Genomic DNA, 288,358 nt, shown 5'->3' with positions numbered 1-288,358 from the left:
CATCTAACAATTACCATGGGGTAAACCCGCCGTCCGCTAGTGAGAGGCTGATGGAAGCAGAGCAGACCATCGGTCAAATGCAGTACGTGCTGTTGGCAAGAGGGTGTTTATTCTGTTCGTACATAAATGTATCAGGCACACCTCAGAAATTTGGCATAATATTCCAGTTTAACGCAGCACGTTGGGGGATTTTGCTTTCTTTCAATGGTCATATCTACTGTTTATGCTAAGCCAAAAATGGTACCTTAGTAGAAATGCAGCGATGGTTCAGCTGTGTAACAGTCAACTAATGTTGTCTGCAAGGGGAAAAAAAAAAAAAAAGGGAGTTTCTATCTCAGTATTTCTAGCAGCTCTTTTGTTTTCTTTTAACTGTCACAAGACAATAACTCATATATGCTGAAAACATATCACTGCTCAGTGGTTACAATTCTCTTCTTGTAATTTTTAAACAGTAACTGCTCCAGTTTGGTAAAAGATCTCCATGTTCAAATTAGTTGCAAAGAGCGGTCTTCTCAGCAGACGTACGTATTTTTGGATAGCTCTAGTCATGAGTGACTTGGTCAGCTGCCTAGTTGCTAATTAAAATAGCAGAACTGTGTTAATTCAGCACCCAAAATGCAATAAGTCACTAAAAGGGAAAAAAAAAATCTGTCTTGAAAAAAATTTCAAAAATGTGAGATTCTTCCCATCCCTCATGGAGACAGACAGCAGAATCCTCTGGTCCCGCACTTGATTATTTATTTTTTTTGTTGTACACACTTTCCTAAAATCAGCTGTGGTTGTGCTCTCCCCTAAACTGGTGACGATCACTTGAAGTTAATTTAACAAGTGAACAGATGTGTTCTACAGGTTTGCTGTGCTAACATGTGTCTGTGATGTGGATATTTGCAGTGGGAGAGTTTTTAATGACAACTCTGTTCGCACATCTTTCCGTCATTTGATACAAGTCGCTGCTCTATGGCTTTTAGGGGAAGGCAGGTTGCTTTAGAGCAGCCAGCAGGATTTGCCTAGAGAAGACTCATTCTAGGTGAAGTGCAAGCTGTACATTTCTTCTCTGGCAAGGTGCAATTGCTCCATGCAATTACTACACTGGTGTATAACTAGAAAAATACTTGCACCACCAAGCAGAAGTATGGCTTAGGCAATAAGAGTTGTCAGAGTCACTGACGATGAAGAAAAAGCAGCTTGCGGACTCTCTTTTCCAGCTCTGCGGCTGAGGACAGCCTGTCCTTTACAGATTTAACTCTCGCCACCTGCATTCCCCTACAGCACTTGATTATCCATTAAGGTTTTTAAGAGAAACAGAATAGCAATTAAGCCTGGGACAGCAGTGCGAAAGCAGAGGAAGCCCTAGGCTTGCTGAGAAATCTATCCATAAATGAATTAACTGCACAAATAATTCCAGCTAATTAGAGGTGTACATTCCCCAAATAACTTGATTCTCTCATTTACTTAATTGAGTTGATGGTTGCTCTGGGATGGATCAGCAAACTGTTCAGTGGCTATTACAGTAAATATTACTTTGACTAAATCTTTTCAAACAGTCCTGATTTATTTTCTGTTAACTCAGAATTTGCCACAGGATCAAAATATCTGTGGGTTTGTGTTTTGGTTTTGTTTTTTTTTTTTTAAATTATGTCGTTATGTTCAGTATGTTAGAAGATGAAGGTAAGCTAAATTGCATTTACAATTCCTAAGTTCAGCTGAAAAGTAGGGACTATAAATAAGGATCGATGATCAGTGACATAGGGTCTTCATTTCACACTTCACAGAAATGCTGACAGGGCTGACAACTTTCAGAATGATGACATAGATAAAACTGCTATAGTTGGATAACAAATCCAGATATTGCCCATAGTCTAAGCACACTTCCTTTGAGTCTACATGAGTTTAGGGTCCTCATACAGGGGAAAAGGGAAGAGAACTAGCAAGCATTGCTCAGATGATTTCTATTAAATGATGTGAGAAAGTCAAAGACTTGAAACAACCTCTTTTTTTTTTCATCTTACTTGAGCTTCTCCCTCCTTCCTCCCCGGCCCCACCACCCTGTATGGAACAGTGGAATCCCACCCATACCAAATGACTGTGCTGTTTTATAACTTTTGGATGAAAAGCCTCACTTATCATCACTTTGGGATACAAAAGGGACCACTCAGTCTCACTGCCCAACTTTCTCTTCCATGTTCTAATAACCCTTGAACAGTGCCACACCAGCCATTGAGCATCAATAAAACATCTATCTTTCCCATTTTTTTCTTTTTCCACTTATAGTAAAGAGGGATAAATATAAAAACACTGATAGTACTGAAAGCATGCCCTTTCGAGAAGACTAAATTCCAAATTCCTTTTTTGTGTTATGACCAAGTGAGAGGAGCTTTGACAAGGATTTTTGTTCTGGTCTGGTGTCTAACAGTAATGTAATGCTTGATGGTCAAGAATTTCCATTTTGGGATTTAAGGATTAGGGATGCTATTAAACACTTTTTTTTTTTTTTTTTTTTAGAAAAAAAAGGAGAGAAAGTAAAATATGAGAGTAGCAAGGCCGAAAAACAGATGGTAGATTCCTTTTTCTTTAAGGGAAGTAAAGCTAAGAAGGTGTTCTTGCTCTCTGTTTCCTTGGAATCATTAAATGCACTGGTCATTTCGTTAAGGAAATAATTTAAGCAAAAGGTAATAGCTACATTGCTGTTTGTCATTAACTTGTACCTGCCAATAAACAAGGAAATCCATCTGTTATGTAGTCACTTTCCTCATGGACCCGCAAAGACATGTTCCACATGTCAGTGTTCACAGGGAAAATAAGGAAGGAGACTGCCAGGCCACCCAGGTCCTTTGCAAATAGAAGGTTTGTTTGAAGAAACCTAGAGCAGGTCCAAGAAAACAGTCCTATGCACAACTAGTTTTCAATTTCTCCCTATTGTGTTATTACTTCACCAGCAAAACCTTTTCTCTGCTGTTTCCATTCTCACCCGCTCCCGATATTACTTGGCATCTTATGGAAATTCCATTGCTGCTCAGTCCTGTGCTTATTTTCCTGTTGTTTGTCCACTGTTTATTTTTCTTTTCACTGTTGTATTTCCTGCTGGCACCAGTGATGCAAATTATGGATGTGTTTGGAGCAGGACCATTTCAGATGCTTATGGACATGGGAACATTTGTCTTCAAGCAAAAGGGCAGGCTCCCTAATTTGGTATATTGTTGAGGCTTTAGTTATTTTTTTTTAATCTTTTTTTTATTGGATTTGATCTTCAGCAGATTCAGCAGATGTTGCAAAGCAAATAAACCATATGCAGTGATTGTTAGACATTACTCATGGTGTAATCCCTTTATCCAAATGTAAAAGTTAAACATATGAAACCATATCCTTAGGTAACTGGTGAAGTTCAGTACACACTCAGAAAGCCACCATGACTAATCCACTTCATTATCTGGTGCAGCCCATCCTCTCTTAGGGAAGGTGGGCAGACAGAGGGAAGGAAGATGGATTCATGACTATGCCTTTAAATAAATGTAAACTAACCACAAAGGGTCAAATTCATTGCTGATGTAACAGCGCTGACTTCAGTGGATTTACACTAGGGATTAATATAGTCCTTTCTCTAATACATATTTTTGGGAGGGAGGAAGATGGTTTTTATATAGATTCAGCACAAGATCTGCTGGCATATAAACAAACCAAACAAAGGATTGTTCCCTTCTCAAACATCTGTTAGCATGAATGTCCAAGTCTTGTGTATCTGCCACAGGTTGTTACAATATAGCTGCATTACATTAACAAAAAAAAAAAAATAAATACAATAATCATTTGGTTTCCACTTTAAATAAAAAAAGTAAGAAAATGACTTTCAGGTGGAGGGAGTGGTGATTTGGCAGGTTCTCTTGGCAGGGCTGTGGATTACACATGAGGGAAAGTTGTTTGGTGGCGGAGCAGACAAATTGTTTAACAATTAATAAAAATAATGCCTTGTGTTTCTACATGACAAGGTGCTGTGTGGGAATTATCCTCTCCCCAGCTGCTTTCCACCAATAAAATATAGTCAGTTCTGTACGTTTTCAAATTGCCTGCAGTAAAGTGGAACAGGGCTTTAAAACGGGGTAACACCTTGCTCATTTGCACAAGTAAAACTGTAGCTACATGGGTTACAGATTTGACCAGTTTATCTAGACTTCACAGCCCTGCTTTTAAAAGCCTTGCAGTCTTTGGAGCCCAGCATCAGCCAGTGCTGTATTTTTTGTTTTTCTTCGGTTTTATTCGAGAACTTCTAAGAATTTTCTCCTAAGTACTAGACCAGTATAATAAATACAACGCGTAGAAAAGTTACAAGATCAGCTGCATCTGTTGAGGGCTTGTATGGGTCAATTTTCATCAGAATCAGAGCAAATTTTGCATCTTACTTCTCATTTTACAAGGCAACTGACACACTACAAGCCAAAGTGTTAAAAGGCTCTTGAGTAACTTCTTAAAATCACAGAGGTATATTCTGATGAACATGTGATGGGGTCTTAATTCTGCAGCTTGCTTCTTGTGTAAGAGACAAACTTTGTATGCCAGCCAAACTGTAGATCAATCAAGTGGGGAAAAGTTTGCCTTGTTTTCTGTAAAGCAGCGTATGGATTTATTCTGCTGAGAGTTCTGCAACCAAATCTCCTTCTGTGAGAATGTTGCATCATCTGCTCTGGGGTTGTTTGCTCTTCATTGTATCGGCTACATGGCACCTGTACTATGTCCTTTTTGAGGTACAACCAACCGGTTTTGCTCTCTTACCAAGACTGACTTCTATGCCTTACTGAGTTCTACAACTTTTCCTTCCTGAAAGCAATTTTTCTAGCAAGTTTTGACAGTACAGATTGTTTCGCTTTGCGGGCAGGGAAGGCGGGGGTGTGGGGGGGGAGAAGTTGCGGGGAGAGAAGCAAATTTCTTGGAACTGTTGCACTGTCAGCAGATGTCAACTTTTCTAAAAAGAAATCCAGGTTCTTGGACATAGTTTTACTTCTTAATGTAGTGTGCATGATTCTCATGGCACCAACGATGTTTTATCACTGGTAATCAGAGGCAAGATACAGTGAGGATTTCCTCTTTCTGGAAGATATAATTGAATATATGTACTATACAGCCAGCACTTTCCCTGAGTTAATCCCCAGTGTTTCATATTTGAGATCATCTTGTTCCCCTTTAAATAGCTACTTTCAACTTTAGATTTAAAGACATAGGTTTGGGGCAAGATGGTGTTATTTTGCTAAGAGTACTAAAGATAGGCAAATTAAAATCCTAAAAACATTCTGGAAATCTTAGAGATTGGACTTGGCATGCAACAGAAGCTGATGTGACATTTGCTTTGGGCAAGGATTTTGTTTGTTCTGTAGCACTTGAAATCAATAGGATGAGGATAATTTTTCCTATTACAGCATCAGTATAAAATAATAATTTTAGTTCTACCTTCCCCATATAGTTAAGAATTGCCTGTTTAAAAGGATTGCCTTGGGTTTGATAAATTAATTGTTTTCATTCATTATGTTAAAAGCTGCCTTATTTGCACCTATATCAGCAAAGACTGAATACTTGTATTAGGAGTTTACAGAGCCTCCTAACTGCAGCCTTTTTGCTTGCTGTAAAGAAAACAGGATGAGGTAGACCTCAGCTGATGATCTAGTAAATCTCACATAAAAGATTGCTAAGAAAGGCTGAGGGAAAATAAATAATAAAAATAACTTTTAGGATGTGGCTCAATGTAGGAGTTGATATGTCTCCATTTAGTTAACACATTTGTATCCAGAGGTGATGACTTGCATCATGTTGCAGTGATTTATTGCATTGATTTCAGAGAAGTTTTTACATTGATAGCGTGGATGTGTAGCAGGCCAGGAGACAGTGTGGCACTCCAGAGTTCCTTGGCTCCTGCTCTGCAAGAGTGTGCCTCAGTCACATGAAGAGCTGGGACTCCCCAGCAAGTGCCACCAGACCCTCCTAGTCTGCGTCCCTGGCTCTAGGGTCCATGCTCGTGTTCTGACAGGGTGTGCAGGTTCTTTGCAATTGCAACCTCCAAACAGGATCCCAGAGAAGGTTTTGGTTCAGATACAGAATAGATGTTAAGCAGTTGAGGGCTTGTCTATAGCTAGTTGCTGTGCTTGCCTGCAGCAAATGGTGTCAAACAGTTTGCTTATTTTATGTGAACACTTTTTTTTGTCTACGATGGGCTCGATATTTCTAATCTGCCTAAGGTAATACAGATTGTTTAGGGATAAAAAGAAATAAACCACTCGTAAGGGCTATCAACCTAAGGGTTAGCATCAGTAAAGTTAAATCCATATAGGCAAACAGTGTCTTTTGGGCTATTGACTGCTCTGAATCACAATAAGGTGTGTCTACTTTCAAAAGGCATTGATATTTCAACCACAGACTTAAGCAGGTAAGAAGGACTTAAGATACCTTGTGGGCCTTTGAATTCAGGTGCTTAGTCTCATATTTTTTATAAGAGAAAGCATCAAGCTTTGTCTTACAAGCAGTAAAGTTTCTTTTTGCCTGTGCTTCTAGGATCTTCCCAGGACTTTAGCCCCTACTTTTGTATGTTGAGCTTACTCATAGTCAGTTGGCAGACATTTGCTCTCAAGCTGATATTCTCTGCACCAGCTCGTTCTTACCAACCAGTAGGTCGGCTGGGGCTGTTGCAGACCACCGAGCTGTGTGGCGCATTGCTGGACTGTTTCTGCTGCATTTCTGTGTTGCTGCGTTCCACCAAGAATTGTCACTGATACGGGACTCATATTGATCCCCACAGTCACAGATTGAAACAGGACTTAATGAGGAGTGTTGTTTTACTTCAACTTGTATGCCTATATGTCCATTGTGAGGCTGAACAAAGAAATACTAAAAAAAGAAGTATTTGCTAGTAAGGACGCCTATAGTTAGAAGTTGTCAGTGTGGTCTTGATTTTGTGCTGCTAGGTTCAACATGATGTGTTCAGGTGATGTATAACAGAAACCTGTTCGGTTTGATTTGTTTTTTAAATTCCTCATTAAAGCCTGATTTTCCTCAAATGCTTCCTTAAATTCTTGTAAATGAGAACATTTAGGTGTCTACTAATCACCAACAGCAGCTAATATATTTCTCAATTAATCAAGTAAAACCTCTTAAATGCAGTTTAAGGACCATTTTATGAGGATTCTCAGTGATGCCTCTGCAAATGTACTTGGGTAAACTTTATTTGAGACCTTACCAGTGCTCTTGGATAAACAAAATTTGCTCCTCCAACTAATACCCTGTTGTATTGAGAGCTGTGCAGCATTCAGAAGCAGTCATCCTGTATACCTTCCAAATTTACCATGTTCTGCAGTATACGATATTCATGCCTTCACTGTTTTCTTAATTGTTTTCCTAATTGATAATAGTGAAATGCAAAGAGGCTGGGCAGAGGAGTACTACAAATTCCCATTCCTAAAAATCTTTAGAGATGTTCAAATAAAAAGGGGGATAAAACTTATTTTAGCTAATTCTTATTTTATTCAGTCCGTAACCAAAGTAATAAAGTCGTTGAGCATAGCAGAGGCTTAACTAAATATTTCAAGTCTGTAGCTTCTTTTTCTTTTTTTCCTCTCAAAGGAAAAAATTGTCTTGAATCTTTTTGAAAATCCCCCAGACCTTGAATGGAAGATGCAACCGGGAACACGACAGAAGCCTTCATGAGTTTACAGGGTGTGGAAGCAGTTCAGCTCCCAAAGACTCCAGGCAGCCCATGACTCAGACTTCCAAAGGCAGTTCCTGCCCTTCAAGAGTAGCTGGAGAGATTGTGTCCTCATCCTCACCCTCTTCTTGTCCCAGGATTTAGAAAGTTTTGTTGTTAAGTCTTATGCTGATGGCCACCCCGAGAGTCCTCTTCCTTTGGAGCTAGCTCATGGCTGCCTGTCTGGTCACCAAGAAAGTAGTCAAACATAAGAGACAGCTGAGTATCAAGCTGCAATTTGTAGACTTCTGACTGCCAAAAAGCAATTATCTGCAAGTGTTTTTATTTTAACATTGGGACCACTGCACTGTTAATCTGTCATGGAGGTATCACGAATGATTTCTGCTGCTTTCTCCTTCTAAATTTACACCGTGGCTGTGCTGTGTTTTTGCTGCTCTGAAGTGTAGTGGTAATTAAGATTTCTTAAATGTGGATTTTGTACATTTGATGGCTCTATTCTGTAGCACAGAATGTCTTATTCAGCAAAACATAATCTTTACTCCTCTTATGTCACTGCTTTGTTGAATTTCCGACAAGCTTCTCTTGATTCAAGAAACTCTGAGCTGAAAAACCTCTTTAAAAAGATGAAAAGTAGAGAATTACTATAGGAGGATGGAGTTTCCCAGTTCTTTCTCCCAGGGGTATTCTCATAAGATGATCCCTGTGCAGTCAATATGTATTCTTTTTGGACTATAAATCCTCAGAAGTATTTTTATGGTGATGTATTAGCTCTGACTTCTGGAGGGGACCTGAGTTTCACTTGCCTGGGAGCTTTTAATACAGGTGCCTTTGGAAGGGTGATGGCTGGAGATAGAAATCAAAAATAAAGGTGGAAAAGAATTACTACTTGTCACAGACCCTTATCTTTCCTGCCAGTCTACAGGGGTCTGTGAAATGGCCTAGATCAATAATGGAGTGCTTGCGCTCAGCTAAGAAAGACCAAAAGCCCATAAACTTTAAAACACAGTATCAGTACTTGATTGGTTGCTTGCTGAGAGCTGAGCTTTACTGCTTTGCTCCTCCAGCTGAAATCTGGGGAATATTTATCTTCTTGGTAGTATCAGTAGACGGTGAACTAGCTGGTCTGGTAGTCTTGCCAACCTTCTGCAACGACATCTGTTAAAATGCTCTAAAAGACTGTGCAAATGCATTACCTTCCTTATTTATTTTTCTGATGATACCAGTTGCTGGAGTTGCTAAAGGATTGCTTCATAGGAATGTATAAACAGTGTCTTCCAAGGGATTAGAAGCCTCTCAGAAAATGTCTTTCTCTAGTAATGCTTGACTTACCTTTTTAAAGCTTGACAGAGAACATTTTGTCTTGTTGGTGAGGTTGGTACGGTGCTTAGGCAACAACGCATATCTGTTTTTTAAATTCTGCTTTTACGGAATGGCCCTAAGCGTGGTGGGCATTTCAGGTCCTGACACACAGCTGAACGTGTAGGTTCAGAGAAGTTCGCATATGACAGTTCTGCTACAGATGGCATGTTATTCTCCTTACTGTTCTGCCTTTGATCTGTTTTAGATAATCCTGTGAAGGAACTTTGTATACAAGGTTGCTCAGGGTGGAAAATATGCACTTCTCAAGTTATACAAATACGTTGGGTGCTTACAGTTAAATTGCACTTCTATATTGGCCCATTTCTAAACAGAATGAGATGATTATTATTTATTACAGAAAGTTAGGTAGATGTTAACAGGTCTGTACTGAAAATGTAGTCTCGTCTGCTTACTATGTAATAGTGTTAAGAGCTTTCCAAACATTATCCTCTGCTCCTCAACAACTGCTGCGAGAGAATCAAAGACCTTCAAGCGCCAGTTCTGTGCACGCTGTGCTAGATGCTTTCAGGCTGTCAGTCTTGGCTCTGGGAGTGAGGTAGCGTTTGCCACCTTTATTTATATTGAGTGACTGGAAAAGCAGAATGGAAAATATAGGTGGTCTGACACTCTGACTTCAGAAAAATATGGAAGAGTTAGGAAATCTGCATCCCAAATTCTGTTCCAGGGCACAACAGGAATGGGCCTGCCCCATGAAAGGGCACAAGCCAGAACCTGGCGTGACCCAGCACAACCTGTGCCCTTCCCAACCGGGATGAGTGCTGGGTGGGCAGAGTGGGGGTGCTGGTGATGCGGTCCAGCAACAGCTCCCGGCACAATAAGGGGATGAACCAGGGCCAGGCTCCCTCTGTGGGAGGGAGGGCTGCAGTGTGGGTCTGGCCTGAGTGGAAATTGGCTTAGGGAGGGGGTGCCTGGGCACGGCTCCTGGTGCAGCCGTCAGGTAAATTATGGCTTGCAAGTGCCCCAGAGGCCCAAAATGCTACATCAGATAGAAAGCATGTCTTGTGCACCCCCTTCTGTAATGTTTATTCTTTTAATCATAGCTATTCATGGCACTGTGGCTGCTGTACTTTCTGTGTGTTTATTAAGCATGACTGAACATTATTATATGAAGACTTACCTTTTTCTTACCTCTTTTTTAAGTGCTCACTTGTTCCTTTCTTGGATTATCCCTGCAGGCATATTAACACAGAATTTGTACCTTGATACTTTATCACTGCAAGATGTATGTGAAACTCTCACAAGATAGCTGATGATCTCTTTTGCATTGCTAAGTGGTGACAGCAGGACTTCAGGATCATAGGAGAACCAGCAAGAGACTACTCTAATATTTATAATGCTCTTTTAAAAGCTCTGTGAAGCTTGGAAAAGTCATGTGAGAAACACCTTTGGGGCAAACATGAATTTTCACAGGCTCATAGGGCAATTGAGTTTGCAAGGTAGCTTGAGAAGCCTCTAGTCCAACCTCCTGCTCAGTGCAGGTTCAGCTGTGAGATCAGACCAGGTTGCTCAGGCCTTGATCCAGTCAGGTCTTGAAACCCTTCAAGGCTGGAGACTGCACTGGGCAGCAACTGCTCCACTGCCCCGCTGTCCTCATGAGGAAAAAGTTTTTCCTTATATCCAGTCTGAACTGCTCTTTTTTCAACTTCTGCCTGTTGTCTACCACCATCCCATCGTGCACCACTGTCGCCATAGGCAATGGGAACAGCTGCTGAGTCACCTCAAAGCCTTCCCTTCTGCAGGCTGCACAAGCCCCAGTCCCTCAGCCTTTGTTCCCAGGACATATGCTTCAGCTCCTTATCATCCTGGTGCCCCTCTTCTGAACTTGATCTAGTTTATCAAAGTCTTCCCTATTTTGAAGGTGAGATTGGATACAGTAGCCTAGGTACAACCTCACAAGTGCTGAGTAGAGGAGATCCCTTGACCTCCTGCCTCTGCTTTTTGTTCAGAGAGCTCAGGGGACTGTTGGGCCTTTCACAATTCACGCCTTCCCTTTCAAGTTGCAATATGCTTAGGAGGTGGCATAGTTCTCTACATTATTTTGAATGAGAGTCACCTCTTAGGTACATTTCCATTCACAGCAGATTAAAAACTGCCTGAGGGTTTTTGTTAACTTTCACTAACTACTCCCAGCATCATAGAGTGTCTGGAGCATCACAGAGCATTTGCAGCACAGCTACAAATAGGAGCTGGATGAAGTTGAAGAAAGAAGAAAAAATAAGACTGAAAGTAAAAACTCAACAACATTATGAACATAAGATTTATGAAAAGTCTTCAATGGAATAGAATTAAAAAGGATTTATTCTGTCAAAATAGGTGAAGAATTGGTAGATAAAGCCCTAAATTTTTTAAACATGTGTATCAGTTCTTCCCTGAAAATTATTGCTAGAGAGAAGTCCTATGATAGAGTAACTTCTTCCAACTTTGGTGTTTTTATTCTTTGGAGGGGTTGGAGGGGAACCGTCTACGAAAACAGTGCCCACTGTTGTCAAGCAGTTGGCAGCCACGAACCTTTAAAAATGGCTGAGTCTACATCAGTCACCTGAGCTATCTGGTTCATTTTGGTGTAGAATATGTTTTAAAAGGGCCTTTATAGTGTGAACAGAAAGTGGGTGCCGTTCGTTTATGAAGAGGTGAAGTGTGAATCCTTCTATATTGATGACAGGAATTTATTTAGGGCCAAGTAATACTGTGGCATTACTTTTTTATGTAAAGAGGATTTCTGCAAATGGAAATAAGTGGAAACAGCTACTTCAGTTCTCCCAAGCGAGAGCTAAAGCTGCAGGTGATGCTGCAAGGGTTATGAATTAGATATTTTCAATTCATTCATTTAAGGTCATGATGAACTTTTAGCCTTCGGTAAGAAGACTTGAACCAGCCAGAAAAAGATTGAATTACTTCTTGTCTCATGGGAGGCTCTTCTCTTTTGATGGAGACTTTAGGCACTTGGGGGTCAGTGTGGAGCAGCTTGCTCAGTGTCCTCTTGGCTGTGCCCCAAACCGTCAAGCCCTTTCTGCTGATTTTCGTTGCCAGTACTTGCTTAACCTTCACCAGCCCCAAGATGAGCAAAGCTAAATAAAAAAGTAAAGAGAAAAACAGTCCAGATGGAAAAAGGTGACCAGATGTTTTGGTGAGGCTGGGATGATCCATTAACAAGAATACTGTTTTGTTGCCATGAACATAAAAACTATTCTTGTTCATTGAAATACGCCAGTTCTCTATCCCAGACCTTTGTTCTTCCCTTTCAGACATACATACACTTCTGAAACGCCACTCTTCTGAAATGCCACTCTACTTTTCTTTGCGTAATGGATATAATGCCAAATAAATGTCTTCCTCACCTGACTGTAACAATAGTTTCTAAAGAATGATTTCCTAAAGAGCAGCAAGCCTTGTGAGTCACTGAAACAGTCTCTCTGAAAGGATTCAGCCGCCCTAGTGCTGCTTCCAAATGGTCAGAGCTGCAGTTCTTACAGAACTCCTGACCTGAATGTGCATGTTTATATATTCTCAACAAATATTTATGTAAGTTACTGTTTGTGTTTATTCAAATAAAAACTGCGTAAATTAGCTGGAGGACCCATAACCCTTGAAAGTTAGTATTTTTAACTGTGTTAATGAGAGGTGTAGTTGTGGTTCTTGGTGAGAATGAGAGTGCCTCATACTATGCAAACACGTATCCCTAAAGAAACTCCTTAAAGAAGTGTTTCCTTAGGTGGCAAAACATTTAATTTCTCTCCTGTGAATAAAAGACAATTCAGTCTTGGATCAGAAAAAAAGCGTGTAATTTGGACAGACTCTTATTCCTAAGTGGAAGGCCCTCAAAGTATGAAGTTAAGAATGTAACAAATAATTCAAGAAAAACAAGCAGGATACATTTGGATCCAGAGTACCCAAATTTACTTGAAGAGCAAACCTGACACAAACAAAGCTTCAGTTAATTCATAATTAACTAAAGGTAAAGAGACCAATGTGTAAAATAAAATAGTTTGGCTTCCCCAGGGCTTCTTTCTGATTCCACTGATGTGGTTAGGTATCTTTCCTGGTTTTGTAGCTATTGCACACATTTAAGAACAACGTGAGAAAAAACAGGTTCTTGAAATAGATGACTGGCTGCAATTGTGCCTTGGCACTCTCATCTTTGCTTCTCATCCCACACAGCATATGCTGAAGAACCTGTATGTGGCTTATGTGATTTTTTTGGATGGTTAGTTGGCTGTGCATCTTTTCCTTTGGTAGGATTAGGCACATAGTGAAATTGGAGACATGTCAGGTTCTTGAGAGCCAAGTACCAAACCGCAGTCTGTAAGTGTAGCAAAGTCGTATCAACCTAACGGCACCTTGCTGAAATTAAAAGGTGCAGAGATAAGTGTACAAGAGAGAGATAATTGTGCTGAACTGGACATGGGTTAATACTGCAAGTGGTCACATACGTGGAGAAAGTTGAGTTTTGTCCTCTGAATCATGATCTACGAGTTTATTCAACACAGAAGGAGACACAAAGACCGTGGGAGCACCATCTCTTCCATAGCAAAGCAGATTGCCCCGACTATATTTCAGATTATCTTCCACCCTTTCAGATCCAGTCTCTCATCCTCTTGTAGCCTGCACTTGCTGCTGCATTTCTGTGTTGCTCTCCCAGACCCCGGCATGTTTGCAGTACTGCTCCGAGTTCCTTCAAAGGCAAAAGTGCAAATGGAAGAGGTCCAACTTGCATGTCAGGGTGTGAAAGGAAAATACAGAGGAGTCTATCAGGATGCAGTTTATATTTTAGCCTCTTCAGTTGATAAGAATCACCAGTTTGGTATCACACAGTTTTTGGTGCTCAGCTTGATCACCTTCTTGAAATTTGTACCTAAAGTGAACGGCTGTGCAAGTTCACCAAATTGGGATTTGCCTCCTTTTTCTTCAGTTTTAAATCTAAGATGTAATGTTAAGTCTTTACATCTTATTTTAGCAAAAGCTTTGCCTATCTTCAGAACCTTGTTTCCATGAATTTGTGACTATTTCCATACGTAGTAATGTATTCTAATAACTGCCCTGCTGCCAGAGCAATGTGGTGCATTCCAAGCTCACATCAGCAGGGCTTCACAGAGTATTGAGTGCGTTCCAGTTCTCAGAGATCTGCAAGACCAGAAGACTGAAAAAGTTCACGCTCACAGGAAACTGCTCTTCTCATGATTGAAATTTGCTGTGCATCTCTGGCAAAAGTGTCAGTTGAATATGTTCGTAGTTGTTTGCACAGGTTCACTGGTTGCTTAATTTAGTGTATACAATTGCAGCTCACTTCTATGCAGTTAACCACGTGCACAAATTTATGGTGCCTTGCAGTACTGGTTGTTTTACAGAGCCAAATGGCTGGTGTGTTCGGTTTGGTCTCCACCTGCTGTTGCTGAAGGTAAAACCACATTTGCTGAAGACAGGAGTGCTTTCCATGTGTATTTGCAGGATACCATAAGGCTACTCATGATAAAGACAGTCTCTTTTTTGCATGGTTTTCTAAGGGGGCAGGACTTTCCCTTCATCACAGGGCTAGCCATTCCTGCCTTCATTAGCTGTTCGACAGGATGCTGCTCCTGGGACGGCCATAAATTATCATAGTAGATATTATGATAATGAAGGCAGGCAAGGGAAAACAAAAGAGCTGAATTGGAAGGAAATTCACTGGGTAGAAAAAGAATTAGTGGGGCAAGAAGTGGGGCAGTTCCTGAGGAACAAAAAAACTTGATAGCTTGTAAGTAATAGATGTAGAGAAGTGAGTAGAGATAATATGAGTGGGTACAAAATATTTGCTGGTAAGAGAAGACTGTGGGCAGATTAAGAAATAGGAGAATAAGAGTGAGGGGACATAAAGGAAAAACTAGTCTTTCATGCTGTGAGCTTAACAAGAGAGAGTGAAATACTTTATATCCACATTGTTCATTTTTAAGGTTAAGTGTGAACATGAGCTATGCATCCATGTATAGCACCAAAAAGAAAAAAAAAATCCACCCTGTAGATCAAGGGTGTAGCAGATGTGCTCACTCTTTTCCCTTGAAGGATTGTTCTCTGAATGCTTATAGAAGTTAATCTCAAATTCAATAGCTCAGTTGCTCAATTAAATAATTAATTACTCAGGTGAATCTCTCTCTACTAAGTTAGAGGTCTACAAGCAGGGTGCCTGCAGAAATACAAATGTGCAAGCTGCTCGTAATCCTTACACGTCTGATATTTAAAAATTGAAATTATTTCCGCAAGAAAATATCGTTCTGCATTATCAAGGCAGTAAAAGTTACAAACAGAAAATTCAGCAGATAAAATATTCTCCCCTTGTCTTGGGGTGTTTTATTTATTTACTTCAATTAAATTTTCAAAAACTAAGTGAAATTTTGATCTGATAACAAGCTTGCAATAGGTCATTTTAAAGTCTAATTTAAACAAAGAATTGGCTCACTAAGAAGCTTAGGCTGCGTGTGTTTTAAAGGCAACCAAGACACCATTATCCCAGTGTGATAAGATAAAGTACCAGATGTGGGTAGGAAAATGTTCCTTGTTCCATCTTGGAATTAATATTTTTATTTTTTTTTTAAAAAGCTATTTTATCCTTGTCTGAAGTTTTTGAATAATTGTATGTTACCTCTTGAAATGGAGAGCAGGTTTTCCCCCTTTATGCAGATAGGGATGTTTGAGTTACACAGGTGCAATTCCCATTCTTTTTTTTTTTTTTTTCCAATGGCAGAGTTAGGCCCCATGTATGCTTTCAAGCAATCCAACTGCAGTATTTCCCTCCTGGTTTGGAAATGTGAGTAAAGTTATATATTTCCCATTTCTTGACTGTTTTGGCATTCCTCCCCGAAAGGGAGGAAAAACCTCATAAAGTTTCCTTTGGCCCCGAAAAGCAGAAACATCTGTTGCAGCTGGGGGAAGCTGCAGCCCATCACCGTGGCCCTTGGTGGGAAGGGGAGAAGCCACCCTGGGGTACCCGTGGCTGGGACAGGGGAGGAGCAGACCAGGGGTACCCGGGGTGCCTTGGCTGGAGGAGCGTGTCGCACCCTGGCAGCGGAGAAGTGCTAGAGCTGAAATGCTCTCAGCGGGTTTTTTTGGAAGAAGAAAAAAAAATGTGGTCCTCGCATTGGGTAAATACAGCTGCTTGGCGAGGAGGGCGAGTGGGAGCGACGGGCTACGCGCTCCCCTGCTCTCCCCCAAGGAAGGAGCTGCAGTTTTTTCGGGTGACGCTGGGGAGAAAGCTGCTGCTGCCGACCCGCCGTTTTTGTGCCAAATGACAAGTTTTGCTCTCAGCAGAGCTGGCAAGAGGTGTCCCATCCTGGCTGCTGTGCTTGGAGACCGCTGGTCTCTGCAGGGGCTGGGCAGGTGCAGGGCAGGGTTTGCTTGCCCCCAAGCTCCGGTGCTGGCCACATCTGTGGGTCTGGGGGGGAGGATGGCTGGGTGCAGTGTGAGGCTGCCAAGGTCACAGGGAGACTTAAAGCACAGAAGTGCTATGACCTGACTGACTACAGTCCCCTCCTGCATTTGAAGATATCGTGAATTTATTCTGACTTCAGTCTTATTTGATTTGATTATCTTTTTTTTTCTTTTTTTCTGCAAGAGAGAACATTAAGTAGCCTGTTGAGAAAACTAAAAGGCCACAAAATATTTCTAAGGCTTATGGGAACATATGAGAATGCTCCTTTTCCAAAAAGCAAATAATTTCATTACTGTATTCAGATTATGCTGAAAACTAAACAGTCAAATGTTTGTGCTAGCTCTCTCTCAAGGCTCTGACCCCGTAACAAATTATGGCAGCTCCACAAATTATTTTGTTTCAGTGGTCCCACTGACTGTCCATGTGCATGCTTTCAGCTCATGGCTGATGCAAAGCAATGCATTCTCTTTTAAACCCAAAAGAAAAAGGATTAAGCTAGCCAGTGTTAGCTTATGTTTGCTGAGAGCATGCACATGGACACTGGGGGTTCAGCTGACTCGTTAAGCTACGAATGAATGAAACTTAATTGAGAAACCTCAGTTCTCAATTCACACTCTCACAGAGTACCATTTGTCTGCTACTTTGGAGCTAATGAAATGAAATCCACGAAGAGAGGAAGACAGTTTGAAAGCAAAGACTCTTTCAGGGCCGATAGGTTTAGTTCCCTCCTTTGCTATAGACTCTTTTGTGGCAGAGGGCATTATCACTGGTTGTCTTTGTCCCCGTTTCACGTCACATAAAAGCGATGATAAATGACAGTTTTGTGTTTCACTTGGAGTGTTTGGGGGATAAATGCCTTGAGGGCTGGAAATGCCTAGATGACTATAAACAGTAAGAATAAGCTGCTAAAGCCAGGTAACTTAAAAAACAACGTAAGCCTAGTCAAGCCTCCATTAATGAATTCGAAACCCCATTTAGATATATCATTTTGTATTTTGGGGCCAAGAAAAGGACAAAACAAAACCTCAGATTTCACAAGACCACTGAGCCTTGATGTTGCTCCCTGTGCCTCCACACACAATATCATCTTATGTATTCCCCACTTGCAGATGACATGAGCATTAAGAAGGAAAAATGAGCATTGTATGTCTAGCATGTGAATTCTGCCAATATGTGATGCATTAAGCTTCATCAAAGTGTTTGAGGTCCAAGAGAGCATACTGATATGGAAGCCACATTAGATTTGATTTTTAAATGACTTGAAAGATAGATGTAGGTATTAGCATAGCACACCTGCAATTCTTCCCCATGCACTTTGATCTAGCAGATGATAATTTGTATGGCATCACCTCAACCCCCTGGTCCACCTGCAGTTTGTTAGGATGGCAGCCAACGTACATTATGGCTCAGTTATTGGCAACCAAGTTGTCTGTCAAACAAAAAAAAATAGTCAATTGTTATTTATCAGCAACCCTTCACCCAGTAAGTGCTGCTCATGAAGTGCTGGTGCTGCCCACTTGCTTCCACATCTGCTTCGTAAATGTCCATGATGCTTTCTTCCCGGTCCCCCTCCCTGGTAATTCCCATGTGTTTGGCTTTTCGCATGGCGGTATTTGGAAGCACCAGTAATGACAGCGGATGCGAGAATGGCTTCTCGCTGGCGCGGGCCGGGTGCCTGCTGTTCAGGAGTGGTACTCCACCAGGCTGCAGCTGACAGAGGAAGGTGCTTGGCGCGGGGCAGAACAGGTAAGAGAGGCCACTTCCGAGTCCTGCTGTCTGTCAGCTTGGCAGGAGGAGCAATCAGACTCATGTCAGTAAGGCAAGAATTTTAATTGAGAATGAAGCCACTCAAGCTCATTAAGCTGGTCTTAATTTGTAGCTTAAAGGTAGCTACTTTCCATTAAAACCAGATATAAATATATGCACATGGTTTGACCTGCTGGGTGCCTTGGGTTTTCCTCTCCATCACAGAGCTTCCTGGGGGCTAGCCACCCTCCCAGGAGAGCAGACAAGGCAAGAAAGAAAAAAATGAAATTCCCACTGCAGAGTTGTCAGCACAGCCCTTGGTCTGGGGAAAGATTTTGTTTTCCTTCTAAGGTAAAAGACAAAGCTCTGACACCTCAGAGCCCTTCAGTTTAGGCTGAGACATGTGCACACCTTCAGTGAAAGACGAGCGGTTTTGGTGAGCTCCAGGTCTCCTCCTTGTTCTCCTGTCCTCCTTCTGTTGTGACAGTGTTGTTTTGGAAATATCTTCTCTCCTTCGGCCTCAGGAAACCAGTAAGAGTATTTTTCTGTTATCACAGTGGGAGCAACTAGGGCTTTCCATCTAAGTCTCTGTGCTAGGAGGAAAACTTTTTATCTGTCTACATCCAGCTGGCAACTTATCTAAAAGCAGCGGACACTGAGATGAGCACTGTGCTACCAGGTGTTTCACAGAGCATGCTCCTCACTATGGCCTAGGTTTTATTGGCAGCTTCTTTTTCCTTTTATCTTCATCCTCATTTTCTTCCAAAGAGACAGAGTGCACGCACCGTTTCCAAATGACAATGTTACAAATTCCTCTCTTACTAAAGGGCAGTATTGCTGTTTCTTCTCCTTTTGCACCAACAGCAGTTCTCCAGGTGTATTATTCAAATGTCAAACACAAAGACAGGATCCTACAGACAACATCAGGTACATGTCATACGCACGCGCAGCATGAAAAATGGTCCTTGACTCTGCCGGTTAGTTCACATGTGTGCACCTGCAATATATATTAGAAAAAAGTTGTATGTGTTTGTGGAGTATGTTGTATTACAGCTGTTACACAGTACCAGTCTTTGGACATTCCCCTCACCTCCGCCTCTCTTCCCCCTTCCTCCTGTCTGCCCCCAGGGATCATCTCTGGGCAAGAAATGTGTGCGTCTGCAAACCAGCTAGCAGACATCCCTACAAGGTAAAAGAGGGACTCAGCTGAAGGGTGGGTTTGCTAAGGTTGTAAAGCAATTATAACATCAAAATAATAGATTTTATGGAAAGTCACGGAGGAAATAATTGCCTGTATGTATAGCTACGGTGCAGAGTAAATTCAAGAAAGATAGTTATAAATGCCAAGCATATAGTGAAGCTGTGAACAGACCCATAACCTAGGACAATGTCAGACCTTCTGAAAGCTCGACCTTTCTGATTTATTTTTTTTGTTCCCCCTCACCTGGCTATGACATAGTCATGTTTCAAATCTGAGGAATAGGAACAAAGCCTCTCCTCTTCAGATGTGTAACTGCATAACATTAATATTATTGTATATAACTACTGTTATTAATTCCTGTTCTGAACGCACTTGTTGCAAATATTGCCTTTAGAAAAATTAATGCTTGTTCACTGAATGAGAAGACTCTCCCTCAGCAAAATATAATCAGAGTGAAAGAAATACAATTTCATCTCTGTTCTTTGCGGTGTTCACACTGTTATCTCCAATGTTATCCAAGCTGACAGTTGCAAACATTTCTCAGTATGCTACTTTCTCAACCTGCTGAAATTACATTTTGTGCAGTTAGGTGCACAATCTTGTAATTTGCTACTCATTTCACAGATTAATATTCAGAAAAAAAAGAGTTAATAATAATTGTTTAATCATATTAAAAAGCAGTCAAAAAGAGAGACAGTTTAAGGACCACTGTATTTATAATTCTCTAGGCTTTGGAGCCATGTAGGTGAAAGGCAGGAGGCAGAGAATCTAAAACATGCATAGACTTACAGCCAGGGAAACTATAGCCAAAAATTATGAGGACATTTCTGTCCTTCAGTCAGCATGTGTTAAATTAAGAACAACAGTTGATAGCGTCCTTCAGGAAGGACGTCCTTCTTCCCCTGAAGCTATAAGATCTGTGACACCACCAGTGATGTATTCCTGGGGCCGCAGGAGAACAGAAGGCCCATGGATCCCCAGTTCCCAAGCGTCCTTAGGAGCGGGCTCCCCACCTGTGTCATTGTCAAGGCACGTCTGAGGACACCTCCTGGCTTTCTTTAAGAAATTAAATGACAAAAAAGAACAAAAAGCAATTTCCCAACTCATGATGTGGATCCATATTTGACAGAATGGAAGGCAAAGAACGTACTTGTGTAGGGCTGCATCTAGGATGGCATAGCTCCACGGCTTCCTGGTACCTGTTTATCAAGTGAAGCTGTTCAATCAAATAAAAATCCCAGCTGATTCTGACAGCCACCTGGTGGTGTGTGTGCCATTGCCAAAACTAACAACACACCAAGTGAAAGAGCTGGTCACAGCTACAGGCTAAATCCTGCACAGAATTATGAGTTGTCCAATCATATCCCATTTTAAAGGGAATGGTTTACAATTTACTGCTAAGCAGCCGTATTCCAGACCTTACACTACAACTACAATTGTGCTGGCATTGCCTGCCTGCCTCCCCATTTACGGGCATCTTCCATGCATAAAACTTCTCAGATAACTGCCAAAATAGAAATACATTCCCACGGTTTTGGTGTGAATGTGAAGATATTTTGTTTTGAAAGAGGGTATAGGCTACATTTTACGTTGTATTTGTGCTTCAATTTAAGACAAACACAGTGGAGGGGCTAGGAGGCCCTTAAGGGCCTCATATGTCTGGGATCACATCAATACCCATGCCAACAGTAGTAATAAAACAAGCACACAACATTCAACGATTCTGCTCAGTGAATGCTTCTGGAAACGGTGAGACTCATCCAAATTTCCCTGCTCTAAGTAGTAAGTGGAAACATAGGTTAAAAAAAAAAAAAAAAAAAGAAAAAAAAAAAAGGCTTTCTTAGGGTATTTCCAGCAATTAGCAAGCTGTGCTAAAGGAGTGAAGACAGTCAAATTGTAAGTCAAAATTTTAACTGCAGAGATCCAGTGCAGATTCTTTGTGTGTTTTATTATGTGGATTGGCTACATTATTTTATTTGAAATTACTTATCTGCCTGTAAGTAGTTTAATTGCAGTTAGTTATCTCAAATGTATTTTTCTTTATATTCCTTATATGGAAATTTTAAGTACCTTCAGCAGAGATGTGCAAAGCTTCCCTTAGATTCCAAATACGGATATACATATAGCACATTTATTTCATGTAGGAGACTAATTCAAAATGTGATTTTATTTTTAAGGGAGCATTTATGACCTGCTTTATTTGACTAAATAATTTGTGATTTTGTCAGGAGTGTGTGAGGAATATATATAATAAGCAATTATCTGACATACCCTTCAAAGATATAAAGCAGTAGCAAGTCCCATCTTAGGATTTTCCTTAAAAACATCAAATTTTGACTGCTAAATAAGTTTAAAATGAAAATTCCTCTTTCAGTTTCTAACCAGCTTCATTTAATACCTAGTGAACCCAGAGTACCTCATCGAGTGCTTGCAGAAATGTCTGGGCTAAGGCACAGATATCCAAGTCCTTCCAAATAATCAACCTGTCTTCAATCACGCTTCAACCCTGCACCCCCAGATTAGGTCCACAGGGTCGTGGTGCAATTTGGGAGAAGATTTAGGCACGTGGAGGAAGAGGTCCTCTGGAAATTAAGCAGCACTTACCTCTGCTAGCCTGGAGTGAAGTGCTGGGCTTTTTTCTCCTCTCTGCTGGAGTCTGTAGGCTCTCAGCTGGCCACAAGCAGCAGAATCCGCTCTCTGTTCTCTCTACTTTTCACTGGGAAAGATGGGGAAGACAAAGATGGAGAGGACAGAGGCAGGTGTCCAGCCTTGTGATCAGAGAGAGCCCACCTCAGGGTGTACTTTCCATGGCTGTCCACGTGTGTTTAACTGAATTTTCAACTTGGGCTATGAAACCTGCTAGCACTGAAGGAATGTTGTGTCTGACTCAGCTCTGTAAAGGCTAACTGACTGGAACAGCCCTGTTTGTTTTAAGGATGTCGGTGGGGCTCAGCAGAGAAAACCCCTGTGGGCCTGCATCTCCCTAATTCACATTGGACATTTCCACAACCAAGAAAAATCATTATTTCAGTTTTTGGATGCTAAAATTTTTCTTTAGGAGAGTACAGTGAAACGATCTACATGATGTTCAGTTTCCACTGAATTACGAAGGTTGGGAAGTATGGAAGGGAGCTGTGCCACTGGATTCGTCTAGCAGCAAAAATAAACTGCTAGCAAGTTTAAATGGTTACGTCTACAGTGAAACAAAAGTAAAAGATGACCCCAAACAGGGATCTTTACTTGAAAACTAAACCGCATCTAGATCTCAATGAGCATTTTGAACTGATATGACAGGACTTTGGTGGTATTCTAAAGAGAATGTTTTTTTCTTAATCTACATTTCTTTGTGGATCATGTGAGCTTGTTATCACCCATAACCCTGAGGTATAAGGTGTGTGTGTGGTCAGGCAGTTCTTTGACTCCATGGGAATGTGGAAACTCAACACTTCACAATTTCTTCAATTTAAAAAATAGTGTTGTAGAAGACACTGCTGCAAAAGCTACTCTCTGTGATTTTCTTTTCAAGTAGCTGTAAAAGTTCTTGAAGATGTATGAGGTCTAAGATGTAATATTTGTGGGGATATTTCTGCTTAATGATAGAAATATGTTTATGGAAGAGAGAAGAATCTGTTTCTTGAGAAAGGAAAAACATTCTGGATTTTCCTCCATCTGTGGATTGCAAAACGTTGTGGTGGTTGCTCTCACACCGTGCTCTTTTGGTTGCTTGTGCTGTGGCTCTGTACAAATGCTGAAATATGTGCTCTGAAATAGTGAAAGTGAGATGCTAACTTTAAGGACTCAGATTGTGTCCATGTCATAAATTGTCAAAGCACGCAGGTGTGTGTTTGAAGAGAAAAGGTGCACTAACTAGCAGGAAAAATATTCTGAGCAGTAAGGCATGCCAGACTAGAGGTCCTCGTATTGTGGCTTAGAGGGAACACGCCACATGCAGGTAGCTGCCACTGATTTAGTTCAAGTTTGCAGATAAAGCTAAATATGGTGATGCCCACAGGGTGTTACTTGTAAGTATTACTGCTGGGAACACTGGACTGCTCTGTGCGACTTCTGCTGATTATGTCATTTCAGAATAAGTTGAATAAAATTCCGGAAAATGCACTGTCAGGAACCCTTCTGACCAGGAGTTGGGGAAACCATTAAGGAGTAAGAATCTCAGCCAGATGCTTATATCTCATTTTATTTGATCATTTTAATGATTTACCATTTCCTTGACTGACTTTTATGACAACTTTGTCTTGGGTGTTAAAGTTTTTTTTTTTTTAATTTCATTTTTAAATTATTTTTACATGCACCACTATTTTCCTTTCAAATGGGGTTGGAATAGGGTTGGCTTTTCCCAATGTTCACTTTGTCAAATCATCAGAGACAATTGAACTAGAAATCTCCTTTGATAATTTATGATCATAGAACAGTCTTCTTCCTGAACATACCAATAAAAGAAAGCATGATTTGATTCATTTCAGCTCATAGGCACTTCTAAAAATCGTGGAGATGGCAAAGGGTGGTCATGTTTTTTAAAGTCACAAAACTGGGAGCTGGTTTTTCTGGTTGGCCTTCTTTATTCGCCTTCTCAGACTTCTCAAGAGGCCTCGCTATTCGCTTACCTCATTCTTTATTTTTTAACATTAACATTTTGATAACATATAGTAGAATCTCCCTGTATGTTTTGGGAGATGTTAACTTTTTTGTACTTGTTGCTAGCCCAGTTGATAGAACTCCGAAGTCAAAATTGGAGGCCACCTTCAGAATATTGTGACTGTTCATCTCTTCTTATTTGCTCAGCTGTAAAATGAGGATTATTTTCTGATTCATAGTAACAAAAACCTATGACTATGTGTGAAGTACATTGAGGACTCAGGTAGAAAAATTTTTGTGTGCAACAAACGCAAAAGACTCACCAGTTCTTAGGGTTACAGGCTCCCAGTGAAGGAAAATGTAATACTAAGAAAACTGACACAGAGGTTTAGAAAATAATTTTATTAGATTTAAGATTGAAAGTTCTTTTTAGTTTCGTCCAGCTTTGCCCTTGGAAACTGCAGAGACCATATGGCTTTTTTTAAATCATTTTTGTTTGTCTGAATGTTTTGAGTGCCTCATCTGGGAGAAATAAAGGGAACTCCTATTTTCTCACAGGTTGGGAGTCAATACTTTCAAAAAAAAATAAAAATTCTTCAAGAGCAACAATCCAAATTGATTTTTTTTGAGCAGCACTTTAAAATCTTGGTTTGTAAATTTTACATCCAATAATTTAAGTAATCGAAATATATATATATATAAAAAAATTAAAAACAAAATAACAAAAAAAAAAAGAGACTTAGGCAATTAGGCTTTGTCCTGATATAGAAGGGGAATATTAGTCACCCTGAGGGAGATATCAGTAAAGGTTAGGTGATGCATCTGACGGAACATCAGGAGTGGGTGAAGGCAGCAGAAGTTCAAAGCAGAGCATTTTGAGCGTGGGGAGTGAACAGGCAGCAAAACATACTCTCCAAAAAACAGAAGTAAGGGTGGAAGAAAAACAAAAGACATTGACAGCAAAGAGAAAGGTTTGAAATTTTTCCTATTCACAGGAAAGCACTGACAGCATCTTAGCCACGGAGGCTGGGAACAGCAGGTGCAAAACTGAAAACTAACTGGCGTGGGTGCTCTTATAAAAAGGGCTTAGTCCTGTTTCGCTTTTGCGACCTTCCTGGTGTGAGGAGCCATTCAAACCTTGCCTTGCTAATGCAGTATCTCTGCCGGGAGGGGTTCGAACCATGTGTCCGGTTCATATCACTGTTCATTTCATGGGCTGACAGGTTGCCATATGCCCTGAGGCTTTTTCTCCCATCTCTTCTTTTCTCCCCCAGTTGAAGAATTTTCTTTATCTACCTCTATGTGAGAAATCACTTGTGCTCACCAAAATAAATACTATCTCAGTGAATTAAAGAAAATGGATGGCAAGTATCCAAAGAGAAGATCTTTCATTTTCTTGTGTTGCATTAAATCTTAAGATCTTTTCTGTATGTAATGAGACTACTCTTTTTGTCTTTATTGCTGCATCTAATCTGATCAGTTATTCATATGATAAAAACTTTTGGTAATGTTTATATATTTGTTTTATAGCAATAGCTTACCCATGACAGAAGTTTTTGTGTGTCTAGTGCATTAGCATATTGTTGACTTTTAATCTGGTAATCAGTAGACTTTAGACTAGTTAGCTCTAAAGGGATGGATGAAAGTGGAGGAACAGAAAGAGATAGAGAAGCAATAGGATGTTAGTGAAAAACTAGAGAAAATGCTACAAGTTTTAAACTAAAACGGTAACAGATTTTGTTCCAGCTGGTAAGGAGGCAAACACAGAAACCAGTGCAGCTGCTGGGGCTGTAAACGAAAGAATTTCTGGGGAAGAAATTGATTATTCCACTCAGCAGGACTATTTGGATGTTAATTTGTCCAACGATGAATTTGACAATACAGCTGATACCCATGAAGGTATATGTTCTGTTTTCTCACAACACTTAGCTCATCTCTGGGAATTCATATCTGGATTGATCAAAACACAAAGTGTCTTACAACAGAAAATCCAAATATCCTTTAAAGAGACACCACTCACAGAAAGATGATAGATGTACTAGAGTTATAAGAGTTTCTTACAACAAAAGTCTTTAGTAACTAGTTGAATTATCAATCTACAGTAATTTGGGTGTTTTGACAAATGTGATTTATTTTTTTTTTTTTGTAACTAAGTTAAAAAACTAGAAACCCTCAAATGCTAAATGAAAATTTATTTCTTTGGCAAGCAAAGGACATTTTCATTGCTGTCTCTGTTTCATTTTCAAAAATTAACACATTAGAAAGGGGTCAAGAAATTTTATTCTCACTGAGAGAGATAAAGAATGACTCAGTTTATTACTCTGATCTCTGTACAAGTCATAGCCCAAGCTAAAGCTGATCCTAAATCACATGAACACACGTGATTGCTGTTGCTACATGAAAAAAATTACACAGAAAACTTTATTATTTATTAAATTAAATTATCTTCAGCACAGTAGACAGGAGAAAATTTGAATACTTTGTCTAGAATTTATTTATCAAGGTACATGAATGTAGAACAAATTATTTATCATCCTTCCTCAAACCTAAGTCAGAAACTACACTGAAAGATTAAATACAAAATACAGCTGCAACAAATTTGAGAGTGCGATGCTTAAAGATATGTTTTTGGTGATTCTTTTGAAGTTTGAGATATGGGATTTCCTGGTCACAGCTGGTGTGGGTGCAGCTCTAAGGTGACTGTCAGGGTGCCTGGAGCTGGATTGTCCTTGGACACAAACTCCTGAACCGATTGCCTTTAGCAAGCAAAAGCGTTTGTGCAACTACGCGTAGCTTTGACCCTGCAACTAAATAACTCCCTACGGGTCCCTAAGTGGCCTCAGCAAAGGTAATTGATACCAAATTATAAAATGTGAAATTTAGTTAACTTTTAGGGATTTTTTTTCTTTCCCTTTTTTTTTTTTTTCCCCCCAGTAGCTATTGCTGGACACCTGGATTTCTTTTCTTGGTTTTTTTTTTGTTTTGTTTTTTTTCTTCTTTCCTCTCTGAAGCCGTGTACTATTTTATATTAGACTGGGATGAATGATGATTGTTTACCATATAAAGTCACATCCTCTGCTTGCAAAATCAGTCATTTTCAAATCCAAGAGCAATTTACACAAAATTTTACAGTTTTATTGGTCTCCAATGGCAAGATATAATTTCAGAAACAGACAAACCCTCAAGAAAACAAGAATTTTCTTATGCCTGTCTCCCTAGTACTAAGTAGTCAGTTGGGGAAGGGGGAAGGAAAGGAGGAAGTAAGCAGTTGATATTAATCTACGTAAGTAGATGGTTTTGCCAAAACTACCCATGAGACATCAGCAACTTTTTCTTGGGAGATGAAGCAATCTTTCTCTGTGATATTTCAACAACTTTTTTTTTTTTTTCCAAAGGAATTGCTTTTCAAATTCTGCAGTACTTGACAGCCCTGAAAATAATGCATCCCAATTCCTAAAAAAATAGGAAATAGTGTACAGAGGCTAGGAAAAAAATCAATGTTTGTGTCACTTCTTTTCCAAGGAAAAGTTTAAGGGCAATTAATTCCAAAAAATTTCCAAGATAAACTCCAAATCCAAAGAAACGTAGCGTCATATGCACCATCCTCCAGTGTTAGAGAACCATGCTGGAGAACAAATGTTAAAATATGTAACCTGCCCAAATGTAGTAAGTGTTTTATATTTCTTTGTGCCTTAAGTTGTTGAAAGACACTTTAATTAAAAACAAGCAGAGAGAGCGTTAGTTCAGTATGAACTGGACAACACAAACATTGGAAAAAGGATGATAATGTGTTAAGGTAAGAAAATTAAAACAGGAATGAAAGATTTCATTGTCTGCACAGAAAGGGGATGTTTAGCTTTATTAAGAAAGGTGAAGCAACAGTAACCGGGAATTGGAAGAATCTGAGAAGAAAGAGAAGAAAATTCTTCAAACTGAGTGTTTAGTGACCAGTCCTACCGCCCTTAATCCTGAAGCAACAGAGGGGGCAGAGTGGACAACTTTTGGCTCTTTTAAAAGGAAGAGAGTAGAAAACTGGAAAGAGGAAAAAAAAGTAGTGGAGAAGCTGTGCTGAGAGTCATCACCTAGAGACAGCAAAAAAAAGCCTGAACAGAAAGATTCAATCACCTCAAGTCATGTAAACAGCAGGGGGACTAACAAAAAATATGGGAACCTTCACTGCTGGAGGATGAAAAAGTAGGAAAATACCAAAACGCATGATGCAAGGGTGTACCAAGGGGGAAATAAACATGATTCAGGAATAAGGCCAGTTGAGCGGTTTTTTGACAGGATCATTTTAAAGCTCATGCTTTTAATGGAACCTGTCAGTATGGACAAACTGCTATTAGAAAGTTATCCTTTTGGTCAAAATTAGAGAAACCCCAGAGACCAATCCCAAAATATCTTGCATCATTCCAGAGGAAATGCTGACTTAAGATGTGGGAGGAAAACAGAACAGGAAACTAGTATGATATTAGCTATTCCAGTGTGATTGAGCCTCAAGTTTATTGTGAAAACCTGAAAAAAAATCAGCCCAATGAGTAGTTCTGAAAGTACAAAAATGTTCAAGATAAGAATATTTCTGTCTTGTTGCATCCCTATTTGGGTCTTGAGAGTGAGGGGAACATTTGAGTCTTAATCAAGTGATTTTTGTTTAATTTCTGTAGGTTTATTCACAGACATTTGCATAGTGTTACTAGAGATTTCAGGCTTTATATTTGTTCTTTATCTTATTAAACAAACCAATTTTAAAATGACCTATTTTTAATCACAAAATAAATAAATTTACCACTGAACATAAGGTAAAACTGCTGTCATAGCAGAGATATTTGTTACCACTCTGGAAAAAAAAAGAAAAAAGCAATGGAATGCAAAAACTTGATTACTAATTTTAGTATTTGGAATGAACATTCAGTAATTTTTAGGTTTTGTAATATCTACCAAACAATCTGTCTGACCCAATTTATCATTCCAAATGTCCAGAATGCTAAGAAAGGTAGTTGAATCATATAGCATTTTAGAAGTATTTTTTTAACTTCTAAATATGTTGTGCTGTCTCCATACTAACGTATCTCTCCTACCTATGTATAGATGCTGCGACTGCTGAGGGAATTTATTATTATTGTAAAAGAGGTATATTTTTGACATCAGAAAATCTCACCTGAGTCCACCTCAGCTTCACTAACCAAATTTAATGAAGTCACTGAAAGGTGAAGAATATTCCATTACGTGCTCTAACAAAAGAACGGGAGTGCCTAGTCTCACTAAGATGCTCTGAAGTATTAGTAGGTATAAGAGCACACCCATATTTTATTGTGAAACCTTAAATTGAGAAGGGCCATACAAATAATCAGAGGGATGGAACACCTCTCCTATGAAGACAGGCTGAGAGTTGGGGCTGTTCAGCCTGGAGAAGAGAAGGCTGCGGGGAGGCCTTATTGTGGCCTTTTAGTATTTATAAGGTATTTATAAGAAAGATGGGGAAAAATTTTTTGGCAGGGGCTGTTGCGATAGGACAAGGGGTAATGTTTTTAAACTAGAAGAAGGTAGATTCAGACTAGATAGAGGGAAGAAATTTTTTTACAATGAGGTTGGTGAAACACTGAAACTAATTGCCCAGAGACGTGGTAAATGCCCCATCCCTGGACACATTCAAGGTCAAGTTGGACTGGGGTCTTCAACCTGGTCTAGTTAAGATGTCCTTACTCATTGCAGGGGGGTTGGACTAGATGACCTTTAGCTATTCTATGATTAAGAATATGAATTTTTATCAAATATGTCATCATCTTTTTTCTTTTCTCCTTTACAACCTGATGTTGAAGGTAACTTCAAAATCTTGCTCAGGTGGGTGTAATGAAGGTAAAATCCACAATGCATGCAGCTATTATTGACTTCTGAGTTTTCTTTCCCTCCATCCCCACAGTTTTTTGGCATTGGTTCTTAAACTCAGTCTTGTGGCGCAGGGAAAAATGCAGTAAACATAATGATTTGAAACATTTTTAGATCTTCAAACTTAAAATTGTATAAGAACAGTCACATACCTTTAAAGTGAAATTGCATATTCAGCCCCAGAGGTACTCAAGCCAAGGAGATAAAAGTAGAAAATGAACAAACTAGCATTACATTTAGGAGGTTCTCTTTTGTAGAGCTACAGAGACACTAAATGTTAAAACAACTCTTATTTTGGCATAACTTCAGACTCAACAGTGGACTGTTGCTACCTTCTGGAATTGAAAGAAGTCAGAGACAGAAACATCATGTTAGCATCTTACCTCATATCTCAATAGGTTTGTTATTATCCATTTTCTTGTCTCTTTTTGAGAAAAAGGAGAACTGCATTGCCTGGGCTGCAGAGAGATTGATAAGAAGGTCTCAATGAAAGTACAAAGTCAAGATAAAATAATTATGTTTAAACTGGAAGAACTGGAGGAATACAAGAAAATTACTGTTTTAACTTATAAAATGTGTTCTGGAAAACGTTGGACAGATTACTCTTTTCTGAAAATAGGCTAGAGGTATCTAGTACTAGAAGAAGTAGCAATGTAAGGTTCAAATATTTCTGCAAAGCACTTAAATATCCGTGCTATAACATGTTTACAAACTTCAGCCTTAGAAAAGACCATTGTATCCCAAACAGAACTATTTATGACTCTCAACTTGTTCTGTAAATGAATAGCTTAAAATGTAAAATAATTGGAATAAATAAGATGTTTGAAATAATGGAACTACCTTTGAAAACACACGCTTGAAAAATGAAATTTCCTATCCTTCCCCTTGCCTCCCTCTTGCACCTAAATCTTTTAAAAAAACTGCAGTAGCATTGGCTGTGTCCAACGTATTGGACAACTTTAATCTGAGATGTTAAAGTCTGTTTTTTCTTTCAGTATAATACACGTTTGAAAAAAAAAAAGAGAAATTTTAGTTAAGTTTTTGTCAATTTCACCATTATTGCATGAATTGGAATTATTCTGCTGAAATCAGCAATTACTTTCAACTCTATAGCAAGGTACAGAGAACCTATGCTGGGTTCTTTCAGTGATGTACTTACATATTTTCATCCTCCTTCCTTTAATTGGTAATGAATGGTGACCTTTGCTATGGGTCACTGAAGAAGATTTGATGTGTAGACCATCTTTTTTTAACCTTTTGGTATGTTTAAATTTAATTTATTTGATTGCCAGTCACAATTTCTTCAGTGATCTCATTGTCCCTTAGGTGATCTCCCCCCCTTTTTTTTCCCCTAAGTAAATTTTCTGTACCTGGAATGACAGGAAACAACGGACTGGAACAAGGGAATTAGCCTGAGATTATTCTACTTGTCACGCACGTTTGTCCTACTCTAGTGAGCTGATTATGCAGAAGCATTTTCTGAAGTGTGAGCTGAAATTCTTGCTCAGTAATAATTTTCAAGATAAATTTTCCCTCTGTTAAATATTTTGGCAAGACCACTGCTTGTCCTCTCTTTGTATCATTCTGCCTACCCTACTGCCCCTTTCAATTCATTCAACTCCTGGATTTCCTAGGTTGCTTCACGCAGTTTGTTCAATAGCTGTATTTTACAGTGCTGTGCCCTGCTTTGCTGTCCCCAGATTCGATGGTCCTATGTTCCTACTTTATGAAATTCTGTAAATGATTTCACTTCCCTGTTCTTGTGACCACAGCACAGTTTACTCCTCCAGAGGTAGGAGCAAAAGGAGGAAAGACAGCAACTGGTACTAGTAAATAGATATTGCTGAACTTTAGTTATGTGAACTCAAGAAGTAGATTAGACTTGTCCAAAAAAAAAATTGTCAGGCCTTAAATGTTACAGAAGTAATCGATTATTAGTTTAGCCTCAGCAAGGTAGATAGTAACCGTCAGAGAGAAACTCCCCTAACTTCTCAGGACCAAGGAAATTAAGCTCTTGACATACTTTTATCACACTAAATATCCAAGTGTACTGCCTGTCCCATAGATTAAATGGATGTCTTACCTAATCCATAGATTAGAAGGGAACATGGGCATTAATGGGAAAAAGTGTTTAGAGATAGCTGCAGTGCCTGTATGAGCTTCCTTGAATAAAAAAAAAAAAGTATTATATTGTTCCTCTTCCATCCAAAACCAATTTGCAGTAGTAGATAATTGTTTGTTGATATAATCACCAATTTGAGGAAGCATTTAGCGCATCAGTAGTCTCAGACCATCGACTTCATTCTTCCCCTTGCTCTTGTCAACCAGTGCATGAACATCAAGTCCTTGGTATCACATGAGGTACCTGAGATAGTTTGGTTTTAGTTCTCTGGGATCACAGCTACATTGCATGCACTGCTGACATTTAAATATCAGCCAGATGTTGTTGTGATTTTATTTTCAACTCTGCTAGCCAAATTGTATGAGTCACCCCTTGCTGATCAGGATCATGCAACTAGCTTCAAGAACGTTTCAGGCAAAAATTATCATCCTATTATGAACTTCTTCCTACCTCTCCCCAGTGATTCCATTTAAATGCATTCTGTTTTACAAAGGAAACCAAAGTTGCTAACTCTGATTAATTGCAGAGTCACAAATTCTGCAATAAACTGCAATAAATTAGATATACTAAAGCAAGAATTCATTCTCCAGACCTGTAAATGCTAAAAACCTCATATGGATCCTGTCCCTATTTATTTTGAATTTTTTCACATAGCATTGAGAATCCCCGCTCTGAGGATGTCTTGTTATAGTGGGTGCCATGCATGCCTTTTCTTGTGTCTGTGTATAACTTGACACAAGGTGTATGTAATAGTTCTGCCTTAAAGTTCTAAAAAAATATACTATATTCCCAGTTGGCAGGATCAGAAAAAAAGAGAAAATTATTTTGCAATCACTGAAGGTGAAGTATAAAACAGCTGCAGAGCAACTAAAATGTTTAAAAATGGGAAACTGTTTGAACAATATATGTATTTATTATTTCTTTGGTTTTTGTTATATATCCATTACATTTTTAGCCATACATTATCACCCTGTATTTTATTCTTTTAGATTATTCATCATTCAAGTTACAGAGGAAAGACAGAGACTTCCTTTTCCAATTTAGCTCCATGACGCTGAGACCAACCGAATTTACAAATATTAGAAAGTGAGTGCAAACCCATTTCTTCAATGTAAAAGTTAGGGAGGAGCCTTCTGGGGGCTCTCCTCCAGTGCTGCTTCTAGATCTGGATCCTTTTCTCCTTTTCTTGCCCCGGTGGGACACAAAAGGTGATCCTGGCCTTTTGGTCTTTTTAAAATTCTTTCTCTTTTTTTTTTTTTCTTTTACTCTTACCCAGCCACCCAAGAGCACAGAGTTAGAGGATCTTAGAATGCTGTGGGAGGGATTCTTGCCTGGAGAAAGTCCCGATGCCCTTTTTGAGACCCCTTGGTCTGCTTGGAGCCCCCTAAAGTGTGGTTAATCCCACTAGCCCATGCTGAGCCTTCCAGAGCTGCCCTCAGGCCTCCTCCTGTTGTTCTGCTAAACTCCAGCGGAGCCAAAATCACCTATTTGCCTGTTGGAAAATCTGTCTCTTTTCCCACCTGCCCCAGTATCCTCAGTTTTGGCACTGCAAAGCACTTGATGAAGTGCTGAACAGCATGCTGACCCCAACGAGATTGATGTCAGAATGCCAAATAACTTGTGCAGGGCGGAGGTTTTACCCCTGCTGTGGAATGAATAGGATTTGGAGATTAGGTAAATGAGAAAGGGAAATCTCGTCGTTTTCTCTGTCACTCATAAATAGATTCACACCACAAGTAAGTCTTTGAATGATATGGCTCTTCATCAATTTTCAGTTTGAAATGATCAAACTGATACAAGTGCTCAAAGGCGTTCATTTTTCAGGGTGCGATAAGTAGTCTTTTGCAAACTAGGCCATATCTCTCTCTCTAAAGAAAAAAAAATAATCAAAATTTTGCTGTGGTTTCTATTGTATAAAATCTTCTAATTTCACTGTGTAGTATGATTTAGAGACATTTCATTCATATATTGCATATACGATTTAACAATGTGTTTCAGGGCGACGAACAGCATGTCTTTGTGTCTTCATATATTAGTGAATTTAGTCTCTACACAGAGCAGGTGAAATATTATAACTGTATAGGATGACCAGAAGCTCCTGCCTAAAACAGACAGGCCAAAACCTCTGTACCTCTACCTCACAGCACTGAGTTAACTGAGGGACTTTGTTGCATTCCTCCTCTTCTGCTGTAGATGAATGAGGAATTTGTATCTACTTTTCTGAAGAATGAAAATTTCCTCTATTTAATATCCATGTTTCTTTTTTTAATGAGTAATCAGCCAAAAAGAGTTGAAAAGCTTCAGCCTGAATGAATTGTATATATTTTTCTGGTCGTTACTGGGGAACTTCCTGAAGTGGGAGTATCTAGGCAAAAGGAAAAAATCAGTACATTGGTATACCTTAATCTTCAAGACCTAATAATAATCATCTTGGACCTTTACGCTGCCTGTGAGAGAGAGGGAGGCTCTGGCCAAATGAGTCTTCTCCTGTACCTACTACCATATGGAAGTGCTTTTCAAGAAACTGTTCCTTAAGGGTTTAGAAAACAGAGGAAATGATTTTCATGATTGTTTTAGGACTTCATAAGGATGGGGATAAATTCTTTGCCTCACCCGCAACTGACAGCTAGTGCAAGAGACCATGCCGACCGGAAATTCAAATTTTCTGCTGGATATCAACGTCATCCCTACTTAACTCTGGAAAGTAGCGGTAAAGGACAGGCTGTGGTTAAAGTCTATGGCAACTAAAAGCGTTATTGCCTGAGTTGCTGTTGTGAAGATCTTAGGGTTTCTAGGCACAAAGCCAGCAATTCTTCCCCCTTATTTAACAAGCTGGACTCCAGAGATGTTAATAATTTCAAGTGGCAGATTATAGTATGGAATGGTGGTGAGGACATTAGGTGGGTTTATTTTAAGTAGTTGTGGAGGGTGTTTTTCTTCCTAACGTTTTTCAGGGCCAGATTTAATTTCCCAGTGTTTTAATCCAAAAGGGACTATTACATCAATTTGATTGAACTCCTGTTTTCCACAGGCCATTACACTTAACACAGTTAACTGTGTGTTGAGCCTAGTAACTTGTGTTGGCATAACACATAATTTCTGGAAAGGTATAAACTTGTGACTTAAAGTTATTGCACTGTGTTCCACAGTGGTGTATATTAGTGGTTGATCTGATGTACTTCTGGATATGGTGATCTCATCGTTATTTGTTTTAACCAAAATTGGTTTAACTGCCAGCTATTTTCTCTATTGTGCCTTTGTTAATTGGATTAAACAAACCTTAATGTTAAGATTCTTTAATAATGTCCTTTAAAGTTTTTGCAGAGATAACCAAGCTGACGTGTTTAAGTGCCTTGCTGTATGGAGTGACCAACACTCTCAAGCAATTTTGTAGATCTCAATTTTCATTCTAAGATTTCAATGTATTTTAAGTGCTTTATTTTTCTTCAGAGGACTTTATCAAGAACCCAGATCACCGCTTGTATCAACTACAACAACGTTATCAGCAGTGGTCACATTTAAACCAGTCCATTGATAAGAGAGTTGAATAGATAGTCACCTAGAAGAGATCCCTAAAAATTCCCAATAAAGCAAGCTGTTCAGGAGTGATTCATTGCTGACCTTCTTTTCAGAACATGAGAGGTAGACAGGTGTGAATCCATTTAACGTTTGCTTTGTTATTATGCACTGTTAATTGGGAGGTCTGCAGAGCAAGGTCAAAAATCTCACAAAAGTCTAATTTTAACAGATCATTTACTTTTATTGACCAAACCTGTTACCTTATTGAAGATGACATTGTGATTATTGTCTTTCATAGGATTATATTCCTTTAAAGCATTACTTGTTCCTTGTTTCATTGTGTTTTCTCAGATTGATTTATCTGCCTTACCATTATCTGTATTACCTTGTGAGCCTTTCTTATCAGCATCTTATAAACACTCACTCTCCTTTCCTTTGAAATATCCCTAGTTTTGCAATTTTTAGAAATAATAGAAAGCCAGAGATCTCTTCAGACAAAGCTTCTAGGATTTTGAGTGAAAGTTATCATCACTCCTGGAGTTAAACTTCTTCTAATGCCTAATTCCTTAGTGGATATTGTCTAATGACATCGTTCTCAGTTACTAATGGACTGGAAAGTACTTCATCGCCTTCAAAGGATATGATTATGTCATCCTAGTTCCTTCTAAATAGAGAACTGTAATATCTGTTAAATGTCTCTGCCCTAGTACTTACAGGAACTAAATAGATGTCGTGCAAGATGGAGCTGATCTGCCAGTTTTGAGCTAATTCTGCACTTTACTGATTTTAGGTGCCTCACAGTCTAGGAAACCCATTAATAGTAGTTTTACGAGAGCCATTTGACCTGTGTTGCATTTGCTCATTTTAAGCAAGTATTTTTCCCATTACCTTCTACATCTTATAAGCAACCAACCACTTCCCCCGCCAGAAAACTACAGACACGTTCTTTTCAGACAGGTTCTTTTGCCAAAGAATTTTCTATGCTGCTAAAGCATTGTGCAGAAGAGGCAAATTCTTAGAAGTTTTGTTTGTTGACTGAAATAGTGGAATAACTTCTTTACTGACTTCTCTGTGTTCCCTCAGCACCACATTCCTACTTGTGGATTGTGCAATAGCACACTACCATGTAGGTGGAGGAGCCATATGCAGATGAGCAGTGCGTCTGTCTCAAAGGAATGATTTGTTAGCTTGTGAGATGAGTCTGCAGTTTACACAAGTACCACACAGGGAATAATTCTAATATTGCAAAGTCAAGGAGACCCATTTGCCTCTTATTTTCAGTCTACAACAGAGAGCTGAGATTCTTTATTATCCACTGTTTTAAAGCTGGTTTATTATCCACTTGTTTCAAAAGGAAAGTGACAGCTGGAAATTCAGGGTGTGTATCTCCGTTTTTATGACAAGTGTCCCCGGATTGGAATCGGTTTGGGATCTGCCACCACTGACACCTGATCCATGCAGACCCCCTTGCGTGTGGCTGAGCGCGGTGGCACCTGCACAGCCAAATCCACATCCATGGGCAGAAGTGCCAGGGTGGGACTTGCAGTTACTGCATTTCTGAAAACGAGCTGGGCACTCTCTGTCTGTGAAACATCTGCTTTGAGTGATACTACAGCAGCTGTGATGATCTAATAGCAAACGAAGCACTTCAGAATTCAATTGTACAAAAGGGCCTTTGAGGAGAATGATAAATGACCTAAATTAAGCCACAATTTTTAAGTACCTAATTTGAGCCTTGCCCATAATGAATACTTTCCTCAAGCTTTCTTGCACCTGTCACTGTTGGAAAACATCTAGCATTTGCCTGTCTGTTGTTTAAGGTTGTGTTCTCAACACTTTATTTGTCAAACGGCACCTGAAGTGTTGGCATAAGAAATTAGGATGTTGGCTTTTGGATTCCCTTTTGGCATGCCATTTCTTTGTATGCACCTGGCAGTAACTCAGAGAATAACTTGTGTCTGGGAGGAAAAAAAAGTCTTCCTTGGTCCATGTTCCTCTGATAAAATGTGTTTTCTGTATTAATGTCTCTAAAATTATTGTTGGGTTCTCCACATCTCAAAATAGCAAGGAATAGTTTACCACCTTGACAAGATCATGAATCGGGAAGATAGTAGATTTTTTTTAATTTTTTTTTAAAATTAATTTCCTTAATTTTAGTACTTTAAACTGCTGGATTGTTCTAGAATGTTTTGTGCATGAGAAAGGAGTAGGAGTCTGGGACAATACACTGCACTGTATTATCTTCTATGTGCTTTTAAAAGGAATGGTGTTCTGGTAGGTGTATGCTACTGTGTCCTGCATAAAAATACCAACCCGACCCTCCCCCCTAAAAAAAATTCTTTCAAGTTCTTTGTGTGCTATGAAAAAGTATCTATAGTGTGGTGCTTAGAGGTTTAGAAAGACAGATAGGAGCAACAACAGAGTCTGGAAACTCTTAGATGGTTTTTGTCAGGTAATTCAAATTCTATCATAATCTCTAATTTGGTCAGAGATTTCTCCAAAGGGCTAGCATGATGGTAACGAATCATATGGCACAGAGGGTAAGTTCCTTAGTTTGTAACTATGTGTATTTGCTTCATGTTTTGAATGTACCTGATTTTGTTAGTAAATATTGTACAATGCTACAAGCCTTGTTTGAGAGGCACCTTGGTGTATGTGCTAAAGATCATCACCCTGTAAAACGAAGGGGAACGCTTCTGCCAGAGGCTTTCTTACAGGAAAGCTGTTTGTTTCTGGATGAAAAATAATCCTGGGCTGAAATAATTTTTAGAATATTTTGATACTTCCTGTTCCACTGATAAGACAAGTCTCAGTTATCAATGCACTTACCCATGTGTCCAAGTCATTTGGAGGCCAAGTGGGGCTTATGCTCTGTGATGAGGCTGCGCTTCAGCGCCTGTCAGAGTCGTTAGGAGTTGGCGATAAGAATTTTCTATTTATAAATAACGACAGCAGGATTCAGTCTTCTCCCTTGATGATGGTAATGCGTGTTTATTCAATGTGCAGAGGCAGGGTATCACATTCTCAGGTTTGAGCATGAGCAGCAGCACCAATATCTGACCCACACCGTTTCCTATCTAAAAATCTGAAGGTATTTTCAGTAGGGGCTCCTGTGTCCCACCGTCTTCCTATGAAAGAGGAAGATGAGCAATGGGGAGGTGAAATGATTTGCCCACAGTCACCCAGAAGCCAGTAGCAAAGAAAGCATATGGGAAGTGGGCTCACGTCTGTCCTTAATCTCACAGTGCAAAAGTTTGTTTGCGCTCACTGGGAGTAATTCTGTGCAGCTTTTATGGCTGGATTGGCTGCTCTGTGAGGTCTTGTTCTGTGTAATGGAGCAATTCCTGCATTGTGTGTGTAGGATAGTCATTTACACATTTTTGGCAACCTGAAGAGTGAATTGCCTGTTTCCCCACCCCAATACAACTGAATACCTTTGGCAAGGCCAGTGCGAGGGCGGCTCCTTCTGCCACCCACCCCCTGCCTGGTGCATGCCAGAGGATTTTGGCCTTCAGGGCTGACGCTTTATCTTCTCTTTTTGAGGATGCAGCTGCCTGGGCAGTGCTCTCTGTTCCATTAGAGCTCAAGAGAGAAACTCTCTCGCATCCCAGAGGAAAGTTTAGTCTCATCTTTACAGCTGTGGGTTGCAGGTCTCTTGAGGCTTAGAGGAAAAGGCCAGCCTACACCAGGCTAGGGAATAGGACTAGGATTAAGATTGATCTGGCAAAAAATTAGACATTTTAAATCTGCATCAGGTGATCAGTCCATTCTGCCAGATCCTGTAGAAACACGTCACCAAAGAGGAGGCTGTGGTAGTTGGCCAAAAGTGAGCAGCAGAGAAGGAAAGACCACTTTTTTCAGGAAGAGCGCTGGATTTAACTAAAGCGTACATGAAAATATTATTTGCCTTGTCATCCTGTATTTTTCCCCTCTGCTCCTTGGTAAAATTGTTGTTGACTCATCCATTACTTGAAACATTTTCAGCCCTTAAATAGATCTGGTTTGCAGCTGTTAGGTTTGAAGATTGTCAGTGGTCTAGACTCTAGAGCTGTGTTATTACTTGATAATGTATTTTAGGGGGCTGGGTTTCTTGGTTGAGTTGAGGTCGGTAAAGTGCTCAAAATGAGCTTGAAAATATGGCTACTAAAGACTTAAGCCCAAGCAAAAGCAAGGAGCCAGAACCAAAACACTTGGAAATCAATTTTGTTAGAATAATTTTTAAGTAATTTCTTCCATTACCTCATTAATATCTGTGTCTTCCCCTTCTCTTTTTCCTGCATACCATTTCAGTGAAGTAAATCATTACGGTTGTGGGCAATAAAAGAAAAAAAAGGGGTTATGAAATGAATTTCATTCTTCAGGTTCTCTCTTTACCAAGTGACATTGTGAAGGTGCACTGGCACACTGCTCAGAATGCGCCACACTCCACAAGTGCTGAGGTTGCTTGCAGACATCCCACTACTGGGACAATTACAATGTTGGGTCTATAAAAATCACTAAAAGGTGAAGATTAATATCAAGAGATGAACTACTTTTCACTTTCTTCTGAGGATCTAAATCTCATAGAGATTTTCAGTGGCTCTTAAGTTCCATCTTGAAACGGGGGAGGGGGAAAATTTGTAAAACAAAACTTAGGATCTCCCTCCGTCATTTTGATTCCAGGAGGTAAAATGTCAAATGTTGTAAGCTCACTACACTGACTTTGATTCTTGCCAGAGGTCCAACAAAATCGTGCCATTTTGAAAATCAAAGTGATTGGGAGCATGATATATGCTTGTGCAAAGCAAATGTCAAATTTGTATGCTGGACTGATCCACATTTCTGGATTCATAAACATGTATTTGAGCCAGAAGTCCTTAAGTATCAGTCTGACGGAGAGCAGAAACACTGCTGTTTACTTATCTAGCTAATGTGAACTAATCAATACACCTCCAAGAGTGAATATTTGAAGGAAGTAATTCACGCTTCGTCTGTAAAGTTGAAGGAATTAATTGAGCAATTTTTGATAATGAAAACATTATAGGAAATTGCAGTCTGATTACGGAGCAGGAAAAGAAGCAAAATGCAGTGGTTACCTTCTCCTTCATGAATTAGTTTCTCTGTTGCAATAAATTCCATTGCAAGAAGTCAGATACATGTAGAGTCTAACACATAATTATCATTAACTCTCATGCACAACACTTATATAACACCTTACTGCTGTTGAGAGGTATTTATAGTGCATGAATCAGTTGCCAATAGTTAAAACGCCTTGATTAATCTGTCAAATGCTTTCATTTCAATACTACAAATGTACTGTTTCCCAGACTGAACTCTGAAAAGCCCCAGATTTCTGGGGATTTAATTTGTAAAAAGGTAGTCCCATTGTCCTTCTCCCTTCCTCCCCCTCCTACTGCTTTCATTCTTCTAATCTCTGTTAACCACTGTAAGCAGAGACAAGTCTATGGAAAGCATCATAGCTGCTTGCAGAGTTTTCTCAAGACTTTCTGGCAGGTCGGGCGTCGCTGAAGCTTGTGGCACCGAGCACAAAGACAAAATCATATCTTGTGAAAGATTGTCAGCATGGGAACATATGGCTGCAGCCTCCCAACTCAACTCTGCAATGGTTCCCTTGCTGTAGAAATCATCACCAGCTCTACTCTTTTATCCATTTTTATAGGGTCTCTTCTCTTTCTTTGGTTCCCAAAAGGAGATGGAGGTATAGGTAAAGTGCTGAGTGTAGCTATATGTTTGTGTTGCTCTTCAGTCCTACTTATGTAATGATCTACCTAATTTCTAACCAATTCCTACCATCTTTTAAGTGTCACAAAAAAAAAAAAAAAAATTAAATAGCTAAAGCTATCAACATACCCATGCATTTTAAGACCTTGGAAAGTTTAGCTGGAGAGCTCCATGTAATAGGTTTGGTTTTGCATGGGGCTTGTTCTGTTTGCTAAGATTGTTGGCATTTGTTTACACTGCATGTTGTTTGTTAAAGACAAACTGACACAATCTGGTTCTCTAGTTCACAGAAAAAATGCATATCACGCTATTTGCATGGCAAAACCTTCAGCAAACAGCTTCTTTAGGGAGACTCTGCCATTGACATCACATGGCACAAGAGATTCCTCTTTGCAGGGAACATCATAAACTGTTCTCACTCAGTGGTGTGTGGATTCCTGAAAGAATCTCTGTAGTTTCCCTGGTTCCCAGCCAGGAACTGCTTATCACTTGTTAAGGTGGAAGCTGTCCCAGAGAAGTATGACTGGAAAAGTATATGCAGGTTGCGTTATATATAGCACAGCTAATTACAAGCCTTCAAAGCTCATAAATCAACTTTAGCAGCCAATAGTTTTTAAATGGGAGTTTGATTTTACATCTTATTTGGATTGTGGAGTAATTTACATTAACTTCTTTGAGTTTTTCCTCAAACAACGACAGAGCTGGCAACCCCCACCAAGAGCTGGCGCCAGGGATGCTCCCGTGGGCTCTGGTCTTGTGGGAGCATCTTCCATGGTCAGAGGAATTGGAGGTCTGTGAGTTATCCTGGGTTCTGCATTTCAAATTAGAGTACCGGAAACTCTATAAATTAACCAGAACATCTCTACAGAGGAAGGCATTTTCTGTCCTCGGCCTGTAACCCAGACACAGCTTCCACTGATTCCCCCCACCCCCACCCCCATCGGAACTTTTTAGACGTGTTACTAAAAAGAAAAGGAAAGTGTTGCCATGAATGTATCTACGTGTTCCTTCTCACAACGCAGCTGAGATCCTTTGCAGATGAAGAATATATCCAGATCCCCATAACATACGTACTTATAACATCTCTGAAAGCTTGTTTCATATGGTTAATTTCAATAGTAAATGGCCAAAACGATCACATTACTGTTACAGGCCTTATTGGCTAGGCAGAAAACACTGCATCTTTGTCTTACTTTTGTAGATGACCGCAGACAGCAGAATCCAGTCGTGTTGCTGTTCTTACTTTTTGTGAATTCTACGCATCCTCTAAGGATGTTAATACTGTTCTTACAGTAATAAATTAAATGCAGTTTATGCAGAAATAGGATTCCTCTATAATTTGTACAATATGAAATTTTAGTAGTTTACATTATAAAAATAATGTAACTTGTATTCTCTCAGTTTTACGTATTTTTATTTAATTCATCAGCAAATGTGTTATTTCTGTATAAAACTCCCATTATAACACTAACTTTAATGATGTTAATTTCCTTCAACAGTACTTTAAGTATACTGTTTTCTCACTGATAAAAAATGACTAAAAGATTTTTTAAAAAAATAGCTGCGGATACTAATTTTCTGTTGTTTTTTTTTTATTATTTTTTATTTTGCAGTAATTTTTCAAAACCTCCCAGAAAGTGAAATTTGGCAGAAGCCTGACATCAGCCCACCGTTACAGAATTTAGTGAAATTGTGCTGTTTCTGAAAAGAAAATGTCCTCACCTGCATTTTGAAGTGAACGCTATATTCCCATCTTTAAGGCAAGGTATCTCTTCTGCTCTCAGTTCAACTAACTGCAGTACATGGCTAGAAAATATACACAATAATTTTATAACCAGGGAGTTTTCTGTAGTACCACTAGCCCTACTTGTGTATCATGTAAGGTCAACACTTTACACTTATCCTAGCTTTCACATCTGCCTTGCCAGTTGGCAGAATTTGCAAATTGTGGCTAAAAGTGATGAACCGCTTGCATACCAGCAGCAGCTGCACAGACTCCATGTATTTTGTTGTGTACAGAAATTGTTCTTTGGCTGTTCAGACAAGAACATGATAATTAGAGGGTCATTTTCTACCACTTCTGGGTAAAAGATAGTAGGTTATACAGGAGGTCATATTCTAGTTTTCTTCTTTCTAAACTTTAAGATTGATAAAATATCTTTTTATTTTAAAAAGAAGGTTGAAAAGTCAACTTAATGGCATGCCACTTTTTTGTGCCAACTCGGTGGTGCCAGAATGTGCAAAGAGTAACACCAAAAAGCTGAGCACAGGCAGTTTTTAAAACCAAAGAAAAGTAGTCTCATGCTTCAGAGGAATTCAAGCCACTTATACTTACTCTGATTAGGGACGGGTAAGAAAAGGGGAAAAAAACCAAACAACAAAACGCAAACCAACCCAAATCCTATAAACTCTAGGCAGTAGTGAATAAGGTCTTCTGCAGACCATTGTGTGTGGTACAACCAGTGATACCTCTCCGATGCCTTTTAACCTGCCGGTAGTGTATGTGATTGCCAGATGAATGATATACAATATTAATTTTTATAAATGTATATAAAAAGTAGTCTTGTATAAAGAAGTCTTTCCCTGTAACTACTTCCCATAAGAACATGTTTAACCCAGGCCAATTTGTTCATGCCAAATGTCTAAGTTAAAATGGTTACCACCAATTAAGCGCCGGTACTCAGAACACATCTGCATCCTATAACTTTGCAGACTAGGGTGCTGGCCCGTATTTAAAGGGATTTACTCTTGGTAGCTTTCCCAAGCAGACTTGGAGTTTGAAAAAACAAATTTTTTTTTAAAAAATAAACCAAAAGGCCAGAAATGCTTTACTTCAATGTTTATTTCCAGTGAATTTATGTAGAGAAGATTAAGGAAGACTCTCCTACAACAGGCTAATTGGAAGATGTAATGTTCTAGTGCTGAGGAGAATATTTTCCTCCACAGATGCTCACCCAGAAATTTCCAGGTATTCAGCAAATTGGAAGTTCACCTCTGTAGTATCTGTGGCAAGCTCTGATTCATTTGCTCTGTGGAGCAACTGGAGGCAAACGTTTTGAGGAAAATAATTTAATTTCAGGTCAGATTGCCATTAACTCCAGTCATCTTATGTTCCTGCAGTGTCACCTCTCTAAAGGCAAAAAAATCAATGTGAAATCATCTCACTTGTGTCCTCACAGGGCTCTGGAGTCGAGTGGCCTTATTCACCTAGCCACAAGCAGATGGCTGGCAACTGCGTTTGGCTGTTTCTCTCTCATTCCCGTGCTGCCTGTGCGTGTTGAGATGCCTGGCTTGGCCGGGGTTAAAGAGACAAGGGACCTGAGGCACCAGGGTAGCGCTGGTAGGCAGCTCGTTCACTGGTGTTAGTGTGGACAGGTAGAGGAGAAAGAGCACCTAAGTGCCCTAATTGAGTGAAAATGGCACCTCAAGCCCATAGTAAAGAGCAAGCCTTAATAACAGGAAAGACACAAGCTGAAAATTTACTTTTTGGATAACATGGCCAGACGATCACAAATCCCAAAACTATATGAGCACAGCCTGCCTGGGGCCTAGGGAGTGCTAACTTAGGAAGCACCCAGATCTTTAGTGTGGAAAACTTGCGTGTATGGACAAATGTTCCTTCCAAGTAGCTTTCCCACTTTGAAAAAAAAAAAAAAAAAACCAAACCAAACCAAACCAAAAAACCCCACTCCTTTTACATGGAGATGGAGGCTGTGTGTCATATCACTTACCAGGCTATAAAAGGGTTCCTATGTATTGGTGATTTTTGTATATAAATATACATATATACACACACACAAAAAAAAGTAACTTAAACACATTTTTACCAGTTGGGTATACTATGTAGCACCATTATGTCAAGCCATCAAAGGGAGAGTAAAGTGTAACATGCCCCCTGAAGCTTGTCTTTCTTCCCCTGCGTGAGTGAGTCTTGCCCTGGGTCAGGTGAGTGAGTAGACGTTTCCTAAAACAACGTGAGACTGCTCTTGACTCTTACTTACAAAAGATTCCAACAGAAGTTATTCAGAGTATAAAATATTCATGAAAAGGGATTTAAAATATCATCCACTTCGTATTATTTTAGCAGTAAATTAAAGCTAGTGATCTCTAAGAAAATTATAAAGATGGTTAGATTAGCAGGGTTGGATTTCAGCCCTATTTCAGCATGCTGAAGCTACAAAATGGTTCTCTCTGGCCCCATTAAGAGGTTGAAGAATTGTAACAGGGGTCTCTAGATTTCTATTAAAATAGCATATACAGTATGATTACAATACATTATATCTCTATATAATATTTATTCATTTCCCCCTGGTCTCTTGAACTTTGTGATCCTTTGATCAATTATTTTCAGAGAAGGAAATTGAAACTTCTTACATGGCAACTTTGACAAATGTGCAGCATATATATTGTATAGCTTTCTCATGGGAGAACTTCAGAAATAAAATTACTTCCGTCAACATGCCATAAGTTCATCAGCTTGGGCCTTCCTGAACCCTTTGTCATGGCAAATACGCAGAGAACTCTATCATTTTTATCCCTACTTAGAAACATTGTCTAATCACTCTTATTACTCTTCCTAATTGCCTTTTCCATCACCTACCCTTCGTCTCCGAATATGGGTTTAATAAAAAGGTATAATTTCCCTATGGAAAAATAAGTGAGAAAATATATATGTGTGTGCAAGTGTATATAAGTGTGTGTACACACACACACACACACATACATAATTTAGAGGAAGAATTACTATCTCAGCAGGCAATATATGTCTTCCATTTAGCAGCAGGCCAAAGATGATGATAAAATCATTAATTCTGTCCATATAAATGCTAAATAGAAATGGGAAATTGGATCTCTGCCTTGTGTCACATTTTCTCTGGTAGGAAATTACAGGAGAGAAATTGAATCTGATGAACCTCCTGCGTTTATAGCCCCTCATCAAAGGTACACCACGTGACATACAATAAATAGCGTGACACCTCTTAATTAAAGAGTGCTATTGTTTAGCCCAGAATAAATGCATTTTTTTGCTTGGCCAACGAGCAAGCTACAAGCTCCCATAGGGATCATAAAATAAAGAGGCCATAAAGTTTACCAAAATCAAATTGACAAGCCTGCACTAATTATCTCTGGTATTATAGCACTGCAAAGGTGGCTATAGGTTGACAGATAATAGAAGTGAGCTCATTAATAAAGCAATGAATGTTTTAATGTTTGTAAAGAAAGCATTTTTTACCTTTAGTCTGGGTATTGTATGCATTGTACAATTTTCTAAATTACCATCTTGATATGTTTGTAAGTTGAATTTATAAAACACCATTTCTGGTAGAAAATGGCTACATCATAGTTGGGGAAGCCAATTTTAGGCAGACGTAAACTGTTTGGCTTTCACACTGGGCAATTGCAGGGGCTTGCAGAAAGTGTGGTGAAGGGAATGAATGGAAAGAGCGCACATGAAATAAGTGAGTCTGATATTACAGTGTGAGTTCAGTCACAACAAGAATAATATTCAAAATCTTCCTTGTACAGCTGAGATTTAAAAGTACTGCTTTTCCAAACACACAGAATACTTGAGCTTTGGCCAAAGATTGTACAAGTGAATCATCTTCCCAATTTCTCCTTTGTTTTCTTTAAGTAGTTTAATGGTTTTATCTTTCTAGTAGGAAGAAAAATATTAAACCCCCACCTCATAGAAGGCCAGAGTATTAATACAGACTTCTGAATGCAATCTATTGCTTTTTTTAAACATAACAAAAAATTCTGACAAACTGGATTCTTTTGTCCATGCTCTATTTGTAAATTATTTTCCTAAAAGCTCAGTCAAGAACTGCAAGAAAAAAAAGTGCTCTTCTTTGATGTAAGACAGATGACCCATGGGAGATTTTGTTTTCTTTAGACCTAATCACTGTGTTTAACAAGGAACAACTCAGTAACATGAATTATTCTTTCCACTCTCACTAGTGGAGTGAGTAAATAAAAGCAAAACTCGGTGCAAGGGGAGGAAACTTCACAGCACTTTGTTGTTGCGTTATGGAAAGAAAAGCCAGGGTCTTCCACAGTTGAAAAAAAAATAAAATTAGACTAGCAGCTTCTGCAGAGATCCCCCACCATAAGGTAGAGAGTTCCCCTTATTGTTTTGTTGTTTGTTTTTTTTTAAGAAGTTCTTGTATATTTTTTTGCACCTTAGAGTCCCACGCTGCAGGCCCTGGGGCCTGGCCTTGCACACATGGGGCCTTTCGGTGCTGCTTGACCTCCTTTTCCACACTGCTAAAATCCTACAGCCCCCTTCCCAGCAAGAGCTGCTACCCGCCACTGGCTGCTCCAAGGAGCTGGAGGGGCTTTGGCCACCACAGCGTTGGTCTCACCCCCGCGGCCCCCATGGGCAAGAAGCATACCAGCTACAGAGAAGGAAATGCCCCTGGGACAAGGGGATGCTTGTGACCTGCTGATGGCATCCAGGGCAGTAATCATCATTGCCAGCGGAGCTAGAGTCATGCTTCTTCAACTTCTACAGTGGTAGAAACAGGGCAGGTAACAGGGTGTTCCTGGTATTTAGGATTCCTTTTCCGCTCAGTTCAAGCACTGGAAAGAGTCCGTGTTGAAGACCCCAGACAATCTTCCCATTTTGCTGCTGCTGAATGTAATTTGGCATTTTACTTAACTTTGAACAGATGTGCATGCTGTTACTTCATGTCCAAGTTGCCTTCCAACTCTTCATGAGAAAAGATAGACAAATTGCTTCTCAAAAATTGTCTTTACAAGCAAAAAGTCTGGATTAAAAATCATCCTAAAAGCAATTGTTTCTTGTAACTCCTAGGTAACACTAAAAGGTATTGTTGAACTCCCAGATGCACAGAGGCATTTTAAATGATGCATGTGTCTTTTACTAGCTAACCTTTACTGATCTTTCAAGTCATGTTATCTTTAGGAATCAATAAACTACCAGCAAAAGAAACTAAAAAAAAACATGGAAATTGCTCAAAGACCTTTCTGTGACTATGAGTGCAAATGATAGAAAACTCTCAACTCAAATTACTGTTTGAAATATCATTATTCATAAGGGCAAACAACCCTTTTGCTGTGCCCATTAACCTGAACATGGACAACATTAAAAAGCGCCAGAGCTGAACCATGAAACCCATTGAAGACGAAGTGTTTGTTATAGCCGTGTTCATATGCAGTATTCTTGAGTGCACTGTAGCTATGTGGCCGGAATACAGAGCAAGGCCGCTTACTGTCAGAAAAACGCATTTGGTAACCGACCTAGTGTCAAAGATGTATTTTACTGTGCTTTCAAAACTGAGGGATTGTTCCAAAACACAGTGTGCTGCATGGAATGTGAATGTGATGCTGGTTTGCTTGACTAAGGTTTTGAATTGATAATGGTTTTTTACCATGTGTAGCATAATAAAACGTCTATAAAAAGGCAAAATAGTACCCACATGGTAAATTTAGATGTGAAGTTAGAGACTTTGGGGATAAAAGAAAAAGCAATGAGAGAAAGTAACTAAACACAAAGCAATTTTTTTGAAGGCTACGGCAAATTCTCCCTCTCTCAAAACCTTTTAATCCAAATTTGATGTTTTTGTAGGACATGTAAAATCAAAAACTAATGTGAAGAAGGATGGTTAGTAAACGATTTAGTCAGCAATGGGACAACCTGACAAATTTCCAGTTTTACCTTTCCTTCAGAAGTTCTGGGCCAATGTTAGGATTGTCCCAGCAGCCAGCTCACCACAACTTTCTCAAGGCTCTTCGTGAGTACTGTAGGCACAACCCTTCCTGGCAGCCTGACATTATCAATCCACAGCTTTTATTGCTCCCAGATTTGCATTTTTATTTGTATCAATAAATTCTATTATAACCCTTAAAAGCCATTATTTTCATTCATACCAGTATTTTTTCCAGCCAGCTCTCTGAGATAACTCCAGAAGCATTTCCTAACCAGCTCCACTTTGAGTGTCATCAGCTAAAGTAAGTCTGAAAATGATGTACAACAGGAAAAAAGCTTGGGGATACCATACCTCCTGGTACATTTATTGATTTTTATATCAATTTAAACCTATTGACTTCAGTATTTCTGTCTGTCTCTACCATGAACTAAGAAAACGTCTCTGTTACGTAGCTGTTGGTGAGCTCTAGGAGTCTTCAGTTTTCCTTCATGGGGCTGAGTCTGAACTCTAAACATTCAGGAGTCCTACAAGAAATCTTTAGTGTGCTTGTCTTAAGGGTGGTATTGGGACGAGAGAGAAGCTTGCATGGCTTTTTTGTGCCTTTATATTTACAAAGGATTATCAGCCTCTATTACACAGGCTAACAGTCTTTGATAGAGTATGCTTTTCGTAACTCCCTTTACCATACCCCTAAGCTTGGAAACCTAGGGATTTCTTGAAATCTTTCAGGAAGGATGTACAGCAAGACCACATGAACAAAAAGTTGCAGCTTTTTTGGCAGGGGTGAGAAGTAAACCTTTTGAACTTCTGATTAGAGTTAACTGGAAATGTTTGGATGTGATTTTCTTTCAGTTTACCTACTAAACTCTTAGATGAGAATGTTAGTCTGTACTTCCTCTGGTGTGGTTTCACTGAGCTGAATATCCCAAAGCAAGGGGCACCTGGGCTTCTAGATACTGTTTCAGAGTTTATGACTGTGGCAAGTTATTTGCCCTAAAAATTAAGAGTATTTTGGACACCAAGACCTCTAGATTCTAGGTTCACCAACTTGAGTGCCTTCAAGTGGCCCCAATCCAAGGGTGTGGAGCACAGGTTATCTCTGTGTTGGTGAGCCACCCTAAAGTAAGAAAGTTGAGAATAATTTTTCTATTTTTAGTGGTTGATCAGTTTAAAGTAAATCTGTATAAATCTAACTTTTTCCTAACTGATACCAAATACATAGGTTAAAGTAGAATAAAAACGCAACGCCAAACGGTGTCAGATATTTGGAACAGGCATTATAAAGGAAGTATGGTTTTTTTTTCTTTGGAGCTATCTATTATGTTATTTAGGAAAATGGAAATTTTTGCATTTCGGATGAATAGAAGTACACGTGCAGACTGATGGTGTTTTCATTTTGCATTCCTATTCATAAAACCTATAATTCTCCCTCCCTGCTCTTTTTTTTTTTTTTTTTTTTTTTTTTTGGCCCCCTTCATATTTAAGCTTCTGGGAATGCTTATGTCCAGGATTTTTCCTGCAAAATATAGAATACAGAAATTAAGATAAGTTGTCTTAAAGAAGAATGGTTTAAGGAAAAATACCAATTACTCCCATTAACAATATCATTGTATTTCCATTATTCTTTGTTTCTTCTGAAATGTCTGAAATTATTTTGCTGCTTGTAGAAATTTAAAATGAAAAACACTGTGAAATCGTCTGTATTATAAATTCAAAGCAAGTCTACAAATTCACTTGGAGAGTGCCCATTGAGTGTCATCTTGTGTGGGAGGCATTTTGCCCAGGCACTTTCTTTTTGTGTGTTAAGGATACCTTTGGATTCTGCACACTGGTGCCAAATATGAAGTGCAAAGAAATCCAGGCCCACTAGGAGACCACCTCTAGACTGAGAGGAAACATATGCTCCAGAAGCAGTGCTCTTTTCATTTGTTCAGCCTGGCATAATCCTCACATTCCCAGACTGACTCTTGTCAGGATTTAAAAAATGTATGTGGGGGCAGCTGGAGTAGTTTCCGTTCCACTTTATTTAAGCTGTGCCTCTTAGCCTGCCACAGACTTGGCAGACAAATGCCAACCTTCTTCAACTCTTGGTGGAGATGACTAAACCAAAGCACTTGTATTGATTTTTAGGATGATTTAGTACTCCTGTGTCAGGAAGATGTCTGTGAATTCCTTTATTCATGCTGCTACAGTAACAGTTTAAATTGGCAAGGAATCACAGTTCAGACTTCATCTCTAATCCATATTAATAGAATAGTATTGCTTTTCATTAGCTTTATAGCCATTAATGAATGATTCGGTATGGGCTATGTGCTTTCTGGGTGGCCTCAGACCATCAGATCCTGTATTAATGGCATAATTTTTTTTCTCTGCAGGTGAGATTTTCTTTACTTGTTTGCTCTGAAGCAAGCTTACCACACAGTTGCAATGAGTTTCTTTATGAACAGTATTGTATACGATACAATAAAATTTTATTTCAAGGGCATTCGCTCCAGGAACAAATTTACACAGACCTCTAGAAATAGATTTGCAATTGCCTGGGGGAAGAGGAAACATCAGGCACCAGGCAGACAGGGCAATACTGACATCAACATGCAAATAAGAGACAACAGTTCAAATCAGACTTAATGCTGATAATCTGTGTATAATGTTTTGGGGTTTCTTTTTCACATTCTTTAGAAGCTTATGTGTGTAAAGGTAGGACAAGATACACTCATCAGAATCTTAATATATGCATAAAAGCATTGTAGATTAACTAAAGTGAATGCTGTAAGAAAATAACCAACATAAATACCCACATCAGGTCAGGATTCAGAAATTACATTGGTGTCTATGATTGTGTTGGACGTAACAAAACAGATATGTTTATCCGAGGAAACACAGCCTTGGGTTCATGCCAGGCTTGAATGCAAGGAACAAGACAAATACAAAACCAAATTTAATTTCAATTTGATCATAATTTTGTTTGCGAACTGTAAGTACCTGTAAGATCACATGTGTACAGTTGCAAATCCATCAGTCAGTGAAACAAAAACTAAGTAATATTAAGCACAGAGAAAAATTTTTACAACAAAATTGCACATTAGAAACAGATTCTGAGGATGCTGTGATTGCAACAACAATGTAAACCTGCCCTGGATGCCCAGGGTACGTGTAGATATGAATTTGCTGGTAGAGACTCCAATATGTGTAGAAGTAAGCAAGAAAAATTCAGTTTGGGGCAATATACGTCATATGCAGAGATTATGTTGGAGTTTAGGACACAGAGAATGGGAATGTTTTACAGTTTCTAAGATGTAGTTAGCTTCTGTGTATTGAATTTCGGTATCATTCCTGATAATAACCAATGCCCACGGAACTCAGTTTAAATATATGCAATACCAGTAAAAACAAACCCCCAAAAAGGTTAGTCAAGCCTTAATCCATTTTTATATCAGGCCAAACTCTCAAGACGGAAATCAAATTGCCCAACAGTTCTTTACATTTTTTCACTGCCTGTTCCTTGTGTTCTTTTTTCGTACGGTATCTGTTGAACTGCTGGGTAACAAGATAATAACTGCTTTCGTCTTTACAGCTAATGATTAAAATAGCCAGACAGCAACAGGAAACTATCAGTGGAAGAAGATCCTTCTTAGTCAATGAAAAGAAGACCGATCCATCCTTTTGTCTTCCTTCAGGTAAACAATTAAAGTCTTGCACACCCCTGGTTGAGGATTCATGAGCAGATCACTAATGCCTTATTTATCCCGCATGCTTTTGTGGTGAAAAATATACATTCAAAGAAAAATATATTTCTATCACAGTCACACTGCAAAGTCAATAGTTCATCCAGCTCACCTTTTAGGAATCTTTAAATATACTTGTGCGTTTGTTTCACCTCACAAGACTGGCACACAGCAATGATTATACTAGCTGGGGAACAAAAAGGATTTTAGGGTCCACAACTTGAGTTGAGAGTTGTGTGGTTTTTCCTGACAAATTTGACCACACCAGCACTAACACTAAAAGCAGAGCTAGGAGAGGCTTTGCTCATCGAGTTGCAGGTGCTCACAGCATTATTAACTGTTGCAAGAGAAACACAACACTTGAAATTTTACCAGGCGTGGTAAAAAAAAGGAAATTACATTCACAGTTAAGCTGGAGGAGGTGTTTGCTGGGGCCGTGTGTTTGATATACACCGTGTAGAGACTGCTCAGTGAGCGGTGGGCTGTACACCCAGGAAATCAGCCCTCAGGAAAGGCTGCCGCTTGGGAGTCACTGAGAACACAAATAGGGCCATGGTTTGGTCGCCCAAGCCTGCCCTGATGAGTGCTGCAATGAGGGAGGGAGAGCCAACCTTGTACTCACCCTAACTCAGCTGGATGATTTTCTTCCCATGGGAGAAAGAGCTGAAAAGGCTGTGATCCTGTGAATTATAGCCACATTCTTGTCTTGTGCAAGGGTGGGCTTTCCATATATTTCCTCCCTACATGCCCCGCTCCGGCTTGCCATTTTAGGCAAGATTCTTGTATTTCTTTGGATTCTGAATCTTTAAAGGTATATTAATAATGGCAAAAAAATGAATATGACATATTGCCAGCAGAAATATATTAATCAATTTAAGAGTAATAAAAAGTCATTATATTCATGGAGAGTACTGGTTTGGAAAACTGAAGGGGTGTACATTTTCCAGCTCCACTTCCCTTCTGGATGCTGGTAGTGAGTCACAAGAGTATTTGACTCATCCAGTAAAATTACTGGGCTGGGTTTTAAAAGTAATTGGTGGGTGCAGTCCCCTTGATCGCATACAAAAAAATCTTGAGACCCATTTGTGGTAAAACAAGTATAGCTGGACAGGTTTGGGGGGTTTTCTTTGGTTGTTGGTCAAAATGAAAAAATAGGGGAAAATTTATTAGTTTTTGTAGGACCTAAACAGAAATTATTCAGGGTGGTGAGGGAAAGAAAGTTTTATGAAACAAAAACCATAATTTTGTTTTGGTTTAGCCTAAAACTTTTCCATTAACACAAAAGAAAATTGCTTTTCATTCTGTTTTTCTAATTAAGGTCAGCTTCTAAATAAGAAATGACACTTCACAGAATCATAGAATCATTTAGGTTGGAAAAGACCCTTGGGATCATCGAGTCCAACCATCAACTCCACTCTACAAAGTTCTCCCTTACACCATATCCCCTAACACCACATCTAAATGAGTCTTAAACGCATTCAGAGACGGTGACTCCACCACCTCCCTGGGCAGCCTATTCCAGTGTCTGACCTTTCTGTGAAGGTCTGACACTGAGAAGTGTCTTCTCTTTCTGTGAAGAATTTTTTCCTAATGTCCAGCCTAAGCCTACCCTGCTGCAGCTTGAACCCATTCCCTCTTGGTCTATCGCTAATTACCTGTGAGAAGAGACCAGCACCAACCTCTCTACAGTGTCCTTTCAAGTAGTTGTAGAGAGTGATGAGGTCTCCCCTCAGCCTCCTCTTCCTCAAACTAAGCAGTCCCAGCTCCTTCAATCGCCCCTCATAAGAGTTATTCTCCAGGCCCTTCACCAGCTTCGTTGCCCTCCTCTGCACTCGCTCCAGCACCTCGATATCTCTCTCGTACTGAGATGCCCAGAACTGGACACAATACTCAAGGTGTGGCCTCACCAGTGCTGAGTACAGGGGGACAATCACCTCCCTCCTTCTGCTGGTCACACTATTGCTAATGCAAGCCAGGATGCCATTGGCCCTCTTGGCCACCTGGGCACACTGCTGGCTCATGTTCAGCTGCTTGTCAATTAGAACCCGCAGGTCCTTTTCTGCCCGGCAGCTCTCCAGCCACACTTCCCCAAGCCTGTAGCAATGCACGGGGTTGTTGTGGCCCAAGTACAGGACCCAGCACTTGGCCTTGTTGAAGCCCATACCGTTAGCATTGGCCCATCGGTCCAATCTATCCAAGTCTCTCTGTAGAGCCTCCCTATCCTCATGCAGATCAACACTCCCGCTTAACTTGGTGTCATCTGCAAACTTGCTGATGATACACTCTATGTCCTTATCAAGGTCATCAATAAAGATGTTAAACAGAAATGGTCACAACACCGAGCCCTGAGGGACAGCACTTGTGACCGGCCGCCAGCTGGATTTAACTCCATTGACCACCACTCTTTGGGACCGCCCATCCAGCCAGTGCTTGATCCAGCAGATCATATGCTTATCCAGGCCATTAGCTGCCAGTTTTTCCATGAGAATTCTATGGGGAACAGTGTCAAATGCTTTTCAAAAGTCTAGGTAGACAATGTCCACAGCCTTTCCCTCATCCAATAATCGGGTCATCTTGTCATAGAAGGAGATCAGTTTCAAAATGGTTTTAATACCTCAAAATGGTTTTAATACTGCTCCTCTCCCCCAAAACTTAAAAGGAAATCTTTTAGCATTTTCAAAATGTTTCCCACCCATTTCTTTCAACTGATACTATTTGCTGAATCTGCCTTCAGTTTCTCAACAATTTTGTCTTTGGCACAGTTTGGTTTTCCGCTGACTTCTCCAATCTGTTCAAAAAAAGTACCCAACTTTGATTATGTGTCCCCTCATAAGGAATAGGTGTGTCTGTCTGGGAACAGCTAATACAAAAAATGAGAGATGCGTTACTGCAAGTAGTTAAAAGAAATTCTTAAGCAATGATCAGGAGGGAAGGGGGATGTTGAGCTCAGGCTTAGTCTCAAATTTTATGTTCCTGTGATTTCTGAAATTATCTGGAGATGTGATCTTGACAGGGTATATCATAGTTAGTAATACCTTCTGTGATACATATGGTGGAGAGGCTTATATTGTTATGAATATTGAACTGTTCTTTTTTTCTCCATGTATGTTGGGTACAGATAGTATAGAGAGAGTCTTGAAGTCTTTTTCCCTGTACTGGAGCCCTGTAGGCTTTAAAGGTCTTTAAATTAAGATTTTCGAGAGTGACTTGCAAAGCTAAGTACAATCCATGACACATCCAGAGGCTTAGTATCTGCCTTCAGAAAATCTGCATCTCCTCACTTTTTAATTCTTGGATTCGGCCCTCAGCAGTGTTAATCATGAACACCTTGCAATAAGAAAAAATGGGAATGAACATTGAATATAATAAAAACCCTCAGCATAATAGAAAGCCATGGGGAAGTGAGTGAGAGGAAAACTAAATAGCTGTTATCATACTGGCCATTATTAATATTGTGTTGTTTCACAACATCACATTGTATTTCAAATGGTGATTTAATGTAAAAGTAGTATTACTGTGGGTTTTAATTCATTACTTACAGCGATTCTTTCTTGTAGAGTGAGAATAAGATTGGCCATATCAATGCATAAAGAAAAAGGTTGTTTCATTTCGGCCCACAGAGTGCTTTTCATAAACAGGCCCGGCACTGAGGAGTGTAGTTTTAACAATAAAGTGTCATGATAGGTTAATCGTACCTGAAAAACCTGCTATGAGATAGCATTTTGATGAATGAATTCGTTATGTAGGCAGATGGGAGCAATTGCCTCTCTGTACATTTGAAGGAGTATTGATCTTTCAGTTGTATTATGGACGCAGTGTTCTTAATTGGGCAATTTGTTTTTTTGTTTTGTCTCATTTTGGCTGGTTTATATTTTAGCAAGAAATGTTCCTATTTATTGAAGTTTCTATAGCAGTAATGAGATTGTCATTTAACCTTATTCTGTTTGTTTCACTGATAGAAATGTTGTAATACTGCCATATTGATTTTGCTTATAATAAAATGCTGCTTATAACATCTGTGGCAGCTGCAAGAATGGGGACTTGTTTTCAGCCTAAGAAAAAATATTTACAAACTTACCATTTTTCAGATCCAAAGCGGTAGAACAAAAACAGAGGAAGGAAGAGAGAGCTTCTTTATTTTAAGGGTGAATGACTCTGGAGAAAAAGGAGTGGGGTTGAAATGGGGGGGAATAGGGGATGCGTGTTTGATATCAGAGTGTTTCATGACATTTCTTTCTAAAAGTTTCCTTACTGTAGATGAAGCCCAGTGGGAGGATAGCAAACTCCAGGTCTCTAGACTCTAAAAACTCAGCAAAGGTGATAGTTGACTGACTATTCTTTGATGACAGCTGCCTCTATAGCCTCCTTGGCAGTCCCTCCTTGGAAGCCTTCCACCAGAGACTGCAAGTTCTCTCCGATGAACAGCCAGATAGCTTTCATGTTTTGTGAACTGCGAAAGTTGAACTTTGTTCAAGCGTATCTAAGAACAGAGCCTGTGTCCCGGCAAATTATTTCAAATGCTCTGTCCCTGCTAGCCATTAGATACATTTTGATTAAATCAAGCCAAGTTTATTTGCCCTATGGAATAACTTTGTCTCCAGCATATAAGATGATGTTAATGAATATGGAACTGCTATAAAAATAATATCCAGGACCAGTATCCTCTGTACGATCTAGTGAGGCTTAATCTTACTTGACATTGGAGAAGAATGTGTTACAGATAAGGGATGTTACCTGAGGTGCCTATAAAAGGAAAGGAAATGGGACTCTTTCAAGAAAATAAGTTACACTGACACAAGAACAGCCTAACAGAAAGTTTGCTGCAATACAGTGTACTCAGAGAGAGTTGGTTTTGGCATATTATCCAAGAAGAGTGTGTGCTTTCTACTGTGAGAGCCCCTATTTTCCTGCAGGGCCTTACCGTTTTCTCAAGTATTGACACATGTTTTCCTCCAGCAGCCAGGGTGAAAATGGTGATATAGTCCAGGCAGTACTTGAATTTCCATACAAAGGTCTTTCAGCTTGAATTACTCATGCAGGATATACAAGCCGGAACTCTGTTGGCTTTCTTTGCTCCATTTGCAGCTGTTCGTCCCAGGGAATGGACTACATCAGCCAAGGCTGATCTTTCTTCCTAAGTGCAAGAGGAGAAATACTTCTCTTGTCAGGTCCAAGCAGATGTCTTCTGGAGAGAGAGATAGGGAAAGGTCATTGTAGAGGCATATTGTGCCTGAAGTAAGACTTGGGACAGAATTTTGCCCTTGATTAATAAAAGGAAATTAAATGAGTTAATAAAAAAACCAAACAAATTATACTAGAAATTAACTTGGATTTAACCAACTTCACAGGAGATGCTAATTGAAAATATGACAGTGTTCAAGTCCTCTAGTCACTTTATGATTGTGAAGCAGCTACTGCTGCTTTGCTGTCATGTATGGTTTGTATCTCCAATGCTTTGCCAAATCTGACTGACTCCTGTTGGAGTCATGTTCTTCTTGGTTCCTGCCAGGGCCCCAAAAGCACCAGGAGGTTCTCTCACCCGTTCTTCTGCTCCCCTAGGAGCTGGGCTACCTGTCCTTCAGGCCAGCTCTGACAGTTTGTGTATGCCTACATGCAGCCATGTATCTTGCTGCGTTTCACCTAGCCTTACTGACTTGATATCCTGGCTTGACCCAGATGTGGTGATCACTGGTGGCCAACTCTGGGTGCTGTCACCAAAGCTGCCCTGCTCACCTCTCTGGGGTGCTGCGGGATGGGGCCCTGGCTGGTGAGCGCACTGCTCGACTTTCTTCCCTAGCTGAGCAGCTGGCCCTCACTGTGCCCTGATATCTTAACTGTAGGTTAGGTAGCTTGGTGAAAGCTCTTGGAGCACCACTGAGGCATGTTTTTGTTTTGGGAAGTTGAAGCTTCTTTTAACCTGCCTTTTAATAATACTGTCAAGGCAATGGCTTTAGAAACAGTGTTTCTCTCTAGACAATCTCTTTTTTTTTTTTTTTTTTTTTTTAAGTGTGTGTGCACGCACACGTACGTTAGGCTTTATTACCAAGAAAAATAATAATATACAGTGTTATGTAAATATGTGAAGTACTCCAGTCCTCATGAAAGGACTGAACAGGATCAGATACTTAAGGTGGCTAACACAATGACAAGAAGAGAGGAACTGAACCCACCAGGGAAAATGGATGGTTAGAAAGTACTCTGGAAATCTGGATGGTTTCAAGTTGCCTAGGCCTTATTAAAATAATCCTTGGACTGAAGCAATCACAGACACATTAGTAGTAATCTTAGTGAAAGGTAAAGCAAATTCTGAAATGCTAAAAATGGACAAGCATTAGTACCACCTATGGAAAAAGGAAAAAGTGAAGGAGTCTAGTAATAATAAATTGACCAGCTTCATTACAAACCCTGTAAAAATTAAGAAAATTATAATTTTAGGTACTGGGAAGACAAGTAATAACAAATCAATTTTCTTGAATGTTGTCATCTCGGAAAGAGGTGACATTTAATGAAATTTTTTAAGTTGTATCACAGCTTCTAGGAAGGCTAGGGAAATAGACTAGCTGGTACTCCAGTAAAAGTAAATGTGACAAAATTAGTCCTCAGGCCTCCCATTTCACCCCAGCACCCGTGGGCATACACCAACTGAAAAACCACAACCTCCAGTACTCTACTTTTTTCCAGGGACAGAAAAAATCATCTTTCTTTATCAGCAATTAGGATTACTGGGCATCATTCTCCCCTTCAGTGTTCAAGGATCAATTTCTCACACACCATAAGCTGGTCTAAACTGAAATTGTGGTTAAATTGTCAAAAGAGACAGTCACATTTTTCCTTTTGCCATGTTACCCTTCTTTCTTCTCTCTTTATCCATCCTCTCAGGTAATTAAAATGTTCAATTTAACCTGGATTGTCAGTTCCCTGATTAGGTTGACTGTATGGTTGCAAAAACACTTGTGCCAGCATGACGGTAGCGAGTGGTGAAAGGGTAAAGATATAGCATTGTCTTACATTACAGCTTATGTGAAACTTGCTGTAGCATAACAGGTTTCCTGCCTGACACGTCAGCTAAGCACAACTAAATGATCCAGTGCTACAAGCTACTTCTCTTTTGTCATTTATCTCGCTTCCCTGCTCCACATATCAGATACGATTAGTTTAAGCTCTCCATACCTCATACATTTTTCCTGTTCTACATTTAACCACAATATCCTGTTTCTGCAGGTGCATATCCTTCTTTGCAGCCGATCTTTGTGTCGATCCTGGGGAATATTTTCCAGAAGCTTGTGGATACACTCACTGTAACTTTTCTCCCATGTGTACAATAACTGCTCACGGCTCAGCACTGCTGCATGACTTTCTTTTCCATATCTATATAGGTTCTTTTCAGGATATTAGGACTTAAATTTTCTTCCTGACATAATGACTGGTGCCTACTCTGTCAGAATACTTCTTCCTGAGCAATTCCTCAGCTCAATACTTTATCAGAACAACATACCTTGTATATGCTAAACAGAATCACAAAGAGGTGAAATCAAGAGCAGTGAAGTATGAAGTAATAGGGCAAGTTGGCACTTTGCAAAGAATTCCTTTCATATGTTAAAATTTTGATGTTTGAGAAGTTCTTTCAGCTCTTCCTATTTTTATCATCTCTAGAAGGTGATATTAAAATTTGAAAAGCTGAGTCATAAAGAAAGTCAAGTCCTTCTGTTTCAGTGTTCTAAAAATCAATGGGTTGATGAACCTTCCAGGCATGCTTTCAGCCTTTTGGTATGCAGAAAGTTGTAATTTTATTTTTTTTATACTGAATCTTTTATTTGAATATATTATTGATTTGGACTGTTGGTTTGAGGTTTTTTTAAACTTGTTTGAGAAAGGTTTACTATGCTGTTTGGTTTTTGCCCCAGTCCTGCCAAAATAACACTGTCAGAACGAATTGTGCTTTCCAACTACTTACAGAAATCGCTCCCTTCTGGAAAGGATGAACAGCTTTTGAATCAGACTTCATATACCTAACTTCCAGCTAAAACAGGCACGGCAGGCAGAAGGCCGGGAGAAAGGTAGAAAAACTTACAGAAGAGAGAGTTTTTGTGTAACAATACAGGTCAAGAAGACCCATAAAGCAAAAGGGAAATAATAAGGGATTAAAGATGCGTGACAACCAGTAGCCAAGGCAAAACACTTCAGAGAGAAATAGTTTCTGCTGCAGGATTTTTACAGTGCTTATGCCAATGTGGATTTAATACTATTTTGGGCATCTCCTGGAATGAATGTGAAGTACTGTAGGGATGCAATTTTTAGTACCAGAATCCATGTCTAAGAACTACAGCCCACAATAATACTTAGCCGTGGGATTTTTCTTTATTTTTCTTTAACTGCAACGTTTTGCAGTTGCAAAGGTAAAACGAGTTATTTAGCTTTTATATGAGGGAAATACTATATTTTAAATTCATATTTTTAGAAAAGAGTTTTACTGAAAGCACTAGCAAAAGAAGTAATTTAGCATCTGTGTTTGTCTCAGGTAGCAGTTTGTTATTTCCTCCCTCTAGAGTGTGATTAAATCGTATCTTCATAATCTAACCCACTGTATTCAAATGAAATATTTTCTTCCAGGCTGAGAGAAGTTTCTGTCTCAAAGTTGTAGACACATTTGTAAAATGAAGGCATTGTGTATAGAAGATAACTGTCTTTGAAGCAATGAGTTTAAATGCAAACGAGCAAGAAAACCACATCAGAGAAATGTTTATAGACTAATGGAAAGAGCAGGGGCAAAAAAATGGAGAAACTTTAATTACTAGTGCAGGATACGGCTTATTAGGGATAACAGAAATGCAACAGTATCTCAGTGATGATTGGTGGACAACTGGTATTAGGGTGCGTACTGCTATAATTATATGAACAAAAGCAGATTTGGCATCACAACAGCTGGGCAGGGAGCAACATTCTACGCTATTGATAGCAAAACCCTAAAAGAAAGGAGAACGAAGAGTAAACGTAAAACTATGGGTTGAAGTTGCTTTATTGAGGATAACAAAAAATGTTCTATTGTAATAAAACTCAGGTCTTTTGAGAAAACATGTTTGGTTTTGGCTAAAATCATAAACAGTGTTACTGTAATCTTATTATCGAGCTAGCAGTACTAGCAGCGATGATCACCACAGGAGGTATAAGTCTGTGTTTCAGAAGTGTAGTACAATTATTCCTAAATTGATAAGATCTAGTTATTCCTAGACATGATAGCTGACCAGCTGCTTCACCAAATAATCCCTGAATCAATTTGAGGTAATGCTACATTATACTAGGCCTCATAAACAGTAAGTATAGGATAATAGGGTTATTCATTGCACGTAGTGTTTGATCAATTAATTCAATTTAATAAAAGCATAAATAAAGGAAAATCCGTGATATAGACTCCTGTTTCAAACAGAAAAAAAGGCCTATCCAATGTTAGATTTTGCAGCAAGATTGGAAGTCCATTTCTAATCACTGTAAGAAGAATACATTCTTTGTGCTTCCATAGTATCACTAATACTGTCTTCACTTATACAGTAATGTTACTTTTACCAGTTCAGTAAGCCTGAGTAAGAGTTAAAGCACAATGGATATTTCACAGGGACAGATTTAACATTAATGATTGAATTCAAATAATATAACAAACTGTAACTGTGTAGACATATTGTATTTTTCTTCTTTTTCACTCCCCAATCTGTAAGTTTATGGAGGTCATCGGTACTGATCCTGACCACCTTTATGGAAATTATTAACTCAAGTGTGTACAGGGTGTCACGTAGCACTCAGTTCCATCATCTTGTAAAAGAGATGCAATAGGGCATTTTAGATGATTGTACTATTGGTTTCTGGGGGAGATTATGCAGTATCTTCTTGGCCTGTGAATTAGGAATTCTTTGGAGGGCACATATTCTGGTTTGGCCAGTACAAGTGATTTCTTAATCACTGATGATACAGGATTGAAGTTCTGAAAGATTTGTTTTGGTGATGAGGTTTAATTATAGAGGTTTAATTTGCCTCAACCTCTCTCTCTTTTTAACAAAGAGAAATAGGATTTTCTTTCTTCAGAACAAGTTTCCAGGCAATGGAAGTATATTTTATTTCACATCATAGTAATTGTGCTGCATCTCTAAATGGTGTGATCTGTTTGTAAATAGAAGCTGGAGGGCAGAGCAGAGGTGCAGTAAGAAAGAAGAAAACACCAGGAAGCACATTTAGCACGCGTTATTAGTCTGCAGCTCATTTCAATATGTAGTTAATTCGTCTTCTAAAGTTTATGTTTAGAAACAAGTGCCTCCATAGGTGGGGCTAGCAGATCAGTAAGAGAGACCAGTAAATCAGTGGTAAGAGACTGCACCATGTAAGCAGACAAATTGGAAAAGAAGACATATGACAGGGTCAATGTGATGTCTTGACTTATTTTAATGATTCCTAAAGAGACATCTTCCCTGGGGCTTGTCTTGTTACTGGTCAAACCTAAAAACCCAACCTCTTTTGGAGCATGCTTATCACTTCAGAAAACCAGGGAATCTTGTGGTTGCTCTGGTGCCATTAGCTGTTTCTCTCAAGGCAACAGAGCAGGCCCTTCAGAAATGAGTTCTTACAGCAGCATTACTCAACGTGAAACTAAATTGTAAAAGGTTTCCCTGGGGCTCATAATAAGTATTATGTGTCCAGACCATATTCTTTTAAAGGCATATAATGCTTTAAAAATGTAGAGGCAGGCCATAATTTTTAACCTTATCTAAAAGCGGTCTGATACACTAAAAAAAAAAAAAAAAGTAAACATTACATTGATGTATTTTCCCATATCTGGTGATGTGGAGACCATATATTCAAAAACGGTTCTCATATGACATCTTAACTGCAACAGCCTCCACACTGTACACTTTTAAACTTGGATGCTTGTAAAGGTGTGACTGTGGCAGGAGCTTCTAGCAGTAAGGTCTGAGAGGAGATGATGAAGTTTTTTTCGTGTATTTTTCTGTCCTACCCTTTCCCCGATACAAACCAAAAGGAGTCTTGCTGGCCTGCAGCAGGGCTGCCCTGCGCTCCAGCGCAGTCTTGAGTTTTGTTTTCTCTTTAAAAATATTATACCAGCTAGGGGCATCCTGTCAGCACAACCGATGGTTTAAAATTGCCTCCTGCCAGCTGAGTTATTTCCCTTCTTACATCGCTATACCAGGCAAATCCATCAGGGCCCAAAGGGCACTAGCAGGCCCTGACCCCCTTCCTCGCCCTGCCCAGGGCCCAGGACCCCATGTCAGCTCCCCAGGGCCAATGGCTCCTGCCCCAGTGACACCACAGCAGGGCCCACCTCCAGCTCCCCACAGCCCTGCCCAGCCATGGGCCATGCTGAGGTGGGCCGCACCCCAGCCTGGCCTCGGCCTGTCCCCAGGGAGGTGCCTGATGCCCAGGGCTGGGGCTGCTGCCAGTGCCCCCAGCTGCCCTGCCCCCTGGTCTTTTGTCACCGTACTCACAAAGGCACAGTTGTGTTGAAAAAAATAGAAATAAAAGAGTTAGGAGTCGAGTATTCAGATGGCCGCCCTTTGCAGCCTGCGTTTGGATGTAGATGAGAAGCTGAAAGTTTGGCTTTCTGGCAAACAAGGGCAGATTTTTTTTTTTATTTTCCTGATGAAGCCTGCAATAGTATGCAAGCCATGGCTGAAAATCGTCCCCCAGAAGGGGCACTCCAGATCAGGCTCGGAATTTTACGGCTTTCTGTAGTGCTGCTTTAGGCTACAAAAAAACCCATCTGGCACCAGACTTGGTCTTAGCCTGGAAGAAGTTTTAGATTTTTCCAGTTCCCTGATGCTGATTTTAAACTTTTACAACTGGGGTGTAATTTGTTTGGGTCTGGAAGTGCTTCTGCCCTGAACATGGTATTGCCGGTTAAGGATAGGAACTTGCTAATCTTCACTACAGCCATTTATTTAAAAAGGAAACCCTTGAAAACAAATGATGTAATGACTGCTATTTGCTCTCAGCTGCTATTTGCTCATTTGTTTTCAGCATGGAAAAAGCATCTGACCGTCTTCCTAAGGAATTAACTCATTCTTTCCATTCTGTAGCAGCCCTTCATTAGAGAGTACCTGCTGCAGAGACAGGCATCTGACAGACTTTCTACATACATGGGCAAATTCTTTCATTGCCTTCTAGGGTCGTTCTTTTAGGTTTGGAGGCGTTTTTTTCTTAACTACTCCTTAGTTGCTTGAATGGTGTCTCCCTACTGCCTACTCAGTTTCTTACAAGTAGGTCAACACGCCAATTACCTCATTGTTAGAACAATCCAACTACTTGTTAAAGTAACTGGATATTAAAAGTTCATATAGCAGATTAATATTATTAAGTTTTAAAAACAGTTACAGTCCAGAAGTACATGGAAACACTGCATCAATCGAAACTAATGAAAGTAGACATAAATATAAATGGACTGGTGCTCGAGATGACCTAATGTTACATATGCATGTGCTTTCTGGTATTGACTTCAAATAATTTTAGCCATTTTGAAGGATGAAAATCTAAGTTTTAAGTTACTTTGACAGATGAATAATTACGATATTCTACTGAGGTTAAGCTAGCATAGGGAACATGTTTTTTTTTCTATTGAAAAAGCGATATTTATCCGTAAAGAGAAGCAGAAAAACTCTCTGAATATCTATTTACATAATGAATGTTCTTGCTTTGGATCAATTGAAAAGGAGTAAATTTTGAGGACAAATTGCAGAATATGTTCTCATATAAGGCGAGAACGTTATCCTTAAGGCCAAATCATCACTTGTGGTGGTGTACAGGTATTTTCTTATCTTGTGAAACCAAACATTTGTGAAATCACTGACAAAACCAGGGAAAATAGGTAGGCATTGTATTAAATTATCAGATCAGTTTTGAAAAAGTTATGCAATAGTCTATTTTCTGTTTTTATCTGCAGCCATGAAGAAATAGCAGTCTTTCCAGTAGCAGCCTCTTCTTTATGGACATCTATTGTAGATTTGCATATTCATACAGTGTGGAATGAACATTACGACAGCTAGATTTTGGATAATTTTCTCTTAGGTGTTCCCACAGGAACGTACTTACCCACTTTCACTTATTGCTCCATGTAGAAGTCCTGTACAGGACTCTGTGCACTCCGTTTTTCTTTCAGATGCAGAAATGCATTCTCATATAAAGATTTCAAAATGGATGAAAGAAATGATAGCTGGTGAATGTGACAAATATGACCTGAAGAACCACCAGAAAAGCATCACACCTAAACACCTTCGATAGTTGGAAGAGAGTTTATGTGGTTAGAGATGGCTAAAATCAAGACATCCTTCAGATTTGTGATAGAGGATGCTTAGGCATGCACAGAGTCCACCTTAATTGCAGATGATGCTCTGTAGCCTTGGTCCCATATCAGACTCTCCTGTCAGGTCTCTGGTGAGATGCCTGGGACTATTGATTATTCAGCTAATGACACTGGGAGATGAAGAAACCGTGCAAATGGCTTTGCCTTGTGTAAGCAAAAATACAGGGTGTTTTTAACATGCAGTGTTTAAAATAGTGCTGGCTCTGAAGGCATAAGGGTTTGTGAAGAATACTGTCTTCACAAGAATAATTGTTTTGCTGAGGTAGAAGCTAATTTCAGGGTCATGTAGAATGTATGGACTGGTCCACAAGGATACTTTTACCGACAAAAAAAATGAGAATGCATATTTCTCATAGGACCTTTTAATATTGGAAAGGCCACCTTTATTTAAAAAAAAAAAAAAAAAAGCAGAGGGAAGGCTTGATATGTGCAAAGCTTTCCTTGTCCTTCTTGATTCACTGGTTGAAACTCTGAAGACTAGAAATAAGGTAACTGTCTTCAGAAACAGCTGATCCTGGAAATGTAAACAGACAGATTATATTGATTAGTAAGGTGCTTCCCTCTAACTCTCCACTCTTCTCCACCCCCACCCCCCATTGCAGTGTTCACAATAGTTAACTGTGTTAAGTGCCTGAACTCTCAATTTTCACACTTCACTCTTGGGAAGTCACAAAGCAAAAAAGTGAAACACCTAAACAGTGCAAAAGAAGTCTGAACATTTTAGTCATTTCACAAGTGGCTGGTTCTACGACAGGATGCTATATGCATTTAAATGAGTATAATAATTGCCTCCATTGAAGTTAATGGAATTATGTTAGTATAAACACAATGGAGGAACACAATCCAGTCAAGCAGTCACCTCCCAAGAGGGAATGATGTCAATTCCAGAGAGGATATCAGATGCTTCTCTAATTACAGCAGGAACCTCGTTCTTTTAGTGCTTGCTGCAGTTCTGAAAAATGCCTATAGCCTACATTGGTCCAGCGTCGTTCCCAGTGGGCTGTTATTACTGTGTGCTCCATATTATAAATGAGGTTTCCCTCCTGAGGATGAGCTCTGTCCTCACTGAGCAACTGAAGTGGAACAGAGGCTGGAGCCAGGACTAGGCAAGAGGCACGTGCAAAGCTGTAGCTCTGTAACGATGACCATGTCATTAGGGAAGTGCAGTGCAGTGAATGTATGAAGAGACCCTTTCAAAGCAGCCATGCTAATTTCTTACTATTACCAAAAGCAGAACAAACAAAATGGATGCTCCAGTGAGTTATTTACATTAGTGTGCTTCAAAGCAGATGGAGAGCTTTATATCGCATTATGAAAGGCGTGCAAGTTACAGTGACATGGGTCCTAATTATGAACAACTTAAACTACACCATCTGCATTTAACAAAGCTCCATATGTACGGCTATGATCTAGCTTGGCTGCCCGTATTTGTTAGTAACACGTGCAAAATAGATACCAATATGCAGAATCTAAAGATACTTTGGCAGGCTTTGTAGGAGGAACTGGAAATGTTTGCTGTGTCCCTTCCATCTTCACTGACCAAACAGAAAATCAGGGGCAACAATCACCCCAGGACAGAATTGTCACCTCCTATTGAGAGGGACCTATATTTGCCAAATTCAGCATATTGATCATCAAGTCTTAGCCAATTCTTTCTTTTTTTTTCTTTTTTTTTTTTGGCAGAAAACTTCACGTCTTCCTCCTCAAGGCAATCTGGGCAGACAGTATGTAATTTTAGATGTCCATATTCAAAGCCCAATTCTTTTGCCATTGACAGCGCACTTCTATGCAAATTCCATCATAAGGGATCCGTGGACTTCAGTTTAATGAAGAATAAGAAAATTAATCCTTCTTCGGGAAAGGAAGGTTCATGGAGCCAAACAGCCTTGGTTACCCAGGACACAAACCAACATCCAAATGTTTGACTCATAACGGGGCTCTTCTGTGCTCTGCAATAAGAGGAATTGTTTTGCCATTTCTTCAAAAAGCATTAAGCACAGTCTGTAACTGAGAAGGGATTTAGCAGGGGAGTGCTTATTTTTCATCTGGTATTAGCAGTTAGTTCCGCTGGAGAAAACTCTAGGACTGAGCTACACTTAGCTGGCTCTTCCCCTGACTTGTGAGTACTTGAAATACTTGGGATTTCTAGACAGTGTGTGGAACTTCTTGGTTGAAAAAAGCACAATTTCAGGTGAACCACGCTTGCATGCGGGAAAAGGATGGAGGTAGTCAGATATGTATGTGCCTTTGGTTGTCACAGGTGACCTGCACTGCAACTCTTTTGACTCTGATTGTCTTCATAGCTCTGGAAGAGCAACACAGGACTAACAGTCTCCTAGATCTAGCCCTCTCATGGTCATACCCTCAGCCACTCTTTCCCTACCCCACCCAGAAAGTCTTTGATCTGAAGCAGAGTGGATTGCTGGTGAACTCTGGGAATGACAGAAATCTTGCTTTAGGAGGGTTTTGTGAATCATCTTTTTTATGAGAGATGGCAGCAGCTTAGGTAGCTATTCTACTGGATTCACTTCACCTTCAGGCTGGACTGTGCATCATTATGAGTTAAAAACAAAACATCGAATTATGGAAAACAAAAAAAAAATCCAAGTGAAGTCTTTCTAAAAAAAAAAAAAAGGAGAACACAGCATGACTGAAAAGTGAGAGGGGATCATGAATGTCTGTTTTCACAGAAATCTGGATGTGAGGGATTGGGCTGACTGTAATAGATTCCCCCCACCCCTGTTTCCCCCCTTTCCATTCTGCTGCCTCTGATATGGAGATTTACACTGACCTCTGAGTCTTTACATCTTGCAATTTTCCAGCTCTTTGATAGAAAGCACATTCTTACTGGCCACTTAATTCCTTTCTGATCAACATTACGTGACACCAACAATCAGAGGGCCTTTTATTCACCAGCACAAAAGGGAGAATGGAAACGTACTTTTTTCACCCTAACACAGCATTGCCATGGTCCCATGAGCTGGCTGTAATCCTGGTTTCATTTTTTCTTTTCTGTTCTTTAGGGATGCTAGAAACCCAGCTTTAAGGCTAAACAAGAACAAGATAAGACAAGTTCTTTTACCTTTTGAATACCAAGGGAATAAATCTTTTTATCTCTCCCTAACTTCAGGTGCAGGAAGTAAAAAACCTTTTCTGTATTAACACTGAATAGGACTGGTCCATTCTAATTTGCCTGAAGCAATAGTTTCATTTCTAAAAGGACACATATTTAACCACATAAAACAGTAATAAGTGTAAGGAGAAAATGTGACTATTTTCAAAAAGGCAAGACTTAAAAGAAGAGACAGGAAACGCATTGAGCATTAGACGCTGATGCCTCTAACAGCCTCCTTTATCAAACCAAGTCCTGGGGAACTGCGAGGGTGAGGGGTAGGATTTTCAGCATTCAGCCCTTTGCAGAGGAATTTAATTGAAGAGCCAGAGATATAACAAACACAGGCAGTGAAACCACCTTCAATTGAAGTTGTGACTGGAGGATTCTGGAGAAAATCCATTAAATATTAGTTCATGAATCTGGGGCCAATTTTGTCTTTACCAGTGAAACTACTTTAATACGGAATATGTAAATAATAAGGGTTAAAATAAAAAAGGAAATGGAATGTAGAAGCAAGGAGAAATGTCATCTTTCAGTTTCCTCTCTTATACTTAGTTTCTGCTAGGTGCTCCTGAAGCATCAAAGATCTGCTCTGCTTTGTGTATGTACGTATGTAGTTTATATACTCCTTTTCTGAGGATATCCCATGATGAACTGTTGACATTTAATCAGTTTTTAGAGTATTGCTTGCACCTTGTTTACCAAACAATGGTGTAACTGCATATTAAAACAGAAAAAACAACTCCTTATTCAAAATAATGGTGTAGATTGATTCATTTGGCTTTATATATGTAATACATTAAAGTGTTTTTAAATCTAAAATAATGCAACATAAATATCTTGAGGTGGAGGCCTGAAATAACTGGGAAAATCTGCAGCCACCATTAACATGAGAAGATTTCTCAAGCAAAAGAGTCTTCAGTCGTTTTGAAGCTACTGATGTTGGGAAATTTTAGGCAGATTTGGAACGCTATCAAATAGATAAACTGTACTCACACTATGCTATTTAATTATATTCAAAGTCTTTCTCAGGTTGGTTGATCAAAGCTGTTGTCAGCTTTGTAATTTTTGAAGTGAAGGATTCTATTTGATTTTTACAGGAGAGACTTAAGCACAATAAATAGACAGAAAATAACTGATTACAAGCACAAGATTTTTAATTTGCTAAAAGTGATTTTGTCAAAATTCTACCCCAAGAAAATTTTTAGAACATTTTGGATTTGTATAGAACAAAATCAAGTTTCTATCCTCATAACCTAAGTGTATCTACCAGGAACATGCATCTTTAATTTAAATTTCTGTTTTCACGACTTAACGTACGAAATTAACCACAATAGTCTCTATATCTAAATCACCAGATCTAGAAAAAGTCTTGTCTAGCTGCAGACGTTGCTTCAGGTGCTAAGCTGCTGAACTGCTTAGCGAAGGTCTTTCTTCTAAAAGGAGCTACCCGGTCAGCTGTGACCCATACCAAACAGAACTTGGGAAATTAAGGAATCATTACTTCTATAAAAATTACACTTGCAACTCCAGTTGCAATTAGAGGTACTGAAGGGTCTGCCTGCGTACATAAAGAGTGTTCTTGTCCAGTGGGGGAGAAGAAATCCCTGGAGGTTTTTGGGAGCTGAAGGGAATAGTACGGGAATAGTTGCTGGAACTTTCTAGTTATGAAGTGAGGAAAAAATTGTCAAGATCATAGCAATGGAAGTTATGTATAAAAAAGGATGTAATTAATTGAACTCTTAAAATGGTGTGAAATATTTACGTAGCTCTTCTGTTTTATGTAAACATGCACCCTCCATACGTGTCCTGCGTTCTCTGCTCTGCAGCTGTGGAATGCGGTGCATCTGTGCACAAGGAGTGTGTGGTCTCGCGCCATAAATATTGCCTTGCACTTCATTCTCAAGTTCACGTGTTGGATTGTGTGGGAGAAGAAAGGAATGTTACCAAAAATTATGCAGAAGGCTTTCTTGAAGCTTCTGACCTGAGTAACCAGACACATTATTCTTCTGAGTGATAGCTTGGAGCTGACTTCAAAATTCTTGATATCCGTTTTTAATTGCAAGGAGTGAGAACATGCCATTTCCAAACCCACTAAAATGTGGTAAGCTTTCTCTCTCTCATTTTCTGACTTTTAAGACAGTAAGCCATCCAGGACTTTGTTTTGCCTTTTTATTCTTTTAACTGGAAAGAATGTGATCCCTGACCTGTTTGGGGTTTGTTTTTTTTTCACATTCTCCAATAGAGAAGAATGAAAATAAACTGGCAAATGGTGTTTGTTTGCACTTCCCAAAATGGCTGCTTATTTTGAATAACTCGAGGTTTTTATGCCTGGCTTGAGAAGCTTTATTTTGGTTTTCCATCATGTGACAGCTAGCAGGTTTTTTTCAAAATTTTGCATTGCAGACATACTTTTCAACTTTTCCTGCACCTCACTCAGGTGTTGTTCAGGAAGCTGACTGAACATTCCCTGGCAGGAACATTTCCACACACCCTGAGAAAATGGGAAGATTATCAAAGCCATACATTACCCAAGCATGCACTCTGACGGTGGTGTGCTTGTGGGACCTGCTTGACAAGTCCTTATTGCAAGAGGAGGAAGAGATCACTGCCTGCTGGAATAAGCCTTACAGCCCTGCAGTGACTTCAGGGTGAAGGATTACAGGGTCTGTTAGTGTAATCCACCTGCCTGAGTTCCCACTGTGGAGGGAAATCAAATCTGTGGTTAATCCATGCAGAGTAATCTTTGTTGTAAAGCCACTGCCAGGTAGAAAGATTACGGGTAGACAGAAAAAAGGTTAAATTTGTTTTGAAAGTTACCATTGGCCACTGTCCATAAATGAGTATTTGACGTAGACACCTGCCAACAATGTTGATCTGTATTTTTTCATGCCCTTTCCATGATAATAAACAGAGAGAAAACCTATTTTAGCTTAGTTAATGGAATTCGTTAATAAGCATTAGTGAGTTTAGGAATATTTCAAATTGATGAATATAACAGCAGGAATATGTACAACTGAGAGAAGAACATACATTTTAAGTTGCTAACAGAGGATTAAGAAGATACAAGAGTCAAAGTACTAGGAAAAGGAGAAGCAGCTTAAATCACCTGTCTTGACTCTATTCATAGAAGACTGACTGTTACATTAAAATTCTGCCAAGTGTTAGTGAGACCAAAAACCATTATTGTTTTTAAGATTGTGGTAGTTTGTGAAAGGGATTGAATAACACAGCTCTGAATAATCAGGATCTAGTTACAGTGACACAGGAGACCACTTCCAGATCTGGGCTCCTATAGTTGATATTTAAAAGGCAGGGCCATAATGGAGATGAACGGATTTTTTCAGCTACCAGGAAAAAAATATCTCTACTTTGTAAACTGAATGCCCTTGCTAACTCTGCTGAGATATGCGTAGAAGGGATCTACCGACTGTGGAAGATCCTTAACCTGGCAGTGAATCATCCATCCTGAATGCTGGATATAATTAGCAAAGTCAAAATGGTTTTCTCAACCTCCTCTTAGTAAGCAAGGCTTGAACATCTTGGATTAGACATACAATTCTCAACCACTTCTCTGACCTTGACTGTGAATTTATGGTCAATCAGATGAAGTTTTTTGTATTTCCTACCTGAAAAGCGTGGAAGAGAGATTGTTCTGCCAATTTTGAAACTGTTCATTTCTTATTATTGTGTTGCAATTAGAAGAATCTTGAAGAACAACTGAGTGCTTGAAGCACTCTGGAGATGACACTGTGAGGGCAATGGGAGGAATAGCAATGGATATAGTTAAACGATTGAGAAAATACATGTTATTCTGGATTTTGTGATGTACTTATCTTGAGTATAAAGGTGAGGCAAACAGTCCAGTACACAAATAATCCATTGTTCTACAGGTGTGGACCAGAAACTTAGAGTGTGTTTATAGCATCAGTGTTCTTTTAACACAGAAGATTTATTATTTTTTTCAGTATGACCTTATTGCTTTTTCATCTTGCTATTAGAACCCACAGTCTACTTATTGAAGACAGATCAAAATTAGAAATTTTCACTTTGCAGGAAATAAACAATTTCAGCATGGGATTTTATTCTGAATTTAAACTAAAACTCTTATTTTTCATAAAATAAAATGTTTGAAAAAATATTTTTCATAACTTGAATTACTGCACTCAAACAAAGCAAACTTTTTATCTTTTGATTTTTAATAAAGAGCTATACCAAACATTTCAATAGAGTTGAAAACCAAACCACTTATCTACAAACAAAAAATATTTTATTTGAAATTAACAGCTGCCACAGGAAGTTGTGATTTTAGCCAGATTAATATTTTCTCAGAAATAATTCCTTCTAGACAACATTTGACTGTTTCAGTTGTTATTAAGTAGAATAAAACTGTATTGATGAATCGTTGGACGTGGACAGAGAAAGGTTTTGATTTCACTCCAGTGACTCAGGTATCATGTAGCAAAGCAGTAGTTATGAAACCTGGGCTTCTGTGATGATCAAATTGCAGTCTGTATAAAATGAAAACAGCTATTTGTTTTCTACCTTTTGTTTTGTTTTTCTTCTTCTCTTCCTCTATTGTATATGAAATAATGTGATGAAAATTTGAAACATTCTAGAGCAGTTACTTGCAGCATACAGATACTTTGGAACCTAAAAACAAATAAAATATTAATTAGAAAAGACTAATTTATATCTTGTTAACTATCCTTTGATTCACGAGCAGTAGTTAATTTAATCATGGGCATAGTTTATAAAAGGAATTGAGCCTGAAGCTGTTGTAGCTAGTTCATTTAAAAGATAATTTTATGTACTGTTCTTTCTGTGATCGATTGCTGTATGAGCTGAAAAGTGCATATGGCAGAAACAACAATTGCCTCTTCAGGAACCAGCTTGACACACAGCTCCTCTACCCACCAGAGCATCCTCGCTGAGAGAAGCTCCTGAAGACACCATTATGCGCTCTGGGGATGTGGGGGCTGGACCAGACTCTACGTAGAAGCCTGATTTGGGCATCATTTGGCACGTAGGAGCAAAGAGCCACAGACCCTGCCCTCCTTGAGACTTGCGGTGCAACCCAGCCGCAGTGCTTTGCTTGGATGTGAGTCTAGGTGCAAAACACTCTCTCCACCTCAAAACTTCAGGCACTCCTCCCACATGGGCACCACTACGCTGAACCTCCCTCACAGAAACTAAGTGGCTGCCAATGTTATTGGGGGAGAGGACTGAGGCTGGGAGAAGCAGAGGACCGGCTTTCTTTTGAGAGCAGTTGTGGATTTCCCTACACCGTTTAGGGGTTACAGCCTCAGATGGGGAAAGCCAACACAAGGAATCACTACTCTCTTTCTGGAAAGATAAGTCTCCTAAAACACCACGTGAGGGCCCAGAGAACTTCAGCTGGTAGAAATCATTACTGCTAAGCTGATGTCAAAGGAGCAGCAGCACTGATTTACATCAGCTGAGGCCAGGGGATAGACCAGGGTGGGGGCAGAGGGACAGAAAGTACAAATGAGCTCTTGGAAGATAAACCTTTGTTTTCACTGATGTAGAACTACATTTAATTTGCCAGTATGGATTGAGAGTAGTTATCAAGTTTATTTATAATGGTAAGGATAGAAATTAATCAAAGAGAACTTTCCTCATAGTATCTGTTTTATATCTGTAGCAGAAGTGAAAAATAACCAGTGGAAGTGAAATAAGTTGCTTTATGCAGCATTGGAAGTTTTGCATTGGTATTTTATAAAATAACAAACAGATAGGCATTACTTGCCTGCGTTAATAGTATCATATACCATCTACAAAATTTATAATTGATTAATTTCCAAACAAAATGGTGCAAGTTGTTCAGCTTCTGTTACTTAGCCTACAGGAAGGGAATAGCCTGCTCTGCGAATACACTACTAATCTCTGTTGAAATTAGAAAACTCTGGTCTAACCTTTACTGAGAATCACCTAGCCTTTTCATAATAACCATTATAGCTGGAGATGCCATATTTACCATTGCAGTGTGACTGACAGTGACTTTTGGACAAATTTTCCATGGTGGCCTACTTCATGCTGAGCATTGTGCACTGCCAGGACTACCTTCCCAGACCTCAAGTGCCCCTGTCCTGCAGTCCCAGGCTGCCTGTCATAAGTCCTTCAGAGCTAAGACTATCTTGTGCCTTTTAGAGGGTATTGCTGCAGGGTTTCTTAGTTTGAGAGGGTTCTCTAGGCAAATAACTGAGCGGCTCAAGCAATTTTAGCAAAACATTTGGTTTTTTTTGCTGGGAAGAGGCAGATGACTTTTGAAAACTGGAAATGCCCACAGAAATGTGAAATTCTTTGTGTGATGTGATCTCTTTCTTATGCGAGATATTTTTCAAAGCTGTTTCTGATCAAAATGAGAGAGAAGCCAGTTTGCTTTTCAATGATGATCCACAAGGTGACTATGAATACCCACCTAAATGTAGGAGAGGTGGGACTGAGCTACACCTGCCCTGCCCCAGCTGCAGGAGGGCCACTGAACTCAGGTTTTCTACATCTCACCTGAGTGACTTAACATGTGTCCCATGGAGAACTGGCCCACCAGGAGTTATTCCAGTTCCTGAGCAAGTTGGTTCCAGAGGCACTACCCCAAATGCTCTGAAGGAAGGTGATTTGAAGTGGGAGAACATTCTTACCTTTCCCTTTTGGGGATTTTTGGTAGCAACAAAGTAACTGGATGTCTCAAGTTCATCAGGAGTCTTCAAAAGGTACCTAACTTGTCTCGGTGTGATAGTGTAAAATAAGTAAATTCTGAAATGTCAAAAATATTCTTAGGGCAAGAAAAATTATGTAGTAACTTCATCTCTTCAGGCTCTTCTGCATTTTTCCCTTCTATCTAATTATAAATACACATGTATGTGTATGCAAACTTTTATAAAAGGAGGAGGATGGACTGAGAATTATCTGTAAAGTATGTTTTATCTTTTTCTTTTGGAATAGTCATCAACTGAGATTATGCAAATAGCATAGGAAAATGGAGCAAGTTTCCAAGGTGATTAAGATGGTCTTAAAAGTAATACCAGGTAGATCTGCCCTGAGAACAGGTTTTTTTCTTGAATATAGTTGGGTGTGGTTTTTTGTTTTGTTTTTATTTTTGGGGGTGTGGGGGGTGTTGTTTGTTGGTTTGGTTTTCATTTGGTTTTTTTGGTAGATTTTTGTCGTAAATGGATGATAGAGGACCCTGTAATGTATTTCAGGAGTATAATGCAATTGTATTAACCAGCTAAGATTTGATGTTCTATTCTAAACAACCGCCTCTTCAACCTACTTTTTATGGTGATATAGCTATCCTATTTTCAGTAAGAGGGGGGAAAAAAATGCATTGTGTATTTACAAGATGTGACACCACACAACTTTTCAAAATTCTCTGGTGGTATGTCCTAGTTGCTCTCTTTAAAGCGCGCTACAGTATGCTTGCAGCCGTTACACTGCAACTATGCCACTTGCATACAAAACTCTGGGCTTGCACAAAAAAAGGTAAGGGTTAATAATATGCTCTGTTGTGCATAATGTGCACGTATAGAATGAGGGTGTTCTATTGCTTGTTTTGATATTAATGCCTTCCTTGCTGTGGATAGTGCTCAGTCAGCAGCTCATTAGTACTAAAACATCTTTACTGTTCAAGCAGTTTCTCTGTCTCTTCTTTCTCCGATGTTAATACTATTCATCTCAGAAGACAAATGTTCTGGATCTATTATATTTTTGGTGGGGTTTGTTAATCTAGGATCCCAATGCTTCTTAAACATGAATGAATTTATATTCGTGTAATTCATTTTTCCTATATAGACAGAAAAAACGAGTGAAATAACAGGTAAATTAAAATTACTATATCAAAATCTGTGGCTGAGGAGAAAGGGCAGTGCTGGATAAACAACCTTTTGGGATTGTTTACGTATACAAATACCTCATTAGTAATTTTAGCTGTAATAGTTACACTGGATTAGACAACAATAAAGCAAACAGTACTGTCCTCTTTGGGTAGATCTAGTTATGTGGTATCAAGATACTTATACAGTATAGTCTGCTCCCATATGTTCACCACAAAAGGCAGTGCTTGTAAAAGAACAATCATGATGAATATCTCTATATCTGCCTTCAGATAATTATTCTACGTTTAATGCAAATTTTATATTAACACAGTCGCTTCTGATGTGATTTCCAGTGTTAAATCTTCACCTCTAACCACTGACATGTCTTCCCTATGGGCTAGATATTCCGTTTAAACTTGCATGTTTTCAGCTGGATAACTTCTGCTATTTGATCGCTTTCTAATCCGTATGCTTTTTTCTGTCTAATCTTTGTGTTTTGCCATAAGGCAAAATGCTGTCATAGATCATTTTATATGTCCCTCGTGTTTACATGACTTTCCAAAATAAAATCTTGAACTTTTCTCAGTCAAGTTATTTAGTGTTCATCCATTTAGGTAGAACATATATGATACTGTGGCAATTGATGATGTTTGGCATCATTTGTATAAATTCTAGTAATAACTGTTGTTGGCATATTATTGATTGTGCTTACTGAAAATCATGTTTTGTTGATGGGAAGTGATTTGTCTCTCCAAAGTATGTCTGTGCTCCTGTTGATTGGTGTAAGCATAGCATGTTTAGGACAGCGATGCTTGGGAAATACAAGTTTTTGATGAAAATGGAAAGTGATGGATTTATTCTACTTAGTCAAGCAGTCTGTGTAACTGCACTAAATTTATATGGTGTGTTTCCCTAAATGGCTAGATTAAAGCTAGCTCAGAAATGTTTGTATTGTAACAGCTAGCTAGTTGGCTCTGTGTGTGTGCGTGCAGAGAGGAGCAGCCACAGAGGAACAACCCCTGCAGTCCAGAGAGTCTGAGGGGGAATGTGGGTGTTCCTTAAATTAGAATAATATCATGCTGTCAGGATAAAATATGTTCAGCTCTGATGCCTCTTGTTCCTCCCTTGTGTTAGAGAGTGCTGGGACAACTCTCCATGGCACTGCTCTGAACTGCCTTTGGGTTTTAAAAATAATAATAATCTCATCTCCTTTGTTCAGACTATTTTTACCTATGTATTTCACAGTGCAATCCCATAAATACTGTGTCAGTGTGAGAGGGGTTGGATTCACAGAATGCATGTGGAAGTGAACAGCCTGGCTTGGGAAGCACATGCAGCCAAGAAGGTAAAAACTTCATGGGAGGTCTGGGCAAATGCTCTGTGTTCCCACTTTATACCCTAAAATAGATCCTTTGTAAACCTGTGGATGTTGCCAAACCTGAGGCATGTAGTATTTTGGAAGTGAAGATGTTTAAAACAAGTACTTCATCTAAGCCTAAGCAGTGCTTGGCCTGCTTCAGTGATTCTTTGGTTGGCTTTTGGTGTCTGGTTTGGTGCAGACAGGTGTGACAGCTGCTCACCCAACAACTTCCTCAAAGAGGACCAGAAGTTTGTACTATCCCACCTTCTCCTTTTTGTGAGAATTTGCCAGGATACAAAGCAGAGTCCAAAGCCTGCAGCAGCAGGATTTTGGGGTTTGTGCTTTAACCTTATTGCTCCAAAGGCAGGGTAAAAGGCCCAGTAAGGTGCATCTTCCCTAACACCAGGTATAAAGTGAATCCTGATTCCCTCCTCTTTTAAGCTGCTTGTGCTACCTGCTATTAGGGCTTGCCCTTTTAAAGAACTTATTCCCTACTGCTTGCCAGTTTCACAGGAAGGTCATACCTTTCAAATTAGACTAGTGTAAAAGTCTTTGCAATGAGAAGTTTTATATTTCCCAGACCAAGTTCACACTTTCAGAGCAGAAACCTGTCTCTCCATTTGGGGCTATTCTTGTAAGTGAAAATATGCGATATTGAATCCCCTGTCATATTACTTCTGCTTTTGCCTTGCTTGACACTGATTTGGCATTTTTCTAGGCCAAAGAGGCAAAATATTTTTAATTACTTTGAGCATATTTTGCTCCCTCAGGTTTTGACTTTTCTGATGAGCTTTGAGGTTCCTGTCTGAATCTTTAAGTTTTATACCTAACTGTATGGATATTTGGGGATATTCGCTGGATTAATTTTACTCTAGCATAGCTATGTGGAATAACTTCACAAATCTAGGCTTCTGTGCTTAACAGTATATGTCATTGTCAGAACTGCTTTGTACCGGTATCTGTTTTCAGTTTCACACTGAGGTAAGCATCTTTGGTGGAAAACACTTTATGTAGATGGATGGTGAGCTACAAGCAAATTAGGAGTTGATATCTGCTAGCTTCTTGAGAGTAAAATATGTTAGTGTAAAAAATATTCTGAAGTTGTTCTTTCTGAAAGAACTTATGACTAGCACTTTTTAAAGTTCTTTTTAGCTTGTGTATAATAGAGTAAGCCTTAATACATCACTGCTCTCTCTCTTCTCCTTTGCAAATACCTTTTTTATTGTTAGCAGTCTCTTCAGTTGCTGCACAATCCCCTTTGGATTGTGTTTAGCAGTATTAAAAATCACAGCAGCATACCCTCTTGACTTTGCTGATGTTAAAAAAGAAAATGTTTCAATTAGCTTTTTTTTTTTTTCCTATTTATTTCTGTGAGTATTCTGCTTTAAGCATACCTCATACAGTTTCTGCCTGGATCCTGCCAAGGACGAAAGTAGGTATTTCAGAAGTCAGCTGTCAACTGGTTGGTTACAAAGGTAGTGAGGTCTGAAGCAAGCTCCAGTAAACAGGTGAAGAAGGAAATGGCCTCTTGGCGATGTGTAAAACAATACCGAGGAATGCACTTTCCCCAAAGCAGATTTTGCAGGGGCGCTGTGGTCAGGTGTCAAAAATGTTTACTGAATTACAGTTTTATTCTCTCGTGAGAAGAGAGCCTCTCCACATCTTAATTCTCTCTCTTCCTTATTCTTCTGATACAATTTCCCTAATGTGACATACTTGTTTATTGCAATAGTACTGATGAAAACCAGTCACGAGTCGGGTCACAGAGGCACTAGGATTGTACAGATACAGCATAAAATGTCCCAAAGGATTTATTCATTAAGCAAGCCTTTTTATCTTTCTCATCTTCTCTCTTAGCTTTTGGGGCTGTTGTCTGACATTTTGTCAAACATGCAGTTCTCTGAAGTTGTTTCCAGTCAGTTCTCTTTGAAATATTTATATTATAGTTTTATCTGAAAACTCTATATGTAGAACAATTGAGCGTTAATATATACGTAACAGGATAAAATCTCAGTATAGTTTTAATAAGATAAGTCTTCACTCAGAACGCAGATTGAAACGGGGTCATGAATTGGAACAGCACTAATCCATTTGTAAAATGAAAATGAGAAATGGTCTGTTTGTGACATTCTCATAACACAAGTGAAGATTGTTATCCCGCTCAGCTCGTGTTGATGGGGACGGGGGAAGGATGTGTAATCTAGCAGCTGAATAAGTATGACCTTGGTCCGCGAAAAGGCACTTTTGTTAACAAATTTGTCAGTACTCGCAGTTTCCATTTTCATGCTTTCTCATTGCTATTCCATCCCTCTAAATTGATCAATGCTTTGTGTCAGGCAGACTGTGGATCTGTCTGCAGTTTGCGTCCCATCCCCTCAGGTGAATCCTGCAGAGGACTCTTTCTCCCAACACCCCTCCCAGGCCACGTGAAATTAGGCAGATAATCTGTCTGTTTCTCTGGACAGTATTATCAGCTGTCCTGGTGTTCTTGTAACTTAAAGTGTTTGGTTGACGTTTTTAGGTTTTGGTGTTTGTTTGTTTGTTTTTTTCCATTATTAAACACTACTTGTGTCTCTCTTACTGGCACATGAAGGTTGATGCTCAGTTGATTGGGGGGCAGGGGGAAGCTGTTTAAATTACTATTGCAGCACTGCTGAAATAAACAGTATTATGTCTTGCAGCATGTGAAAGTCTGCCTCATCATTTAAAAAAAGGTAGTGAGTAATAATTATTTCAAAAAAATTCAGTATGTTTCCAATTATCAAAGGTGGTTGTCTTTTTTTAAAGAGGTTGTACTACTCTGAACTGACTACTGTGATACAGAATAGAAACATTCATTTGAATATTGTTTAAATCGCTAAAACCGTTTCTGTCTGTATCTCATTCTTACTTTTAAAACATCTTCATTTTTGAATTAAATGCCGTCCGCACGCACTAATTTACAGCAAAATATTTCTTATTTTTTAGCAATTATTAAGACAAAGGAGTGCATTTTTGACATTATTAAAGCATCATCAACCTACAAATTAGTTACCTTATCTGTTCTCTATCTGCATAATCCTCATACACCCGTCACCATGTTTACAAATCCAAATGAATATTATGCAGCCCAGATCTAATTAATTTTGGATTAGCCTTCCAGACACATGTAGTTCTGATCAAAACAATCTGTATTCTCTCTTTTCTGATTAGGATGAAGCCTGACCCCTGGAGTATTCTGTTTGTCAGGGGATGTGGTAGAACATGAATATCAACAAGCAGGTTAATCCTTAGGCTGTCACTTTCTCCTTTATATGCAGCATCCTGTATTTTGTTGCTAGAAACCTTGGGGATCTAGGTACCGTCAGAGAGCAAATCAGTATCCTGCAAGGCTCAGGTGAGATTGATATCTGACTAGACATGTAAGCAGTTCAGCATGATGTATAATGAAAATAATCCGCTGAAATGACTTTTCAAAAAGATCTGGCATTCTATTGTGCTCTTCTTGAAGTGAAAGAGCCAACTTGAAGATATATTTGAAAGGAAAGCTGAGCTGCTATAAATTTCAAAATATATAATGAGAAATTTAGATAATGGTGATTGGGTAATTTATTTGGTTTTATGCATCCTCTGACAAGGCAGCTATTTGGGACTTCTGTTCATTGTCCATGGCACAATCAAAAGACTAATATGGAAAAAAATAGCTTCCCCTCCTCCCCTGAAGTCAAGATGGGGTTTGGAACAGGATACTTTAATTCTCACAGTTAAAGCCCTCAATCAATTACTGTGTTTTGAAGTTCAATAATTTGTCTTTTGTTTTAAGATAACATCCCTACGAACTCTTTAAAAAAAAAAATTATTCATGGTAGACCTTCTCTTTAAACATGTTCTCTTAGAATTTAAAATAAAATTTAAGGAAAGAATCCTGTAGTTTTCAGGGTGTGTGTTCATCCTGAAGCAATTCAGTGGTCTGGCTGCATGTGATATTCTGCATATAGACAGATATCGCAAGAGTTTGGTGGACTGGAGCCTTTAGATGAAGCTTTTGCCTCGGCAAAGCACATGTGCAAGGCACTTTACACTGCTTAAACTTTAACTCACGTTGTGCTTCCTTACTAGAAATGCACAGATCTCCAGGCCTATATGAACTTTAGTAAGTAATACAGCTCAGTAAGAACAGCACTGGAGAGGAAACACTTGATGCTGGGGACCTCGTGCCAATCTTCACCTATTTCACGGGGGTACTTCAGGCTAGCTTTAGTCTGGTCCTGTGGCCTAAGTGTCCATTTGCAGTAGGATTGTATTAGATGTGGTACTGAAATGGACCCTCTTGTTAACTTGTTCTGAAATGGATCCTGTTTGTGTGCCCCAAGTCAGCTGCAAAATGTTAATCAAAATTTGGTAGGTGCAGAAGAGTGACAGATTTGGTTTAAAAGTGTACCCTTAAGTCAACGAAAATAGTAAGGCGGATAGATGCAGCCTATAAAACTAGCTGTTTACAAGACTAAATTTAACTCATCAGCTCTGTTGAGAGCAAAATAAATTAGAATGTTTTCTATTATTTTTTTTTCTACAATACCTGAACTCCCCATAGAGGGTGCCTATTCTTATATATGGCATTATGTCCAATCACATGTAATGAAACATGAGCTAATAACAGAAAACTTCTGGAATTCTATTTTAAGCGCTAAGGTGGTACCTGTCCTCCAGGACTTGTTTCATACTATGTTAGCAATCTGAAGGTAAATATTGCCTTTGGCACCATGTTTGAATAAGGAGATTTTTATTTTTTTTTGGGGGGGGTGGGGAAGGAAGGATCCTCCTCTTCTTTGGCTGAGAAAGCCACTGGCTAAAGCCTTCAATTTTTCCTATGGGCAGGAATATTCCACAATAGAATAAACTTCTAAGGCAATAATAAATGTCTGGAGTTAAAAGTTCCCATTGCTGGATTGAGTACCTTGACTTCATTAATTTCTTGTGTGGTTTCCAGTCTGGTATTTACTCAAACAAGAGTACAGTGGCTTTCCTGTAATTAAGGCATTCCTTGTTCACAGCAATGAGAAAAAGATTTTGCCTCTTGTATGCAAACCTCTGTGACATCTCTTCACTTGAATTTATGACTTGAAATTTGAAGGCAACTGAGCTACTTGATGGCTTAAGGCCTGGGTTTGAGATACTCCAGCTGCCCACCGGCACAGCTTATGCTCCGAGGTTGCAGCAGATAGCCGTGCTTGTCTTCGCTTATCCCATCATCTAGGCTTTCCTGGGAAGCTAAATAAAGTGTATCTGTTTTCCTTTCTAAGTGAGGGTGAAAGTTTAACAAATCTTCTGATAAAGGGAAGGCAGTTTACTTGTCTTCCCTGCAAAAAGTAACCTTTCTGTTTCATGTTGAGATTAGATTTGTCTATCTACAATTTCTGTCATTGGTCTTGCTATATACCTCTTTGAGATTGAACCCCTGCGCCTTGCTGTTGTTCCTCTTCTGTGCGTTGGTAGCATCATATGCTGATTGAGTCACTTCTTTATCCTCCTCTGCAATAAACTGCATGGATTGAGTTCCTTGACCATTACATTTATAAGGCTTATTTTCTAGGATCTCATTTTGATGTTCTTGTATACCCGTACTGTTCTTGACCTGTAGCTGTCAACGCTGTATGCAGTGCTTTTGTAAAAACCTGATCCTGTGTGTAGAGGCAAGATGGTGTCCTTTCTTCTCTGTGCTTTTCTAGATGTATAAAGGTTGCATTAGCCCTTATTGTCCAGTCTTTGTTTGACCAGTCCTTTAGAGTAGGCTCATTACTGTCCTGGTTGAACAAAGTGATTTTTTGGTGAACAGGGTTATTTTTGACATGTTTATTTTACCAAAAAAACCCAACAAAACCAAAACAACCCCCAAACACTTCCCCCCCCCCCCCCCCCAAAAAAAAAAAAAGCACCCCTCACACTCAATACAGATGTTTTAACATCGATAGCTCCTTACATCAAATGGAGGATTGCTTCATTGATTCTTTGACTTTGAATAAGAAGTCCCCCTGCTTCTCATTACCTCTGAGTGTCCCAGTTGTTATCCTTTCTGTGGCTGGTCACCAGAATTTGATGGCACTATTGCTTTGTGCTTTACAAAGCACTTGAGGTAAAGGAAGACAAATACTAACCAAGCAATATGGTAATGGTCAGAAATACATAAATATAAAATTACATAAATGAAAAAAAAAAAGTAAAACCAACCGAGCACTATTAACCTGTAATGATTTTAACATTTCTTAGTGAAAAGTAATTTTCAATTATCTACTGTTGAAAACAGTAGAAACTAAATTCTCAGCAACTAGACAGGAAGTTTATAAGATAGAGAGAAATCAGTCAGGGTGAGTAATATTTCAAGGCTTCTCTTTTGTCTAAGTTTTGAAGGTGCCTAGGAAATCAATTGTATTTGAAAAGTGAAGATATCATGCATGTAAACATTCAGTAAATGTAATAATGACTTTACTGTTAGCATAAAGTCCCCTTCCAATATAGGTGGTCTGCAAATAACTTTCCTTGTAAGGCTGCTATTCCAAACAGAAACTCAATTACTTTTTTTTTTCAGTAACGTTTGTAACTACAGGGTAGGATAGAATAGGTAGAGAATGGATATTTTTCTATTTGAATGCAGATTAAATCTTGTTGGGTTTTCTTTCCCATCTCCCATCAAACCAGATTCATTATCACTCAGCTATGCTCCCCCAGAGCACAGAGCTCATTCACTTTAGCTTAGGGTCACCCAATGGGGCACAGCTACTGGCATGAGCTTCTTACCAGATCATGGAGGCAGTCAGTGCCAGTGATTAAATGGCTTTTCCCCTTTTTATGCCCTGAGGTACCAAGCTTCTAGATCAGTGTCAGGTTTTATACTACTTTCTCATTACACAGAATTTACCATGACAAGGCAGCTTTATTTATGTATCATTGAAAAGGCTATTGAACTGCCTTCTCTTTTGTGCTTCTCTTTAATAAGTTATTCTTCAATGTTAGAGACTAACTGATTAAGCTGGTGTTACAGATAGCTTTGATTGGAGATACATCAGTACACGCGTCAAGTGAGACACTGCAGATCTTTCTCGCTATACTTCAGTCAAGCTCAGCTTTTGTTAAATACACAAAGGCACCTCGTAGCTGAGATGCTTTGCAATTCTGAAAAAATCATACACCTTTGCTACAAGTAAAGTTACAGTAGCTGCAGGCTGCAGTGTGCTCTTGGTAAATATATGCAAATCTGCATCTATTTGTATGCTGCCAAAAATGATAAAGGAACAAAGATGCCTAAATACCTTGGGGGATAAATTTGGCTCTAAGGCCCAGCTGCTGCAAATACTTAAGCATGGGCTTAATTCTGTATGTGTGATCAGCATTACTGTGAGTTTAATATATGTGTTAACACACGTAGAAGTGAAAGAACGAGTAAATCTTGCTGAGAGAGAGGTTTATGTGTGAACCTTGATGCCAATTGGATAAACCTGGTAATGTACAAAACGTGACCCTCAAAATTTTTCGGTGATGAAGTTGGGTTTGGATTGTTTTCTCCCTTCAAGTGGAATCTGGAATCCGTCTTTGAATAGGAGAAACTGGAAGGTACAGCGGGAGATGAGGCTGCAAAAGCAGCCTAAAGATCAAAAGGTGCCAAAAATAAATCTTAACTGATCTCCATTGTGTTCATTTCTTATTTTACCTTGCTGTTGCCTGATGAGTTATCATTGGATGGAGCGGTTGAAAGTATTGTTTGGCACTGTAGTGGTCACGTGTATTGCCCCCCCCTCCCCCCCCCCCCGCTCACCCTCCCAAGTGAAATGGCTGAAATACTTTTTATAACGAGCAATTTCTTATGATTCTTGATGAAAAGCAAGGTCTGCAGATATTTGAATTAGTGTGATTATACTTGGATTTTTCAGCATTCAGGCTATCTTTGTGGTCTTTAAGAACAACTTGCCAAGAGTCAGATCCATTGTGTTAAGAGACCATACAGTTACTTTACTGTGTGATTGTCAATTCCTTGCTAAAAAACCTATGAAATACATCTTTCACCCCACTAAACTGACAGTCTCGATACAGCTGTCTATTTGAAGCTTGACTTTAGGCAGCAAACTAATAAAAGCATGGAAGAAACTAATGAGAGGAATGAACATTAATTGTAAACTAGAAAATATGCACAAAGGGCAGAACTGGAAGAAAAAAAACGGCAGAAATTGAAGCTATGACAGCTCCTCTTTTAGTTTGAAAAAACAACCCATAGAAAAGATTAATTACACTGTTAAGTAGTGCAACTTCTAGTAGCTAAAAAACCCAGAGGGCTCAATTCATCTTTGTATTTTGTCTTTAGAAGTGAGTGTCAAATGATGATGCAAGATATGAAACACTGATGGATGGGATTGAGTCCTATGTCTGAATGATCATGATGCTGTAAATCTGTGCTGTTCTACTGACCTTGATGTAACATCAGTTTATGGCATCTAGGAATTTGGACCCTTGTTGAAGTTATATAATCTTTCTCAAGAGAACAACCAGCACTAGTTTGTGTAAGAGACTGAAGAAAAAACTGAAATCTAGACAGGGAGGGGAACAAAATCTCTTGCGCGCAGAACATAAAGGTAAACTAATATGTCATGACAGGAAGGAACATGTGCTACTTCATTCACAAAAGAAGAGTCACATTTCCATTGTTTATTTTACATATGACACAATACATGTTTAATTAATATTTTGACTAAGGCTAATAGCAGAATTTACCCTAGTGGTTTGAATTTTTTACAGGAATGCACATAACTCCAGGTCAAATACCACTTGAGTCAGGGGAACCTTAAATGGTGATGATAGACATTGTCTAGCTTAATTGCTGAATGGGGTTGAGGCCTTTGACTTCAGAAAAGCACTTTCTGAATATATAGAAAGCTTGTGCTGCCCCAGACGCATTATGTAGCCTGATTAGTTTAATCATAATTAAAGGTTCAACTCATCTCTGCTATAATTAAAGACTGTGTACAACAACAAGAACTTACTTTCAATAGGATCATAAATGCTATTTTGTTCTGAAGAACAAAAGAGCTTGTTTTTCTGGACTACCGATGTCTGAAGTCATGGAGAGACTAAAATTGTAGCATCAAGAACTGGTACAGTAAGAGACAACTCTTTTCTTAATATGGTTGCTTTAGATTTTAGTTCATGGTACCTGCTTTCCTCTACGCATTTCATAGGAGCTTGAAAGTTAGATACCAGCTTTTACTTACTAGAGGTGGTCTGAAGTCAGCAGAAGTTTGCTTACTTAGATTGAATCCAGGCCTTAAACAGAAGTGGTGTTCTTTAGATGCAGCCTCAAAGGAATGAGAGTCCTGCGACAGGGTGGATGAGCACTGCTCTTGCTCTGGAGTTACTTCTAGGGCTTGTGTACCTCTGTCCTCAGAACAATCCACCACGCTGCAGAGAAAAAGCAGCGCCATGAGCTACAGCACTGTCTCCTGTCAATAGGAAAGCTGAAGCATTTGTCCCAGGTATACACCTGTTGTGATGAAGGAGCAGGAAAGAAGGCTAGCATGCCATGAAAAGTAGGGAGGGGGGAGGTCAAGACACTTAAGCCCTCTGTTCTCCTTCCTCTTCTATATGTGATACAGCAGAGGACAGAAGGAATAGTATTTTGTTGTAGTGATTTAGTCTTTTATGCAATGGCTGTTAACTCTGTCCAGCCAGACCAGGAGTGAAGACTGTGTCTGCCTTTCTGTCCTTGCTGGGCACGACAGTTTCACTGGGGCAGAATGAAGATGATAAGACAAGGAGTTGCAACGGTGAAGGATGCCCAAAGCAGAACTAGAGGGCTGTTTGGGAGAGGGCTTCTTTCATATTTTTACATAAAATGTAAACTTCAGTAACTCTTTTTAATATTCTAAGGAGTTCAACTAGCCATTCCCCACAAGGAAACACAAGTCTTCTTGAACAGTCCCGTGAGAATATAGCTTGTTCTTGCTGTCTAACAAGAGAAGGATGAAAAGACAGTAACATCAAAATATCCCAATCCCTGATGAATCTCTGTCATTCTGGTTATACCAGACAGATACCGACTTTTTTTTTTTTTAACAATCATAATAAAATGTGCTGGGATTGCAGAAGGCTTACAGCTGCTGCTGTCTCATGAACAACTTTGTTAAGTGTTCGTTTGAAGCAGTTCGTTGCTACACACCAGAGGAGGTTCATCCTCCCCTGCGATGCTGCATTGCTATCACAATGTTCTACAAAGACCTTTTCTCTCCCCTTCTTCTAAACTGCACACGGACATTAGCATGAAAACGAAGACTTTGTTCCTTAAGTGTTCATCCATTCCTCTAGCTTATCCTCCCACCTGAAGTCCTCATCTGTGGCATCAATGAGTTGCAGTGGAAATTGGTTTGATGAGGCTTTTTAAGTGCAATCCACTTACATATTATATGCAATAATCTCTCTATAATTATAGACCTCCCCTTATTATTATTATAACATCTTTTAACACTTTTGAAGTTCCCTTAGTCTCATAATTCAGCGTCATTGACCAGAAGACAAAGAAATCCACCAGCTGCAGAGTTAAAATCATGATTCTGTTGGCTTTAATCTCTCTTTAATCATTAAAATATAAATTAGCTCTTGTACTCATTACTTCCCAAACAGCTTTCTCTTCTGGGTTTCTCTCATCCTCTGCTCGCAACTGCCACCTGCTTCTTCTGGTGGCCTGCCTTGCACCAGAGAGGAGATTCCTTCCCAGTGTTTGTCAAGAACAAGGGTGCAGGGCCTTAATAGCAAGAACTCAAAATAGAGGAGTTGGGTGTGGGCAATTACAAATGAGTAGGTCAAAGAGTGAGGACATCTCTGTCAAAGGACACACTTTTATTACGTTAGTTTAGATAAGAAGTAAGTGAAGCCTCTTTGGAGCGCTACTGAATTTCCTAGCCAAAACTGGATGCACGGTATACACAAGTCAAGTGCTATATATCCTTGCAGGAAGGACAGCAATATGCCCCTGACAGTCCCTGAAAAGGAGAGCGTTTGGTCTTTGAGTCAAAATCTCTTGTATATTACTGCAGCTATTTTAGGCTATTGTGTGGCAATGGCTTAGATGACGTACATATGTCCAGACTGATGGACACATATTTCTTTGGTGACAGTTAAGAATTTTTTTTAAATATGTTATTCCTAAGTGAAAATTTGCTCTATTTCTAACATAGTAAAATGCATAAATACACATTGTTTGGCCACAGTTAGTTGTCGCCTGAGATCCTATATCAGGAATAGATTTTCTGTTTCCAGCTACATCTCCATCCCAGTCACCTAGTCCAACCCTCCTGCAATAAGCAGGGACATCTTCAACTAGATTAGGTTCGTCAGAATCCCATCCAGCCTGACCTTGAATGTTTCCAGGGATGGGGCATCTACCACCTTCCTGGGCAACACGTGCCAGTGTTTCACCACCCTCATTGTAAAAAAAATTTCTTCTTTCTGTAGTCTAAATCTACCTTCTTTTAGTTTAAGACCATTACCCCTTTTCAAACATCAGGATTTAGTATATGTCTCTTAAGGCTCACTACTCTATAAACTAAAGCCTACTGAAGTCCGTGGGACTCATGCTGTCTAGTACCTGAGCAGGTCTGAATGCATAGGCAGACCAGATAAGAAATCCCAAGCAAAATGCCCTATGGTCATACAACGTTGTAACTGGTGCTTAAGTATTTAACAACTCACATGGATTCACCCTGACTCCTCAAGTGCTTAAAATCAAGCATTCACTTATGTACAGCTACTCCTGTAAAGTTTTGGCAACAGGACAAAATAAATGTGTTCATAGTTCAGCTATGTGAAGCAGAGAGGAAAAAGCAAGGGCTCAGGGCAATTGACACCTCTAGAAATGAAGAACAATGTGTGGAAGAGCTTTAGTGCTACATACACAGATCCTAGCTAAAGAGAATGCTTTACTGAGCCGTGAGAAAGGCTGACCTCGTGGAAAAATCATGCAGCATATTCAACTTCATTGTATCCATTATGTAGTCCCTAAATGATGTGCAAAGGGATGACCCTAATTAAGAAAGGCTCGACCTGTTGGCTAAAAGCTTAGAAAATTGCCGTTCTTTCCTATGTTTATTATCTGAGCTCCTTTCCTCATTTCCTAAATGCAGAAGGCAAAATTTAACACTCAAATCAATGAAAGATATTCTGTGTCTGGATTGTGTGTATTCATGATTTTTTTTTTTTTTTTCCCCCCACAAACTTTGAACATGATACAGTTTGGTTCATGGCCAGGCTTTAAAACAAAGCTTTTATTATTATTATTAAAGAAAAAAAAAAAGAAACCACAAAGGATAAAAAATGTCTCTCTTCCATGATATTGCTCAGGCTACATGAATTAGGCATGTGAAGCTGTGGCTCCATTGAAAACAGATTTTTTTTTGCTCAAATAAATGCTGAGGAAGCAATTTTGCAATCTGACAGAACGAGTTATTTATAACACCTCTTAAAATACTTTTCCTAATTTTGACAATATGAAGAGAATCTTGGTTTGCTTTATCATAAAGAAAAACATGTACATAATTTGTGTTGTCTTAAAAGGATATCCAGAACTTTATTTACTTATCTTTTATTTCAGTAAGTACAGAATTGGAAAGGAACAACAGAAAGAAGCGACAAGAGATGTGCTTGGGTATTTGAGCATAGCCCCAGTAAGGCAGGCTCACTGTGGTTTATTGGATTTTGAATACTGTAAAGCCAAGCACATATGACCTCAAAGGGAACCCCAAATATCACCTCTGCTACAAGAGGAGGATCATGTAAAGTGGCACATCCACCTGTGCCCGGCAGCAAAGTAATTAAACCTTTTGCCAAAGGCGCAAAAAAAAAAAAAAAAAAAGTGCAAGGAGTGGGTGGAGGCAGAACGCTGCTGGGCAAAGACATGGCCTAGCCGCAGCATTGCATTTTTGAAGAGCTGAGTTCTGACCCCCAATCCATTGTCCTGGCTCTACTTGCTGCAGAAAGCAGGTAGGCAGTCCCCCAGCCGCTCCTGTTGGTCCAGCGTTGCTGCTATCAGCTGGTTGCTGGCATTCAGCAGCAGCACTTTGCTGCAAAGACCTCTCCTCTCTCACCCAAGTCACACACACAAGAGGTACCCCTTACTCATGAAGGGGTTCAGCTCAGTTCTTATTTAATGGGAAGCCTTTGTTTATGATACTTGCTGTAAATGAATTTTTGAGGCCCTGCAAGACATTTTTGAAATAGGAAAGTGTCACACTGAGAGAGAAGGAAGGTTCACAAGAAATCCTAGGAAAACTCAGTTCTAGCCTTTGCATCCTCCTGACCAGAAGTGCTCTGATTGCAGAAGCCACATAAAGATTTGGGAGCTTTTTAGGGCCAGCAGAGGATGCGGTATGGCGTAGGGTGCTACGCTCGATAGGTGCCTAGCTGGGCAAGGCCTCCTTCCCTTCTTGTATGGTAATGAGCTGCCTCAAACCAAAGGATGCGTCACCATCAGTGCATCAGTTCTATTATCGTATCGAGCCTTTTCTCCTTGTCCACTAGGTGTTGGAGTATGGGGCCAGGCTGCTGGGGAGTGCCCTTTGTGTGGGTGGGAAGTTTAGTGGCCAGTTACAATGAGGAGATAGATGGTCCTAATAGTACTTGCAGGGAAAAAGACATCTGAGGAGACCAGATGGGAAAGAGGAAATTGGTGGTCTGGGAGAGCTACAGAGGAAACCTGTGTTTGAGAGGGTGGGCAGACCGTTATGAAAAAAGGAGAAATGTAATCCAGAAATCTTAGGGCTGCTGAGCTATGTGAAGGTGTGATTTGTATTCGTAGCCTGTCTTGGAGAAATAATATGAGGTAAGAGCTGCAAGTGCTTTTGTGGCTATTAAGCTTTACTTCAGAATTCCTCATCTGACCCTGAGATTTTACAGGATGGGTTTTAAGATTAAATTAATGGAAAAAAACACGTCAGCTCCTATAGCTACAAGGATTTTTTTATTTTGATAACTTTGCTTTTCTCCTACTCCTATTCTCCAGTTGAAATGCAGCTTTCACAGAGTTTCAGTAAGTGTCAGCAGGATTGTGATTCCTAATGAAGAAATCTGCCAGCTCCTAACTCGGCATGGATATGCCTGGTGTGGACAGAATTGCACAATGCAATGTGTTTGCTTCCTGAGTGGAAGCAGTAATTTTTGAAATCTAATAACATTTCAGTTTTAAAATTGTTTAGACTCTTGAGATATTTTTTTCCCCTGCTTCTTTTACAGTTTATTCTTTTCTCTAATTTTTCCTCCCCAGGTAATCTTTTCCCCTTAATTTTTTTTTTTTAATACAAGACCGTAAATAAAAATTATCTGGGAGAGAGGATGGGGAAAAGGAGAAAGAGTTTAGAGGCAGAAAGAAAGGGAGAAGAAAAATCATGGACTTGCAAAGCCAGTACTTAAAATATAATTGAAATAATTTATGGAAGTACAGTTGTGCATTTTTCAGTAAGGTTTTTTGTTTGTTTTTTTCACTGGACCATATAAGAATTCAGGGCATCTAACTTGGTATCATTAATGTACAGTGGGAGCTGACGCAGGTCTCTTTAAATAGATGGGATAACTGCACTGAGTGGGACTGATTTAAAGAGGACAAAGACCTCTACAATAGAAGCTGGTGCAAGAGCATTTTCCTATCGAAGCAGGTCAAAAAATAGGTACCTGTAATGATTGTGCCTTCACTTCTATCTATTAAAAAAAGCTTCTTTTGAGTTTTTAGACAGACCTTTTCTGCAACAATCACTCCTTTGCACATTTTCCCTTTTTACTATGTTTTCTTACTACTTCATGGTATTATTTACCATAAGAGGAAATTTCTCAGCTTTACCCTGCACACATCCCTCTTAAATACTGGGGTGACATAAATAAATGGTGTTTGTTAGTGCAGCACTGAGGAAAGATGCCAAGTTGGTTGATTCAGTACACGAAGCTTTCATTTATATGCAGAACAGGTAGAACAGGATTAGTAACAGGAGAAAATTTCTAATAGATTTGTGTTAGAGGGTAGTTCATAGAAGCACAAAATTGTGGAGGTGGAAAAGGACCTCTGGAGATGCTTGAGCTCAACCTTCTACTCAAAGCAGGGTCAGCTGAAGCAGGCTGCTCAGGGCTATGCTCAGTTAGGTTTTAAGTATTTCCAAGGATGGAGATTTCACAGCCTTTCCGGGCAACCTGTGACAGCGTCCAGTCACTGTCAAAAAAAACCCAAACAAACAAAAAAACAACTATGAAACAAATGGAAAAAAAAAAACAAAAAAAAACAAAAAAAAACCCAAACCCAAGAAACAAACAACACAAAATAAACCAAAACCCACGACACCACAGGCTTTTCTTATAGTTAAATGATTTTTTTTATATTTCAACTTGTGTCCATTGCCTCTTGTAGTTTCTCTGGTCACCCCTGGAAAGGGCCTAGCTCCATTTTATTTGCACCCTCCTGTCAGACATTTATATGTGCTGATAAGATCCCCCTGAGCCTTTTCAGAGCTTAATGGTCCCAGCTGTCTCAACCTCTCCTTGTTCATCAGGTGCTCCAGTCCCTTAATTATCTTCACAGCCCTTTGCTGGCCTCACTCCAGTAAGTCCATTTCACTTCCACTTTCTGCTATGCTTAGCGATCCGCCCCTGCAATTGAAATTTTGGATCCGCAACTGGAAGTAACGCTGCCATTATCAGCCCTGGTGTCATTCCTATTAAGTATCACCCCACCCTCCCAAGGGAGTTAGTGCCACACAGCCGTCCAACATCTTGGTGTTATGACAAGAAATATTCTCCTGCAAGAGCAACCCACCTGCTTAGCCCTACTTGGAGGATGGTTTTCCTCTCTTTCTTGAGGCATTGCAGGTATTGTTTCACACAGTAGGAATGTTGGAATACTTCCCAGTGACATCTAAAAATATCGAATTGCAAAAAAGTGTATTTGTGCCTTTGTTAGAAACAAATGGAAATGGATTTGACCATTGCCAAGTATCTAACTGGCATTTGATCAGGTGTCAGAGGGGTGTGGAGCCCTATGCTCCAGGCATCTTTTGTGTTGATGTTTCAAGTAAGTACTCTTAAACAAACAAAAAAGAAAAAGGAAAAAAACAAACAAAACGCAAAAGAAAGACCCACCGATTGAAGAGGAAATGCAGTGAACTTGTATGCAAGCTCATATTTTAGTTAAAATTATTTTTACTTCACACTTTCTATTCTTCCATTTTAAATGTTACTTTTTCTTTGTCCTTTAAATAGTTCATTTGTCTGGATATGACAAATAAGAGGGATGCTGGATGCTGCCAGGTGGAATAGTTTGACAGCTGCTTGAGTTAAACATAGTATTCTTATACGGCATATAGACGATAAATCAGGTGTCACTGAGTTTTATGTTCTTCATATCTAACGAGAGCTACGTAATGCAAATGGGGGAGTCTTCATAAAATGGTAAATAAATAGGATATTATTATTTGAAAATACCGGGGTATGTTTTACTTTTGAAGCTTAACTTTAATAGTTTTCAATGTGGTACTAAATTGCTGGTTACGTGGGATGTTTAATAACTTCACAAACAGCAAGCTAAATTCAATGAATAGTGAGCGATTGGTGAATAAATTGTTTCTGTGTTCAGACAGTTCTCCATATTAAAATGAGGATGCAACAGAGCGAATGAAGCATTGACTGCAGGTGGGTGGATATACTTCTCTGAATACAACACTGACTCCTACATATAACGGGAGGTTCCTACCTTACTCAAAGTATTAAAATGCTTGCACTAGGTCTAATTGGTTTTGACAAGTGTTTATAAGCCTGTTTTCTTCCACAGAAGTACGGAGGGGGGAATTTTAAAGAACAGACAACCGATCTTTTGAATTATGAAAGAAACTATCAAGTGGGTGTGTTTGTGTGTGAATGTATGATTTATACCTAAAATATGAACCCACACATATAGGCATTGGTAAGACAGAGGAATTTTTGAAGCATGCTTTTTTTTTTTTTTACAAGAAATTCATTTACTGCTCTGCACTTCTTCCAGCTGTCTGTAGTATGATGATTTATGAGAAAGGATTGTTAGAGTTTGATTTAGAGCGAAGCTAGGCACTGAAGTATGTTCACTTTATGACAGATATTTCCTGTTATCTTTGTGAAGACCTCTGCAACAACACGTTTCCATACCCTCCTAGATCTGTTAGAACCTGCTTAATGCCTCTCAAGCAAAGTCCCAGGCTCTGATTCCCTTTTGTGCTCTGCCTTCCGGGCCATGCGTGAGGGAAAATTAGGTACAAGCAGGAGCAGGTGGTGCAGGACCCAGCAGCAAATGAGCTATAAAGCTATAAACTTGGGGAGAACAATGTAGGTAGAAGCAATTAATTTTACACTGAAGTACACTATTCCTTTCACTAATCACAGCTGCTCAGGTCTCACTGTGAAGAAGGAAGGAAGGATGATAGGCAGGTATCTGTAATACAATTCAAAAAAATATCAACTTAGCTTACAATTTAAAGGGTTCTGTGTTAAAAGATAAAGCCATTTAAATTCCAGCTTTAGGGGAACATTAACCTTTCCTCTTCAGAAAAATGTATGTTAATAGAGGACTTGGGGATTGACTCTGGATGTGCTTGTCAGCCTAATGCTGCTGACAAACCCATCACTTTCTTTTTCCTTTTTCAATTCTTTGAGTTTGGGACTAAATTATTATAAAGTAAGAATTACCACTCTTTATTTCACTAAGTTTTATGTACAACATACATATGGTTATAATGGTTGTTAAATCAGAGATGGAAAAAAGTAGCTACAGATCTCAGGGGTTTTTTTGTCTCATCAATTAAATAAGGACCAGTCCTGCTATACTCACTTCATCACGGTAGCAGACAGATGAAGTTTTTCTCCACATACAGGACTGGTAGAAGTCCTATCTACTTATATGACCGTAACACCTTGAAAATTCACTTCTGGATTACAATCATACAGTCAGTGCTGTGTCCTCACCAGTGCTTACCTCAGCTGTCTGAAGCAGGGCTGGAAACAAAGGGCACATGTTGAAAGGAGTCCCCTTACAGCAGTAAAAAATTCACCCCTGTAATGAATGAGCAGAGGTGAAAAGTATACTGTTTGGAGTACCTAGACCAAGTCTGGGAGTCCCGTGGGGGAGCAGGGGAAGGAGAACAACTTCTAATTCAATCATAAGTTTATAGACTGAGAGCAGAAACTGCTGTATGAAACGGTATGCCTTGTATTCAGAAGGGGTGGGATTACAGAGGGGTCATTTTCAGTCCTTCAGGCTCTTAAAAATCAATGGAAGTTGGATACCCTCTGTAATGAGGGAGAATCTCACCCAAGAGCTAGTGAGAGAGGAATGAGGTCATTCAGAGTCATGGGGCTTACAAATAGGCCACTAGATGAAATTCCAAATTATTATGGAAAATAAGTGCATGTTTGCAACGACTGTGTTTACGTGGAAATCCCTTGACTTAGTTTGAATGTTTCTCTTGGAACCACTTGACCCCCGGAGGTGGTCCTCAAGAAATAAATTTGGAAGAAATATATACATTTGGCCTGCTAGAGCTACTTGAGTCAGATGTTTGGATTTGTCACTCCACTTTCTTATATAAAGTCTGGACTCAGCTGCTCAGGAGGGTTTGCTAGCCAGACTGAGGAGAGTGGTCATTCTGAGCTACATTTCCTGCCTTGTCTGTTCTGATGCTTTGGCCTGTGCTGTAGCTGTTGTGCTCAATGTTGCAAACTGCTTGGGGTAAGTAGGGGAGGCTTGAACTGTCTACTGGCTGTTCTGTGAATGAGTTTGAACCCAAGTGGCAGCTGAAAGAAAAATGGATGACGTCTCCAGATTCCCACAAGAGAGAAGATACTGCAGTTTAATGACTAAATACTCAATAACTTTGTGGACCAAGCCCAACAGGGAAAAGGGAAAATAAATGAAATTAATTATTTTAATATTTTAAGCTTTGATGGGAAGTAGAGTAGCCCAACAAAGTTTTATCTTTTCCTTTTTTTTTTTTTTTTTTTAGCTAGCGTAATGTAATACAGTAAGGTTTTCCACCAAAGGTAGGGTACCAGTTTAGCCCAACAGTTACCCATTTGTTACCAAACAAGAATCAACAATATAATAATCCAGGAAAACTTGAAATTATGAAGTATAAACCAAAATGGAGCCTTTATCCATTTTGTATATTATATAGTTTTTTCTTCCTCTTGCATCTGATTTGCTTGTGGTGTTCTCCACTTCCTTCGTGGATCTTGCTGTTCCTAACCTGCCTTGAGAAAAGTATTGTCTAATTAAAAAAGCTTATGTGGAATATAGAATTCAGCTACGGATTTCTGATTGTTCTGCAAGGGAGATTTATTCATCTACTTACCCTAACTGGAAAATAAGTGAGGTAGCTACCATATGTGACCCAGGTGACTCCAGCATTTGCCAGTGAAGTATTTCAAAATCATAAATGAGATTTAAACACTAGATCAGGACAGGGAACTGCTGGAGACGGTATAGCAGAAGGTTGCAAAGATGATTAGGGGACTAGAACATCTCTTTTATAAAGAAAGGCTGAGGGACTTGGGTCTTTTTAGTCTGGAAAAGAGAAGACTGAGGGGGGATCTTATCAATGCTTATAAATACTTAAAGGGTGGGTATCAGGAGGATGGGGCCAGTCTTTTCGCAGTGGTGCCCAGTGACAGGATAAGAGGTACCAGGCACAAACTTGAACATAGGAAGATCCATCTAAATGTGAGGCTGGACAGGCTGGATCAATGGGCTGAGGCCTATGGTATGAGGTTCAACAAGGTCAAGTGCTGAGCCCTGCACTTGGGTCAGAACAACCCCATGCAGCGTTACAAGCTTGGGGAGGAGTGGCTGGAGAGCTGCCTGGCAGAAAAGGACCTGGAGGTGTTGGTAGACTGTTGGCTGAATATGAGCCAGCAGTGTGTCCAGGTGGCCAAGAAAGCCAACAGCATCCCGGCCCGTATCAGGAACAGTGTGGTGAGTAGGACCAGGGAAGTGATCATCCCCCTGTATTCGGCACTGGTGAGACCCCAGCTCAAATACTGTGTCCTGTTTTGGGCCCCTCACCACAAAAAAGACATTGATGTGCTGGAATGGGTCCAGAGAAGGGCTGGTGAAGGGTCTAGAACACAAGTCTTACGAGGAGCAGCTAAGGGAACTGGGGGAGTTTAGCCTGGAGAAAAGGAGGCTGAGGGGAGACCTTATCTCTCTCTACAACTACCTGGAAGGAGGTTGTAGCGAGGTGGATGTCAGTCTCTTCTCCCATGTAACAAGCGATAGGACGAGAGGAAACAGCCTCAAGTTGCACCAGGGGAGGTCTAGACTGGACATTAGGAAAAATTTTGTGACTGAAAGGGTTGTCAAGCATTGGAACAGGCTGCCAAGGGAAGTGATTGAGTCACCACCCCTGGAGGTATTTAAAAGACGGGTATACATAGAGCTCAGAGATATGGTTTAGTGATGGTTTTTGTCAGAGTTAGGTTGATGGTTGGACTTGATGATCTGAAGGTCCCTTCCAACCCAAGCGATTCTATGAGGAGGAACTTCTTTACTTTGAGGGCAGCAGAGCACTGGCACAGGCTACCCAGAGAGGTGGTGGAGTCTCCTTCTCTGGAGACATTCAAAACCCACCTGGATGCATTTCTGTGCAATTTGCTGTAGGTGACCCTGCTCTGGCAGAGGGATTGGACTAGATGATCTCCAGAGGTCCCTTCCAACCCCTACCATTCTGTGATTATTTGATGTACCAGAAAATGTTGATACTTATTTTCTTTCCTTCTACTATCTGAGTCTTTTGGGCTGCACTTGGGCAATGTCCCTGAGCATGAAAGCTGAAAACATACTATTTTGAAAAAGCCTTATTTTCAGCTTTGCACTTCAGAAAGGGTAGCTTTCAAATAACCAACATTGGACGTAGCAGCACTGTTACCCAGGGTGAAGAGTAACAAAGTAATTGCCATGACTTATCTAATTAGCAAGTATTTTATCTCCTTTTGTATATTTTGTGTCCAGTCTGTTCTGCTTACATCTGCAGGATTTAGCATAACCGAATAGCCAGCTTTGAAAATCTGTCCCTACATGCATGCAAATGGGGAGGTACACAGAACCTTGCATGCAGCAGCAGCATGTACGACGAGTATGTCACAGTCAGTGCTAAGTCTCTCCTATTTTTTTTATCACCATTAAATCTGAGCTTAAGGTTATGTGTGCAATGCAATCTACCTCGAGTTTCCTCTTCTGAGCATACAACTGTGGACATTTGCAAGCTCATTTTTCCAGCTCTAGCATCTACACGGATGACTTTGAGTGTTAGCTAAGGTAGCAGGCGCTTACCTGAATGGCATTTTCCACTGGGGTTATGCCCCTTCTCCACATGAGAGAGAAGTGCTCCAGGGGCTGTCACGCGACTGGTTACCCAGGGAGTCATTGCTGTGTGCTCTTTGGAGTCCCAGGCTGATTTCCTGGGAGCAGGGATGTGGCGGTAACCAAAGCCGTGGTAGTCATTTGTATAGCATACCGTCCACTTCACCTTCCTTTCCTCTCTCACATATAGTAATAATAAATTATTGCTAGTTAGGTTGGGCATTACCCTCAATTATCAAAGTAATGCAATTCAGCTAGAGACGGAGTGTGGGCTGGGACTCTGTCTTCGTTCCTATTTTAAAGCTGTAAGATTTCAAGCTAACTGCTAGCTGCCTGCCAAATTGGGCCCATATATATGTTTTAGTCTGGTGCTTGTTTTGCACATATGCAGGAGGGTGCTTCTGGAAGCTGTTTGCTCAGTGCAAGCTACACCGCTTTCACTGCCTCTGATGAGAACCACCCAGTTAGTCTGAGACAGTTGAGCCTCAGCATTTTAATAGATCTGTGTGCTGTTAGACCTCATCACATTGTTATACTCAGGAGAAGGCAATTTTAATTTTCATATTGAATAGTAATGCTCTAAACCAAACATATTGCTTTGAATCAAAGCAGCCCAAACTTGAAAGCATTCATAAAGTGGAAACAGGTGTAGTCAGCTGTTTAAATACTTCGCAAGTTGTTTGACACATTACCACAGTAGTTTGATTCACGTTTGAAAGTTAGGCATTTGCATAAGCGGAGTGAGATCATAAATCATTTTGGACAGCGTATTATTATTGTGTTAGTTCCTGTGGATTGATGGAAATAAGTAGCTGCAACAAAGCAATGCAAGCCAGTTCTGAACATATATACATGTTTATGATCATTAAAGCAAAGAAAGTAATAAAAAGTAATTTTTCATGAATAATAAAAATCGGATGAGGTTTTTCTCCAACTGCATTATTTTTGTGCTTCCTTTTGGTAAGCTTGGAGTTGGTGTATTGAAGTGGCCTAAATGTCTGGGTGAATAAAAAGTCAAGAGGGTGCCTGAATTCCAAGTAAAAGGGAGCTCAGACATTGTGTTTGCAGAAGTGAATCCCAGCTGCTACAGAGCGCTCTGAATTGTGCACTATCTGGATTTTCTTGTTGTCCTTTGAGTAATTGTTGCATGCCACGACCCATGATCTTTGTTTCCCTAGAAGTACGCTCTACTCCATATTTTATGACATGCCGCAAAATGGATGAAAATATTAATCTTTTTTTTAAAAAAAAGAGTTAATTTAATAGAGGAAGAAGGGAGAGAGCCAAGCATTATGTTATAGTTTTTTGATGAATGCTCTATATTTCATCTTTATGCACTTGAGCCAAGAGACTAACTCATCTCTTTGCATAAACATATGGTGGCTTTGTTTTTAGGCAGATTTGTGACAGTAGTGAGTGAGTGACTTTCCAGGCTCTGACAGTTGTCATATTCATGGGCAGCAGTACTGCCAAAGAGCATGCATATTAACATGGTTATTCAAATTCCCTGTAACACCAGAGTACCGGATTCAGAAACTGCTTCTCCAAAAAAGTTGAATGTTATTAGGTTTGTTTCCTCAGGGGGTTTCTGTTTGTTCATTTGGGGCTTTTTGCTTGTTATTTTTACAGTTTTTGAAAGCCTTTATTTCGGAGCCAACTTATACAATAGAAACTGATTGCCTTTGATCTAAAGTAGTCAAAGAGACTGGATTTCAGCAACTGCAGTCTTTTTCTGGGGAATAGATCTGTTTGTGTTGTTAACGATGGGAGCTGACTCGTGTATTTTCTCAATAAACTATAAATATGAGAGACTGTAAAATGGAAAGGAAAAAGAACATCATCACTGTCTTTTGCTTGACAAAGACCATCTGACAGATCCACTTTTGCCTCCTGATAAGTAAAGTAGGCAAGAAAGGGAAAATAATGACGAAAACAGTCTTGAATAACAAGTTGAAATGATAAGAATTTTATGGAGAAGGGAGAACATAGATACAGGACCAAAAAGACCATGGCATGTTGTACTGAGAAACCTTTATTCAAACAGATAAAAGGAAAAGAGAATATGTTTTGTTAGACTGTTAGTGTTTTACAGCCAATAAAACAGGATCAGGCAATTGAGATCAGATATAAAGAAAGCCAACCCCTGCAATTCTTGAAAACACTCTAAAATTTTCAAAGGAAAAATACCATAAAGATCAAAACAGCAGCTTCATTATACTGAAAAGGAAGAGGGAAAGGGCATCCAGATAGGGATGGTATTTCTGTCTTCTGCTCAGTTCCCCACTTGCACGTTGTCAGGGCTGGTAGCCACCAACCATACAGTCTCAGCATGCTCAAACTTGCTTACGCTCAAACTTGCTAGTTAGATTTCCAGGGGAGTGATGAGTTAAAGAAAGCTAACTTAACTGTTAATTGTTTACAAGTTAACTATTATATAAAGTGTTAACTATTCATGTGTTTTTTGCTGAAATTTTAATGCTCTCTGTCCCATATCCTATTTTTTCCACATGAATTGACAATTGGAAGGGGGGGGGGGTGGATTCTCTGCTTCTAGTCTCCATGTGTCAAAGCTTATTTAAATGCAAATAGCAACCTTCAGTGCTTTCTCCCAATTTGCTTCTGCAATCCAAGAACCCCAAAAGTGCTAACTGAACTGCTATGCAGTCTCAAAACAGTGGGTTTTTCTATCAGTTTGACATTTCTAGAATCAAATCCCAATCAAAGCTTTGTAACAAGTAATAAACTGTACATTTTCATATGATATAAATATCATTGAACATATTATTTACCAAGTTAGCAGAAAAGGTAAATGCAATAGATAGTGACAGACAGCAACAGAACGGGTTGCTGTCTTTTAGATCATTTTGCTTCCAGTGTGATGAGGTGGTTATAACCCAAGGCTACCAATAAAGCCGTCCAAAGACAAAAAAAAAACAAACAGATTTTGCATTATATAAATATGTAGATGCTAAGTCAAAATAAGAAGGAGCAGTCAGTGGCAAACTTCTTATTTCTGTGTATTTAGGAATACTTCCACAAACTAATCAAGTCCTTGATGTATTAGAAAGCAGGAAACTGCTAATAACTAATCTTACAAAGAGAAGGTGCAATATGAAAAACAAAATAAAACCATTATTTTTATTTTTGACACAAAAAAACCACTTAGACATGCACTACATTTTATAATCCTGGTAGCAAAGCATTGAAGCATCTACTTGAGTTCTCCCAGTAGTACTACTTAAAAATTAATTCAACAAGCTGTTGAGCAATCTTGCTTGATCCAGTAAAACACTCAAGAATGTGCAAAGTAATACAGTACGCTCCTGGTGTCACCTGAACTCTGTTGCTAAATCTGTTATGGATTTTTACTGAATAAGCTTAGTCTCACTTGTCCCAGTCCACTCTTATGCATAAATTTACTCTTTCTTTGGCATCAGGGGATGGATTTGATTTTTGTGTTAATTGCAACCTTTGCCCTAACCTATGAAGTTAAATAATCACAAAGAATCACAATGGGGAATAGCAGCAGAAGTGGTGAAGTTTTCATCTCAGGTAAAACTTGAACTGATGCAATGAGGTAACAGCTAAATTGGGTAAAACACCCATGTTCAGACTGACATGAGTTCAACTATATAGTTTATATTTTTTGTTTTAATACCGCCGTGTATATATCTGCATGGAGGATGAGCAAGCCACAGGACAAAAGGAAAGCATACTGTTCTTTAAAGTTTCCGGTTTCCTGAGTTCTTACGCTTGCTTTTGCAAGTGTGAATGCTTTTGGTGTATTCTCTATTTTTCTGATGAGGAGATTGGGTTGAATATAGGGACACTCACTAAGTTACTGGAATAGAGTGCTTTTGATAGCACTGTGTACCTCCAAATTTTACTGTAACGAAACAAAAGTAAGTTTGCGGAATGCAAATTAACTTCATCACATCGGGATATTTTAGAGATCAAAAGCATAAACGGGATCAAAAAAGGATTAGGCAAATTTAGAAAGGAGTTATGTACTATTAAACACAATGTTTCACCAGTTCATTGAGTGGAGTCCCTAATCAACTGTTCAAAAATAAGATAAGGAACATTTTACATTTGCTTTGACTCTTCAGTATTTCCCTTAAGCATCCACTGTTGGTCATCCTGAGAGATAGGATGTTGGGCCCTGTGTTGGATCTCTTGGCTTGACTCTATAGCTGATACACTGTAACGTCTTCACAGACAAACCTGGTAGATGTCACCAATGGAAAAACAGTTTTTGTCATCCTACACATGATTGTTGAGAAATAATTTCCTAGGGTTAAGATGATTGAGAAGTCTTCTAGAAGAAGCCAGAGAAGACATAATGCAAAGAGTTGTCGTTTAGGATGTGGTGCTTTGTTCCTGTTCTTCTTGTCCAGGGCACTTTACTGAAATGTTTCAATTTTCTACTTTTGACTTTCTCAGCAGTACCAGTTACCCAAAATAGACCGCTGCTCTGATAGAGCTATACCTCCACAGAGGATACCTGAAAGGGATAATGTGTATGCCATTCAATTTTTTCCTCTGAAGGAAACTGTCCTGTACTTGCTTATAAACAAATATAATCCTTGTTTTAATTGATGATTTCCCAAACAATTAAACAAAATTAAGATCTGGGAATAAATAAGAAAGTCTGGTTTTGATGTTTCTTCACTGTAGACATAGGTCAAATCTGTATATGATCTTGTGGCAAATAAGATGACAGACAAGTTTTAAGAACCATTGTTGATGACCATGAATTTCACGTTGGAAAATAAATTCTCCTAATTTTCCTTCTAACCAAAAGGAAAATGCGTGTGGTCCTTCTCCTAGAGACATTGCCAGACAATGCAATCGTTTATTCCACCTGAGACAATTTTGTCTCTACCATCAGCCAAATGATAGATATTCATATGATACATGAAGCTCTTATTTTTACCATTGGAAAAAAGATATTTTTTTTTTCCTCTAAATCTATTTCATAGTAGTTAAACTATGTATGAAAACTTATGATTTTTTTATTTGCAATATGGGTCATGGAAGTCTGTAAATTGATTCAAGTTGCATGTGTTGATTGACCCTTACACAGAGAGTAATTAAAATCACTAGTCAGTAATTTCTCTGGCAATTATTTCCCATGCTGTGTTAGCCGAGTTGTTATATCTGAGAGAGACAGAAGATCCACAGAATTTCAAGTTAAGGTTATGCTTTTTACCATACCTACTGATACAATTAGAAGATCAATTAGAATGATTTGTTAGACTCAACTTTTTTTTGACCTATAAGCTGATACTGTAAAAGATACCATGTATTCCCACAAATTTTGTCTCATTGACCATTTTGTCATTTTAATACGGATTTAGTTTAAATCCTTTCTCTGTAATTAGAGATGGGATTTTTTTTTTAATTTATAGCTGAAAGATCAGAATTTTTAAAAGAATGATCTTCAGCCACTGAGGTTCAATAATGAATCTAATTTTTTTAAATTTAATCTGCATGTCCTAGGAGTAATTAAATATGTTGTTCTAGGCACCTGTTCTGTTCTTGAACATGTAGTTCTTGCTTTTTTCCCAGAAACAAGGGGGGAGGATGTAGTTCAATGAGTGATGTCATCAGTATTTGATCTCTCTCTTCCAAACAATAAGCTAATTAAAAAAGTAGTTTGACTAAAATTTTTCATGTCACTGCCTCATCCACAAAAAGTGGATCTCTGTACCTCAAGTTCATTGATAATCCATACAGATTTAATTATTTTCCTGAGCTTGGATTGTGGCAGGACAGGACACAAATAAGATCAGTAGCAAGATACTGATGCTTCTAAGAAATAGAGAACACACATATTAGAGGTAAATTTCAATAAACCAATGGTTGAGTGTATAATAATTGGCTGTACAAAGAATTTAAATCTCAGCTCAAAACCTAACTGAAGTTGTCCTGCAGTATTACAAGATGTCATCTTGAATTTCATGACTAAACAGCCATAACTTCAAACAATAGGCAGCTAGGCACACTAGTGACACACTGAATTTTTGCTAATAAATCCTTCTGAGAAACTCTGGATTACCTGTTTCTTTCTCTGGAGTACGTATTTTGTAGTTCAGCTACTAAGTTGTTTCTGATAGAAATGGTGGCTACCATATTCAGCACGTGATGATATCTTGCCTTGGAATGAGGCAAAGTAACCAGCTCTACGCCTCAAGGTACATTTTCCTCTTTGTGCCTCTTCAGCATTCTCAGCAAAAGCCAGCCATCAGGCAGGTGACTTGAGGGGTTAGGCACTCTGCATTGGGGGTTCAGGAACTTAGGAACCTGATCGGAAAAAAACAAAAAGCTCTTTAAACAACTTAAATTTGATTGGGCTATTGTTGGCCCCCTACGGAAGACTGTCTTTCTATTGCAGAAGTTATCTGCAGTGCTTTTAGGGACAGAGAGAAGGAGAAGGGTAGGTCTCTCTGAATCAGCTCTTATAATCACCTCTAGTTTGTGGGCAGAGTTTTCACTGTTCCTTTGAGAAGTTCAATTATGTGAAGATTACAGAAGTAGCTGTAGGAGATGTTCTCAAGTGCCTTTGGTATTAATTCAAAGAGGAATGAGTCAAAAAATAATTTGAAGCCTGACATTAATCTTTGAATTTGTAGAAGAGCAATTGTTAGAAAATTCCCTACTGGTTTATTTTCCCAGTTCAATTCAGAACAGTTTTGAACAGTAGGTTATTCAGCACAGAGTTAGTATTTCTATTCTGAATAGCTGGCATAAAATATTGCTGTCAAGAGTCAATTTGGATCGGTAAATATTTTTCTCCTGCAGTGTTCCGGCATGTTTTTGAAAGGGATAGAGCAGGATGAAAAGCTGATCTTGGAAAAATAAGTATTCTACTAAGTTTGATTAACGTCATTTGGTTGATGGATCAAAACCAGAATCTGAAATAAAAACTTTTTTTTTTTTTTAAATACAGTGAAGCTAAGAGTTGAGTCTGTTTACAACATTTTTTGATTTTGAAAGCCTGAGAATCTTAAATCCCATCTGTGTGTGCTCAAAGCCTTATGAAAGAAGCTGGGTTTACAACTAGTTTATTCAGTTCAAGATCATCAAATTCTGTCTGTGTGGCCTGATCTCATCAGAATTATCCTATTTTAGGTCACTGTCTCTGTGACAATAGCACTCAGATCTAGTGCCTACAAATTTGACAAAAAACTATATCCTTAGGCAATCTTGGATCGTGAACATTAAATCTTTTCTAACTGCAAATGATATTTCCTTCATTAATTTCTAAAATTCCCCAAGTTATCAATTACACAAAGCCAAATGTTCAATATTGAAAATGCCCAGTAGATTTGTATTTTAATTTCTCTAAGCTCTTTATCATTGTTCAGAGATAGTATATGTGATTTACAGACACTTAAAAATCCCATGAAATTATGAAATTATCAGCATATTGGGAATCGTTCTTCCATAATTTGCATGAAAGGCATGGTGGACAATTTGCAAAGACCAGACTGAAGCAAATGTATGCTTTACTTGGACCAAGAGGAGCAGCAACAGCTCGGGATAATATGACAAGTGTATTTGTCTCTGGTTTTCCAGCTTAGATTAAGTCTATATGTATGAGCTGGGACCAAAAGGTCCCTTTAGTTCAGCTGTTCTTAATGTTATGCAGTTGCCATATCATGGTGTAGAGCAACGGGGAAAAACAGATTTTCATTTCCAGTTATAAAATACTAGGTAAAAGAGCAAGCAAATACAAAGCCTGGCTAGGACACACAGCTTAATATCACACGCCTTGTTCTTAAACCCTTGTTCTCAACAAGAGTTTCCATCAGAACCAAGATCCCTTTGAAGACTTGGAAAATTTCCTGTTAGGTTTGATGAAAAACAGAGCTTTGCATGAGTTATTTTCACAAGAAAAGTATAGGGCACAAGTCAAATTATTAGGCTCTCTTGGGGATGCTCAGACAATTGCATTGCTGGATTGACTGGGTGTCCTGAAGCGTACGTGGAGAGCTCAGACTGTGTTTGCTGATGGGCACCATCTTGTCCCCGTGGAGTTTTTGACTTTTCCATCCGAAGGGCAAGTGAAGGGGAGAAGGCATTAATAAATCTCAGTATATTTGCTACTTGACATTTCAGCACAAAAATTTAAACAGAAATGCGGAAGTATTACTACTTTTGCCGTAGCAAAATTTTTGAACTTTGCTTAGTTTCTATAGAGGAAGCAAAAGCAGTCGGTGTGGTGGCCTTTCTGTACCTTCTCTGGGCTCCAGACTTTCTCAGGGTTAGGATGGTTGTCTTGGCATATTAAAGGAGGCACAAAATCAACGCTTCATACCAGTGTGAATAAATGAAAACAAAGGCTGCACGCTGTCTTCAGGATGCTCTACCTTAAAATTTTCCATTTACTCCTGGTAAGTGACTGGGTTTAATTATTCCTCCTTTGGGGATGCATAGTATGCTTACCACAAGTGTTTTCCATTAGAAGGCATTTCACCAGGAGTACCCACACAGGTGCTTTTTAATAAAGTATAAGGGATCTTTGTACACAACCCTTCAGATTCGCTACAGCATTATGACAACAAATACAAAGAATCTAAATAAAAGCTTTTGTCATATTTCTGAAAAAGAAGGGATTTATTCTGGAGTCTTGAGGAAAGTTTGGAAGTCCATTTCCATGGTTTCATTGGGGCTAGAGGGGTCAGGTTTGCTCTTTACCTAGTGCTTGCAACCAGTTACGTACATGTAACTAGCAATATTTGTGCAGATCTTCTTATCTTTTTTTTTTTTTAATGGTAAAATGACACAAACTAGCTTCTGATGTACTCGTGCTAAGTGATGTTTTATTTGACAAATAGTCCTACTGAACTGGGAGGGAGGAAGTAGATTCAGTATCAGGTTTTGGAATCTGACCATAAATAAATGTTGACTTTTTTATTGTTTTAAATTTCTTATCTGTGAAGTTTCCTGGGGTAGATTCAAGATGTCCAAAATTAAGATCATTGCTTCTTAGTGTAAATTAAAAGAAAAATTAATTCTGTCTGAATTTATTTCCCACAAGTTTTTAATGCTTTCAAGATGGTGTGCTTCACCAAAGTCAGTGGAATCAGGCCAGTGGTAAATATTGTCTGAAGTTCCAAGAAGGAAACTTCCTTCACAGAAGATGAATATTGCAGTTTTTAATTTAAGTTGTAGTTTTTCAAGACAGAGAGAGATTTAGAGAGTCAAAAGCACATCTGGGAATATTTTATAAACTGGAGTATTTTCCCAATGAAAATGCAAAGCTTGTCTTATGTTATGTCCAAAATTTCATCTTAATTAGGGTTTGCATTCCCTACAAGCAGCTATATTTTATGTTTGTTTTGACATCAGAGACATGCTGTTAATTAAATGTCAGGAAAAGCAAAGGTGGTAGAGAAAAAGAATGACATAAAATATGTACATATGAAAATATGTATATGTATGTGTGTGCATGTGAAGTTAAGTAGTTTCTTTTGCAGCATTGAACTCATCGTTGAGTTTTTTGCTTCCTAGACCTCACGGGAAAAATTACCTTGGGAGTTTAACAGAGGGATAAATGAAATGAAGAGATTCTTTTTGCACTTGGTCTTTAGCAACCAACTCTTCAGTTTTCATTCTGAAGGTGAACTCTGATCAGTCGTTCTTCTTGTCTTTGTAGTACAAGGTTTATTGGGATTGCTTACGGCTTGTTTGTGGGGTTTTTTTTCTATTGTTTTTATACTCTCAACCCGCCTGTCAGAAACACTGGTATATGAACAAGACGCAGTGGCAGTGACTTGAGTTCTTGTTCTGTCTTGAGATACACAGTGGTCTGAAGTTCACAGGTGCAAACACTCGATTTTGTCATCTCTAACTAAATTTGAGTTAGAAGTCTGAAATCGGAGCAATCTTCAACTGTCTGTTGAATATGTTTTATAATAATGATGTGAGTGGGCAGCACACCCAGTAGTCAATTCCGCTAAAGTTTATCATATGCTTAGTGATCTGTTTACTTCCCTGCATAAAATGCTCATTGTGAACTTAAGCATACCTGGAAACAGTGTATGTTAGTCCCGAAGACAATTCTAGATCCCTCTTGTTGTCCCATACAGGGACTACTGAACATAGCAAGGATCGTACAGACAGAGCCAAACTCATTTGCTAGGTACTGGGCCAGAAGACAATTGGTCCACTGGAGTTTCTCATGCTTTTTCACGTATGACTCCTTGTTTATCTTTATGCTGCCAATGACTGTTGGCCCAAGTTATGCTTTAGCATGTGAATGGTATTATTTACCATGGACTCTGGCGTTATACAGTCCTCTGACAGCAAGTCTACCCCACTTCCCCACGCATGCGCATAGAGATATACTTTTTTTTTCTTATACCAGCTCTCAGAGTAGGGCAAGTAATATTCCCTCCTGGAGGGAGAAAACAGTTATTCCACTTGTCCCGTCAAGTTATTGTCTGTTGAGCTAGTTAATACGCCACATATTTATTTTATGACATTAATCACTGAATCTGAGTGACACACGGATTTTAAGGTAGGAAAACAATCCCTCCAGGGTCAAACTATATTATTTTTCTAAAAGGTAATTCTGCCTGTGTCTGTATTCTGAAAAGGGAGACAGTCGTCACAGCAGTATATCAAATAATATGAGATTTAGAATGCAAAAATCACAACAGACATCTTATTCGGCACCAGATAAAATCTGAGTGAAAAATCAAATTTAAGAACGAAGTCCTGCTCCGAACCCTTCTGGAGATTGTTTCTAGATACCTGAGGAGCTGCCTCCCTCTACAGGACCATGCCTGACCATGACAGCTATGGAATAATAGAAATACCAGCTATAAAATGGAAACTAACAGGCAGCAGGAAGAGGGCTTTCTCACAGATGGTTTGGGCAGCGGTGTTTGCTCCTGGAATGTATTAGGGATACCATCAGTTCCACTGCTAAAGAAAACGATTTCCTTTAATTGACTTAACTTTCCCTCGAGTAAATAAACTTCACTGAGGAGGGGAGAAACGCATAGAGTAAGTACTGTATGTCAACTGCTTTTACAAACACTTTTGAGCAATGCTATTGACAACATATAAAAACTTAAATTACCTGGCAGCAGAATCTATAAATTTTCTGGTGAGAAAACACATGTATTTCACGTGCATTCTGCTTGCTGTAATACCGAGAGCGCCTTGCACGTTTTGCAGATGCGTGTAGAGCGGAGCACCAAACCGGTGGGTTGAGCTGGATTTTGCCACCCTGATGCTGCCCAGCTGCCTGTGGCCTTTACAACTTGCCTGAACCTCCAGCTTTTTGTCTTTCATCTCATTTGAGGTGAAATCTCACTGAGGGGGAAATTATGTCTCACTGTAGGTTTACATGAAGTTCATCACAACAAAATGCTTATTGCTTATTTAAATTACGACCCCTGGGTTGTAAGTAAAGATTATATAAACAATCTTATTTTTCTTTGTACTTTGACGGAAGAGTATGTGTTGTACACAATTTATATGGGTCTCTTGCAATTCTCTTGTATTCTTGAGGTGCTTGTGGTAGACTAAGTCTCTGCTATCACCTGTGTCTAAGGATGTATGATACTCCTTTGAGGAACCTATCTATAACTTTCATAATCTTCCTCAAAGACAATTTGCTCAGCTACTCACGCTCTGTTCCTTGTCTGTAGATGGAACTAAACTGTAAGAACACTGTTTCTCTTGTATTAAGCATGGGATATGAATTACTCTTAAGAACAAATAGTATCTTGAGTTTAAAAATGGGGATAATCTCTATTTCATTGGTGTCTAGAGAAAGTTCTTTTGCCTGTAAACTTCATAGTCATTTACTATACAATAATGAGGGTACTAAAAGTGTTGGATGTAGAAAATAACTTTTCATTAAATGATTGATGGTTGACTTTTGCCTAATTTGAATTGAAAAATTAATAAGTAGCAGACCACTTTTTTGAGAAAGGCACACTTTGGTAGGCTAAAGTATCCAAAGTTTAAATTAATATTTGGTATTCTAATATTGTGTAGACCAAAAATGTCTGTAATTACCCCACTGTTGTGATCCACATGAGGCTGTGGGGATATGAGGAGACTCCTTTCTCCAAAATCTTCATTGGTGATATTGCAAAACGTAAATATAAATCAAGAGTTGCCAAAGTCTAACTCAGATAGAATTTGTATATTAAAAAAGATTTTAAAAGGCTTTTCAGCTTCATAAATTAAGAAATAAATGGGGCTACTTCTACACTGCAGGGATAGCACAGGTGTTGCTTTGGATATGGTATTAAAAAAACCAACCTTCCCTCACTCCTCAAAACTACAGGAGGTAATCATGCTAGGTAAGCTGAGCAACCTCTGTCCCAGGGGTGTGAAACAATTAGAAAAGGAAGATGCAAAGACTGTGTTCTGACAGACAGCTAAATACATCTGAAAAATTGCAAATATAATACCTATATTTAAAATGGGGAAAGAAAAATGATCCATGTATCTACATGCATTTGTAGTATCAAGGGATTAAAAAAAAATAAAATATTGAAGGAACAATTAAATACATTGAAATATATAGAAAACATCTTTCATTACAGCATAGGCTTTAAGGTCTAGATGAAACCAGATTAATCTCTGATAAATTCGTATAGATATTATATATCCTTTGTCTAGCATAGTGCATCAGCATGGCATTCATAAATTTCAGTCATGAAAGAACTACTGAAAAATGGAAAAGGCATGTTTAATAGGAGAATTGTAAGATAAATTGTAATGTAAATGAATCATAAACAGATGAAATAATGACAGGCATTGTTGAAAGGTGGATCACAGTGCAGATTAGAGGTGAAACTCTCTGGATTAATTTTGGGATTAATCTTGTTTACTGTTTTGACAGGAGCTATTCTTGCTGTCTATATCTTTATTTGCTTTAAATCCAGGAGGGGAAAAACTTCTTTACGGTGAAAGATCAATGTACAAAAAAGGAATGGACATAAACTGTCCATAATTATATTCTGATTAAAAATGAGAAGAGCAGTGAAACTCTGCAATATCCTACAGTAGAAGTAATGAGACCAAAACAGAGGCATATTACTGCTAAAATAAATAAATGCTTGCATCAATAGTGGGATAGCTTTGATGATTTTTTTTTTTTTTAATCGCTATCTATTAATGTGTTTTAATGAAGTACAAAGATTCTTTTAAAGAATATAAAGAGATTGAAAGGAGAATTTAAACCATGTGCAACAAAAGCAACACAAGGCCACATTCCAAATAGCAAGAAAACAGGAAAATGTCAAATAGTTAATCCTCATTGACACCCCTGTCCTGTGTAATGAATATGGGTGGCGTCATATTAGGGGAGAAAATCGAGTATGTAATTACAAACTCTATCATAATGCACATCGTGTCAGTGGGGCTGAACCAACATTGCAAAGGGCTACTGTAATTCAAATACTTTGCTTTTAGTTTTAGTGCTGTACTAGTAGGTTTGGGGGTTTGGGTTATTTTAAGTCTCTGTGTGTGTTTATAATTCCTATTTACATGAGACCGTACACACAAAGCATGTGTTTTGATCAAACACTAAATAATTACTATGGGTTGAAAGTACTAATTCTATGCCAAAATTCCTGCCAAAACAATAAAAGTGATATAATTTTCACCATCCTTTTTTTTTTTTTTTTTTCCTTCTTCTTTTCCCAACCTGGCAAATATTAGCTCTCTGAATCAAAACTCACCAAGTTTCCAAGCATCTCCTGATCTGTCCACGCTCATCGAGTTCCAAGAAAGAGAAAGGCTGATACAGCTGCTAGGCAGCATTTTGAAAATGTTGAAATCCCTTTGAGTACCACAGAAGGATCTTGGTCTGTAAATTGTCCTCAGCAAATATGCCATGAGTGTAAAAGTTATAGCTCTCTTTAAAGGCCAAACTGGCAGAAAAGTTTTTAAATCCCTAAGAAGGGTGTAGAAAATATCCAATTTTATATGAAGAAAAAATTGCATGCTGTTGTGGTATAGATGTTGAAGAACAACTAGGCAAGAAATGCTCTGCAAAGAAAGGATTAACATTAATTTCTGTAACTTAGTCTAGTATAGATTTTGATGATTATGGAGCATGTCGTTGGCAGAAATTATGCTTCAGCGCAGTCATCTTCAGTAAGTCTCAAATAGGATAAATAATCAGTAAATACTTGTCCCCCATTAAGTCACCAAAAATAAATTAGAGAAATATGAGCTTCAGAAATCATAAACACAATGCATCTCTCATGTTTTCCCATACATATGGTAATACTTAGCATGGTATTGGTTGGGGTTGGTTTTTTTTTTTTTTTCAATTCTGCTTTCATAAAAATTCCTACAAACACTGAAAGTATTTGGAGATTATAGCCACCAGTTGTCACTTAACCGCGCTACTTTCACTTGGACTTTAAAAGTTGCTTATAGTCTCCTCTGACAGTAACTCCCCAGAAGATGTCTTGTAATTGAAAACAGAAGAAAATTTCACCTTTCAGTTAAAAAGTTTGAGTTTGTTATTTTCTTGTTGGAAAGCCAGCAAAACAAACAAATCTCTGAAGGGAGCTCTTCTCACGTGTTGGAAATAACTGAAATCAGATTATGAGTACAGCTGAATCAGAGGAATCTTTATTCGATGCATGCAATGACATCTACACAAAATCATCAGCTTCTCAGTAACTCTGAGGTACATTATTTGTTAAAATCTGTACAAAGGTTACAAACAAAATGTGTGGTGTCCCTTGATGGGTCCCCCTGGTGTCCCTAGCGCTTTACATAATAAAAATTAATTTAGCAATGCCTCCTCTGTTTTGCCACAAATTACTTTTTTATTGCAATGTGAGCTTGGCAACTCTTCTAATTAAGATGTTTAAAAAGAAAAAAAAAAATGCATCCCTTGACTTTTCAGTTTTGATCCCAGCATGGGTCCATTATCACAGACCAAAAGAACACAAACGGTTCTTTCTATCAGAAGTGATGTTCTTAGAGCCAGACATTTTCCATTTTTATCTTATGAAAGTGTATAGGATAACCAGTACACACCATGCTTTCTGGGCCAGGCCCTTTAATTTTCATTTTTCACCTTCCAGGCTCTTACCTTATATAATCAAGTACCTTCTGTGTATCTACCAAGTGGGCATTTTTGGAGTCTTGCTGGTTGTGTAGGTGTATGGAAATCTGATTTATGTGCACAATCAGGCATTTTGCATACATAAGCACACTACAGTATAGGCCATGAAATGTATGTAAATATGGCAATCCTTTTTTTAGGGCTTCCTTACTGAAGTCCCCAGACATAAATTTTGTCTAGGCTGAGGTATTTTGTTATTTGCCATGGCCCATTTGCCAGACACCCACTAATGTTGAATTAATGGTCTCTCTGAATGTATAAATTGACTTTGCCACAAGGAAGAGTCAAAAGGGTGCAAATGGCTATCTAGGAGCCCAGTGTAAAGTAGATGAAAATAAGGTCCTTGAAAGAGTTGCAACTGAAGTAGAATTATTCTGTCAATTTAGAAACAGGTTGTTGGATGAGTGTGCGAATGAGCTAAATGTTGGAGTTTATTTTAGTTAGAAACTTGTAAGGAAAAGCAAACAAGCTTAAAAGGGTATCATGAGAAGAAATTTTTCGATAAATGCTTGGAGACTGTTAAAAGAAAAATGCTAGAACATAACGATATTTTATCTACTTCCCTAATTTGTCAGCAAAACCACTTGTGCAATGAAGGTCCCAAGCCCAGGAATGTATAAGAAGAAAAAAGATACAGTCGTTTTAAAAGGAATTAAAGGTGGAGTAAATCAGACAACCTGGCAATGCCTTAGGAACATCAACTTATCATAGGATGTACTTCCATGGGAATCTTCTTTATTAAAGACGCTGGCTCATGGACTTCAAATCCCATGGTGCGGTTTGCTGACATTTAAACTGTGTCAGGACTTGTGATGTGCTGTTCTGTGGTGCTGCAAGCTAGAATGCTGGAAATAGCCCTCTTTAGAAAAACCCTCCAAAACTGTACATGTGATTTAGAATATGGAGCTGGGATGGGAGAGACAACTGTTTAAACTGAAGTCACTAGAGGGAAGGAAAAAAAAAAGGGGGGTGGGGGGCTGGGAAGCATGGAGTCATGCATTCAGTTACCATGATGACAAGCTTGAAGATAACACAGACATGTGAGCAAACCAGAACTGGCTTATATTTTCTCGTTAACTTTCTGGTCTCTTCCCACCCATCCCTCTCAATGAAGATTGAGGTTAATTAAAATACTTTCAAATTTGTCTGGGACCCCCTGGCTGATGGAATTGGTTACAAAACACATTGTGAGCTTCAGTCAAAGCTTATCCCATGACTGAGTCATGTTAAGGTTCCTCTGCTATATCACATGTTTTAAGCTGTGGACTGACATTGCATCCTTTCTCTTAATGAGGATGCTAATAAAGCTTCTCTTCTACCTTGCTATCCATGTGGCAATCTATATGCTATTTATATAGCTGGATGGGGCTTTGAGTAACCTGGTCTAGTGGGAGGTGTCCCTGCCCATGGCAGGAAGGTTGGAACTAGGTGATCTTTAAGGTCCCTTCCAACCTAAACCATTCTATGATATAACGAAAGTCATTACTACAATATGCACCTTTGGCATTGCCTTTAGTTATCCTTGGCACAGCTTGGTGAAACTGGTGGATGCTAAAAGCAACCTGGGGATACCAAGCACTCAGACACTGAGTCACATAAGCCTTATAACTGCTTAGAACTGGAAGAAGTTAGGTTACAAATAGAAAAGTTTAATGAATGTCAGTTGACATCAAGGGGACTTATTAAAAACACCTGAGTTCATCAGAAATAGGAAAAATAGATGGTTGCCCTTAAAAAATCCAAACCAAAACAAAAAAAACCCCCAAACAATCAAAAAAAACACAAAAGAATCCAAATAAATTAAAAAAAACACCCCAAAAAACCATCCAACAAACAAAACCAAAACGCATCTGCTGCAGGCAAGTTTATTTCTCCACTTTTTGCTTTTCAGTAAAGCCAGGAAAAACATGGCAAGATGAGTCACTCGGTTCTGATCTATTTTGCTGTTTTCAAATTCTGTCCTTTCCCCCTTCACCTCTATTATCCTTGCTTTCTGCTACAAGTATTACTGATTTAAACAATAGCTTTTTAGAAGCCCCCCCATCCTGTTCTTATTAGCCTGGTACCACTGGGTGCAGGTTGCCAGGGTATGATGGTGGACCCAGGGTTTTCTGGGCCTCCATAACTCAAGACTGGAAAAGCAGCAGAAACTCACTGTTCAGGGCAAAGTGTAGTGAACTAACAGGTAAAGTGTAAACTAGGCTGTACGGTATAGCATGTAGCAAATGGCAAGTTGGTAGGGGTTTGGGAGGTGGAGAGAAAAGAGAGGCTTTTTTGTCTCATAGGAAGGGGTCCTTCTGCCTAAGGAAGACGATGTCTTGCAGAAACTTCCTGTGGTGCAGGACGCTGTGCCGAGTTTAAGGCTATGGGCTATGAGAGATGGCAAGAGCTGTCCACCGTGTGACAGCCTATAATGCTGTTAGCTAGGCAAATTCCTGACAGTAGGCCTCAGTTTAGGCATTTGCAATAAAGTTTATTTTCTAAAAGCTGAAGGGGACGTGGGTGAATGAAATGAGTAATTCCTGAGTGAATGCTGTAATATTTTCCGTGTATGGTTAGAAACGTAAACACGTTGGGAATGGGTTCAAGAGACCAAGATGTGGAGGTGTGAGGGATACGTTTTAGCCAGTTTATAAATCTGAAACAGTAAAAAAAAACCAATGCTGGATAAGCTAGGTGTAGGTATAACTGTTTATTTGGGGGGGTTCACTTTTTGTTTTTTACCAGCTGCAGAAATTGCTCGTACTTCACTCCCCTTCTGGAAGAGCAAGACAGAACAGCAACCTCTTTTCATCAGGCCACAGATCAGGCAGCAGATGGCAACTTTGGATGGCCTCCGATCAGGCTGGCTTGAATTAGAGATGAGTCCCATCCCCTTCCAAGTGAGCACAATGCGAGGCTGAACTGGGAATTGGATCATGTCTAAACATTGTGTCTGGATTCAAAATGCAGCAGAGTTTTGCTGTACCTGATCCAAGGGCTCGGCTTGAGCCAAGTCCTAATTAGGACTTGTAACTTAACAGAGAAATGCACTGTGCGTTGCCATCAGTAGTTCTGTGTTACCTATCTCTTCCTATGATATTTTAGAAAAGATAAACTGTCTCCAGGGCACAGCTGGTCTCTGAGGGCTGCTTATAGCACTCCATTTTAACACCTGAAATGGAAAAAGATGCTATTTGACTTCGTAACTCTCTTTCATCTCTGTATAACCAGCTGGACTTAGGAGACACTATGAACAATCTCCCAATAAGTGAAGGCAAAAGCAAGGTAACCTCTGAAGTAATCAAGTAGCTTTTAAGTAGTTGCTTGCAAATCAGGAGCAACTTCTTCTTTCCCAATGTAGTGCATGGATGAAAAGGGGCAATAACTTGAAAATGGAATTCATAACAGCAAAAGGAAAAAACCTGGGAAACAATTTTGAAGACAATTACTAACATAGATGACAAAAAACAGAGAAGCCTCTCTAATTGGTTTTCTGAGTCCCTCGTTCTCAGAATAGCTGATTGGAGTTGTGCTGCCTAATGTTACTATCCACTCTTTGTAATCCCTTGCTGCACAGTGAAGGGGAAAGTGTTGTGGGACTGCAGGAAAGGCAGTGCTGCTTTCTACTCCCTGACCTTCCACGCGCTCTTGTGATAGTATCTGAGGTTTATTAAACAGACCTAGTGTCTGCATATCACTGTAGACTATTCTACTTAGTGTGACTCTTCGCTGTGGAGCTGGGTTCAGCTGCAGAAGGATCTCGGCACCTCATTCATTTTAGAGTTTGCGCTGCCAAACCCCCACAGTAGGAACGGAGGTGATGTTCTCCCTGGCTAGCAAAATGGAAACAGGCACAGAAGGGCTGAGCCCACGCAGCACACTCCTGCTCACACGAATCTACCCTTATTTAGATCCCCTACAAACTATTGTTTTATAAAAGCAAGAGTTTTACTCTGTGCGCATGCTCGTCATTTATACCACAAACAGGCACTGAGCTCAGGGAACTTGGACATCTGAAGTCGTATATTGGCTTGCGCTACATCACAGGGCCGTGCTTCCCTGCCTGCCCTGAGAGGGGGATGCCGTCTGCAGCTGCTTCCTGCTGGTAAATGCGCTGGTAAAATCGCTCTGGGTGAAGCTAAAAGGTAGAAACAAAACTCCCTCTCCCCCATCATATCTAGAGGGAAGCTAACTGCCCCACGAGGGCTGTGGGCCCCCATTGCTCTGCCCACACGGGCAAAAGGACAATCTCATGTTTGCTGTAAGTTTATAAGCTAATGTATTGGAAGTCTGAGCTTAGACATAGCAAAGGCCGTGCAATCCTTTAGGCTGCTTTAGCATGCATGGCATCCGCATCTTATTAACATGCCAACCTAATTCCACTCCTTTGCTTCACAGACAAGTACCACTTTATTAGCCACAAATCTATTATCTTCCCATTTGAAGGGCTCTGAATAGGCTTACAGCAACATTCCGCTTTTGTGATACAACAAGTCTTTTCACATTGATGAAAATACTTTAAGAAATGAAAAATAAAATTCAACAGTGACAGAAATTCCAGTCGTTCCTTTCATCCTCCCAGTGTGAGCCAGCAGGTGCAACTTGACATTCTTTAAACAAACCTTCCCCTTGCTTTGTGGCTGAAGAAAGGCTTTGGCAAATGCTTATCCTTTGATATGATGTGTACTTGACAAAATTCACAGGGAGATCTGAACCGCCGCTTTGAAGCAAATGCTTATTAGAACACTGGAGCGCTAAAGTGCGCTGTGATTTGGCTCGGTTGCTAGTAAGACATCAAGAAAAATGTGCCCATTATGTCAATTCAAAGTCAAGTCTAAACACGCTGACTTCTGAGAAATCTGAGGAGAATTTGTGGCCGCGCAGCTCTGCCGCTTTATTGCTTATCTAATTTGCATTTCCTTCTCTGTCTGTCAGTTCCCCCCTGCATTTGTAGCTGAGCAGTTGGTGAATCATCTGGAATTCATTAAATATTTTCCATTACTGTACTTTACTTTCCATTTTCAGACCTCCTTCTTCTCTTCCCCAAAATGTGCTACGCTTCCAGCTGCACGTGAAAGGAAGTGGGGACCCGTCTCCCTTTCACAGCTTGGGGGTTGTTCCAGGATCATGTTCGGTCTATGCAGGTATTCAGTGGGGAATACTTGATCTAGAATATTTGGAAAGGTGCTGTGAAACGTGGGCCAGCAGCGAGGACAAAACGTCTCATGTTGTTACCCAGGAAAGGTTGGTAGGTGAGATGAAACTAATGCATCTCTTTCTGCCCTGACACAAAAAAAAAAAAAAAAAAAAAGGACCTTTTGTCCTTTCTCTCTCCTTATGTCTTGAAATTCCCCATGAAATGTTACAGTTTGTTGCGATGTCTTCTTTCTTTCCTGCCTGTGAGTAACCCCCTAGCCTGGTGATTGCTGGCTCGTGCACAGCCAACTTCTTCAAACATGATACCCCGAGTCTGGAAAGCATTCGCAAAACACCTGACCTGCCTCTTCCGTAGCAGATGGCAGATCCTGGTAGAGGATCTCTCTGATCCTAACGAGCTGTCTCATTTAGCAGAGGTATTTCAAGATGTACCTTCTGGAAGCTTAGGAAATGCAGCTTTGAATTTGAAATGTGGTTTGTATTTTTAATGCTGAATATAAATAACTACTAGAACAGCCTCCTTGATGCTTAGTTTATTCCCTTTCTCTTGACATATTTAAATCAAGATTTGATAACTTCCTAACAGATTTTCTATAGTTTAATAAGAAATTATCATCTTGAAACAAGACTTTCTGGTGTGGCCATCAGGGCCTGAGGGTAGTATTCACAGAGTTAGAGTAGATAACCATAACAGTCCACCCTGGCCTTAAAATGTGCTAGGCACCATACCGTCATTCTTAATAGATTAAAAACTGTCTCTTTAGCTGGGGGTGGTAACAGTTCTTCGCTGAGGTGAACAGAGAGGTCATGCTGGTGGTGGTCAGCAGGAGTGGGTGTCTTCAGTGGTCAGCCCCTGGTAGGCTGCAGGTGGGCAGGACATGTCCTAATGTGCTCCATCCGCTGCCTGCAAGCAGGAAGGTCCTTCTCCCAGTTTAGGCTGAATACACGAATACAGATAATTAGTCATTGCATCAAGCATCGGAAGCAAGCAAGAAAGGAGAAAGGTGCTCCAGGTTTTTGTTTTCCCTCCTGTCATAGGAAAAGCGCTTGGAATCGTTGATTTGTTAAAACGTTCAAGAGAGACATGACATTTGTTTCTTTTTCTGAAAACTTAGCATGTAAACACAGCAAATGTTATGTTTTGCTTTGAACGTACAAGTTGCATCTTAAATATTACAGCACGTGTAAAGGCATACAGATGTACAGAGAAAAAAAAAATAATCTGGTGTCGAGGCTGGTGCCCTGGGGAATGGGTTGGAAGGGCACTTGCAAGAGACCCTGGGAAAAGACTACTGAGGGCTCTACGTGCCTAGACTTGTTGAGGATTGGGCCATTCAAATACGGTATCGGACTTGCCTCAGGTATGTAGAGGTCTGTCTGCCCGGTCTCAAGTGGTAGAAAACTGCAGTCGGAGAAACTATTTCAGGAGAGGCTTGTAGCTGTCAGGTAATGCTGCTGTCGGGTGACACAATCACCTTGCAGAGAGTGCAGTCCAGGTTGCAGTTCATACACAGGGTTTGTTCTTCTACCCAGACCACCGTAAGAGCTAAATGCCTTGGAAGCAATGAGGGTTACTTGCTTGAAAGCATATCTGTTGTCAGTAAGTCTTGCCCTCAGATGGTAAAGAAGGCGTGTGCCAGTCGTGTCCGTGGACTTGTCGGGTTTCAGGAAGGACCAGCTGAGCTGTCGAGGTTTGCTAACCTCTTGGCATCAAAACAGTAAACTACACGTGTTCAGCAAGAAACCGCAAGCACTTTGCCTGAACTCAGCAGGATGAGTGTGCTGAGCAAGGGACCTCGGTGAGATGCATGCGTGGACCTTATCTCAGCAAGCAGAAGTGCTGAGCCAATAACAACGCAATGGCTTTGGCATCAGACTAACGAGCCAGACTTGCTGATGCTAGCGCTCTCGGATTTCGGCTCCTGGACATTGGGCCAGCGCAATGGAGACGCTGAGCCTGTAATATCACAGTACCTAATGACTTGGCATCACCTCCTCAAGCGAGAGCTGCCGTGCTAATAACCACAGGGGCTCAGCCTGCCACTTAGCTGAAGACCTATTAACTAGTGGTGCTAAGCCAGGAACAGCAGAGAGTCCTGCAAAATTCATACTGATGTCAGCCATGAAAGAGCTTTGCCTCTATTAAAAAGATTAATAGTCGTAGTATAGAAAGTGAAAACCTGCTGTTACATCTCCTGGTTTGGCTGCGCATTGCATCCCTCAATCTTCCGTGTGATAGTGTAAGAGCTGTCATCCCTTTTTCAGAGGCTAAAGGAGTCCGGTTTGCCCTTTTTAAATAATCTTCTTTTTTTTTTTCAGACAGTCTCTTCTTCTTGCATCTAAAATTAGATGCAGCTTCTCAACTCGCATCAGACAGAGGCACAGCAGAGCATCTAGGGGGAAAAAGTATGTATCTAGAAGCCCTTAGAGAGATTCACTGTCAGATTGGAGCAAAGGAAAAAAATAAAAGAGCTATCGTTTCCGGGTTTGAGGAGTTTTTTTACGTATGTCTGTGAGACTCTTCTTTTTTCTGAATGGGAAACAATGGAAATGGGCGGGGGGAAAAAAACAAACGCAAACTTGATTATGTTTCTCAAGCTAGTTATTTGTAAAGTAAAATGTATTTCACCTTCTCCAACAGAAACCAGGGGAAGGTGATTTCTTTTCCCCCCATTTTCTACAAGTTTCAGTCTCTTCCCATGCCTAGTAAATGTTTCTATGAGTCTTTAAAAAGACATTTGGGAGGCTCCCAGGCTATCAATATTCAATTAGCATTTAGTACTACAGTCGTCTCTTTGCAAATTAAAAACCATGCAGTTTCCATAGTGACCTAAACAAGATGAGAATCCGAGGGAATCTGACGGAAGTGAAGATAAGCAGATAGCAATGCAGATATTTTAAATGAGTTTGGGGTGGTGTTTTTCATTTATTTGTTTTGTTTGTTTTTCTCCCAAGGTGTATTTTGAGGAACGGACTGTAATCCTGACTCGAAAGATCTCTGTCAATGACTGGGCAGCTAGATCCTGGCGTAGAACTGTTTTGGGTGCTCTTCAATGTTCTCTAATAATGCTTCAGAGTAGTAAATGGCCAGGAAAGGATATTCTCCATTTTCAGCTATTGATGTAGCTTCACCAGCCCTCTTTCCTTAATGGCATCACAGCTTAAGCAGATGCACTTCTATGATCTGTGTCTTTCTCTGAAATATGAGTGACAAATGAGGCTCCCTGCAATGCAGAAGGAACTCAGTCACACACCCTCCATTCCACAGTGGTGCCAGTGTCCCATCAGTGGGATGAGGCCACCGCAGCAAGAGATGCTGGTTTTACTACAGAAAAAACGTCTGGCAGATTGTCGTGTTCTTTCACTAAGTTTCTTGAGCTCTGCTTTTAGACTGAATTTTGTTTAGGCAATGATAAGTAGATACAACCATCTGTATGATTTGTTTGTTGTTGGGGTTTTTTTAATTAGGGGTTGGGAGAATGTGCCTAGAGAATTGGGGTGGGCAAGGAGTGCTGAGTCTTGGTAGGTAAGCAGATGGTTTTATGCAATGTGACATTTAAATTCCAGTCCATAACATGTTTGTGCAGTGCTTAGATCAATGGATATCCCTTTAGAAACAAGAAAATCATTATTAACATTTGGTTGGTTGTGCAGTTGGAGCATCAGAGAGGCAAAAAGCACGTGTTCTGTATTTTTTGGGAAGATCAACTACAGATATAAACCTGAGCTTAGAGAAATTTCCCCTGGCACTGTGGCACTGCGCTCCCCTTTCTTAGGCTGGTGCCCTTGAGGCTCAGCACAAGCTCATGATGGATGGGACACTTCTAAGCCACAGGAAAACCCTCAGCTGGCCAGACACATTTCCTGGCCTTTAAGAACAGTATGTCTCACCCTTTGTAAAGCATTTTGTTTTAAAATGAGGGTAAGGGGAAAGAACAAATTCCAAACTCTCAGCCTTCCAGTCTGCAAAATTTGCAGCCGCTGACGTGCATTGCCTGCAGCGGGTTCCTCCATGCTAGCACGTGTAAAAGCTGAAGCTTTAGGGTCTGAGCACTGATGCTGATTCTTCTCTGCCAGCCATCCTGTACCCTCTTGCTGTTTAGCTGAGTGTTGAACCGTGTGTTCAGAGCCCCTCGTTGAGATTTTGCCCCCCGTTCAGCCCAGTCAGCGCATGTGTTGCGTCCTTGCAGAGCTAGTACAGCTACTGGTACCTAAGTTACTCAGCAGAGTAACAAGCTCACTGAGATGGTTAGGCTGTTCGTGTCACTACAGCAGAGACACATCTGTAATAGATGATTCTCTGCCCTGCATCAGGTTGAATGAGGCAATTTTTTGCCGCAAGAACAAAAAAATGAAGGTAAAACGTACTATAATAGCTGATACACATTTCTGTTGCTCTGATACGTCCATAACAGCATTCTGCATAAGTTTCTATATATGGTGTGGCTAATAAGACAAATTAGGTATTCCAGCTGCAAAAACACAGTGTGCAGAGAATGATGTGCAGTTCAGCTGCAAAAATATGGCACTCGTGTGACATTACATTCAACCCTCTTCCCCCAAGAGTTCTCCCTCCTAGGTCAGCGTGGAAATGACAGCCATCGCCAACACAGCGCAGTCCGTTTGCTAGGGAATCGGGATACTTGCCTTTCTGCAGCTGCCAGTTAGGTGGTCTTCACAAATATCAAAATCAAATAAAGAAAACGGGACTGTCAAAATCCAAAAGAAGTTAGTAGAGATAAACACTGCTTGATTTGTTGGGGTTTTTTTGTGTGTGAGAGAGAGTAAAAATAAATACGCTTTTTGAACTTATTTAGTTTCTATTAAAGGGGTGCTTCCACGGCTTAGAACAACTAACAGAGGTCTTTCCATTTGGGTCCATTTCAAATTTAAGTATATATTTTATTTTGTTTTGTTTATTTCCATAATTATCATCACCGCCTTCATCTTTAATCCTGGTAGATTCACTGAATGGCGTGGCTCCCTATAGAAGTTCATTTATCTAACTCTAATTTGGCAGGTGTGTATATACAATTGTGATTACATACCTGCACCACTTAGAGGTGAGCAGCGAGTTAAAACTTCCCGTGAGAACCACCTTGTTGATTTCCTTTTCTTCTTCTCACTGCTGCTGCTGGCAGCTGACTGTGTGTAAGATACCGGTTCCGCAGGTTCCTATCCTGGCACCATACGTGGCTGGAGGCTTTAACAACTGTTCAAAAAGGCGTGCTCATAAGTGACAAGAAAATCCCTGAACTGCCCAGTTCTGTATTCGATCAAGGTTTGTGAGGGTTTTTAATTCTTATTTTATAATAATAAAAACAGCTTTAAGGATGCAGACTCGGAAAGTGTCTGCTGGTAGGATTAGGAAAAAAGTCCTGTTGCAGCAAATTTACTGAAAGAAACAACTGAGATTTTGTGTAGTCTAAATTTTCCCTAATCCAACATGTCCTGCGTTCTATTCAAAGCATAGCTTCACAGTGTGATTCTCAGCTAGTGTGCATAATTCATTTACTAATGTAAATTGAATGGTCCAGGCAACAACTCTTATTTAAAAAAAAACAAAACCAAACCCCAAACAAACCTGCAGAAAAACTCAGGTTCTTTGCTGAATAGTTAAATGGTTGAAAATTCACAGCTCTGTATTTGTTTTTAGTACGTGTGTATCAACCTATTGTCTGCTCTGAGGTAGACCCCCTCATTTCATTATCCCGAGAAGTGGCTGCTTGCTTATGGTTCGCGTTCTGACCATCCAACCTCATTGATATCGCTTGATCTAAGTGGTGGGATTTTTTAAGCTATTATGTACTCACAGCTCCAATTTACCTCAGCTGCACAGAAGCCACAAAATCCCCAAACCCTCTTATTTAAAACTCTGGAATTAATATTCTACTGACAGTAATAAGGGAGGAGCCATGGCCAGAATGGGCTGCATAGACAAAGCTACGTCCTGTTTTTCTGCATCCTGTGAAGATGATGCTCACAGGTTGAAGATGGGCTGCCTTTGAGGGAGAGTATGAGAGGAGTATGAGCTGTTGCACTGCCTTTGTCCATAGTAATCAGTGTTATTTTACGGCCTAAGGTCGAGGTGATTAGGGAAAATCAAAACTGGATGAGAAGCAAACTAGATATGCTAACAGGTCCATCAAGAGCTGATTTTGATTATGGAGCATGTGCCAGTGGGGACAGGCAGAGTGCAGAAGGCTACAGCCCACTCTGAAATTCAAATTTTCAAGAAACCCAGACCACAGTGACTGATTTGATATTGAAACTAGGAGAGATGAGGAAAGGTGGTGTCTCGCTATGTCTGTTATCTGTAAATGTTGGGATGAAAAGGCTGTTTATAAAAGGTTTGGAAATGGCGTGAAGAACTGTGCTCTCCTTAGTGATGGATGCAACGACTGATGCAGCCCTGATGATATCTGCTCTGTAAATAAACACATTTCGGATGGCTTTGGCTTTATATGGCAGTGTGTGTCTCCTAGTACTTTAGAAGAAAGCTAGGAGTGCTTCTTGCACCTCTTTGAGGGATATTATCAAGTGGCCTCTACTTCTCTGCCAGCACAGCTGTCTCTGCTGGCAGCATGGCTAGGAAGGGTCTCCTGCATGACAGCAGCAAGCACAGGGGACTGAGCTCTGCGTGACTCCAGGCGTGCCCTGCTCCAGTGTCCCTGAGAGCTCTTCAGCAGGGGGAGCGGAGGAGGGAAAAGAGCCACTGGCTAAACTACCCTGTGGAGCCCATAATTCAGTTTGGGGGTCTGCTGGGGTTTGGTTTGGGGATTTTATTTTGTTGAGGTTTTTTATTCTTTTCTTTTCCCCACTTAAAGTGATTCTGCTGCAGCTGCAATAGTTAATGAAGTGCTGAAAATGGAGCTGTTATTCAGCATAGGGGGGGAAGAAGTCTTCCTTTTCCTGGCTCCCCACAGGCTCCACAAGTCACTCGGGTGGGTCAGGGGGGAGGACTTGGCTGTTAGCTCAAGCGGCATAGCCTGATGAGCAAAGCTTGGGAGTTTCATAAACAAACATCTCGGCAGCTGCGTCCCACCCAGGTTGGTGATGGGAGGACAAACTGTTAGCTCTGTGAGATACGGCTGGAGATCTCAATCACTGTGATCCTGGCTTTCCTCTGCAGCAAGTGGAACTGCAAGCATTCCCCTACATGCGAAAAGGGACTTTCAATTTAGGGTGAGGCCATTTGCTTTGCTTTGCATTTGTCAACCAAGGTGTTGACATTTGTATTGTTTTGGTTTATTGCGCTTAAGTCACAGCCCTAGACATTCTCCAGACTAGTTATTGCTCACAAATAAACAGAGACGTGTAAGACATTTGCTAGCATATTTACTTTTCCGGTGTGAAACTAACGAGTGACATCATTCTTTAGCAGCTGTCTTGATTGTGCAGCCCTTTCCTGCAAGGATCATGTCCTGAGAACAGAAAAAAAAAAAAAAAAAAGATCAAAACCCAGTAGAATGATGGCAAACATCTAACTGAATAATTAATTGAAAGAATAAATGACTCATTTCATCAAGATCATGAGTGAATCTGAGTCCTGGACTTCCTGTCCTATGCAAAGAGCCCTGAGAGTGTTTATTTAAGTGGGAAACATTCTCTGCGAGGAAATGGGTAAATAGGGACTTCGGGAGTTCAAAGCTAAGGTCCTGCAGAAGAAATACCAAAGCTCAAGGGCCATGCCTTTAATTTGCGTACACCATTGGTTACAACTTATAACCATCAAAGAACTGTCTCTCAATGCTTGTTCACATTATTTGATCTTCTTGAGCTTGCAAAAATTGATCTTGTTTGATTTTAGTCTGTAGGAACTTATGTCTCTTCAAGCCTTAATGACAGATAAAGATAACACTAGAATAACCTGCCTTGGACAATGGCTGGCTGGTTTTGGTCGTGTCTTGAAACAAAAAGGAGAGAAACATGTCTAAGAATAGAAGAAATTATCAAAACATTTAAATATATACATATTTAAGATTAAATCAAAACTGCTTGTCCCATATCACTGAAGGCTCTGGAGAAACAATTCTCCTAAGACATTTTATGGCAGCAGCAATCAGTGGAGGCTCATTCTTTTACTTGCCAATACCTTCAGCAGTGTTTATGTAAGTTAAGTAACAATAATAATTTTCTTCAACGTGTACGTTTTCTGCATCTGTGAGATACATTTTGTCAAATAAATGAAACAGGAAGGTATCTCCAGAACGTCTAAGTGAGGTATGACATCCCATTTACAGCATGCTCCAGGGGCAACTTGTCAGTAGAATTGTGTGTCTCTCAGCAGCGTCTGGTGGAGCTGCAGACAGAAAATCCCAAAGAAATGTCAGTGATGCCTAAAATAATGACAAAGTCATTTTCAAGTTATTTTCAAAGGAGGTATCTGCTTCTCCCATGGTATGACAATAAAGCTGTCACAGATTTGAGCAGGCAGTTAGCCCCAGAACACATGCTTCTGACCTGGGCGTTTGCATAAGTCAGATACAGAAGTTGTAGCACAAATACCTCAGAGCGTGTTAGAACTGAGACAGTCTGCTGTGTTCATCAAAGACTGAACAAAGTTTTGCTTATGTTTAAATTTCTTGTTGTTTAGGAGAAGTACTAAACACAGTAAGAAATATAACTTTGTACTGAAAATTTCCAACTTGTTCATGGTTTGGCCCAGCCTCTGTGGGATACTCGATCCCACCATGCTGGGGTGCCACAACACTAGAGCTGTTGTGGAAGGTGAGGGGCATAACATGGTCTATGCTTAAAGGTCATCTGTTGAAAAATTTTGGCTTTAACTCTGCAACAAGGTTGATAACTTCAGAGGGCATTGCATTATTCATTTATTTCAGTGGGAGCAGGATGAGCCCAAGAAGACCCCTTGGACCAAAGAGTGCAACTCAGTTTGTCTCCTATGAGTTCATCCTCGGTACCTCTGGCTAGCTGTCTTTCAAAATCGTGTGCTTCCAAAATGGGGCAGAAGGCATTCTGGGGGGCTTTTCTTTGGGTTGGGGGTGGAGGGGGGAAGGTGTTCCACTTTTAACAGGGGAAAACTTTTTTTTTATCCACTATTTGTGTGTCTGTAGGAATGATCCACAACAGAGACACTCTGAAGTGGCTTCAATTTAATGATAATTCAGTACCAGATTCTGGCTGGTTATAACGGCTCCCGGGGAGCTTTTCAGACCTCATTTTCCCTGGTTTAAATCCAACCCCTGTTAACAATGTCCACAAGACAACATCGTTACCTATCAGGAGGCTTGCGTAAAATGAACTGGTGTTAAGAGTACAGTTTTTAGTAGGCTGCATCACGCCGTGAATATGAACAGCATCTGTGTCCCAAAACCCCTTTCACTGCATGGAAGGTTGACTTGGTCCAGTTGACTGCTGCCGCTTTCCTTGCTGAGAGTGACACCATGCGTAGTTACTCAACACTGCTGTGTACCTGGAGTGCCTTGTTGGCTACGGTTTGACAGGATAAAATATGTAATATGTATTTAAAAAACAAACCAAAAAAAAAAAAAAAGAGGAAGTGAAAAGTCTGTGACAATCTGATGCTTACACCAGTATGAAGGTCATTCACACATTTCAGCGGTGCTGTTTTGCAACGCTGGAACAATTTAAGCCCTCAACAAATTTAGAGCCTTGAGAGGATCGCAGCAAATGGTAACCAAACTGCTTTCACCCGTGCCTCCAGGGCATTGATTTTAAACACCTAAGCTCCACTAGCCTTTGGGTTTCCATTTTTAGGCAGGAAGTTTATTAGAAAGGAAACATACGTGCTGCAGGAAAAGAGAGGCCTCTGGTACTTTCCAAGTCAGCATTTACGTGACTCGGGTTCATTTGGAGAAGAATAATTTATAGTGGCGTGAATAAATAATAGCAGTGAGTTCTAACTGTCCAAACACGATACATAATACCCTGGGAAAATTTCCTCTGCTGTGTACTAATGACTGATTGTTGGCTTTTATGTTGTGAGCGACTGTAACGAGTAAATCATTTGAAAATAACTGACGTGCTCAGGTTTATTTAAGCAGCGCTTGTCAAACGGCATCTTCAAGCCAATGTGAGATATGAGTTGAGTTCACTGCTGCAATCAGTGTGGTCTCTTTGCCTGCATTTGTAAGCAACCATGCAAGATCAGCTGCTGAACTTAAAAAAAATCAATGGTGTGATTTGCATTGCACAAAATTGCCATTATATCAGTGTCTCTTCTTGTGAAAATAAATACATTTAAACATCAGGTAGGTGCCTAGCTCATCTGGGAAGATCATCTGCAGACTAATATAAGAGCAATAGCAAAAATATATTCCCTCATGCATTCAATTTGTGTGTGGAGAAACATTTTCAAACTGTTGTTAATCATGCTGTGTTGACTGTTCCTCTAGCTGCATCTTTGGCACGTAAAGCTTCCTTTTTTCTTTTTCTGATTGTAGTTTTACTGAAACGGCTCTTTTTCCATGTATTTTTTTTTAATCATCCAAAAGGAGCATGTTTTACGCTTCTCTCCTTGTCTACCACTGCTTCTTACTTATTTGAGAAAACCTTGAAACTTTATCATGAAAGGAAACTACCAAAAACGTTGCTTTGATTTTCATTTGCATCTCTTCATTGGTGTTAGTGAGAGGCCTTTTGAAAGGTAAGAAGCATTTCTCTATCTCTTTCAAAGGACATAAAATGCTTGGGCAAGGTGATAACTGGACATTACAAATTTTCCTCTGCCTGGTGAAGCTTACACTGCTTATGCTGGTTTTCTGCACAAGCAGAGTTTTCTGAGGTGTTTTCAGAGAAAAAAAGCAACAAAGAGCAACAAAAATAGTGCAAAGCATATTTCAAATTCAAAGTTCAATTTACACAATTTACAGCAGCAATAAAAATTTCTCTCTGTTCTACCAACTTTCTTATCCCAGGTGACAGTTAAGACATTCATCTGTCTTGAATTTCTCTTTGTCTACCTTCATTGTAATATCCAGGCACTGAGGTTTACTATGAAACAGAGCAGTGTAGGAAGGAAGTCTTGGCCCAGATAGTTTCTGGCTTTTGACAAGGACACAATTCCTTTCAATGTTACAAATGAGATTTAGTTTTTTCGTTTCTTCCAGCTGCCTAAGTGTGCAGTTCTGGGTTTTGAGTTGCTTGATGTCGACATCTGGTCTTAAGTGGACTAAGAACCTAAACCCAATTCATGGAAGCTACCAAAATCTCACCCAGGTATTATAATGGCTATGGGTCACTGCTGATTTGAAGCCAGTCTTGAAGTGGTAGCATGGATGTCAAAGGTTTCATCTCCTATTTGCAGTTCTCTGAGCCTGCCAGTTCCGTTGCTCAGCATTCATCTAGGTCAAATCAGCTCTTTTTGCCTTTTTTCCCCTCTTTTCCTTTGTTTTGCATATCTTCATGGAAAGATGAACCCATCCAATGAATCAAAAGGTGAAAATACCCCACTGGTAGTGAATAAGTGGTCGTATCACTGAATATAGTTTTATCCTACTTTAATTTCTCACAAAGTATTTGCAACACTTTTAACTAGGTTTTGCGTTGGTGGGTGGTTTCCTGTCTGCATTTGTGCTCAACTCTGATTACTTTGGATCCAATGCATTCATCTGAATTTAGTATTCAGTGAACAATTCTCTATTGTGGTCATATGCATAGCTTCTTACCATCTGGCATCACTATAGCTACTGCTGGCCCAATGCAGTTTCCATGGTAGTCAATGGAAATTTTTGGGCCTGACTTCACAAAGCAATGCATCCAACACAGGAGAGAAAATATGTTAATCCAGAAAAGGTACTAACAGAGCTTGTCACTGAAGTACACATTTTCTTTGCTTTGCCCTATAGTGTAATCCCCACCTGACAGATGGCTCATCCAGATTCATCCAATATTTGTAAAGGGATGGAGAATTGTAAAACTGGGTCTTCCAACCACCAAGTTAGCAGCCTAACTTTGGTGCCATCCTTGAGAAAAAAGCTGTGGGATGAAAGCAAGTATAAGGCAGGGAGAAAATCAGCCAACCTAGCACCGTATTCACAGATTTGGAAACAAAGCTACCTCCCTTAACAGCTCTTTGCTGTTATGAAAAAAAAAATAAAAATCCCTCTAAAACCTTCTATGGTTATGTTTGTTTTTACAAAGGTATGTGTGTGTTTTGGTATTTGATCAATGCAAGTCCTCCATGGTTGCTATAGCTTTTTCAGGAATCTGAGAATTAAAAGATCACATAGAACATGGTTCTCAAATTAGGTGAATTAATGTAATCAAGGGCAGAATTTGCCTGTTACCTTGATTGTATTGCTGTTGTCTGGTTCATGTGCCCCTAATACACTGGTAATACAAGAACTAGCATTTTCAGTCCCTTTGACCCTCTCTTGAGTGAGACCAGAACCTCACCAGGAGAATGGGAGCTACAGTATTTAAAAATTATTTTCATGTAGACTTTATAACTATTGCCTTTTTCTCTTCTCTTCAGTTTACTCTTTTTCTGTGTGTTAAAAAACACTTTCCCTCCTCTGGAGAGCTTTTCCCTATCCCATGCCCTCTCTACTCCCAGCTTCCGTGACCCTCTTTTTACCTTTCTTTTCACACGGTACACAATTTGGGTTGTTTTCAAACAAATCTGAACTTTTACTTTGTTCTGATTTTATTTGTGGCCTGAAAAACAAAGCGCATTAAGTTGAAACAGACACTGAATTGCCTATGGGGGTAACTTGCAAAGTACTGATGCTTGGAAAGTTCCCAAAAGAAAACAAAGCCCAGCAGTCTTGCCTTGTTTGTAGAGCTGATGGAGATCATTGACTCCTAAACCTTTGCCATCTCCTTCCAACCAGCCCCCTAAAATAACAAATACATGGGCTATGTCAAACAGTTACGGTCTTCTGAATCACGAGCCAGACATAAGAGTGACATGGAGACTGTTCCTGCGCATAAACATTAGTAGCTCGGTTTTGGGGCAGCTCTGTCACGCATCGCAAAGCTGTGCTGATTTACTTCCACTGAGAATCAGGCCCAATATCCCACAGAGAACAATCGAAGTGATGGATCTAGAAAACAAAGTTCACTCCATGTGGCATGAAGTACCTCTTCGAGGTTTTTGTTTATTGCTTCCTGATGATATGCTAGGCACTCTACAAGCAGGGAAGACGTCTTCACATGCCCAAAGTCTAATTTAGAAAGTGAAGAGGATGGGGTGTGTTACAGGCAAGGGGACCCAAGAGCAGGCTAAGGAGAAGAGTGGGATTCTGTAGTTGCAATGTGCCCACACCACAATGGCTCAGAGCACGTGTGATTTGAATCAGCTTGTGGAGCAAATGCAAGGCCAGTCATGACACTTTAGCATTCGTTCAGCTGACAGAATGAAGTCAAAAGCTGCAAGTTAAATATTTTGTATGAAAAAAGAAGGGCGTTAACACAGGCCGATCCTGTAGTCTAAGTGCTTTTAACGATAGCCTGGAATAAAGCAATTGCTCACTCAAAACGGAAAATTTGATAGTGAAATTTTATTTTACTGTTATAGAAGTTGAACATTTTTACCCATATCGTAGAAAAATATCACTTTTCATTGATGCCGTGTTGTACATATAGTTTCAAAGTTCAAACAGGGAAAACTTGGCAGCCTTTAGGGGGGTCCACAGCTAGAATTTGCACACAGAGACAGAGAAGGAAGAGGGCAGCTCTAAATACAACTTTGTCCAAAAGCACAAAGGTGGAGGTTTTTTTCCTGCTCGAATGGGAATATAAATAGGGCTACTATCAGAAGTGTTATTTGTTTCTACTGCTGTTTCAGAAACAACAGTAGTGTTTCCAAGGTTGCTGCTGGTAAAATGTGTAGACGCAGCTTATGCCTTCGTAGTGTCTCCTATAGCAAAAAAAAGTGGTAGTGTGGATTCTTTCAGTAGGACTTGCCACAGACTAAACATGAGAGTTTGCTTTCTAGGCTTGGTTGACTAACCTTCATCCACAAGAACAGTTCATGCTTTCCACAAAGCACCACGCAGGACAACCGGTGTCCACTTTGCCAGCAGTGCCAAGCCTCCAAATGGCAAGGGGTCTTCTGCAAATACTGGCATGCGTTTGAAGGGCTGCATGCCAAAGGTACAGTTATTTTACTTTTTAATACAGTTATATTAATTTGACTTGGAGCCTGTCAGTCATGCAACTTAGTGGGGATCTTGATTACAGAATAGGTTTTTTTTATTGATTTCCCCTTCATGCTTACCGAAGATATGGTTGCTCTTTGTTTGTCTTTCCTTATCCTTCCTTCCTCCCCTCTCCCTTTTACTTTCCTATGCTTTGGACATAATAATTTCACCTATATAGACATAAATGCTGATCTGAAGAAAACAACATGTAGCAGAAAGGCATACTAAAAGAATAAACGGTTTATTATCTCTCACCTGTTGTACACAATGGATGACTTTGGTAAGAAGTGGGACGTTGAATACCTCATTTCTCTCCTGCAGCAGCGTGGCTCTCTGGAGTGACTCCAAAGCAGGCAATGGAATTACACTCTTGTAAACACTGACTGGTGAATCGAGACGCCAGCCCTGCGAATTTCCTCTCACAGCACCCTCTCTTCCACTGCATTATGCAAATGTATTACGCGCGTTCACTGCTCTCAGCATTTCTTTTTCAGGCCTCATCTATATAGAATTACTGAAGCCATCTAGGTAATAACTTGAAAGAAAATAGACTCATTCAATGAAAGATTTTGAAATTGCAATCAGCCCTTGAAAGAGAGTGAAATCAGGGACAAGTAACAGATGTTGGTGGTGGCTAATCTTTCAGCCTATTATTTTACCATATGGGGGTCTATGCCACAGACTTTCATGCTGAAAATAAAAGAGAAATTAATCATTGTGTGACAATATAGAAGTTAAATAGCTCTGTTGCAGTGATATTTGCCTCCATCTAGAAACCATATGCAAGAGCATAGGCTCCAAAACTAGATTCAGCTGCACATAGGCTGTTTTTGTGGTGACAGACATCACATGACTTCAGAGGAAAAAGAGCTACACCATTTAGTTTACATGGAGAAAATGAATTTTCTGGCTATGCTGAGGGGTCTGTGAAAGGAAACCTACATACAAACACCTGATGGACTCTGATAGGAAATGATATCTTCCCTGTGGAATCGAACAGAGAACTACATCATATGCATAGGATTCTATAGGATGTTTAAAAAGAGAAATTATTTCATTCTGTGTTATGCCAACAGTCTCTTATCTGGCTTTTCTCCACTGGAGGCAGGAGTGCTTTGATAGCTGCAGGCCTTTATAAGTCACTTCTACTCAACTATAGTAAATATTGATATATGTATGTATTTAATTCCTATCAAACTTCATAAGATTTTTCTACAAGAGAAATGCCCAAAGAGCAGTTGTATCTGTTCTATTTCTGCTGTAAATGTTTCTTTAAAATGCTATCAATGTAAGATCAGTTCTCCATTGGTAAACCAGAACTAAGGTACTAAACTTCTAGTTAACTTTCCTGCTAGCTATCTTCTCTGTGTTTACATGTGGTAAGGAGAAGGACCAGTTCCAAAACACTCCTGGCTCTATCTGACTACTGGAGTGTGTTCCATTAGTCACTCAGGCTTAACGTGGTTGTATTAGGCATGAAAAAATTGACTTTAAAAACACATATTGGGCAATACAGGTTAATGTATGGTCATGCCTAGAGAGAAGATAGGATAGATGGTCCATCTTGAGCCTGCTCCAAGACCCACAGGCATACCCATGCATCAGCATGCAGAGAAAAACTCCGAGAAGAGGTCAGGAATTGGTGAATCTATCCACTACATGATCTTACCGTTTGGTTGACTGAAGTAGAGAAAACCATTCTTGGAACAGAAGATGCCTAAGTGACCCAGCTGTGTTACTAATTCACAGCAGTTTGATGTGAACTGCAGCCAGGGTTTCTTCATTTTATTCCTTGCTCCAGACACGCTCGCTCCCTTAACCCTTTACCTACCAAACTATCATTAAATCACTGCAGTGCTTCATCGTTGGTGTTGCTGTCCCAGCATACTATGAACAGAAGGACATACATGAATAAGAGAAGGAAAAGGCATTCCTATCCTCTAGACCCTACTGCTATGATTGCTGAGAAGCATAGTCTCTTTCATGTTTTATCCTTATTGCAGTTACGTTGATTTTTCATACAAAAAGGAAGCAGATTTTGTGCTGTATTCTTAAAACACAACTCCGGTCTCTAACAAGGATCAGAACTCCTGTTACTACACTGCGTAAGAGCTTGAGCTCTTGTTTTGCACAGTTTGGGCTCAGCCTAACCATGACTACTGCTCTGAAATGCCATGGGCTGTCTGTGAAATACTTCCAAGGCCAGGTTCATAACTGCATATAGATATAAATAACTGTCATTAGTGGTTCAGAGGTGTATGCCTACGTATTGGAGTAGGAACAGTAAGAAAGCTAGAGTTCAAAAGTTAGCCATGAAGTTTTGAGAGGCTAAAGAAAATCAACAGAGAAGGCTGCACCTCTGAAAAATTGTTTCCCTTTGTATCCTTGTTTCCATCTTTGCAGAAAAGGTGTTTTCCTGTGTGTGCATAGTAGGAAAGAAACAAGTACAATTTGATGACACATTTCACACGTGAAGTGCTGACCAAATTAATGTAGGGATCTATCACAATTTATTGTGCTGCAACTGGCCTCAGTTAATGGGTCCCCCTAGAACTTCCATTTCTTTCTAGCCAGACAGATGACACTTTTTAACCTAAAATCCTCTGAGTAGAAGGAAATTTGGGAGAAAGCCCAAAGAATAAAAATCATCACATAAAAAAAAATAATTAATCCTTATAACATTTTTGTTCAATTAGCCTTATGTTGTGGTTCGTAGTTAAAACAGTCATGGCGATACCCTCTTTTCATTTAACTTTATTTTAACACTGGTCACTGTGTAACCCGGTGTGTTTGATCAGATTTTATGTTACCAATCAAAGTGTAGACCAGGCCTCTGATACTGTCAAATCAAGCACTGCAAGTGATTTGAACCATAAAATGACTTCAATTAAAATAGTTTAGGACAGAAACTCTAAGATGACTCTGAAGAGTTTTTTAGTGTTGCTTTTTTTTCTTGCATTCCCCAGATTAATGCACTCCTCATTTCTTGTTTCTTGAACTTCTGTGTTACCTCTAGTCTCCTTTTCAAACATCCCTAATAATTTTACTCTGTGAACTCAGGTAGAGATGTAAGTATTTATTGTATCATAAAAATAATAAGAAGAAAAACACTCAACAAACAAACATAAAATACAAGCCTTACTTTCAATTTAGGAAAGGGGATATTTTTAGCTAGAAGAAATCATCCGTTTAGTACTTCTCAGCTTTTTATAGACAGTCACACTGAACTGTTTAAAAGCATGGCATCACACAGAAAGTCTGATCTGTTGATCATATTGGTGTCTTTCATTTCCCAATGGGACGCTCAAATGTTAATGTGAATCTTTTTCCTTGTGTTTTTCGAAGGGCTTGACCATACAAACACAACTTCAGAAAATGTCTGCAGTGCTGCACTGAGCCTCCCTTTTGGTTCCTAGAGAGCAGTAAGGAATGAAAAAGAAATGTGTTCTCTCGACAGAAGAGTTATATTTTTCTCGCATTTCAGCATAAGCCTGCCTATTGTGTTTGTGAAATGTACTGAAAAGGCAAAAGCTGAAATTACAGTCTTATCATCAAAACAGACTGATTCATGGTTTATATGCAGCTAATTGCTTACTACTTAACCCACTTCTAGCTACATCCCCATATGCAGCCTTTTTCAGTCTTTAAATGCTTTCAAGTCAGTTGAGGAATATTAATTTGTTCCTCAACCCAGAAGGGTGCCCAATTGTTGGGTCAGCTGTTAAGAAAGGCGAAAATAGTCATTTGCACCAGGCAGCTTGCTTTCTTCCATTTGATCAGATTACAAATGATTAATCAAAACTAAAGACTTCTTACAAGCAGGCAGTTCTCTGTGTTTGAGGAGACTCCACGTTATTTAACTCAATGTATGCCTTTTGTGAAGTATCATTTGCCATTATTAATCCAGTAGCAGCCCCTCATAGTCTGCTTTAACTGTACCACCAGAGCTTGCAGTTCAACCAGGAACACATAGCCCCTACATTATTTAGGTAAGGAAAGTTTATTGCTTCACATTTATAGAGCCTTGGTTCTCCTGTGTCCTATAATCACAGAGGTCTTTTACTAGCACGACCAGGAATTGAACTCACACCCATTTCTAAAGGAATTCAGGAACGTGAAATTACAGCTTCTGCAGCTCTGTAAGAATATATTGTACTTTCATCCTGTTATATTACAGTGTATTTTAAAGCTATTATGGACGGTTTGGCAGTCATCAGTGTATTGTTCTCAAAGCCAAATGAGCTTCACTTGTTAGCAGAGTTTGTTGAGGACTTGGCCTCTTCCGATTCCTGCAGAGCAAGACTTTTGATGTGCTCTGTGATTTTGGAGCACATCCTGCTGATAGTTTCAAACGTGTGTTCCGGAGTAGCTCAGTCCATTTGAAACTCTCAACTCCTCAATCAAAAATGGATAAAGAAAACTAGTGCGCCAGGTTGTATGTACTTGTTCAGCACTACCAACCTAGAATAATCACATTGCCAATATTTGAAGTTTCTCTGGATGGACAGTAGTGACCTTTAGAGAACAGGCCCATTACAGGTGACTTGGTTGCTTTCTAAATAATCTGCACGCTTGTAAAATCAAACAGGTTGTCCTTCTCTTTGTGGGGAATAATTCTTCCATGTTTCAGGAAGTCTGTTTCCTATCAGTAAGCTACTTCCATCTTGATAGAGGCCCTTGATTACATCTTTCTGGGAAACTTTGCTTAGTTAAAGGTTCAAATACCTCTTAAGAATTTGATCTGGGCAACCAATCTGTAGCTTGTCTCTACAGAGATGCAAGCCATGGGGCAAAGGCTCCAGAAGTCTTTGCTTGCCTTCATCCTTCTACCCAACATTTGTCCATGGTCACAATCAGCATTTGTTCCTAATGAGGCTCTAGCTGCCCTGGAGCAAGGAAGCATGCTGGGTGGAAAGCCCGGCATTAGCACTCACACTGAGAGCTGAGGCTGGCTTTGTACACCACAACCCTTCAAAGAGTAGGCAAATTGCATTTTGAAAGTCCACGGTCCCTCAGGAATTCTTGACCCATGTGGTGCGAAAATGAAAGATGAATTTTCTAAGTAGAGGCTCACTCTCGAAGGAGCACGAGGGTCAGCTTTACAGTGCTGTATGCAGCTACTTCAGTAAATCAGAATGGTTTCCAAGGGCCTCCAGCTGTGTTACAGCTCTTCTGTTGCTACTTCTGGAATATTATTGGAGAAAAAGGCAGCATCTTACACAAGGGCTGTGATCTTTTAAATGTTGCTGCTCTGAATCCACCTACATGGAAGCACTTTTGGGGTAGAGAACTTCCGTTTCTACATCAGTAACCAAAATCTCTAGCTCTCTCTGGGTTGGCTTGGCCTGATGTAGCATACAGGAAGAATGAGGGAAAGATCTCATTTGCCAAAAGACAGGATTTTTGTTGTTCCCGGTCTGAAATCATAAATGAATAGTTGCATGATAATTTAGGGGGCTAATTCAACATGATGTTTCTCTTCATTTACCTCACTGAGTACTGTTATTAGCACCTCAAAACTAAAACTTTTGTCCTTTAATAGTCAAAAGTTTCAAAAAAGCAACGTAAGAAAAAAAAGGCAATTAATTTTTCCAAGACAATGATTCACAGTAGCAATAGCTTTCATCTATCTGCCTCTTGTGTTAATGTACAATCTAATTTTCTAACTTTAAATTCATTTTGAATCCTGCCTCTTTAATCTCTGTAAAATTTCTGGTGGTGACCTCTACTTCTTGCATAATTATTGCTAATGAAAAGCTTAAAATGCCTCATTGAGTTGGAAAGCTATTTAAATACTTGTTATCCAGTCCAAATTCTAAATTTCCCATTGTCTTTGGTGTACTTTTGCTTAGAAGGACAAGCTATGAGTGTTAACAAACTGGCTGTACTGGAGACTTGGTCCAGCTATCAACTACAGGTGGAACCTGAACTTGATCCTAAATGCGACCCATGCTCCCTTCTTTTGCTAAAGTAATATGCCAGCAAAGGCAGGATTTTACGGAAAAGGTGGTGGTGGTGGGGACGGGGATGGCATTCTTCCTCTACCCTCTCTTTCTCCCTTTTTCACAATCAGTGTCGTCTTTTTTTTGCTTTACATGATTCAGTCTCATTTGGGTGGGGGCTACATCCAAGGAGTGAGAAGTAAATAAGTTATGAGGGCAACTTTGGTGAAGCTGCCTTGGTTTAAGTGTTTTCATGCAGGGTTGAATGAGTGGAGGATGTGGCCCAGAGGATTTTCTTTAGTTAGCCTTGCCTGAAATTGGAGCAAACTGATCTTCTGTGGAGAATTAAGGCTTGAGTCTTGGATCTATATCTGAAAGCTTTACCTGGTTTTCTTTTTATTAAAAGGGTGCTCAGACATCATCTCCTGGCTCCAAAACTGACAGAAGGAGGAGCAATTGAGTGTCTGAGGCACTCGAGAGTGGCCTTGGAGACCCTGATCTGCTACCCCGCAGATGAGCTGTGTGATCTTTGGTGTGCTAACCTGTCTCTCTGCACCTCAGTTTTCCCACTTATTCTAAAGTTGCGCTTCCTTGCCTCTGGGAAAACTGTAAGGAAAAACATATTAGTGTCTCAGTCTTTCTGAAAGGGGCTGTTACAGAGAGAGGTAAGAACTGGTTGGTTGGAAGAGGCTGTCATGGCACAAAAGAAAAGTCATTGCCTCAGTCTTTGCCCCGATGTGAAGCTTTTGACATCCATACAATACAGGTCGTTTCTCAGCATGGCTCCTGCTATTGCTAAAGCATACTATTCTTCGTTATGATCTTCTCCCAGATGAGAAGCTGGAGATAATGGTATATCAGTGACCCATATTCACCTTATGTTTAGCTGGAAACATAGGTGGAGGACGAGACATGGCTGAAGCTATGAGAACTGATTCCTGTAACTTCTCCAAGAGATGGACGGGTGGAGAGTGTATCCCTCTTTCCCCACAGATAATAGAAATTAAAAATCAGGAGTGGCTGGAGAAGCAAAGCCAACTTGTTTTTGAAGCAAAAAGGTACTGCAGGAAGGAGGGGCTGAGGAACTTGTTTTTATTTCACTGAATGTCCAGACAAGATCAAAGGAAATTGGCTGGGACACAGGAGAGACAGAAAAGACAGGCTGTCTGACTATCTCCATGAGTCAGAGAAAAAATATAAACTGTAAGAGAAAGATGGAGGACATCTCTGAGGACTTTGCCCTAAGCCCAAGGATGTTGCACTTGAATGAGGAAACAGAAGAAGATATGCCCATTTTATTGATCTTAAATTACCTTATAACTCACATGCATCTTGTTAAAGACCCACTCACAGAGGCAGTTTGTGCCCTTCAACTTTTGCTTTGCCCTAGAGGGTTTTTTGTACACCCGGGGTATGCAGAGGTTTCAGCTCTGGCAGATGGGATGTGTAAACCCCAGGCTTGGTGGGGAAGGGGAGTTAGGTCATCATGGGGTCTTTGGGGCCCCACATGGTGCTTCTGTGCTCCCATTTCCATGAAAAGACACCTCGCACCCTCCAGGGAGGTGGGCAGGCTGTGGGAGGACTATGGAAGAGCACACAATCCCCGTCAGCCTGGTGAGAACCCAGATGAGGGGAATTAGGTGTGTTGGGGTAGTGGGGGCATGTGCTGAGGGATCGATGACAGCAGTGGTCCTGCCTGCGTGGCAGGACGCAGAGGCACCTGGTAGGAATGTGGTCTGGGGTCATGCTTACCGTGCCACAAATCTCTTGGCTCCAATTTAGTTTTTTCTGGCTCTTAAGAAGGATCAGCCCCCACCAACTCTGGCTGGCCATGGCCACCCACCTCTTGCTCTCGTCTGACTGGAGCCTGTCACCTTGCCACTGCTGAGTCCTCCAGCTTCATGAATTTCACAGTATGGACTGCCATCCAGTTTTCACCTGACAATCTCAGCTTTTATTGGAAAAGAAATACATTTTTGTCCCTTGTGGCTTTAGAGAAAGATCTGAAATACATGAACTTTACATACCATGAAAGGGAACGAGCAAATTAAAAGAAATAAGCATTTATTATTTTTAAGTCTACTTTTTAGCATATCTCAAGAATTTTGAGGCTTGGTTTATAGTTTGGGAGGTTTTTTAACACTTTGAGGTGATGGTGACACATCTTTGAAACTCTTGACATAGCACTGTGTAATGCAAGAGGTGAAGAGGACAGATCCTGCCCTTTGCATGTGTTATGTCTGTCTGGAGCCATATCATGGAGGTGAAAGGAATTAATTCTGGTAAACAGGCGGTATACTTCTTGCTTCTGGATTTGGGAGGAGATTTTCTAATCTCAAATTGCCTTTATGTCAGCTCATATAACCTTAGTTATATGGCACTGGTCCCTTTATCCCAGTCCCCTATCTGACATCTGCACAGAACTCTGAAATCCCAAACATTGTTGGTGTGAATCTGTGTGAGTCCTCTGGTTGTGGGAATTCTTTTTTTTTTTTTTTATTTGGGGGATTTGTATCTTTTTTTCTGATCAGGTGCACAGCACACGCCTGGTTCCCACAACTGAGAGGAAGCAGTTTCTTGGTGTTCACTCTCCTGGGCAGTAATTATAATTTGTCAGGAATGCAGTTTATTTTGTAATTCAACATTTCCCTATAGCACAATTGTGTAACACCTATACAAATAGTTGTTCCTGTTAAATGCTTGGAAAAAAATAAAACATGCAGTGGATGTCAGAATAGGCCTAAGGTACTCACAGGAACATTCATTAATATCATCAGTAATACTTCCATTGGCTTCTGCAGGAATAATTCCAAATCCTAAATATTTGTAGTTCCTGGCAGATGCTATACCTATGGCCCTAATCTATTTATATATTCAGGTGGCATAGTAGAGGTAAAACAAGATTGTCATTATTTCCCAAGTATAAATCTTAAGGGACAGCAGCTGGGCATCAACGTGGACCTCAGGTCCTGTGCTCCTGCAATCACTGGTTTCTCTGATTACAAGTCTGATAAAGGAACAAAAGTAATTTTTTCTGATTATTTTTTTATTGAAGCTTCTTAACGGTGTCAGATTAGTACAATTCACGCCGTCCTTTATACTCTGTTAAACAGCCACAAAGAAGAGGTCAACGTGACAGCTACAGCAGCGGTGGTTAGTATTTTCTAGGCCTCTTTTAAGTACTCAAGGGTAAGCATTTAAAGCAGAACAAAAGATGTGAAATCTGTTACTTGCAACCCAGGATTTCTTGTGATTATTGAATAGTAGTAGTATTACCCATAACAGCAGCAATGAAGTTAGAAAATGGGAACGTAGAGCAAGCAGCTGTGACTTTCTCCTCATTTTCTCTTAAATTTCATTTGGAAGGAAAGAAGGCCAGGATAAGAAACACTTTAGGAAATATTTTTTATTGAATATTCATAGCCTGCTTGTGACAAATGACGTGGTTATTAAAATATCTGCTGCTCTCATACGGAAATAAGGCCATCAGTTGTCTATCCCCACCAGGAAGCAATGCAATTGAAATGACTGTCAAATTATTTACACAGTGATGGCTCTTATTTAAGCTGCCCCCCCTACCAAACTCCTTGCAGTGTTACACCCCTCTGCCTGCCTCATGGTCGCCCAACAAAACAGGCAGAAGTGTAGAGTCAGAGGAAAAAAAAAAGTTCATAAAGACTGTGGGGTTTTTGTCCATGTTTTGGATGGTCTGTATGAACTATTTGAAATATATTTTGGTGAGTGACATTTCAATATAATCCATTTAAGTGGAAAAAAATAGCCTCACTTTTTTTTCAGAGCATTTGCATGAAGCTTTTATTTGTTAAAAGTGTCTCCTTTTTATTTTCCCCATATAGAAGGGGAAGTCATGTTAGCTTTCCAGATTAAGTGATAAGAGTGTTTTATCTCCTTGTGTCCCACTCATTCTATTGAGTCTCCTGAGTCCCTGTCGCAATCTGACCAGCAGAGTTCACTCTTCAAGTGAGGGCACACAGAAAACACAGTCTTAGTATATTCTGTTTTGGTTTTTTTGTTTTGGTTTTTTTTTTTTTTAAGGAACTAATGCTTTTTGCACACATAATAACTTTTCTTCTCAAGCAAGATCCCTGCTGATATGTGACTTTTCTTGACTGAAAGGTCCAAAAAACCCACAAAAAGATCTATCCAGTGGTGGAGCAAACAACTTGCTTGATGTTAGGACTATCATTAGGAAATTTTGAAGGAACTGAGTGCCAGAAAGCCAAACTTGGAAAGAATGCTCCAGGAAAGCTTTGTGGTGTAGGAGGTACCAGCAGTGCTCTGAAGGAGCCACCTCCCTCTCCAGGGGTGGGGATGAACCAATGAACTGAGTAAGTGCTCCCCATTAGATGGCTTCATCGTCTCGCTGGGTATGTGGATTACCATAGGGCTGGCCCGACTGTGACAGTGCTGCTGTGGTGTGACTTTGCCTGCATGCTTGAGCCACATCTGAATTGTTGGTGAACCACAAGAGGCTCAAGAGACGTGAATTCATGATCCTTCATCTGCTTGATTTCTGTAGCAAAGATTGCCCATTGGGTTCCAAACAAAATAAAATTGAGATTCACTTTAGCTTTGTAATTTTACAACAACACAGCTGGAACTTTATGGTTTTGCCTCGAAAACAGTCCTAAATGACATTTCAGATTGTCCCTCTGAAGCACTTTGTGTCCGTAAGAGCTAGATGAAGCAATGATCCTCTATACGCGTGTGCATGCACAGAGCTTACGGCAATGAGAAGAAATTACATATAGAAAGCTAGGGTTTGGTTACCCTTAACTGGAAAAAAGGAGATAAAAATAACAGTACTCTCAAGTTCTCACAACTCAAAAGCTGGTGCCTAAAAGCTAGGAAATCAACCCCAAATCAGAAGTTTTAAATTAAATAAAGTGAGATGCTATCCATTTGGAATCCAGTGTTAAGCTATTAAGCAGTACACTTCCAAGTTTTTTTCAACAACCTTGAGGGTGATATGGCAAATATATATTATACTGTGTTTTAATAATCATTGATTTCTGCCAAAAAAACTTCTTCTAGGTCATCTGATGAACTCTATCCTGGTCCCCGGTGGGAAGCCTCTTGCCTTTTTTCTACATCATCGCCCAGCTTGTTTCTGTACAAAAAAGGTGACTGGAATTTGCAGGTATGTTAGTTATTGGTGATTTTGCACTTATTGTGAAGCCAGACCTTTGACAATTATAAACAGATGCCTCTGTAACACATTCGGTTCTGCTCAAAAAGTGGAAAAGTTGTTGTATCCTCTATTAGAATAATAATAATAGAACTATAGCTTTACTGTAAGTAGGAAAAACTTATGCAGTTTCAGTCAGGAAAAAGTGTTCATGATAAAGCTATTCGTGATTTCATTCAACAGCAGTATTTTATATTTAACTCAGTTACTTAACTACACTTTATGCAGTGCAAATATTGAGCAGAAGTGAAGCTGGACTGAGCATTATTCGTCAAGATAAGACTGTGATTATTCATCAAGAATGACCATTACCTGGAGTTGCAGAACCAAATTCAGTGGGTCTGCAGACAAGGATTGTACTATCTGAGAAATATTGTTTGTCCTTTGGGGGAAGGGGGTGGGGGAGAGGATTCAGATGTTCCATTTAATAATCCCTGATCTACAAAATTTTAAATTCTGAACACTGATGTGTTGCAGTACTCTAGAAGATAGGCACAACTGAGCTTCCAAATTGAAGCAGTGACTCAGACATAGCTGTAATGCCTTGGTTAACTGTAACTGTAATTTAAGATTGACCACAGGTAGAATAACTACACCAGAAAAATCTTAAAAAACTAAAACAAGTACTACCATCTAATGTTTAAATGTTGTTATAGTGGCTAATAATACTTTGCAATATTGTGTGTGCATGTCTACCTTTTCAATAATAAACAGATGGCATAAATGGTACACGTAGAAGCTCCCATAACCTGATGAGTCCATTATAGAATTATATCTTCAACTCATGTGCAAAACCAATCATATGAAGAATGTTCATGCTGCAGTTGTTTGAAAAGAACAATGGTGAGTTAAAAAGCTTTTTGTCTTTTTTTTTTAATCCACAGATGCTTTATTCTTTATGAACTCATCACTAGAAGACATCAAAAATCTTTAAAAATCAAGTTACACAGGTAACAAGACCAGCATGTGCCCAGAGATCTAAGTTTTGATTTATTTTTAATTAGCAAGTGCTTTCTGTAGTGCAGTGAAACAAACCATGTTTGCTAGTGTTTCTCCACTTAATGTGCTTTATGAGAGAAGCCCAGGTTTTGAAACATTTAAGTCAACCTAATTGCCTTTGACATGTCTGCTGCTTTTCATATTTTTTTCTCCAAGATCTGTTTCTCTTTTTGGTACCTGTTTCTTCCTCTATTTGTGTTCTCTTTCCTCTTCATATTACCCTTTGTTATTGCTTTCTCCTTCCTTTTCTTTTAATCAATGAAGTTTCAGTGGACGACATCCTTTGAATCAGAAATTTAACACCACTGCACAATGACCAGACACCATAAGGTTATAGACATGTCTACTCTACAGTAATAGGACAATAATCTAGATATCCATACTAGCTCTAAAGTGTCTCATCTGGTTAATGATACAGGTCTAGCCACCATATGAATCGGCACGAGCTAATGTAACCTACTAAGAAAAGTCTGCAGAATAACACTAAATCCTGTGAAAGCTTCTTTGATGGGAAGTTACACGGTGCAATAATTTTGAGGATCCCTGTTCAGATCAGGATCCTCAGACTCGGAAAATTACTGCTGGGCTAGACGGCGAAATCTCCTACCATCTCTGGTGCACAAATATTTGTAAGTCTTTAGGTATGAGTTTTCTTTCCACAGCGTCTGGACCCCGAAGTGGCTTTCCTTCTCTTCCAGTCAGATGAGGCTGTCTGTGCTAGAAGAGCTTCTGGTTATGATCTGGATTCACACGTCACATAAGTGTGGAGATTAATTAAGTGAGGGACAGATACCCAAGACACTTATAATTAATGCCTTAAGTAAGTTATAAACCAGGGCTCCAAAGATGAAAGCTCACTGCTTGACTGATTTACTAAATCACACATTCCCTCTCAACTACTGTTTTAAGGGCACAGTCTTTGCTAGCCCCACGCATGTGCTTTGAGAATTATTCACTTCAGAGCCGCTTGCATTATCAACATCACAGTATTTTTTCCTAAGCGCTGCAGTACATGCCCATGTTAAATTCTTTGAACTTGCATCACATCGTACGATCTGATTAGACCTTTTAGACCTGCAAGTAGATGTTTTGCATATTGAAGAACTTAATCTCATACCTAAATCTCTCTGCCTCCTGGGGTTCCCTACATGAAAGGTATTCTCCATCAGCTATTCAGATGCTTCTATTTTCATCCTGGAAAACTATGATGACTTCGGGGGAAATCTAAGAGGGAGCAAGTTACTTTGAACCTTGGTTTTCTCCTACAGGGTTGGCATGCTTTTCAGTTTCAAACTTAATTTAAAAAAAAAATACCTCTCAGCTTTCAAGAAGTTGGGTAATTTTTTCTTTTTCTTTTGGCATTTTCAGAAAGAGTGTTTGGAGTCTGGTCCAATACTCCTGAAGTCTAAGATGAGAAGGGAAGCCAGTATGACTAAAAGTAAACTAAAGAGGTTATTAGAAGTAAAAAAGATGACCTTCAATAAGTGGAAGTCCAAATGAAGGACATAGAAAAGATAAGAAAACTTCTGTCAAGCTAAACATGAAGCCATAATAAAGCTGGCCAGGAGGAGAAAGTGTGCAAAATCTAACAATAAAAACTTTTTTTTTTTTCAAATCCATCAGAAGCAGGAAGTTTGCCAGCAGGTTGATGGAACCAATATATTACTGAAATCTAAAAAGACCGCTATAGAAGGACAAGTCTACAGCTGAAAAGCTTGAAAGTACTACATTTGCGAATGCTCCTTATGAAAGGGGTCAAGGAAGTTTCCCTGTTGGAGCCAATTGTTGGGGACTGTCCTGAGGAACAGCTCATACTGAAGTGGTTTGATAGGAAAGGGGAGGAGAATAAACCAACACAACAACAGGGACAAGGGCTGTGCTGTAAACATGCAACTCGCACAAAAGCTCCAAAGAAACTGAAAGAACAGTCAACTCTTCTTGCATCTTAGCACTTAAGTCAGCCTTGTTTTAGAGATCTGTGATGTTCTGTATCTGATGCTGCTTTTTGAAAAGGCTTCAGGACAACCAGGAAACTACAAATGTGGGTACAAATTCCATATTTCCAAATGGGTATAAACTTCCCTTATGACAGTCAAAACAAAATCAAAACAACAAAATAAACCCCAAACCCATGGGGCAAAACAGATCAGTTTTACAGCCTCATTTCTTTTGTATGGACGATTGTTCCAAATTCAGTTGAAAGGTAATACTGTTTTTTTTAATAATTGTTTCACTTTTGACAGGAGGCTACCTTCTATTCTAGCTTGAAGTCTTACCAGTCTAAATCAGATTCATGCACCGTACAGTTGGGATAAGGAGCGGAGAGGAAGAAGTAATATAGGGACTGTGACTCATTTGGTGGTTCATATGTCTGGGAGAAAAGCTGGTGTTCCCTCTTCCCTGTAGTATTACTGGGGCTGGTTTTGAAAGACTGGCCTCAGCTCTCTTCCCCATCCCCATAGTACTCAGGGGAAAATTAGGATTAAGGTTATTGTAAGTGATATTTTTGGTTAAGACATACAAGGGCCACCTGTTCCCTGCCTGAACACCAGCATAAGTCAGAACAGCCAGTTTATATCCCGTTTCCCCTGGTCCCTTTGGAGCTCTGGAAAGCAATGAAAAAGCCTAGAGCTGTGCACTTCATCTCTTCTTTTCTTCAGCACTCCCTCTTCTGTTCCCTGGTGCAAAATCTGCCATCTGCATGAGGGACTGAAGCAAAGCTGAGGAAAAAAAACCCTTCTGCCCATCTTGTGCCTCCTGAGAAGCTTCTGCATAGAAAATTATTTCATGTGGAAATTTCTGCACAAATTCCTTTTTTTAAGATCAGTGGCATAAACAGAATTTATATAAACAATCTTATGACCTGTAAATAGGTAAGACCTGTGTTGGTCAATAACAGCACAGTCAAAGCTCCGACTACCGTGCAGTAAAACTCTTATTGTCTGTGTGGTACAAGGCTTTAGAGATGTTTTTCATGTGAAGACGCTTCCCAAAATGCCTGTTGACTTAAAGCAGATGTGCTCATTTCATCCCAGTGCATTTGGACTGTGGAGAATGTTGTTGATGGTAATATGTGGACTTGCTACTTTTGTTTGGAGTTGGGGTTCAGTTTTACTTTTCATGCCAGGGTCTTGGCGTAGCTTTCAGAAGTAGGGTAGTTGTTTCCAGCTAGAAAGCTTTGACCAACCTATCTGAACATATAGGAGACGTTCGTGAGAAACGGTGGATGGGAATCCAGCTGTACATAACAGGATCTTAAATACTGAATTATGATCCCTTAACACCCACTCCCCCCCTCCCCCAGCCCCTTTTGTCATGAATAGCGTATGGAGCCGCATGACTGTAAATACAACTTTAGGTCATCTCCAGGAGGGATCAGATAAGTGGTTGCGGCCTTTGTTATAACTTGAGCAACTGCTTTCAACCTCCTTTACAGTCAGATATGAACCCTTAGTTTGGCTTTTAACTAGAGAGGATCCCCTGCTTATCTGAGGTTACTGACAGAGTATACTGCTGATGCGTTTTTATGAAACGTTTTGGGTTAGCTAAAAAAAAAGTAAGTAGTTTCTGCCTAATACACTTCAAATACTTCATTTTCATTTATGAAGACCATAGCTATCCAGACTAATGAATTCTTTGCTCTTATCTCTATTTGCAATTTATATTTATTGTTCTGATTTCATGTATAATATGTAATTGTTAAAACTCTTGAGATAGAACTTTCCCTTTAATTCAAAGATAACACTAGTAGTGGAAACGAGCATGAATTTATCCAGATCCCTTTGATTGTGCTGCAAGTTACTCCACGAAATCTTCAAATACCGCTTCAGATGTTCGTCCAAACTAAATGCCTACTTTTTACAATGGTGGGGAGAAATCCTCTTTGCCAATAATTTAAAAAAAAAAAATAAAGAAAATTGTTCACGATGAGTTTACAGGACTTCACAAGTATGAAGATGTCAGGATGGGCTTTTGGTTTTGGGGTCTTTTTTAGTTTGTTTTGTTGTTTTGTTTGGGGTTTTTTTGTTTGTTTTGGGTTTTGTTTTGGTTTTGGGTTTTTTTTTTAAAAATTGTACTATAATTCCTCTAGAAGATGAAACGCGGTGGGTTTCGCTTGACCCTGTTTCTGTAAAAAGACGAAACCACCGTTTTGCCCCAGTCTTTTTCTTGCTTAAGGGACGGCAGCCGCGCCGGAGGCTGGGGCTGCGGGGCAGCAGGGAGGAGGAGGAGGAGGAGGAGGAGGAGGAGGAGGAGGAGGAGGAGGAGGAGGAGGAAGGGGGGGTGGGGGGTGGAGGCGGGTGGCCCCGCCCGCCGGCGCGCGCCGTGTGTGCCGGTGCCGCAGCGCCACCCCGCGGTGTCCCTGGGCAGCGCTGCCCCGGCCCCGCCGGCGGCGGGGGGAACGGCCGGGCGCCTTCCTGTTCCCGACCCGCGGGACGGAGGGAAAGAGGAGCGTCCCAAGGGCGCAGCAGCGAGCCTTTGCGGGGCGTCTGAGCCGGGCCTGACGGGACCCTGCCACGTTATTCACAATCATAGAACGGTTCGGGTTGGGAGGGACCTTAAGGATCATCCAGTTCCACCCCCCCTGCCATGGGCAGGGACACCTCCCACTGGACCAGGCTGCTCAAAGCCCCGTCCAGCCTGGTCTTGAACGCCTCCAGGGATGGGGCATCCACAGCTTCTCTGGGCAGCCTGTTCCAGTGCCTCACCGCCCTCCGTATAAAAAAATTCTTCCTGGTATCTAATGTAAATCTACCCTCTTCCAGTTTGAAGCCATTACCCCTCATCTTATCACTAGATGCCCTTGTAAAAAGTCCCTCTCCAGCTTCCTTGTAGGCCCTCTTCATGTACTGAAAGGCTGCGATAAGGTCTTCCCAGAGCCTTCTCTTCTCCTGGCTGAACAGCCCCAGCTCTCTCGGCCAGGAGCTCTGCCCTCTCTTGCTTCTACGCACCCCACTGACGTGCTCATCTTTTGTCTCCTCTAGCTGGAGATGACTGGGAATTGCCTGGCTGAGGAACTGAATATCTCCTCTTGCTATTTAATAGGAAACAAACTGTTGCTAAAGCCTTTGAGCCCTCAGATCTCCATAGCCAGGCAGGCGCCCAGGGAGCCATCCTGCCCTGGGGAGAAGAGTCAGGGGGTGACTCCCGCCCTACCCATGCAGGAAACCCAGTACCCAGCCCTCCACCTGCGAGAATCATCTTTAAACACAGCATAATATATCCTCCAAAGCTGAATTTCACAAAGTTTCCAAGTTTCCACTTCTAATTCTTTCACGTTTCTGGATTTCATCTGCAATACAAAAAAAAAAAAAAAAAAAAGAATTTTGTAGGAAAACCAAAAAGGTTTTCCATAGATAACAATGCATACACATTTCTCTACAGCAGATCTTGCATAACCTTTAGAAAGTTACTTTATTTCTGTAAACTTGATTTTTGGAGCAGCAAATGGGTGGATAGCTGACCCCCAGGGAAAAAAATGTAAGTCATCACTGAGAAGCATGTGGAAAGACCACTGAATTCCAAGTTGATGTTGCCAGGCTAACTGTATTAGCAAATATTTTATATAAGCCTAGCATGCGTGTTCCCTGGTAACTGTGTTGGTTTTAACAACTTACGTAAACATAACGGATATCAGCATTTCTGTAGGATCCGATGTATCACATTGTATCAAAGCCTTGAGTGAGAAACTGGCAATAGGTCATAGAAAATAATGCAGTATGACACGAAAGGATTTTTGTCAGCTAAGGCAGAAATTCTTGCGGAAGAGGGGGACAACGTTTTGTCCTTAAAATATCAGATTCTCTGCACATACGCGCTCCACTGACAGCACATCAGTAGTTAAGCGTGTGAGAAACATCCATTTCTCATTGGTTTTGGTATCTTAATTAAACATATGTGACCAGTGAGGCAAAGGCAGAGTGGCCGAGTGGACGCGTCGCTGTGGCTGATGTCTGCAGACAGAAGTGCTCCACGGCAGATATATCCTAATACGGGACACCACCTCTTGTCCTGTTGTAAGCGGGAGCTCCTCTGCCCCACAATGCAGAGTGCTTTGTATAAGAAATGTTATTTGTGCTCTCTCAAACCCCGTCATGTGTTTGTGTTCCTTTTCAGATGAACTTTAATTCTGACCCTGCTGAGGGCGTATTGCTTGCTTTGGAAATGCTTGCAGTATCCCCAGAATGTTTATTTTCCACCCCAATATGCTGCTACATTCTTGCAAGCTTTCTCTGGTTGTAATGCAATATTTGGCCACAAAACAGAGAATACAAATGAAAAACAGTGCCCCAGTCTTAGGGAAATGGAGTTAACCTATGACAGAAAGTGTTTTATTGGAAACAAGACAAAGATTTCCAAAGAAATAATAAACAAACAGCTGGTCAGCGTCCCTGTAAGACCATCAACTTCAGATGTGTATTTCCTGGAAGGATCAGAGTATTTTGTTTCATTCTCTTCCTCTGCCCTCACCAGGTAGCAAAAGCAGAGGGCAGCTCTAGTGATAATGTTCCAAAGCAGGTAATTAGATATTTAATAAGTGTAGCAACAACATAATTTGCATGACCAGCTAACCATCTACAGATTGTTTCCAGTAATGGATCCAAACCACTGGCTTTCTGCAGGTATTTGTTGAAGACCAGCACTTAACCAACAGTGCACTAAGAGTCAGGCTCCAAAGGGTCAGCAGCAGGAAAACATTTTTCTCCTGCAGCGCTGTTCAGGAACATATCTAATGACAGTGTGGACGTTAGGGTCCCTTTTGCCAGGATAGTAGAGTTTTGGAAGGGTCACGAGAAAACCTGTGTTTCCTGAAACAAGGGCTGAACCCCTCAGCAAAGAAACGGTAGTTACAAAAACCAGTCTCAGAGAACCTGAAAGCAGGCCTCCGTGTCCACAAAGCCACAGCAACTCCCTGCACATGGGCTAGATGGAAGTGCAGCTATAAAGGTGAATCCAGGTACAGAGTCAGGCCTGAATTCAGCAACAGCTGGTTGTTGGGCTAGACAGGAGCCTGGCTGCACTGTCACTACCCTGAGAGTGCTCAAAATCCCGGCTTTCCATGGTAGCTAATGCCTCTCCCTTCAAAACTATATCTCGGAATGATATGCCATCTCAGAGTAACCCTAGAAGCAGAACCTTGTGATAGACCCTTGTGATATCCCCTTGTGATAGACCACAGACTTGTGCAGGGGAACAGCAGGGGATCAAGTTCTCACACGTTGCAAGTACAGCTTGCAGAGCTATATTATCTAAGTATTAAGACTAAAATGTTGTTGGATGGCACCAGATGCTTCAAATCCCACTTTGTGATCAACAACAGAGGCGGGGAAGTAAGCATGATACAAATCAGAAAAGGAGGGTCAGGTAGACATTTCCTCATCTAGAAGCATAAGGAGACTTGAAGAGTCTGGAATTGAAGGAAAAAAAAAAAAAAGGTGTAGAAATGAGGAGTTTTACAAATGCAGAGTAAGAGGTAGACTCCTATATGGCCAACTCAGTCATAAGAAAGCGAATGCCTGAGCCTGGAAGAGCCCGGTGTATCTATTACGGTGCAAGTGAAGCTGCTGCCCTGGCAGCTACCGTAGCCATTATTGTAGTGCTGAGCTAAGCAGGTCAAACATGTACGTTCCCTGGGACCTCAAAATGCTTTGTTTCTACTCAGATGACCTTGCACTTGAACACTCGGTGAGGAGCAGCACATCCACAGACCTGCTTTCGCTGGTGTGGATGATGGATGGGAAACCTATTATGCAGAAGGAGGGGACTAACGTAGAATAGAGAGTTTGTCTTCAGGACAGAGTTTGGAGAAACTTTTTCATGCTATAAAAACAAAATAAAAGGGTTGGGGGGCAGGACTGTTTTTTTGCCCTATAAGACAAGGTAATAAAATTGGCACAGTGCTCCAGTGAAAAGTCAACCTTGTGACCAGCAGCACAAAGCCGAAGCCTTTGAGCAGATGCATCCTTGTAGATAATATGACCACACGGAATTGCTGTAAGTATATTTGCAAATCAACCCATAAACATTGCAGTGTTTGTGGAGCTGACAGACAAGTAGCCAGAAGAGCTGCAGTGCGACCCGGGCCTTCTCTCCCCCTTACGACACAAAGCAAATGGGCTTGCACTGTGCTCCGTGCTGGTGTCAAATACAGCTTGTTTAAAGCAAAATGGGTTATTGTAACTTATCGTTGCTTCCTGGAGTGTAGATGTATCATCCATAGGCTACGTGTCCTCTGCTCTCTGCACTACGCAACAGTTGAGTATCCAACGGTACCTTTAGAGAGCAGGCCTTCCTAACAGCGGTTGAACACAAGCCCCAAAGAACCAGCCAGGTACCATCTGCTCTCTCCCCTCTTCTTGCCTCATGCAGCCAGCCAGCACCTCCTTTCTGCTAGGAGGACTGAATGATAGCCAGCTAGCTCTCCTCCAAGGCTCAGACATAGCCACGCCAAGTGACCGGACTTTCAAACTCTGTTGGAACAGACGTGGAGATGAATTTTGCTAGCGCACTGTTGTCCCCAACACGCGCACTGGGGTATTGGTGTATAAATACCATATAAATATTTTGGGGAGGGACTGTTTGCAAGGGCATGTAGCGATAGGATGAGGAGCAACGGCTTTAAACTAGAGCAGGGTATGTTTAGATTAGACTTTAGGAAGAAGTTCTTTACAAGGAGGGTGGTGAGACACTGGCACAGGTTGCCCAGAGAGGCGGTGGAGGCCCCATCCCTGGAGACATTCAAGGCCAGGCTTGATGAGGCTCTGAGCAACCTGGTCTAGTTGAGGATGTCCCTGCTTACTGCAGGTGGGTTGGACTAGATGACCTCTAGACGTCCCTTCCAACCCAACACATTCCATGATTCTATGAAATCTAGCTGCAATTTGCAAAAGGTATTAGTGTCGTTGCAACTTTCTTTGTCACTATGAACTGAAAGTCTGGACAGAAATTTTCTAGCAGAAGTTTAAACTTGGCATTGCTGCATAAACCAAACATGGCTTATGTGCAACACTTAGTACTTAAAAGGGTATTACGCTATGCATTTGTATAGTACAATGTACAACAGACATGGGAAGTCATCAGATTTCTGGATTTTCTGGAAAATTACATTCTCATTCTCTATATACATCAGATTTAGCAGGCACAGGTTAAAATTGTGCAGTACTGTCACAAATGTCTTTTAATTTTGTTTGAACCTATTGCATTTCTCTTCTGACTGCAAATATAAACCTCTGTATTTGTACCCAGGTAGACCTTTGTTCTGGCAAAGAATAGCACACAATTTAAGTTTTGGCTTTGAGACACTGTGTAGGTCAGGCTCTTCTGTCTGTGCAACAAGACAGATTTTCAGAGGCATGAAGGGTAGTGGAGTAGTTGACTTCCAATGTAGGTGGATGCCTAATGTCCCTTCGTGCCCTTGGAGATCACTCCTTTGTGTATTGTTTCGCCATCTGCCTACACAAACACTCTCAGCAAGTCTAGAGATAAATCCAGCATTAGCAGCAGAAAAACCAGTGTACTTAATGAAGAAAAAACAATTGATTCACGGCAAAGGCACAAAGTGCTTCAAGGGTCTGTTTAATATTCATTGTGCAGATTCCTGAGGAATCAATGTCCACTTTTAAAGTTTCACTGGTGGGGTTCCTTGGGGGGGGGAGGGTGGTTTTTTAATATCAAGACCTACAACAGGCTGTAAGGTAAGACTGACTAAATCAATTTCACCCTTGGTTAGTGACAGTTTCTTCAGGCTTCTGGCAGTAGCCGAATGTTTGAAATATTGGCAAAGCTTGTTCTTGCTTTCTCAGAGATGAGCTAAACTACATTTTCAGCCCTTGAGATCACAGGTCACAGCTCTGCTTCACCAGCTTCAGCTAATGACATAATTGACACCCAAAACAGAGCAAGGAAATGCTAAATGTATCAACTGCTAATATCGTTAACAGTGGGGAACCTGGAAGTCATGGTATCTTCACCTTCTGATAAAAGTCCAAAGACAGTTCAGAGGAAAAGTTGCTACAGAGCTCAAACAGGTGAGAGAGTGACCATTTCAGTTACCTGCTTTATGACAGCGGTAAAAAAAACCCAACATTTTATTTTCTTCAGGAACAAAATATGAAAAGAATATTCACATCATTTAAATCAATGGTCAGGCTTTTAAGTGACATATAAAGAACTTAACAGCACATCTCAGAGGTCCCTTCTAACCACTAAGATTCTGTGATTCTGTGTTCTTGCACCAAATTATTGTAATTACATTCTGTCTGCTCGTTTGAAAAAGGTTCGGCCTGTATTTCTAATGTTTTGTCAGGTTACTTCTTTAAAGTCTTCCCTGTGTAAATAAAGTTTGGAAAATAATAACGCAAGGCTCATCTGGCTTTAAAAAGACCGAGAGTAACTGTGCTCATCTTACTTGAAATATTTTTTTCTTATCCATCATTTATTTAAAAAGAAAAATCTTTTTTTATATGGATCGTGCCTGGAAATGTTGTTCATTTATCTCCGTCTGAAAAGCTAAGTGCCTATAAAAAGCAGCCTTTGCTTGTGAAGACAGGACACCATTCCCTCTCTTGACTGTTTGACCCAGACTAATCTCGTTTCCCGTATGGGGTGGAGCACCCCAAGGACCGGGGGGTTTGGCCCACCCCAGCGGATGGAGGGAACGGTTTGGGGCAGATCCTGATGTCATCCCGGTTCACATCTGTGGAAGACAGCAAATGCAGAGTAATGACTTCACGATGAGGATTTTGTGAAGCTGCCAATGAACTACTTATGAATCCTCTGAAAGACTGTGAGAGCATCTATCAGCCTTCACCGAGGCACAAACTCCAGTTCATCTGCGCAGCTTGCTGAATGAACGCCTCTGTTGCCCAGTGTGGTGATATAAAGTCATGAATTACAAGGTGATGGGGTTTGCCTGTTCCAGGCAAACAGGTTTGTTAAATCGACACGACCTTCTGTTCCAGAAGAAACCCATTAAGCAAAAGGCTGGCTTCTGCTCAGATTTAAGAGAGAAGATTGCTTTTCAATGGGCTGCGTTAGCAGCAGTCTCTGACCAGCTGGTGGGAATGATCATGCACTCAGTGATAGGCTAGAAAAGAGTAAGGCTTGCTCTAAAGACACCTTCTCTTTCTTCTCTCTCTCTTTTTTTTAAAAAAAAAAAATAAAAAAAAATAGAGTTTTGGTTGATGGGAATCATACCAGAAACTGAAGAAGGGAAAACCTTTTCCTGGAAAGGTAAGCTACTGCTGAACGGCAATTAGAAATAATGACTGTTTTATACATGAATTGTTCTTTCTTGGGGTTTGTTTAAAGCAGAGCCATTTTTATTCTGTACCTTCTGCGCTACGTTAAACTTGCAAAAATTCAGATATAATAGTATGTGTCTTCAAGTGGTCGTCTTGCATCCTATTAATTAAGATCTTACCTTTAATAAATCAGTATCTTATTTATGATATGAATAACACCACCAGTAAGTTCTAGAAATATTGTTCTCCGGTCCTGTGGCCCTTGTCACCTCTTTGTTTACTCACGCTGGGTGTCGGCATCGCTGTCAGCACGTGCTTCCCCACTAGTGCTGTGGTGGGCCCTCAGCAGAGGAACCTTGGCCAGATCAGAGAAGAATGAGGCTGATTCTGGTCCTGTATCTAGAAAGGCTAATTGTATGGCTTTTTGTAGCTGCAGAGTTGTGTATTGCTGTGTTGGTCTTTATTTACCTCTCCACTGGGGAACGAGAGGGAAGGGAAACCCAGCTTCTTAATGAGCATTAAGAAACAAGGCACTACTAACCGCTGCTTTGCGTGGAACTGTTAAGGCTTGCAAAAGCAAAGCAAGATTTTCAGAAGTGCTCCAAGGACCTATTTTGCTTATGAGGAAAGGTGAGCAAGAGACTCCATCTGTAGCAGGTCTGGCATCACAAACTACAGTCTTGCACTTTCAGTGTCTTCAGTTACTCTTCTAATGACAGATACTCCAGGGCAACCTGAAGTCCTTGCTTAAGCTCCAGTTTACGTGCAAGCGTGCCTGCCCAAATATGTGCACTTGTAAAGCTGGCCTTGGGGAGCGGGGGGACACAGCCCTGACTGCTGAGCAAACTGTTGCCGTGCTAAATGATGTGAAACTGCCAAGTGAGGCTAAAAAGTGAGCTGTGTTTTTTTGAAAGAGGTGTTTATGTGTTTGGAGGGGTGTAGAGTGTAAGAGAGGAAAGGAGGTGAAAACATCTACTGGAACTAAATGACTTGTGGGTTTTGGTGTGTGTGTGGTGTTTTGTGGGTTGGTTTTTTTTCCTGGTTAGTATTGTTCCTGATGGGTTTGTGTGTGCGTGTGTGTCCCTCCCCTGAGTGCTCAGCTAGACTGGATAGAAGCCAGCGCACCAAGGTGGACCAAGCCTTTGTGGTGCTTTCAAAATCGAGAGGTAGAAAATCTTCTGGTACAGATTGCTGCATAGAATGCTTTTATGTTAACGTCTGCGTATGAAAATATTAATTATGCAAACAGTACTTATCAAAGCATTTTTGCATGTCTGACTTTCCCAAAATCCATGCACCCATGTGGTGTTATGTTTTTTGCTTTATATGTTGTCGCATTTCCTATGGTCCTCATCCTGAATGATAAGGGGGGGATATCTGTGGCTCTGCAAACCCATGTTCCACAATACTGGTTTCTTGTTGCTTGTTTTTTCCACACTCTTAATTTGCCGAGATGCTACAAATTCCTCAAAAAAGCCCCTCAAACTTTTTTTAAAAAACAACAAAATGAAGTCCTGAATTACATACAGGTGTGTCAATTTGCAACCACTTGATTGATTTAAGTGTCTATAAGCCATATTCTAAGCTCCCTTAATGGGATGATTTAGCTGATGATTTAGCTGATTGTTCACATACTCCTACTGAAATGTAACTACCCTTACAGCAAAGGGCTGTGCTCAGTGTAACAACGGGGGCACAGTCATTTTGTGGATAGGAAGTGTTTTTTTAAAAACATGAACAGTAAACCTTGTTAAGGTTTTGTAGGTAGTTTGGAGGTTTTTGTAGACATTCCTTTTGATTTCCAATGATAGGACAACAGTATTTCCATCTTGTTGGCACTTTTGCACAGACATGTCAGGTATTAAGCTGCCTAAAAGGACAAGAGCCAAGGTCACTTAGCTCTGAACTCCTGCTGCAGGATTGTGGTCTGGAAAAGAAGGTGGGACAAAACCAGAGACTGAGTAGGAGTCATCTTTTTATTCATTTATTTATTCACAAAACAATGTCTGTCTTGCTCCTTTGGTACTAGCTCTTACGGTTTTCCTTGTATCTAGTTTTTTTGGTACACAACTGTCCCTTTTGGCAGACGAAACGTGAAATTGCTCCCAAATCGGGGTGGTTACTTTGATATAACAAGGTTGCTGAGGCAGCAAAATATTAAGCATGTGCATGTGACTGATGACATCGAAGGACCATCAGTGCATTGTTCAGTGATAAGCAGGACTAGAATGACTGAAAATCAGTTTAGCCTCTCTTTCTTTGAAGATGACAGCTCTAGAGCTAATCTTGAATATCAATAGAGAATGTGTTTGCACAAAATCTACCCAGTTATCTCTACCAGGGGACGTGCAGGCATTAAAGCACGAAAAACAAGCCTAGATCAGGCATATACACAGGAAGCTGCTCTAGTATAAATGAGAACCAATTTCATGACTAGATTTCATTTTCAAGGAAATTAGGACACGCTGATTTGTATCACTTGGTGCACAGGAGCTGAAAAAGCACAGAGCAGGTCCAGCCGTTCCATATAAGCACTGAATGGCCATTGCTGAAATGATTATACCTAAAATACAATGAAATACATCTGATGCAGGAGAAAAGACAGGAATCAATAACTTTCACTGATCTTTCTTCCACGTGTAGCTTTAAGCAAAGCTTCATTTCCTCAGGCAATATTAAACAATTAATAAACTTCAACATTTACCTAGAGAATATGGATGCCTGTTTGAATAGCGTATTATTTGAGCCAATTCTTTTCTTTGATGCTGAATCTCATGAGTAAGCTATGGGACCACTAGAACAAGTCTTGCACAGTGACAATGAACAAAGATATGCAAATACACCTTAAAATTAAAAGAAACTTGCAAATGCTGCTTTATTTAATTCTTACAATAGGGAGGCACTTTTACATTTAAAAAAAAGAAGTGCAGTGGCTTCACTACAACTACAATGCTCTAAAATATTCTTCCATGAAAACAAAAAGAAATAGTGTCTGTGTGGGGAAATTAAGTGATTTTTTTTTTTTCCTTTAATTTCATCTCTGTACTGGTTATTACACTTAAAAAAACAACCAAACAAAAAACTTAAAAAAACCCACAAAAACCAACCAAACTTTTTTTTCTACTGTTCGCACAGTCCAACATAAGCATTTAGAGTATTGCTGACACTTTGCTTCGTGCTCCTCACCTCACCGTTTCTGTGTTTGTGGTACAAGGCAAAGAGGCTGACCCAAGGGCTTTCCAGAATTCAGAGGGTGCTGATGAGATACTCTTAATGAAATAATCACATGTATTTGATATCAAAAGTCCCAATTCAGCTCCACCTTGCATGTAAAACCTGCTTATTTCAGTCAACTCACTCTTCAACTCTGGCCCAAATGAAGAACGTGCGTGTTGCGGTGGGAGGAGCGCAAGCAGGGACACTTTCCTGTAATTATTTCCCCTTCGTGGAGTCTGGAGAAATTAAAGCTTTTTTTACATGCCATCGTAGAAAAGTGAACTAGAAGTTCACTGGCAATTAGCCCCCGGGGCGTCAGCCATACGGTCGGTATTCCTGCTGATAGGCAGCTAGAATGAAGCGGTGCTGGGCAGACCGGGAGGCTGTGCCGAGGCCGGCCGATGTGTGCCACATGACACAAGTGGGAAGTGAAGTTAACAGTAACCTCAGACAAAGCAATAATGTTGAAAGATGGGTTCAGATTCTGCAATACCAATGTACCAACGTTAGTACTCGACAATGAAAGAAACCTCACTAATGTCACTGGGAATGTCTCTGGGGAAAGGCAATCCTCAAAATGAGTATTGTCACAATCCATCCTTGTGTACATACGTTTCCACTTCAATGTCTCAAGCGAAGAAAGTAAACCTCAGGTCAAGAATCCTGGCAGATAAATGTCTCTCTGATTGATGGACGAGAGCATATATTCATCACTTACAGCAATTCTCTTGCTATTTATTTGGTTTGAGGTTAACAAAACCACTAGGTGAGCTGCACAGGGAGACTTCTGGTTGTGTGAAAATGAGTTTGGAAGTGGAAAGAACACTCAAAGGATGTTAAAGAAATATTAGAAATACTTGAAATGAGCACACCTGAGGAAAACAATACTTTTCTAATTACCTGTTCCATTAAAGTTGGTTGAACAGAATACAGCCTTACATTCTGATGTTACTAGCAAAACTTAGGCTTTCAAGTATGTCATAAACACAGCTGTAACAGGGCTCACAAATAAATCTCTTATGGGACTGTGAAGGTAAGGTTGACCTAAATAAAGGGAATATGAGGGACCATTAGAGGGTGTTCGTTCTGAAGAGTGCTAGATTTGTCACGAGTGGAAGAAACGTTTGCTGTAATTTCTCAGCTTTACCCAGAAAATTCCAGTTTCATGTCCTGAGAAAAAGACCAGAGCTCCTTCCTTCATGCCATCTCCTTTGTTTTCCAAAATTGCTTGGGGTGTACTTTAATCCACTTTGAAAGTAAATTACCTGACCTGATCCACAGCTCTGTTAAAAGTCTAAAGCTGGGTTCCTAGGATAGAAGAATTAAAGCTGGTGCAGTATAACGAGAGCTATTTTCAAAAGCTGAGCTACTTAGAAAAACACTTCGGTTTTGAAGTTGCGATACCAATATTGATACAACTTGTAAACATATGCACAAAGAGCTTGGTCTCTGGATTCAGGAGTACTTTTTTTCCTTTATCAAAAGCACATATTACAAAACCTGTAGAGATTTCTCTTTGTATGTTATGCTTGGAAAATTTTAATGAGAATAGTAATGTATTTGAATCTAAACAAAACCAAAATTTGCAACTTGTAACTTTATGCTGCTATATGAAAAATAAGAAGTAAAACTGGTTCTAAACAGCACTTCCTGAACTTACTTTCTAAACTAAATATATCAAGGGCATAGTATGAGCATGAAAGATAAATCTAGCTTTAAGATTTATCACTGATATGAATAGAAGAACATTTTACAGAATTTTCATCGTTTCTCTCTTTACAGCTGAAAAGAGAGGGAAATTTTCCCCCCGTTCTATCTAAAGGGGTGGAAAAACACGCCGTTGATTATTTTCCTGGCACATATTGAATAAAATAATACAGGCTTCATTATGGCATGAGACTAATTACACAAATTGTATCCGAAAGAAAAAAGTTAAATTAAGAATTGAATGGTTACTGCATAATCAGTGGGCACGAGTGAGATCTAATGTCATTGTGTTTAGAAATGGCTTCATCCAGATCCAGCTGTCTGTTGTTGACCTTCACCTCCATGCAGCCGTTATAAAAAGCAGTTACTAACGTAGCACCCAGAGGAACATCTGCACAGAAACACATTCAGTTTGTTAGGCCAAGGCATGCAAATTCTGATGTATTTTTCAGATTAGCGAAAACATGGGGAACACTCCACTCCCCAGCCATTAGTCATCCATGGGAGAAAAGAGCAAATTGGCAGGAAACACTTAAGTTGTTCTCCCTTTTCTTTAAGATTGAGATAAAGTCAGCAAAGCTTAGAAAGGTCAGTAAAATTTGAAATATGCGTTAGAAGTCTTCTCCCGTCCAGAAACATAACTATGTGACTGTCTTTCATAGTAGCATTTCCTGGATTAACAACAGTGAACCAACAGTTTGTTTCATGGAGTCCACTGTTCTCACCCTGACATACAAACAGATGTCTTTGGGTTCTGAGGTCACAGAAAGAACCATCTTGCTTTTGCCAGAAAGCTACTCTGGATTCAAATCTGCAAGTTCTCAGATAGGGGACCCCTGGGAACGTTTTACAGCTTCCTTACTGCTGTTTCCAAGTGAATTCTCTGTAAAAGACTCGCTTTATCTGTTGCTCATTTAGGTATTGTTTGGATTATGGCAACATAAGGTCATGGATATGCTTCCAGGAAAAAATATGTTAAGCACAAAATCGAGCAGGCATTGTTTTGAGGTCTTAGAGTACAACTAGATTCTTACAAGGTAGGCAGAAGGTGCTTCAAGTACCTTCAGTAACTAGAATGAGGATGCCTAGAAGCTGATCTCAAGAGCATCTTTTTTGGATGTTAATCATCTTGTCCTTCCTAGAAGATAAACTTCAAGGTCTGGGGAACAAGAAATGTTGCTTTCTTGTCGTTTTATTTTGCTGTAAGCTGAGGTACTGCATAAACAGTCCTGTGGAATTGTGCCCTTCGGCCTTTTTTTGCTCCAGCGATAACACTGCTGTCATAGAACTGAGCAAGTCTCATTTAGCCTGCACTGGTTGTGCTGAATTAATTAACAAAAAGGCATACTCCCAATGCTGTTACTAGTTCGGAGAAATGCATATCAAAAACAGGGACTTCTGGTCTTCATGAAATGCCTATTTTTGTTGGGTGCCTTTAATAATACAGTTCTCTGCGCTGTGGCTCACTGTGGGGTTCTTCACCTACATTTTCATACTGCTCAGTAATCCCAGAGGCTTTTCAAGGGTACGTCAGAACGAATAAACGAATCAGAGTAACCAAACTGGCTGTACACGGGGACCTAAAGTAGTTTTACCATATTATTTTTTCTCTCTTTGGTAATAGAGGCTGTTGTGAAAGCAGGTCCCTTGGATAATGTAGGGTTTGTGTTGCTTTTTGAGACCGTTAAGTAGAAACTGTTTACACATACAGAGGGTTAATTTGCAAGTTGAAGATAACTTTTAAAACTGAGAGATTACACTTACTTTTAAGGAGCAGCAAGTAACTAATGCTTCTTATCTATTTGGGATCCATGACTGAAGCCAAAGTCTTAGCTGTTAAGACGCCAATTACTCTGTGGCTGGCAATGTACTAGAAACAATCATTTAAATATCACGAAGAGGTCTAAGAAATTACCAGAATCTTAGTTAAGTTACTATGGCTCAGTGACCTACTGACTCACCTCTACTAAGTAAACGCTGACTTCACCTATCTTTTAAAATTGAGCAGGTATTACAAAAATACTGACACTTACCTATTGTGGTATGTGATGGTACTGCATCATTAGCACCTTCACATTCCACATCCAATTTGAATTGAACTCACCTGGTTACCTTGTTTCCAAGATATTGCATACCCATTCAAAAACAAAATTAGAGGAGAAATACTCGGTGCCTACATCTTGTTACATCCTTGATTACCAGCGTATGAAGACTGGTTGAGAACAAGCAAATTCCAACATTGGACCTGGATGCTGAGGCAACCACCACTTCAGACAGAGGCTGTGGTACTTGCGGTACTGTCCTAAACCCTTCACTTCTATTCTGACAAGCAAGTCTAGAGGGTGGAAACATAATTCCAACTTCTCCTGTGTACACCACCTTGGAAGAAATGCCTAAGGACACCATCTCCAATGGATACACAATTCCTCCCTCTTTCTACTGCTGTGCACTCTTTTCTCCTGCAGATAAAGACCAGCTATACTGGGGGCAGTGCTATGACACTGCCACATACATGTAAAGTGGATGTCCATTCGAGACCGTGTTGATCAACCTTTTAGGATTTCCTTAGGAATTGTGACTAACTGTCCTTAAAATACCTTTAATAGAGGACACGGAAAATCCCTGCCAGTAGTAACGTTGTAACCGTAGTGTCTTTCCCCTACCAACTCTCAAGTTTGAGGATCTTATGCTTTGAAAAAATCTTCATCTCTGGCAGTGCTATTTTTCTTCATGATTCACCCTAAAGCCAAACTATTTTACAGATAAGCATGTGTACACTTCCCGCACAAAATAACCACAGAATCAGAATGGTTTGGGTTGGGAGAGACCTTAAAGATCACCTAGTTCCAACGCCCCTGCCATGGGCAGGGACACCTCCCACTAGACCAGGCTGCTCAAAGCCCCATCCAGCCTGGCCTTGAACACTTCCAGGGATGGGGCATCCACAACTTCCCTGGGCAACCTGTTCCAGCGTCTCGCCACCCTCAGAGTAAAGAATTTCTTCCTAATATCCAATCTAAATTTCCCCTTTTTCAGTTTAAAACCATTACCCCTTGTCCTGTTGCTACACTCCCTGATAAGAGTCCCTCCCCATCTCTCCTGTAGGCCCCCTTTAGGTACTGGAAGGCTGCTATAAGGTCTCTCTGGAGCCTTCTCTTCTCCAGGCTGAACAACCCCAACTCTCTCAGCCTGTCCTCATAGGAGAGGTGCTCCAGCCCTCTGACCATCTTCATGGCCCCCCTCTGGACCTCTTCCAACAGGTCCATGTCCTTCTTGTGTTGGGGACTCCAAAGTTAGACGCAGTACTCCAGGTGGGGTCTCACGAGAGCAGAGGGGCAGAATCACCTCGCTAGACCTGCTGGCCATAATGCTTGTACGTCTTAAGACTGGGGTACACTTGCAGCTAGCTGTAATATTTTAAATATATTTATTTAAAATATATTTATATATTTTAAAGACATTTATTTATATATGTTGTAATAACAAAATATTTGCTGCTTCAACATGTTTTCTGTCTCATAAAGTCTGCCAGTCATCTATTGCCCAGAGTTTAATTGCTGAAATCATATTCTGGCTACTCCTTCTGCACTTCTCACACTTATTTTACTTACAAATGCCTGGTTTTCTTACATACTTGAAACAGTTCCTAAATTGTGCCAGCTGGTGGCATTTCAGAAATATGCAATGTTCTTTCCTCCCCAGCTCAAAAATCAAGACATTTTTTCCAAATTCAAACCTCTAGAGAGCCTCATGGCTTTCAAAGGGCATGATAAAGCTACTGTTGAAGAGCAGGCTCCCTCAAAAGCTGAATAGACTGGATGAAACAAGAAGCACTCTGGGGGAAAAAAAAACAAACCCTGTTTCTTTTTGTACAGCTGTAGGCTTTTTCTTCCTTGGGTAAGGCTGAATATAATCAGGCTTGTAAAAATAATCAAATTAATGAAAAGAAATATAATTCACCTGGCAGGCCGCCCAAGTAGGTAACAACATTTGCCATCATTGCTTGATGCAGGGTAGACAGTTGCTCTGTATTGCTTCGGTCTGTGTGTGAATCAACAGACAGCTCAAGTTGCTGTCTGGTTACCAGAAGTCCAACCAGCACTTTCCTGGGTGTACACAATTTCTTTGATTCCAGCTGTGCAACAGTGATGTTTCCAATGGTCACAATAATTTTCTAAACGGAAGAATGGTAGGTCACAAAAGATGTTGCATATAACTTCAACACACAATTACACTTGGCTCTGATGCCTTCTAAGTTTGGAAGTAGAAGAATAGGAAAGGATAAGAAAAGGAAATATTGGAGCCACATTTTAAAAATTGGAACCTTAGGTTGGAAAAGTTACCAAAGTTGATGTATAATGTTCACTTTAAAAAATCTTTGGCTACGGTTCTGAGGTGAAATCCTGTTTCTTTTAAGGGCAAAATGAGTACTGCTACAGCTTCTAAGGTAACTAACTGTACACTATAGGTTCTTGTTTGGGCAAAAGCATGGGTTAGCCATGCTGTATAATCATATCTGTCTTAGGATACTTGATGTAAACAGATGTAAATGGAAGTTTAAGGACAAAAAGATTTGTTTATAAATTGAAACTAACATGATGCCACTACTATAATATCATCATTCTACTTCTGTGATACTCCCCTTTCTGCTTTGTGCATTTGAAAAGCAAGGTCAAAGAAAACATGATGTAATGGACAGTAACTGACATAAGACCGCTTGGTGCTTAGTCACTGCTGTGCAGTGCAATCATTAATATATGTTCCGCACATCACTATATGATCTAAGTGCTCTTCAAAATATTAATGCAGCCTACCAGCTCCACTGTAAGTAGGTGTGAGTAGTTTTTTTTTTTAGTTTGATTTTTCACAAATGGAGTAGCAAGTTAAGTGAGACAAAAACAAGAGGTGTGACTTAGATGCTTATCAGCTGCTACAATAATTGTAAGATCACCTGTGAGTCAGAGGAGTTAGAGTCCACTATGGACAAAGCAAGAGGCACTGTTTCATTAGAAACCAAGGCAAACATAACACCAGTGTCTGTGGATGGGCGAATAGTCATAGTCACATTTATTAGCCAATCTTCAGCACTGTCAAGATTATCTGTTTTAAAAAGAATAATTGAAATTAATAAATCCATCTGCTAATGAAAAATTAATATGGAGTTAAAAATTAGTATTTAATCTGCTGCCACTATGGAAAAAACAGTACTAATCTCCAGAAAAAGCAGTGAACTTTGGAACTTTTAGAAAGAACTAGGAGTCTAAAAAAAAAAAACAACAAACAACCCCAAAAAGCAAACAAACAACCAAAACCAAAAATAAAACCCACAAACTTTAATCCTGCATCTTTCCTTATCTTCTGTGTTTATTGGACTTTTTTTTTTTCTCTACCTTCTTCATTTCTAATGTGGAATAGGTGCCACATTTACTAGACGTGAGTTCAAAATCAACCCCCCAAAAAATTAACTCATAAATTGCTGCCAATAGTAGAATATTAGCAGTTCTCATACACTTTTACATTTCAAAGCAGTTCCACTATTAAAATGGGAATACGCAGGTACACAAAGTGAATATGCAGATACTGCAAATATAATTTCATATGATGCATTCATAGTGAAGGTAATATAAAAATTACTATCTAAAGAGGTATTTGTCATCTTTTCTATCTTTTTCTTCCTGTGTCTCTTCCCCATCTCATGTTCCTAAAACATGAGGTGGGGTCATATTCCTACGCAAAGCCAAATGGGCAGCGAGACAGTGGGCTATAACAGCTCATAGAAGGGCAGCAGTAGGTGTGGGCAGCCTCTTGGATTTGGGGATGTGGGGGGGTGAGAACAGAAAAGAGGGTGTGAAGTCGTGGCAGCAACCCCAAACACAAAGGTAAGGAGGAGTCATGGCAGCATGGTGTTAGTGAATGAACGGGAGTAAAGTTGAAGAAGCTTGAGTGGCATAGGAAACTCTGATAGAAGTTGGTGGGAAGCATAGAATATATAAAGCTGGAGGAATCTTTTCTTCAATGAGTGCGTGAGGGAATTTAAAGAAAAGACCTGTGAAAGAATAGCAAATCCTGGGATGAAAAAGACCGGGGATTAGAGCAGGGCTGAAGGGTAGCATAGCATTTGGGATGGGGAACGGTATAACGACAACAGGATTTGGGATGATGCTCAAGAGATGTCTCATTTTGGGCTCTCAGGTATGCACAAGGAGATCCTGGATTGGAAATTTTGAAATTAGAGCAGGAGGTCAGGCAAGAAAGTTCTGGGTTTGGGAAGGAGCAAGTGAGGCACCTAAAACCTCTAGATAGGATGTTCATTTAGAAGCAGAATTGCACACGCAAAACTATCAGCGACCTCTTTCTCCATCCGCAGTCGTCTTTTTCTGTCAGTAATAGGATAGCTTTCCCCATTGATGAACAGGGGATAGAATTAGATCTTTGGAAAGTGAATGTGTTCAACAGTGCCCATCCTTTGCAAATAAAGAATACACTTCCTAATATAAAGCACTTCAGAAATAAAATGTATGACACCAACGGGATTAGAACTCTCATTCGAGCACATTTCTAAAAGAAGTTATGGGAATCATTGCTGGATGCAGTGGCGTACTCAGTTTCTATGTAGCTTAGTTTGTGTGTGGCTCTTCCTTTTTTTTGTTTTTTCTTTAACAATTCATCAGTTCCATCACCACTCCAGCAAAAATATAGAAACAGACAGAAAAATACTTACTATAGTTTATCTGAAATTTTGCCATTCCAGTGCCAGGGTAGAAGGATCCTCTTTCCACTGCTACTAAACAGTGTTTGCTTTGTTTTTCTTGAATAACTTCTTTTACACCTGAGTGTCCCTGATTCATCAGGTTCCAGGCACGAATGCACCCATCTAGCCGAGGGTTAATCTGTAGAAGAATTACAGCAGTAGGTGTTTGCATTCAAAGTTGTTTTTAAAATGTTAATAATAAGGCATTACTTTACATATCAACTTTTTTTTGCTAGCCAATGCTATAGGTTACAGTACTGATGCCGGAAGAACACAAATGGCATGCGTTTAGTACCTCGGCCTTCAAAAGGTATTTTTGATTTAGTAGCATTTCCCATTTTGATGCTAGTGATCTGTACAAAACAGATGGCTTCAATTTTTTTACAGCTCATGCTGTCCTTTCGTTTAGGTCACAACAGCTTTTCTGTAGCTGAAAGACAATGATCACTAGCGCTGTTCCTCATTCAAGGTTTCATGTTCTCCGTGTACCAAAGTACAAAGAAATTTCTGGAATTACTTTCCATTGGGTAAGGGGATGTTGTTGTATTGCTTCATATTTTTCCTCTCTGCTTCACTTTTGAGCAAGAATAGATTTAAAAAAAGAAAAAAGGTGTAGCCTCTACTGTACAGTTACTTTTTGCCTCTGTTTAGACTGACAATTAGTCTGAAGGCTCCTGGACTGAGAAGCAGACAGTTGCAACAACTCGACGGTTCTCATCCCCAGCGTAAGAGAGAGGTGCTGAGGATGGAAGACTGAATGAATCATGGGCCTTGTCTAGCCTGGGCTGTTATAAAACCCATTAAAAATTAAAGCTCATTGTGCTGCCTGCACAGTGAATTCCATACCTATTCAGAGCCTAGCAAAAGCCAGCACCAAAAATATGGATCACTCCGAAATGCTCTCACAGCAGAGTAGTGGTGATTTAGGGAACCTTAAAGCTATGTTAGGAAACAGGCTACAGAATCCTGAAAGATTCAACTGGAAGTGTTGTGTTTTATAACTGAAACCTAACTGAAGACAGACTACAAAACTTCATGCATATTTATTTTCAAAACAGTGGTTTAATAACCTGATTTTTATTTTCCAAATGGATTCCATGCCACTCTTCCTTCCTCTGTGACTACCAAGTGAACAATACAAAACCAAACAAATAACAGAAGAGTATTAATCAATGAAGTCTTATTATTTTAGTTACCTGTTTAACAAGAGTGTTGCCCACTTTGCGAGGTAATCCCGCAATGTACACCTTAGTTTCCAAGAAACCCTGTGATTGTTTAAAAAGAGTTCCTGGGCTGTTAATACTCATCACGGCTTCTTTAGCTATTTTTACACTGATGCTGTGTTCTAGTTCTTCAACTGAAATCTAAAATTAAACACAAATAATTACATACATACACACAAAAACATGTAGGATGTTTTGAACACTAGTTACATATAACTGTATGAAACATTACTAATGTTTCTCTAAACTTATAACTTGTAAAATAGTTTTAATGCAGCGAACATTTACAGCATATTTAAACCTGAATCGTGACAACTGTCCATACCCATGGACACTAACAGGAGCATGATCTTCCATTCCATGCCCATCCTACCCCTGGGAAAACCCGTGCAGCTGCTTAGTTTGCTTTATGTGCTATAGAGTTTGCAAGAAGCTGATTTCCACAACTGCTCTGTATCCAATCCACATTTGGCATACAGTTCTCCATATCACTGCAACCTGCTGCAGAAGACTGACTCTTCAGATGGGACGTAGATAAAATAGGTTCAGTGTTTGCTCCCGCTATTATTAGGCATCAAAGCAGATTTTTAATCTCAAGAAAGTTGTACCGAACTGAAACAGGATGTCTATGTAGAGTCCTAGCTTCTCTTGCTCCCCTTCAAAAACAAGCAAACAAAATCTAACTGATGTTAATAATTTGGTGTGATTTATAGTTGGTGTAAGTGAGCAAGCTTGAAGAACAAGATGGATTTCTGGTCTAGCAATGTAAAATTTGCTATCTAAACATAGTACTTGACAATGCAATCATACTTTTTAATATTCTGCTGCTTCCGTCATGATTAGAAAGAATAATTCCTATATTGCCAGCTAGTGGTAATTACCTCTTTCTGGATCATAACAGGTGCCACGATTTCCCAGGTGTAAGGCATCCTTGTGAATTCCTTGGCTGATTTTTAAATCTGGGATTGAGGGCACCACCTTAAGCCTTTTTAATAGTTGCTTAATTTCTCCCTATTTTACTTATCAAGACAGAATGTTCCCATAGTGGGTTAAAGGAAGGAAAGGGGAGAGGAAAACCCATCTTACTATATGCCACAGTCCATCATTAATGGCTTTGCCTCCACTGGTGACTTTTGTTCCAAATTCATTCTTGAATTGAATTTCAATCTTCCCATCACGAAGAGCAAGCAAGATCCATGCTGTATTGTCAGGGGATTCTGCATATAGTATAACTCCCTCTGCATCATATGTCCGGAAATCAAATTCTGCTGTAAATCTGAGTTGTGAAGAAGAATCTTAGTAAGAAGACAGGAAACATGAAATACTGTATACCCTAGGATAACTCCTTAATAGGGTAAAAAAAATAAAAAAGTCCATAGATATTAACCTTTTGGTAACTCTGTACCTGAGCAGTTGTGATACTGGCACACGATTAGTCAAAAGCAGAATCTAATGTAAGCCTTGTTCATCTGAATCCAGTGAAAAGTTTTGAGATTAGTGCCGTGAGCTGGGATTTGAAAGAGCCTTGGTTCAGCTTCCAAATCTGCTACGAGCTTTACATGTGAAGTAAGAAAGTACATGTTCCTTGAGTAAGAAACAGACGGAATATTCCTATTGCATTTTGTGGAGATGTGATGCAGAAAAAATACATGACCTATGATGTGCTTCAGTACAACAGGGTTGCCGAGTGTCATCCTACAACAGTCATAACTCAGCAATTTGCTTTCATTACTGCTGCCTTTTATATGTCATTCTCTGATTCGAAGATTTGTTGTCTGGATCTTGGTGGTTGGTTGAACATATATATATATGTAGCAAAATTATGATTTATATTATAGTACCTGTACAGTGTATAGGTACAGACAGAGGTACCTCTGTCTGTACCTATACACTTATAGGTATAAGACAGAGTATAAGCACTGTGAAAAACAGCCCTTGTTTCCTAGAACTTTTGGACTAGATTAAATAGATTAAGGATGAAAGGAGAAAACAAAGCATTTGGAAGTTAGGATTTGCTGAAGACAACAAAAGAAACAAGGGAGCTGTAATTAAGAACTCTTACTTTGCTTTCACTCTCAGTCTTGTTCTTTGTCCACTAGATGTCATTGTCTCTCATGCAGACCCACAGAAAAATCATTCCGTATTTACACAGAGACTATTAAGATAGCTTCAAACATTTATCATCCTAGAAAGGTCTTCCAGGACAGCATTAATGCCTGGTCAACTTGGAATAGTGGCAGAGGAAAAAGTTCTCAATGTTTATGTCCTTCTGTAAGGTTCTGAGGCTCTGGGGATCACCAGCTCAGCAGCTGCTGCCAGTGTTACCCTCAAATTGCTCAGTCAGTAAGTCAAGGAAAACTGCAATTTCAGCTGCTACAGTGAAGAAGTCCAAGAGTAATGAAGAGGTCACAATCATTAGCAATTGTTTGTGGAGGATTTTCTGGTCCAGGGAGGTCACCCTGTGAACAATCCAAGCACAGAAAATCTGTTGCTGGCGCAACTCTAAGGAGGAAGAACAGCACTGAAGCAAGAACAGTGTATGTGCGACCACAAGAAGGAAGTTGAAGATATTTGTGCCACCAGGCACAATAGAAAGAGGAAGCTGGTAACGATCGTGGACAAGCCTTATGCACCAATCGAAATATAATGCTTGCTGCGAGCATAGCGCTGCAACCAATCAGAAAATTGTTGACGCGTGATGTGGAACTCGAATTACCTATAATAGATGAACTATCTGAGCAATAAAGTGGCATTAACCTGATCACATTGGTCGTTGTGTTATTGTCCGAAACTTCCGCGTCGACAATTGTTCTGACAGCTGTAAAGGAAATCATACAGATGGTGCTCTAGACAAGGTACTGTGCTCTATTGGTGTCCTTGGAACACCCTGTGAAAGGAAGCAGGGGGGCAGGCAGGGAGCATTGGCCTGGTTTTGTTTCTCAGCAGCATGTGTGTGGCACGTCACAGCTTCTACACAGAGCAAAAGTGAAACAGCAGCAATATCCAAATGAAAGCCATTCCCATATATAACTGGAAGTTGTACAGTAATTATTTTCCTATAACATCTGAATTTTTTGTCGAGAATTCTAAATGCCTTCCTGTATCTATATTATTGCCTCCCACCTTCCCCCGCCCCTGCTCTTTCCTTCGGGGGAAGAGTAAGCTTCTCTCATGAGGAAGCACTGATATTTTTGCTCTCTTGTCCACAAACCAATGGGACCTTCTGCCTGGTAAACTTACTGCCCTCAATCCTCTTCCTTTTTTGCCCATTCAAATCTGTGTCTCTTTGAGCTCCTTCTCCCAGTCCATACACTTCTCCTTCCAACAGCAGTGGGAACCAGGACTATGATGGCTGGACGACTCCAACGCTGATATTCACAGATGTGGTCACATCTGAATGCAAATGGTGCATGTTTTGCCCCAGCTGTGCACTGTTTCCTGGCTGGGACACAGCTGCTACTGCCTTGTACCCACTTCTGGGGTATATGGAAGAAACTTGCTGAACTTTTAGTTTTGCCATGTAAAAATGCTGCTGTCTATACTGATGAGGTGGCTCAATGACACCGTAGTGCTGTAAACTGACTCCAGACACATTACTCCTGCCTGTCCACTTTCAAATGACTCCAGCTTCCTCTAAGTGCTAGTATATGTAGGAATCTGAGTTAACCTCCTTATAAAGGTATCTTAACCAGTGGGGAGATGGTGATATAATTTATGCATGCAGTGCACTCTTTCTAAACCCTCAGAAAATTAATAGAAATAAAGGTCCATAATTTCAATGCATACTTTTATCAATAGCAAATGCTTACCTCGTGACATTTGGCAATTTAAACTTTAAGTACAGAACGGGAATTCCTATAAATTGCTCTGCCAAGTAAAGCAGTTCATAATTCTTTTCAAGGTTCAGTGGGATACATGCGGTAACAGACTGAAAATGGTAGAGAATAAAAAAAGCTGTTAATGCATTGTGATAGTTCATGAAGCAACTCCTATTGTTGGCTGTTAGCCTGTCCTTTTTTTGAAGCAATGGTTTACCTCTGTTTTTTCTTTTTTTAAACTTGAATACCTATGTACAAATGAAGGGGTGTGTTTTTCTTTTTGCTTGAAATGTCCATTTATTTAAGCTGTTGGAGGATAATTCGAGTTGAAACAGTTTTGGTGGATTGCAGCTAATATTTAAATATTTAGTGTTTGAATCAAGAATTCAAATCTTCCATCGGGCACTTTCCTTTCACTCACTTACTAGGGTCCTGGCAGGCTCCATTATTAAAGGAATCTAAACCCGATCAGATGTTAGAAGTGAATGTGGCCAGAGCTGTGTCTTGAGAAGATTTAATAAAAAAAATAGTAATCACCTTTTATTTTCTTTGTCAGTATTGATCTACAACTACTCATAGCTGAACAATCTCTGGTACTACTAGAATCATTTATCTGGAATAAAAAGTAAGAATTTACAAGTGGATTAAGTAACAGATTAATAGAAAATGTTTCTATCTGGCTGTTCCTTGAATGTACTTGTCCTATTTGAGCTCTGGAAAGGAATGTTTATGAAATCAGCACCACAATTCCTGATGGAATCACACTGGTTTAATATTTCTGAGAACTTTTAGTGGGGATATGAATCTCTTAAGACTACATTCTCAGGTAAACTGTAAAAGAAGTTCTAGATATTATTTGTGGCAACTGAAAGGCCTACAACACTGTGTAAAACTGGAATTCATCCTAATGCTCTAGACAAATGTGAGTAATCACAGTCAGCCAAATGCAGCTGCAATGAGAGGAGGGAAAATGGTGCTTATTCTTTCAGGTATTCATCTACTTGAAGTTTTAAACAAAGACGTTTATATCCGGGAATGATGTCTACTTTGTGTGTAGTGCAAGTTTAAACTAGTAAAATATTCAGTAAACAAATGTCAGGTATCCATTCTAAGGCATGACTTCTTTCTCTTCTGAAACTGTGATGTTATAATTAAAGAAATATCTACAGTTTTGTTTTAAAAGTAAAGCACTCGGATCTCCTTTAGGTACAGGGAGCTAGGCTCTGCATGTGGGGAGAGGTGGGAAGACTCTTTTCAAATGTGGTTTAGAGCACCTGTCTCATTGACTAGTAGGAGCCTAAATGTCTCTGATGTAAAGTTATCCCTCAAAACAGCCCTTGCATATCTTCTATATGGTAGCAGTTTAGTAGTTCTACAGAAGAGAATGATCAAGAAGAGGTGTTAAGGGCTTTTCTGTTCTCAAGATGTGTCGTACTTTGGTAAAAGATAATAAGGCAGTTCCCAAAGTCCAACTTCTGTATTCATGATGTAGCAGTTCCATTAAATGTACAGGTGTTCATCCCGAATTTTATGGCTACTTCATTTTATGTCTGCTAGTCTCACCGGTCTTTGGACTGCACGTATTTTCAGCTGATTAAATTATTTTTTTTTTCAATTGAAAGGCCTGAAACTAACTTGAGATAGATAGTTTAATCACTTTTGAACAACAGTATGAAAAATAAAATGTAATGAGGCTAGAAGATGCTCTTTCTATTTCATGAGTAAGCAAAATGAAATATGACTGCAAATGTTGTTCAGATATTTCAGGAAGTACAAACAAGATCTAATAAGTATGTGCTAGAACTTGCATCAGACCTTGTTCCTACTGTTCAAGCCCAATTTTGTTAAACTGTGTTTGGGGTGTTTTTTTGTTGGCAGTTATCTGAGGTCACCTCACATAACAAGTCTCAGCCTGCCTGAACCTTTCAAAGTATACAGAGAACCACTCGCAAGAAAATCCTTGTACTGGGATTCTCCAGAGTTTCAAACTTTCCACTAATAAGCGGTGTAAATTTTCAAACTAGCAAGAACATCTGATTTAGGCTGTGAGATGTTCTTCAATTGGCAAGCATTACTAGGTGCTTTTTCTCAAGCTACAGCAGATGAGAACTGTGGAAAACAACCCCGTTTTTTTAAACTTGACAGGCAAAGCCTAGAGTAATTCTGAGAGAGTGAAAACTTTTGTGCAGTCTAAGGAAAACCTGGGAACATATGGACAAATGGAGTATTCTGCCTCTGAGTAAGCGTAACAGAAATTACTTGTTTGATAGGAGAAAGCTGGGTCTTATTTTGGAAGCAGCAGGGAATAAAAGAAGACTGGCTAAGGCAAGCTTCTCTTGACAGGATTCCTGTAAACGAGCATGCATGAACTGAATGGCATCCAAATCCCTAGCGGGTCTGCTTTGTGAGCCAAACCACGGCTCAGAGTCCCCAGCACTTTTTCAGCAATTTTAGAATCAGTTCTCAAATAGCTTCCTATTTTCCTTAATCTAATTTATCCTGTCATCAAGAAATATCCAACTTTGTGATTTCCCATGTGGAATTTTACATAGTACAGTTTTACCTCACAATTCTTCATGTCCTTAGAGAGCTTGAACCCTCTCTTGCCATCACAATAGCAGCTATAACTTCCTGGAGAGTTTACACAGAGTTGAGCACAAACATTTTCGGAACATTCATCAATATCTAGGAGAAATGGAAGCATACAGAAAGTTTTATTCAGATTATTCATGGCACGGACTGAAAACTAACACAATAAATTAATGGAATAATGGACTAGGTGGGTTCTCTGGCATAACATGAATCCAACAGGTGACTGCTGCTAAGCTACACTGATGCTCACGGATGTCTCCTATGCAAAATTTACAATGCAGAGTTACCTGCTGGGTGTATAGGACCCAGCAATCTAATAGAGGCCTATTAGATTAGCTGGTCTGATTTGTGGGGCGGTAAGAAGCTGAGCTGTGAGGTGGCTGAATTACTGTAAGAGACCTCAATAAATCACTAGTATTTATGGCAGAAATGCCATTCTGGGTCAGACCTCTTCCTTTACCTATAGATGTCATAAGAACTTAGAGTATGGCAAGTATGTGGAGAAAGGACATGCTTTATTCACATAAAACAATCTCAAGGCAAAATACCTTTTTAAAATAATATACAATAATATCATAACTAACTAAGTTTCAGACAGCATCTATTCATGGAGACCAATCTGACTTCATCTGCGAATAAGCTAAACAAACTAAAGGAACCTAATTTGCTATTTAGCAGGCTGTACACAGTAAATAATTTAGGAATTAAAGGCTGTGTAAAAGGCCAATGTAACTGTTACATTCCTATTAAGGAAACAAACAAACTCTCTCCTGGATAAAGAGACTCTAATGAGCATGATTTTTAGGCCTCAAATCAAAGAAACTGCAATACTTGTTTTGAAGAAAAACAAACAAACAACAACAAAAAAAACCCCAACAAAAAACAGTCCTTCTAGTGGGAATAAACGATTTTGTACTAATGTGTGCATTTAAAAATCTGTTTTATACTTTGCTAGGGTTTTTTTAAAGATTAAAGTACTTTTTTTTCTGTTGCTTGGGGCAGGAGAGAAGACAAGGAAAAAAACCAAAAAACAAAACCAATCAAACAACAAGAAAAAAAAGACAAAAAACCAAAATACCAAAACCTTATTGGAGAAACTATTACTTTGTAGTGAGCATGCACAATCTCCTTCCAAAACAAGATACTGTGTTTAACAGTTTGTGGATGCTATTCTGAGTCCTACCTCTGCTGCAGTTAACCATCATGGGCAAGCTGCTTTACCACCAAGTGCTAGTAGTTTCTACATTGTTTAAATGGACAGCAATTCATTAATAAGCTGAGGAAACTGGTGTCATGTTTGGCTGAAGAGTTCCCTATTACTAAAATATTTCCCCTTCCTCACCTTTGCTCTAAGTTATCAGTGCAAGGGGTCTGTGCTCAGACTTAACACTCCCTCATACATGATCTTATCAGAAGAAAAAGCTGTACTCCCCTGTACTGCAGCAAATACAGCCAGAACTAAAGCTCTGCGCAAGCTCCAGCCACACGCTGTGTCACTTCTCCTGCTGACATGGCAATCTGATGTGTGGCTGTGTAAGCTACAGGATTCAAATACAGTCTTCTGCTGGTGTTTGCTTCACCTCTAACTTCTTCCACTCATCTCCCATTCTACCCTCTGATCTTCAGAAGCTGGATGGCCCTTTATATAGGCTGGTCTATTTGATACCAACTTGCATGTTCACTCTTTGCATGAACTACTGAGGACTCTTCCAAGTCATTTCTATTAGCTCCAGAATGATAGTTTACCTCTGCTGTCAAGCTGGAAACCATCTCCTGCTGCATAGCAGTGAGGTTTTCCTCCTCCGCTTTTTGGATAGAGTTTCAATGCCATTTTGAGCTAGCTTAGCAAGTTTAAGAATGATTGCACTGCATGCTAGAAGCCTACCAAGCGTCCTAGGCATTCCACTGAAAGGCACAGGATGCAATACAGAAGTCTGTAGCATATTCAAGCTGTGCCAACATGGCAGTAGCACTCTATAGCCAGCTCCACCACATCTTTGCTTCCATTTCACTAGAAGAGCTCTCTCTCCTGCAAGGGGATGAGGTACAGGAAAAGAAACAACATGGGAGTTCTCTGCTTTAAGATTATGGTACTTCTACGAACAGTGAGTTCAAATGAACTGCTCTGTACACGGTTCCACTGCCGGCCCCAGGAGGGTTCTCCGAGGATACGCTGGGTCTTAAAGACATGTGGAAGACCTTTGACCAGCAAGTGTTGCCATCACGTTTTCCTGTTCCGGGGAACAGTTTGATACATATTGGAAGACAGTTCCTAAAATCTAACTGGAGAGTTGGTGACTGGCTTTTTGGATTGTTCAGTCTCTAACTGGTCTTAGGTACGTAGCTGCAGAAAAGGTTACATAGGAAATTCTGCTGCTCTATATGCCTTCAAGTGCTTCATCTATCCAAAATGTCAGCTAAGTAAGTAAAAGGAATTGTTAATATAGAAATACAGTTTGTTTGTTCAGAATGTTTGTTCAAGTTGATCTGACATTTTGCAAATGTTTTCTGTGTTGCATACTCATAACTTGAATTAGTTTTGAATAATGAGCATATAAATTAAATTGTGACTGTGTCATGATTACAGTCTCTTCAGAGGTGAATGTTTGCATGTGTTAAGAGTTTTATCCTTGTTCAGATTTGAGAAAGCCGTCCTATTAAAAAGTGTATATATGCATGCAGACACCTGCAACTCTAAATTACCAACCCTCTACTTATGGTTTAATTCCTATTTCATTCATTTTGGCCTCTGTCACCTGTAGTACTACTTAGGGGAGTAATATACCAGGGTGGATTGCAACATCTAAGTGTGTATTTTGGAGTCTTATTCAAACTTCTTTCTATATGCTTCGAAGATAATGCTCGCGCATTAGTCACATGGCAGTATTTGGTCAGCTGTTAAGAAATACTTTGCTGATGCATACGTGCAACTGATTGACCCCTCCACTTCCTCCAGCTACGAGAGATTACCTCTTACTCTTTCATTTGGCATGCATACTCCTTTCCATTTCGAAATCATTAAATTGTTTATGGTCTTGATGGGGGTTGTCTAACCTAGCAGATGCAAGCTCAGCTTGGTGAAAGGGATTCTGCTGTGAAAGTCACTTCCTAATAATTTCTGGTGCCTGGCAATCTGACGTCTATTTAAAACTAAGACTATAGGATGATGTGTTACAACGTGAAGCTGCATTTGTCACTGTTGTTTTTGCATCCTAGCAAACACGCAAATGAGGCAATGACAAAATCCAAAAGCAGCAGTTAATTTTGAGTATGTTCCTCAGGCCCAGGGCCTGCTGACAAACAGAAACTTATGAAGTTGTTACGAAAGCTTATCACACAGGTTGACAAATGAAATTTCTATCGTTAAATCAATTACTCAGAGACCTGCACCAGTCTTGTGGGGGTGTAAATTTCCATTACCCAAAATGAACCTACTGCTCAAGGGTAAGGTCTCTCTCCAGAGTGTGCTATAGCAGCAGAGGGACAGGCAAGCTTCTTGGATAGGTATGAATTCTCCTTCCTCATCAGATATTCTGGAACCCCTGATCGGTCCAAATGGCAGGATCTCCCTGTGTGGAGCTAATCGTCCTGCTACAAAAACACTGACATGCACAGGCTGGAGTGGACTACGTTTTTTGGAGGTTTGTTTTAACCATTTATGCTATAATTATCCTGCTTTTTTTTCTTCCAAGTTGCAGTCAGCATCTTTGCATGTTTGTTTGAGCTATTTCAAAGGCTTCCCACAGATCTGTCCAAATGTCAGTTCCACATCATAAAATAGTCAGTAAATGCCATTCACACAAACCCATGAATCTGAGCAGCATCCTGGGTTCATACAGCTGTTTCAGTGGAAGGCTAAAATAGCTTGCTGTGGATAACTTGCTAAGATACAATAAAATTGGCTACAAATGAGCTGCATACCATGTCCTAGAAGGCAGCCACTCTATATAATGCTAGGGAAAAATGGTGATTTTCCCAGAGCATGAATGCAGGGGCAGGTTTTGTGTGTTTTGAACAATTAATGTGGGAACAGGAAACCCTGATTTCTTGTCTCAAATTTCTAGACTACATGCTAGGAAGGGACTAATACCTGAAATACAGACATACTCCATGCTATTTAACTGGTTCAGTCACTTCTTTAAGAGAAGTTTCCCCTTCAGAGAAGAAAGAATAATATGGGGAAAAACATGCCAAAACTTAGGTAATTCTTTAAAATACGGGTTCAGCTAGGTTTGCCTCCTTAATACTGACTACAAGACAGACCCCTCTAGCACTATAAGCTTACTTACTTATTTCCCACTACCCCCTTTTTTTTTTTTTTTTTTGGCAAGGTGTTTGAAATTACAAAAGTGGTGGTAAGATAATCAAATCCTGTATCTAAAATTGTATGTATTCTATGAAACAAAGACTGGACTCTACAGATATCCTCCTACTGATAGTGCCTCCTAAAGGGTGGGGATGAAGAACTGTAGCAATATTCTCCTAGGAATGGGTGAAGAAAAAACCCAAACCCTCTTCTATTCTACTCTAATTGTCTCTGTCATCATAGAGATAGTTGTGCATAAATGTATGTAAGCCTGATTTTTTCTAATAAGCATAATTGAATTTGGCCACCTACACGACTATGACAATGAAAAGCTAATGTCATTTATTATTTCTGCAAGGCTACATTCCTGTCAGTCTGCACAATCCTGTCCTTAGACAGGATTTGGTGACTCATTTAATGTGGTTACAACAAGGTCTGAAAGCTTATCGGTATAATCCTCCTTCTAGGAGGTAAGGCTTTGCTCGTTTTAATGTCCTCATCTTGCAACCTTCTGGAACTTGTGTTTCAGAAGAAAAATAATACTTAAATTCAATTTGATGTAAGCCATGTATATGCAGAAAGTATGAAGAGGAGAGAGAATTAGATTAATTACTGTGAAGTTTTTCTCATTTCAGTCCACACTGACAAAATTGTCAGTAACATTTTAATCCCACAGTAACTGGACAAAAAGACATCTCAATATGTAATCATTACCACTATGCAAAGCTTTGTCACGCAAAAACTGCATGAAAAGCCATGGAGCAAAAGATTCATAGCCAGCAAGAAGCTACTTTTGTGTCCATTAGAGCAATAACATAAAGGCAGCATTTAAAATAAAAATCAGTCACTGATGTATTTTTCTTAAACTGCCAATGTAGAAAATTTCCCTTCATAGTAAAACTGTAAGAGCTTATATTTCTCTTCTACAGCTGAAATTTAATTTCTGATGTGTGTACTAAACAGAAACTTTAACAAGAACATAGAAATAGAATACTTTCTAGGACAGTTACGCAAATACTTTCAATACTTGAAAAAGTTATTTTATGACAGCCCGCGCATGAATGGCTCCTTGCTGCTTTACCACTCGCTATCAGTACTTTTCAACTTTGCTATAATTGTTACAGAACTTTGTCTTGAAGTTCTTTCTTACAGATTTTCATTTCAGAACAGAATACTCATGAGGAAGGATTCTTTTGGTGGAGTTCCTTTTTTCATAGCTCCTTTTCTGGATATTTAGGAACTTTTTTTATTTTAAATGGGGGGGTCTTTATACAAAATCTTCTATACAAGTGTCATGCTGTCACTTCCAGCCTAGAATGGAGATCAGTTCACTCTAATGCTGTTACTTTCTAGCATAACTAGATACCCTGAGGAAGGATTAGACGCTTGAATATTATTTTACATGGAATTCAATGATCCCAGTGAAAAGCTCTTTCCAATATCTGAGATCTAAGGACATATAAAGGACAGAGACTGAGCCCCGGGCCATGAGGGCTAAATAAGCATCTAAACAGCCTACCAGATGGATAAAGACAAGCTTTTTAGCTTTTTGAGAAAACTTGATTAATTATGGTTTTCATTTCTGATGACTGCCTCTTTATAAATCTTCCTAACTGTCTTGCCCAGTTCGGAATTGCCAAGTACTTTTAATTGCTTTTGCTATAACTTGTCTTGAATTAGGGGGTATATATTAAACCAACTGACATCAAATATTCCATCCTTGTAACTGTAATGATGCTTAAAAACAAGGTACAAGACACTCTAGTAACGTCCGGATCCTCAACACATTGCTCCAAGTTACCTGAAAGAAACATCCCAGCTGTTAGAGAGCTCGGGCAGAAAGTCCTCTCTACAGTGGGACAGGAGAGCTCCCATGAACTGAGAAAGTTATCTGGCATGCAGTAGGACACGGAAGTGTACTGTAAAACCCTCCAACGGCTGGGAGTAAGTCATTGCAACTATATACACTACATGTAATATAGCCTGACTGAGCCTCTGAAAGTTTGGTATAGCAGTGGATTAAAAACAAAAAATAAAGAAAAAAAACAAAAAGGAAGACAAAAGAAAGAGAAAAGGGCGGGAAAGGCCTACCTTCACAGTTCTTGGAAGTTGAATTATATGTGTAGCCTTCAGCACATTCACATTCATATTTCCCCAGGGTGTTCTTACAGATGGCTGTCCCACAGATGTTTGGATGTAACACACATTCATTTATATCTAGAAATACAAACAAGTTATTAAAAGTAAGTTGCTCTCTCACATACCATTTTTCCTAACTCTGTACAAAACTGTGCAAACTAAGTGAGGCTGGCAAACTGTCTCTTTCTTGCTAGGTTTATTATGCTTCCATAACAGACTATAGCTATAGCCATAATGATTTCCAGAGGTCTCTAAAAGGCACTTCGGCATGCCCTCAGTGAAAAACAAATTCTCTGCCTGCCTGCCTTTCTCATTCTCTCACGTGTCCTATGGATAACATGAAAAGGGATGCATGTCCAGGAAGGCAGAGAGAGAAACAGTCTGCAAATTTCCTATAAGCTAAACCAGGCTGCATGGTAAAATCCTATCTTAGAAAAAGACACCCAGGAAGACAAGAGATAATCCTATCAGTTTCTTACATGCTATGATCAATTCATGTCACAATTGTCTTTTAATTGGCTATGCTGACAGGCGTTCAAGTCCCTCACTGTCTCTTCATCCCTCAAACCATTTTACTGTCTATCTTCTGTGTTGTTTCCAATTTTTCAATGTCATTTTCAAAATGCAGATGTGACAACTGGATGCAGCATATAGTATCAATCTTACTAAATGTCTGGTAGACAGAAAAAGATCAGATCCCTGGTAGCATTTCAATTCCTGCTTGTATGTGCAGGGATCATTCTTGTTTTCTCTGTGATTTTGTAGTAGTTGTGGAGATGGTGCTGCACGGGAAGAACAGATTCTGCCACTGGCTTGTTAGGATTCCAGCAAGCTTGATATTGACAGCTTGACACTTTTTAAGTCAAAGCTGTCCTGAATTCAGCCTACTTTTCTATAGTTACCATGTATACTCCAAACTCCTAGGTCTATAATTTTGTAGGTGGATGTAATGAAACACTTAAATCCAGCTTATCAAATGATCGAACTAGTACTCTAGGTACCAATGTACATTGCTGTATTTTTATGTTTGATTATTTTTTAACCAATTTTCCAGTATCTTTCCAAGAATTACAACTTATCTACTTGCCCTTTTTGACAAAACAGCAATCTTCTGTTCTTCTGGAATTTCTTTGGAAATTATGCATTCCAAAAAAAAAAAAAAAAAGGAAATGACAGCAGGCCCTCAAGTCTGGCCTCTTACAGAATTTAACATTATCCAAAACTGTCAGCATAATTCAGCATCAAATATATGACATTAAAATGGAATGAGGTTGTATTTTTTTTCTAACTATACAGTAAGAATTGCTAATTATGTTAATACACTGTCTTTACCTGGAATGGAATGAAGTGCACAGGTCATGGGCAATAATAACAGACACAAGCATGTACAGAAAAAAAAGTGTGCTGGGTGAGTAGAAGACAAATCTTTTTCTCCATTAAGAGCATTTTCAGATTCATTAATAGTTTCTTCTCCAATGAACTTCAAACTCCCAAAAGAGCAGCATCACTAATTAGGAGTGATTCAGCCTAAACCAGTGCAGTGTTTACCAGACAGAATTTCCATGGTTACACTGTTAGCTGGTCACACCACTCTAGACTCTTTTTTCAGCATGCTTAAAGGTTATGTGAAATTGGTTAGTGACCAAAACAAGCTTTACAGAGCTCTAGTAATGAAACAGAATCTAACATTATAGTCTCTTTTCTTCTCTTTTCTTCTTCTTTTGCTCTTTTTTTTTTTTTTATTTCCTGAATTGGTTTTAACTAACCTCAGATCCTTGATCTGGTTCACTATACAGTTGCACAAATGTTTGCAGCGGTGTAAGGCTGTAGGTGGAATGAGTGGCCAGGGTGAAGCAGGACTGCATCTTTCAGAGGCAATGCAAGCCTGTGCTGACTTAGAGCATTTATGAAACTACTGGACTAAAGTCTTTCCTCTCTAGTCAACAGGCCATGTACTGTCATGTAATGGTGTCCTCCTTAAGTCTCACTTCCTACCTCCGCAATCCCGTTTATTTGAATGCATGAAGTAGCCATCTTCACATAAGCAACGGTAGCTTCCAGGTAAATTAGAACAGCGTTGGCTACAACCTCCATTTAAGTCTTCACATTCATTTATATCTGGAAAGAAAACAAAATAAAAATCTCTGCTAAGGGGAAGGCATTCATAGACCAACTGTGGGTATACTTAACGATCTGATGCTATTCAATAACGGTACAACTGTAACTGTGTCCCTAAGAACTAACAACATGATGAGAGTAGAGACTATACCTTCTTCACATTTCTCTCCTTGCCATCCTGGTTTACAGACACATGTGTATTTGGCTTGTCCGTCTATGCAATCCTTATATCCATCTTTATGGCATGGCAGAGGGCTACACTGGTTTGAAATTTCTGTGGGATGGAAACATTGGAAATACTTGTTATTTGCGGTTACTTTTCCTTAAGGATCAATTTAGTCTTCCTTCTTCTCTTCCTACAGATACCTTTCATCTTTCATGAAACAGGAAAGGGCTTGATGCGTAACATCAAGTACCCTATAACCACCTTGCTGCTAATTCTGTCAGCAAGAATTTGCAAGTGATTGATTGAGAAAAAACAAAGCCACCAGTACTTTGTCAGAAAGAAAACAACTAGAAAACAAATGACTCACTAAACCATGTTAATCCCTGCAAAATGTGACCAAACATGGACTCGATACTATTTTCATTACATTTTAAGGACTTATTTAACTTTTTAAAGAACAGTGCTCTGTTCCATCATATTACCACAAATTTCGCTAGAAATACCAAAGTTTCAACAATGCCAAGAATTCAGAGTTACAGAGATCAGTTTCTCTGTTAGACACATCAGCATCTAACACTGTCACCTTTTATAAATAACTGCGATGACAAATAAATTTGGATCTTAAAGAGCCACTGAAGACTCTTTATACATGCCGGCAAGACCTAAGAAAGCAAGGCTCAAAATACATAGACTGGGGCTGAAAACACAGAATTCACTGCCTTTTTTGCTCTAACCCAAATAAGTAAAGTTCTTTTAACTTTTCCCACCATTTTTATAATTTTACATCCATATACCACATAATGCATCATTCTATTTGTGTCTTCTGAATATGCTGGTAGCTTTATAGATTATTTTTCTGCAGGCCTTCAAACATTACAAATATATTGTTTCTACTTTAACATTATGTTCTTGTAAAGCTCTGCAATGTCATTCTGAGGCATGCTTTAAAAGAAAAAAGTAGTGTCCTAAAAGAACAGATAGCAGAATGAAAAGAAGAAAGGGTTTTGTGATGTTCAGATTCAAAAAAGTGGAATGAAGGGCAATGTTCCTGAAGACCAACACTTGCTATGAATCTGTACCTAAGGCCTCATTGGATTTCTTAAATATTTCTTACTTCACTCAAAAGAACTAAAGAACTGAGCCCCATAGAAAGTTTAGCTTTCTGTGACTAAGAAAGCTTAACAAAATCTGCGTTAGTATATTTGTCAATTAAATCTGCGTCTAATTAAATTCTGCTGCAAGTAAATCCAAAAGCTCAGAGGCCAGCCAAGCTCCAAAATTATAGAGCACCTCTAGAATAGATGCTGCTTGTCAAGTAATATTTATATCGCAAACTAAAGGATTCCAGTTGCAGATGAAGACTGACAGAAGAAATTGTGCAGAAGAAATAAAAGGAATGGGGCTTATGTATGGCTCCTTCACAGCAATTTCCAAATGCAAGTTCTACAACTCCCAGTGTTTTTTCCTTTTTTGATTATTTACTGCTTTTGTAGGTGCAGGAATAAGTGTGGTATAGGTCTGGTATGAGCAAAGTATTTCATAGGTGATATATGTGGAGTTACCCTCGGAGTGTGCAACTGGTGAACAAACTTTACGCATACTCTCTTTACTTCTCCTTTATCCTGGTAACCGAACAATAGTAATTTGATTTAATAATATGATTTTATAATTTGATTTTATGATATGAACCCAAATGGACAAATACAATTGCCATCAAGTAAACTAGTTATTTTCACTGGGTAATAAAGAAACACCGCAGGTTCACACGACTCTGACAAATCCTTTCCTTCCAGGACCTCTAATGAGAGTGAGAAAGAATTATGTGAATGGGAGTAGTTTGTGACAGCAGTCACGTTGGCCAAGTGATCTGGAAAATATGTTCATCCATGACCATGTGCAGTGTAATTACTATGGATTTTTTTTGCCTTCCGTTGCTTTCAATGACAGAAACAGTGTCAGATGGTTAAGGATAAGTATCCCTGTTCAAACTAACTGAAAGCTTCTTTGATGTAACCTGTCCGTAAAGGTTTAAGAGGTTTAGAGAGATTTTTCAACTGTGACAAGTAGGGAATAAGGTACAGATCTCTTCCTGTGAATTTACTAAATAAAACACAACACAACACACACTGTACTTATAAACGTACAGGCGTTAAAAAAAAATATATTTGAGCAATATCACAAGTTTCATGCTTTGTGACCTTCTTGTGTCAATGACTATGTCTTCCAGCTAATATTTGAATTTTTCAGCTGGTAATGTTACTCACCTCATGAAGAGTTACAGTGTAACTACGGGCCAAAGAGTGGCACAAAGGAGAATCAAACCAGATGGCCTCTTCCTTTAACTGACAGAACAGGACTTCTGAGATGCAAAAAGTCAGGCATAACTATTAAAGATATGGTAGAATACAGAGGATGTACTAGGGAACATCAGTGGATTGGTGTAGGACACAATTCTATGTTTCTGGAAGAATTACGACTTCCATTTTGCAGTTAATTATCTTTTCCAGCATGCTTTATAAAGTTAAAAACAGTCACTTACACAACTTGCTCTGAAAATGCTCGGTCTCGCCTAATATTTTTTGTCAATTTCTGTTCCAGATTATTGAGTTTGCCTCAGTTAAATGGAGATTGGTCTCTTTTTCTGCCTATGTGAACTGCTTTCGAGCCATGTATGCGTGTGGTCTTAGATCTGAGTGCATTAAGTAAAATACCTAACAGCAGCGCTTACCATTGACACAAGCCCTCAGGTCAGCTGGAGAATCTGGAGTAACTGCAGTAACCCTGAAAACCCCGGCTCGATGGGAGGCAAGGCAGCCTGCAAATGCAAACCCACACAATCTGCTTACGATACAAACACTTATTTAAAATGAAATTACAACAGCTTATGCACGGCATCTTCAAAGAGTCTGTTCTCACAGCCTGAATCAGAAAACTTGTCTGGGCATATTAAGGACAGCTGATCACATACCAACCGCCTGAGTGCCTCTGCTAGGATCTAAGCACACACAACTGCCTAGGAGCCACCATGCATTATAACCAGCACAGAAATCATTCAAGCGCTATGGGCGGAATAACTAAACTAGTATTACCCAAATAAGACAACCAGTGAATGATATACTAGAGTTGTTCAGGTTATTCATACTTACTTAAATATTTGGGATAAAAGTATTCCTGCAAAAAGAAAAGAAAAATAAAGAGTAAGAAAAATTTAAGGTAGATAGAATTATAGCAAACTATATCACTGACTATGTTCTAAAATATATTGGTATTACAACTACAAAAGAAGCAAAAAAGAAAAAGTCACTCTGACTCATAGAATATAGACCAAGTTTTCTATATCACTATTGTTTAAGCTAAGATACCAGATTATTTAATAAACACAAGACTCAGTGAAGGGTTGAAGATACTGCACTGAATTGGACTTTGCTTTCAAAGCGAAGGCTATTAAAATGAATTGGGTGTCAAAGTGACTTTGAAAATTGTCTCTTTAAATGGGAGGATCTTGCCCAGTGTTGTTACTGGATGCAGAGCAGCCTCCTTTATTTCCCTCCTTCACCCTAAAATAAACAAAAACCCCTGGAATAGGCTGAAGATCTCACATGCAATTCATAACAAACAAAGTTTGGTTACTAAAACAGAAATTGTTAAAAACAACTTATTATTGTTTATTATTATTGATTACTGAAACTATTTGATCTTAACAATCAGTATATCCAAATACATGCAGTATTATCGAAGACAGAAGATGGACTTGATATAGTTTGCGAGACAAGAATTCATTTTAACCACATATATTTTGTAATAACCCTTTTAGAGTACACAGCTGAATAAAATATACCTAACACTAAATAGTGTGCAGTGGGAATGAACTGAGGAACAGAGCTCTCCCCATTAGGAAGAAAGCTCGCAGTGATACCTCCAGTCCCTTCATTAAAAAGGCTGCACTGCCATGCATCCTCTGTGTAAAATTTTAATTGAAGCCAACACAGTTTTCCCACATGGAATGCTTGCAGACAACTGTGGTCTAAAACTGGTGATCCGTACTGGAAATTAAAATAATATCTACTCAACTATTCTCTCTGCTTATACAGTCTTCATTATTAATTGTGCAGGTTCTATACACAAAATAATTGCAGACCAATTTGTGGTCTGCATGGTGGCGTTTCTTTTTAGCTTTGCAGTGTGAATTATATGTACTTCTAGCTTTCCCCCTGCAAAAAACTACTATCTATCTCACAGATATTCATCAGATAGATACTCACAGTTTCAGGATTATTTTCAAAGATTTCTCTGGCTTCTTCCTTATTGCATAATTCTTCAATGCACTCTCTTTCTAAGTTTCCCTTCTTACTTTCTTCCATAAAAGAATTTGCTCGACGTTTCCTCACCAGGAACTGAGAGGCGTACTGCTGAGACAAAACTTTGTAGAAACAAAGGACCTCTGTTATTTATTTATTAACAGTTGAAAAACACTGTAAGCACTGAACAAATATGAGAATCTAACACAAAAATGTGAATTAAATGCTTAGTCAGGAGTTGCTGTTTGCAATCATTTTAGAAAATCCGGGCAAGAAATCCTAGGAGTCTGTTTTCTGTATGTAGGGTAGCTGTTTCTGACCAAAAAATCCTGAGTCATCAAAAAACCATTTGCGCAACGCTACGCCTGAAGCATAATTTAAATGTCATATTCAGGACAAGATATTTTTTTTAGCTATGGATATTCTAAATGTGAGATATGTGACCAATAAATGGAAAAATGCTGTGAAGCCTTTTATATTCTGAGTCTACTTAACTTCTGAGAGATGAAAAATGTGTCTTATAAAATCAGGCTACCTGCTATATGTAATTAACATAAATGTTATTTTATTTTTCAGAACCATAAAGAACAAGACAAAGTAAAATGTGGGAATGATATCCTGAGAAATATCAAGGCAGACAACCTACAAATATAGTCACAATTTACCACGACAAAATACAATCCTAGCCAACTTTTATATTTCAGATCCGTCATGTTATCATAGAATCACAGAATTGGTTGGAAGGGACCCTTCAGATCACCTAGTCCAACCATCAACCTAAAACTCACAAAAACCATCACTAAACCATAACTCTAAGCACTACGTCTACCTGTCTTTTAAATATCTCCAGGGATAACGATTTCACCACTTCCATGGGCGGCCTGTTCCAATGCTTGATAACTCTTTCAGTGTAAAAATTTTTCCTAATATCTAATCTAAACCTCCCCTCACACAACTTGAGGCCGTTTCCTCTTGTCCTATTGCCTTATGTGTCATTACTTGATTTTCATGTATCTTGTTATTGTCATCTTATTGACTTTTACACAAATTGTAAACAAATAAGCAAGTTGAGAAATTATATTAAAAATGAAAGATGCCCGTTTCCTTCGATGTTCTTTGTAGAGCACACAACACTACAGGAACAGCAACTAAATTAAACTTCCTTGTTAGTCTAATTTTTGGACATACCTTGTGATGAAGAGAAAAATGGATGAGCATAATTGGAAAAAGTCTAGCTCATAGGGTTAAAGAGCATGGCCAACGTATGTTAATTAGACAGCACCATACTTCTACACTTGCCCTTCTTTTATCAGCCTTTGCACAACTTAACCTCTCAGACTAGCACAACTGCATGAGGGTCATGACACCTGCAGTGAAAACCATATACAGGGTACATACGTATTCATCGCTAGTCTACCAAGAAGATCAATTCAAGCAGACACAGTCAATTCAGTACTGTTTATGAGCACGTAATACCTCAAACCCAAAGTGCCTTTACAAGACATGCCAGCAGCCAAGTGCCAGAGAACAGCCTCCAAATGTCTGTGCTCTAACAGGAAAGAAAAAACTTAAAAAGTTTATTAGAAAGAGCAGTTAATGAGGCACAGAACTTGAAGCGAGAATAGCTTTCAGGTGACAGATGTAACGAAAACCATATCATCCTAAACACATTACTAAAGGTCTCTATCAAGTGATGGGGAACAGAACTGAAGCACTCTGAAGTGCTGCAACGCTGGAAAATGACCTGAAGAAACCCTTCTGTTACAGCATCCTAAATGTATTTGATGGTGGGATAAACGTGTCACTTCAAACTGATCTGTTTGCTTTCATTCTGCTAAGAATCTTTCTGGTAAGGCAATAGGTAAGATTTCCTGATGTAAGGTGGACCCTACTACAGCATACCCCTGAAGTTTTGAAGCACACCTTTATCTCAGAGGGCAACCGGCAAGTTGCTTAGAAATGCAAGGAGGATAAGTCAGCTTGTGCCCTTCCCCACTACTAAGTGTATGAGCAAGCGAGTTTGCTATTTGAGGATTCATTTCTTATATACGTGTTGATGTACATGGTGGTCTCACCGGAGAATGTAAAGAAGTCTGTAAGGTGACAACTGATCCTCTAGAAAGCTGGTCATAGAAAGAAAAGTCTTACCTTACTTTCTGGGCCCCCACTCCCAGAAATTCTTGGCACAAAAGAAATGATTCAATCCTGCTTTCTTCTTCTACTGTTTCCCACTTTCACGAATGTTAAGGTATGCCATAAGTACCTCTCAAGGGCTATTAACAACGCATTTCAAGAGCTGGATTTGGATTCTCTGGTTGTTACATATCCTTCATACAGCAGTTAGGAGAAGCTTTTTCTCAATCCACAAGCCCACCACTAACCTATCATCATCTGCCAGGAGACTGGCAAAAGCACAGCAAGATCACAGGACAAGAAGGGCCTCATGAGAGCTCTTCTGAGCCCTAACTGCACTGGAAGCATACCCAGAAAAACATTTTGTTAATTTATTTATCACCAACTGTTGCTAGCAGTGTCATTTTCATTAATTTGGGTAAATGGCTGTATTTGTCATTACATAAAAGCAGGCTAATAAGAAGGATGCAGAAAGTCCATCTGTTGTGATGCAAAAGGAGTGACAACAAAATAGTAAAATTGTGCATTGTACCCGCCGATTTTGTTTACGTTGGAGATTTCTACCAGCGCAAGCATGCTGACATAGCTTTGGGGCAGAGGCTCTGTGGTGTAGATGAGGTCTAATTCATAGCTAACTTTAAACAATCTTGTTTTGACCTTTAGCTACATCATTCTCATTTTGACACAGTTTTTCAGTAAATAAAGCACAAGAAAATTCCAAGTGCAGGGAATGTTCTTGAGCACATTACACCAGATGTTACACTCCTACCTCATGTTTTCAATACAGTGGGGTAATGGAAACAGGTCTTTTCCCTGACATCCTGGTAGTTCTGCCTTCTCCTAAGGTGATTTCCTATGACTTCTGAGTTTAAATAAAACATGTAACTCGATGTAAATTACATATTTTTATTGCAAGTATTTCAATTCCCATGCATGAAGTTAGGATTGTATTTACTCAACTGGCTTTCCCTTACAAAGATTATGACAGGACCTTTATTAAAAAAAAACAACAAACAACCCAGATGATTGCTGCTCCTGCCAGTTTGATTACAGGAAACTCCAGCCCACTTCTGGCCCTGCCAAACCAATAGTTAACCCTTAAGGAACTCCGTGTGCTTCATTTGGTTATCACCGAAGCCTTATGGAATTCAATAGCTTTACGATTTCAGTAAGTGTTGTACAGACACTGTGTAGTGATTACTTATCAAGCACCTGTTTAGAAGTAATGCTACTGAAAAAGAAAAATAATGGGGGGAGAGGATGAGATTCACTGGTTTCTTACAGCTGTTTTGTAGTGCAGATGCAGCTAAAAACCTGCCTAAGTGGGCTAGTTAAACATAGCTAAGAGCTGCTTACCTAATTCCACAGTTGTGGAAAGCAGTTGTAGCCTACTAGTGCTCTCTGACCGCTAAACTGAATAAAAAGGACATGTGATGCCACTGTAGAAAGTGGCATCATCTTGTTTGTACAGCTGTTATATTGCAATCAGCTCCATAGCTCCAGCCACTGGAGTCTCACGAAATGCTCATCAGTGACATAAGCTTTATGTAGACAACAAAATAAAGCCAACCAATTACTAATGTTTGCCAGTTCCTTCTCCATCTTATCCAAAATGTGTTGGGCCACTAGATGTTGGACCAAATGCAGACACACTAAGACTAGCAGAGAGGCAACTTTCCTTTATAGTTACTGAATGGTACAAGCTGCATTATTAAGATCTTTCTGTTTTCTCCCTTTTTTTCACTGTTCCAGAAATCCCTGGCCAGGAGCCAGGGACAGGAAAGCAACTACATGGACCACAGATATTTTGCATGAGTAGGACAACTTCTAATTTCCCACTGTTCATAAAAGAGAAAATTGACAAGGTATGCAACGGGGCAGATAAATGGAACAGAAAATGTGACGAAAACAGGAGAAAAGAACATTACGAAATATTTATTAGAAGATTTATTTTTAGGACCTGTTCAAAAATGCTATAAAATGAACTTTCATCTTTCCATACTGTTCCCTTCATAGTCAGAATCCCTAGCATTCAAACAGAAGTCCGAATAGTAAACATTAGTTTTTTCTTCTGTTTAATCATTAGTAAAAGACGTCAGAAACTGGCTTACTTTGAGCTCCAATTCTGCTTGTTCCAGATACATGTTGTCTTCTTTTAGTACTATGCTCAAAGACTATAGTGTCAAAGACCTAAGCTTTGATTTTTGTATTTATTTGTGGCAGCATGTAGTTCTTACTTAGGCTGATAGGTCTGAACTTATCAAGAGAGTCCGGGCTGCTTGTGTGGACTCCACAATAACGTCACTCTTCTGAGACCATGACCTATTGAGTAGTTTTCTTCCAAGCGAATCATAGAATGGTTTGGGGTAGAAGGGACCTTAAAGATCACGTAGTTCCAAGCCCCCTGCCATGGGCAGGAACACCTCCCACTACACCAGGTTACTCCAGTAATGTTTGTCCCATCCAGCCTGGCCTGGAACACTTTCAGGGATGGGGCATCCACAGCTTCTCTGGGCAACCTGTTCCAGTGCCTTACCACCTTCATGGTGAAAAATTTCTTCCTAATAACTGATCTAAACCTACCCTCTTCCAGTTTGAAGCCATTATCCTCATCCTATCACTGCACGCCCTTGTAAAATGTCCCTCTCCAAGTGTCCTGTACTTTGTACAGCTTTTTTTTTTTACTAGAAAGCTCCTACGAGGTCTCCCCAGAGCCTTCTCTTCTCCAAGCTGAACAACCCCAACTTTTTCATCCTGTCTTCACAGGAGGGGTGCTCCAGCCTTCTGACAATGAGCCAAGCGCTATTTGAAGGCACAGCTCCGAGCTGCAGAGCTGCGTTTTCGTCCGCAAACGGCTTCTGAGCCGCGATCAGACTCCAAACTCCGCTGCCCCAACAGTAACGGCTGGCTTCGAGAAAGCAGCCAAAACCGATGGGATCAAGGCGCCCCGCCGCCGCAGCGGCCCGGTGGCACCTACCCGGGAAGGGAGGAAGGCGATGCACCGGACCGCGGGGATGGGCCGCCCCTCGCCTCGCTGCTGAGGCGCCCGCCTGCAACACCCCCGTCCCCACTCCCACGGGGGACGGAGCCGGCCCCCCGCTCGGCACCTCGCCCCCGGCCCCAAGGCGCCCCCGGCGCTGAGGGACGGGCGGTTGGGAGCGCGAGGGCCGCCAACGGACACCGGCCCGCGCTCCCCAGCCCTGCTGGCTCCCACCCGCCCCAACCTCGCCTCACTCACAGGTCGCGGCCTCCGCGAGGGCGATGGCCACCGCCAGGCCCGCCAGCAGCGGGAGGCACCGCCTGCCCCGCGGCCTCATCGCTACCGGGGGGGGGCGGCCGGGACCGGGCACCGCGCCGTGACTGCGAGGCGCCTCCTCTGGGCGGCGGGGTCGGGCGAGCTCTCTGGGGGCGGGAGGGAGGGGCAGCGGGGCGGGGGGAGGCTGGGCCCTGTCCGGGTAGCGTTGTCCTGCGGGAGCGTCAACAGGGCGCCGGGCGCAGCGCTGCCGGCGGTTCGAGCCTGACCCGCGGCCGCGCCGCGCCGCGCCGAGGGGCGGCCCCGAGCATCCTCCGCAGGGAGTAGCTCCCGCCGCGCACAACCAGCGAGAGGCAGCAAACCACGGAGGGCCCCGCACCGTCGGGAGAAGGGCGGAGCGGGGCCGGCGGCGGACAGTACTGTAGGGTCGCGCCGTTGTTTATTTTCGGGGGGGGGGGGGAGACCGGGCACGGGGGATAGCGTTGCTGCCTCGCCCCCTTACAGCTGATTGGCTGATCCTCCCCGGGCACCGGGGTAGCTACCCGCTCCTATTGGTTAGCCGCGGGCCTGCCCTCCCCCGCCTCTCCGTCCGAGCATCGGCGTTGCCTGCCTTCGCGCTCCGCTGCTGCCGCCGCCAATTTTGTCCCTTCCCGGCGCCCGTCGGCGGTAACCAGGGGTTACCGGCCTGGTTACGCGTCCCCACTGCCTCGGAGATCGCGGCTTCGACCAATGAGCGGCTTCGCGTGAGCGGGGCGCCGGGCACGTGACCCTGGAGCGGCCGCGTCGGGCCCGGCGCGGCGGAGCCGAGCGGAGAATTCGCCGTCGCTGCCTTCCCCTTCCCCGCTCCCCGCCTTCGGACGCGGCCTCCCGCCGCTCGGCAGCAGCGCCAGGTCCCGCCGCCGCGGCGGGGTCGGTCTGCGCGGCGCGGAGCTGTTAGTGCCGTTAGCGCCGTTAGCGCGACCGGTGAGTGCCGCCGGGCGGCGGCTGCGGGGGGGCTGCCGGCCGCCCCGGGTACTGGTGTGGGGCGGCTGGTTGTGCGGCCTGGCCTTGCCCCGACCCGGCCTGTGTTTCCAGGAGCGGCGTGTGCGGCGGGCTGCCGGCGGTGCCGCGGGAGAGGGGCGAGGGCTGGCGGCCGGGGGTCGGGGCTGAAGGCCGGGCGCCCCGCCGTGCGGCGGGGTGTCTTTGGGTGCTTGCGCCTCCGAGGAGCGCCCGGAGTAAGTTTGCCCTCGGCGGGGCTGCGAAGTCTCCCGGGTGGGCTGGCGGGTGGTGCCGCCCCGCCGGGCTCGGGTCCGGCGTCCTGCTCGCTTCCCGACCGGCAGAACCCGGCTCCGGTTTCTTCAAGTCCCGGTCCATCGTCGCCACATAAAACACATGGGTGTGTGTCCGTAGTGACGGCCTCGGGCTGTTTGGCAGCCAGTTTGTAAGTCTTGAAGCAAGAAAATCTGCCAAGAAAATATACTTGGAGTAGATTTTCTCTGTAATGTTGATTTTTAAAAACCAAAAAATTACTCCCTCAGTGGAAGAGCGAAGCGGAGGAAGTGTGCCTGAAAAAAAGTGACTGGATTTTAGGGCTTCTTTTTGGAAACACGAGGAGGGTAGGAACGTGACTGGAAAGTGCAAAACTGACTTGAACTGCTAGTCTTATAGTAACTTTTCATTACGGAAGAACTGGTGGTCCTAGAGCTATTTCTCACAAATACTTGTATGCTTCAGTCTCAAGACATTATAGTTCTTTCTTGCACGTCATGCACCTGTTAACTATGCTGCAGTTTTGGCAGAGAGGATGACATTGACGTTTTTGCTGATTATGCTTTCATCACTGCTCAATCCCTTGGTTTGCTCTTCAAGATATAATAGAATCATAGAATGGTGTGGGTGGGAAGGGACCTTAAAGATCGTCTAGTTCCAAACTCCCCTGCCACAGACAGGGACACCACACAGTAGTCCAGGTTGCTTAAAGCCCCAGTGTCTCACAACCCTCACAGTAAAGAATTTCTTCCTAATATCTAATTTAAATCTACCCTCTTTCATCCTATCACTACACTCTTACACATATAAAGATAATGCAATACAACTAAAATACTGACTTCTTACAATTAAAAGTTAAACAAGAAACATCACAGTAGGAAGTTAAATAATTAAACTTTATGAGGAGAGTCAGCTTTAAACATTTTTTAATTATACTTTCTAGCAAAGTGAGAGCTTGTTATGACTGAAAAAATTCTCTATCGTAAAAGCCTCTACCAAAGGCAAAACATTTAATGTAAACTCTGACATTGAAATCTGTAAAAAGTGCTTGTTTTGTACTTTGATATGGAATTAGATAAACTTATTCATCAGATGACTTTGGATGTTGGACTTGTTGGTACCCAGTGCTTTGGATCACATAACATGCGGGCTGCTAAGTAGCTCTTGATCTAAATCTAGAGTGTAGAGTTAATGCAGTTGTCTGACATGTATTTCTTAGTCTCTGTAGTATAGGTTTTCTGTTCTCTTACCTAAAAATGTGATCTTTGACATTCTTGGTTGTTTACATTTGTGCTGACCTGCTAGCTAAATGGTATACTAGCTAAACGACACGGTTTTACAAATTTCTGAGCTTGTGGGTGTGTTGGTTTTGCTTCACCTCAACAAGCATAAAGAGTTCAGTCTGACAGATATAATAGTTGGAACAACTCCCTGAATGTTGTTAATGCAACGAATAAAATACATGGGGTATGTTCCATACATATTTCAGAGATCAATTTTTTGCTAGTTCAAGAAATGCAGTCTCTTCAAAACAGCATAATGCAATGTGATTTGCCTCTCTACCGTGATTTTCTCATCAGTGTTGAATGCCCTTTCTTTCTATAGCAGCATGTTTTGGACACTTTTAATCTTATTTGTTACCTCCTGCCCACCCCTCTTTGGGGTTTCGTATTTAGACAGAATTCCTCTGCTATGATGTAGTTGTCCTCTGCTCTTCACTGTTTAACAAGTTTTCTTCATCTCATGAATCCCATTTGAATGCTATGGGCCATATTTGTGCTTTAGAGCAATTTTGTGACAATTTGCAAAGCTAGACAATCTATATAATATGGAATGGGAATTGTTCTGTGATGATACTCAGGCACCAAAAATGTTACGCTTCTGTCAGCGCATTGTTCATTGAGCTTTTACATTTTGCTTTTCAGCAGAACTAGCTGAAAATTTGTATAACTATGTTCTCAAAGTTAGCTTTGTTGGTACATGCTTGTGGGTTGGAGCACCATGTTCCACTGCATGTGAGGTTTTTTGGATTCTTCAGAGCCTGGTTTTAATACTTGTAATAGTTATAATCGTCTTGCTCTCCTTTTTAGGAACTTCTCTGCTCTTCACACATTAAGCTGTCCTGTGGAGAAGCTATTCTCAGGTGTTCTTGTATACTGGAGTATAAATGTTTAAAAAGTATCTGTTGTCTCTGCTCTGGAGGAAATCTGACCCGTTTCTGACATTGAATGGTAGCAGATCCACACAAAAGCATCCTTGAATACAGCAGCTTCATAAGATGAGGAGTTGTTCTCAGGTCCTACCTGTATAAATTATCTAAACCATCATAGTTTATTGGGGAGAAGATACGTTTGTTAGGGATAGTTCCTCAAATATTTTTTTTATTTTCGTTGGTCTAGATTGGGAAGATGCAAACTTTGGAAAGTTATCATATGTAGTTATTCAGTTTTCTGCATAATTTGAAATTACCTTAGTTTGAGGTTATTTATAATTTAAAATATAAATGGAATTTCTTTAGGTTTTGTTTGTTTGTTAATTTTAAAAAGGAATTTTGAGAAACAAGCTTTAGGAAACTTGCTGTGGTAATTCAAAGTGTCACTCCTCTAGTTAATCTGCTCATGGAAGCCAGTTAGCAGTATGGAATATCTGTCTATATCTCAGCTGCTCTGATATGAATCCAGTTGTTTGGTTTTTTATTAGCTTAAGCTGCTGATCAAAATGGGAACTAAGGTGATATGAGCCTGTGAGCTGAGGTGATAGTGCACATTTTTCTGCAAGGGTTGTGATAATCTCTGAAGGAGAGATTGGTATGTCATTAACCACCATGCCCTGTCCCATGATATATGCATGGATATTATTCCCTTGTTCCATAGCCCCCCCACTTCCATGCCCCTTTCCCAAATAAGAACAGTTGATGACTTGGGACCCATCTCTGGAAGTGGTCTCTAAGGGCAGGATAAGTGGCATGTTGGATAGTTGGGTGCCAAGACCCACTTGGATTGGGTCACCACCACACTCGCCTCGTTCCTCATGAGACTTATCCTCCTGTGGTTCAAATGGTTCCTGCTGTACTGTTCCTGTAATGTACAACTCAAATCATGGGTTATTTTTCCCCAAGCTTAAACCTCCTTGATATACACTCTGGATTTCCTCATCCTTCCACATTACCCACCAAGTGCACTTGGGACGTCGAGCAAAGATAATCCCACAAATGGCTTTGCCTTTTCCCAAGGGAGGAGAAATACCCACTGCCTTTCTCAGCTGCTAACAAGTGCTGGACTTTAATATGCAGTAAAGTAATCAAGTTTAGTGACCAGCACAGGACCCTGCCAATTAAGAACTATAACGTGCTCAGACCAAAGCTGTCATTATCTTGAGCCCCATATTGGGCACCAAGAAGGACTGTGGTGGATTGATCCTGGCCAACAGCTAAAGATGCACCCAGTGACTTGCTAGATGGGGAGAAGATAGATGATGACGACTTGTGGATAGAAATAATGGCAGTTTAATGGGGAGAGCGAAAACTGCATGCTCAAACAGAGCAAAAAGGAATTCAATCACTACTTCCCTTCAGTGGGCAGATGTTCAGCCACTTTCTGGAAAGCAGGACCTCAGCATGCTTAATGGCTGCTTGGGAAGACAAACACAATGAACGTTCCCCCTTCCTCCTTTTTTCCCTGAGCTATTTTTTTGCTGAGCGCAACATCATGTGGTGTGGAATATCCCTTCCGTTACTTGGGGCCAGCTGTCTTGGCTGTGTCCCCTCCCAACCTCTTGCTCACCCCATCCTACTGGCTGCAGGGAGAGGTGGGTAGGGCAGAGTGGGGAAAAAAAGAAAGCCTCAGTGCAGTGCAAGCACTGTCCAGCAATAGCCAGAATATTTGTGTGTTATCAGCAGTGTTTTAGCCAAAAATACAAAACACAGCACCATGAAGGCTGTTGCGAAAAAAAAAAAAAGTAGCAGCCAGACTGGGTACATCATCCTATCAGGGAAGTTGTGGATTTGAACTCGTGAAGTAAAATTGCCCAAAGCTTGCCAGTGAAAGGCCTTTACCTGAACAACTACTGTTTTTCGCAGTAGGATTATTGTAGCTGAATAAATAGGGGAATTTTGCATCTTTGTGCACTTGACTGCATTGTTTGTGTAAGCATTACTGTTTCGTAGCTAAGTGTGCGTACAAAGACATAAACATGAACAGGATCGCACAGTTATTCTCCGTTGTTTGTTCCACAGAGCAGCATCAGAAAGAGTTCCTCTGTTTCTCTCTTCTGCTTGAAGAGTAGGAAGTGGGATTGTAAAATAATGGAAGTACTTGATACTTGTATTTGATTAAGTGACAATTACTAGATATTTAGCTGCCAGTTCCTCAAAGTACTCACTAGCAAACCCAGTTTCCTTGTTGTGGGATCTTTTCGTGTAAAAGAAATTGACAGTTAAATGAATATACTTAACTGGTAGGACGTTCTTTGTTTGCTTTTAATGTCTTACCCTGTTGTGTTCTTAGAAGCCTTACTCATGCTTGAAATTGGTCCTTATTTTCAGTCAATCAGCAGAGCTGTGGGATATGTTAGCGAGGCAAACAGTGGAGTTTCATAGCTTGATGTGTCTTTCTACTCTCACTTGCAGGTTTCCTTATGTGCAGTAGTCTTGCATTATTATTTTGTATGAGTACTGTGTTGCTGCTGCCCAGATATGTAAAATGGGAGCAGATGAAGCATGAGAGGATGGAAAAGTGGAAGACATAATGAGACTGTCATGGGTCTGACTGAATATGACACACTCTGAATAAACAGGCTGCTGCTAGGGAAATGGCTTGCCTTGGTTATACATAGGTGCTAACTGTGTTTTGTTGTTTTTGTTGTTTTTTTTTTTCTCTCCCCTGCCCCATTCCATGCTAGCAGTGACAAGACAACATCTGGGCCTCTGCAGCAGTTTCTCTCCTGGTCTTCTTGGGTTGTTCTGGCCTGTCCACATTGTTTCTGTCACTGTCGTGGCTCTGGATGGCTAGTGAAGAGGGATGTTCAGTCTAATGGCCAATTGCTGCAGTTGGTTAAAACGGTGGCAGGAACCTATCAGGTAAACATGTGAAAGTATTTTATGTTTCTGTGCTGACCTTCCCAAACTGTATTTCATGTCCTCTTGCCTATGTTTTACTGTATTTGTTATATAACATTGTTTCGTATTTTTTAATTCTAAGACAAAATCTGTCATTTTTTTCTCCAAGAGAGAATAAATACATCTTCTGAACTTAAAAATGAAATGTTAATCATCTCTAATTCAGGTGCTTTGTTTCCAACTTCAGGAGAGTATAAAGTTCAAAATATTTTCCTTTGCATGCTGTTTCTTCAAGTCGAGCATTGTGGGGTGATGCTAGAATGTTTATGTAAAGTTTATTTTTTTTTTTGTCTTATTGTTTCAGTTTCTGCATTTTGAAATTCTGAAGTGTAATGTGTTAAAACACTTTGTTGTCAAGAGTAGACTGTAGCCCCAGTGTTTCTTAGTATTGTCTAAGTATCTTAATGCTGCATTTTGTGGGTAGCCTGGTGATCTGTTCTCATTTATGGAGTTGTACTGTTCTCGTTTGTTTCTGTTACTTTTACTTTGACATCCTGCATCTTTTTCCCTCCAATCAGCAGAGATGCACAGATAGTGCATAGTTTGTTGCAAACTATTGGCAAACTATGGGGAAGGGAAATAAAGGGTACACAACACTTATTCATACTCCAAGCTCATGTAGGAGGATTTGCTCTTTTATTCAGTGCTACATAGTTTAGGTTTTACAGAAGGTGCTGCTGTTCAAAGAACTGTATTGGATTGAATAGCTTTCTGATTATAGACAATTGTGAGTTTATAAATGTTCATGGCTGTTTTGGTTTTAGCTTACTTTTAAAGTATATTTTACTATGATCAGAGCTTTTTGGCTCTTCTGTAAGAACTTGCATAAATTATACTTCATATGTGATGCTATTGTAGTTTTAAGGCAGGAAATGACAATGGTTTTAGTATTCCTTCACTTAAAGGAGCATAAAATTGAGCAAATTCCTTTGACTTCTCTGAGTCTTTGTGAATAGGAAGAACAATGGAGGTATACACATAGATACGTTTTTCCTATTGTTTCACTTACAGTCCTATTCTGGGATAAATTCTGACCTGTATGCCAGTTTGCTAATGTGTTGTACATACTCAACACCACTGGTTTGCACATTTGCAGTCTAGATTCCTCGTGCTTGAAACGATGAGTACCGTTGCTGCTTATTTGCAGCATCTGATGTTGTCTAGACAAGCGATGTATACTGTTGTTCAAATGCACTGGTTGAGACAGAAATAAATTTCTAGTATAGGCACAACTTTGAGGCAGAGAGACAGTAAAAATACAGGGGAATGGAAATGAAATTACAAAAATTGTTAGAGACCATGACCACACCAAAAAAAGGATAAAATTTACAGTACAGTGAAATTAAATTTCAGCAGGCAAAAACACCAGTTGAAAGCAAAATCATTGTCTCATGTGAAACTTACAGCACAATACTAGACCTCTCATTTCATACCTTGTTCTGCTGTTCTGTCTAATCAGATAGTTTGACATATTGAAAGCCAGATATGCAATTATAACAATGCCTGCTACTTGGTATTTTGATACCCGTTCTTTCTACTACTTTGTCGTAAATTTGCTATGCTTGTATAAAAAAACTTAATAAAATAAGTGACGTCTAGCTAGAGGAAAAAATATTTGAAATTTTTTTTTTTTTTCTCCTTATGGAGGAAGGTGACACTAATAATGGTGGGTCTTGATAATGCTGGTAAAACTGCTACAGTCCGAGGAATTCAAGGAGGTAAGCGATTAATTTGTTTAACATCTAAATGGAGCGTTGAAAGAGATAGTATAATTACTGATTTTCGATCATTTTAATCTAAAAATGTTGCTTCACCTCTTAGTTTATCTCTCCCTCGCATATTGTTGAAAGAAAATTTTGGTGATTGTACCAACATCAGTGAAATTTATAATAAAATCAGTGTTGTAAGTGGAGGAGGAAAAGGTCCAAAAGAAGGAAATTGCATGTGCATGTATATAACATAAAGGACGGTTCTAGTCATACATATTTTATATCATTATTTATTACAAGAAAAGCACTAGCAATTTTCTAGGCACTTACTTCAGTAAGAGATCACTTGATTTTGGAGGGTACTTTGCACCATCCAATGACACGTGCAAGCAGGATATAATTTGAGATAAAACTTGTGCTTATGAAAACAAAAATTCTCTATGTGTTTGGTTTTCGTTGCATGTTTTTTGGGGTTTTCTTTGGATTTTTTTGTTTGTTTTTTTTCCTCTTGTGCGTTTGTCTTGCAAATTAACTTTCATCTTGTGTAATAACAAGAGTGTACTTAGTAGTGTTTTGGCAGACTGGGAAACTCCACCTTGACTTTCTGTATACGCATGTTATGTAAGTTCACAGACTTGCTAAAGTGTGAATAATTATGAATATCCTCTCATTTATATTCCTGAATCTTTGCCCTGACAATGTAGGTGCTTCGTTATTTAGCTTTCCATTCTGTTTCAAAACCAACTTTAATGCCTTTACTGGCTAAATGTGACAGTTATTTTTTTAAAGTCCTTTTTTTTTTTCTGGGAAAAATGGGATAAAGATGGGTATATCTAAAGGGAAACTCCAGGAAAAGATAGTTCTGACTTTCATGACTGTTTCCCAGCACTTGAATAGTGCTTGCCTTAGAAAGCAATTTTTTTCCTTAACAGGGTTTGCAGAGATTATAACCTTCAGTTAGTCTTCAGGGTTGATAAAACCGGTATTTTTGGTCATCCACCAGTCATACAGCCTATAGGAGGAGACTTCAGTTATGATTGATGGGTTTTAGCAGAAACCAAATATATTTCAGTTCTGAGAACTCTTAAACCTGGGCAAATCAGCATGGTCACCGAAGTCATATTTGCCAAAATGAATCTGCAGCTTATATGGCAGACCCTGGGTTTACATTGAAGACTGTTTATTATTGGAGACCTCACTGTAAAATTAGGGGCAGATGTTTCAGCAATATCCCCTTACGTTCAGCACCATCAATAACTTCCACCATTAACCAGACCTCATATTAACATTGTTCTTTCTTGCAAGAGCACATACTTATGGCTCACACTGCAAAACCTTCTTCAAAATAAAGTCTGCTGAGTTTTGAAGCTGTAGTTTCTCACAAATGGGGGTCCTGGACCCTCTCTTGCTGGAGTCTTGGCTTGCGCTGTTCTGGCCAAGGGGTCTGTTCTGAATCCCCATCTCGGCTGCGTGTGAAGGCTTCTCTCAAAAAAGGAACATGGTTGCAGAAGGCTGGTGGTGATTTAGCTTCTGCACTGCTCTTCAGACCTCAGTGCTTTTGACCATGCCTTCATTTCTTCCTCTCAACAAGCTGAATTTTACATCTCTCTCTCCTGCTTTGGGCTACCAAGCTACATAAAACAGTTGAAGAGACCCAATGAACTCACCCCTGTAGATACAGCTTACTGGTGTGACGCAACTACAGACTTTCTTTGCCCTCTGGAGAGGGAGACAGCAAGCAAAAATATTAAATATAAAGCTATATTTTTTTGGCATATTGCATGTCAAACTAAAAAACAGAAAATAAAAATAAACAAACAAAGGCCAAAACCTGATATTGAATAAAGGGAATCAAGTAGTTTACATCTCAGAAGAACATGGTTTCAGTCACTTCATCTCAGCCCTTGGTTTGAAGCTGTTCTGGCAACCATGAGGGATAAAGAATAAATTTGTCAGAGCAAAAGGCTTCTCGGGTCATAATGCATTAACTGTTTTGTTTGTTTTCCTTCTCAAACTTGGATTAACACCATACAAATGCTGTGTAACTGTTCAGATGGGAGCATTGGTGCTGAGGGGGAAAGTAAAAACTGCAATACACTGAACACCACTGCTAAATATTACATTTCTTTTGCTTTCTTCTGTCTTCCAGCCCCACCTTGGTGTTCCTATCTGAATTAACGTAAAGTAACTGGTTGAGAGACTAGTGCGTTAATTTGAAATCACCTGGGGAGAGAGAAAATCTTAATGTAAAAAATATGTGGTTAACAGTATGGTGTTACTTAACAGGGAGGGTTTGCTCCATGTTGTTAAGATGTGAATTTTGCTATGCGTATCGCAACATAAAATCCTCCTTAAATAACTAAAGATACTTTTTACTGAAGGCTGTCTTCTTTGAACTCTGACAGAGTCTCCTGAAGATGTGGCTCCAACAGTTGGGTTTTCCAAGATTGACCTTAAACAGGGACGCTTTGAAGTCACCATCTTTGATTTAGGAGGTGGAAAACGAATTCGGAATATCTGGAGAAATTACTATGCTGAATCCTACGGTGTAATATTTGTTGTGGATTCCAGTGACATTGCAAGAATGGAAGAAACAAAGCAAGCCATGATAGAAGTTTTAAACAGCCCCAAGATATCAGGAAAACCTGTGCTAGTGTAAGTAATGTTAATAAATGTTCTCCTAATAATCTGTAGTTTCGTGAATTTTGACCTTCAATGTACTATCTAAAGAGGTGGTTATGTATAGTATAAACATAAAGTACACTAATACTACTGTAACTTTAGCAGTTTTACAGTATTTTTGAAGTATTTATTTATGCTGCTCTTAGTATTGTACTAGTGAACAAAGTCTTCTCTCTCTCTCTCTCTCTCTCTCTCTCTCCATGGTGATATGCGGAATCCACTCAGTGCATCTGACATTTGATCTTATTTAGTCCTTCTCAGGGATATTTATTTCTCTTCTCTTTCATTAGCAGTGGAAAAATAATAAGTTGGGTTGGGTTTTGTTTTTTTTTTTTTACTCTTTAAAATTCTAATAATACTTGAAAAGGTATGATAGATTAAAGGCTTTGCAAGTTTGGCATGGAAACATGGTGTAAAAATAGTTACTATTTAGGCCTACACCAATTACTTAAATTGTAAATGGTTCTTTATATTCTGCAATACCAGTAATCTCTCAGCAATAAATATCTTTTTCACTTAACACATGGTGGTGCTGCTGATACATGATCAGCAAAAACTCGTTAAAGAAGGCTTGCTTTAATAGTGTTTGGTATGTGCTTTTGTTTCAGTGCATGTGTTTTAATGAAAAAAAAAAAACAAAGTTAAAGTTTCAAAAAGTCTGGAGAGGATCTTTCAGGGAGTGGATAGATTCACGAACTTCTCTGCTTAAAAACTAGGTTTTGTAGAATATTGTAAATAATATATTTTATTAACTTCAGCCACACAAAAGTTGAGGACAAATGCCCTTTTGAAGTTACAAAATAAACTATGGAAGTTTAAAATGGTTTATCAGGACAACAACTTTGTCTGGTGGGCATAAGACCTCCATAATGCAGTAATGGCACATTTCTGTGATGTAAAGAATCTGTAAAGCTAAGAGGAGAGGCCTCTTACTTTTAATGCGTCGTCACTTTTAGTGATGATCTGGTGGTTTGAGGGGGGAAACTGGCTAATCTGTTTTGATCAAGTGGAGTGTAGTTCAGCAAGCTAATAGTGTATATGTTGAAAAATAGATTAGGTGTTAACTTCCATTGCTACCTGAATGTTATTAGTATAGGGAAGGCAATAAAACCAACTTGATGCAGCTAGTTTAACTCAAATCTGTTCTGAAAATGCAACTGTGACAGTTCACAGCTGTGCAGTGTTTCTAAACAAATACAACTTTTAGTTTTGTTTTGTTTTTGTTTTTCCATAGAAATCTCTATGCCCTGATCCCATAATAGAATTTATTTGGCTGTACCTGCAGAAAGCCCACTCACTTTCCTGGGACTTGATCCTGCTTTTTGATGCATGTCAGTAGCTAATCAGAAGGCAGAGTGTATTAACTGAGTCTAATGGTGACTAAACTAAGTTTGTCGATGTTATTGCTTTCTAATTGATTGAGCCTCAAGCCTTTGAACAGAATTTGGGCTGTGTTCCTGTGAATTTGCAGTGTTCCAGTTCTGTGTAAGGGCCCGGTAGTTCTTTGTTTTATCCTCACTATACGAGCCTGCATCTTGAGTTACAAATTCTTTCCTGTATTGTCTTCGTTTGCTGTTTGGTGTCTCTGTTCATGGCATAGCTGTGCTACTCTTGGCACGTTCAAATTATGTAAATCCTAGAATTTGTTCCAGTATTTGAAGTACTACTTTTGTTGAGAAGTAGGAGGGCTTGGTCAGTAAGTACTCACTGGTGTTTGTGGTATGGAAATAGAGTGCTTAGCAAATGAGATTAAACTGATCCCATGCACCTTCCCTTCCCTGAAGACACCTTTGGAGATGCAAACACCCATCGCTCATACTTGCCAAATAAAGAGTTCTGTGGTGTAATTTTTTTCCCTTAAGTCCCTAAAACTGAAAAATGAAAATGTATCAACAGCAAAAAAAAAAAAAAAAAAAAAAAAAAAGGAGGAAACATCAGATTTCCAAATTTGTGATGAAAGTTAGCCTCTTTTAATGTTTCCTTCTTCTAGGAATGTTCAGCTTTTGTTCTGTTTTTTGTTTTTTAGTAATGAGATATTTGGTACCCATATAGCAATAAGTTCTCTAACGTCTTGTGAAGTTTCTAATTAGTGCATTTTAGTCTGTGCATGTATGTGTGAAGCCCAGTATTTACTGAAAACAATATAGTGACCTCTGAGTATTAAGTCCAGGAAAGTTGAAGTTTACTTTCGGTAATTCCCTTCTCTCCCATGCTCTTGCAGTGCAGAACACAATCTATTTCTCTTTTCATAGAATATTGTTATAATTTCGTGCCAGAAGAGAGAGACTCCTCCTCTGTTATTTTCACACTCTGCAAGTGTGTCTCTGGTCTGGATTACTGCTTTCCTCCAGCATATGAAATAAACAAGGAGAAGCAGAAAAACAGGTGTAATTTGCTTATTCTCTGCTGTCTGTAGGTGGACAGATTTCTCTGCTGTGTTATTTGTATGCTTAAATACAAAGCGCTTGCTCATTAGGGTTTTAATAATTACCAATTATCATCTAAAAGACTAATAAAAGAACTTCAACTCTAAAGGAATGAAAAGGAGTGAGCTATAACTTCAAAGTGTGTATGTGCTAAAGAATGACGAAAGAGGTATTGGTGACTTGATCAGAATGAAACAATTAAAATGTTTATACTGGATATTCATGTTTCTTTTTAAGCATAGATTGAACTAACATACCAAAATTTCAATAGGCAGCACTGAATTTTAGTCTAATGGTATTTACCCTAACTTACGCTGTATGCAGTATTTTGTACAGTGAAGTATATGTAAGTATGCTGTAAGATTGGATGCAAGTCCATTTTGGATTTTGAAGGCAGCAGTAGAAGTTGCTCTATATGCAGTATCAGGTGTATCACTGTGTGTACCTGGCATCTGCTTGTCTTTGAAATAACCTGCTCATTATGCCTTTTTTCTGTTTTGCCATTTTTTGTTCTTTTTTTGTGTGCTTCTGGTAGATTATAATCAAAAAGACAGAATTACTTTTTTTTTTTTTTTTTTGCATTTATGGGCTATCATCTATCTGGACAAAACTAATTTTGCCAGTTGGATTGGGGAAAAAGATGGACGCCTGAAATAAACCATTGCTCATCAGGCAATGAAATTAGTGTATGTGTAAAGGAACATTCCAGTTGGGTTATCAGTTTCATGTTTATGGCTGTGCTTTGTAATATTTTTGTTATTAGCTAATAAAACTTGGGAAGGAGTGATACTGGAGTGGTAGCAATGGTAATGAGGCAGGAATTTGCCTCTGGATAAGAATTCTGATCTGTCAGAGTTCTCTTCTTAATCTGCCCTTATACCACGGACTACCTCAGCATGTATAAAAGAGAAACTTGAAACAGAAATTGCATTCCTTGTTAGGTAAATTAACACTTAGTAGAACTTTCATCCCGTTTTACTTTTAGAGTTTCTGGTGTTCGGAACATTAGGATTTGGATTAACAAGAGTGCTGCTGTTGAATGCTTTTAGAAAATTGGTCGTTCAATAATAATTCCAAGAGGAAATAAAATACAATTTTTATAACTGTACTAATGAATAAACGCATTTCCTAATATGCTCACCTTTTCTTACATACTCTGACCTCTCTCACTAGTTCCTGAAGTTTTACTCTCTTTCTCCTTCTCTTCCCTTCCTCTATTCAGCGTTTCTTCTCTGGCTGGGTAAGCTCATGCTGTGTCTGGTTGTGGTGCAACAAGCGAAGTACTCAGCTGTCTGTTGCCTTTGAGAATAGGTAAAGTGAATGAATTAAAACTAGCTTTGGTCTCTCTTCTACCCTTATGAATTTGATATAGGTCAGGGGTATGGTTATTGTAGGAGCTAACTGTCCTTGCAAAAATGGTCTAGAAAAAGTAGTCAGGGGGGAAAAACCCTTTTTTACTCAGGTAAGCAAATTTTGTTGTGATGTAATGAGTAAAATATACGCTGAATCATGATGTTCCTTTATCTAAATATATCTCCTTTTTATCTTTAAAGATTTGAAAAAGAAAATAATATATCCTAATTTAACTGTATGTTTCTTCTTGTAAAAAGATAATGTTGTTTATAAGTATGAGGTAACATTTAAATAAAAGTATTCTCTAGTTGTTTGCTGTTACATGATGCAGGTTTATCCACTGCTCCGCTATGCAGTTGGGAGTTGAAAAAAATCAAACAACCAAAAAACCAAAAAAACCCACCAACCCAAACCCACAAAAAACCCCAAAACCAAAACCCCCACCAAACACAAAAAAAACCTCACACACAAAAAAAACCAAGAATAGGAACAAATTTCAGCAGTGATACACTTAATGGTCACCAAGAAAGGCTTGGGAGTCTTTGAAACACAGTCCTTAATAGAAGTAGACAAATTAAACATTTTTTTTTCCATTTTGAACAGCAGAGTAATTATGTGGTTTGTCTACATTGAGAGATTTAGTCATCCCTCTCCCCACCACCCTATTTTTCAGGTTGTTCTTTGGGTGCTGTCACCACAATAAGCCACACTGTGTATGTGTCTGCTGGTTCACTTACTTCTTCTTGGAGAGAAATGGTTTCGTGTCCTCCCTCTTCCTGAGAGGACGTACCCGTATAACACTGTAGTTTGGTCAGATAATTAGGGTGTAGACCATACCAACTTCAGCTTCTCCTGATCAGGACAAGTCTCCAACACTGCATGAGCAGGTCTTACACACTATGTGCCCTCATGCTATATACCAAAACTTTACGTGTATGATATCAGCATGAACAATTATTTCATGAGGTACATTGCACTGATCATTAATTTGGACATGCTGAATTAAGAATAAAATAATTTTATATATGTAAGTCCTAAGGCCAGAGGGATGTCGTATGCAGTCCAACAGGAGACGGGGGTCAAGTGCTGTAGTGTGGATGTGACCAGTCCTCTACAGAAGGGGATCTCCAAAAGCTCTTCACTCCAACCAGTGTACATGGGTGCCAGTCCACATCACTTCATCCAAGGGCCAGAGCTTGCTTTCTGGCACTATCTCTGAAGACAGTGTAGTTATAATTTATCACCAGGTGAGCAACTAAGTTAATGTGTGTATTTGGAAGAAGCAGGGGAGAAGAGGTGGGAGAACAATTTTGGTTATCTTGTCTAGCTGGGACTGTGATGTGTGCAGTAAGTGTTTTAATCATAATGTATAGGGAGGTATGCAAATGAAGCCCTCGATTCTTTCATGAAGTATGTGGAAAATTGTGTCCGCAACAAATATTTTAAATTCTTCCCAGTAGAAGAGTAGGTCATTGAAAAAATGTATTTTATTCTGGAAAAAGTCACGTTTTTCCTTAAAAATCTGCAATTTTTAAATGCTAGCTTTTCCCAGTAAATATGCTATTTCTGTTATTTCTTTGAATAATGGAACGTTTCCCAGAATATTTTTCCTAATTTCTTTTACATCTGCCGAAACAAGCAACAGACCTCTCTGAAAAGCCCTGGGAATTAATGTCAATTTGCATCACTGTGTGTTGTCTTAGATGTCTTTTTGTTTGTAGTCAACTTTATACTGTGAGTAGCGCTAGCAAGATACCACTGTGAATTATCATGGGAAGGTGGGTCTTATTTCACAGTGAAGAACAGGATCCATTACTTAAGTTTGAGATGCAGTCTTCATTATGGAGCAAAGTAGAGTTGGAGTCACTGGCCCACTCTTCCTTTTGGCATCTTTTCTTCCATCCCAATCTATTGTATTATGATATGCCCTAATCCCATAGTACACCTATTCATGTAGTAACTCTGATAAGGGATAAGAAGAGACACTGATAAGAAAAGAAAAGTAAAGGGGAAGACAATTCTTGCTCCTCATCCTCCCTGATAAAGGAGTGGATAGTGAGCCTGAGCACTATTTAGGTGAAGTGGAGGCCCAATAACCTGGGAAGAGAACAGGCTAAATCATGCAATGTGGGTATAGGATTGGTACTAGACACAATATTACAGTAATGTGGGGATATAAGAGTTCTGATATTGTTCAGCTTGATACTGGCTTCAAATTGTGGTATCTTATTATCTATCACAGCCCATGGAGGTATCACCGTATCATTTTAAGATGGTTTTCCTAAAGTGCTGAAGGTATTGGCTGTTATTGACTCTTAGTACAAATTACTTGAAGACGTTAAACTTTATATTTGGCTTTTTTTTTTTTATTGTTCTGTGTTACGACTTAATGTATGTATGCTTTGCTCATGTAGGCCTCATTTAACATTCGAGAGCTTAAGTAGTTAATCAGTCTGTTATGTTTGCGGAAACTGAGTTGTAGAAACTAAGAGTTCTTGCAGTTCTTACATTCATGGGTCGATTCTATGCAACCTTAAATTCTCTTCTAATTTTTTTGTCCTTCCTTTTATCAAGCAGGAACAGTTGGACTTCGTATTATGTAGGCAAATACTGTTTTTCTTTGGGGTTATTTTGGGGTTTGGTGGGTTTTGTTTGGTTGTTTTTTTGTTTTTGGTTTTTTTTTTTTACTTTGGTCTGAAACACATGCAAGAGAAAATACAAGTCTGTGTGCTATGGCTGATATTTTTATACCACAGAGATTGCTGGGCAGATATTTTTTATTTTTTTTTTTAGTATAAAGTTACTTTCTACGTGCTATTTTGGTGATGAGGGATTATAGTTATTAATATCTCGTATTCCTTATTAGAACACTAGCAGTTCTGCTTTAATTTGCTCTTCTGCATAACTATGTAACTAGAAAAAACACTGGAAAGTTATTTTAATGATTACTGCAAAGTTTCTGCTGTTAATCATTTTGAATGCTCAATATAAAATCCTCATTATGTCAATGTAAGTTGTAGTTAATACTAATTACTTTCAGCTAATAGTACCTCATATAAGAAAAAGCTTTCCACAAGTCTTTCTGGTTTGCTCTCTTCTCAGTTCTTCTGCAGCGTGTTATATATATTTCTGTTATGCCATTTTCTAACCCATATACAGCTGAAAACTACCTGAGTTAGTTACATGTGTGTGGATAGGCAGCTGTCTTCCTGAGTATCAGTGAAACTCAAGTTTTCTTCCAGGATTTAAAGTTGTTGTTTAACAAGACCGTATTTACTTCAAAGGAACATATCTGTTGTGCGAAGAGGAAGGGCTAGCCCAGGAACACAAATTTCTCTCTCAGATAAGGATGCTTGTGTGAACACTCCTGTATGGGGGATGCTGTGTAAACAGGTGGTGTTTGTTGTGTTTTGGTTTTCTCTTCTGTCAATGCTGGCTGCAATAATCCTTCACAGATGTACTGTAATGCCTTTCTTTTTAAGGGCCCAGGAGAGAAGGAAAGGGCTATCTGTTATGCACCTCTGTTTATTTCCTAAAAGTAGAAACAGAAGATGGGGTGGTGTTTCTGTGTAGTGCATATTTCTGTGTGTATTATATATTTTTATACACATACGTATATATATGAAAGAGCATGTTGGCCATAGCAACTTTTTTCTCTGTATTGCCTATTGGCTAGTTTCTACTCTGCCCTTGGAATCTAAAGGTAGCTTCCATATATGTAACAGTTAAGGGAGATTATTTAATGGAATAGTATCAGTAGTGTCATTATCTAATTTCTTTTTTTGTCACTGCTGTGTAAACAATCTTTTTCACTTTAAGGTTCAGACCACTGATTGTACTTTGATAACCGGGATGACAGGTATCCAACTATTTATAAATATCACAATGTGAAAATCATTTGGTAGTCCCTTTTCATAGTAGATTAATTGCATCTAGTGGAAAAAAAATCAAAGACATCTAGCTCACCTAATGTCTTGCAGAATTGCAGTGCAATTTGCTCCAACTTCTCTGACTGTATCCAGATATAGTGGTATTGATTGTGTCTTTGCACAGCATAAAGGAGTTCAGAAATATGTTCCTGTTTTGGTGTTTAGTTTTGGTGTTTTTTCTTTTCCTTTGGAAATAACTTTATCTCAGTTGCATTTTTATTTTCTGTTAAATTGCATTAGAGCACTATTTCTCCTTCAGTTCCAGAAGGGCAGAACGCAACCATTGAGACAATGGGAAGCAAAAGCACCCCGCGTCTGTGAGCTTCTCTTTCACTGCAGAAATAACTGCGTGCTGCAAAATAAAGCAGCGTTATACTTACTTTCATGCTAATTCAGCTGTTTCGTAAAGAACATCTAAGTTCTCTTCAGGGACAGTTTGAGTCAATGGCTAGCTGCTCTGTTCTAGGTATGCAGAGAGGTATGCACTTTAGGCACTTTCCTTGCATACTTACATGAGGATGCTAGGCTTTTACAATTAGCAAAATTTCATGGAGCCATTTGGAGTTCTGGAAATGCGCAACTAGTTCCTCTGGCAGCTCCTGTAGTAGTATAAATAAATACATGTCCTATACCGTGTCTGGTTCTGGACTTCCCACTACAACAAGACTGTGAAGACAAATGTTGAATACATTAAGGTGAATCCATCCCATTTGGGTATTGGAGCATGTAACATATGAGGAGAGTCAGAGATGAGTTTGTTCAGACTTAAGATGAAGAAACTAAGGGAGAGGTCTTCCTGCTGCCTACTAGTAAGGTGTGAAGATAACAGAACAGGCTCTTCTCAGAGGCGTGGTGGTAGGATGAGTAGTGGTGGACAAGATCTGCAACCAGGGAATTTCCTGTCTTGATCTGAGCAAGAGTTTGAGCAAAAGGCTGATCTGAACATCCCCCAGAAGTTCCTTCCATCCTATTTTGTTTATTTTTATGATGGAGTTCTATTTTTTATTATGTTTTTTTTCCGACACTTTTGTACTAGTGAAAGTGAGCCTGCAGACTCAACTGCATATTTAAAGAGGCTAGGCAGCAGTAAGAACGTGTCTTATCACTGTGTAATAAAGTATCATATTCCCCTATCCTCACCTGGTAGAGGTCTGCCTATGTAGCTGAATAGCGTAAATGTTTCTATGTCAGCTTATTAATGCTTGGCTTCTCAGCACGTTGCTAACAAGTCTTCCTGTAGGTGTGGTGTCATGGTCTTCTGCTGTTAGCGATATTTAATGTGTTCAGAAAATATCAGCTCACCACCCATCTGTAAGAAATAGAGCATGGTGTTATTAAAATAAATAACCCAATGTCTGTTTTGTGTTCCATAAGACAGTGCACACTGTCCTACTATAATATGAGCATTATTTCATAGTTTTAAGTAGGTAAGTAAGCCTGTAAGTAACTTTTGCTATAGAGGTGGTATTGAAACACTCCTGATAACTGTGTTCTGACTTCTTGTTTGGTTTAGGCATCACATTCTGGATTGTTACTAACAATGTCTGCTTTACATGTAGATTCTTTTTGTAGAATTTCAGACTCCTGGAAAAAAAAAAAAACTTTAGAATTTGAACAAGGTAAATGAGAGCGCTAAAAAAATGCAAGGCAATTAAAAATACTAATTGGTATTTTATAAAAAGTAAGTAAACCGTTCTTATGAATCCTGTCTTTGAGATTAACAGTATTTTCAATGCTTCCCAAAACCACCGGTAGTTTCTTGCCACATTGTGTTAGTTTGAGTGGAAATACAAAAAAGCGTCCCTTGTGGCCTTTGATCCTTTCCCCTAGTTCATGTGTTTCTGTGAAAACCGTAAAATTCTTTGCATTCTTCTAATTCCGTTTGCAAAAACAGATGCAGTTTTTCCTGAGAGCTCTGTGGAAGGGGAAATGGGAAGAAAAATGAAGCAACTGAGGGATCCCGAGACTGCTTTACACGATCAGATTACTAAGTAGGAACCATTGGTATTTCTAATAGTTTATTTCTTTTGTCATTTGCAGCATGGACAACACCAGCAGCATACTGCTTTGCAAGGGTTTCTTTTGCGATACTTGACTGCAAGCCCAAATTTTTCTTTAGATACTTGAGTGTATTCTTGAGTGTTGTTCATACTGATTTCAATGTTGTTGATCATCCCCCCTTGCTCCTCCACCAGAACTGATATCTGGATAAAAAGTTCCTGTAAGTCTTTGATCTGGTTCTCCAGATTGACTAGTTCTTTGTGTCTCTGTTCAATCTCTGAAAGCTGAGCTTTCGTAATTTTCACTTCAGTGAGTAGATTTTCATTGAAAATCTCCCATTTTCCTTGTTGGAGCATGTCGTTGACTTCTTCCTCAGATACCTCTTTACCAGCTACTTCAAGCTGACGGACAATAAATCTTCTGCATTTCTCTTGCTTAGCATTTATAGCATCGTTGTATGAAAGCATCGCATTTAGGTAACGCTGGGATAAGAAAGCATGCTGGGAAGCTAGAATTCTTACTGTGGCACGTGATGGCCCATGTTCATTTTCAGCTTTTTTCACTGTTTTTGACAGTTCATCCAAACTTTTTCGTATGTGCTCTGCTTGAATTTTTATTTCTCTTGCTATGTTAGATTCCTTTTTCAGAACACTGAATCTTCGCATTGAAGATAGTAGACTTTTTTGTTGTTGACTGAATTTATGAACTTCCTCCACCAAATTATTAATTTCATTCTGAAGCTTCTGGATTTCATGCAAGTGCCTTTCAGTTATGGGTTCTTTTTCATAAATAATGGCCTGCTGTTCAAACTCCTCATGCTCCTCCTCTTGTACAGTTGCACCGTTGTTTCCTCCAGCTATCTGTAGTTCCCTAGCTCTCAGTTTAAGCTCTTGGAGGCGGTCTCTCATGGTTTTTATGTTCACGTTGGATTTTTCTGTTTTTTTCCCCCCCCCTTGCCACACAGGGAGTTAACTCCAGTATCTTTGTTCTTGTTTCACTGTAATCAAAGCGTAAAAACAATCAACGTTAGCAGTTATATGTATACATGATAAGTAGTTTTGGAGATTAGAGCTACTTCCATCTGCACAAAAGTAAAGTAGATGTAGCAATGACTTGGAAGTGGTAGGTATTCTGAACAAATGTACAAGGTAGGTGGTGTCAGCGCACTCCACCATTTAATCCATTTTCTGTAGGACCTAACCATAACCTAAAGTTTTTAATTTATCTTCAGATGGGTATGGTTAACAGTCTTCCCTCAGCTTCTTCATTACAGTGTTTTTTCCACATACAGTGATTTGTAGCCCAAGACCATTTTTGTGGTAGATTGGTTGTGTACGGTCCAGAACTTAGAACAATGAGGAATAAGGCATGTGAAGACGACTCTTATTTTGGGGAGGAAGAGAGGAGTAACTTAAATTGTTATTTTACCATAATTTCTTATTTGATGCAAACTAATCAACTTTTAAATCTTTTTGGAAATAGAAGTGAACCTGCTGTTCCATTTCTGGATTCTCAGTAGGAAACACACACTTCAGCTTTTGAGGTTATGAGATAGACTATCTAATGAATCAGAGTTCTGGCATGAATAAGTTACTTTAGGCTTTTACTTTAGCCACTCTGAAAAACCTTTCTCCATTTTCCTTGCCTTCTATTGCCTGGGGAGTTTAATTGGTAGTTACTGAAGCCGGTAACTCTACAGCAAAACGGAACAAGAGAACTCTAATAATTTAGCATGAAAATACATATATTTTTTTTTAATGTCTAAGTTTTCATGGAGGTGGATACATGTTACTAATATTGCAGCTTGAAGATTTTCGAAGCCTTTTTGGGATTACTGTCATCTATTCTTACATTGTCATTTGCAGTCTTCATAAAATTTGTGCAAATGTACTTTGTGCATCATAGTGGGATACAATTCAGTACCGTTTCTTATTCAATAGAAAGTGGATTTAGTTCTGTTTTCTACCCTAGCTGTTGTGCAAGCTTTAATGGGGATATAATTATGGGAAAGTTTCTATTGTGTATGTTTTAGAAAATATCTAAGTTCAACTATTTTTAATTATAGGGAAGAAAGTATTATTTTTAATCTCTGAATGAATGTTTTCCTTGGACTATGATCAAGAATGGAAAGTTTCAGTAAAAAGCATAATGTTCAGGACTAAAAGATTGTGGGATTTTTGCTTGGGTTCTTCTGGTGAAGTCAAATGTGTGTCTTTCAAAGGGCTGTTCAAGCATAAATGTTAAACAGCACAGTAGTATCTTTTGGCTGTTTCAGAGGTTTCAGGGCAGTCTTCTGAAATAGTAGTGTTTTATAGGTGCATTTCTTCTTAAACCCCAATTCTAAAGATTTTTTTTTTTTTTTTTTTGTAATTTGGCACAGTATTTGTCCAAAAGGATGCGTTTGTAATAACTGTCAAGGATCAATCCAGTAACCTGTCAATATGCAAAAGATTTCATTATACGATGATGATACGACTTTGGTATCTCTGCTCCCTTATGCATATTTAAATTCCCTAAGTAGATTTTTGCATAATACAAGTCATGGAATTGAACTGCACGAACATGTCTTCCACGGACTTAAATCTGGCTGTCTGCAGGAGGATTAGCTGAAAAACAAAACCTGAAATGCCGCAGAGATCAGTCATGAGAAAGAATGTTGATATTCTACCTTAGTGTGGATTTCCCTTACTGCTTTTTATTTTTCCCCTTAATGCCTTAAAATCTGAATTTAGTGTTTGTTGATCCACATCAAGAGAATCCAAAAAGCCTGGCAGTCATTAGAAGTTACAGTAACGTACTGAGAGTTGTGCTCAGGCAAGCTTGCAAGTAAATTGTTGGAAAACATTACTTTGGGATGGGAAAATGCAACATGTCTTCATTTTGTTAGAGTAATTCCTCTTCGTTGCCTAACTTGCTGTGTATCTCCGCACAGCTAAAGTCAAGCAATTTCTTCAAGATAACGTTCTTTAGGAATGTTTCAGAGCTGCTTGGCACCACTGACACTGCCACAGGGAAAGTTCAGTCTGGGGCATGTGAACGGAACCAGAAGTGCTAAACAAGGCTTCAGAGAAGTGACCTGAAAATCTGTTTTAGTATAGTCTAAAACATCTGTTGACCCATGTTAATTTAGCATGGCTTGACAAGACTGTGATTAAAAGCAAGTTCTAAGGGCACCATTAATGCTTATGATGTGAGGTGGCAAGACTTTCTTGTATCTAAGAGAATGCAAGTAATTACTGAAAAGCTGTATGACATGCATGCAGTCATCCAGTTATTCTTTCAGAACACAGTACAATTTCTCAAAAGGGCAGTTACCAATTTTTCATATGATTAATCTTCTACAGTGTGAAAGTAAGTTAAACACAGGAGCATATGAACTGTACTGGGCTTTATCTTCAATTTGTATATCCATTAATGATTGACATCTACTTTTCAATGCTTTGGGTGCATTGCTCTTGAAATAGCTCTATTCCTGGGGGTGGGGTGGGGGAAGAAAAAGCAAGAGAATTGCAAATCTGAAAATATTCTCGAATATCAAACTTGCAAAGAAGCAAGCAGAAAATACTTAAGGTTGTTGTTAATGGAATATTTTTTTTTCTTGTTTAAATGTCAGTCTCACTAAAGAGTGGAATATAAGCAATTGAACTGTAGTTTTGTATCTTATATGCCATTGGGCTTGCCTTCAAAACCTGACACTGAAGGTGCTTGCCAATAAATGTGGTTGATTATACTGGCAAGTGAAATGCATGCTGGTTTCAAATAAATAAGGATGTCTTTGTGACAAAGATAACCTTGACACTTGTTGGCTTGGCTTCTTGAGTGTTCCATAACAAGCTTTGTTCATATACTGAGTTCTTGTTGTTGTCCTAAGTGTTTGTGTATATGTATAGGGGCACTTCCTGTTGTTCTTTCGATTGAGATCAAAGATCTATTTCCTTGAAGTTTTTGTCAGTAGAGGGATAATATGCCTATTCTTTTAGAGTTGAGTAAAAGGAATATGTGGACTGAAAGCACTCCAGTGAGTTACTGTGTCCCCTACATTAAAAAAAAAAGATGTTAAAAGATGATCCTTCTGAAGTGATAAAATAGCACAGCCTAGCAAATCCTCATCAGACTTTTTCGTCATTGAAGTTTGGAAAATTTGGGTTAAAACAGTTAAGAGACTGACTGCAGTAAAGGCAAAGCAAATAAGTACATGGGAAAGCATTCACTTGTTCAAATGTAGCTTCAAATTATTGACTATGTTTAGAAATGGCCCTAAATGCTCTTACACATATAAATCTGAAGAGCATTGGTGAAGTTTGCCCATGCTTCTGGCCATTCCTCAATAATAAATGCTGCTGTGTTGTCTTTTATCTGAACTGTTACTGATGTTGGAACCAGGTGTTTGGAGACGGAATCACAAGCTGCTAGCTGGTCTTTAATAAAAGATAATCTGCAGAAATCAAGTTGCTCTAATAATATGGCGGCAATGACTTAGTCAAACTGATGTGGCACTGTGCCTTCTCTGTTCACACTTAGAAGCAAGGTAAGATTGAAAACATAGCCACAGACAGACAGGGCTACAGGATGGACTTGGGGAGGGGGTGGCAGGGATAAGAAAGGGCAAGGAGAAAGAATCAGGCCCAGTTTTGCCCAATACCTAAGTTGTACTCAGAGTTCAAGGATTATTGATGTGCTTTCATGCACATATTTGGGGTGAAAAAATAAGAATGCACATGTGGCATTTCAGTTTCGTCACTCTGGCATACCTTATCTTCTAGAAAGGCTTCCCTCACTGCCATTCAAGGTGTTTTAGTCACGCAGATCCACTGGTGATTAAGTTTATATTTGTTCTTCTGGTAGGCATCTTTATATATAGTTTTATTTAGTAGACAGGTTCAGAAACACCATTTTCACATCTTTGTCAAATAGATTTTAAGGGTATTGCAAGAGTCTTTGCCTTCTGATAACTTTATTGTGTTGCTCATCAGGGTTATGAATCTCTCCAGTCAAACTGATGACATATGTGGCTGGGAAAGTCTTTATAGTGATAGTTACGTCAGCACACTGACTAGGGGAATAATGGAACCTGATAACTGGACCACCATTATTAATCTGTCACAATGATAATGTATGTCCTAAATTCAAAGATAATGAATTTGATGGAAATGAAAATTTTTATATTGTCTTATCCATTTTTTAAGGGAAGAAAATAAAAAGGCAAGTTGAAAAGTCCTTCTACCTAATTGCAAGGTAGTCATATAGCATATTCTTCCACCTATCTAATTTATCAGTAGACCCAGTAAATGGGGAGCCTACATCCAAAAAATGAGATTTGGGCTGCATTAAGTTAAAAGGCATAAATGGATATGTGAGGTAGGTAAGTTGGTCATATGGAACTCTTGTTACTCGTTATAATTAGGTTTAATGGCTCCTTTTTTGGCTTTGATGATTTTTTTTATTTCCTCCCCACCCCCTTGACTTGCCAGAACCTGTTTATTTTAATTTCCATAGTTTTGTTCACTATTTCTTGGTTATTCAGCACCTTCGTTAAAATGCCTGACACAAAAGGCTCTGTTTGTATTTGATCTTTGATGCAATTTGCTTGCCTTCTTAAATTCATTTTAACATGCTGCAGTCCACCAGGAGAAAAGAACTTGCAAACAATCAAGGGACAGAACTCTTTCTTTAAGAGCTCTTTGAGATGTACGACCCGTGTTCTGCCTCATACTCCTGTTTTCACCTCTGATGAAATAGCTACTGTTTACTTTTTTTTTTTTTTATGATTGCAACGAAAATAAGGGTCAGTTTGTTTTCCCGTTCCTTAGTTATGAGTCAATTAAGGGCACTGGGTAGAGGACACTTTCTGGCAACATGGCCTAAAGGAATTTCAAGTTACGAGTAATCTTATTTTTTTTATTATTATTATTTTTCTAATCCATTTCCAGACTGCAGTGAAGTTACATTATAGCTCTGTTATATGGTGCCAACAAACCTGTATAACGGTTATTTTTGAGCACAATGGCTCTGAGTAATGTTTGGAGTTGTACTCTAATTTGGAACTTGATTACTGCTTTAAGTGTCTGAAGTTTAGCAATAAAAAATTAGTGAGACATATACCATTTAAATGCCTACAGTTTAAGATACTTGTAGTAGTCCGAGGGGAAAACTAGGGGTTTGAGTTGAAATTTCAGTTTTCTACAAAGGCTGTACTCTCTCGCGTGTTCACACAAGAAAAGAAGAAACTTGTTGGATGGCATTTTGGACTCTTGCCCTGTTACCCAAAGATATGTTTTAAGTAATTAAAGTAACCAGTCTTGCTACAGGTTACATTTATTTTCTCCTTTGTTTAAGCAGTTTCCTTTAACTTGAATACCTTGTAAACAGACATGCTTAAACCAAGGATTATCACACAGCAAGGTGGTTGGATGAAAATATCCTCTTAAAGCACCTCTGTCTTAAGATGATAAGTCCTTGGAAAAACATATTTAAAAATAGTTCTAAGTTGAAGTTTCTGTTTGTGGGAAGTGTGGGTGTGGTTGAACAGGAAAATACCAAAGGCAGGAACCCTGCCCTGGGTATGAGACTAAGAACAGATGCCATTATGTGTGGAAGGTAGCTAAATTCTATCAGAGTATATAGGATATGCTAGTGCAAAATCAGTAACATTTTCAGCACAGGGGACCTAGGTGCTAATGGGTATCTCATTCTTAATATTAAAAAATACTAACATGCAAAGGTCATTTGTATTTGTCAGCCTTTTTCTCTGGAAAATAACCAGTAGCACATTGCTTCTGGCATTGCCTACTAACATTGAGTAAATACAAACTGGTTGCTTGTCCCCTTGAGACAATGTTACCCACCATAACTGCCGTAAGGCTACCCAGTGAAACCAAAATGACCAACACGCAGGAGCACAGAAACGATGCATTTGAAGCAAGGCAGCTTTGGAGTTGCTCTAATTAGTGTGAAATAGATCATGGGAGGTGGAGAAATGTTGATACTGAGTAAAAACTTGAGATTCAGATGGAATAAAACAGGTCTTGAGTATTCAAGGAGTTCAAAAGATGGGCAAGAATGAGTCCAAAGTTATTGGAAAAGTGTAACCAAATCATGCTGCTGGAGTAAGCCCTCCAAGGGAGATGTGGAGGGGGAAAATAGACTGTAGTTACTTAAAATAATTCAGATGTTCTTGGGTGTTTGGCCAGAAATCTGTAACACAATCATGTTGTAGGAGATGTAGCTGTCTTTCGTTGATTGTGTAGTGTTGCATGATATGGGAAAGAATCCTAACACAGAAGAGAAGGGAATAATACAAGGTATATAGACTTTAGCATTAGTGGAGTGGCAGAATACAGCAGTTTGTGAATCATCTGTGTTACAAGCTTTTATACTTTTGAAATCTTTGCAACTGTCAGTACTTCTCTTACGTTCCAATTAGAAAAACAGGGATTTTTTTGCTATTTTATGAAGACTTGATTCAAAGATGCACAGTGAATCAGGGGCCAATTTGAGATTGTTCCTCAGAGTTTTGGAACCTTTGTTATGAATGTGTGGCTGCTTGAGGAAAAGTATCTATTTATTTCCATGTCTACAGACAGCAATTTTCATTTTCTGTACCGATACTTTGGGTAATGGAAGGTGGTGAGTTCATGCTTTCGCGCTGACATAAGTCACAGTTACGATGACACATACTGCACCTACGTACGAGTCCTGACTGACAAAACAATGACCTCACTCTGCAAATCAGTTAGTCTGTAGATTATTCTCTGTAATTGGAGAGGGAATGGAGTATCCCTTGATTAAAAGCAAAACTGAAGAACTTATTTAAAGTTTTCATGGTGGTGTTTTTGCCATTTTGACATTTACTGTCAGTAGTGCTCTTTAAGAGACCCCAGAACTGAGCAGTACAGAGAAGTAAATGTATATGTTGTAGGTACCTGGATTTATTTGTTTATTTCCAGCAAGAATAATACTGGAAATCAGCACCTTCACTTAATTAGCTGGTGCAAATAAGATGGCCACCTGTAGGTCACAGAAATCCAAAAAGAAAGTCATAATCTCCTCTGCCAAAACATCCCATAATTAAGGTCCAGGTATTGACATATTTTTAAAGCAGTTTTTTGATATAAATTAGGAACAAGAGAAAAGGCTGCAACAGGATAGAGAAAAGGTGTAATTCTTTCAATTTGAAAGGATATGTAGTTTGAAGCCTAGTTAACGACTTTGTATTGTTATAAGTCAGTTTCAAGATTTTTGTCCTCCTGGCAGTAGAATTGCAGGCTCAAAATTTGTACTTTACATTCCCATTTCATCTCTGTCAGACCATATAGCTACGTATCACAGCCTTGGAAATCACCTGTAATAAATGTAAGGATTTCAAGGCCGCTTTTTAAAAAGCATATCTTACAGGCAACTTCGACTAAATACCTTAATGTTTGCCTAGGTATCCATATATCATGGTGAAATAGAGTAGAATAAAATAATTCATATTTACAGTTTTTTTAAATTTCATGCAAAAGTATATAGCAATATAATTAATTGTCGTTCCTTTTGGAATTACTCATCTGGAAGCTGAACACGATTTTCTTGATGTGAGCTCAGACCTCTCTGGATACAGCCTATTTGATCAATAGGTCTGATTAAACTGATTGCAGAGCAGTGTGTCAGAGAAATATGCTTTCGGTAAACAGGAATATGATTCAGACCTGAGGTGAGGACAAGGCCACTTAACCAAAATGAAACAAATTATAATTGTTGATGTTCTTGTGACCACTTCAAAAGGTAGTATGAGAATGGAGTTGCTCTAGAGTTGCCTAGAGATATTATAAACAGGATGAGTTTAGAATCTTATACTCTCTTATTTAATTGTGACCTGGAGGAACTGTTTAGGGAAAAGACTGAATTAGAGAAATATCATATCTCCTTGCAGTTGCATGAAAGCAAACTCTTAATTGATGTTTGCAGGCAGATAATCTTCTAGCACTTTATTCAGTGGGTTGGGTTTTTTTTTATAGCTTACCGTAATATTCAAAGGATTGTTTTATATAAGAATTGAAGGCATGAAAAACAAACTAGAGAAATGAAATAAGCCAGTTTATTTGAGAAAGAGCCTAGTGTCAATCAGTAAAAAGTTACTGATGGGTTTGTAATTGTTGTCAACAATCCAGAAGGTGCAGGGGCTTAGAATGCTAAAGAAGAATGTAGTAGTTTAAGATCTATTAATACGCGCCATTTGGATTATTTCAGTGTAGTTGAAAGCTTTTAAAGGCAATCTGCAAAAAGTCTGTGGAATGAGGGGGCTCAGAGCTAAATCTGAGAGTGCCTTGTGGTCTCCATTGGAGGCCTGAAACTGTTGGCTAGTTCTCCTGTCTCCTTGTTTGTTAAAAATAGCAAGAATTTTGTTTTCTGTGACTTCCTCAAAAAACCAATGAGCTGCCAGTAACTGAAGGGGAAAGAACAAACAAAACAATCTGACAAACTGACGTCTTTCTGCCTGTTTGTAGATGAGGAGTTTCTTTCATGCATGTTAACGTAAGCACAGCATAAAGAGGCTAATAAACCTTTTCTTGCTATATCTGCTGATGCCTCGCTTCTCTAGGATAAAACATCCTCCTGATTGTTGTCCCCAGGATTGCCCAAGAAAAAAGTTAATAGATGAGAGATGAAATTTCTGAAGGGAAAAAAAGGTAGAACAGCATTTTTAAATAGAAGATGGTCTGTAGACTGAAGAATATGGCATTGTTTTTTCCCTTGTGTAGACCACTGTTAAATTCAAAAGTTCTCTCGCTTTGTTTTCCCGGGAGTGCTAATTCAGCCACTCAAAGCTATGGCTTCTTGAAGTAGCCTTGAAGACTAATATTCTTGATCTTAGATAAATCATTCTCATAAATATACATTTTCCTTAAGTTGCTTTTAATCATGTTGATAGTTCTGATACTGTAGTATTTTGACTCCAGGGATGCTTTGCTCTTTGTTAATTTTGATGGCCACCATGCAGGTTGGACCCAGTATTATGGGTTTGTGTAACTGATTAAACTTAACCCCAAAAGCAGCAACTCTGAGACACTTTTACAGGTTACCCCCCCAATGTGTATCCTCTACAGTGGTTAGTTTTCAGTGTTCTGTAACTGTATGAGAATCCCACACAAGTGGAGAGAAATGTGTAAGTTGAAAAGTAAGTGATTTTAAAAAAAACCCTCCAAGTCTGCAAAACAAGAAAACAAAAACATGTGTGCGCACATACCCTCACACAAAATACCCTCTTCTCATATAAACCCTTTCTGTGTCACTTCTTGGATTTTTGATGAAAGCTGAGATATGAACGTGTTCTTTTCATACTGGATTATTTTCACCAAATCTTTTGGATTGTAAAGTAAACTTTAGTACTGATTGGTTTTTTTCTTATTCCTCTTTGTTCAGTAATTTACATTCTTATTCCTCTTTGCTCAGTAATGTTCAGGTCAAGGAACACACATAGTTTGCATTCAGACCTTGTTTTTCTCTGGCATGTCTTCTGGCTTCTAAGAGAAATATTGTTACTGAACTGTAGATGTCAGTTGTGCCAATGCACACATACACTCCCTTTCCACATTGTTTCCCATGACTCTTAAAATAAAGTTCAAAAGCTCTCTAGTTGCTTAGAAAAATCCTACTTGATACAAAAGCAGTTGGTGCTTACCTTTTCTTTATTTCTTGCTTAAAGTAAGTTTGTTACACTAAGAAGGCTCCAAATATACTTTATATGAAATTGAAATAAGCCAAGCATGATTTTATATATGAAAGCTTCTCACTCAGCAAACTTAATGTGATAAACCAACAGACACTCTCCTGTGCTTTCAAGTATGTTTTGATATATGCCTCCTACAGTTCTTTAAACATGAAAAATAGCTATATATGAAGTTCTACTGACTTGGAAAATTAAAATCAAGGTCTATCCGTTAAGATAACTCCGACGTATTCCCTAAAGAAGGAAGTTTTATGCATAAAACTTGCCTCACAACCTAGCATTCCTGTGCATGAGCGGCAGAGCTCTGAGACTATATTCACCAAGAGAAATACCCAGTTCTTTGGAGGGTAGACATCCATTATTTGTATGCTTTGACACTTAGGCACATTTCCATTCTAAACCACACTACACAGCCTTTTTCTGATATTTGCAACTTAAGTAAAGAGTACATAAAAGAAAAGCCTTTACCTTTTAATCTTGTGCTGGTGGCTTTCTCGTTTATCCTTTAGAGGAACTCCTGAGGGTAAGCTTCAGTATAATCTGAAAAGCATTGTTTCGAATATTTGCTTAAATAATGAGTCTTGAGTGGCATTCCATTCAGTATTTTCTGCATGCCTTCTGCTTCTGGTTCTTAAATAATTGTCCAAGGGTTCATCTTCAGGAGCAGTGGTGTGAGAGAGAAGCTGACTTCTGCAACTGCAGTAGACAGGCAAATTGATTACTTTCTACTGGGGAATCTGGTTCTGCCTGTTTGAAACCCAGCCTTGCTGAGAGGCGGATCGCTGCTGGAGCTGCCCAGTAGCAGGAAGTGTCTGGGAGCAGCTCCCTAGATAGAGAGAGGCCTTGGAAGCTGCAGGTGGAGCGCTGCCTACCAATGAAGCCCAAGTGGAAGTGCAGGGATTGCTTTCTTCTACACTGAAGCACGAAGGAAAAAGGAAGCAAGGCTAGGTCATTCCGACATTTACTTGAAAGGGGAAAAAAATCCAGCCTAATAATATCCTGTCTCACAGTACCTTAAAAATACTTTAACTCCATTTGTAAGTTTGATCTAAAGACCGAAGCGGGGCAGGGGCGTACAGCAGGAAATGTATGACCTGTGCTATACCACTTCAGGTCTTGGGGAGCATCAGGTGGAGACAGCTATTTGGATAGGCTGCTTTTCCAAATACAGCAGCACCTCAGCTGTATTTTTTTTTAAATACAATCAGCATTGCAACAGGAATACTGTGGAGAAAATGGAAGCTAATTGACCAAAAAGACAAATCTTACGCCTTTTAAGATAATAGAGGTTAAAAATCAGCAGCTAATGCAAGTTATAAGACATTAGTGTCACGCTTACACTGAGCTATGCAGTTTACCAACATTTCATTCTGCTTCAGCTGAGCTCTGTAGAATGCGCAGTCCAATAACATAGTAAATAGTGCAGTTATTTAATCCTGAGGTGAGAAGGGAATAGGCTGTGGCAACAAAGTCTGTGTTTGGAAGTATTTTCTTCAATTAAATCTAGATAGGAATTGACAGCACTGCTGAGTACTACTTTTTGAGATTAAGGGGCAGTGCAGTAGGATTTTCAGATTGTGACAAAGATAGGTTAAATGCAAAAAAGTGGAGATAACTGTTTCCAGTCTTTTAATTACTTTCCACAGCTTTCTTGAATTTCATTTCAGTTTTTCACTGGTTTAGCTTTGGCCCTGTTTCATAGCCAAATACTGAGAGGACATTACTTGTCCTAGCTGGTTGGTGGGAAGGAGTAGTGACAGAGTGTCATAAGCATATTGAAAATGTCATAGCTTCTGTATATGCATTGAACACCAGTTAGGGAATTTCTGCACTAAATCATATAGAGTACAAAGTACTGTAGAGTTACTCTTTTTGTTGAAAAAAGGGAATGGATTATCAAAGCCAGGGTGGGGGAGGAAGAACATTGTGCTGTTTCTAGCTGTGCAGGCAAGTCAGCAAAGTTGATCATCATTAGGATGTAGGGGGTTTTGTCCCCAAGCTGATGATAAGTATGTGAACCTTTTGGACCACAAATAGTTCTTAAGTCTGATGAAGAACGAGTGAGAATGGGTGTTTGAGAAGCTGTCTGCATGGTCTCCTTCATAAACTCTACTTGAAAGGAAAGACTAGATAATGAGTCTAGCGTGTGAGGTTAATGGTGACAAGGAATGGTTTTTTTTGAGCTGTAGATGCAACACAGCTTTTTCTTTTAATATTTCTTTGAGGTTAAAACTCTCTTGGGAGTAAAATAATTAAGAACTGAGGCCAAAATACTGTGATTCTGGAAAATGGGAAGGAATACGGTCTTAGATCAAACTGAGGTGCTGACAAGTTCTGCTAACTATGGAGTTTTTTCCTACCATTGTTCCCTCCATGCGAGGAGTATGTTAAATCCAAAGTACAAGCCTTGGCCTAACATTCCCTAAAAGCCAATTGACAATGACTTGAGATTTCAGAAGAAAGGCTATGATGTCTGGTTCCGAAACCATCTGCCATTGTGTTAATGGAAGCCAAATATTTGCGATTTTATCCATAAAGTTGAATCGAAGTTCTCTTGCCACAGAAGGGTTGATCGTGAAACAGTATTGTGTGGGGAAATGCACATAGATTGGGAAGTTGCGAAGTTCTGAACTTTGATTCATAGACTCCAACAGATTGTGCTGTCTAGCTTTAGATATAGAACGATAGTCTTTTACATCCATCTTCTTAGCTGTAAAAAGTACTTGCTTTTTCTATGGGTGCTTAGTAATTATTTAATATTAGTATCTGTTGAATATAGTGCATGGACTAATGTGTTTATTAGGTAGAAAGAGCAATTAAGAAATAAATCTAAAACCAGACATTTTGTCTTTACTTTCTCCTTCCTCTTCTTCCAACCTTTGTCAAAAGGTTGGAGATGTGAGAATCTCTCAAGTCAGGATGCTCAGTGTTTCTTTTGATCTTTTCTTTAGGCTGGCAAATAAACAGGACAGAGAAGGAGCTCTGTCAGAAGCAGATGTAATCGAATCCTTATCTCTGGAAAAGCTTGTCAATGAACACAAGTGTCTGTGTCAAATTGTAAGTATATTTTGAGATGCTTCATTTTCTAGTATATATATACATAATGCTTGCAATTAGGTGGGGGATTGTACCACATGGTGTAAAACTGAAACTAGAACCCTGCAATCCTGGCAAAGATACCGTACATGTATCTGTTTTGCAAGCAATTCTCCTGTTCACCTTGGCATTCTGCTTATGGATCTGTTGAGGAAATTTTTACAACAAGGTTCTCAAAGTGTACCTGCTGGTTCACTCTGAAACCATGTAAGAAAAAATAATTACTGATGTGATTTAAAACTTTTTTAGTTGGACAGCAAGTTTAGTATTCCATCTCTTTAAAAAAGAAGCATGTCATTTTTTCCATTTTACTAGACAAATATAATACAGGCTGTTATAAAGCAGCGCAGAACAGAACATACATATTTGAGGTTGATAAATTATATTTCTATATAGATGCATAGATATGGATGTCTATAGAAACAGGTGTGCAAATATACATATATATACATAACAGGTGTGTGTATATGTAACAGGTGTATATATATGTCTATTTAGAGATAAACACACAAACATGTTTTTCTGTGAGTATTCTAGTATTTTTGGAAAAAGACTAGAAATAATGAAATTTGGTAGAACTAATGTGATTTGTATCTTGGCAAAAAAAGCACCTAAATTGACAGGAAACCTATATGCAGATTTATTTCCCATACTTCTCAGTGTTTTGCAAGATTCAGAGTAAACAGTTGTTGTTTGGCTGAGTTTTTGCTTTCAGTCAAGGAATGTGATCTGAACGGCAAATAATTTTCCCCTCCTTCTTCTACTTATATTTACAGGAACCTTGCTCAGCTGTCATGGGCTGTGGGAAAAAAATTGATAAATCAATAAAAAAGGGTTTATTTTGGCTTCTACATATCATAGCAAAAGACTTTGATGCCTTAAATGAGCGCATCCAAAGAGACACTACAGAACAAAAAGCATACGAAGAACAAAAGAAACTAGAACGAGCTGAGCGAGTGAGAAGGATACGAGAAGAAAGGTATTCTCTCTGTAATTTCTCCTACCTCCCTTTCCTCCCTTTCTCTAAGACACTTGCTTCATTCTGTACATGGAGCTTATGGGAACCAAACTATCAAGGATTTAAAGCTTACAAGCCAAGAGCCTCCATATTAAAAGTAAGGACCTGAACGCTAAAAGCCTTTCTTTAAGACCTACAAGATTTTGCCTGGTTCACCCCCTTTATTTTATTCACTCTATGCTGGAAATGTACCACGAATGAGAATCGCAAGGTAGTTGTGGAATAAATTTGGCCTTGCTAATCTAACTTCCCAGGAGGCTAACCTACAAAATAAATCCTGTCATTTAATCTTAAATTACCTTCAAGTGTGTTCTAAAATTAACTTTTATTAACTTAACTTAGACTTTGTAACCTGTGGGTGAAACTTTATTCAACACTACACTTAATAAACTTATGGATATCCAGCAGGTGAGGCATGGAGGGCCTTAAGATGATGCATCGAGGGGAAGCGGGACACATAATTTATTACTTGCCTTCAGTGCCCTTTGTGGTGGTCATCATCCCACCATGGTTCCTATTAGAGGCTGATGTGGGTCATTTTACAGGGGCATTCTTAGAAAATTCACTGAGCGCCCCTGTCTCCCCGTCTGCCTTATATGTTCAGAGATTTGCGAGTCTCAGTTACTGTATGAGAAGTAATTGTGAAGCTACTGTGAAGTGTCTTGGCTTGTACTCTTGCTGATTTGGTTTAATTAAGCAAGTAAATTGCTTAAGCTCGTTTTAAACACCTGGAATTTGACACAGTCCTCATACATATTTCACAAAATTATAAAAAAAAATATGCATGTGCTGTTAGTTTGCCAAATGTCTCTGAATAGACAAAACCCTCTGACCATGTTGGATTTATGCCATGTTGAGAGGTGTAGCAAGGAGGACTGACTTTGAAAAGTGTCTCAAAGAGATTGTCTGACAATCTGGGCATTTTCCATATATTCTGTTCCCACTCAGTAATTTTGATTGTATTTATTCACTGGAAGAATTGGTTGGGTCCAAACTGGATTAAAGGCTTACAAGTTTTGCTAAACTGTCCTTGTTTCTTAGAGGAATGCTAACTAGTAACTTCTGCTGGTTTTACCTGTAGCTGAGGACTTGTCTCGGATATAAGAGAGAGCATTAACTCTCATCTTGCTGTTTTGCCTCAAATCAGTTTCTTACTGTAAGAAACAGGTTATTCTTTATTCAAGTGTAATTCTGTTTTATTATGTGCTTTAATAACTCCCCTGAGCGCTTTTAGTTCAGATTTGCTTTTCTGTTTTCTTAAAGTGCATTTCCTCAACAATATGTTAGTAGCAATAATCTTGTTTCAAATGGAAAACCAGAGAGAAGTAGTGCCAATAAGTTTTAACACAGCACTGGCCATTCCTTCCAAGAAATATGGTTTCAGGGGTAGATTGGTGACCTCCTTTGCGTTCCCTTCTGTGCCTCCAAACAATGGGGTTCCTTCCTCTCTCAGTACTTGCAGCTGTAAAGTAGGTGTTACAGTGACTTCCTCAGTGCAAGTACCATCAGATCAATTGATGAAGTGTTTGAGCATATGATTTATTAATGATGTATTATTTAATAGATAGTAATTTAACATTTCTTACATAGAGATCTGGTGCATAAAAAATAACTAGTGCTGGTGCGCCAACAGTATACTGAGGATTAGGTGTTCTGAACTTTTGTATTGAAGCAAATATGATTCCCTAACTGTTACTACATAAACCAAACAGTCTAGCACTAGTTGTCCCTTATGTATATTAAGAGGAATCTAAAGTTATGAGAAGTGGAGGTGTATTAAAAATAGAATAAGAGGTTTTAGATAGTCTGGTTTCCCACCGCATTTTTTTTTTTTTTAAATGATTGAATACCTTGAAACAAGTTATAAAAGATTACCACCGTGAAAATTTTAGTATACTGTTGGACAATCGAAACCTTCCAGTTATAGATGTATTCAGTCACGTATCCTGTCCTCAGAAACTGCTTCCACTTCCTGACGTGCTGATTGAACATTCTGGCACACAGCAGCATGTGTTTCTACCTCTGACATAATATATACTTGTGCTTTATTGATGTTAGTCTGTCATTCTGATTTCTGTAGAATGTTTTTCAAAATACAGAAGCACATTGTAAAAATCAGCGTGCATAAATTGGAGGATGAGTTAGATGACCTAATAAGTGTTCTCTAGGATGTAAAATGTATAGTTTGGCTTCTTCATAATTCTTTGTTCATCCCCCCTCTTCCTACTCCTTCCCCCCGAAAAAACCCAACCCACCCCCCCAAAACACTAAAACAACAACATAAACCCAATAACAAAGGGAAAGAGAAGAAGGAAGAAGTGTACCTGATGAGGAAGACCCTGAGCCTGGCAACTGTGAAAACCCCTTTCAGCCTATATCTGCTGTAATCTCTGAGGTAAGAGAATATATGGAAGTCTGGATTAATTTAGACCTACTGCTAACAAATGTCTGAGGGGTAATGGGAAAAATGGTTCATTTAAAAGAATTGTTCTAAGTCTGTCTGCACAACATTATTTATCTTTATTAATCTTGTCATTCTGAGGGTACAGCAAAGGGCTACAAAGATGGTTAGTGGACTGTAACATCTCTTGTATGAAGAAAGGCCTGAGGGATTTGGGTCTTTTCAGTCTGGAAAAGAGAAGACTGAGGGGTGACCTTATCAACACTTATAAATACTTAAAGGGTGGTTGTCAGGAGGATGGGGCCAGGCTCTTGTCAGTGGTGCCCGGGGACAGGACAAGAGGTAATGGGCACAAACTTGAGCATAGGAAGTTCCACCTAAACATGAGGAGGAGCTTCTTTACCCTGAGGGTGGCAGAGCACTGGCACAGGCTGCCCAGAGAGGTGGTGGAGTCTCCGTCTCTGGAGACACTCAAAACCTGCCTGGACGCGTTCCTGTGCAACCTGCTCTAGGTGACCCTGCTCTGGCAGGGGGGTTGGACTAGATGATCTCCAGAGGTCCCTTCCAACCCCTGCCTTTCTGTGATTCTGTGAATCAATGCTTTGATGTTAAGAAAATCCCCTATTACGGATTCAGGCAGAAAAAGTTTCGCAGCCACAGTAAAATAAGGGTATTGTAAACAGATGACTGAACACATTTCCTAATTAGACTATTGGATATTCAGGGTTGGAAAATATTCAAGGGTTTTTAGTTTCTTGTAAAATGTTTTAGTGATGTAGTGAGTCACATGAAATATCACTGACTACTTCAATTATTTAGATTTCTGAGTATAACCTGAGACAACTGAGAAGTTTTCTTAGCTTTGAAATATGAAAAGTGTATTAATATATAAAGTTTCCTTAACCTGTGTTTCTGAGTTCAGGTAGTTCTTATTTATTGTACCATATCTTTTTATTCAGTTGACTTGAGATAGGTAATATAATATCAAGAAACATAAATTCTCAGTGACTTTTCCAGTAAGTAATTCAAACATTTGCTTCTCCCCAGGACAAAAGCACGCATATCCATATATCTTGCAAAGTCAGCTACAGGAACAATAATACACTTTATAATAACATACAGGGTAAGAAGAGAAGGGTATAGTTGTGATTATTGGAGAGATGGTGATCTACTGTTTCATTGAGTCTGTATGACACAATTGGTATTTGACCAAATCATGGTAGCACTTTCTGGGTACTTAAACTCTGTGTGTGTGTGTACTTATTTATTTTTAACTAAAACATTTAAAAAAAAAAGTTAAGAGGAAGAAATTAGGAGTTTTCTAACCTTTTGCTCAGGACTGTTGATGTTGTTTATATAGCTTGCATTTTTTTTTTGCCATATGACCAAAAACAAAGCAAGAAAACAGGCTATAAACCTAAAGATCATTTCTTTTGCTCTTAATCCTTCCTTCTGCCCCACCAACCCCCCCCGCCAGCTTCCTCTGGGCAGGATATTGGAAATTTAATTTCTTCAACAATTTGAAAATGTTTTCTATGCTAGATGTGGGACAGAAAAATATGTTAGGAATATTTTGATTTTTAAAATAACCTTCCTGTCTTATTAATCAGTTTACAGCATTAGAAGTTTTTAAAAAAATCTTACACTTTTTGTTAGAATGAAAAACAAATGGAAAAGGAAAAGAAGCGGCAAAGGTTGGAGACTGAAAAGGCTACAATTGTCTTGAAATCTCAAACAGAGCAAGAACAAATGGATGCCCAGAACGTCTCAAGTAGCAGTAGCCAAAATACAAATGATAGTAGACTAGAAACATGCAATTCTACAACTACACAGCTTTTGCAGCATGAAGAAGGGAATGAGCAAGCCTCAGAATGCCTTGACTCAGGTAAAACTGCTTCCTTTTAATGTGTCATTTAATGTTATTTTTCACCTAGCTCTTCCCTCTCTCTGTATTATTTTTCATGATACTGCACATCAATTTAATCTATTGAAAACACAAAAATACACCATTAGGTTATTGTATTGGAAAATATGTTTCAAAAAAGTGTGTGTTTGTTGGTGTGATTGATACTGTAGCTGAAACTAGGTTAATTTTTATCATAATTGAATATGTGGTCCACTTTCTATCAGTACCAAGCTAAGTTGAATTTCTTTATTAAAACATAGAGTTTGCATATATTTTATGCTTACCGTTTATTTTCTATAGCAAAATGTTGTGTAAATTTTACATTTTACATTTCACATGCTTTTGTGTATAACTTTGGACTGAAAATGCTGATGCATCTCACCCTAACAATTGTATTAAAAGATGATCTAATATATTCTCTGAATATAACTGTATGGTATGTAATGTTTTATTTCTGTTTGATATAGATAACAGTAAGAAAAAAAATAAGAAACCAAAATTAAAAAGGGGCCACAGAGTAGAACCTGTTAATGCAGAAGATGCTGTTCCCAAAAATCCTACGCCACCACCATCTCTTCCACCAGGTAAGTGTCCTAACAAACAATAATCGATGTCTCAATTTGTGGTTATTAGGCCTTTAAAATATTCATTTGTGAATGATGAAACTGGAATGGTCTTTATACAGAGATATACTACTAAACCTTACCCTTCAGGAAATTCTTGATGCAGTTTCACACTTCATGGTATGAACTTTCAGCAGTATTGATTTGATCCAATCCGTGTAGGGGAAGATGTTATTGTTTTCAAAAAAAAAAAAAAAAAGAGTCAGAGACTTGACTGCTCACTGATGAAAAGTGATTAAAAATATCAATATTTTTAAGGATAAATCAGTTTAAAGTATTTCATCATTATTTACCATATATACAATATATTACATACTTTTGGCATTTCTAAATGCTTTGATTTCTCCCAGAGAACTGGCTTCCCTACATTTCATCAGAATCAGGTGCAGTTGTGGCATGTTTTGACTCTCTTTGTTTTTCTTTAGTTGGCTGGGGAACTCCCAAACTTAATAGACTTCGAAAACTTGAGCCTCTTGGTGAAACACATCATGCTGGTAATTGAAAATATTTTGGGGTTTGTACTTTTTAAAAGCATTCTCCATTGTTCATTCACTTCTACATTCATTTCATTCTTCATCTTTTTTTTAATTTCTTCATGCTAATTTTTATTGACCAAAAGCTAACTCTTTTGCTTAGCAGAAAGCATCTTTTTGATTTTTCAAGTCTTATTTATTGTTTTACCAAAAAGAACGAGGTCTCTCAGATTCCCTTACAAAGTTTAAAGTGGCACGGCATATCAGAAGCTATTATTGATCTGAAGTTATTTGCACAGCAGCATGCGCCTACATATTATAATGTGTCATATAACAGAGAGTAACAGGACCGCTTACTTTAAGAGTTCAAACACATATTGCATGTATACAGTTCATCATTATCTGATGCAAAGGGGACGGAAGCTGGGTTACGTGGGTACTGCAAGAAGTCTGAGGTACTCAGCAGAGAAGATACTGCGGAAACACCTAAGCAGGACTGCAGAGATCTGTCAGGGCTTATTAATTTGGGATCCATAGTGACTCTTCCATATCCAGGCTGGTTCTGCGCTAAGCTGCCTGCAAGGAGAGGCGTCAGTGATAAAGCTTGGGATCTGCTACTTTACCTGAAGAGCCACTGTGCCTGAAAGTTCATAAACTGATAGGATAAATAAGTTTAATAACCGGAAATGTCATGGTGTAGTAGGTAGATTCTTGATTTCTCTCTTCAATAATGCCTATTTTCTAATTTTTGGAAGATCGTGGAAGATTTTCATATGCTCATACTGCATCTTTTTTCAGTTTTAAATGATAATGTCTTCATTTATGTTACATTTTTATTTTTCAAATTTTGAAAAGCCGAGTGAAGATGGAGTAATATGAGATGAGGATGACCAAACTAAAGCAATGGGAACACTTAAACAGATTGAACAAGACGAACGTTAATTGAGAAACTTACAGAGAAAGGAGCTCAGTGTGGCTGTAGTGATCCTTGAGCTTAACCCTGACTTGAACTGATTGTACTACTGTCATGTAATACAGCGCTATGCGGACATACCTGCTGAGGTTCTGACACAACAGAACATTGGAGCTTCTCCGCCAAAGAATCCTAAAAGATGCCTAAAGAGGAATTAAGTTCTCTAGAGACCAGACATTTATTTTTCACAGGAGCATGTGCAAAAATGTAATTTGTAGTCTTAATCATAAAACCATCTTGCTCTTTTTTTTTAAAGGCATATAGAGAGAAGGCGGCAAGAAAGAAAAGCCTGATGAAGAGGTAGGGAGGGGAAGAAAGGGAAGGGGTGTTACTCAATTTTTACCTGTGCCTAAGGGAGGTGTTGCATTTTGTAGCAAGAGCATGGGTGGGACAAAGAGGAAAGAAACTGCTTAAGCTAGGTTCCCTACTCACAGCTGTGTAAGTTAATAACCTGAGATCTGTATTAATTTAGTCCATTTGTAACATAAGAATAATCATTAAAGTGTTTTGGAATCTAACAATGGAAAAGATGTTGGTAGGGGAATGATCTCTAGACCAGAGTTGTAACCATTGAGATCAGAGGAAACTTGCAGTGCTCAGAACTTTGCAGCTGAATTTAAGACCTTGCCTGCTCTTTTCTGAGATACTTTTTTTTTTTCAGGAATTTTGAGACACTCACAAGATTCACACAGATATAGAAAATCTGAGAAAGCAAGAAAACATATATTAGGAAAGCACTATTTATAAATTAAAAAAGCTCTTCAAACTCACGGTCCAGCATTGTCAAACCTTTAGTTAGGTCCTGATATCCAAGAGCGTGAATTACTTATTTTGCTTAAAGCAGTTGGTTTTTTACTCAGATCATTTGAGAGACATAGAATCATTTAGCTTGGAAAGAACCCTTACGATCATTGAGTTCAACCGTTAACCTAACAGTACCAAGTCCAGCTTGCACTGATTTTAGCTTGCCATCTGTCCTTGCCTGTTTTCTGTCACACAACAGTGTTTTTCAGTTACTTTTTATATATTTTGCAGACAGAGAGCCTGCTCCTGCTTGGAAACTCATTCGAGTTTTCCTAAGACCAGTGGAGCCTACCTTTGATCCATTTTTTAAAATATTCCCAGAATTGCATCTTTCTGAAAACCAGCTTCTTTTTGGTTGTCCCTTCCGCAAAGAAATAAATCAGTTCAGATTATTGGGGGGTGGTGAGGGCGTCCAGCTTTGCCCATAATTGACTGGAAAGGTGGTTTTAAAAGTTTTTCAGGCATTCAACCTTTGTGAAATAAAATGGCCTGGTTTCCTTATTGGTTTCATGATTAATTGGTATAAATGTCTTGAAAGCACGATTTGCAGTGAAAGCTTAAAGTTTTGTTTGTTATTTTTTTTTCATTTCCTTTAGTAAGGCTTTCTTTTCTGTGGGATTTTTGAATTCTCTGAGGCGAATTGTTTTCTATAGTGATTCTGTTGAACAATTTTCTTTGAGAAACTGTTATTGGCCAAGTGGCTGAAAAGCCTTTGTATATGGGGCAAATGAGCACCTACCTGCATGTAGACCAGGCTGTAAAACCTCAGTTCCTGTAGGGTGTCCAGTAGATGCTGTTGTCGTGACTCCAGGTAAAATTGTTAGTGTCCGTAAGAGGAAGGAAAGAAAAAAAGTATTTAACAGTCTGCTTTTAAAAGTTTAAGGAGCCTTGGTTATGCATAGACATTATTTTCAGGAGTACTCTCCAAAGTCTTTGTCCAAGACTGTAACAATAAAACATTTGATAGCTCCTCAACATTAGTCAAGAAGCCCCCTTAAGCTTCAAAACAGGTGTCTTTTTGTAGCGTTGATTTCTGCAAGTCCATGAAAAAAACACAGGAACGGGTGTTTCTTAGTATTTCCATGCATTCTAGTACAGATCTTTGTGAGTTAGGATAGCAGTTATTCTTTTTTTTTTTTTTTGAAGTGTCACAGGTAAGTGGTGTAGACCTTGCTGCTGAAATATATAAAACTAGTGTAGTGTGAGTTGAAACAACCTCCAAAGGTCTGTTTTTTAATGCGAGGTGCTCTCAGAGACATAAATCTGTCTTAATGATTTGATGTGCAAACTGAAAAATTTAAGTGTTGGTGAGCAGGCTATTTAGTATATATATTGAGTCATTTTTCTGTCTTTCTGAGCAGAGAACATTACGTTGGATGTTTAGGCAGAGTTAACAGGCAGTAGAGTCAATTATATAAATCTTTAATTATACACTTATTTTCACTAAAGACTGCAATTTTTCCAGTCATGCTAATGATTCTAGCACAACACTAGGTATGAGTGCCTATTTATTGTCACTGGAGGATACATTTGCAAGAACGATAAATCTCTCCCATTATAGGAGGTAAAATTGCCTGGCAGTCCTAAAATTGTTTGCCAGACTCAAGAAACTGACTAATAAAAACATCCATTGTACAGGTTTTCATTTACCCTATAATCATTTGTTACAGTTTTGTTGCTTTTCACATGCCGCTGTAACACTGAATTAGCTCTATTAAAATCAAATGATTTACAACAATAATATAAAAGCGTTATTATTTTGCTGATTAAATGTAAGGATAACTAACACCTTGATCCTACAGACATATAAACATATTCTTAGAGTAATGGAACCCAACTTGCTTGCTTTTGTTAATTTTAGCTTGGGAATACAATTTTAACGCAAGTTATTGCCTATGTAGAACAAGTGGAATTAATTTTCTTGGAAAATTATGAATTATTAAAGTTGAATTTTGTGTTGGCAAGCCATCGAGGCTTTGTTGTGGAGGAAATTGTATAAACAAAACTGAGATTTGAATGCTTCAAAAAGCTGCTTTTATTTTTTCTTGATTTCTACCTATTTCCTCTTACCATCTTTCATGATATTATTTTGCTTGTGAAATGCTTTGCATGTACCAGTCTGCATGGTTTGGGGTTTTTTTTATATCAGTTACAAATGTTTGAGGATACTTGTTATTCTCCTCTGGTGTACTCAATAACTTTGTCTTAGACAATTTTACTACTTTAAACTCCTTTATTGACAAAAGGAAATACTGTGCTTTTATCTAAAAATTCTTAATGTAGTTATTTTAGAAAATTAGCATGGCTTTCAATATAGATGCCATGCATAAATGGTCCCAGAATTTTGGATGCTGCATGGCGTTACTGTCACTTAAAACGTCGTTGTAATGCAGATTTGAGTACAGTAACATTCAAATTTTAATACTTCATTTTTTTCAATTGTTAATTTGTACACTTTGGATGCCCTTCCTATTTTTAGGGATGTTTACAGGTTATCTTTGGGCTTGATCTTGCAAATGCTGACGCATATATAACAAAATGTAATTAAAACCTGTTTCGGCCAATACACCTCCAGACAATTAGCACTATATCTGAAAGTTGCTTGTAGGAATTAGCTCTAAACTTGTAGGCTACCTAGCTTTCATCACGGAAGCAAGGTTTTACCTTATTTAAACAGCCTTTAAGCAAGGGAGATGGTAAATAACAGATTAATGTGGGTTTGCTTCTCTCATGTTTCTCTATGCAGATTTCTACGGAAAGCCTCTGCCCCCGCTGACTATACGCCAAAGACCCAACGGCGATACCCATGATGTCATTGCTTAACTGGATCACAAATAGCATTTTAAAAAAAATCTATCAATCAGAAACATTTTTTGCCCTTGAAGGAAAATTTTAAAAATGGCAGTCTATCAGCTTGTTGCAAAATAACTTGGTGGCAAATAAACATGGAGTTCATTTTATCGTACTTAGTTGATGAGACTTCGTCATTTACTTTTCACATCACCAGCTCTTCTTCAGGATTTAGCATGAAATGAAGAAAGGTCTATGTGTCTATGGATGCTCATGTGAACGTGGTATGGAATATTTATTGGGTTTACTTGTGAAAATTCGTAGCTGTAAACCTGAAGAAAAATACCATCAAGATCACATAATACTGGATTGTATGTTCTCACTAAGACCTTTCTCCAGGTGCCGCACATCGTTGGTATTTTTGCAGCTAATAAATAAATGATTCTAAAGCATTTTATAAGATTCATGTATGATAGAGTGAATGTGGGAAGGTTATGCAACAAATATTGAATATATTTTTCTAACTTTTTATAAAATTATTTTAAAGTTTTAGTGGACACACGTACCTACTACCAATAAAATGATACCTAGAAAGCGTTAGAAAGCTGATAGTCAAATGCATACAAGCAGAGTATGTTTGACTCTTATGTTTCTCTTACAGTAGCAATACCACTTATTAGAGATTACATTACCAGATGCATATTTTGTATTTCTGGCAATCTGAAGGGGGAGGAAGGTAGAAAGGGAAGTTTAAAATAAATACATTTTATACAAAATTATTCCGTTTGAATTGTCTGAAAGTTTTCTTAAGTGTTGTTTTCTTTGTTTTGTTAACTGATTTTGGCATAGGTAAAAAAATGCAGTTGGAAAAATAGAGCTGAATATTGTATTGTCTACTACATCGTACAAGAAAATTGCACATAGTGAAAGTTTTGCACTAATTCAGTCCTCAATTCTGATGGAAAACTGAATCACCCAGTATGCGTATAAGCTCCAGCACTTTTTAATCTTGATAATACTAAAACACCACCTTGAAAGCAAAAGAAACTCTAAATTATTAAGGACTTACATAATATTTTCATGTCATGTGTTAATTTTACATTAAAAAAAAATCACATACAAGTGATGCATAAACAACAAGGGTTACAGTTGGATAAATCTCTATTTAAATGCTCTGTATGTGCTATTCTTCCTCTTACATTGGAAACAACCATTGGTATATTATGCAAAGGTAATGCCATTTAGTTACAGGAAGGATGAAACTCCCATTCAAAGGTTTTTTGAAGAAGCATTACTTGATTATTTTCTATTACGTTTTCAGTCTTCCATAACATGTTACTACCAAAAGATTTTAGTAGATGTTTAAAACAATGCAAGGTATATATTCAGCATTTTGACATTAGAAATCTTTACCGTATACCCCTTAGAGCAATGAGTTACACAAATAAATATCTACCGTATTAATTGAAATTAAATTATTAACTAAGATTTTTAAAGAGTACGTTTGAGTGGGGGAAGAAAATAATCAGTTTTAGGAATATTAAGTTTGGAATGGGTGGAGAGGAATATTCCAAGTTTGCTAGTTTAGTGTAAGGATGAAACAATTTGTATGTGACTGCGAGCGTAAGAATACTTTTGTTGTGTTCTAATAGTGTAACATGGTTCAGTTTGATTATTCTCAGGATTTAGTCATTTTCACTTCAAACACACACAATATGAAGTGGAGAGGGGGGCTGCATAAAAGCTTACTTGTGCAATCTCAATCTTACTATCTTTAGCTATGTTACCACTTATATTTTTTGGCTTAAAGGCTCTAAATTTGCAAGCTTATTTTTTTACAGCTTCAGTTTCTAGAAAAGTATTACCCTAATCTAAATCTAAAATAAATCTAAAATAAATTAATGGAAGTCTTTATTAAAAATAAAGCTGAGTACTGCTGTGGAAACAAAATTTGAGAAATGGAAATGGAAGATGTTGATACTTATATGTGAAATATGTGTTATGCGTGTTGTGTATGTGAACACATGTATCAGTTTTGTTTCTGCTTTTAAAATAAATTTTACCAATATATTACCAAAGTACTAAAAAATGTTTCATACGGTTTTGTTTATTAATATGTAATTATTTACTGCAGTAATTTTTTCAGTAATTTATAGTACCTTAACTTTTTATTTGCTCATGATAACATTTATGTATAGAATAAAACTAATGCACCAGCATCAACATGTTTCCCATATTATCATAAATTACAATTTTTGGAAGCAAGTATAGTCATAAATGCTTAATGGCTGCAAGTCTCATTTACATTGCTAAAATGTATGAAATAGAGACCTTATAGACAGAATCTTTGCGTATTTTTACGACTGCAATGTGATCACATTTAGAATATATTGACAGATTGGCACTAAGTTATGTATATACGTATACACTTAAAGTGCTTTGATGGTGCACGTAGTATTTGAGAGGTGGTAAGTTGCACAGTTGTAAGTTGAGAGGTAATAATTATTGCACAAATTAGAAGATTTCGTCAAGTTCTGATGCTTTTCGTTGACAATAAGGTCACTTTCAAAATGTATCAGTGCATTCAGCTAAGAGTATTTGTACTTAAATACACAAGCGGTAAGTAAACAGAAATATGCTACATGAGCAGAACATTTTGCATTATCTATGTGCCCCACTAAATAGATTTTGGATAAAAATTTTTAAAGGTAAATTAAATGTACCTTCTAAGATAGGAATAATAATTTTCATGAGCTGAATTAGTGTAAAAGGTAATCAGTGCTTCAAAGTAAGTCATTCTCATTGTTTTCTTCCTTTTTAGTCAAAACATAGAATTCACAGAAGGACCTTACACAGAGATTCAAAGGTTTTCAATAGAAAATGATAACTATAATTGTCTTATTAAAGGTAGGTATATTTGATATCCATTAGGTTTAGTTTCACATCTGTGATGTGGTGTCTCCATATGAATAATGCACAGTAAGCGAGGGACGCTGATACTGAGGTGAGACAAAAGCACTGCGATTTCAAAGCTATTTGATAATCTTGTGAGATTTCTATTTCAATTCCACAGCCCTCATGGAGAATTAGAAAGCTTTAGAAGGTTTACCTGCAACAGACAGCTGATGCCAGCTTTCTAATGGCCCTCTCGGGAGCCCTGGTTACAAGGATCAAGACGGGAGCACCAAGGCGCCCGCAGAGGGGCCGACGAGGCAAGTGTAACCGGTGATCCTGGGGCACACCAGTCAGCCCGCACCCACGCTACCAGTGGGGCTGTGGAAGCCCCTGTGCAACAGGCTTTAAACCCGTGTTATCTCTCAGCTTCTGGGCTGTGAATTCTGTATGAGCTTTGTAAAGGTTGCAGTGATTATTCTTTCCTTGAAACCCAAAGAACCGTAACTCTATCCTCTGGAGGCCTATCTGTCACTTAAAAATGGATTTCTCAGTTTTGTTATTGTAGATGACTTTTAAAATTAGGTTGCCACGAGTGGTCTCATTACAATTTTCTTCTCCAGAAGAAACCAGTATATGTCCTGAGAACAGTTATTTTTGCATATAATGTCGCATTAGAAAATTAATGGACAGTATCAAAGCAAGCAGCATAGGTTGTTGGTTTTTTTTTTTCTTTAAATAACATTCAAACAGTAGTTTTTCCACTAAGATATTCCAGTATTTTAGTTGAAGGGTTAGTACTTGTAACTTCAGGATGCCACCCACTAACTTTGCCTTACTGTCTGTCAGCTTCCTAGCTTCTGGAATTCATTCAACTTAAAGTATTTACTATTTTGAGCAGAACATACCCCACAGTATTTCAATAGATGCATCTGTAAATGGAGCGAGGAACTACATTTTAGAAGTAAGTATAATTTGAGACACATTTGTCTTGGGACAGGAGAATCTCTTTCTTGTTTGGTTGGTTTTGTGAGGGTTTTTGGAGGTGGGTGTTTGGTTTTTTTTCTGTTTTCTCCCCCTACTGTTCACATAAGCTGTATATTCTTACTTGGGATTGCTCTGGCAACTGCTCTATGGTAGCAAAATCTGTGCTTTCCAGAGGATTTTAGGAAAATGGACCACGGAATGGTTAGCAATCTGTGTATACTTCCCAGCAAATATGAATTTAAGAGCACTTCAGATTCTCTTCTTGGGGCTAGTAGAAAGACTGAGAGGGGGAAAAGTTGAGTGAGAATGAGTAACAAGAAATGAAGTCCTTGCATCAAGCCAAGTATGTGGGTTAAGCTGTGAAGACCAACAAAGCCAGGTGAGCCTGAGTAAGGTGCTACTGAAATAATTATTCACTGATAAGCAACTAAATAATGGACTGAAGGACTGAGAAAGAGTAGGAGACTCAGGATTGTGAAGTCTTTACATACATGTAAAAATTTTCTTCAGAAGGTAGTAGATTATGCAGACCTCAATCCGATGCTTAGTCAGTCTTCCCACCATGTTTGCATTTGCTACTGCAAAAAAGCAATGTCCTAAAATTTATCATGAAGAGAAATACAGTCTTAAAAAAGCTTCCCAAAGAGTACTACATCCCAACAGCATTAATTCACATGATCTTCTAATCTACATATTTTTTTATCCTAAAAGTCAGGCTGCCCAAAACTTTGATCTCCATAAAATCTAGCAAGCTTTTGCTAAGTCTGTCCTAATACAACAAACGTGGAGAATATGTTTGCTTGTGTATTTCTAAATTACTATATAATAATAGTGAAGACTCAGAATTTGTGCTTGCTCCAGGAAGTTGTGGACACATGAAACTGAAGAGCAAAAGTCACAGTAATGGCCAGTCTTTTCTGTTCGCTAGGCTCAGAGGATTTTAATGGTGGTGGTGGTATTTCTGAATATTGACTTGCTAATTTTAAGACATTTCAGCCATCCTCCACTCCCCGAAAGTATCAGGGGACGACTGGGCATACACTGTGTCATCTTCCTTTGCTTTCCAGAATGCAAGGACATGCTTAGAAAACCCAAGCTTGAAATAAGGTAACTTAGGCTTAAAGGAAATGTGTTAGCTTAAGAGAATTGTGGACTGAGGTTATACTGGAGTTGTGGAGATACCATGGATTTTGCAGAAATGAGATACAGTTTGTGGTTTAACAGGGCATCCAGGCATGCAAGTGGTCACTTACCGTGGCAAGCGCAGTTGCTTAGGTGACAGGAATCACTTAGTTTTGGATTGCTTTTTATTAAGAGGATGTCACTCCTGTACAGTTCCTGTACAGACAGTAGCCTGCCTTTCAAAATGTACTGAAGTTATTCTCCCAGAGTCAACCCGTCTCTTCAATAGCATACGGGAGAGATACAGGTTGCAGTAGCAGTTTTACTGTTTTGTTGCAGTTCATCTGTTTGTGTTGGTGTTGCTGCTAGTGAACAAACTGTTTAATTTAAGTCCTTTCTTTGCTTCTGAGGTGTTGCAAATCTTACTGGTTTCAGACACATTAAGCAACACTGATGGCACCATCTACAAGTAGAATATAGCCCTAGATTTAGGGGAATGTGACTTGGCGTACTTTTCTGTTTTATTGGTACAGTAAAATTCAATTATTGTATGTATTTTCTTATATGTTACTGGTCTTGGCAGAATTACAGCCGCAGAGGACTGTACTTTTTAGACCAGTCTTGTTCTGTATCTGTTGGTACAACTCGTGTATCAAAAAGCTTTTCTGGTTTCCTTTCACGTTTGATAGGTAGGAGGTCTCCATTTTGCCTACTGGCTCTTTGTTAGGATCCTGATTGAAACATTTTAAATGTTTCAAGTTTGATGGTAATTTGCATGAGGTTTGCATAAACATTCTTAGTCTTCATTAGTCAGTGCCTGAAACTCAAATATTTATCTACATGATAGCACTCCTGCCTTTATCTTTGCACGCTTTTCCAGCCTGGATTTCAGAGGCCGGTTTCGGGGCGCAGGAGCTGCGTGAGCAGCCATTAATTGAAAGTACGGTTAATCAAACTGGCCATTTCCACAGGGGTTGCTCTTACTGAAGGAGTCGGGAAATGCTGGGGGACAAGCGAGGTTTTGAGAGAGAGAAAAAGAGGGTACGTGGTGACTTTGTTTTGCTAGGCCATGACGACTGCAGCAAGAGATGACAGAGAGCAAGACGGTCTTTCTCATGGAAGGGCTTTGCAGGTCTCCAGGCGAAGGGCTCAGAAGAGGAGCTGCACGAGAACTTCGGCAGCCTCAGATTTTAGTGCTGCTAAGCCAAGTTACAGTTGGCGAGCTGGGGTCTGGTTGTTCTCCTGACTGCTGCTCCCAGAGAATGGGCTATCTGCAAACGTGTGTAAGACATCTGCGTCAGTAATTCCCAAGATTCTCACAGTGTTTTGTTGGGTTTTTTTCTCTGCCGTGTCAGCAGGTGGGGGGGGAGCTGATCCCCGGTGGGGCTCAGAGGAGGCTGTTGAGCAGCTGAACGGCAGCTGCAAAGTCTGTGTAAGCCTGGACCAGCCAGGAGCTGGGGTCTGGTGAGAAGCCGCTGGCGGCGGTCTGACGGCGGTGGGGCGGACGGCAGCAGCGCCCGCAGCAGGTCTGGGCTGAGGACCGTGTTTGTGAGCTGATGAGCCGGGGGTCCAGTCACTGCCCGGTCCTGCTTCATCTCCTGGAGGGGCAGAGGGGGCTGCAGGACAGCGCAGCCTCCCACCGTGAAAAAGAAAACCGCAAACAAACCCCACCCTCAAACGCACCCCAGGGAGAGACGCGGGGCACAAGGCGGGCGAGGGGCCGGACGGCGGAGCTTCCCCCCGTCCTCGGCCGCCAGGGGGCGCCCCGCTCCCGCCTCCCCGCCCGGTTCCGGCCATGCGGCTGCCGCGCGCGGCGGCCCAGCTGCTGCCGCCCCCGCGCCGGGCCGGGGCCGCACCGGGGCCGCGGCGAGCGGCCGCCCGGGCCGCGGGGCAGGTGAGGCGGGGGGGGGGGGGCGGGGGAGAAGCCGAGCAGCGCGGCTCGGGCTCGGCAGCCGGAAGCGGGGCGGGAGGGGCGCTCGGCCGCTTCCTGCGCGTCCTTCGGCGGGCCGGGGCTCGTCCAGCGGTACGGGAGTAGTCCCCGCCGCCGCCGGGCGGGGCAGCGCGGAGGGGCCCCACTGTGTGTCGGGAGCGAAGCTTCCGAGTTTGAAAGGGCGGTGTTGGGGGTTCGGGGTGTTTTAAAGCTCCTGGGGGCTGCAGGAGGAGCCGCGGTGCCGCTCCGCAGCGGCTGGAGCCCGTTTGTAACCCCGTGTCCCTTCGGGAAACGAGCGCGGGTATCTTCGGGGTTTTGTCCTCTGTACGGAAAGCTGCCCCTACCCGCCTTTGCCGTCCAGCGCCCTGCCCGTCCGCGGTGGCTCCGGTACCGCGGCGCCGACCCCCCGCAACGGGGATCGCTTCCCGTTAGCGGTACAGAAACGGGAGCCAAAAACGCGCTGCGGGGTTTAACTACGAAATTAAGAGACGGCAGAAGTAACTCGGAGCTGGGCAGGTCCTTCGGGTTCTGCCTTCTGCCGGTTGTTTCCGTTCGGCGGCGAGCGGTGCTCGGCCGCGGGGTGGGTGGCGGGAGGGGAGAGAGGGAGGGGGGGACATCCAGCAACACCTGTTTCCTTTCGGGGCTTCCCTCTCAATAGCACAAGTTTGCTTAGAACCAAAAGTTCTTCCCCCTCCCCCCTCAAAACATAAAATTTTCATGGGTTAAAAAAAAAAAATATATATATATATATATACCCGATTTGATTTTTTTTTTTCTTGCTCCTGGAATAAATTAGTTATTGCGGTGCTTTGCAGCTCAACTCCAGCGGACTTCCACAGTGATTCAAACATACTTATTTCTTTTAGTTAAGCACACGGGTACATCTTGGCAAAGGTGGTCACAGTGCATGATCATAGTCATGCCATGCTTATTTTGCACTCAGGAACAACTGTATTATTAGCATAGTGGATACAGAGAAGGAGTATTATCAACAAGCTTTGAATGACCTCTTCCCAAGTAGGGAAGAAGAGAGTACGCTAGCTTAACTTATTTGTTCTCCAGAATTTGTATTAGGTCTTGATCACGTGTGGTGAGACTTTGGTATTTGAGCATCCTAATATCAGTGATACTAAGTTAATGTAAGTTGATAAAACGTTCTTTTAATCATTCCCGTGAGGGTTTCATTTGTTTGGTTTTATGACTTTTCTTTTTTCCTCCTTTCTCTGAAGCTGGAAAATAAAACAAAAGGGAAACTTCAAAAGCAGATTTGTCAAGTCGTTCTGGATCATTTTGAGAAGGAGTACACAACAGAACTGGGAGATACATGGACCGGTGTCAGGTCTCTGTTGTTTTGGGGAAATGGGAGAGGGAGGGGAGAGGTTCTGTTATTTTTAAGTGCTTCATAAAATGAATTTGAAAAGAGTCATGGACTGTAACAACTGCTTCACTTTACTTTCAGTTTAGAACTAGCATAAAAGTGTGAAATAACAGAAGACTAAAACTTGGAAGTTTTTAGTTTTTTCCTTGACATGATTATTTTGGATGCAATGAAGTTTCTGTTCTCCTGTATGCAAATGCACTGCAGAGAGACTGCTATTTTCTGTTTGTTGACTCTTCAGTAAAAACATGGCCTAAGTGCATCCCTTTATACTTAACAGCTGCTGTTAGGGGTTTTCTTTTCTACAGTTTTATAGAATCTTGATAGACTGGGACAAAGACGTTAGGAGAGAAGTACATCCCCTGAGTTCCTTCATTAGAAGAATTTGAATATTAATGACATGTACAGAAAAGGCTACCACTCAATTTGGGCCTCGATCACACAGCCGCTAAAGAACTGGCTGTGGTATTGAGAGCAGACGTCTTCCCTTTCCTGCTAGCTGGTGGTTGTTGCTCATAGGAAAGCCCTCCTGGAGAAGTTCACTGCTTAGCTTAGGTACTTTTCAACAGGAATTTGAACAAAAGCAGTTGACTTTGACCTGAAGTGCATGAGAAGTGCTCCCATGATCAGTGCCACGTTACTTAGAAGGGAAAGGCATCTTAAGTGATCAGTCTTACAAACCATGTGATTCCTCTGAGTGCCCTCTTTGGTTTGGCCTGTTTGGATTAAAAAATAGTTTAAAATTAGTATCTCTGGTGTTTAAAAAAAAAAAAAGCATACATGTATAGCATTAGTTTAAGTGAATCAATTTGAAAACGCTTTTAGGTTGGATCATTGTGTAGTTCTCTTTTTTGGCAGTGAATATTCTTGAGTATTTTTTGAGGCTAAGTAAAAAAATACTGAGAGAAATTCAAATAGAAAATGGGGGAAATCCATGTAAGAAAGGTCTGAAAAAGTTAACTGAAATGCAAACAAGCATGTTCCTACTATATAAGCGCTGCTTTTTGACTGTTTTCCAAGGATAGCTGTCAGTTTAAGCTTTTCTGGCCCAATGTTTGCAGAACGTAAAAGGAACTTCAGAAAAGACCACTTGTAAAAACTTCATTTTATGGTGTTGGCTGGAATAACCATTGCAAAGCCAATGTGATTTTGCTGTGATATTTGCAACTACATTTGTTCTTTGTCCCTGGGGAAGTGCTTTATAGTCAGAAGGAGCATTATGATTCATAATTTATAACTTCTAAAGTCATCTGTTAAAGAGTTAGGAAAAATAGAGAACATCTTGTCTCAGAAGAAATTAGTGTTTCAAACGCAATAATTAGAGAAAACGTCCAGCTGATTTCCTATTAAAATTATTTTACTGCGTATTTTTCTTAATCGTATCTAATCAACGTGATTCCGTCTTTGATTGTACCAGAATCATCCAGTGGTGAGATTGTTACCCTCATGTAAGAAAAGGCTTCCTACGCTATGGAGAGCTCATTTTATTTGCCGAGTTATTAAACAGCTTTTCCTTTTTTCAATCTAGAGATGTACTCACACACCCGTTGTGCTGGCAGTATGCGGTCCTGCTTAACAAGTTCAGCCAGTCTGCTGAACTGGAGAACACCTTGCATGTAAAGGGGTATCATCCTGCCTTCCAAGGACCTCTGCCCTATCTTCCGGCATCGTTGAAGTGTTACATCAAGAGAACTCCTGGGCGATTCCCTGCACAAAAACACCAGGCTGGTAAACTGAAAGAGTATTATCTGCTGAATGCCGCTTCGCTGTTGCCAGTGCTGGCCTTAGAAGTGAAAGATGGGGAGGACGTTTTGGATCTCTGTGCTGCACCAGGGGGTAAATCAGTAGCTATCCTGCAGTGTGCCTATCCAGGTAATGTATCGAGGTGCTGTTAGAAGCTGATCCCTGGCTCTGTGCCCGGGCTATTTCAGTTGTGACTGTTTTCTCTACGAGATTCGGACTGGGGGCAAAAAAACCAAACAACGATTTATATTCCAAGTAGTTCCATGCTGTTTAGTAAGATTTTTATTTCTCTTTTCTTAAAAGCGGATGAAAAATGCAGTAGTTATTTAAATATAGGTTACTGCAGACTGACAGACAAAAGTGGAGTAGCTCTGTTTTTCTTCCTTCCTTGGTTCCCTTATTGTTACTTCTCAAGAAGTTACTTAAAATCACGTAGATTTGTTGGCAGAGGTAAGTAATCTGCAGTCTTAGAATACTTGTACTTTTTTTTTTCTTTTCTTCTGCTACCTCTCTGGCCAGTGTTACGCAAATAGTATCAGTAAATTTAAGTGTACTGGTGTAAAACAGAGGATAACAAATTAAATGTGCAAGATCTAGGCAGAGGGAGAAAGCTTATGATGAGGAATTGGTCTCTATCAGTGTTTAATAAGCTCTGTGTTTCAATCCACCTAGATGTTGCAGAAGGGAACTAAGACAATCTCAGTGTTTAGAAGGCAAGAGCAAGCAGCAGCTCAGTTCTTCCAGGCCAGGGAGTTAAAGCAAGCTGTGATTGCTGTTCCCAAGTTTGTATGTTAGCTTGGGTAGTAATTATATCAGAATGTTCACAGCACCTTATGTTCTTACTGATGACCTGCACTTGTTGATTACAGCTGGTTCTCCCTTCCTCTTCTAGAGGAATGAGGTGATGCCACTGAGGTAAATTAAATGTGGGTTGCCCTTTCAAAAGGTTTGAAAAAAAAAAAAAAAAAAAAAAAAGAGACACTTCTATCGCATGGCTGCTTCTGAAGATGGCAAATTGTTGCTGGGAACGTAATATGTAAGGAAGTTGATTCTTAATATACCTTAGTGAATGCCAAGATGTACCATATTGCATGTGGCAAACATGGTGCAGGACAACCTGTGGAGAGATGAAAATAGAAATTTTATTAACTTAGAAAACAGGACTAAGAGTCAAAAATACCATGCTGTGTTTCTGGTCTGGGTACAAGCAACAGCAGTTTTTCTTCTGAAAGGGTAACTACTCTGGCTACATTGTTAAAAGTAAGTGCAACCGAAAGGCTTTTGTTAAAACACAGCTTAAATTTCAAATAAATAGGGAGCTGGACTGCTTGGCTCAGGATACACAAAACTGGTGCTTTATTTATTTAAAAGGCAATTAATTAATAAGGGGTATGTACTTCACTTAGATAATGGTTCAAGGAGCCTAAAAAGGTGCTCACTTAGCACTAGTCTTTGGATATGGATCATGTTTAAAGTTTGTTTTACTGTGAAAGCCTGTTGCTACAGTAAGCATTTGCTAATAAATATGTATGACTCACTCTGTAGGAGCATGTTGAAATTTACTTGGGTTTATAAAAATTCATCAGTGTTATAAAATGTGCAATAATACAAACACTTAAGGTGTAAACTGTGGCAGTCATGACAAAACAGTAGAACTTCTGAAATCAGTGTAACTCCTTATATTTGTAAAAAAAACAAAGAAACAAAAAAACCCCAAAAAACCCAGAAAAAACATAAAGACTTATTTTAGTGCGTTTACTTAATTTTTTTAATTTTCTAAGGTCAGTTTCACTGTAACGAGTATGATGACTTGAGGTCAAGATGGTTGAAACAGACAATGGAATGCTTCATCCCGGATCCTTTGATTAACTTAGTAACGGTCTCTCAACTGGATGGTAGGCAGATTGGAGGTCTTAAGCCTGAATTGTATGACAAGGTAACGTTATTACTTATTAGCAAATAACTTTTCTGCATTATGCTGCTTTTTCTTCCTGTGCTGCTCTCTTCTTAATTTTCTTTTTTTTCCTGTCCCCCGCGAAAATATCTGACCTATGAAGGGGAACCAAGGTGATGTACAAATTGTGCATTTGTTCATGTGTTAGGTGATGTCACCCATTTAGCCTTGGTAGTGAATTTTGAAGACCTTGTAGCCATGTTCTTTGCATGATATGTAATTAGGAAAGGGGGAAACAAGTGAGAACTATTCAGGTGGAGGGTACTTTTATAGCAGTAATTTCTTCTTTTCTCCCTCCCACCCTCAACTCCATAAAAAAAAATCTCAAAATAATAATTAGATAATTTCTGCCCCTAAAAGGGAAAATAAAAAGTGTGGTTTAAGTGATTGCAAAAGTCAGTTGAGTAGATTTTTAGCATACAGTGTTCAGAAAGGGAATATCTTTATTGTGAATTGTCTTACTCTCTCTTATTTTTTGTATAGGTTCTGGTTGATGCTCCTTGTTCAAATGACAGAAGTTGGCTATTCTCTTCTGATATTCAGCAAGCTACGCTTAGGCTAATACAAAGGAAAGAGTTATCTTCTCTACAGTTCCAGCTGCTAAGGTGAGAAGTACAAAGGAAAGCTATTAAAGGAGCTTTTCGTAATTAATAAAAATGACATGGGGGCAAGATTCTTCCATGTTTAGTAACCAAAATCACGTTTCATTATGTGAAAAGAATGTGAAGAATATTTTGGTGCAATTGCTGTTTGAAATAAGCAGTTAATCTAGGTTAATGTGAATATGGAAATTTGTATGGGATAATGTAAATAGTAAGGCCTAGGCCTTCTGCTACCATACTGCTCTACAGTCCTGTTAACTCACTTATTCACATATATCTCCGTTTTCAGATGACTCGGAACAGTCTGATACTATATCAAATAATATAAAAATATTTTCAGTGATGTCAGGGTTTAACCCCAGCCAGCAAGTAGGACCATGCAGCCGCTCTCACTTCCCCCCACCCCCACCCGCCAGTAGGGTAGGGAGAAGAGAGACAAAAGGAGGGGAAAGAGAAAAAACTCGTGGGTTGAGATAAAGACAGTTTAATAAAACAATAACGGAAAAGGAAAATAACAACAATAATAATGACAATGGTAAAAAAATATACAAAATAAAGTGATACGACACAAGCTGCTCTCACTAACCTGCGATTTGTTGCCCAGCCCATCCTGAGCAGTGATTGCGGATTCCTGTCCCCTGGCCAAGCCCCATTTATATACTGAGCGTGACATCTATGGTACAGAATATCCCTTTGGCCAGCTTGTCCTGTCTGTGCTCCCTCCCAGCTGCTATGGGAAGCTGAAAAGGTCCTTGACTAATGTAAAACATCACCTGGCAACAACTAAAACAATATGCGTTATCAGGATCATTCTCGCACCAAACACAAAACACAACAGCTACTAAAAAGAAAATTAACTCTATCCCAGCTGAAACCAGAACGAGTGGATGCAGCCAGCGTAGTTTCAGATACGTTCCTCAGCTGAAGCAGAGACACGCATATGATTTTTAATAGTTTTTTTTTCACTATCTGTGAAAATAGTCTATAAACCTGCCAAGCTGGGCATTCTTTCACAAGCTCCTTTTGCTGTTGCTGTTCTTTCACAGAGGTTCTTTATTACAGTCTTTTTGATAACTGTCAGGAGTGGCTACCAACCATCACTTAAGTCATTAGTTAATGTTGCTTCAGAACTTGCTTTCTGGGCAGTTTACATGAAGAGATTGAGTCTACTGTTGCACGTTCTTATGTGCTGCTTGTATTTAATACCCATTTGACTGTGTGTAGCACAGAAAGACTACCACTCGTAATTGATAGGGTAAAGAAGTAAAAGAATGTGGGCATTGGTGAGGGAGCAAGGATTGTTTATTTTTCAAGAACATCCACCCAATAATCCTAATCAAGGTTGTCATGTATTACACTTTTTAATGATACCAGCCATAGGCTAGCATTTGTGTAGCATTTCAAACTCTACAGTTTTTCTTGTTGGGGGGAAAAAAAAAAGTGACTTCCCAATAATACGTTCTAGTGTTCTTTGCAAAGTAACAGTCACGTCTGAAGCCCATCTGTCAAAGCAAATTGAGGGAAAAAATAACACTATAAAATAGAAAAAGAAAGTTTTTATGGAAAGTTCCCATTGCAGCAGTTCAAGTTAGTTTTGCATGACTTCCAGTTGAAAAAGACCCAGCAGAAGCCTATGATTTATAACAGAAATATGAGTATCTTATTGCAGTAATGCATCATGTCACCCATTTCCTTTGAAGAAATCAATCACATTTAAAACACTGACCTGCTTCAGTTTTCCCTTTTCAATATTTGACATATAAAATCCAATTTGTGAACCCCTACCAAAAGAAAGCATATATCATGGAGAAAAATTTTGAGAATTTGCATAAATCACTCCAGATTCTAATCCTGAAGCAGAGAACTCATGACAGCAGGAACCTTGTTTTAAAAAAAAATGTAGACGTTCCTGTCAGTCCAAATCAAATTTAATTGAATTATTCCTAAATCAAGAAGAGAACTTTGCTTCTGTTGAAAGTATACTTTACTATAGCAACAGCAATAAGAATTAGATTTGTAAGGACAAAACATTTTTGATACGTAAGTTCCACTAAAAGGATGGTAATATCAATTTTGTTGCTCAATGTAGGTCTGAGTAATTCTGTCGATTAACCAATCTACAGAACTGGAATTTTTTTTTGTCTTTTAATAGATTTTGGAGCATATGAAGTAAATGGTTAGGTTGCAGATTTAGAGATTACAAGTGTTATCAGGTACAATATTTGACATATACTTAGTAAATGATGTAGTTGTCCACTGTATTTTTATTGTTTCTTTTATCTGATGACTTTAGAATGAATTTCCAATACTAATGACATCCCTGCATGAAAGGGAGAAAGGAAATGATAAAATGAGACTCGGATAGGCTAAATGATTCATGCAAGTGCATTAGAAGTTTGGCAAAAGTAAAATTGTGGAATGCTATCCTATTTAAGCCTTTGTTTTATGGCTAGGCTGCATAATTATAAATAAAAAATTGGATTTGAATCCTGTCTCTGATACTTCAGTAATATTCAGGAAGGCTGAACCTACATTAATCCAGCTGTACTGCATTTTATGTGAACCAGCTCATGTAAAGCTACCTCTGGCTTATCTGTTCAGATTACCTGGTGCTTTATGCTCATGGGCATTTCTCACCTTGGTTCCTGTATCTGTAAAACAAAACCAGTTTTGTTGAGAGTAGTATAAGAAATGTTGTGTGATTTGGAGGTGAAGCTTAAAGTGTAAGGGCCAAGCGTTATTTCAGTTTAGCAGTAGTGTGAATTACAAGGATAAAGCACAAATGAGAAGAATGAAATGCAGAGGGGAGTTCTATATTAATTTCTATCAAGTGACACTCAGCCCAAAATTTGGGATTCCCTCTTTCTTAATTGAGGAAATGCTTCACTTGTAATCTTGTAGTAAGTTTTTTTGGGTTTGGTCATCTTGTGCTTTTTACTCTTTTGCATTTTTAAGCAGGTCAACTTAGGGGGGAAGCTGGGAACATCAGAGAGGAAGTGAAGGAAGGAAAAGTATTTTTTGCAATACAGTGTAATTTATTAAGTGTATAGAGGCTTCAGAGAATGAAGATCTGAAAGAAGTGTTGAAACTGATGCAACGATCTTCCTGCTCCAGCCTGCATAAAATCTGAAATGTAAATAAGTGGTATAAATGCTGAACAGCAAATTTTGTAAGCACTGAGGGCACCACTGATTTGAAGGAAATTGAGATTGTAATGATTGTTAATACCAAAACCAAAGCATCCCTGCTGAGTGCTATAATCCAAGAACACACTGCAAATCTCGTTATTATGTGGAGTGTTCATGCAGAAAACAAATTGCAAAGTAAGAAGGGAATGTTTATTTCCTGATACTGAGTGCTAGCACAAAATGCAGTGGTTCCTGTAAGTGAATTTACCAATGTTACCCATTCTAAGATAGAAATTAAATTTTGGGTTAAGCTCGAGTGCATAATAAGTTAGTGGTGAAACTGTTACGGATGTTGTAATTATTCCTGGACCAGTTACTGCAGCTGAAAGAAACTGTGTTAGGGTTCAGTTGAAAATAAATCCAACAGGATACAATTTAGAAAACTCAGCAAAGGCATTCTGACTACTCTAACTCTTCTATACACAACATCTCTCAGTAATTAAAGAGCTCTAATTGGTCTTTAATAGAGTTCTAGTCCACAGACGCTCTGACTAACTTTAAAATATACGTATTGGGTGACTTTCCTTCTTCACCTTTTCCTCCCTAGTAGTTAGATACAAGGGAGATTGTTTTGAATACCTATGACACGCCCACACAAAGTTAAGAGATTTAGGGGAATTTGGGGTGCATGAGAAGGCTGAAGAACTGTTCTGTGCTTTGGATTACTGGTGGCAACACCACCCAGCCGTGTGGAGCGGTTGACACGCTGGAGGGCAGGGATGCCATCCAGAGGGACTTGGACAGGCTTGAGAGGTGGGCACGTGCGAACCTCATGAAGTTCAACAAGACCAAGTGCACATGGGTCAGTGCAATCCCAAGCACAAATACAGGCTGTGGGGAGAATGGATTGAGAGCAGCCCTGAGGAGAAGAACTTTGGGGTGTTGGTTGATGAGAAGCTCAACCTCAGCCAGCAATGTGTGCTCGCAGCCCAGAAAGCCAACTGCGTCCTGGGCTGCATCAAAAGAAATGTGGCCAGCAGGTCGAGGGAGGTGATTCTGCCCCTCTACTCCGCTCTGGTGGGACCCCACCTGGAGTACTGTCTCCAGCTTTGGAGTCCTCAGTATAGGAAAGACATGGACCTGTTGGAGTGAGTCCAGAGGAGGGCCACAAAGATGAGGGCTGGAGCATCTCTCCTATGAGGACAGGCTGAGACAGTTGGGGTTATTCAGCCTGGAGAAGAGAAGGCTCCGGGGAGACCTTATAGCAGCCTTCCAGTACCTAAAGGAGGACTACAGGAGAGATGGGGAGGGACTCTTCATCAGGGAGTGTAGTGATAGGATGAGGGGTAGCGGTTTTAAACTAAAAGAGGGGAGATTTAGATTAGATATTAGGAAGAAATTCTTTACTCTGAGGGTGGTGAGACACTGGAACAGGTTGCCCAGAGAAGCTGTGGATGCTCCATGCCTGGAAGTGTTCAAGGACAGGCTGGATGGGGCTTTGAGCAGCCTGGTCTAGTGGGAGGTGTCCCTGCCCATGGCAGGGGGTTGGAACTAGGTCATCTTTAAGGTCCCTTCCAACCCAAACCATTTTATGATTCCATGAAGTAAGCTATACACAATGCTCACTTTTCTAGTTGATCTCTTTTGAGTTGTATGTATGCTCATTTTTCAAATCTCAGGATGAAGCATTAAACTTGCGTGGAGAAATACAGGAAACTATGCTTCCTAGTTAATGAAATGTTTCAATCCCTCTTTTGCTTATAATGATTTTTAAGGAACTATGTCTGGTTCTGTGTGACATATGTATCTCCTCTTACAAACTCTATGCAAGTGGAGTGCAATACTATGATAAAATTAATGTTTCCTTCTGTACAAAGAACTTTTTTCCTTTGGATATCAATCGTAACATGGTATTTGAAATTGCTGATCTTTTTCAAGAAAAGGTTACCAGAAGTTTTGGGTTGGTTTTTTTTTTCTTTCTCATTGAATAGCTTGGGAGGTAGAAGGGTTGTGCACGTGCTTTTACTTGGAAGGAGAAATGAAAAAACCTCAACCCAAATATTCTGAGCCTATTTTTCTGAATTAGAGGGTACTTAAACCATTAGCTAATGTAAGTAACCGGGTGTTGTGCGAGCCGCTTCATAAAGCTTTTGATTTGTGTTTGTCTTGCTGCTTCAGTCCTGGGTTTCACTGGGGCAGAGGCTGCTGATCATGCAGCCACTTTGCATGGTGGTTTACCAATCTGCGCACATGGGAAGTAAAATGAGATTGACGTTTTCCCTTAAGTCACCAGGTAGAATTGACAACCTAAGTCTCTAAAGGCTAATCTACGTGCCACCGGACCCACTTTATTTTCTTCAGTCTGGAAAATATATCCTACTACTTTGTTGAAAATACAGGACACAAATATAACAAACCTTAAGTTACAAGCCTATCTGTTTTCTCTGGTATGCGAAAATTAGTGATGTGGTTTCATACAATACATATAATCATAGATTTAATTGTTGAAAGAGAATCTTTTTCATATAGTGTGTGGTAAGTACTGTGATTTACTGGAAAAATCCTGATATTCCTCCTCCTGCATTCAGTGTCACCTCTGTATTTTCAATGAAATGTAGAGATTTACATATGTACCTAGAGGAGGAATTGTGCGGTCTTACGTGTGAGGTTTTTTATTGTTGTAAAATGAAGGCAAAAATTGTTTTGTATAAATATACTACTGTATAGTTTGAGTACCAGCACATGGTACCTCTGTAACACTTCTACTTTGGTTAAGATGAGCCTGTATGGCACATGAGCATATAACGATGGACTAAAAAAAGGACAATACTCATAATTAGCTAGTTGTCCTGTCCAGGCAAAGTGATTCAGTTTTGTTTGTGATTTGCTGATGATGAAAACAATATCAGCCTTTAATGTTCATTGCAGTGGAGAGGAGAGCCAGTGTCTTGAGCCTTTAAAAAATTTACCATCATAGAAGTTGCTTGAGTTTCAGTGTCAAGCATTAAATGTGCAGCAAGACTGGAGGTCATGGAGGAAGGAGAAGCACGAAGGATTCCCTCCAGAAATACGGCAGCTATCTTGTGCCATAGATTTTTGTTTCAGCGTGTGCTGGACTCCTGCGCAGGAGCTCACTGGGTGAAGTTCAGGGGTGTTCTGGAGTGACCGGAGGCCCTGAAGGGGAGAGGTGAGCTGGGGAGGGAAGTGGATACCATTTTTGGTGGAGAAGGGAAAGAAGGCACATAGAAAAGTGGAGAAAATCTTACTGAGGGTTGTTTTATCACACTGTTCTTCAGCTCTTTCCCTGGATTTTTTTCCCTTTGCTCCTCTGTAGCAGACCATTTAATCCACTTGTTATGCATAACCGTCTAGTCGATTAGTTCCACTGGGAATTTTTCAGAATTGCAACTGTTGGACCAACAAATCTTCGGTGGGTTGTGCGGACGATTCCTTCTTTAACTACTTCCATCTGGGAAAATAGATATAGACTGCTGGCCCCAGGCTCCAAAATGGCCATGCTGTTCAGGGTGTCTTACTGGGCAAACTGTGTTCCCTCTCTGTGCATCCTTGCCCCGCTGGATAAAAACGATTTGGTAGCTGCTGACTGGACAGGGAGCATTTACTTTTTGTTCTAATTTCGTATGCTTAAATGCGGCATGTTTGTGCTGTGCCATTCCCTGAAACACTGTTTGTTGGAGGTATGAGTCATTTTCCTGAGTTTTTCAGACTCCTGGCTGGTTTGAATTTCTTCACAAAGAGTGCGTGCTGTGGCCATTGTTGTGGCTCCATTTTGTCTTTCATCAGAGATGGTAAAATAAATGGTTTCTGAATTTAATTACTGCCTGGTTCCTTAAGCCTTTGGCAGTGCCCTGTGAGTCACTTATGGATCAAGTCTGGTATGATATGTTGCAAAACAAAGTTTATTGACTTAAAAGTAACTAAATTCATGAATAAGCAAATAAGCTACCCAGCAGCTAGGTAGCTGTTTTGGGATCACGGATTTCAATTCAGACACAAATTTTGCTTTAATTTCACCTTCAGTCCTTTCTATCTCTATGTGTGGTTCATGGGCTGTAATGAAAAATGGTAACTCTAAAGCTGTACGGCAAAGTCTGTAGTGGGCTTCAGAGGTCTTTCGTGCTCCGTTCTCTAGCTGAGAAAGTTCTGCTTGGGCTACATATGTTTTTCTTCTTAGAAATAATGCGTTTAAGTTGGGAAGAGGGATGGACCTCTGAGAGTGTATGAGGCAAGAAGGTAATTCTGGGATGGCTAAAACAACGCAAGGATTGAAGGTTTGTCACAGCAGGAGAAGCGGACTACCTCTAGCTGGTGTAGGCTAGCCAGCTAGAAACAGCATTGCTGTTAGTGATACTGAGCGTGTGGAAACCCTGAACGTCAGTGTGCGAGGCAGCTGCAACGTTGAGAGTGGAAGCAAAAGTCCTGAGCATTTTGTTGGCTCTCGTGGCTCTTAAATCTGAGAATGGTAAATAAACCAATCTGTTACCATTACAAGGGCACTGCAGTTCTGGTGCTGCGACTGAATCTCGTAGCCCTGTGTTAACAGGATGAGTATTTCAGAAGTCACCAAGCATTAGAGGAGAAGGCTCAATAATGTTGAACTGAAGGTTCAGGCTTTGCTTTAGAAGAATTTAAAATTGTTTGCTACAGAAATGTTTCTCAGCATTTTCAGGACAGATTTTGGCTAGAGCAGGACAGGGTGGGTCTGGGGGTTTTGTGGTGTTTGGTTTTTTGGATGTGGGTTGTTTTTTTTTTTGGTGGCTGTGTCTGCTTTTATTTATAGTTCAATCTAATGATGAAAAAAAAGCAGTTTACTTCATGTTTCTCCTGTTGCTACTGTGTTACTCTGAACTGCAGTGTCCCTCCAGGGTAGTAAACCTTACTTAGGGCCAGAGGGAGTTCCAGCTGCTTGGGGTATGGAGAGAATATTTGAACTAGCGTCTCTGTCTCCTGTGCACCTCAGTCACCGCCCATCGCAAAGCATTAAAAAGATTGGTATTTTGACACAGAAGGAGTTTCTTTATCCTTTTGACTTGGTTTGGAGTGGAAAAAAAAAAAAAAAGGCAGAAACTTTAACATGCAAGCCGTGTGACCACAGTGTATCTGGACTCATGTAAGAGGAAGAAGGAAATGTGTGATATCTTTAGTCAATAAAAAGAATAGGATTTGAGGATAAAAGCAAGTGCATCTTGAGATGCTTTGCTTCTTGAATAGCTTACAAAAAGGTTGGTAGTCTTTATTCTGGTCAGACATTATCTTGCATATTGAGCAGAAATACATCCCAGTTACCAAAAGATGGCACTGTTGAAGTGTTGAATTATTTTAATATTGACCTAAAATATATGTAATCTTTTTACTTTAATACTGAAAATGGTTGAATGATTAACATGATTAATACTGACCCTTCCAATGGCATGCAATGTAAACCCAAGCACAGGAGGAGCAGGCTGGATATGCAGGTGCTAGCTATACTACGAAATACGTATTTGTTGTCTGCCTATTTTTAAAAGAATGTTTGAGACGCCAAGGCTTTTAGAATGAACAAAATGTCAGCCTATCATGTTTAATTTTCTGTAAGTGTGAAAAATTCTCTTTTTAGGTTCTTGCTAACTATGTTGTAGTTGCAAGTAAGAGTTTTTTTGGTTTTAGAGTTGTCGTGTGGCGCTTGAGTGGTCTTTTTTCCATGAGATATTAGATAATAATACTGCTCTGTCTTCCCTAATTTATTGTTAGCATCTTCTCTGTTGCTAGATTTAAAATAAATCTTGAGAAGTGAACTAAATAAAACTGCTTTAAAATAATATTTCTTTTGAAAATCTTATTCATTACTCCTGTTACACAAGCAGTTAGGATAGATTACTCTAATGCATCTTCTGTACTTCTGATTTCCATAGTACAATACCTGCCATTGAACCTGTATCCAAAGACACACCCTGCAAAAATACAAAGTATTGCTAATCTTTTTTTTTTTTTTCCTTTTTTGTAAAACCTCATTTAGAATGAGGAGGGGAAAAATCTGCATGTATTAAATAGTTTCAGAATACTTCCACGTAGGGCCACGAAGATGGTCAGAGGGCTGGAGCACCTCGCCTAAAAGGACAGGCTGAGAGAGTTGGGGTTGTTCAGCCTGGAGAAGAGAAGGCTCCAGGGAGACCTTATAGCGGCCTTCCAGTGTCTGAAGGGGGCCTACAAGGAAGCTGGAGAGGGACTTTTCACAAGTGCGTCTGGTGACAGGACGAGGGGTAATGGCTTCAAACTGGAAGAGGGTAGATTTACATTAGATATTAGGAAGAAATACTTTACTCTTGAGTGTGGTGAGACACTGGAACAGGTTGCCCAGGGAAGCTGTGGATGCCCCATCCCTGGAAGTGTTCAAGGCCAGGCTGGATGGGGCTTTGAGCAGCCTGGTCTAGTGGGAAGCCAATGGCAGAGGGTTGGAACTAGATGATCTTTAAGGTCCCTTCCAACCTAAACCATTCTATGACTTCCTGAATGTGCTGGTCATTAACCACCGTTTTGTTTGGATTACAGATGTGTCTTGTGCTTGTGTGCTGGAAAATTGATAATTTTATAGTAGTTAAAAGCAGTTAAAAGCAAATGTGGAGAAGCATCAGACGTGCTTCTATAGAATGATGTGCCAGTGAATCTCACTGTATCCTGCAGTTGACTATCTTATGGCGCTAAAACAATAACCTTATACTTCTGCAGTGGTGTAGTATGATAACATGCAACATAAAAGCTTGAGTTACACATGTCAGTTGCCAACACTGGTGGTGCTTCTTTAGGGTCTTGATTGCAAGTACTAAGGGGTTGTCACGTTACTAAAAGATAAATGGTTGTAGGGAATGGTGAACAAGCTGTAAGGCTCCAGAAAAAGTTTCCTGTACCTTAAATGTGTATTCTTACGTTTCTCCATATGAAGCTTGAAACTTTGCAGTTTTAGTGCCTGTAATATGTAAAATTCATTATGACAAATATACATACAATCATTTAAAATGGATTTAAAGTTATGAAATTAAGTATACTTAACTATACTTAATCTGTATTTAAATTAAAAGTTTTAGTTCTTTAATAAACACAAAGGTAATCTGTACCACTAAGAGAAAAATAACTGCAGATTAATTACCTTTAGGTAATGTATTTTATTTTTAAACATTATATTATAATAACAGGAAGGTGAAAAAAATATTTTAGGGTCTTCTGCCCTAGCACCCTTTTTAATCATTCTAGATTTGGAGTCCATTTTTGGAAGTTCTGAAGTACCTTATAACAGGCACCAAATCCCTTCAGCTAAGAGTCGAGCTTTAAGTAAGGATGGGGGATAATCAAGATGCTTAATGTAAGAGGAATCTTACGTTCTTAGGTGGTGGAATCATAGCAGCAGTCGTGGGTTCTGCTAGATGTCTGTGAGTTAGGGTCCAGCTCTGATCTATCCCTTGGATCAGCTTGTTTCCCTTCATTGACTATAGAGGAAGACTAGTTTCTTAAATTTATTGAACAAATTCTCTTATGAATCAATTCTCTGTCGTGCCAATGACAAGGGTACCAAACTCTCTGAATCTGCTTAGCCCAGCGCAGTATCACTCTGTGACTTTGAGCCCAGCACTTCTTCACTTTGAATTTTTGCAGCTCAGTGCAGGTTTATCAAAAGCCAAGCACGGCTTAATCAGGGATGGCGGTCGGTTGACTTTGAACATAGCCTCTGAAACAACTGTTGCTGAACTTGACAAGATGGATAGATACATTGATTAACCTTGCGGCGTAAAGTAATCCTCCTTAGATATTTTAATTCATGCCTTAGGTTCAGAATAAAGATAACTGCACTGAGCAGCCTGACCCTGACCTTTTTGGGTCATGGGCCAGTGAAGATTCCAAGCTAGGGAGGCTTAGAGTTTGGGGGCATTTTGATGTGAGATTTTCAGGATTTTGTTCAGAAGGCTGCGTTGCTTTTACCTCTGAGTCACTGCCCCAGTGACTGAGTTGTAGGAGCAGGGTGCCTTTGAAAGTGTTGACTTGAATGTTTGTTACTTTATATATAGTAAGAAAAGGACACTTACCAAGCGTCCGGGCTTTTAACCCTGTAAGCTGTAGCTATATCTACGTTTTTTGCTATATACCTTTACCTTTTCCCTCTTCTACTTTTACATGGTAAAAATGTTTTCTCACTTCTTTAAATGTTCGTGTAGTATCTGGCTTATAGGTAGGAAAGTAGTTGCTCTTATCTGCTTCTATGAATAAAATTATCGGATATGCTTAAGGTACATCTTGATTGTCATGCAAAAAGCACTTTCACATTTCCAAGCCAACTGGCTGTCCTCTCATGGCTCGGCATTGTTGTACGCATGGAAAAGGTGTAGCTGGAGGGGGAAATCCTATGACAATGAGTAAAGTAGGTGGTTTCTTATAATACTGTGAAGATCAGCTCAACTTTGAGAGCACATTTAGACTTCATCCCTGTTCTCTTTGAGTTCTAATGTAAAAGCTAGAAAGCAAGAGACTATTATATGGGGAAAGAAAATGCTTTTATGTTTTCCAGAACTGATATGGGGCCAAGTAGACAGGGGATCAGGGCGCGGTTCCCTTGTTGTCTTGTTGTTCACGAGAAGGGAAGGTTGTACGTTCCAGCTGTGTTTTACAATAGTTACCTGTCATACATCTGGGCTCAGTGTGGTTGCTCAGACAGGCCGGAGAGAAGCAGCATAATCCCTGCCTGTTTAAATGGACGGCTGCAGCCACAGCAGAACGGATGCAAGCAAGGGAGGTAGCTGGAAAGACGGTGGAGATGGCACCATTACTGGTGCTTTTGTAGCCTGCTATATGTGTGTTGGAACATGGAGGGGAAGAAGGGTGAATATCTGGAGCTGGGCAATTCAAATGCATGCTCGTAACTGCAGAATTTTAGGAAATAGAATCTGGAAGGGATGTTAGGGTGACACCTGCTCTGTTTTACTGTCTCAAGGTGGTGTTGTAAATGTCGTCCCATATCAACCTGTGTCCAAAACATTCTTAAATGTTTTTGCAGACTCTAAAAAGCTACTCAGTGGTCTGAGATAAGCTTGCAGTTTTGCGATAGCTTTAGGTGATTTTGGGAGTATCCTTGAATGAGTCCATTAGGCCCAGTTAAACTGAAAGTATTCAGACTACCTAAGTAGCCTGTAACCTGTGCTTTACCTGTAACAGGCTGAACTTGAACTGCTCACGCACTTAGGCTAAATGTGCTAGCCATCTGCTCACTCTCCCAGCTTTTTACTGAAGACTGATACAACAAAGGTATTAAACACTAATTTTTCTTAGGGCATTATCTGTTGAGAGAGCTCTGTTCTCTTATGCTAACTAAAATTGGACTAGTATAGACTCCAGTAAAATATGTAATTAGCTTGATGATTAATGTAACCAAGACTCATAGAAGAGATGATCAAGATAATGGATACACTCCCCAGAGAAAGAGATTGGGTATATAATACACAGGAGTTTTCACCTGGGAAGGTGAACAGAGTTGTATTATCTCTGTCTGAAACAGTCATTTGTCCTGGTGTTTCCTTATTATTTCAGACAGGACTTTCAGAGTAGCTTTGATCTGTGATCTGCTTTGATCCTGCTTGTGATGAGGCTTTTCTTTATTGATTCTTTTCCTGAAAAGGCCAAATCCTGTTAAAAGGACTTGTCATCTTTTCCTTGAATTTTCTTCTTTCTTTTCTCAACTGTTTCTGTTCAGATATCACCCTAAGCAAGTCCTCAGCTTGTCTCCAGAGGAATTGCTGCTTCAGTGCCATTGTGTGTGTTTATCTGGGCTTGGAATCAGGCTCACTGCATTTGGGGGCTGCTCGCTTCATGTGGTTTGAGGATATGTGGGGGGTTTGGTTTCTTTTTTTCTTCTTTTTATTTTTAGAATATTTTTTTTCTGTGTCAATGCAGTATTTTCAGTAATATCTACCAATCTAAGATTATTCAGTGTCTTTCCATGCAGCGTGACTGCGTGTGTCAGTGTGCTCCGTGAGTCCATGCTTCCAGCGTCTCCCCTGCCCTCATCCACCTGCTAAATTCCCAGTGACACACTTGTGGTCCCCTGAGCACCTGCCTTGATGTCTCTCTGATATGCACAAACTGAGAAACAGCATTCACCTGATCAGATTCTCTTGTTTTTTAAACAAAAGAAGTTTTGTTTAGGGAACAATGGTATCTTAATGTGGTATTTGCTTTAGCCCAGTACTATCTGTTTTCCAGAAGCAGTGAGGTGATCTGTTTGAATACTAGTTTACAACTCAGTCTTTGAGCCATTATGTCCTCAGAAGCTCCAAAGGTATAATAAAAAGGGATTACCTTAAGAGAGCATGAACTTTTTTTCATTTTTTTAGCAAATGAACTTTTAGTGCAGCTTGGTCTTTCAGTTACGCGATGGCACCAGATTTGATGGTGCATCTTCTGTGATGCAAGATTTGGGGTTTTTCTTCTTACTCTTTTAATTTGCAATAGGTGCATATCTCATTTCTGTACTTTTATACGTTATATTTTACCTGTCTGAAAAAGGACCTTGCAGATCTACTTTAATGGAAAGTAAACCATTTGTTTAAGCTCTGTTTTGGTGGGGAAGTGAAAAAGAACCTCTGTTCTCGTCATCCACCAGCAGTCATGAAGCTTTCAGGAAACTTGAAATCTTAAGCCACTACTTTGCCTTTGTTTAGTCAAAATTTGTCAACAGGTTAATAGGTGAAGGGCACATAAATATACATTATGATCCGATAAGTCACAGAATGGTAGGGGTTGGAAAAGCAGTAGCTCAGTGAAACCCCCGAGTGTTCTGACCTGCTAAATAAGTTGCAGAAATGTTAGTAAAATTACAGCCCAGTAATTAGTTCAGGCTGTTACTGCAACTTTACATTCTGGTATTTGTTCACGCAAGAAGCTAGCTAAGTATCTAACTAGCACTTTTGATGTGGTGTAACCCACTTTGTATGCACACCTGCAGCATTTTCACAGTTGTGCTGTGCATATAAATGTTTGAAGTATATTCTGCAACTTGGAATGAATGCTGCTTTCTGTTTGTCATTGTTGTGTAAAAAAATAGCTTCAGTTAACTGAGAATATATTAATAAATGAGAACATGTGTTGCAGGTAGTTCCCTGAACTGTCAATTATATACTGTTAAGATGGTTTCGTTATGCTGGTTTTCTCTTATATATTTATACCTATTTAGAAGTCTTACATGTTCCCCCTCCCAGCCCTCCCGAGTATGTCACTTCTTATGTTGATGATTTTTTTTTTTTTTTTGTTATTTGCAGGTCTGCTATTAAAGCATTGCGTCCTGGTGGATCTCTGGTCTATTCTACATGCACTCTCTCAAAGGCAGAAAACAGCGATGTGATAAATCTCATTCTAAACTCCTGCAGTAATGTTATGCCCATAGACATAAGTGAAATGGCCAAAGCTGTTTCTCAGGAATTTACTTTTCTCAGTGGTACGCAGAAGCATGAACTTCTGGTTCTCCCAGAGAAGGGGAGAGCATGGGGTCCAATGTATGTAGCTAAATTAAAGAAAATATAGTCCATCTGATGCCTGTTAGGTTTTTATAAGGGATATGTGATAAATTAATATTTATTTCTAATGTAGTATGTGTATATGAACATGTCCAAAGCAACTGAGTTTAGAGCATTTGGCTGCTGCCTAATAAAAAGGAAGCTAGACGCTTAACTTAGTTTAGCTTAAAATACTGAATGTGTCGTCTAGTGTGGACTTCTAATGAAGTCCTTATGAAGTCAAGGGAGCTTGTATTATTTTCAAGGTGATGCTTTTAAATGGATTTCTATCCTAGAATAGAGGTCTAATGTGGTGGGGTTTTGCACTCATTTTTGGTTTTTTCGTTACTAATTTGGTGTTAATGCAGTATATTTTAAAATAAATGGTTTCAATGGTCTGAAGTCATGGAAATCCTGCATTCTCTCTCAAACATGTATAGAAACCTGTTTCCCTGTAAGACCTGATTTGTACGCAGAGTTTGTCATCTTAAGCGCCAACTTTTCTGAGCACTGGCAAAACAGGTTTCATATTTGTTAAGTTGTTTGCTGGTTAAAAACTGTCTTTTGTTTACAGTTGCAAAGTTGAGCAGATATATCAACACCAGCTTTTCCTTTTTTTCTATTTTTATATTTTTTGAGCTTACAAAAATATAAATTGAAAGAGTAAATTACATTGAAACGTCCTTAAAACAGCAGATTTAGATGTGTTTAGCCAGCCATGTCCAGGGCACACATTTGAAGCAGAAGCAGCATGATTAATAACTGCAATGATAGCACAGTGTTCAGAGAATTTTGTTACATAATTACGGTCACGATAAGCGAAACAGACAATCTGGAGAAGTGGCTTATCCCACCGAGTTAAGAAATGTTATGTGAATTCGCGATGTCACGTCGGTGGTGTGTAAGGAGAGTCCCAGTGAGAACATGTGCTGATGTTGTTTTTAGGTTCCCTCAGTTCTGCTGCACAATGCTATGGATAAATACATAGCCGCGTGTGCACACGTTCATGCGTATGCACATGCAAACTGTGTCTATGTGCTGCCTGTGGATTAGGTGTACAAACTTCTAATTCAGCAGTGCTTGAACTATGCCTATAATGGATCATGTAACTGTATATATATGAGGTCGAATGCTTGTCTTGAAGTAGAGTGGGGCCTTTTCATCCCTCTCCGAGCAAAGAGTCCTTTCCCTGATCGAAGCTTATAATAATTTTTTTGAAGGAATGGTGTTTTCAGGAGCAGAGGGTTTTTTCCGGTAGATGAGTTGCTTGTGTGGAAATGTGTGTGAGACTGTGTACATGTACATATTTCATATGTTTTATGTGTACATCTCTGTGTATATATGTAATTACAAGTTTTTTGCAATCACAAGCATCATTTGTTAATGCAGATTTTTATTTTTATTTTTCTGAATACAAAAAAATATCAACTTGTAAATACCGGAAAACCTACCAAATTGGTGATTCTGCACCTCATTAACAAGGCAGGAATAAAGTTGATTGCCTGAGGTCTTCTGGAAGGAACTCCGTGTAACCACGCTGGAAATGCAGTAGTTCTACATGAGATTCTCCAGTGATTCTGTTGCTGTGAGCTCACAAATACTTGTTACAACAGTGACTGAACTGCCTTTTGTCCCTGACAAATTCAGTTGGCTTTTCACTGCCTTTGTTCCCTGCTCACCTTGTTAGACTGATGAGCCTCAGCTCTGCATTCACACCAGTTCTCTTATCAGTACACCCGTGGTCATGGAGCACTCAGCATTTGTCCCCACTCTGAGCATTGTGGCAGCTGGGAAGGTCCTGTTGGTGGTATCTAGAGCAGTGAGAGGGCAGTGTATACAGAAGCACAGCACCTGAACTAAACAAAGTCTTGGTTGCCTGAAGCAGATGCTGATTGTGAGCAGTAGCTTTGGTTTTTCAGGCTTCTATGACTGTGAGGAGGGATGGGGTGGGCAGTTTGCCCTCAGAATAGTGTCTCACTGGTGCACCCTTTGCTGAAGGAAATAAACGCACAAGGTACTCTGCCACTTTGGTGCATGAGCTTCCGTGGTTATCCTTTCCCCTGCTTTGTGATGAAAAGTGTTTGAGGTGTCCCTGTAGTATTAAATTGTCAGCAGTCTCTGAAAACTTAAGAGAATATAAAGTGTATGCAACTTGAGGCACAGAAGTTACTAATGTATGCAGATGATATTGTGTTCCTGTGAAAAGACTTAACGGCATCTGTCCCAGCAACATTAAATGTAATATCCAGATTTGGAGTCATCTCAGGCTACTGGATGAAATAACAATACCCTTGTCAAGGTGCTTTCCATCAGTTTTATTTGCCCCGTGGAAATTGAAAGCCAAGAACGTAACTTACTCAGGGATGGAGTTAAAGTTTGTGGTTAAACTGAATGGTTGAGGAGAACGCGGGCTACGTAATCACAGAAAGAACAAAGGGATCCTTGAAGACTGAACTTCACTCAGTCTCAGCATATGGCGAGTCCCTGTGAACTGAATTGCATCAGACCTAAATTATGCAGCAAGACTTCCTGACGTATGTAGAAGCTGCGCTGAGTTCTGTATAACCCTTTGGTGATCTCCAGGAGTTTCTTTTCAGCTAGTCTAAAAATGCACCAAAAAAGGAGGAAAAAGTGAGGTTAATTAATAAGTGATATTTCTTTTGCTTTGTAGCAGGTGAATGCTAGTCCAGAGTGCTGGGGAGTTTTGATTATTTTCTGTTCTAATCAGTTCTGGCTGGTGACAGGGATTTGGTAAGCACGTGTCGGGGGAGAGGGGGGTGAGAAGGGAAAGGAAGAAAGGATTGGAAGCATGCCTGGAGAGGTAAGGGGTAGGGTTTGCACATGCGAGGAAGCAGCTTCCACTGAAGGGTACTTCTTGAAAAAGTTTTGTGTCTGTTCAGATACCTCTTAGATCCTTCTGATGTCCTAAGACGACTTCTGCTCACCTCAGGACGAGGCTGCAACATTTTCCCTTTTTACACCTTTTTCCCAGGGAATCGTAATTTAATTCCTCTGTGTCCTGTCTCCTCTTTCACAAACAGCACCGATGGAGATGGCGTAACGAGCAAGTCAGCCTCTCTAAATTACAGAACATTGCAGCCCCAGGACAAAGGCAGGTGAGCAAGCTGAGGGCCAGAAAATTACCATTTTTGTTGTATAGTGGAATAGCCAGAGAAATCTGCATGATCTCTAATGAAGGCAATTAAGACAGTGTTTGTGCAACTACTCACAATCATATTATGCGTAGCACACATCACTGCCAGTATATCTCAGAGGCAGCAGAGATAACTTGGGCTCAGATACTATCATGCTTTTCTGCCATTCCCTTTTCAGACATACAAAAAATAATTTCCCTGTTAGCTTCGGGGGGTTGGCACAATAAGAAATGAAGGCCTTCTATAAAGGCAACTTCAGTATTTGCCAAATTTTATCCTTTATTCAGTGACATCTGACACAATTCAATTATGGCTTGTCAAAAGCATTCTCCACTGCGGAACAGAGTGGAAAAACAAGATTACATACAAATGGCTGCAGACTGTTACAGTCAACTAGGGGGCTAACGAACTCTTGGCTTTCTTAGTGAGATGTGCAAAGAGAAGGTGAAGCACACTAAAAGAGGGGTAAAATGAAAAGATCAAGACGACAGCAGTAGAAGAAAAATGTGAAATGCTGGATAAGAGATACCATGGTTTTTATCATGGAAGAGCAGTGGTGCTGCACCCTGCGCAGGAAAAGGTCCGTGAGTGTCGGGGAGAGGGGAGTTCCTTTGGGGGAGAGTCGGGGGAGAGCCACAGTTACCTGTGCTGGGGTGAGAAGAGTTCATTTGGCTATCTTAGGAGAAAAATGTCTTTTGAGGACATCAATCATGAAAGCTGCGGGGGGCTGGCTTTAAATTTGCAGGGTATTTAAATTAGCCCTGAGCACTTTAAATAGAGCATGGCTGCCTGTTTCTTGCAAAGTGAATGGCTGCGTCGGTGCAGTGTTCCTATCGGAAAAATTGATTTGGTGGGAGGAAGGTTTGAGAATCTGATCTGGCTTAAATACCTGTTCTGGCATAGGATATGGCCTGCTGCTAAGCTGATTTAACTTTATGCACTATTGGCTATAAACGAGACTCTTTCTTCCAGGCAAAACGAACAGCGCATATTGGTGTAGTCTCTTAACTTCCAGGTAAAAACTCAGGTAAAAGTGAAACTTCAAGTTTCACACTGTCAAGCTCAGTTATTAGTTTGTCAAACTTGGATCAGAGAGCACAGGGCATATGTAGTCACTAGTCTTAGCTTTTAGATGGTGCTGCTGTGTCCCCACCACATGATTTTTTTACTAAAGATAGGTTTTTATAAGACAGTTCATAGCAATCATGAAACATTTGTCAGAAAATGCTTTCATTGGCTGATCTTCCTGGCTGTCTCCTAAGATTTGAGGTCAAGGCCTAGTGGCCTTGCAAGGTTTTGTTTTCTCAGTAGTTGTACCTAATTTTCAACAGGGGCAAGCTTCACAGAGCTCCCGTGGCTCCATTTGAAAAATGCATTTCAGGTGGTACCAAAATAAAATGCCTCAATCAAAAAGTCACAACTACTCCTGAAAGAAAGCGATGGAACATAAACCTAGGTTTCATGTCAGTCTTTGTATTTCACTGAAGAATTTCTACTCCCTACAGCTGTGTTTAAGGTGGTCACTTACGTAAATGCTTCCTCGCTGTTTCACTTTGTGATAACATGGCAGTATGGACGCAACAGTACTGTGGCCACTTACCAGTGTGCGATGGGGATGTAACTCTTCATGGTCACAGAGGAAAAGGAAACAGATCTGCTACCCTAAAACCACAGGTAATAATAAATTCTACAGTAAGAAGTGCTCCAAAAGTAGTTGCAGAACTAAGTCTTTTGTTAAAGAAGCTAGAAGCACTAAAAGGCAGCACAGCTACCTAAATTTGAATGAGGCTAGGGCTTCAGCTTATCAGGGGCATTCTTACCTTGTTCTTTCCGAAGTGATGCATCCCTGATGTATGGCTTTCGTCTTCAATGACCGTAACTGTTTGGCCTGACCTTACCTCTGACACGGCTAGTCAAATAAAGCAGTCAAAATAGGCAAGAGGCTTGTTTACATGCAGCATCAGAGTAGCTCTCGCAGCGATCACAAAGAGATTTGGGTTAACTGTCGCTGTGTCTTGGTCACCCATGATATTCCAGTGTAATACTTCGATAGGAGCACCTGTGTCAGGGGTGGGCCCTGACACGACTCCTCCAGATTCTCCCTTTGTATTGCGTAACTTTCGTTGCTACTGGGGAGATCTCTAGAGGCACGTGTCCTGCTTCCGTGAGACTCTGCAAATAAATGGCTTTCAAACCATCTTTTGATGTGCTTGAGTACGGCACAAACTAACAATGTGAAACTTCCATCTCTGCATAGGTGTTTTTGTAGCATCTTAACCTGCTGCAGGTCCCTTGATTTGAAGGCACAGAAAAACGTAGTATGTATTTTAGATGCGTTTTTCCTCTTTTTTTTTTTTTTTTAAAGTCCTCAGCGCTTATTAAACATTCTACCCCAGAAGAGGAAGGAGGCTGTTGCTCTCTGCCCTACCTAAAACTGGGTAAAGCCCAGAAGTGGGATAAGGCAGTAGGGAGAGGATGGGCAAGGTGCCGCACAAAAGTAACAGCGGAATGTTAACTCCACTTTTTAATGAGTCAGCCTGATTGAGAACAGTAACACAAGCACACGTGTATTACTGAGAATTAAGTGGTGGTTTCTAGACTGGACATTTCATTAGATTTTGCTCAGAAGTAACTGTGGCCCCAAGCTCCTCGTTCTGTCTGGCTGACAAAATAAGGATTGTCTCTGCCAAGGGGTTTGGCGTTGTGTGTGCCTTATGAACATATTGTTGAAAAGGGTCTGCCGTATCACCAGTTCCAGTTCCCTGTTTTGATAAGTCTGCGATATGCCTGCCATAAACTGCTAAAACTTTACCTCGAAGGTTTCAGGTTGCTTGTCTCCACTGGAACACAGTTCTGGAATTACGTTGCTCAAAATTCAGAGAACTAAATGATGAGTTTGCCTCCCCGCCTGCTTCTGGTGTTCAGCATCACTCCAATAACAAATGAAATGAGCAGCTGCTACTGCTTGCATCTGGTTGTGGTGGACTATGAAAAGCAGGGAAACATGTAACTGATAGAGTTCTTTAAAAGCACTTTTTCTAATTGTCACAAAGTGAAATAAGGATAAGAGGAAATTCAGGCCAATATATGGGGGTGTTTTTTGTAGGGTTTTTTGCTTTGTTGATTTATTTTCAAGGAAAAATCTAGCTCGGCTGAGTGTGTGATTAAATAGGTGATGGAATAATTCTTTACAGGGAGGAGAAGATGCCAGAACATTTGAGTGGTGTAAAACTAGACTGCACAGAGGATTAGAAAAGGTACAGGGAGGAATAATTTTGTGTTGGCAGGAAGTAGACTTAATAGTACTTTTTTATCTGTAATTTTTATGATTCTATGGCTAACCAGGGAAATGTTTAATGTTCCCAATACAGCAACTGAAGGTAGAAGAAGGAAGATTGACGTACCCAGCACTGTTATAATTCATTTCATTACTTCACACAGGGCTTTTATATTGTCACGCCCATAAAGCGCCAGCGTGTGTGCTTATAGCCAATTCATCTTTATATACTGCTTCTGATCCCATTGAAGTGAATGGCAAAACTCCCATCAATTTTAATGGCAGTGGGATATGGCCCATTTTGTAGATATACAATGTATATTTCCTGCACACACTATTTTTCGTGTATAACGTGCCTCTCATCTGAGCTTCGGAGAATGTTTTATAAAGCAGCTAAGTCACAACCATTGAGGTAGTCTCCAGCTGATGAGATAACGTGAGCTGTCTTCAAAACGAGATTTAAAGATTGACATTTATTTATCTATGTATCTATCTCTCTATCTATCTATCTATCTATTTATTTATTTATTTATTGTAGGCACGGTATGCATGTAGAAGGTCTCCATGTGCAAAGTATCATCTTAGGCAAATTTGCCCAAAGACATTGCAGGAGGTAACTATGTTAGAAATAGACGTTACACTTGCAAGGTTAAAATTATGCTTCAGTGTTTGAAAAATAGGAAGCATCAAAGGAAATTGAAGGCAGCACGGATCAGTGGCTTAGTACATTACACAGCAGTCTGCAGCACCAGAGGCGAAGAAGGGTCCCGTTCGGAAAGCATCTGTTTGGATAGTGACTCACTCAATTAGCAAGGTACAAACCAAAAAAGAAAAGAATTAATTATTGATTCTTTGGATATTTTAGATAGTGTTCTTATTGAGAAGCATTTTAAACAGTGGTAAGGTGTCTGTTTCTTCCAGAAACCATCACCCTTGACCCTATTTAAAGAAAATGTACAATGTATGAGCCGTATTTTAGTAGCTGTAAACCCTGCTGGTTATGCATTGAAAGATCTGGATTCTTCACAGCATTCAGCATGTGCGTACTGGAAATAGAATTGCTTGACAGGCTGATGTCTTTGCTCTAGAAGCTTCCATTCTTCACAGTAATGTATGCTGGAGAGCAGTCACATTCCCAGATTAATGAGAGAACAGGGTTTGTAGAGGACCCAAATGGGAAGTTTGCAGTTTAACTGAAACTCCTCGAGTGTAGTTTTGAGTTAGGTACCAGTAGAGACAAAATAATTAGCAGACTGCACTGCAGGTGACGGATCACCTAGCCTTACTGTACAATACACTATTCCACTAAGTGCTTCCTGCAGTTACAGGTTCTGGAATTGGATTGTGTAAAGACTTATGAACTCTCTTTGACTGGACGTATGCAAGAGTATGTCCAGCTTGTTGAATGACACTTCCCTTTAGTTGGTGCCGTGACATTGAAGAGTATCTCTTTATGAATGTGTTGACTGAAGTAGCTGTGCTCTGTTGGGGTAACACAGTAATGGAACAGAAAAACACCACCATTCTGAAAGATGTTAGCATCATCTGAACATACAGGCAGTCCCCTTGCATGCAGTCCCTTACAGCCGCTCTTGTAAAAAAGTAGTTATCTAAAACACATATGAATTAACTCCTTTTGGTTTGTTGGTTTTCACCATCTTGGGATTTTCAGAGGTTTGGTTGGTTGGCTTTTTTTTAAAATATGTTAGTAATCTTTTTTTTTTTTAATTGTGTGTACAAAGTTGACTTGTACTGTTAGGCTGGGACTTACGTTCCTACATGGCTATCAAGAGAACGCACACCTTGAATTCAAGTGCTGAAAACACAGAGTAAGTGCTGAAACCAGTTTCACGAAGAGCCGCGTCAAGTGCTGAACTGTGCACCATAAAACCATTTGTTGTAAAGCACCTATAAACCACCACTATGGCTATTGTGGCGTTGTGGCTATAGCACTAGCCTGAAGTTCAGGAGGTCGGAGTTCAGTTCCTAGTTTTTCTATAGATTTCCTTTGGGCAATTTGCTTCTGATGTGATTTTCAGAAGCAATTAGTGTAGGCCTAACTCTGCTATCAACATAAAACATCCCTATTAACTTATCTGAAAACAGAGTTACGACTTATTGAAGCACATTTGCAGTTTTGTCCTCAAAGTCTCCAGGTCTCATTTTTCCATCTCTCTGCTGAGAATTATGTGTTCTAATCATAAAAATGATGTGAGGATAAATTCATGGATATGTGTGAGCCACACAGGTCTTACAGCAACAGAAACCAACCTTGGCCCACTAGCATTTGTTTACTTTGTAAAGGTCTGATTGACTCCTCCAATTTCCAGAAGCTGACTAATCTGGGAATTTATTTTTTAAATTATAGGGCTACTTTTGAATAAGAGAATTCATTATTTTTGCTGAGAATGTACAATACTTTAATAGCAGAGGATGGGGATGAGCCAAGCTTTTTGCCACAAATTTCCTTCCCACGTCCTCTCTTAAAAGACAGTCTTGCAACCCACAGCAGGTGTCGGTAGCCTGCAAATTGTTTCTGCCCTCCCTAGCAGATGTTACAGTAGCATTTGGCAGTATACTGCGAACTCCAAAGATGTCAACGATTAAAATAAGTGAAAGTTGTTAAACAAAAAAGATATAAAATGTTCTTTCTTAGACAAAAAACCGTAAATAGCTGGGCTTCTGACAAAAGCCTATCTCCCTTACACTTTCTTTTGCAGAATACAAAATGCTCTAACTTCTAAACTCAGCTTTGCTTTAGTCTGAGATACGCTGCTGCTTTTTTAAGTTATTGATGCTTGACTTGAGGAACACAGAGGGCATGTTTTATTTTTCTTGAAGTTGCATTCATACAAATTGGCTCCCAATGCGGAAGAGAAAGTGATTTGGAAAAGCATTTACAGTTGTGTGGGATTGCAGAGGCAAGGGATGTCAAATGGGGACGTTATCAAAGTTCATTCTCTGAAGGCTACTCTACTTAAAGGGACGCAACGTTTTGTGTCTTTTGGCGCTGGTTTGCAGCAGAAGCATTTTTTTAGAAGGGGGAAATAGATACTAGTTCTGACAAGAAGAGATGTCTGAGGAGGAACAGAAGAAATGTGTTGAGCTAAAGAGAAAAATAAAATTATGAGACTTTATGCTAGATGCAATTGCTATAGTTAAAGAAGTACACAGGCGCTATGATTGGAAAGAGTATTACACATACTGGTAAACAGAAAAAAATGCATAAGTTGGATTTTTGAGCCCCAAGTTTTCCATGCTCATATCGACTATTTGGAAGAACAAGTAGAAAGAAAATTAAGCTAATTATCATAATGACTGCAATACCAATTTGTCAGTTATTTCCAGGTGTTTTCAAGTGACAGAAAGCTTGAACCACTAGCTTAGAGTGAAAAAAAGTCTCAGAAACAAAACAGAACTCTGAACTGCTGGGTTTGTCCCCTTCCTATGGTCTGATTTGCATAAATTTGTAGACACGGAGCTTCTCATACTCTGCAAGCAGCAAGATCTCTGTCGATAGTTAAAACTTGGGAAACTCCAAGTTCAGGAAGTTGAAATGCAATTCCTGGGTCTCAACTGGAAGCTCGTTTTCACAAAATGTTTCTGAGAATGAGAGCGTAATAAGCTCTGTGACTCAGAAGAGACAGAGTTATCATTACTGTGACCAATTTTGGATGACTTGTTTTAACCTCATGCATTGGGCAGTCTCGTGGAGAACTATATGGAAGGCGACATGGCAGAATTGCTCTTTGCCAGCTCTACTGAATGGGGCTGTGCTTTCCTCTGAAGTGTTTGACAGTGACTCTTTGCAGGGATTCAAGATTGGACTAGCTTGGACTACGTTGGCTGTCTTTGATGCCAGAAGGACGTATCTGTGTTTCTGTGAAAAATGGTCCAAACAGTATTTAAAAAAAAACACCAAACTTTCCATTGTGCATACATGTAGACACACGCACAGCCTTTTAGTTTAGACCCTCCTCCTGAAAAATACTTACAGATAGCTAGAGTGTGATGGGATTAGGTTCATGGGATCAGAGATAAAGAAGTGAAAGCTGATCAAATGCCTTGGGGTGTGTTTTGTTCCGTCTGTTTTACTGAACCTGTTGGATTATTGATTTCTTTTATATTTTTTGAATAAGCAAAAACATTTGGAAGGAAAAAAATAAACCAAAACAAAAACCTATGCTAGGGAGAAATGTCTATAAAATTTTAAGACTTCCAAAAGGTTTTTTGGGTTTTTTTTTGTTTGTTTGTTTTGTGGGGCTTTTTTTTTTGGAGGGGGGGACTTTTGCTAAAGAAAAGAAGGTGGCAAAATTGCTGTTTCTGAAATAGGCTATAAAACAAGAAGTGTATAAAAAGCTTTCTAGGAGAGCACATCCTCTGTTGAATCCTACATTAAAAGGAAAACGAGAACTCTCTCTTTCACTCTTTATATGATACCTTTAGTCTGTCTGAAATGGAGTGAGGTTAACAGTGGCTAAGTGACCTGTGTGTCAGTGTCATATTCACTTCCTTGGAGACTTAGGCTTTCAGAATCATTTCAGCACTTTGAAAAGGTTAACTTAAAGCTCAAAATGGACTGAATTTCAGTTAGTTCTGTCAGGCAGCTCTTCCTCCTGCTGTCTCGGTTACTTTAGGTACACAACTGCTATTGCCGATGGTGAATGCGAAAGTGCATTTGATCTGCCATAGGGGATTTTAATGAAAATGTTGTGTAGACTTGTTATGGAAAAGAAAACGTGAAGTTCTGTTGGAATACCTGCAACCGGTTTGCACAATTTAGTTGATCGGTGTTATGATGAATAAAGCAGGACCAGGCATGAACGGGTGTGAAATTTTGCGGCAGCAACAGTGGCACAGGCAGAATTTAAAAATGGCATCATACCAGCTCGTCTCTGACAGCCTGTATGTCCATGTTTAACTCAAATTATGTGATGGGGCATTGCAAAGAGGATACCTTTAGGAAAAGAGGACAGCATGCAAATGCCTGATTTTGATGTAACAAAGATAATTTCAGACTGCAAATTGTTGCTTGTGCTAAGTATGTTTCAAAGAGTCCAGCTGATGTCGGCATTCAGGCTCCAAAATTTATTTGGACCTAAGAAGATTGAAGTTTAGGCCTGGGTACAGCTGAGGCCATACAAGCACACAAATAGGTTTCACTTTCAAAAGAATGTAAGATCTGTAAGAAAAGCCCCGTCCCTTTGGATAGCAACTTTCTCCTTGTGTTCCTCGGCCAAGCGAAGTGCAGCCCAGCAGAACCGTCGCTGACTCCTCCAGGGCATCGCCACTGCTCTCCCTGGAGCGAGCACATGGGGAAGCTCAGCCGTCCTGAGCCCCCCTTGCTCCCTTTGCTGCTGCTCCTTACTGCTCTGCAGCACACTGCACTTGTGCAGCAGCCTCCACTCCTTTGTTTCTTTCTACAAGAAGTTTTAGGGGAGGTAAAAGCAAACCTGTAAGAGCTGTAGGAGAGGCAAAAGTAACTCTGGATGGAGGTGGGAAGGTTGGTTTGGTGGGGAGCGAAGAGAATGAGTGCTTAAAGAAGTTACATTAGCATCCAAAATAAATTAATTTGATCAGAAGCACTGGCAAGGGTTACTTCTATGATTTTAGGTAAGCTGGAATTCATATTAAGTGGCGCTTTCTTGCATTTTCTCTCCCAGTCTTATTATTTTTTTTACCGTACTGGGTGGGCAAGGTATTGGACTAGCTGTGTGTCTGGTCAATGACATAGGGCTGTTTTTAGGAGTTCTCACAATGGGATGTCTCACTTTAGAAGCTCCTCCCCTAAAAAAAGGCAGTACTTAAAGGAAATTAAACGATCCTTAAAAGCTAGTCTTATTATTGAACTTATAGTCATACCATGATCCCAGGCTGCTTTTGGTTTTCAAATTTCTGTGAGTAAGAAGTAAACATGAAGACTTTCCTTCCAAATGGCAATGATACTTCCAAATCAGCAAAATGCATACCTGATTTTTGCTCTTCTTTCTTTGATGTACTCCCTTTTTGAAATCATTGGTTTAGAGCACTAATAAATCTGAAAAAGCCAGCCCTAAGCACAGCCAGTTTGGCAGTGGCCTATCCTGGAAGAAGCAGTTAGCAAATGTAACAAGCGATACTAGAATATTGCTGTGTTAATACCTCCTTAAATTTTATGCAGTATATTTGTTCAGTGAGCCTAATGACGTGAGAGTGAGATCCGAATCTTTCCCATTTCTGTCTTTAACTCATATTCTGTAATAGCAAGTTTATGATGGCTTGTCTAAACTTTTGCTCTCATACTGAGATCAGGACGTACATAACCAATGTTAACATTTTGTGTCTCAGAGGCTTCAGCTGGGACTATTTTTCTGTTCTGTAGTATCTAAATATTAATCAGTTGAATAACTGATTTTCTCACATCTCCCAAAAGGTATGATTATGCTTACACTGAAGTGTGAAGTCTATTTTGAATGCCAACCTAGTAAGTTTACCAGAGGATGGGAGAATAGTAAAAGTTAAGTGGTTGTTCAAGAATTCCTGCGAACTGGAGTAAAAGCGAAGTTTGGCATCAATTCGTTGACTTAATTTATATTGGATCTGAGCTATTGCAGCCTCTACTGCAGAAGAACTGTCTCGGCCATTATCACATTTGGATATAGAGTCAGTTCTAATCTCGCTTAGTTTCCCTTCCATATTTCCAGGAAGAATGAGGCTGTTGAGCCTTGCATACAAGCCTGTCAACTCATTTCAACTTGTAGCTATTTCCCAGGACTGGTATAACACATTTATCTCACAAACCTACTCCATTAAAGGACGTCAATACATATGTTAGACTTAAAGACTTCCTAACCGCTCTTACCTTGTAGCGGTCCCTGTTGTTCTGAGTCTATGAGCTGAAAACATTATCTCCTGTCTGTGTCAGGAGGTCCTTTGCTCTCTATTCTTTCCCTACAGACCCATTGTACTTTGCATGCCATGTTTCCCCTATCAAGGTTGGCAGGTATGCTCGCAGGCTTATAAAGGATTTGTTAAGAAATTACCTTGAGACCTTTGTGTCTGCTGCAAATATAAATAAGACAGCTGCAGTTTTTGCTGTTACAAAGGAGATGGTATAAAGGCACTGCTTAAAAAATGGAGGAAAATACATAGCTCATTTATATGTTAAGCGAGATAAGTCTTCCTGGTATTGTAGCCACTGGGACTGTGACAAGGCAGCAAAACTCTGGATCAAATCTTTAATTAGGTATAAATTCTCTCTGGGGACAGACGCTCCATTGGCGTAAATTCTCAGTTTCAGAGGAGCGGTAGTAGCCAATACCAGCTAGAAATCTGCTCCGTGCTTTGAGAGGGAAGGGCTTTCTGGAAGTTTTCACTTACAAGATCCAGGTTTTTACATTGCCTTGACTTAGCAATTAATTTAGGACTATAATCCCTAGATGATCTGGGTGTACAAGCCCAATCAAGTGTAAGTAGTGTGCTTTGAGCGGAAAAAAACAAACCCCACCTCTCAAGGTTGGGTCCTTTTTGGAGGGTAGGGAATGGTGTCCCTTGGTTTCCCCCACGAACATAAACTTTCTGAAGACATGAGAGTGCTTGTATCTTCTAGAGATTTGTCTCACTATTCAAAAAGTGTCTGAAGTGATGGTACACAAAAAGTAAGAACCTGGAAAACAAGGCTCAAAGAGGGGATGAAAGACATAAGACCACAATTAGCAAGCTACCGACTTGCTTCCCTTTCTAAACGTAGAGTTCTCTCTAATTTACACTGTAGGCAATCCCAGTCCTATCCTACCTAAAATTTTCTGCCCTTGTTCTCAGAGTAGAAGAAACTTGCGTACTATCTGCTTGGTGAAAACTACTGTACATAAGTTTATGCAGTGCATGCAAACAAAAGTGAAAGTTTTCTGTCTAGTCCTATTTGATTCCTGGAGCTGTAAATGGGACTTACTCAACTTTTAGTATTTAGAATGGTAATAAGTTGCATCTATATATATAGATAAATATATATATATGTACACTGGTATGTATACTCATGGGAAGAGTATATTAAAATGTAGTGACACAAAAGTAATTTTCACTTCAATTTCAGACAACAAAGCAAATATGTCTTCTATCGGTCATAATTCTCACACATTGCCTCAGAGAATGGGATTTGAGTTGTTCAAATGAAATTAGAATGTTGTGGTCTTGATCTGAATAGGAACAAGAATTAAAAAAAATATTTATATGGAAGATACCCATGTAATCTGTGGGGCTTCTAGGGCTGTTAATTTGTGAGCATTGTTAATTCAGTAGTAATAACCTCCTATATTAGTGCAGCTGAGTGTCAATATTAACATGTGGTATTATATGCATTAAAAATGCTACGTTTACCTTTTTTTTTTTTTTTTCCTCCTAACATGCATTACCAGTTTCAGGTCTAAAATTTATATTATATTCAGACAGTCCAGATCTCATTACATTAGACAAACACTGTACAGGAAGAAAGTGGATCACATAAATGCCACTAATATTATTCATGAATTTTCCTACTGCAGTAGGTTGGAAATATACTACAAATATTCTCTTATAAATGACTTTGTGTAAGCTCTGGTATTGTATTTCTGTATTTTTTCATTACTATTTAAGAGGTTTTGATTCATTTCTTCAGATAAAGTTAAATGCTTTACTGTTACCGTTTGTTCTCTACCATTGATGATTATGTACCTCCTTTCCACCTTCCTGCTGGTCTCTGGAAGCTCTGCTGTAGCTTTTCACAGAATCTTTTTCTCGGTTTTATAGTGTGCTTTGAATCAGACAGAATTTATGACTGTTCAATACTGTTTCAGCTACTGTAGGTAGTAGTTTATGTACCTGTTGTCTTCTGATGTAAAGCTGTTTGCATACTGGTAGTTGCTGTTGGGCATTGTGTTGTAAAACAGGCCAAAATATGGGAATAGAATCACAGAATGGTAGGGGCTGGAAAGGACCTCTGGAGATCATCTAGTCCAACCCCCTGCCAGAGCAGGGTCACCTAGAGCAGGTTACACAGGAACGCGTCCAGGTGGGTTTGGAATGTCTCCAGAGATGGAGACTCCACCACCTCTCTGGGCAGCCTGTTCCAGTGCTCTGCTGCCCTCAAAGTAAAGAAGTTCCTCCTCATGTTGAGACGGAATTTCCTGTGTTCCAGTTTGTGCCCGTTGCCTCTTGTCCTGTCCCTGGGCACCACTGAAAAGAGTCTTGCCCCATCCTCCTGACACCCACCTGCCCTTTAGATATTTATAAACATTGATGAGATCCCTCTCAGTCTTCTCTTCTCCAGGCTAAACAGACCCAGGTGTCTCAGCCTTTCTTCATAAGAGAGGTGTTCCAGTCCCCTCATCATCTTGGTAGCCCTTTGCTGCACCCTCTTCAGCAGTTCCCTGTCCTTCTTGAACTGTGGTGCTAAGAACTGGACACAGTACTCCAGGTGCGGCCTCACCAGGGCAGAGCAGAGCGGGGGGTTGACCTCCCTCGACCTGCTGGCCATGCTCTTTTTAATGCGAAATATATACATTATTTAGTGCATGTATAAAATATAAAATTATACATATAAAAAGTGTATAAGGAAACACCATATATAACATCGCATATGGCATGCATATGGTCTAGGACAACTGTGAGTAAGTCTTCTGAAGGAGTCGTATTAATGGAAAAGCTCCAATCTTAAATTGGACCATGTTGTAGTGTTTAATAAAAATATTATCTGTGACATTAATTTCCATAGGATATTTTAACACAATTTAAAAACAAGATTCTAGCTAACAAATTCCACAGGTTTTCACAATAATTCTGTATAAATCCATGGCATTGCTATGTTGTTTTATTTTTTCAATTATTCTTTTTTTTAGGTTGCACAAAACCTTCCCATAAAGAAGTACAGTATCTTCTTCTTGTGGTTTGCTGAAGTCCTAGAGGAACCTGTGGTATAAAATGCAAAAGTAATATGTTCTTGACAAGAACGGATCTGTCTTTATTGAGCATTGTTAATTACCTGAAAAGATCAGTTGTGCATATTAGTTCAAGAAAGCTCTTCTATTGGTTATGGTATGTGTATTTTGAATGCCTTCCCTTATCTGTCACTAAAAACATTAAGAAGGGAATGATGTACAGCCTACTACTGGGTTTGAGCTTCAAAACAAGAAAGCATAGTGAAATGGAGCGATGGGAAAGTCGATGAGTGCTGTGAGTTCTTTTCACTGAAACTACTGCAGCTAATACACAAATCTTTTTCCACTTCTCTCACCCTCCTGTCTTTTTATGGAGGAGCAGGGGCCAGCGGGAGAGTTGGCAGATCTTTGGGGCATTGCATTACCTCCACTTCGTTTCACTCCGTTTCTCTTCTCACTGGTCTGAGGCCTTTCTGGTATGATTCATCATTCACAAGGCCACGAGGTCTTGAGGGGTTTTCCAGTGATGGTGACATTACTCACCGCATTACATCTGTGAATACTGGCTTCAGAAGTTACTGGCAAGAGAGCAATTTTTCTGAAGAGTTGACCTCTTGCTTGACCATAAAATTACGACACCATTTCTTGGGTTCTTTTTTCCTTCCATCTGCTGTGGAAGGAAAGGCGAGTAATGGGCTCTGGAGGGGACAGCAGATCAGATGACTTGCTACTGGCTTTTTTATTTGTTGAAGACAAGGTTTATTTATTGATCCGGTCAATTTATTTTTTATTATTTGTTTATTTCAAACAGGTGAAATGATGCGTGATTCCGATTCATTGGCCAGAGCAAATCCCTGGGACTGACAGCGTACTTTTAATAGATTTCTCCAGTAGCAATTAGGCCAATGTAATATAAGCAGTGCTGGTGGTACAGGTTGTTTTCCGTAACTAGTAGGCCAGCTTGTCAGATAATACCTGTGTATTCACTGGTACGAACTGTCACTAATTAGAGAAATCTGAAAGGTCTAGAGGGTCAAAGATGTGCTGCTTGTTGTTGGAGTTTATTTCTTTTGACTAGGCTGAGATGTGTGAACTGGATTTTTTTCTGACTTGGTGGTTAAGGTATAACAGTCTTCATTTTAAAACAAAATTGCTATCGGTGCTGAATTTCCATAGTCTCTTTTCTATCCTCCCATGTTTGTGATTTCTGTTGACTAAAGTTATTAAAACTTGTGCATTCTGGATATGAATAAAAACCTAAAAATTATTATTAGTACATTCACTCTTTACTACCAGAACTCCACAATTATTTTTTCACAGCAGATTGTTGCGCAGAATATCTTGAGTTATAGCTTTATTTACCTTCATCCAAGAATTTTGCAGCAAAGGGGCTGTTAGTAAATATAAGTCAGAAGGGAAACATCAACCGAAACATGGAAACACATTCAGCCTCAGTCCCAGGTAAGCTCGTTTCATGTTTAGTGCAAGTTCTCTGATGTACGAACGTGTGACTGAGACATAGAGGAGAGTTGAAGGTGGTGGTGTAGGAGAAAACCCAAGCATTCAGATAAGGTTTATCTACCTTATTTATTTCCTGAGCTGTATTTCATTGCTCTCATTCTCTTTCTTGCTGTGTTGACTGACCACAAAAGGGCTACCGATTTCCATCTTCAGTCCTGTCTCAGGCTTATTGGGCAAGCAATCCAAGCAGGGTATGGGAGAGGCGTTCTGTAGACTACGTTATGGTGTCAAAGACTGCACAGGACAAAGCTATAGGACGCGACGTGAAGTCAGTGCAGCCCACAGGACAGTCTGGGTGCGTTGCAGTGTTGAGAAAAACCATTCTGCTTTCTCTACGCAAAAGGAGAGCTGCCTTTACATTCCCACAGGAGGCTGTGGTACCTGAAAACCTTCATATCTAGTAAAATTGCATACTCTTAGTATAAGCAAGCAGGTTTTGAGGTCAAACCATTTACTGTATTTACACAGAGGGCTTTCTAGGGCGATAACTATTTTGTCCTCATTTTCTTGTGTTTCTGCAAAGTCTGACATCATCAGGTTCTGGTCCACAGCTATGCTCCTAAATATAGATCGTGAAATACACATGTAATGAAATACACATAATAATTCATGTTAATGTGGAGCTAGGTGAGTATTACTATAATCATCTTTTTTTTTTTCCTTGTATTTGCACCTAAATAATCACATTGTTCAGATGAATTTGAGTAGAAAAAAACTATCTTTATGCCTGTAGTTAAGAATGCAACCTAAGGAATCCTGATATCCAAGCCATTTGAATCAGATTTCAGATAAAGGCAATTTTTCATACCATGACAACTATCAGCCTAATAGAAGGTTTCCTTTTCCTTTCAAAGGTGATGCTATTTTTGCTAAAAGAAAGGAGAGCCTTCCAAAATTATAAATTCTGAAGATATGAAATAGGTTTTGAATCTCAAAGAAAAGTGTAGTTTTCATAAAGTTATTTTTTGATAAAGTTATTTTTTGATGTGGCTTGAAGTTGTGTTTTCTTCTAGGCATATCTCTGAATTCAGCACAGCCCAGGAGCTCAGCCTCTGTTGAACACCAGGCCCTCTATATGCGTAAGCTACTGATTGGTGCTCTGCTTCTTAATTACGTGGGTGAGTAGGAAAGAACCAAGAGTTTTCTGTTTTATTCAAAGGCCTGAGAGAGACTTCCCACACAACAAAGGCCATTTGCCAACACTTGAAGTAACACACATTTTCATGAATATTGGATTTGCTGTTTTAATATTTTGTCTATGTCAAGCAAGTGTAAAAGGTGCTAGAAAGGAGCTTCAGCAAGGAGTAAAAAACAGGAGAATTTGGAGTCCAGCCATTAGTATTGAGACCAAGAAGAGATGACCTTGCAGAACAAAGCTGCTGCGAGAGGTAGGTGTGGAGTAATTACTAAATTGGCTAAAAATACAAAAGTACAGCATTGTTCACACTTTAAGGAGAAGTATAAAATCAAGAGGCTTCTGAGGTAGAAAACAGCTGCGGCTGGCATTCAACATCTGCGTTTCTCTGTACGATGCTTGCGAAGCTACATGAGATACGAGATGGAAGATAATTATTCCGTGGCCTTGTCTTATGCAGATACAGGACCATGAAACAGATAAGCTGCCAATTAGCTGCCTGCTCGCCACCCTGAGCCAACATTTTGACAAATTTTGATGAAATGCTGCCCTTTGTGTGAACTTTGCTCATTATAATGTCATTATAATACCAAAACCACACCTCCATCCCGAAGGCTACCCGCCTCCAAGGGGCAACCACTCCTTCTTGAGTCTGCGCCCTGAATTTCTCATAAACTGTACCTGTAATTGTGAAGTGAGAGAATTTTACACCAATCATAACAAAAGTATGTATGACTAAAGTCACTCAAACTCCACCTTGAAGATAACAAATAGTATAAAAATAGTGCGAGAGAGGGGAGATACCCGGGGAAGATACCATCGGGAAGAATTCCATCACTGACTTCTGGGATCAGTCGATGGGCTGAGCCTCTCTTCCCCCGCATAGGGACGCCTTTGGGTAAGACTTCGATTATACTGAGTGCTTCCTCGGAAAACTTTGAAATTTCTCTGAAGAATTTCTTTCCTACATTTATGGCCAGGCTGTATCGTTTATAACTTTGTCGCACATTTTGTATAAGTAACAATACTTTCATTTGCACATGCTTTGCAGACAGTGTATTTATCACGGGCAACCCTAAGAACCTGTATATCTGTTGTTTAAATAAACTGCACTGTTTAAGTAGCTAGTTGTTTCGGTTTCTCACTGAACGCGACCAAACACTCGAGAGTGGCCATGCTAGTTCAGGAGCACGACTAGACTGACAGTACAGTCCACTATTAGTGTATCCAAATTGTAATAGTTTAATAATTATTAAATGCGATTCAACTGATAGTGCTGAATTGGGCATCACTCAGAATTTAACCTAGCCGCACCTAGCCTCCCACCTCCGTGAGGAGCGTTAGAATGCAAGGGGGTTTATCTTCTGCCAAAACCGCTTTGCCTCTTTCACGCAACAGTAGGGAAGAGTTTTGAGCAGCAAGAAGATAAACAAGGAAAGAAAGATGAGAATTTCCATTTAAGACAGCAGAAAGCAAGTAGAATTTTAATCTTGAGAGAATGATCTAATACAGACTATGACTCCAAAAACGGAGAAATGCGGACTAAGAGGTATAATTTGTCACGCTAAAGAAATGTTTATCTGCAAGACTATCTGTTCTGCCTTTTAAAGGATAAAAATTCTCCCATGTCCAGTTCTGCCCATTTATGACTTTGATTAAATATCCTTGTCCT

General features: G+C 39.6%; 4 protein-coding genes and 1 long non-coding RNA gene across 13 annotated transcripts; 3 read left to right on the top strand and 2 right to left on the bottom strand.

The window, feature by feature from the left end:
* The first annotated feature begins 76,557 nt into the window (after positions 1-76,557).
* LOC134521871 (uncharacterized) lies at positions 76,558-190,801 on the top strand. Of its 2 annotated transcripts, XR_010072891.1 has the most exons (6): positions 76,558-76,615; positions 133,868-134,025; positions 145,070-145,175; positions 146,108-146,173; positions 156,161-156,247; positions 190,373-190,801. It is a non-coding gene; the product is annotated as an uncharacterized LOC134521871 (long non-coding RNA). The 2 variants fall into 2 exon arrangements; XR_010072888.1 differs by lacking the exon at positions 156,161-156,247.
* Positions 159,454-195,380, bottom strand: PROS1 (protein S). Its single transcript, XM_063348850.1, has 15 exons — positions 195,168-195,380; positions 189,761-189,918; positions 188,645-188,669; positions 188,227-188,313; positions 185,484-185,606; positions 185,210-185,332; positions 183,167-183,292; positions 176,741-176,862; positions 174,169-174,287; positions 171,446-171,635; positions 170,333-170,500; positions 169,107-169,275; positions 167,337-167,485; positions 166,346-166,559; positions 159,454-162,776 (listed from the first exon to the last, which is right to left on the bottom strand). The coding sequence occupies exons 1-15, from the start codon at positions 195,244-195,246 to the stop codon at positions 162,631-162,633; spliced, it is 1,998 nt and encodes a 665-aa protein (XP_063204920.1). The 5' UTR covers positions 195,247-195,380; the 3' UTR covers positions 159,454-162,630.
* Positions 195,381-195,546: 166 nt separating this feature from the next.
* ARL13B (ADP ribosylation factor like GTPase 13B) lies at positions 195,547-242,509 on the top strand. 8 transcript variants are annotated; one of them, XM_063348890.1, is made up of 12 exons: positions 195,874-196,145; positions 201,330-201,507; positions 203,194-203,264; positions 205,661-205,910; positions 229,309-229,414; positions 230,230-230,432; positions 232,770-232,866; positions 234,529-234,757; positions 235,246-235,362; positions 235,827-235,895; positions 237,104-237,147; positions 240,398-242,508. In XM_063348890.1, exons 2-11 carry the CDS (start codon positions 201,449-201,451, stop codon positions 237,109-237,111), a joined length of 1,209 nt encoding a protein of 402 aa, XP_063204960.1. In that variant the 5' UTR covers positions 195,874-196,145; positions 201,330-201,448; the 3' UTR covers positions 237,112-237,147; positions 240,398-242,508. The 8 variants fall into 8 exon arrangements, with proteins under 8 accessions (XP_063204950.1, XP_063204977.1, XP_063204960.1 ...); XM_063348880.1 differs by lacking the exons at positions 195,874-196,145; positions 237,104-237,147 and adding an exon at positions 195,547-195,603 and having other exon boundaries at positions 201,333-201,507; positions 240,398-242,507; XM_063348899.1 differs by lacking the exon at positions 237,104-237,147 and having other exon boundaries at positions 235,827-235,915; positions 240,398-242,509.
* STX19 (syntaxin 19) lies at positions 214,662-227,310 on the bottom strand. The gene is made up of 2 exons (XM_063348835.1): positions 226,826-227,310; positions 214,662-216,643 (listed from the first exon to the last, which is right to left on the bottom strand). Exon 2 carries the CDS (start codon positions 216,552-216,554, stop codon positions 215,676-215,678), a length of 879 nt encoding a protein of 292 aa, XP_063204905.1. The 5' UTR covers positions 216,555-216,643; positions 226,826-227,310; the 3' UTR covers positions 214,662-215,675.
* A 4,728-nt stretch (positions 242,510-247,237) lies between the features above and the next one.
* NSUN3 (NOP2/Sun RNA methyltransferase 3) lies at positions 247,238-269,514 on the top strand. Its single transcript, XM_063348823.1, has 6 exons — positions 247,238-247,336; positions 248,602-248,711; positions 250,279-250,622; positions 252,275-252,429; positions 252,931-253,052; positions 267,475-269,514. The coding sequence occupies exons 1-6, from the start codon at positions 247,238-247,240 to the stop codon at positions 267,734-267,736; spliced, it is 1,092 nt and encodes a 363-aa protein (XP_063204893.1). The 3' UTR covers positions 267,737-269,514.
* The last annotated feature ends 18,844 nt before the right edge of the window (positions 269,515-288,358 follow it).

This window comes from Chroicocephalus ridibundus, chromosome 1 (assembly GCF_963924245.1).
Source record: "Chroicocephalus ridibundus chromosome 1, bChrRid1.1, whole genome shotgun sequence".
NCBI classification, from domain to species: Eukaryota; Metazoa; Chordata; class Aves; order Charadriiformes; family Laridae; genus Chroicocephalus; species Chroicocephalus ridibundus.
The sequence above is the reverse complement of the archived record's forward strand: the minus strand, read 5'-3'. Positions and strand labels throughout refer to the sequence as shown.

Bases quoted from the DNA above. Each gene is read 5' to 3' on its own strand.
- PROS1 (XM_063348850.1), bottom strand. From the start codon at position 195,246: ATGAGGCCGCGGGGCAGGCGGTGCCTCCCGCTGCTGGCGGGCCTGGCG. The intron at 183,293-185,209 runs GTAGGAAGTGAG...TTGTATTTCTAG, and splicing joins AAATAAACGGGATTGCGGAG to ATATAAATGAATGTGTGTTA. The intron at 162,777-166,345 runs GTGAATTATATT...GTTTCTGTGCAG, and splicing joins CTACTTGGGCGGCCTGCCAG to ATGTTCCTCTGGGTGCTACG.
- ARL13B (XM_063348880.1), top strand. From the start codon at position 201,449: ATGTTCAGTCTAATGGCCAATTGCTGCAGTTGGTTAAAACGGTGGCAG. The intron at 230,433-232,769 runs GTATTCTCTCTG...CCAATAACAAAG, and splicing joins AGAAGGATACGAGAAGAAAG to GGAAAGAGAAGAAGGAAGAA. The intron at 235,363-235,826 runs GTAAGTGTCCTA...GTTTTTCTTTAG, and splicing joins ACCACCATCTCTTCCACCAG to TTGGCTGGGGAACTCCCAAA.
- STX19 (XM_063348835.1), bottom strand. From the start codon at position 216,554: ATGAGAGACCGCCTCCAAGAGCTTAAACTGAGAGCTAGGGAACTACAG.
- NSUN3 (XM_063348823.1), top strand. From the start codon at position 247,238: ATGCGGCTGCCGCGCGCGGCGGCCCAGCTGCTGCCGCCCCCGCGCCGG. The intron at 247,337-248,601 runs GTGAGGCGGGGG...CTTTCTCTGAAG, and splicing joins CCGCCCGGGCCGCGGGGCAG to CTGGAAAATAAAACAAAAGG. The intron at 248,712-250,278 runs GTCTCTGTTGTT...TTTTCAATCTAG, and splicing joins GATACATGGACCGGTGTCAG to AGATGTACTCACACACCCGT.